General features: G+C 38.7%; 7 protein-coding genes across 13 annotated transcripts in view; 3 read left to right on the top strand and 4 right to left on the bottom strand.

Annotated features, from left to right (window-relative positions):
- Nucleotides 1-60,199, bottom strand: part of LOC139454066 (vesicle-associated membrane protein/synaptobrevin-binding protein-like) — a 65,141-nt gene extending 4,942 nt beyond the window's left edge. The window contains exons 1-7 of the mRNA XM_071235564.1: nt 60,037-60,199; nt 17,252-17,404; nt 16,068-16,174; nt 3,588-3,665; nt 1,738-1,809; nt 854-955; nt 1-173 (exon numbers count right to left, since the gene is read on the bottom strand). The exon at nt 1-173 is cut by the window's left edge and continues 4,942 nt beyond it. Of these exons, the coding sequence (XP_071091665.1) occupies nt 1-173; nt 854-955; nt 1,738-1,809; nt 3,588-3,665; nt 16,068-16,174; nt 17,252-17,404; nt 60,037-60,094 (743 nt within the window). The 5' untranslated portion in view covers nt 60,095-60,199. The remainder of the gene's footprint in view (nt 174-853; nt 956-1,737; nt 1,810-3,587; nt 3,666-16,067; nt 16,175-17,251; nt 17,405-60,036) is intronic.
- Nucleotides 60,200-60,440: 241 nt separating this feature from the next.
- Nucleotides 60,441-72,641, top strand: LOC139446501 (cilia- and flagella-associated protein 418-like). Its single transcript, XM_071227810.1, has 6 exons — nt 60,441-60,614; nt 61,674-61,731; nt 62,313-62,386; nt 65,613-65,678; nt 68,396-68,544; nt 70,865-72,641. The coding sequence occupies exons 1-6, from the start codon at nt 60,502-60,504 to the stop codon at nt 70,960-70,962; spliced, it is 558 nt and encodes a 185-aa protein (XP_071083911.1). The 5' UTR covers nt 60,441-60,501; the 3' UTR covers nt 70,963-72,641.
- Nucleotides 72,642-77,515: 4,874 nt separating this feature from the next.
- Nucleotides 77,516-84,964, bottom strand: LOC139446490 (eukaryotic translation initiation factor 6). The gene is made up of 7 exons (XM_071227801.1): nt 84,709-84,964; nt 83,885-83,970; nt 83,048-83,223; nt 81,250-81,360; nt 80,441-80,506; nt 79,242-79,423; nt 77,516-78,384 (listed from the first exon to the last, which is right to left on the bottom strand). The coding sequence occupies exons 1-7, from the start codon at nt 84,813-84,815 to the stop codon at nt 78,375-78,377; spliced, it is 738 nt and encodes a 245-aa protein (XP_071083902.1). The 5' UTR covers nt 84,816-84,964; the 3' UTR covers nt 77,516-78,374.
- A 5,879-nt stretch (nt 84,965-90,843) lies between these two features.
- Nucleotides 90,844-221,446, top strand: LOC139454064 (protein spire homolog 1-like). Of its 7 annotated transcripts, XM_071235557.1 has the most exons (16): nt 90,844-91,172; nt 116,305-116,354; nt 148,214-148,447; nt 171,645-171,770; nt 175,217-175,285; nt 176,734-176,892; nt 177,997-178,083; nt 194,194-194,335; nt 204,423-204,532; nt 205,548-205,677; nt 207,292-207,785; nt 208,777-208,833; nt 211,677-211,814; nt 212,750-212,851; nt 213,446-213,546; nt 214,149-221,446. In XM_071235557.1, the coding sequence occupies exons 1-16, from the start codon at nt 90,893-90,895 to the stop codon at nt 214,420-214,422; spliced, it is 2,553 nt and encodes an 850-aa protein (XP_071091658.1). In that variant the 5' UTR covers nt 90,844-90,892; the 3' UTR covers nt 214,423-221,446. The 7 variants fall into 7 exon arrangements, with proteins under 7 accessions (XP_071091658.1, XP_071091661.1, XP_071091664.1 ...); XM_071235560.1 differs by lacking the exon at nt 208,777-208,833 and having other exon boundaries at nt 194,194-194,311; XM_071235563.1 differs by lacking the exon at nt 208,777-208,833 and having other exon boundaries at nt 207,292-207,380; nt 211,680-211,814.
- Nucleotides 221,447-221,454: 8 nt separating this feature from the next.
- LOC139454063 (uncharacterized) lies at nt 221,455-227,558 on the bottom strand. The gene is made up of 4 exons (XM_071235556.1): nt 227,286-227,558; nt 226,773-226,865; nt 223,875-223,916; nt 221,455-221,537 (listed from the first exon to the last, which is right to left on the bottom strand). Exons 1-4 carry the CDS (start codon nt 227,416-227,418, stop codon nt 221,461-221,463), a joined length of 345 nt encoding a protein of 114 aa, XP_071091657.1. The 5' UTR covers nt 227,419-227,558; the 3' UTR covers nt 221,455-221,460.
- Nucleotides 227,559-230,980: 3,422 nt separating this feature from the next.
- On the bottom strand, nt 230,981-260,150 carry LOC139446481 (eukaryotic translation initiation factor 2-alpha kinase 1-like). Its single transcript, XM_071227794.1, has 17 exons — nt 259,842-260,150; nt 257,055-257,152; nt 256,343-256,537; nt 253,319-253,452; nt 251,764-251,804; nt 250,682-250,805; nt 249,239-249,319; nt 246,479-246,560; nt 244,962-245,028; nt 242,981-243,449; nt 241,825-241,915; nt 240,988-241,088; nt 240,546-240,666; nt 237,994-238,085; nt 236,652-236,789; nt 234,872-234,967; nt 230,981-233,456 (listed from the first exon to the last, which is right to left on the bottom strand). The coding sequence occupies exons 2-17, from the start codon at nt 257,143-257,145 to the stop codon at nt 233,256-233,258; spliced, it is 2,124 nt and encodes a 707-aa protein (XP_071083895.1). The 5' UTR covers nt 257,146-257,152; nt 259,842-260,150; the 3' UTR covers nt 230,981-233,255.
- A 23,853-nt stretch (nt 260,151-284,003) lies between these two features.
- Nucleotides 284,004-288,358, top strand: part of LOC139446471 (uncharacterized) — an 11,195-nt gene continuing 6,840 nt past the window's right edge. Inside the window, exons 1-2 of the mRNA XM_071227785.1 lie at nt 284,004-284,312; nt 287,539-287,626. Coding sequence (XP_071083886.1) covers nt 284,004-284,312; nt 287,539-287,626 — 397 coding nt within the window. The remainder of the gene's footprint in view (nt 284,313-287,538; nt 287,627-288,358) is intronic.

The following is a 288,358-nucleotide window of genomic DNA, read 5'->3' as shown; positions in this document are numbered from 1 at the left end:
TAGAGGATAAATTTGCCAATAATGAAGCCTAGTATTACAGCTGCAATGATGTATACGACTGGGGGGAGAGCCATGGCTGGGTTGGCCTGTGTTGACATCGACGAGGACGAGGATGTGGGCGTGGAGGATACAGTGTCTTTTATTGCCACTTTCCGCAGACGGATGCCCTCATCCTGTAAGAAAACAACACATGAATGACAAGACTTTAATTCACATTAGATTCTAGGTATAGAAACTATTTGCATACAGATTCTGACATTTTACATGTGTGAAAATCCTGGTTGCGAAGTGGCAAATGAAGAGTGATCTGAATATTTAATCATGTAGCCAGTCAAACACTTGAACCTATTGAATGCATAAATGTTTTAGGGCAACATGCAAGATTGCACTTGGCAGAATTATTTTTTTCAAGCCTGGAACACAATCCAGTGACAAACATCAGCATCAAACTACGTAATTGGGTTACGATGACATCAACCAAGTCAGTAAGCCTGACGACCCGATCCCGCTAGTTGCCCTTACAACGAGGATGGATTCCTGAAGACCGATTCTAACCCAGACCTTCACAGGGGCAGTGAGTGAGTTGGGTTTAACACCGCATTTTTACCACTTCAGTGAAACCCACGAGCACAGGTATGGTGCTGACAAACCTAGAAACATAATCGGGGAACCCACAATCATAGGTTTCTGGCATGCCCAAGGGACGCAAGAAGAAGAAGAAGAAGAAGAAGAAGAAGAAGAAGAAGAAGAAGAAGAAGAAGAAGAAGAAGAAGAAGAAGAAGAAGAAGAAGAAGAAGAAGAAGAAGAAGAAGAAGAAGAAGAAGAAGAAGAAGGTTTTTGGGATAGCTCTTACTTTTAGCTTGCTGTTCTCGTCCCTTAGTTGTCCGATCTCATTCTGCATCTTGTAACACTCCTCCATTGCCTTCTTCAGCTCTGGGTCTGTGCTACTGCTTACCTGTAACAGACACAATACATCGTTACACAAACAGTGCATACATCCTGGGCAGGCATTTGCCCATACCCAACATGCTATTCAGAACTTGGTTTGTTTGTTTGTTTGTTTGTTGTTTTTCACCAGTATGAACCAGACAAACAATCATCCAATTCCCAAACTATTTAATTCACATGAAAAGCGTTATATGGAATTAATTGTACACAATTATTTCTGCAAATCAGGATAAATGTATAAAATGTTCCTATCAATGAGTGAACGAGTGAGTATGGTTTTACGCCGCTTTTAGAAATATTCCAGCAATATCACGGCAGGGGACACCAGAAATGGGCTTCACACATTGTACCCATGCCGGGAATCGAACACGGGTCTTCGGCGTGACGAGCGAACGCTTTAACCACTAGGCTACCCGACCGCCCCTCCTATCAATGACCATAACCACAGCTTTTTCTCTAACTAGAAGCATCTGGCAATCCCAATTTTTTATATATGTCAAAAGCAGTAGTCAGTAAAATTAGCATTATTAGAGGATTTTCGTCATTATATTTTCGTCTCAGTAAAATGTGAAATGGTTCAGCATCATATTTAGTCCTCAAAAGGTTTAATCTAAAATGCAATATCATCTCTGTGTGTCAGTCTGTCTCATAAGTACGAGTAGAAATTTGCCATTTTTAAGGGTTTTGCTATATGTTATCATTATGATGACAAGTGGACTAAAAAGATTAGGTTTTCTACTGCTGTATACCCCCATCAGGACACTCTTTTTCAGCACATGGAATTCTTACCGCTGGCTTAACAGCTTGTGTCTCCAAGGGACGTACAATCTTAGGCTTCTCCTCCACGTCCGCCACACTTGACTGTAACATGAAAATAACAGTTCCGATTAGAGAACTGACTGAGGTGTATTTGTCACTTCAAACAGCGTTCTACAAAAAAATAAGTCACCAAATTCAAGGCAATAATAACAGTAACACTGTTCTAGATTTTAAAAAAACAGTGTAGTTTCAAACAGAATGATCAAAGTATTCACAAATTATTTCCATTTGAACATTTAAATACTCAATCGAAATATTCAAGTACATACACTAGTGCGTCAGTAATAATTATCAATTAATAGATTTCATTTCCTACACAATCTCATTAAAATCAGATCTTAGTTCTCGCTACCGCTATACCAAGATCTGAGGACATCCCATTACGGGTCACATCAGACCAACCTTGCACTAACTCTGACCGACCAATGGAATGACCAATCAGAAGGCAGCTTTCTGTGGTTTACGGCACTAATTTCAAATTGGTAACTACACTTTGAAACATATTTTGACAAATTCTCGATTACAAATTTAAAACCTGAACAAAAGAACATTCTGGAATGGCTAATAGATGGTCTACCTTAGTGATCGTGTTGGGAGTAGGGGCTTTATTCCTTTGTTTTCGAGAGATTAGTTTAATAAACTGGAGAAGCCTGTGAGTAAGTGATGGTCATTCAATGTGTTCATGGTATGATAGTTTATTTAATTCAATTGGATTAACATACAATAGTGGCATAAAGGGGGTTATAAAAGTTGGTATATTTTTACTGACTATTTTTAACTATCGTTCGGAATACCCCATGCTAATGTTTTCGAGGTTGCATGATTAGAAATCACATTCTGACTGTCACTTTCATAATCTGGTAAGCGTTGGTTTGTTGTTTAACGCCGCACTCAGCAATATTCCAGCTATATGACGGCGGGTCTGGTAAGCGATGCTCTGTTTGGTCGGATGAAAGGTCGGTCTGACATCACCCCTAATGGGATGTCTTCAGATCTTTGTTTAGCGGTAGCGAGAACTAAGGTCTGATTTTAATGAGATTATTTCCTACATGACATCATGCATTGGTAGAGGAAAGAAATAAACGTAAATGTCCCTCTGCATTTAATGCATAAGACGACCAACCCCCTATGGTTTCTGTCCATCATTATTTAGATCTTACTTTTAAAAGTAGGGTTATATCTAATCATTCCATACAGTTGATTATTGAAATGAAAAAAATAACTAACAAAGTGATCTCTGCAATCATCAGCATCATCAGTGGTTAAAACAAATGATACAAGAAGTTGTTGATGGGTTACTTTCCATGTTGTTTACGTCTGTTGTTTAACATTACACTCAGCAAATTCCAACTTTATGATAGCAGCCTGTAAATAATTCAGTCTGGACTAGACAATCCAGTGATTGATAATATGAGCTACTATCCACACCATCTGGATATGATGACAACTAAATCACCGAGCCTGACCGCCTGACCGCCCAACCCATTAAGTCCCCTCTAATGACCAGGATAGGTTGCTGGGACTCGTCCTAACCGGAATCCCAACTGGCATTCGCCTATTTAAGTACTGACCTATTTTTTTCATATTGCTGCAGTTAGTTAAAGACAATTGCAGAGAATTATATGGACTATTAGAACAAGTAGCTGAAGTCACAGACTGGAAATGGCAGGACAGAAAAAAGACTTTCAAACATATTATTCTTGTTCTGATACATTGTGGGTCAGGGGATCTGAAAACAAGTAATCGAAAACAAAACGGCCTTCAGATACTATATACTAAGTGGTACTGTGTGGTACTGTGTGGTACTGTGTGGTACTGACCTGCTGTGCTGACTCGGGCATATCGAACACACACTTCAGCTTCGAATCCATCAAGTTCTCTGGTGTCACGTCCTTCCACTGGAACAAAAACATACATGGCAATTAACATCACTGATCTCTGTCTCTACACATTCCTATACATCCCAAGCATAGGCATATGACTCAGAGTCTGTAGGTTCAACACTGCTGTTGGAAACCGTTCAGGCAGCGTGAGAAAACACAAACAAGAATGCTACCAATTGAGTCTGCCAACCAAAAGGATAATATACATACCATCTCATACAACTAGCAACATGTGAGGAAAAGACACCATGTTTCCATTATCAAAAGGACATGATTTATGTCAAGACTGGTTGCATTTTCACACAAGTTTCAAACATGGGAAAAAGGCGACCCAAATTGTACTAAAGACAACAAGCACTCAAGGGACTTAAAAAGATCCCTTCCGGACATTTGTTCTAGGTGATTGTTTCAGTGTTTGTGATTAATAAGGCTGTTCCCACCTCTGCATGGGCGTGAATAGTTGGAGAGAGGCACTGCCTCGTCATGTGGGCCTCGTTTCTGTGTGTGGGTGGAAACACATGGTCTCCATGAGGGTGTTGTTTCCTTCATGTTAACAAGCAAGCCAGACTAAACCCTGAAGTTCATAAGCTCCCCTTTCATATTGATTTCCTAAGCTAGGCTCTAAATGGGTTAGATCTGTACCAGTCGGCAATATGAAGATATTTCCATGATTGTTCCAGTGTCTTGTATGTGTTGTATATGGACCATAATTAAAATGAGTGAGTGAATGAATGTATAAAGATACAGTCAGCAGTATTAAAGTAATATCACAGCTGACTGTAAAATAATAAAATCTGGGCAATGCATATAAGTGAGAATGAGTAACCATCCCTTCATTCAGGGCATGGTGACACGGTCAGCCATTGTGACCCCTGATCTTCATTAGTCATCTCAAACAACAAGTATGGATCCTGTGGACCCATTCTGGCCCAGAATCACCAAGGTGTCAAACCAGTGGCTGATCCCATGAGCCCATTGAGATATATGACACACAGTCAGCCATTGTTACAACCTGATCTTCATCAGTCATCTCTAACAAGAAGCATGGGCCATGTGGACCTATTCTGGCCCAGAATCACCAAGGTGTCAAACCAGTGGCTGGTACCATGAGCCCATTGAGATACAATGACACACAGTCAGACATTGTGACCCCCCGATCTTAATCAGTCATCTCTAACAAGAAGCATGGGCACTGGGGACCTATTCTGCATCTTGACTGGACCTTACTTCTAAGAGTGCTTTCATGCAGGAACATGAACTCTAGCACAAGCTCACCCCTGAAATGACTTGTCAATCATTTGTTTTGTAATATGAAAGATCGTGCATTTGTTTCTAATATATCATGTTGATAGGGCAGTGGATCATCATGGGCATAGCAAGTGAGATAAGTTTAAAGACTGAGCAGTAACTCATTTAAGCATTAAACATTTTTGTAACAACACTTTTTGTCGTTGCATTTTGTTAAACTATGGCATGTCAACCTGACAATGCACTGACATGTGTACAGCATATGTAAATTCTAAAAGGTGGACTCTCTGCACCCCAGAATCAACACCTGGATACCTTTCCGCCACCCTACAACACTCCCTAAATATCTGCATCAGACTACAAAATTAACGAGTTTATATGTGTCTTATGCAAATGTTCTCTCTACTAGTTGAGTCTGAAGTCCATGAATCTAAACGTGGCAATGGATTATTTGGACTTGAGTTTCATTTCCTGACTATCTGGGGGAAGCAGACATTACAGATATAATGAAAAGAGCCCAGTGCTGGAGTCAGTCTATTGTTAGCATGAGGGCGTGGTCCCACAGCTTCTGTTGCCAACTTGAAAGGTTAGCCAAACACCTTGTCTACCTTAGTGCCAGAAGTATTGACTTGGGAGGCCATTGGAGTTCTCTCCCTTTGCACTATCTGAGCCAAGGTGTCCCAAGACAGAGCGATGTTACCGACAAATTCCAGCAATTCCAGCAGCACTAAACGAATTCAATTCAAGATGATTTCAATGCTGTTTTTTTTCCTTCGAGCGTGATCTTGCACAGCCAACATCAAACATGTCGAAACTTTTAACTTTTCATTCAGAGCATTTTGCAGTTCCCGAGGGTAAGCATGTGAATTTCAGAGCTCTATGCTGAGCAGTTCATATCATCCTGGATGATGGCACCTGAATACAGCATCGTAATCCACAAAATAGCCTTTCAACCCTGAACACTTCAAAATATTACAAATGACCTTCAAAGGGATGCTTTAAGCGGGGAAACTGATACTTAATTCAAGTTGAAATCATTTACAGGGAGACACCATGATGAAAATCCAAATAGTCCACCATTCATTTTGGACTAAAAGAAAGGCCAAGCATTGCAGTAATCATATGACTGATGATGTTTTTTTTATCTTCTTCAAGTTCAACACCTTCCCACATTATCTCCATGACCTTAGAATGTAGTTGGTTGGTTGGTTGGTTGGTTGGTTGGTTGGTTGTTTAACGCCTTCAGCAATATTCCAGCTATATGATGGCGGTCTGTAAATAATCAAGTTTGGGCCAGACAATCCAGTGATTAACACCGAAAAGAATTCAAGTTATATCATGGGGTGTCAACTTAAGGTGAGAAAAACTGAAGTGAAACTTTGGTGAAACCCTAAAACACAGGTCTGGAGCTGGCAAATCTAGGAACATAATAGGGGGGAACTGGGATTCAAACCGACAATCACAGGTTTCTGGCATGCCCAAAGGACACAACCCTGCACAGCGAACTGCTGTCCCTCAGGCTGGGTCACCCGTGCCCCACAACATGTTCTATACAACAAGTGGTTGCTGTTTATGCTAGTCAGCAATATTCCATATCTATCATGATAGCCTGTGAGTAATCAATAGCCAAACCAATGGCTGATAGCATCAGAGGGGTCTATTCCATCTAAGTGAATGAGAGAGTATGGTTATGCAGCAATATTCCAGCAATACCCCACTTGGGGAATCAAACCTGGGTCTTTGGCATGACGAGCAAATGCTTTAACAACTAGGCCTCCCTACAGCCCATATTCCTTCCAGGATTATGCAGATATATATAACAAATTTATTGTTATAATTTGACATTGACCAAAAATGTGATCTTCTTCAAAAACATCATTAGCCAAAAAGCTACACAAATTAACCTAAAAATGACAACAATGAATTTCCTAGCAATTTCCTACCTTTTCTCAGCTTTTTCTCTTTACAAATCACATAACACTAAATTTACTAAATTAGGATTTCCAATATAATCTGTTGATCGGTCTTGAAGGGTATACTGTGTCATGTAGGCCTACCCCAGTAGATGAGGGATACATAGCCTCACACACACACAACATAATCATCCCCCATTCATCAGTATGACCAGCGAATTGCTTCAAGGCCATCTTGACAACTAACAGATGATGTCAACACACCCAGAGTGATCGCCATTGAATTACAATCGGACAAGCTCCTTCCCAGTATGTGACACCTTCGTTACATTCTCGGTAACATTGCTGCCCTCACTGTGGGAACTGCCACTACACGAGTCTTGTAATTTGCCCTCTAATCCCAAATGTAGTAACGTTTATACTTTTGTTTATGTCTTTGGGAATGCAATCATAGTGAACTCTGAAAAGGTTTATGACTGACCATATTTCCCAGATGAATTTACCCTTTTGGCGGTTTGATCAGGTTGGTTCGAGATGGCAGACGAACGGAAAATCAACCAACTTCCCCCTTACATTCTTACTAAACCAATTACATGATAGTTGTAATGAAACAGAAATTCAAATTGACAAACAAAGAAACTAATTTAGCAGGGGTAAGAGTATTCGGCGTCATGGCAGTCATCACCTGTTTGTAAACATAACGATCAATCTACTGCAAGTTCAACTCCAAGCATGGTTGTGGTCACCTATCACAGTAGGGAGTTTCGACAGGGGCAGTGATAGTTTGGAGAGCTCCGCAAACTGGATATCACAGTGAGGAGCTTGACAATCGGACATGCTGGGCTAATTTTGCTAAACAGCATCTGATAGATGTTCAGTTTCAGCAAGTCTTTGAATGCCATTTATGGAATTTACGGATGTCAACTTCTTTATTATGAGGAACACAACATTTCGGAGTTTATACTTTTAATACCTGATAAAGGAGTAAAAATATACTCCGAAACGTTGTGTTCCTCAATTGAAAGGTTCCGCAAGTCCTTACTACAAAATGGCTCGCACTGCATCACAAACACAGCAGATCTATTTGATAGTGGTAACAGATGCCACATACACCATAACATTTAGCTATTCAGCATATCTAGGACACAGCTAAATTTACCACAAATTCAAAGATCATGTTGATCAATACCTGCCTCTGCCGCCCATCTGTTGGTGCTAGAGTTTGTTGCCAGTTAATGACGGAAGTACTACGTGAGCCATATCGGAGATGTAATCTTCCATAGTGACCCATGTGATGGTGACAGGGCACTTTAAAGTCTGTAAGTAACGGTTGCAGTCACCCCATATGCTACCAAGTATCAAGGCTCATCAACATGTTCCCAGCTAACTACCCCCAAACCACAGCATAAAACAGAAAAAAAATTCCAACAAAATTCAAATTTTTTAAGAAATTTCTGAAAATATTAAGTGACATTTTCAGGACACAATAATTCTGAACAGATTCTGCCGTTGTTGTTTTTTTTAACTTTCTGCCAGTGATGAGTCACAGCAGGACTTGGGTACAAACTTGCACAATCTACAATAAATACATTCACTGTGGATCCCTCATTAACCAGTGAAAATACATAATGAAAAATGCATTTTAAAATTCCATGACATTTTATGGGTCTCAGAGGTGAACCAGACCAAACAGTCTCATGTAGCCAGTTGGTTGTAATATTGACAGAAATCAGGAGACAACGTATCACCATACCACATGTTGCCACAAGTTGACAATACTTCCTATTGATTTGGAAATGATACTCAATAAAAACAATTACTGTTACAGTACCAGCATCTCAGATAAAGTAGGATTCCTATCTTGAGGTCAATATAAGATATGATTCTAGACTGCGTTTTGCTTGCATTTTACTCTTACTCTATAATTCAGTAGTCCTGCATTTTGTTTGTCTGTCACTGGCATTGCATGTTTTTTGCAAGTAGTAATGAATATTCAGGAGAAATTGCTTCCAATGCTCTCTATAAAGGGTCACATATCCAACCCCATATAACTGCCACTGGAAGTACAGAGTTTAAAAAAACGCCACTTTTGATGTTCTTTGTGAAATTTTGTCATGTCACACATACATGAAACAACAGATAGCAAGACAAGAATGCTTGAATCTGGTACCTTGCAGCGTGACGTCACACATAGATCAATTCAGCATCCACAGGAACACATGGCACTTATGGCACTATGTTACCGTAGATTTTACACAGGTTCCAGACAACTATCACAGCCCGTACCATCCCTGACAAAAGAGGCACATCTGCGAGGACAGTCTGATTACGTCTACACATCTAAAGCCCTCACATCAGGCCCTTCGGTGAAAGCCACTGTATTTCAGCATGTTCAGTTAGATCACAGCGTGTCAGCTCAATGTGGGAGGAAAGCCCAAAGTGACCCATGTCATAGACACAGCAATGTGTACACTTAGTTGTAAGTTAGCTTGTAAAATATCGGCTGGTATTTCCTCAGAATGGATTATCTGTTTCATCATGATCATCAATTGAATTCGTTTCTTTGAAAATAATGAAAATATCTCGGCCAACAATTTGACCAATGAGTTCAGCCATCAAGGCCATCCAGCCATGTTCTGCTAATGAAATATGCATCTTGAAATTATGACTGGCTACTGCTGGCGATATGGCCAATCTCTGAGCTCAAAATAAAATGTTTTGATGCAGTTACTCGACAGCATTTCATATGCAAAATGTTTGCTTATACAGTGTAAAGAGTAGAAAACAGTGATACGCCCCGTGAAAAGCCACATACCTACTACGTGTAACAAAATACAGTATTTGGGAGTGTATGATTTGGAGTTTTAACGCGGATTCATTGGATGCACATTCATGTTGTTTTGGTATTGGGATCCTTAATATGTTTTATTAGATTGGAATTAATTCAAGCACAGTGCGCCATCATGGCCCATTCGTAATTTCAATGTGCACCAGTTGAAATTGAATGTGCCAATGGCGCAACCTGGAACAAACTCTGAATAGCAACGGCACCTTAAACCATCATGTGCATGAGGGTGATGCATTATGAATGCACATATTGACCATCAATCCACACCAACAGCCTCGCCAGTCGCCAAGGCAATAAACCAATCATGCCTGTTATTATCACACCATTGCCTCGGTCAGTTTGACCACCTGTCCTCCATTATATCAGCAACATCATGACATTGACAAAAATGAGAGTAACATAATGTATGTTTAGTTAATTGGGCGGACTAACAGGTTTCCAATAATTCCTTTATCTAAGGGTCAAAGGCAATATACTCATGCCAAGAATATTTGGAATCAATACCATGCTTGATTATCAATAGTTTCGACAGACATGAGGAGGAATAGAGTTCAACATCCTGTTTAAGATTATTGCAGTTATATAGCAATATGCATACACATGGGTGTGGTTGCTTGTGCTAGTCCGATTAATATCGGTTTTATAGTGCTAGCCCACTAAGATACCATGCCGTAGTTAAACATGAATACCCCACTCAGACAGTATAGGACTACAAGCCTCTTCGTCCTTGTCTTATCCTGTTGATGCCGAGCACCAGGCAGGGAAACAAGTACATCTTTAATGTCGTTTGGTATGACGCAGCCAGGGGATCACACCACTGACCACCTGTTCCCTGGGCAGATGCTCTATCTACATGATCTACAACACCACAGGTGCAGTGTCCAGTGTCCAGTGTTGACAGATGTCAAACAATGAAAAACACATGCATAATCACAATCACAATAGAATGGAGATGGAACACACAGGACAACCAAGGATGCACTAGACTACATCCCTGAAAACACTCAGTTCTAAACATGCTAAATGAAAATCTTGGAAATGGCGGAGATGTTGAATACTATTAGTTATGGTACTTTAGTTGCCATATGCACAGTGTCATGCTAGGTTAGCAGAAAATTATTGGGCATCAGCCGAGCCCAATATTTTTCTACTAACCTAAAATGACACCATATACAGCAACTAAAGACACCATAACAAATCTATGAAGCTGAAACGTTTTCACTATCTGATATCTTTACCACATGTCATGTCAAAATGAAAACTTGACACAACTGTAGACGCTGAGGGTCAAAGGGAGACTACTTTTCAAACCTTTGAGGCCAACCCTTGTTGGAAATTTTTAACCATAATCATTATCAATAAAGTCATGAGTGTGATTTTTTAAAATTTATATCCTTGCACATCACAGTTAATAATATTAAAACACAAAACAGCCTCTAATAACAAATGTCTGTACCAGAATTTTCATGCGAAATATGTGAAGTGGGTGTTCAAAAATCAAAGATGGCTGTTACTGACAGCATACCATCTCGTGTTAAGTCAGTAACAACCATTTTGGATTTGTATTGACAGTGTACAGGCTCGTATGGGGTTAGTAGTTCTGATCTCTGATTGGTGTATCTCTCTTTGAGGCATAAAAAAAGAAATCTGCATTATTAGAAGGTAAAGATGTTCAGAATACCCTCACAATTCTATTGCAATAGTCGCAGAACCTTAGCAATAAAATGGCTATAGCGTTTTCAACTAACATGACACCACTGCAATAGTCAAATTGCTCCGCAACTCTATTTTATCAGAGAATCTCGGTCAAGTTTGTTTTTTTACCCTAAAATTATAGAAAATCACTGTCAGTAGCTGGTGACTGATTTTTACGGCTGGTTTTGTTCTGTAAACATTGCATGTCCAATAAACCTATTGCTGATCAGAAAATGTTTTGTAACCTTTATCTCAACATGCTTCAAGTGTTTAAGTGCTTGCTTTCCTTTGAAGTCAAATCTCATGTAGTAGTACTGACATCCACAAGCAATGACTTCCCTTTGAACATGCATACAATGTTGGTAATTGAACAAATACTGAAAGTCCATTACTTCCTATTACCAGGAGTAAGTTATCAGATTTATACAGTGTGTTTGTTTCTTTTAAGAAATGGTATTGATTCTAATCCATATCTTTTATTTCCTTATTCAAATTAAAGGTAGGGTTAATATTCTGGATTTACATAAATACATCCTTCAGCTGTTTAGTGAGTGAAGTCAGTGTTCAAAATTGAGCAGGAAAGACTGGGAGTCTTTGTCATATCCCTAGTGTTAAAAGATAAATATGTAAGGGAACCAAAGTCTAAATAACATAGGAGCAAACCTCAAGGACCCCAGAGCCCTCATTAATATTAAACAGTCGAAGAAGATGAAACAGCTTAGTCAGCAGTAATTAGCTGTGTTTGCACGCCTTATCATGGTCAATGTCACAGACTCAAAAAGAAATACTCCCAACTCACAACACTGCTTAAAATGCAAATTACAATCACACTGTCATGATACGCGAGGTGAGATGGGGTTTAACGCACTGGTCAGGACTAATATCAGTTTTATAATGCAAGCCCAATGACATACCATGCTGCAGTTTTGACATGGATAACCCGATGGGACACAGTATACTGAGTCACAACCAACCAGACCTTGTTGCATCCCCTAATGACGAGAACTAGGCAGGATAATGACAAGTAGCATCTTTCAATGTCTTTTGGTATGACGCAGCTAGGGATCGACTAAAGAGGCTCTATCCACAAGACCGCGGAGCCGGTCCACTGTCATGAGAAATGACTAAAGATATTGCAACATATCCTTCACAATTTCACAGCTAGATAATTGCAGCAGGCTCTTGTTCCTCAGCAAGCTTACTTCACAGAAGGCTAGCATGACCTGAACTATACAATGGTGGCTGTAAAACACCACTAATAGGATAAATTAGCATATCCATGCGTAGTTGATCAAAATACCAAAAATAGTTGGACAGCTCTTGACAGGAAATCCTCTTGAAATTCCAAATTCATAACTTTCCTAGTTTTAACATTAGGCAAGTACTGTCTGTGCCAAATTCTTTGAGACAACTAGCCTGAACATTGCTCTAAACATCATTTTTAATAGAATGTAGGGTTATTGTATGGCCTATTTTCAGCTGAGCTTATTTTTTCGTTTATTTGTTGTTTAAGGTTCCAGCTATATGATGGCGGTCTGTAAATAATCGAGTCTGGACCACACAAGCCAGTGACTGATATCACGAGCATCGATCTACGCAATTGGGATACGATGACATGCATTAGCAAAGTCAGCAAGCCTGACCACCTGATCCTGTTAGTCGCCCCTTTCGACAAGCATAGTTGCCTTTTTGGCAAGTATGGGTTGCTGAAGACCTATTCTCACCCGGATCTTCATGGGTAAGCTGACCTTATTAGATCAAACAGAATTTGACTAGATTAGGGCTTTGCAATAGTAGCAGAATATGGTTTTACACCACAATTATCAATATTCCAGCAATATCAAGGAACAGGACACAAGAAATGGGCATCACAAATTGTACCCATGCAGAGAAACGAACCCATGTAGGGAAACGAACCTCTACATTTGGCATGTGTGAATGCTTTACCACCTTACTGCCCCTTTTAACATGAGGACAATGTATGCCTAATTGATGCTCATCCTTGATTTGAAACACTGGTAACATTGTGTCCCATCTCTACCACAAGCTGAGCTCAGGCTAATCAGGGGAATCAATGATACCACCTAACAGCAGATCAAAGGTTGACCCTTACCTCACTGCACTGGTTATGCAACAGTGACGTCATTTACTCCACATAACACAGACAAATTGGCAAGGAACAACTGGTTCATACAGCAACCAGTCAATAAAACCCTCTTGACTCCTTCATCCGTTATCATCATCAGTTTCTCAAAGTAAGGGACAAAATGAAGACACCTTCAAAAACAAATGTCATCAACACAATGTTCATAAAAATGTTAATGGCTGCATTTTTCAATTTATGGAACAAAACATTTTGAATCCCAAATGTCAACGGTCTATGGCACTGAAAACAGGAACCCCAGAGGACCTTGTTTTCTTTCAGACAAAAATGGAACAGCCATGTTCAGTTTTAATCACAAACAACATAACGTAAAATTCCAAAACGATAATTCGACTGAGGCTTATTATTTTCTGGGTCACGGTGGCCTACAAGATGTCAGGCTCAGCACCTGACAGCAAGGTTCTCTTCACCATCATATCCCCATCCTGCTCCATCCCACCCATGACAAGGTTGTCAGAATTGGGAGACAGATGGCACTTTGTGTCCTTGCATTCCTCTAACATAGTTGCAGCGCCAACCATACCACCATTTCTTATTGATTTTTGCCTCCATGTTGCAACATTTGACAGGTGCCTCTTCAGCCAATTGAACAAGTAATACAGTTGGCTGTACCAGAAAGAGAAATGTACTTGCATGATTCTGTTCATTACTGGATTGGCCTGTCTGTCACTAGTGCAAAAAAACGTGTCTGAATAGACCCATAGATTTATGCTCAAGATCTTGCAGAAGGTAAAAACATAATCAGGACAATTTGATTCTATGGCTAAACACAGTACATGCCAAGAGAAAACAAGCATTTCCATAAAATAAGAATGTTTTATTTTGTTCAAGAAGTCCCTGTGTTAAAGGACATGTATTTTCATATATGTTATTTTTGTCAACTACTGGCTGCAACAATATCAACATTGAACAGCCCTTAAACATGAGCCGGGGGGTTAAATTGTCTTTTAAAATATAATAGAAAGGGCCTAGTGGTCTGTTCCACAAAGCTATCATAGCGCTATGGCAATGGTAACTCCAATACTTTAACATACATTTATGATTGTCTTTGCTCTAAGATCACCTTGTGGATCGGGGCCCTGAGAATGGCTTAGTACTCAAGGTTGCTTGGGTGTATTCTGATGCTCTTGTTTCAGGGACCCGTGAAGATCCAGGATAGAATAGGTCTTCGGCAACCCATGCTTGCCATAAAAGGCGACTCTGCTTGTCGTAAAAGGCGACTAACGGGATTGGGTGGTCAGGCATGCTGACTTGGTTGATGCATGTCATCGATCCCAATTGCACGGGTCGATGCTCATGACGTCAATCACTGGATTGACGTGGTCCAGACTCAATTATTTACAGACCGCCGTCATATAGCTGGAATATTGCTGAGTGCAGCGTTAAACAACAAACAAACCAAATCTTGTTTCAGGGTCTGCATAAGAGACTGGTGAACAGTGAGTGATAACATAAGCAATAATCCCCACTGTCAGGATACAATGCCCCAGTAAATTCCAGGCCACACACCTATTCTACACTGCACACACCCCAGGGTTGCATGTGAGAGTCCATGTGAAAGGGGAATGTATTTTAGTTTTAACCACCTCAGACATTGTGCACACAACAATACATGTTTTATTAATTTTGTTTCTCTTAACTAAAAGGGACCTACTGGTTGTTTTCTGTACATCTCACTTAAGAAAAACCCTATCAGGAGTAAAAGACCTTCATAAATTTTCAAAAAGCATATTACAGCAAGGCAGACAACTCTGATAATCATGACATACCAAATAAAGCCCAGCATTTCTACACCAAGGTCAAATACTGAGTGAATCACGACAGACTCCATCTTCCCAAGGCAAGGGAGTTAACCGACTATAAAAGTTTAGTTTTCACCCTTGCCGAACTAGGCTGCAATCATGGAGTTGTATTCTGGCTGGACTAACCATGCTAAGGAGTTTATCCATAGTCCAATCAAAATCACAAAATGAAATCAACATCCAGTTCGTAAACTGCAGTGCAGACTTCGGTCGATTGCAGGATTTGCAAAGCATTTGTACCGTCAACTTATCATCAACTTTTTAATCAAGGTGCTCACCTGATTTGATGATCTGAGCGAAGTAAGACACGTTTTATTACAATACAGATCTTGATTATCGATCAGATCTTGTTCACTGGGTGCCGCCATTTTGTTTGAGGCAAATGCAAGTGACATAAGAGATAGGGATCTGATTGTCAGTAGGAGGGACATAGAAGGGACTGGTGGCGCTACGATCGAACACAGGTATTCCGGCCTAGTTCGGCAACTCCCTTGCCTCGGGAAGATGGATAGACACAAAATGCCCCGTATTTCTACAGAAAGGCAGAACACACAGATCATCACCCAATAAAAAACTTCTAAATAGCCAGAACATCCCTTAAGTTCTACAGCACTGCCTACACACCACTAAGAGGCATCCAGCAAGGTGTCAGCGGTCTGTTATCATGGTTATTCTGCTGCTGATAAGTGCTGGCAAGAAATCCTTATCACATTATATGAAATAACAACACAAGAGTGTAAATCTTACCAATTGTTCTAGACTGTCCACTTTGCTGTCTGGAGCAAACATTGTTTGGACCATAAACTTGTGCCTGTTCTTCTCCGTTGGGTCATACTCGAATGGCTGTAACATTACTGAAATGACACAAACAGTAAGGCCTTGAAGGAATGTCTGTTGAGCAGGAAGTATTCCTTGCATGTAATGACTAACTGAATAAAATACTTTATCATCCACAACTGACTTCCACAGGACATATCGCTTGGGTTAGATCAAGCAATATATCACCCAGGAGATATTGCAACAATGGATTTGCACCACAATGCTTTGCAGTACATTGTGATGTCATTTATTAACCTGACATCACTAATCTCTCTGCCAATGAAGCTGGTTTACTGTACTTTTTACACTAACAGTGTTCCCGTGTACTGGTAATTACCAATTTTTCAACCGGTAAAATTAGGCTTGGACCGGTTATTCATGTTACTGCCAGTCCTTGTGGACCGGCAAATAAAGTACCTTATAAATCTTGTTGAACGAAACATCAGCAATATTCATATAAGTATATTTTTCGAAGTCAGATTGTTAGTTGCCATCTGGGTTCCCCATGTCTATTTTTAGTGCAAGGAAATAACATTTAGCTTTGCTTCAAGGTTAAATACATATTTTCAGCGATTAAGTCTTGAAATATTTTTTTTAAAAAGAGTTGAAAGAATTAAAACCAGGTAATTTTCATTTGTTGAAAGTTGGGATTGAGAAAAATTAGGGGGACTTGTAATTTTTAGAGTTGCCAGTCCTGGTGGACTGTCAGTTTCAAAAGCCAGCGGGAACACTGACTAAAGCGTCCGGTTATTACTGTTTACAAACTTAAAAGTGAGAATGATTGTGGATGAAACATACAATCTCACCTAACTTGTCCTTTGATATCAACACTTATCAATAAAACTTAAAAGTCTTTGTCAAGCCTTGGAGTTTTCAACTTTTATTGACTTTTAAGAGGATATTTTTCTTTTCTTAAATTTCTTATTTTCCGAAATTCAGATGTATTTTAGCATTGAAGTTTAACATTACATTCCACAATGAAAGTCTCTAGTACATCAAACCACCTAAGCTGAAACAATAATTGTATTAATATACAACCAGTACAACCAGTCCAACCCAGCTTAAACATGTTAAAGGGACATAGCTCCTAGTGTAGTAGCAGCTAATCTTACCTGCCACTGTGACCGCGAGACCAGGCTCGATGATACCACTGTTGGGCCTGACACAGTACCTCTTGGGTGCTGTCGTCTTTACCTTGAAGCATACTTTCTTGTCTGATGGATTCTTAAGTTTCAAATCAGCTGTCACTACATCTGTGAATGGTCCTGAAGTGAAAAAAATTAAAAATACTTACAAAAATAGAGCACCAATTACAAGTTTAAGTTCATTTTTTCAATGCCACACTCAGCTATACACGAGTCGTAAGATTTGGACCATAGATTACAGTGTCTGGACCAGATAATCCAATGATTGCCACTGTGCCCAATGATCCACGCCATCAGGGTAAGATAACATACACTCAACCAAGTCCAGGACCATCAAATCACCTCTTGAAGTGTTCTCAGACTTTGGTCTGCCGAGTCTTAACAGTAAGCCAAAAGTTGACTTACCACCGATAATAGTTCATGGCAGGGATGTCAGCAATACTAACATCATGTACAGTGTCGAATTGTCAGTGAAGAAATCAACATATTTCAGGTACCTGCTGCCATGGCAATAGCCCCATACGTTTTCACAACACACCAAAAACATAAAAACTGTTGTTATGTCGAACACACTCTGCATTATCCAGCATATCATTTTGAGACCAATTAATCAAATATTCATGCCCCGGACTGTTGACATGTGAATAGGTGAATGCATGCAATCCATTAGAGCAAGTATTCAGTTCCTAACGTGACTTTCAAAGTCATAAATTGATTGGATTGATTGCAACATATGACCCAGGGCTTAACAAAAGAATCAGACCATACTGCAGTATCCATGATCAGGGCCAGTCTTCTCAACAGAGTAACCCCTACTTACACTAACAGTGTTCAATACTAAGGGGTCCTGGATCCTTGAGGTTTGATGTTTAATCTACATGATGTAAGGACCAACAAGTTTCCAACTTTTAACATAAGAGTTACAACAAGGACTCATCGACTTTCATGTTTAAAAAGATGGAAACAGCTACCCAAAACAAACACCTGAACGCAACCAATGGTTTAGCCCATACACATGCAATATATGACAAGTAACACTCAATGTGGGTATCAAAAGATTCATTCCAGATCAACTGAACTGCATTCTTGAAAGTTGTAAAAAAAGCAAAAATAATTATACTTTTATCTCTTATTATCTGACCCATGAGAATAGGTTTTCAGCAACCCAATCTTGACATAAAAAGCGACTGCTTGTCGTAGGAGGCGAGTAACAGAATTGGGTGTCAGGCTTGCTGACTTGGTTGATGTATGTCATCATATCCCAACTTGCATGGCTTGATGCTCATGATGTCAATTAGTGGATTGTCTGGTCCAGACTCCATTATTTACAAACCCCTTAATCTTATTATCTGGCTGACCCCTAAATAATGATGCTGGGTACATAATTACATTATATTCTACTGATAATTAGGCTAAGAGCCAAATTCAGGCAAGCAATCTCAAAAGTGGCACAGAGTAAAACTATAGGTTTATAACACAGAAGAATGTGGGTACCAGACTACCAGTTACCCAGTCAGGAATGAATAGCTGAATCATCACATTTTGGTCACACCGCCACCTTTAAACCAATACCTTTCAGCATGCTAACTGCTACTGATTCACGTTGGCAGCCTTGGCTTAATTCCAGGGTCATGATTTTAAATAATGAACACAACTCAAGGTAGCCGTTCTCATTTTCACAATATATTACTGATTCTAAATTGATTGTCGAAAACGCAAATAAATACCACCAGAAGCACCTTACAGTGTTAGAAACTAACAGTTTTAGACCACTAGTCCTTATAATGATAACATATAGCAAAACCCTTAAAAAGGGCAAATTTCTTCTAGTCCTTATGATACCTTAACTATTTGGCAGTTTGGCAAGGACTATAGGACTAGTGCCAATTTCTAACACTGCCTTAAACCTTTGCTCTCGCAAGCTCCCCACTTTTTAACCTATCCATATCACTAACCTACAAACAAATTGGACTGAATGTTGATAACTGTGGCATTATTCCAGCAAGACTGACCATTTCAGTGTTATCATGTTGGTCTGTAAATAATCAAGTCTGGGTCAAGCAAACCAGTGGCTGAAGCTGTTCAAAATTAATCAGAGAGTCTCCAGGGGTCCTCTCATACCTCTAATGTTGAATGTTTAATGCGTTTAGGGGTCACTAGATTCAAATATTACCAGAGGAAACTTCCTGAGTGAGTGAGTGAGTGAGTGCCCAATTCAATACATCACAAACAGCAGTGGGGTAAAAGGCGACTATGCTTGACGTAAAAGGCGACTATGCTTGTCATAAGAGGCGACTATCTTGATCGGATGGTCAGGCTCGCTGACTTGGTTGATGCATGTCATTGTATCCCAATTGGGTGGATTGATGCTCATGATGTCAGTCACTGGATTGTCTGGTCCAGTCTCGATTATTTACAAACCGCTGTTATATAGCTGGAATATAACAACAAACAAACAGCAGTGGGATGAACAATAAACAAAGTTTAGATCCTTACATCAGAGATAATAAGAACTGTCTGTTCAATACAACACCAATACAATCACAGACATTGATCACCTGATTGATTGTCTGACTGAACACCAAGCAGATCTAGGCCAGTTGGATACTAATTACAAGATCGATTTTCCTCCCCATGTTCAATTGCCTTCTCATGCCGATGAAACAGAAACTGTTAACTTTTTAAATTGATTTTTCAACTACAACAGCCAATACATTAACGATGTTAAAACTGAAAGAAATTGAACTTCGTACCAAGATTAAATGTGGTTATTGCAGTCGTTTGTTCTATGTTTTTATACTTGTCCCATTTGTCTTTCCAAAAAGGACAATCTGTTCAATTTCTTATTAACCAATTGATTTGTTATGTCAAAGTTTCTCAACATCAAATATATCCCAATTTATCCAAAATTTGAATAAAAAATCTGCTACTGAAGTCATCTGGGGAAAAATAAGATATTGATCACAGAATTCAAAGTATGGCATGGGAATATGGTATCAGTATCACATTGTCAAAAGGTTGTATCACAAGTTACTGCCAATATTTTAATAAAAATATCTGTATTGGTTTCCAAGAACAACTTGTGGTCCAATAAATGTAACAAGGTGAGTCCCAAACACAGAAATATTTGTCAATTTATATTTTGCGATTGTGTCATCATGGCCAAAATGCAATGAGCAGTGTTTTACTTGTCATAACTGCACAATGAATCTACAGCTACCTTCTAAACACCCACACTAACATGACCAATCAGAGATCAGCTCATTGACTCCAGCTCCAATCAAGTAAAGCTCATTGATACCATCACCAATACTTACAGTTTCAGACAACAGATCACATTGGATCTTAATTTCTGGATAGAGCTGAGGTAATCTAGTCTTGCCAAATCATTCTAGGCTTGAGATGGACTCATTTTTTTTTATTCATATAGGGTCTGGGAGACTGACTAGATAAATTTGTCAAGAATCTTACTCCCAAATGATTCTCTACACCCTAAATCCCCATTACCTATAGCCCTGTCCTAGAAAACCACAATTTGTCGAATGATGTCAACATCTTCAACGTCGTTTCTAGTGTGACATCAGTCTGTCCTTACTTCAGAATGAGATTCGAATGACGTCAACAATGATGTCTGGATGTCCAGAAACAATGCACTGGTGCATGGGAAGCGATATTTTCACTAGTACACATAACATATTCGACGTAATAAGCGCCCAGGGCGCTCTCAAAATTAGAAATAGGGAGTTATTATTAAAATATTATTTTGGTGGGGGAAAAAAACGAGTTGAAAGATAAATTTCGTGTTCATGTATGACAGATATATTTTTCCAAAATTAAATTGCCCATAATTAAAGTTGCATATAACACACGGGTGCGTATCATACGCTAATAAATAAACAATGTGAACATTGATCAATCGAAAGGGGGGCTAATTTGATTTGTTTACTAGCCAATATATTCACAAATATCGCTGTGGGCACTTATTAGAGTGGGGCGCTTATTACGTCGAATACAGTATACTTTTAAGGAACTCGGTTATTGGTAACCCTGTGGGTGATCAAAGACTTAAAGAGAGGAATGGTCAGTGGGTACTGTTTATGTCGTGGCAAAAGTAAGTATAGAAAGAGTTTTCAGGTTATCATGGTTTGGTTCATTAACATAAGTTGCTACAGTTTAAAGTGTGTCACATTACTGAAATAACTGTGTGCAAGTTATGTTGAAAATCACTTAATTCATGATCGATCACTGCTTGGCGTCAAACATCCAATCTTCGACTAATGATTGATCATCAGTTTTAATCATCTCTTCTTCTTTTTTCTTGGTCACATCAGATTATTAACAAACCTGTGCATGTTCAGAAGAGCAGAGGATGCTGCATTTATCTGACACATACAAGCAGGAGACATCTACAGACAGTACACACATGAACAGACAGCAGACAGCAGACAGCAGACATGCAGACAGTGCCCCGACAGCAGACGTGTAGAGACTGCAGACATACACTCACAGAAGACATGTCTACTTGCACGTCTATCAATTTGCACTTCTCAATACCTTTCTACACATAGAAAATGTAATGCTACAGGAATATGTAATAATATATGCACGTAGACCCATGCAGAGTTATACAACGATAGAAACTAACAGTTAAAGTCCACTGGTGCTTATAATGATAGCATACAGCAACACACTTAAAAATGGAAAACTTCTAAAGTGCCTTATGATACTTTAACCATTGGTCAGTTTGACAAGGACTATAGGCATGATAGGACTAGTGCCAATTTCTAATGCTGTTATACAGGATAGTTTTTCTATTTGCCGTAGAGCTTGTACCTGCATGCAATTTAATAATTTTTTTAATTTTTGTTGTTGTTAACGCCGCACTCAACAATATTCTAGCTTATGACAAGCATAGTTGCCTTTTACGGCACTCATGGGTTGCTGAAGACCTATTCTACCCCCGATCTTCACAGGACACAGGTTATACCATAGTAGACATACACATCTCCTGGCAAGGGTGTCAGCATGTACAGAGATGTGGCACTCTCCATCCAGCAAGTGTCCCAGGTGCCGCTGGGCAGGTGACCCCTTGCTGCTACTGAAGAGTGAACAACCTGTCAAGTGTTACTGGGCATGGATCATGTGTGCATCGCATCTACATATGATGACATCCAAACCAGCCTGGTCTCAGCTGAGAGCCTTGTGTACTATACCAGTGACACCTCTGTAATTTAAGCCTGATTGTTCTTGATAATATATCAGTTATCACAACGTAAGATAAGTCCTGGCAGAAAGAGCACTATGAAGTCAGTCTACACTCATAACTACATTATCATACAATGGGAAGGTTTCTCGGCTTGATAAAGCTAACAAATAAAAAACAATATCAGTTGGGGTCAGATACCATAAAAGATGCAAAAAATGAAAGGTCAGGTGGGTACTTCTTTCAGTGTTTACGAACAAACATTGTGTCACCCATATCAATCAGCGATATGGATAAAGTCAGAATTAACCGTCAGGAATCTGGAGTGAGTGAGTGAGTATGGTTTTACGCCGCTTTTAGCAATATTCCAGCAATATCACGGCAGGGGACACCAGAAATGGGCTTCAGGAATCTGGAGAAACTACTGGGATAATTGTTGTCATTATACAAACAATTATAGTCAAAGATAGTGAAAAGCAGTGTGTAATAGGGATGTAGCTGAGACACCTTATAAGTTTTGGTGAATTTAGCAAGTAGACCAGCCTAACAGGATCAGTTTCCATATCAGTGCTTGTAGACCTCTGTAGCTGGGGACATTTTGGCGAATACAAAAATTTTGTTTTGTCGAAATATGTTCGAATTGTTACCTTGTTTTATCTTGTTGCTGTGTGTACATCCGACTGCACTTCATAATGTTATGACAGGATAGACAAAGACATGATGTCTCATAGACTAGGGTTAGCTTTCCTGTGACAGTTACTCTAGCTCTGAGGGCATGTAGCGGGCAGACTGATGGAATGCCCCGAAAGGCAAGTAGAAACAATGTGTAGGCAGTTGTTATTTTGCCTGTTTAAAGTTATGCCACTGTTTAAGAATCAGGTTTCAGTTTGAACTATATTGACTGTTGCCGCGGCCCGACCTTCTGACATAATATATATCAATGCGCACCAGAAGAGCAATGTTTAGGTAATGTTGGTGAGAGACGAGAACAGGTTTTTCAATGACAGACTGTAAGAATGGCATTTTATGACAAAAACTGAAAGAGGTTATCAGTGGTTAATGACACTTGTGTGTTTTGGGATAGTAAATGTCTTCTATTAGGAATAAACACTATGTCACGGCTCACTAAATACAATATTTATTCATAAATCAGGATATTTACCCTCCCAAACACACTCATATGCTAACCTCCATGTATTTGGGCACCCTTGGGTACCCTGGGTAAAAGTCATTGCAACCTATGCTTGTCATAAGAGCTGACTAAATGGATTAGGTGGTCTGGCTCAGTGACTTGTTGCATGTCATCATACCCTACAGCATGGATCCATGCTCATGATGTCAATCATTTGATCATCTGATCCAGACCACATAGCTGGAGTATTGCTATCAAACTTGATCATCAAACATATGTGTCTGTGCCACAAAAACCTTCAAGTCCATCATCACGAACTTGGCTATTGGCATAATTTCTTCTACATTTTAGTGTTATGTGGATTATTATTCACTGAGCTAATTTGACCGAACAGAAGTTTACTAGACTCAGACTTTATATTAGTTATTAAATTTGTAGTCTATAGAGGTGTTATGACAGGGAGGGGTCGCTATATGATACAAATCCCGATGCTATGGCTGTGATATGATTCGTATCCTGATACAGTAGTTTATTTGTTAAGGTGATATGCTTTGTATTTACTGGTGAATCACAACCCTAAATCATTTGTTTTTAAATTTCAGCTAGAGGGCACTGTGAAGGTTATGCGTTTTTTGAAACTCGATCATCACATATACCCCTTAACAGTCTGTGCCACCAAAACTCCACATCACGAACTTGGCACTTAGCATTATTTTTTCTAAATTTTAGTGTTATAATACGGGAAATATCAGTTAATCCACATAAGCTGGTTGTTGAACAGTTTCTGTTATTATTAACATGATTAATGCGCTGGACACCATACAACTTGTATTGTATTTGTATTGTATCATATGTATCGCCATATCATTACATCACTAGCAGACTGCTTAAAGATGAATGTAAAAATCATCCTTGTATCTAAAACAGTTTAGGAAAACTGGTCCCCATTTGGTTGGACTGATAGGAAGACGAATGGTTAGAGCCAAAACCTAAATCAAGTCCCTGCTTCTTATCAAAGATAAGGAGTGCGGCCCTGGGTTCTGTTTCACAATGCAATGAATTCATGCTGAAGCACCTTTTACTTGATAACGGAACAACAACTTTTTGTTGTTTAACACCGCACTCAGCAATATTCCAGCTATATGACAGTGGTCTTTAAATAATCAAGTAAGGACCAGACAATCCTGTAATTGATATCATGAGCATCGAGCCACGCAATTGAGATACAGTGACATGCATCAACCGAGTGAGTGAGCAAGTGAGTGAGTGAGTGAGTGAGTATGGTTTTACGCCACTTTTAGCAATATTCCAGCAATATCACAGCGGGGGACACCAGAAATGGGCTTCACACATGGTACCCATGTCTGGAATCGAACACGGGTCTTTTGCATCACGAGCGAACGCTTTAACCACTAGGCTACCCGACCGCCCCCCAAGTGAGCATGACCACCCGATCTTATTAGTCACCTCTAACCACAAGCATGGGTTGCTGAAGACATATTCTAACCTAGATTATCATGGGTTGAACAGCAACTGATTTGAAATGTTGAGTTCATATTAAAGTTGTACAAAAAGTGTGCCTGCCACATCCATATACTGACAATTGCTAAATATTAATGAACACATGATGAATGGAGGGTACTAACAATTTTCTTCAGTTGACAATGTGATTGAAATATCAATATTAATTGACATAAATATAGATTTCATCACAAAATACATAATCAAGACAAATGTCAGATCTAATACCAACTTCACATAAATATCAAGACTGATTATCAATCACTATTCAGCCATGGCATCCACATGATCCACATGCACAACAGTGTATTAAAGTCAGGCAGAACAAGGAAGCAGGGATACAAACATTAATCAATGAAATTGAAATTACGAGTATTCTGAGTTAACTACTGGCATTTTCAGAATACTAAAAACATCAATGTGATTAACATGATTAACGTTTTCAAAATGTGTTAAATGTGACAGTCAGAAGAAAAGCAAGCCAATCTACTCGAGTTTCTGCCCAGGGATACAACTTGAGAATCTTTTGGGCTATCTATCACAAATATTTTGTCAAAGTTTGTCGTAGGACCTATGCATTCTGTTGCAACTACACTTTCTGACTTTAAGTTCTATTTAGTTCTACAGAGGATTAACAAGGAAGCCATCTGATGGCCCGGTAACTCAGTGCCCCTCAGTCAAGTGGAACAGTTATCTCTGTGCCCCGCCCTGTCTACAGTGGAAGAGGTAACTCTGTGCCCCGCCCTGTCTACAGTGGAGCAGATAACTCTGTGCCCCACCCTGTCTACAGTGGAACAGGTAACTCTGTGCCCCAACCTGTCTACAGTGGAACAGGTAATTCTGTGCCCCACCCTGTCTACAGTGGAACAGGTAATTCTGTGCCCCACCCTGTCTACAGTGGAACAGGTAACTCTGTGCCCCACCCTGTCTACAGTAAAACAGGTAACTCTGTGCCCCAACCTGTCTACAGTAAAACAGGTAATTCTGTGCCCCACCCTGTCTACAGTAAAACAGGTAACTCTGTGCCCCAACCTGTCTACAGTGGAAGAGGTAACTCTGTGCCCCACCCTGTCTACAGTGGAAGAGGTAACTCTGTGCCCCACCCTGTCTACAGTGGAACAGGTAACTCTGTGCCCCACCCTGTCTACAGTGGAACAGTTATCTCTGTGCCCCGCCCTGTCTACAGTGGAACAGGTAACTCTGTGCCCCACCCTGTCTACAGTGGAACAGGTAACTCTGTGCCCCACCCTGTCTACAGTGGAACAGGTAACTCTGTGCCCCACCCTGTCTACAGTGGAACAGTTATCTCTGTGCCCCGCCCTGTCTACAGTGGAACAGGTAACTCTGTGCCCCACCCTGTCTACAGTGGAACAGGTAACTCTGTGCCCCACCCTGTCTACAGTGGAACAGGTAACTCTGTGCCCCACCCTGTCTACAGTGGAACAGGTAACTCTGTGCCCCACCCTGTCTACAGTGGAACAGGTAACTCTGTGCCCCACCCTGTCTACAGTGGAACAGGTAACTCTGTGCCCCACCCTGTCTACAGTGGAACAGGTAACTCTGTGCCCCACCCTGTCTACAGTGGAACAGTTATCTCTGTGCCCCGCCCTGTCTACAGTGGAACAGGTAACTCTGTGCCCCACCCTGTCTACAGTGGAACAGGTAACTCTGTGCCCCACCCTGTCTACAGTGGAACAGGTAACTCTGTGCCCCACCCTGTCTACAGTGGAACAGTTATCTCTGTGCCCCGCCCTGTCTACAGTGGAACAGGTAACTCTGTGCCCTTGGGGACTCTTGTCTACAGTAGGACAGAACAAGGAAGTCTACTGATGGACCATTATCTAGTGCTCTGCCCTGTCTACAGTACAAAACAACGAAGTCAGCTAATGGATCCTAGACTAAGGACCCAATCCTTTCTAGAATAGGGCATCACACGGAAATCTAAGCTGGACCTTGGAAAACATATCTACAAAGCATGATGTACACACATGTAGGTAAATAGTCTGCCAGCTGTGAGAAGAGATGTATCGACTGGCATTAACGTGCATTGTGAAGCTTCCACCAGTCCACAGACATCATAGGCACAAGAGAGATGCTATTTCTCTTGGGCAGATCATTAATGTTATCAGGGCAGCATTATAAGGCTCTAGGACCAGTTGATGTCTTTGAGGCCAGACAGAGTTGAAACACTGGTATTGAAGAAAGAGACCAAATAAGGTGAAATTGATTGATGTTTTCCTATTACATGTATCAAACATCTATACCACATTACTATAGTAAACTTCAGTCTGCCTAAACATGCTGAAGAAAACTTTATGAAAGGAATAGTTAGGTCTATTTTCAAGGTGTTAAATCTACAATACATTTGTATTCATGTCTGTATTCAAGTACTTTTTAGCATGTTTAGAACAGAACAAAACAAAACCTTCTGATAATTGGGAGAATATTCTGAACACTGAACGTGCTGAAGGCATTTGTTTTAAAATAAAAAGACATAATTTCCACAATATTGAGTCATCTGACCAGAAAACATAACTATTTCAATGGGAATCATTTTAACTCTGGGCTTTAGACTAATGACTCAACATCTGGCCCTCCCAACTCTGACCCAATCAACAGTTCATTTCCTTCCCTAACTCATAAAATCCCATTTGGAACAATCCCAAGATGTTTTCAACATTTGATAAGAAGCATGTTAGTGGCAAAATTACATCTTGAAGTAGCTATCTGCCAATGAAGTGGTCACACACAAACCCATGTAACCTTTTTACATCCTCAAAACTAGAATGACTGAATTGGGTTTAATGCCACTTTGAACAGTATTCCAGTTATATTACGGCGTGTCAGCTTAATGTGGGAAGAAAGACATTTACCACTTTGGTGAAACCCACGAGCACAGGTATGGAGCTGACAAACCTAGAAACATTATCTATGCGAAACAGACACAAACCCACTTTCATAGGTTCTGGCGTTCCTAAGGGACCCAACTCTGCACAGTGCAATGTGGCACCTTAGTCTGGGCCCCTCTGCCCTCCTCAAAACAAGAAGCACACATTAAGCATTGATGAAGATCTGTCAAATTGAAATATGCGATGTGAAACAAGGAGACTTTGACCCTAACCAGAATGAGCATGAGAGTAACGGAAATGCAATAAACAAATCTAGCTGGACCAATAGATCGATAGGCTACTCGCTGGTAGTAGGAACTGCTGGGTTTACTACAACAAGCCAGCAACCTAGAATTAGCAGCTAGGAAATTCAACAGGCCTCCGAGGTACTGCTGTCAAGAATTCGGGAGTTGGAACACAGGCAATCATTCCTTTGACATCCACATTGCTACTAAGTGCCTAAGGAGTCTATGGTAGGGTGACAGAAATCAATTTCTGATTGATCATCTTCACCATTAATCAAATGATAGTCAATAAAATATTGACATTGACTTCTTAATTTGAAAAGAATGGATGATCGCATCTGATGGAGTGACATTATTCATGGGGTGGCTTAAAGCATTACGTGGTGAAACCTTGACAAAATGTAATTACCCTGATCAGCGCTTTGTGTCATGACTTCTTGACCTTTGACCTGGTACCCAGACTCTGAGATCTTAATGTTGTACATGTTGTAGTTAGTGCCATAATTATATGATACTGGGGCATTGTCTTTGTGCACCACCCATCATCTAATAGACAACAGATAGTGCCATATGTTGTCACATTAACCAGGGTTAGAAATTGGCACTAGTCCTGTAGTCCTTGCCAAACTTCCCAATAGTTAAGGTATCATAAGGACTCGTAGAAATTTATTATTTTTAAGGGTTTTATGTTATCATTATAAGGACTAGTGGACCAAGTAGGTTAGTTTCTACTGCTGTAAAAACACCATCCTCGTTAAGAGCTTTTGTCCTCGTGCATGATGTGACCTAATTGTAACAATTTGAGGGTTAACCACCATCTTATAAACAACAGATGATTCCAAGACATGTTATTTCCTTCTGTAATAAGTAGGGCTGCAACGAATACACTATCAGGTGAATACGATTCAAATCACGAATATAGGGTAATGAATACGAATATTTATTCACGAATACAATAACAAGTCAGCAGTTGATGTACAATTTATTATACTCAGTGAAAAATAACAACAATAATTATTTGACATGGTTGGTTAATTATTAATATATCATACATTCATATACTGCATTTATCCAGGTACTAGTATCTGCTCGAATACCACAATAACCAATGACCACAATACTGTCAAATTATATATATATGAGTGTTGTCTTCAAAGAAATCTCTGCATATAATATGTTCTTAGGGATATTTCTAGGTACAGGGTATGTAGATGCACATGACTGCATATTCATAAATATTCGATTCTAGTGACCAAGAATAACAAATTCAATTCATGAATGGATACGGTTCAATTCACCGAATACGCGAGTGAATCATAACAGCCTTAGTAATAAGGTAATCTTTAATCTTGGTTCATATGCACCATAATATTAGATTTATCAGACAAAGTGCAATCTGTATGAATTTCATAAAACATACTTGACTTGACAGTTTTCCTAGTTTCCCTTTAGGCCAAGTGTTTCATATCACTGTCAACACAATTGCTGTCATACTAGGCATGTACTAAAATGTGTTCAACAAATATAAAATTAATCGATGTATCAATGTATTAGGATAAGAGCTACTGAGAGAAATCACTAGACTCACCATATTGCCTATTAGTAAAACAAAAATGAAACATGTGAATTTTCACACCTTCATCTTATGTGCGAAAGACAAAAGCCATTTGATTTTTTTAAAATGTCTTCCCAAGCAACATGACATGAACTGACAATCAAACTGCACTTGCTTATTTCAAGCCTGTCACTCGGCTGTCGGTGAAATCAGGCATCAAACTCAGGCAAAAAAATGTACCTCAGTATCTAGGGCAATAAAACCATTTCTTCAACATGATCAAGCACAACCATTTCACTCACAACCCCAATTTCCTAGGTTTTTTTTACTTTCTTATCAGCTGCTTACCAAATGCAGCTTTCAGAAGACTTGTAAAATATCTCTGACATGCAGACAAAATGAAAACTACAGACATAGGAGATCCCTTGTTTGAACACATTTGGCAATTACATCATGTAAGACAACTCATATCTGGGAACTTCAATACTTTTCTAACCAGCCTTTACCATGTTAGCATACATTAAACCACAATTCCCTGGCCATTCTTTTTACGCATTTGTCTCCTCTTTGGTAGAAATTACTTATAGATAACAGAGCAGTCAAGGGGTCCTCGTCAAAGCCCTGATGCTAACATGGCTAAAAATGGTAAACATGTTAAAAAGAAAACATTTGGAGGGTCCATAGATCATGATAGATTAAAATACTATAAAAACAAATCTCAAGGACCCCACCACCCTCGACTGAAATTATATAATTTTTATAAAAACATACAACTGCATTTAACCTGTGGAAAATCTAGACTTGCTTCATTTAGGGCTACAGCATCAAAGTTAGGGCTGGGCATAAGGGAAGATCATATGGTTCAGGGATTGTGAGAAAGACTACCACCATCCCTTTGAATTCGAACATTACAACCTATCAACCTATCATCGACTGAATGCAAGCAAGCGCTTATTAGGACCTAAATCTCAACAGTTACTTTAAGCACATCCCTAAATAACTGATAAATATCTATCCTAAACTGCATAGCAGACTATGTAATTTCTCTTCAGTTCTCACCTTCAAACCTTTATCATGTTTATTCCTAAAACAAAATCAGTGAACCAAGAAAGTTCTGCTGAACGTGTAACTTTAAAGCACCTTATAAGGTCAGGTTCTAAATCAATGAAATCCTCTTTCATGTTGGCATCTGTTTTTAAAATTCTGGACAGAACACTTCCTTGACTGATTTGATGATGTGGATGTATCTCATCATTAGCCAGCAAATGTATTCATAATGAGGTCATTCTTTCACAGGAAAATATTTCCTCTATCACATTGCCCTTCAATCGACCCATTCATACTTGTCAACTAGATGGCCCTGTTCAAGAAGACTAGGGTAGAAGAAATTGTGATAACAGTTTCATGTCAAGTCATAATGGTGCTTGAAATGGCTATCAGACATGACAAGCCACAATTAATGAAATGATGCTGAAAGCCTGACAGTAAATGATGTGAAACTAGCCGACTGATCATCATGATCATACTTCACAGATATGGCATTTTCAAAACCAGCTGCATTCATCATGTTCATTGGCTGAAGCAGGAAAAAGAGTCCATACAAAAAGAACAAAGTCTTTAACCCTTTTGCCCCGACTGCCCGATAAATCGGGCGGCACGACCGTGTTTACAAAATCGCTCTTTCTACTTCCTTTATCGTGTGTAACCTCATGCTAAAAATAGAAACGAGATCTACATGTCATTCCATGGAATTTCCCCGTGTTTTTGGCGCGAAAATCACAGATATGTCACCTGTTTTCGCGACAGGTATTTTTTCTTGCTTGAATCGTAAATCTAGCGTAATAGCGGCCAACTACGATTCGGATAGCGATCAGATGACTAACAACGACTCTATCGGGAATAATAATGTGTTTGATTTGAATAATTTACGTGAAGGGGAGAGGGTATTCGCGAAGATTTTGGTGAAGATTTTGACGGTTTCGACGAGGTGTCTCCCCCCGCCAACTTTCAAGAATGGGAGTGGCAGAGGGACCACAACGGTGGAGACATGAGGGATTTTGAAGAGGCAACCGGACTCAAGAATACCTATTGAAACGGTGAGTGAAGAGTCGTGCTATTGATTTTTTCCAACTGTTTTACAATGATTCTGTGTTTGAACAGATTATCAGGGCGACGAATGAGAATGCAGCCTACACGTGAACGAGGGATCACAACAACAACAAAGGTGAGTGGCATGACGTATCCCTTTCTTCTTTTTTTAAATTTTTTTTTCTGCTCGCAATCCCGAATTGTAGTTTGACAGTTTGTCATATGTCCTTGTATTTTGCTCAATTTGAATAAAATTTATTTCCATATTCATGTTCGTTTTCTTGTTTTTCACATCTTAATTTAAATTTTAGTAACTGTAATAATTATTTATTTATTTATTTATTTATTAATTGATTTAATAAAGTATTGATTTAATTTATTATGCAATTGTAAATAGCAGTGTATTGTAAATATGTTATCACAACTTGTATATTTGCAGAACTTGAATTTACGATCTTTCTGTCCTTTTACAATCTTTCCCTCCTTTCAGATCAATCTGTGATATCTTCCCTTTGATGTCATTCTTATAGTAGCTGCAGTTCAATGTTCAGGTAATGTGATAAATTACTATTTAATTATTTAAATACTTAATTTTTGTTTCAAATCCTGAAAAAGAACAAAATAAATCTGATATTTGTGTTTTTACCTGTGTTAACGAGTTTACCTGCGTTAACAAGTTTACCTGTGTTAACAAGTTTACCTGTGTTAACAAGTTTACCTAAGAGGCTGTAAGTGTATCATAAGTAATATGTGACATCAGTATAGAAAACAAAGTCGGTACCAAGTGTTGTAAACTTGTTTATTTGTTTACAGATGTGCATGAAGAGAATTTACCTGTAACACCTGGGATTACCTGTGCCGTCCAAGATGACAAGACCACCGTGTTATGCTTACCTTGTATCTGTGATTTATTTTTGTGATTTTTAATACAATTTGAGCCAAAATTCATTGTCTGTTATCATTTTTTCAGTGTTTGCAAGTTTTATTTCACTTGTAAACACCTGTAATTAGAAAATAACAAAGGTTAGAGACAATAACAACAAAGAATATTACAGTATACTTAATCCTCTTTACAATGGTATATGATAAATGTATATTAAAAGCAAGTTTCTGGTAGAAAAGGTGCATCAAAAAATGATGATTTTCCAATAATACTGCCAGGGAGGGCAGTGTGCAGGCCTTGTCAATGTCAGGGACTGCAGTGTTTCAAGGGACATAACTCTGGGGCAGCCAGGGATGAAAGAGTTAATGGTGCTTACCCTTTGAATATTCTGCAAAATTTGCCACAATGTGATGAACCCAGTCATACTGTGTACATGGTTCTTTTTTCATACTGAACTCCTAATGTTATTTTCTTCTGCTTTAAGAAAAAGAAACAAATTCAAAATGAAATAGAGCAGAGCATAGGAGTCTCTAAACCATGCAAGAGAGGCATGTCACATTATTAAAATGTCAAAGCATGTTACCGTTTGACTAAACTTGAAGCTTGAAGATAAAATTCAAAAAGGGTACAATAATGGGTCGGTATGGTGAAAAGGTGTTCAACGTGTTCAAGATTATTGCACTTGTATAGTGATGTCTGTCAGATGTCCCTGGACAGAGAAGAACCTTCATTGCAACAAACAAGTGGCCTGCTTCTTCAAAGCCAATCCTGGCCACAACAGAAAGCATATACTGTACATGCTGCAGGTACACTAGCCACCAGTCTACTTTGGAGATTACTGTCCCCCACATGGCAGTGTCTGAGCCAACTCTAATTCCCCCCAAATCCTCACCCCCAAGAGATGCACTTGGGGTCAAGCTCAGCCAACCAACACATGATAACAAGGCTGCTCCAAAAACAACAGTGGTGACTTAATGCCCTTACTGACGAGCGCCAAGCAGGGAAACAGACAAGAACCATCTTTTAATGTCTTTTGGTATGATGCAGCTGGGGACCAAACAACTGGCCTTCTTCTCTCCAAGCCAACGCTCTATCAAGTCCACAGAGCCGATCTAAAGCAGGGAGATGACACTGGGGTCAACAGATGGACTACTAGTCCAAAAATTTTCACTAAGTTTTAAACTTTTCATGTTGGCAGTCAGAAGCTAAACTTATTTGACCAAACTTGGGCTTTAGCAGGCTTCATGACATTGGTAACAAATGTTGAAATTGGTTGCAAAATATCTGTGGAAAACGAAAGATCTGCTTCCCCAACTGAAGTGCCAAATGCAACAAATTGCCAGCAAGAGAAAGATTCCTGTTGGGATTTCAGTTAGAATTGGTCCCCAGGAATGCTGGTCCTGAGAGGCGACCAAATGGACTGGATGGTCAGACTCTTTGACTTGGTTGATTGCTTGTCAATGTACCCCAATGGCATGGACTGATACTGAATAGGCTAGCACAGACTGGATTAATTTACAGGCTGCATTCACATGGCTGGAATATTGCTGAGTGTGGCGTTAACAAAAAACATCATCATAATCATCTAATGTATCATCTTCATCTTCCACATACAGAAACTACAGAATATTGCACACCCAAGGATACAGTAGGCAGCACTAGAAATGGGCACTAGTCCTGTAGTCCTTGCCAAACTGGCCAATAGTTAAGGTATCATAAGGACTAGTAGAAATTTGCCATTTTTAAGGGTTTTGCTATATGTTATCATTATAAAGACAAATGGACTAAATATGCTAGTTTCTACCCCTGGTAGGGAGGGAATTTCACAATCAATGCGACTTAAAATTATGACACAGAATGTGTGTATCCTGACACTTCAGACAAGTATCAACCAGGCCATCTTACGAGCTGATTCTACATTGAACAGCATAGCACTGGATACAATAGTTATCCCCTTCACTGCTTCATGGTGGTCAATAAATGAAATATCTCACATCTGTCATGTACCAAGCTCTTTTAAAAAGCATGAGGTCTCAAAACGTTCACTCACATTACCATGATTTATTGATTACCTATCCCAGGAGCTTCTATACTTCATGGCATGAAGAGAGCTTCTTATAATGGTGGCAGACAACTGATCAAACTGTTCATGCATTACCCTTCACAATGACCTGATGGCTACACATCAATGACAAGTAAACATATCAAGGTTGACACTGATATATCACAAAACTATTGACAGTAATACAATATACAAGTCAAAAGAAGTTAAAGAACACCTCATTCTTTCACATTTCCACAGTTTATCATCATGCTATGACAGATTGACTGTAGTAATATGAAAGAATCAGGGATTCCTTAACTTCTTTTGAGTAGTAAACATAATGAAATAAGAACATGAGCATGTTACCATTCATTTTTATCCAAAACACATGAAGAGATATGTGAGTTCATAAATAACATGTTCCTACAGTATGAGATTACAATGACAGCTATGTACTATGAATCTTTAACATAACCTCTAGCAATCTAAGTACTGGGGACATTGACAACTTCTTTGACTTTGAATAAAATTACTCATACAATTATAATCCATTGGAATATGCAGAAAAAGTGGTTTTTTTAGTGATAAACTTATTACAATTAGACTGCCTCCATGGTCTAGTGGTAGAGTGTGCGAGTGAGAATGGTTTTACCCGGCTTTTACTTTTAGCAATATTTCAGCAATATCATGGCAGGGGACACCAGAAGTGGGCTTCACACATTGTCCTATGTCAGGAATCAAACAAGGGTTTTCAGCATGACGAGTGAACCTTTAAACCACTAGGCAACCCGACCACCCCTCTGGTGGTAGAGTGTCTGCCAGTAGAGCAAAGATCCGGGGTTTGATCCCCGTCCACTTCATACCAAAAGGTGTAAAAAGATGGTCCTTGTTGTTACCCTGTCTGCCGCTCAACAGTAAGGAGATAAAACAAGGACTGGTCGGCTTGGAGACAGTATATTATGTCTGAGTTGGGTATTCATGTTAAACTGAAGCATGGTATCTCAGTGGGCTAGCACCATAAATCGGGATCAGTCTGGACACAGACCCACGCATGCACGTCGTTATATAAGTGCAATAATCTTGCATGCAGGCCTTAAACCCTATTTCACCTCACTTCACCTATTACAATGATATCATCTTACTGTGTCACAATAATAGGGATGTCATCATGTAGTTGTATCAAAACATTTTAATGCCAATACTGTATCAATACAAAGTTTGGTATATTGCTACTAAATTTATTATTTTCACTGCCACAGAAACATTCACAGTTGTTAAGATTACCATGGTTAAGATGAACAAGAAGAAAGCTGAAATTCAATTTTAAACATTTAATTGATCAGCTTAGTTCATATTTAGCCTTAAGTTGAAAAATTGCAGTTCTACATGGTCTAGATCAGAATTTATTATCTCATAAAATTTCAAAATAACTAATTTATTGATATATTGATGCCAAAATGTAAAAACAATGACATCCCTGCACAATCTTTTTAACTATTGCAACTCATACAGTTCAACCTTCTCCAATGGTCACCCAAGATGCACAATCTAGTCACAGATCAAAACAGTCATCAGGAGAGTCGGATGCTATTTCACTGCTGACATTTTAATGTTATCAGCTGTACACAAATGACTGACTAAAAAACAACACCAAAAACTACAACTAGAATGATTCATCAATCATGTAAAAGATGTAAAACCCAAATATGAAACATGATATGCAGCACATCGACAGTTTCATAATTGCTTAATGGCCTTCTGAAAGTGATCAGTAATACAATATTATACCAGTTAGGGTGGCCTCTTGCCGGCACGGCAATTCAATTCCCATAACTCTGTGTAGAAATTCAGTTTTGCCTGATTTTACATATTTTCCCCCTTTTTGTTATAAAAAAAGTATTAACTTGCATGAAGAAAGACACAAATAGTAACATACATTCATTATGTTTGTATTAATGTACTTTTGAAAAAAAAATAACAGTAATCTTGACTTAGAAAGGGAAAATGTTAAAAAAAATGATGCAAAACAGTAGGGTCATTTCAATTGGCAACTGCAAACTTCATTTGATGAATTTTGTAATAAAACTTATATCATTAGAATCGCAAATGCTTAAGGAATACTATAACGCACCGTAACGCGATGATTTTCGCCAACTTCCATGCGTAACGCGGTGGCGAAAAAATATCAAAAGCAGGAGAAATGTGTTGAAATTGGTGGGCAAGCCATTCGCGCGCGTTCAAGGGAGATAACCGAGTGCGGCTTATTTACCATCAGCTGCCAAGAAGAAGAAGCGGCAATAAAATATACAACTCTAAGTACATCGTCATTATTAAGCGTAATACAATGTTGCCTTCAAACAAAAAGACATTGGAGAGAGAATGAGGAAATTCTCAAAAGCTTTGACTGTCTCAGGTACCCAAGAAATGACATTTCGTTACATTTTGAGGGCTCTTTTACCGGATGTGCAGACAACTTGAGAGTTCTTCCACCGGATCAGCTGACTACTTGTGCCTAATGTCAGGTCTCATCGTATGGTCAACGCAAGTTACACCATGTGAATTAATTATGGTAATTCCTACAAACACAATCGTGATCTTTGCTGTAACACACAGGAAATGTTACGTAATGACCATGTCGGGCAGGTGTTCTGTTTATGTAATAAACTTGTCAGTGTCACCAAGTTGTTTTTACAGTGATTTATGGCACCTCGTTAATAAAATCAAAGCCAGCATTTCCTCGAACCCACGAATTTTGCAAGAGAATTTTTAGTTGTTTAGTTGTTTATGTTTATATTGTTTATGGCATTTTCTTGATTTCATGAATTTTGTATGACAATTTTGATAACATGAGAATCGCAAATGCTTACGGAACACTGTAACGCGGTGGCGAAAAAAAAGGAGAAATGTGTTGGAATTGAGACAGCAAATTTCAATATATTATAACCATGATAACGCGGTTGGTTTCCGTGGATATCGCCTGACAAATATATATGTGGGATTTTATTATATGTAAATCTGCCGCCACACAATTGAATCGAAAATTACAGTCCCCAAGAAAATACATTTTCAGAAAAGATCGAAAGCAGGAGAAATATGTTGGAAATTAGGGGAGCATGTGGTATTTTATTAGCGATTTTAATTGTGACAGCATATATATGTGTGTGTGATGGCGATACTCACCTCAATGTTCCCTTCCGCCACTTTATTATGTGGCGATACGGTACGGAATAATTCGAGCATGCGAAAGACGTTCGTGTGATGTTAGTCATGTCAGTCAGCATTTGTCACCTCGAGTTATCGGCACGGACACGATGTTTAATGCCAGAATATATACATGAGAAATCTTTGTCACATGTGGTAACCAACCACGATATGTCCACGAAGTTCCATATTTTAAACATCCGCGCGATTTCCATCTGAAGAACGGTCAGAATATAACAATTCAGTAAAAACCATAAGCATTGTTGTAATCAGACCAACCATGATCCGGCAAAAAGCTTTATTCCGGCGCAGTGGTGACCTGGCATTACACCTAATTTGCATATCATGTGACACAACATTTCGTAAACAAACGCGCTTATTCTGAAATTAGAAATGCAAGCCTTTCTGTGCGCTTTACATATTATTTGGCATAATTATTTAGACTGTATTGCTACTGGCTATAAATTATCGCCAACTCCCCGTTGTCGCACGGGATATCATTTTAATTTTGCTCGTTTTCATTAGAAGAGAGAAATATTTATCCGAAAATGATAAACAAAACACTAGTGAGGAAATATTTTTTTTAAAAACCCACAATAATCGCCAAGCTCGAATACAGTTTTATCAAAGACATGCGGGCTAACGCGACTAATTCACTCAAACATTAAAAAAACCCACAATGACGCACTTCCGTTCTGGCATTGCTTTCTATCGGTCAGTCATTTCTTTCTCAAAATACAATTCTGGAACCTATTTGAGCTGTACATAGCATGGGTATATATCGAAATCCATAGTACATAAGATAAGCATGTAGAGATCGAATTTGGGGAACATTGGTTTGTCAGATTGCAGACGACAAATTGGTAATGTCACTTGTATAACTGAAGCGCATGCGTGATCACGTGGCACGTGGCACGCGAAAGTTCTAACAGAGATCAACTGAATCTTATTTCACGAATTGAAATCACGGAGTGACAGAAATGAAAAAACAAATGGCGATAACTGGTCGGTGACCAGTAGCTCTATCATGTCTACAATGAGGTCATGGCACGACGCAAAAGTGATCTGTGCCGTGTATGTATTGAAATGTTCGGTAATGAGCATGTCGGGCAGGTGGTTCTGTTTATGTAATAAACTTATCAGAAGTTGTTATACAGGGATTTATGGCATTTCCTTGAATCCACGAATTTGATAACATTAGAATCGCAAATGCTTACGGAACAGTTTTTTAACTATTTTCGCCAACTTCCATGTGTAACGCGGTGGCGAAAAACATTTAAAAAGCAGGAGAAATGTGTTGGAATTGTGACAGCAGATTTCAATATTTTTAAACATGATAACCATGATGGTTTCCAAGGATACCGCCTGACGAATATGTATGTGTTGTTTTATCATACATATAAATCGAAAACAACAGTCGTCAAAAACGGAGATTACAAGAAAAAAGATCAAAAGCAGGAGAAATATGTTCGAAATTGGGGGACATGTGGTATAATATTAGCGATTTTGATTGTGACAGCATATATGTGTGTGTGATGGCGATGTTTACCTCAATGTTCCGTATCGACACTGCATTATGAAAATGCTTACACAAATGAACACACGGTTGTTTTCGACTATTTTCGTCAACCTCCATGCGTAACGCGGTGGTGAAAAAAGATCAAAAGCAGGGAAAATGTGTTGGGATTTGGGGGGCATGTGGAATTTTAATAGCAATCAAAATAATTGTGACAGCAGATTCAAATATTTAGAACCACGATATCGCGGTTGATTTCCATGCGTAAAGCATTACCAATATGGATCTGGGGTGATATTATATATGAAACTGCCGCCACACAAATAAAATCGATAGTAAAATCCCGACTGTCCTCATTGGATAAATGTTGCTTAAATATACGATTAGCAAGCATTAAATTCCAACGTGTTGCGCATATGTCTTTTACCCATTTCAACTGGTGGTTCTTTAAGGGACCACCAGTTGAAAAGGGTAAAAGACATATGCCTGGCGAATCATATTTGCATTACCAGTGGTGCTAAGCGCTTGCGGGCTTTTTTTTTAATACATGTTATAAGGCGCCGAGACAGCGACACCGAACTTGTGGTAAACATAGTTTCACGGAGTTTTTGCTCAGTTTAGTTACTGCATAAAACATTATGAAATCGGGTAAGTCGAAGTGAAACGGCGATTACCTTGATTACATCCATGACTTACGCCGTGGCGAAAAAAGATAAAAAACCCAGGAGAAATGTGTTGGAATTGATGTGCATGTGGATTCAAGCAATTGAGATACTATGACATGCCAGCAACCCATGCTTGCTGTAAAAGGTGACCATGCTTGTAAAAGGCGACCAACGGGATCGGGTGGCCAGGCTCGCTGACTTGGTTGATGCATGTCATCGATCCCAATTGCGTGGATCGATGCTCATGATATTAATCACTGGGTTGTCTGGTCCAGACTCGACTATTTTACAGACCGCCGTCATATAGCTAGAATATTGCTGGGTGCGGCGTGAAACAACAAACAAACAAACGATGACATGCATCAACAAAGTCAGCGACCCGGACTTGGTTGATGTATGTCATCAATCCCAATTGCGTTGATCGATGCTCAATATGTCAATCACAGGACTGTCTGGTCCACACTCGATTATTTACAGACCGCCGTCATATAGCTGGAATATTGCTGAATGAGGTATTTAATATATGTTGTGTTGGAGGGAGCGTTATTTACATGAGCCAGTTTGGCCTGTTATCAAATCTCAGATGAATATATGATTAACCCTTATTACATGTTGCGGGGTGTCTTATTTCATACAAAACCGATGTTCTTAAACACATCACCTTGGGTGAAACAGATTTATTTCCTTGTTTTTAGCGTCGATTTCATAATGCTTGCATGCGTATGGGATAACATAAGATTGTTATTTGATATTGTTAATATGCTGTGGGGCATTTGACATTTACAGTCCACATGCCCACGGTGATTTTCTAATATATATTTCATATGCATACAGTACTTCTAGAAATAATGCAAATTCCTCAATCGGCATACACATCTGCCATACACAGGAAACTCTGTATATTTAATTATCCACTGTGATTGGCAGTTATACAGTCATCCCCCGCGATAACGCGGGTCTCGGGGCCCATGGACGACCCCCGTGTTATTCCAATTATGGAATGTAGGTCGGGTGATAGTTGAACTAAAGAGGAGTCAAATACATGTACTGTATATGCACACTTGAGGACGTATGTGCATAAATGAGTAAGATCGATCTTTTGTAGAAGTTTTGATGTTCCGTTATTGTTAACTACTTTGACTGTTGGGCCCATTTGAATGCAAATATGGTAAGATATACATGAAGGAAATAATCTTTTGGGCTTGAAATTTCATAACTTCGCCACAGATGGGTGTCCCGTCATGTCGGGATAGCCTAACTCACGCAAACAGTGCATTGTCCAGTGTCTGGTCGTACCCCGTCTTTTCCTGCTTCATGCCAAGGCCTCCGATTCTGTCTTTAGCCTGTGAATCTCTTTCTCTCTTGATCAACGCTGACTTCTCCGCAATGCTTGTCGTCTGCTTTTCAATGATGCCATGATGAATTGGTACAGAAAAAACTGGGAACTGGACTTTTATATACCCAGTATGATTTCAGCACTCACTTCTTCTCACTTTTAATGTAGTTTCAGATTAGTTTTAACTCTTACATACGCGACAGCCTGATGTTCAAAACTAGTCACAGCAAAGATTGATTTGTTAAATTGATGAAGATGGAAGTCGGATCATAATTAGGTCCAGATACGGAAAACCTACGTCGTGTGTTTTAAACAAATAAAAATAACAGGTGTTCATTGTTTTTTGGATATTATTGTATTAGGTAATCCCTGTGCTATCACCAAATACGCGTAATCAAATGGGAAACAGCATGAAATTTATGGGAGCCAGTGATCACCCTGCGGTCAACTGGGATGACGCAATACAGCACGTGACTTCTCCATAAATGAACTTACCCCTCCACGTTAAAATATGTCGCCTCTTGTTTTGTTTACATTGACAAACAGGGGGATAACTGCACATTCCATCAGCAACTAATATATATACAAAGCCAATTAGACCGTGCACGCTTTGGCACAATATCCCGTAATTAATGCCAAAATATTCTTCATTTCAGAAGGTATATATATATATATATATATATATATATATATATATATATATATATATATATATATATATATATATATATAAACTTCATATATGAGAGAATCACGATTTCTTTCCGTGGTATGATAGTTGATGACACCACGAATTAGCCAAAGTACTATGTATCGACATCACAGGCGCGGCGTTTTGCGAGAATGCAACGATTACTTGAATCGGAATTCGCTCGATCGTTCATCCGTCCAGTCACTGGCGAAGAATTGTGAAAGTGTAAGAGAATCGAAGCGAAGCGAAAATTAACGTATTGATGTCAATATCGAAATATTTTCTATATGATTGTATATGAACACATTTAACATTAATAATATACCAAGAATTGCCCAATATCATATGGAATTGATAACGGGGTAAAATATTTTAAAACAAATTATTATCTAAAAATATTATGCTATTTTAATATAATACATTTTTATGCTGCTGTCACCCATCTTGAGTGCCTCATGTTTCAGTTAATTTAATATGTTTTATGTACATAAACATGTACAAATACATGGACATATCAATAAGAGGTCTGATTTACTCCTAAACGTTCATCCAGTAATGAATGCGTCAAATTAACAGTCACAACAATAACGCGTCAGGCTGTACTTTACAATGACACAACCTTACGAGTTTCTTTGTCAACAAGTAAGGGTTAGTTTCTGGGATATGCATTAAGGCACTTATATCAACTTTTTACAGACGTGCACGTCTCGAATTCCTTGAATTGGCTGTATGGCAACGTGAACCCGGGAATGATTTTAATTGTTTGACAATCGACCGTGCAGCAATATACATCTACAATATACTTCATCGCTGTTTAGACCCGTTAATTCGACAGCCTCGCACTCCCGACATCGACACACCATATTTGCAACGAACTGCTGAAATCACTTTTTAATTAGCCTCGTTAATCCGACACAGTGATCAACGTACTCCGTGGTTATCTGCCCGCGAGTTCACAGACAAGTGTTTTGATGCGAGACGAGTCGAGTAGCTGCATATTTCAACGTCTGCAGAGATAAACTTGCTTAACAATAAACAATTACGGCTTTAAATAAACAAAACAGGATTAATCACATGCCTCGATTACCTCTATCTCATTAAACTCATATGCAAATTCTCGCAACCGCTGTGGACATTACAGGTCACGTCAGAACGACCTTCCGCGAAGTTTCACCGACCAATGAAATTACTAACAGGAAGTCGACATAAGCCACTAAGAAAGCAGCTTTCTAAGCATTTGCGGCACTAGTTTCAAATTGGCGACTTGCATTCCCAACTATGCCTTATAAAGAATTTTAAGTCAGACAAACAGTCCGTATCAGTAGTTTTTGAAAAAGTATTCCGCTAACATAGTAACATAACAATATGATTATTTCCTTTTTTAGTACAACGTGTTTGAATTGTTATCGAACGTGTAGTTGTCCGATTTTCGATCACGAACGTTAATACTACCTAATTTCGTTTATCCGACATAATTATATGCAACCAATAATGACGGATTAACAGGACCTGACTGTACGATGAACACATCCGACCTTAGGAGGACGTTTCACAGTGAAATATGCCCCGGTCACATTCCCACAACAAGAAAAAAAATATCAACATAGTGTGCCTAGTGTTTGTCAAATTGTCGATTCTTCTTCTCATTGTTAACATAGCGAACCACATCGCGGTTGTTTGTTACACTACTACAACTAACTTGTGATTGTCATGTTTCAACATATTATTGGCAGCTGCTGTAGAAAATACCCATGTCCTTAAGTGTACATACAACGGTTCAAAATTACAAAACGTGTCTATTTTTCCGTTCTGGACGACGTAATGTTAATTCATTGGACCTTCCAAAACTGTGTAGCATCGTTATCGTAACATTTAAATGACAACAAAATAAGTACACAGTATTATTAATATCAATATCTTCGTGAAGATCCGGGTTAGCATGGTTAGAATTGGTCTTCAGCAACCAATACTAACGGGATCGGATGGTCAAGCTCGCTGCATAGATTGATGCATGTCATCGTATGCTCGTGAATTCACTGGATTGTCTGGTTCAGACTTGATTATTTACAGTCCGCAGTCACCCAGCTGTGCGGTGTTAAACAACCCCACAAAGAAACAAGTCACCTCGCCGTAATGAAGTCCGGGAGTCAATTATTATCGTTTAACCGCAGTGCATTTTTTAATTCCAATAAATAACGGTAGAAACGATGAAAAATACACGTAAACACGCGCGCACAGTGAATATCACAGGCAACATTGTGTGTAGAAAACATACTGTCCACGTGTTTTCAGAATTTGAAAAACCAAGTTGGCCAATGGAATTTATGCCCGGGTAAAAATATTTGCATAAAGCGAATTCCGACCTGTCGACAACGGACAAGTACGTAAACCATCTGTCTAGTCATTGAAAAAGATCATGTTTTCTTCCCCATTTATATTTATGTTTGATGTTATTATTCTTGCATTTGCTATAGTGTAAATTATAGCTAATGCAACATACTGTTGCCATAACACGCGCAATTGAACTTGCTACAAACACCCGCCTGAAACACGTGGTGCTCTTTGTGATGCTGATGTATCCCATAATTATTATTGTAAGTGCTCACCAATAAATGGAGCTGTTGATGACATCTGAACATGATTTCAGAATGAACATGTATATTTGGTGGGACTAAATATTTCATAAAGCAAAGAAACAAGACAACAGGCGTACGGATTTCTTCCGTTGACTTTTATTTCTAACATCCTCAAATAAACGATCAAAAAGATATGCCTTAACTGTTCCATGACGTGGATGAAATAACTAATCAGCTGCTACCGTATTTTCTTGAGTATAGTGAGAAATATTTGTCAAAAAAACACAGCTGTGTAGAAGAGGGTGCGCACTGTACACGAAACAATGAGTTTTTATAATTTTTTTCCCCATGGAAAGATATTGCCGTGAGCACGTAACACCGGAAATACCATGTCAACAAATCCATACTGAAGTACGAAAATTAATCATGTAATAACACTGTCTGGCTATAAAAAGTGTTGTTTTTTGGTATATCTGGACTTATGCATGTAACTTATTTCATTAATTTGATTCAAAATTCCTTTTAATATTGTTTTAATTAATTTCGGCGAAATCGCGTGTGAAGCGAGCGGAAGATCGCGCAACTCACCTTTATTAACAGCAACCACGGTCAGATTACCGCTATTGACGCCTTGAAACGAACATTAATTCACAGAGAATGGATACATATATCATAAATGCCATACTTTGACTCGTTAAAAGTCATATTTGTTACAGTTTGACGATTCTATGTCAACACGTAGTTCTCGCGATCACGTGCGCGAGAGCCTTGACGGTGACTGGTCAGACTGGTTCCATGTGAAAAAGAATTACCCGGCAATAGCGATCAGCTGCTTCGCTAAGGGATATTATTATTTAAAATATGTTTAGTAAAAGCCGCAACTAAATTAACAAGATATTGGGATATATTATTCCTGATAAAAAATAGTTTCAGATACAATTTTTGCCGATCCTTGCATTAAAATACTGTAAAGTTATATATCATTGGGTGTGTCTTGACCGAATCACCGGTAGATTCCAAGAATACGTGTGTACAGCTGATTGCTGTGTCCGGCTTAGTTTACGAGAAAATACACAAGGTAATCTTAATCCCTGGATGTAAAACAACGCCTGGCAGAACACAAAATCCAATTTAAACGGTAAATAAACATGTCTGGTGATTTTTTATCTCAAATTTCGAATTTGTACTGACCAAGTTTTTCATCACCCGTTCGTTTACCGGAATTCGCTGAAGGGGTAGATCTACGGTGTAATTTTTTTCTGCACTTAGCATTCGATTTTTCCCCCCAAAATACTGAATGCCCTAGAGGGGGGTGCGCACCATACTCAAGAAAATACGGGTAATTGATATAGGAAATACCCACACACATTGTGTGAACTCTCAACATCAACTGAATGTCATATTAAATCGTAGACCATTCATTGTGTGCTATGATGAATAGATAAACCACTAAACTCGTGAAGTTCACGTAATAATTTTCAAACAATCCTGATAGTGCAACACGTCAATTTTAAATCACACACATCCAAGTACACACACGTCTTTCCATGTATTCACATTCACCCGCTAACCGCACAGGCCGCGGACAGCTAAACGAGCCTACTGGTGGTAATGAAGGCCGGGAATCAACCAAGCGCTAACGGTGAAGTGACACCAATACACAGGATATTCAAAGTCCTTTTACACGCGCTTCATTGACTTTGCCCACGCACGCGAAAAACCGGGTCCTGCAGTAGGAATTGAAAATCCACATCCCAAAGAGGCCACCCTGACTGTATACATGGCATAATGTTTAGTCTCACTGTGGAATCTTGTTAATAGTGTTGTCTTTCACTTTTATTTAATAGACAGGGCCCCGTTCCACAAAGCGATCTTAGCGCTACGATCATCATAAGCCTATGTTACAATATGGGAGTTACGATCATCTTAGCGCTAATATCGCTTTGTGGAACAGGGCCCAGGTGTTCAAATGAACCAGCGATAGCAACTAACTGTTTTAGTCCACTCGTCCTAATAATGATAACATGTAGCCAAACCCTTAATAATGATAAATTTCTACATGAGGATATTATATAAGTATCATGTCATACATTGTCTATGACACCCATGTCTAAATTCCCGTATTTCCTGAGCTCCCGAAATACCGAAATTTAGGCACGAGTGTCATAAACATAGTATCACATGAACACTCATATAATGTTCTATTTATTACCAAAGAAGATGTCTACACAGAGAGACAAATTTTAGCGTTACCTATAATGACAGCAAGTCGCAACAGCAGCGGAACCACAATTTGTCGAATGACATCAATAATCTTCAGCTATGATGTTGTTTCTAGAGTGATGTGTGAACTTGTTAAGTCAAAACTAAAATATATACTCATCATTCTTATAATTCTCAACCCATTTTCTACACCATACTTATTTCATCTTCGGACAAGCATTTGGGACCAGACACTCATAACATGCAAGAACCATCTATCATCACAAATTGTTTCCAATATCAGTGCCATAAAGGTCCCATGTTCAACATGTCAAAGGTAGCGACACAAAAATCAATTTCTCCCTTCATACAATGATATTTGTCAACAACTGCAGTGTCATTATATTTCTGCCTATTCAGTTTGTATTGACTAAAACCTTAGCTCACCATATGGCACATGACATCTGTTCATTCATTCATCTGAGGCGACTGACTCATTTGTCACATTTGTCACACACAGATAGGAGTCAGAACTCAAAATAACATGTAGTTTCCAACTGACACACAAAGAGGTGTAATAGAAGGGCATCAGAATGTTTCAAAGGAACTATCACTGTATCTCTCATTTCTACCAAAGACAAATTAAGAATAAAAAAGCAGAAATTTGCCAAATATTTAGCATGTTTAGGGTTTTGCAATATGTTATCATTATTAGGACAAGTTGACTAGAACAGTTTCTATTGCTGTGGAAGGGGAGTCAGTCAGAAATTGGCACTAGTCCTATAGTCCTTGCCAAACTGTCCAAACGTAATAGTTAAGATATCAGAAGGACTAATAGAAATTGGCCAGTATTAAGGGTTTTGCTGTATATTATCATCATAAGGACTAGTGGACTAAAACAGTTAGTTTCTAACCCTGGGAGTTCGTGTAAATTGCATCTGATAGTATCAACTGGTTTTGAGCTCGCTTTCCACATTGTTTTTAGGTTTGTCAACACCATGCTTCTACGTTTCACCAAAGCGGTAAACATCTATCTACACACATGGTGAGACTTTAATAAATTATCTGTCTGTTTGTCTATCAATGTCTATGATGTGTGTGATGTTTGGCTCGCTCACTCACTCACTCAGTCCAGCTCAGACACTGCCAGCATGTGTAAGCTGATGTTCATACCTGACCCTGTACACTCGCAAGGACAAAAGGAAAGATTAGGATCTGGAGCTTAAACATTACAGCTGGATGGAAGATAATGAGCTTACTGATAATACTTTGATTCAAAGCATTTATACAAAAGTTCCACTGGTTTCAACAAGATAACAGACTGATCTCTGATACAACCTGCTGAACACCTGCGAAATACCACTGTCTTCAAAATCTATTTCTCAGCCCAAAAGTTTGTCTTCCAATAAACTTCTGAAATACCATTCTACTGAAGCAATCTGCCTATCATACATTACTGGTGTAACAAAATGGCATTACAGTAACGTGATATGAGCATATGACATTAGCCCGATTAGATGTAAACTGATAGATTCTGAGAATTTGCTAGTGATAATCATGATAATTAAAATGTGCAAGATCAATAGTCCTATTTTTCTTGTAATAAGAATAAAAACCAACTAGAGACCCTATGTTCATAATAAAATGATCAAGGTGACATTTACCCCTTGCTTAAAATATGACCATATAGTAGAAAATCTCAAGGACATCCCCCAAACAAACGAAAAGGTTTGTAGTTAGGACAATAATTCTCCTTTCCCAATAACAACAATTATAATACTATCACCATGTGCTTAGATCAGCAAATGATGACCAGGTAACACCATGATAAACATGTTTCTGTATCCACAAGAGACATTTGTCAATCAGTTGTCACCTGTAACTGGACACCTGTCGTGTCATAATGACAGACGGACACTCACACTAATGACCTAATATCACAAATATACATCTGCAATCAACATGACTCAGAGTCTGGGAGAAATACAGTCATGTTCCCCTGCCTGACAAGATACACAGGGAAAGCACCCCTTCATAAGTAGCTCACTGGGGAGGGGAGGGGAGGGGAGGGGAACATATGATAAACTTTCCTCATGTTATAAGCTATTTCCTTGTAAAGGCCGTGTAAAGGATCAGAACATTACATAGTAATTAACAAATAGCAAAGGACAATGTTTTATTTCTTCCTGTCTGCACCAAGTTATGCATCTAACTTTTGAATGCTCATCCATAGCTCTTTCAAACTTGTATCTTATGAACTAGAATCAGCAGCAACTAGAAACTACTTTCTTTACAGCAGGCTCACGATATGATATGTATTATGATACAATATGTATATGCATATTTATGTCAAATCATGTGGGAACTTTCTGACTAAAAATATTTCAGAGCAGGTTCTAAAGGAAAATCTAGCTGTAGACACATGTTCATTGCTGCAAGTTTTAGTAGTGAACTAAAAAAGCTCATTACAACATATTTTACAATATTTGACTTAAAAAAATGCAGAGGTGGGGATCATTAATGAGTATGTAATATATTTTAGCAAGTGTATCATCTTGTATGGATATAGAAAAAACATTGTATTTTTACATGAAAACTCATGATGCGCTGGTGCACCGATGTATTGTTTCAACCCCAATACTTTTTAGTCCAATTTATATTAAAACCCCACCTAAAACTGACAAATTTCTACTAGTCCCAATGATACCTTAACTATTGGGCAGCTAAGCAAGTGAGTGATTGAGTATGGCTTTACACCGCTTTTAGCAATATTACGGCAATATTCCAGCAATATCACTACGGGGGACACCAGAAATGGGCTTCACACATTGTACCCATGTCGGGATTAGAACCCGGGTTTTCGGCATGACGAGCGAAACGAATTAACCACTAGGCTATCCAACCACCCCCAGCTTGGCAATTGCTATCACTGATAACTTTATCTCTAGTAAACATTATGCTTTATTTAGTATCTGCATATTACAGTATTTTCTCACAGGATCTGTCTTTCATTGTCAATAAGAGAGGATGTAAACAAGTGCCATAAACCACTTGAACCTCATGCCATGCTGTCAAAATAAATACAGAAAACAACCCACACCCAATCCACCTTTAAACAAAATAAAAAAAATTATGAATATTTCTGGAGTCTTAGAATAACAACATTCAGACTGCTGACAGTGTTGTCGTTTTAACACACATCAGTCTCAAGCTACAACTCCCGAACACCATGTTTTGACAACTCCAAGAAATTCATCAAGGTATACCAGCGATAGAAACTAACTGTTTTAGTCTACTGATCTTTACAATGATAACATATAGCAAAACTCTTAATAATGGTAAGGTTCTACTAGTCCTTATGATACCTTAACTATTGGGCAGTTTGACAAGGACTATAGTACTAGCGCCAATTTCTAATGATGTTTACGTCCAGCATTTATGTCCAATGAGTCAGTACTGTTGTATGCAGTAGATTGAATATTCCAGCAATATTTCAGTGACCTGCAAGTGTAAATAATTCCATCTAGCCAGGCAAACCAGTGGCTGACAGCTACAAATAAACAATGATCCACCAATCATGATCAGTGCAATACAATGTAACCAAAATCCTGATCCTCTCTTCACAAGCATCATCATATGGGGTTCTGGTACCTTTTCCAGCCCAGGAATGTCATAGGGTGCTATATCTCTACAGCATTAGAAATTGGTACTAGACCTGTAGTCGCAATATTTAAGGTATCATAAGGATTAGTAGAAATTTGCCATTCATAAGGACTTTGCTATATGTTATCATTACAAGGACTAGTGGACTAAAACTGTTAGTTTCTACCGCTGCTCTATGAACCAGTTTATCAGACCAGACAAGTCTCTATTATTATAAGTATTAGTTTATCAGTATTACTTCCAGTAAAAACTATTAACATTATTGAACACCACTCAATACTGTAAATCTTGAAATTAATGCATATCCAAATAATGGGACTGCTTACCCCTAGCCAAAAATGAGACTCAATGTCAATGCCCCCAGCCCAGCCCAGCCCAGCCCAGCCCAGCCCAGCCCAGCCCAGCCCCAGCCCCAGCCCCAGCCCCAGCCCCAGCAGCCCCAGCCCCAGTAGAATGATGCATATCCTTACCTTAATCCAATCAAACAGCAAATAGCACTGCTTATTAGCACTGAGTAGAAACAACACACAGTTTATTATATGTTTACTCGGTTGACTGGCATTAAGGAAGTTCAAAGGCAATAAAATAATAAACCAACAACAGTACACTGATTGGTATGCGGAGAAGGTGTCAAGTTTGACACAAGTGGGTAGAACTCTTGACCCCAGCAGTCATAACTCACCGGATGACCATTGGGTATATCCTATTCTTTGAATGACATTGTTATATACAACTGCTGCTCAATAAACCGTGTTTGTGTTTTATTCAAGTTGGCATTTCCGCTATCCAAAAGTGTGAAGTGTTGGTTGGTTTGTTTGTTGTTTAACGCAGCACTCAGCAATATTCCAGCTTTATGCCGGCGGTCTGTAAATAATCAAGTCTGGACCACACACTCCAGTGATTGATATCATGAGCATCGATCCATGCAATTGTGACCGATAACATGCATCAACCAAGCCAGGGAGCCTGACCACCCGATCCTGTTAGTCACCTTTTACGGCAAGCATGGGTTGCTGAAGACCAATTCTACCCCTGATCTTCACTAATTCAAAGTGTGCAGTAAGGCCGTCTTATTGTTGATAGTCATTTGGGAGAAATAAATGTGAAGTTAATTAATGTGAGCGAAGCCCACTTGACTTTCGTAATTTCACGACTTACAGTAATTCATAAAAACATTGGCACGCTTAGCAGGTTTCAAACTTAGTCTTATGCAATGAAGAAACAACAGTACAAACAGGTGTGTTAAATCAAAATACAGACAGGCCTTCAATGCAGTTTACTACTGTCCCCTATTTCCCAATAGGCCGTACTCCACCTAGCCTTGACAAGACTTTCGCACAAGTGATAAACATCCAGTCATGAACAAGTGATCATGGTTCTCAGTGAGGTGGAACCAATAGACAACAGGTGTGACAAGTGACAGGTAACTACAAACACACACTCATGACTTAAGTATGCAGGTCTTTTACAGTTTTCCTCTTGAAGTAGGTCAATACATCCCTGTGTACAGGTAACACAATGCTACCTCAGCTATATGAAATATTGATGTTCTGAGTCCGAAAGAACTCAATTCAAGAAATGCCATTACAATAATGATTTTTCATTTTAAGGGTAAGAAGACATTCTCAAACTAAGCCTATCAGTGTTATAGGTTAACCATGTTCACATCCCACCTAATCAGCGTTACAGGGTACACATTAATTAGATACAAAGTAATCATGACATTACAACCATCATAAGTCTATATTAAAATATGGGGTCCAGGGTGTCATCGTAAGAGGGATCTTAGTGCTAAGATGTCAATAAGTAGCGTTAGAATGCACTAGTCATGTAGTCCATGCAAGATTTCCTAACAGTTAAGGTATCATCAGGACTAATAGAAATTTCCATTTTAAGGGTTTTGCTATATGTTATCATTATAAGGACTAGTGGACTAGAAATGTTAGTTTCTACCGCTAAGGTTGTTTTGTACAACGGTACCCAGTGCCCTGTTCCAAAAAGCAATCTTAGCACAAAGACGATTGTAACTACCATACAGACTTACAAAAATCACAGTGCTAAGATCCTTTTATCTAATGAGGCCATGGAGTAGGAGTTTTCAGAATCTAGGAGGGAAACACTCCTTGTAGATGTACCTGTGTCTCAGACTAGCGACCCAGAAGCCCGGACTTAGCAGGCCACAAGACACTCAAAAACATTTACTAGCTTTGATAAGTTACTGGCGGATAACTAGTCCAAGAATGAAGGGTGTTTTAAGTACACAAGTACAAGTACTCCCCAAGCTTAATACAGGTTATGGTCATAAATACAGCAGTAAAAATTGGCACTTGTCTTATAGTCCTTTCCAAACTGCCCAATAGTTAAGGTATCATAAGAAGCAGTAGAATTTTGACCCTTTTAAGAATTTTGCTATATGTTATCATCAGAACTAGTGGACGAAAACTGTTTGTTTCTAACACTGAACATGCTGAAATAACTGAAGAATATTATCTAAGAATTACTTGTCATGGAGAAATTTGAACTAGATAGCAGTGATCTACTAAATTAAACTTGCTCTCTATTGTATGTAAATGTCAGAGTGATTGAGTGGGGTTTAATGCTGCTTTGAACAGTATTCCAGTTATATCAGGGTGTGTGAGCTTAATAACGAAGTGATGCAGGTCTTAGACGTTTACCACTTCGGTGAAACCCATGATCACGGATTGTGAATTGCGGCACATTGGACAACTGGGCCACCTGTGCCACTTTTACATGTCAGAAGTTTGCACTCAATTTCATTAACTGAATGTATAAAATAAATATTTATGAAATGTAAATCACTACACATATCCAGTTACACTCAATAACAAGACAATGAAGTTATTGATCAATACAAACAAAACAATTTATTGATCTTTCAACATGAACGCCGACAGCCAAAACATTAAGCCAAATTTCAAAAACGTATATGGTTATTTACTACAGACATGACAGAGGTAACATTGAACAGCATGTAAATTGTAAGATAGTGAACAACATTAAAGATAGACTCAAAACAACAGCCAGTCACCATGGAAACAAATTGAGCAGAATGCTTCAACATGTGTAGGGTTAACTATGTTATTCTGACACGTGTAAAATAGTACAGACACACTTCATCATGTTCATGCTCACTCATATGGCAGGGTATGTGAGTTAGGCGGACAAGAAATATGGATTATAATGAGTTGACCTGATGTGCCCCCTCCACTCCTTGCACAGAGCGTCATTGTGTAACAGTGGGAGTGTATAGAAGACAGAACATCGGCCTGTTAAAATTTCTTATAAATTAGAGTAGCTGTTGTACAACAGAAGCCCTTTACATGAAATAACAGGGATAGACACGACCACTAGTATTCCAGTCCGAGACAAGTAAAAAACCTGGAAGAACTAGTTTTTTCTCCCAAAATAGTTATTTTACAAACCCACCAGTTCGAAATGAGCCATGGACAAGTTGCATCAATATGACCAATTGTATCTACTCCTGAATAATGGTAATACAGGTTTGGTGTTAAGGTTGTTAAAAGTAGAGAAAACAAGATCAACATAAGCATGATAAGATTTGATCTTACTGTTACAGCTTGCTGTCTGGCATATGATATAGTCAATGAAATTCTGTATTTTCTTAACATTACCAAGACGACTGTATGCTTTTTATCACTGTAGTTTATTTATGAACAATTTCTCATAAATTAACAGCTTCACAGATAACATGTGTATCGGGAATATATGTATTCATAACCATGGTAACAGACAAAGTTTAATGCACTGAATGAAACATCAAAATATGTGTATCCCTAAACATGCCATAATCAAAATTATGAAATACATCACAACCCTTCATCTTAATGGATGCTCTTCCTGCATGTTGTGACAATGACAGAATCCTTCAAGTTTTCACATCAATCCACTTGTTCCAGTTTCTCAAGCCAATTGAAACTTTAAATTAGAATTAATCTTTTAACAATATCATACTTATTGCAGTGAATTTTTAGAGACAAATGGCAGCTTGGCATTTTCACAATTTCATTAACGTTTGATTGGACATTGTTCTAGATCTTTACCAAATTTGAAAAAATATCTTGAGGACATTTTGGATGCACATCAGCCGATGTCCTAGAAAATGAACCGATCTGAAACCTGTATTGTACATGTAATGTGCATCAGAAATAGATCATACCCCAAAGGCATTTCATCATATTAATTCATCAACTTGATATTAATTATTTACGATACATGTTGTAAGAACAAAAATTATTTGCCTGTACTGTCCTCCATAATTCTCATTAATCATGTTAAGTCTTTGATAGGCAAATATATGTTGAAAGAACATGAAGACATGATACTTTCATGGACAATAACTTCTATATCATGTTGATGTTTAGAACAATGTTTCATGGCTACTTCTGGCCCCTCCATCAGGTGAACACTGCGACCATGGCAAGTACTGATATGTCTATACATTGTCTGATATACAGCTTTTTGCCCTATTCGCTTGACATGGGCATTTAGTATGGAATCTGGATAGTTCCATAACAGTCAAATATGGTCTGCCTCAACGTTACCATACCATGTTCCAGGCTACAATTACTTGACTCAAAATATACTGAACGTTTAAGATGGGCCTCCTTACCTTTGTTGACTTGTGAAGATCCGGGATAGAATAGGTCTTCAGCAACCCATACTTGCCGTAAAAGGTGACTATGCTTGTTGTAAGAGGCGACTAACAGGATCGGGTGGTCAGGCTCGCTGACTTGGTTGATGCATGTCATCGAACCAAACTGTGTGGATCGATGCTCATGATGTTAATCACTGGATTGTCTGGCAGAGACTCGATAATTTACAGACTGCCATCATATAGCTGGAATATTGCTGAGTGGACATTAAATAACAAACCAATCAACCTCAGCTTTGTTCAAATATGCCCCTACCACATGTCACTTGGAATGTGTCATGTTTTTCTATTATATCGTCTATCATATTACAACCTTACTAAATAACGTGATACATATGATCCCATCATGACCCAATGTATCACTACTACCTCAGTCCTGCATTTCATGAATAACATCCCGCCAACACCAATAACCTGGGTCAAACACAGAGTGATCACAAAACCCACTAACCATGCTAACCAGCAGAAGATGTCACAGTTTCACTTTGCAAGCTGTTTACAGGTGGTATCACATGGCCTGAATTACCACACAAAATCTCTGATAATATACAACCTGCATGATCATAATTTCATAAATCTCTAATGATAGACTCTTTCTCATATATATGCTGGCAGCAGTGTTTCATATTTCCCGGTCTTGGACCTCTGACGAATAAAAACAACTTCCAATTTTGAGCAATATTAGTCCTCTGACATCATATTTCTAATACCTGGCACATCTTTTTCACAGGTATTTGGTCATGTGACCCATAGGTATCCAAGTCAATGTGGATTTCAGCCGACAGCATTCTTCACACCCTTATCAATTAGGAATGAATATAATTTGCAACATTTCTTGAAGGCTCCATAATGTAAGCAAGACTGCCACAGTTACTTCCCCTTTCTATGATAATCACCTCACAGTTGCAAACAAAACCAACCACATAACTAGACACAAGAAAAAAGAAACTAGTAATAGTATACATATGAAATATGTAAACCTTTTATGCAGTTGACAATTGACTATATATATTAAGACATTTCACAATGACATTTTCCATACCATTAAACAATTTTCACTCTAAACACAGATTTATTATAAACACTCATTAAAAATTCTGTCTACTGCTTCAAATGAAGAAAAGCCAGCACTTGTGCTGAAAAGACTACAAAACCAGCTATACATACAAGACAGAAAGGTTTAGGATGGACTTAGAATCAAGACAGTACCACAAAGGACATATTACAACCTTGATCCAGTACATCATGAAATGAACACAATTACAGGAGTACAATGAACTGTCTACACAATAATAGCATTCATTCCAAATGATTCCCTGACATTAATCCAAATTACAAAAATGATTAAAAAGATATTCCACATTATGCACCAAGAAATGGAGAGCCTCTGCATGCCATATTACAACTAATCATGCCCTGTAATTGGATCACTTGCATCGTCTATGATTTTCCTGACCTTTTGAGCAAGAAAAACCAGATCCTTTTGTATTATGTAATTTGCTACTTACACTAGATAAATCCAGTTGCAAAAAGCACAAATCGAGTTGCAGCTAATGTCAAACAAGGTATATTGTCTCTGCACTGAGAGGGTTGAGAGTGAGACAGCTTCATGGGTATACACTGATTGAGTATAGGATCAAGGGCAGGCCTGAGGGAAAACTGTCTGCATAAACCCAGAAACACCTCTTTAAACTGCCGGGGATGGGACCCACAATGTCCTCAACAACATATCCTAAATTAACTTTGTGTTCTTTGTGAATTTAGTTCCTGTGAGACTTTTAAATGTAACCAACCAAAAATTAACCTTTGTGATAATAATTTCAATGACAGTGATAATAAAATTGTATTCAAACTAGGAAGTTAATGAAAAGATCATGATAACTGTTCCTCTTATTATTACCCCCCTCCCACCCAAAGACACTGCAGTCACTAATGTAATGATTCAATCTTTAATAATAGTAAAATAAATCAAATCAATTAACGATTGAATTATTACTTTAGTGGTGGCGGGTTTTCTTATTCATCTTGACACTGATGAATCAATTACTCATGAATGTCTTAAAATTGTTCTTAAGGGTAGAAATCATGTTCTTGAATGAAAACTGAACACGTTGATTGGAAACTGTATCAAATTAGTACAAGTGCCAGACCTTTGCATAAAATTCATCATATGAGTAGCCCTACCTCAGAAATAATACAATCATTGGACAACTCAAGGAAACAGAAAGACAGCAAATTAAATACATTCACATGTCATAAGAAGCTTTTCAACAACTTAATATCATGTCACTTTCAGCAAGATGAGAGCATACATTATGGAATGAGGTTCTCTTGTATTTGTTTTGACAATACTGTACATATTTGTAAGGAAAATGAGAGTCACACATTTTACCCTTGTAGGGAATTGAACCCGGGCTGCCTTCAGTGCTGGATGGATGTTTAACCAAAAGGCTACCCCAACAGTCCAAGTATGCTTTGACCTTCCAAGGATATGTATAATGTATGTACATGAATTTTCATAGAAAGGTTCTTATACTAAACATAATGCAGTAAACACTTTCAATATATGATCATTCAAGTAAACATGTGTTCCTTTTCCTTACATACATGTGATGTAAGACTTGTATAGCGACACGATTCCAGACTTACCCAAACCTTGAATCACTACTGTCATAATATATTAATAGGCTAATACATAGGTAACATTGTGGCAGACTGCCAGGTAAGACATAACAGTATGAAAGGAGTACTGACAGATAAAGCTGTATAGGTATACTCTGGTAATCTGATTTCGCAGTTTTCAGGTTTTGCCCAATATACGGTTATTCTATGTATACAAATAATGTGATAATGCTACATAAAGTAAAAAGGCCAGGAGAGGGACAACAGTGTTAGAAATTGGCACTGGTCCTATAGTCCTTGCCAAACTGCCCTATGGTGAAGGTATCATAAGAACTTGTTGAAATTTGCCCTTTTAAAGGGTTTTGCTATATGTTATCATTATTAGGGCTAGTGGACAAAAGCTGTTAGTTTCTAATCCTGGACAAGTTTACTAAATTAAAGGAAATGTTTAAAAAATGTAACTAACACATTCTGCTGCCCATATCCAATGATGCCAATGACATGTGACAAAGTGTTTTAAAGGAAAATACAGAGCTCTGTTCATGCTGATAGGCCTGTGTTGCTTATATAATTCTGTATGTGCGTTTATTAAAATTATGTTCAGTGGTTAGGCTTTAGTTCTGTTAAGTCCATTTCACATTAATTAAGAAAATATCTTATATTTAATTTTCAACGAATGAATTAAGCAAGAGACCTTTGTATCATAACATTACATTAAAAGTTAAACATTTAGGGGTCAGTAGATTCAATACCATAGAAAACTTAAGGACCGAACGACCCCTATTTATTTCAAACACTGCATGTGGATAGAAACATATCAATAGCAGCTGCAGCAGAATAAGTCTGATATTTTGTGTATTTTATGTTGAAGGATATTTTATTCTGCTTGACTGTAGAAATGATTATTTTCACAAACACAAAAGATATTGCGTAAATACTTTGTGTTTGTTTCATGCTTGTGATACCCTCCATTCAAGGGAAGAGATAAGCTTATGAATAGTACACATGTACATGAGGACGTAATTTGCAAGCTGCCATATTTGTGTCATCTCTGTTAAACTAGCAGTGAGCATGGTGAGCGTTTTGTTCTAGGCGGTCACAATTCGTTAATCATTGGTAATAATAAAGCAATCTAAAATACCCTCCAGGGTTACTATGAAGTGGAGTGTTTGAAACAGTTTGTTGATGTCTGTCACAAGACTGGCAAGACGTAAAAGTACAAAAGCCAAAACAATAAACTGATGCCACGTAAATATGAAAGAATGGCAAAAAAAACCTTGAACCATGACTGAGTTTTCATCCAGTTTCCAAAACAATTTTGCACCCAAACATGTTAGAAAACATGATTTCTTGAACTTGTAATGTATGTCAATATTTGTACAAGGTTATTTTCGCATGACATAAGGTGCATCTGAGGTGTGTCACAACCATCATGTTGTACATACAATTACTCAAAGATTCTCATCAACTTACTCCAAGGAAAATGCTGTTGCCAGTTATATGAAAACTGATTAGGTCTTATCTGAGGGTTACCAGAAATTACAAGGCTATACACGTGCTGAAAAATCAATGACAGATCAGTATACAAGTGATAATGCTATGCAAATGAAAGATATTCCATCGCGGATGGTCATCCAATGAAGTATTCACCATATTCAGTCTCAACGCAATGAATCTACCTACATCACAAATACTTATATGGTAAAAACAGTGCCACTGTCTAGGTCTTATAAATGACATCAAAAGCATGACTTTCATTTTACAAATATGCCGGTATAACCCCATGAAGATTCTTCAGCAATTCTGGAATGTTCCGGTCTCATGCAAGCAGAACACTGTCTCTGTACGCCATGAAAGGTTGATTCAATAAATTACTTCACCTTTGATTAGATCAACTGCATTATTGTGCATTATAAATTACAGATCTTGCCTCCAACCATCGATAGCACAGTGATATGTTCAGTGGGGAGGATGTGACCATAGAGCAGCGTGTCTTTGACTCAAGTGGCCTTCTCAATTAGTTCTCACCTTTGAAACGTAGTTCACCAGCTGGCTCAAGAATCAACACTTGTTCATTTTTAGCCATTTCAGAGTATCCTCTCCGCTATAATCGCAGATATTGTAAATTAATTTCCACGACTAAAGCATCTGCTCGACTCACTCTCTGTTAGCGTGGACTGCGCATGCGCAATTCATTCTTGTCTGAGTAATATTAGTATAAAAGTTAGGCAGGAAATTCCATCCGATTTGGGATGCATACAAAACTTGCTTACATATCAAAACTTTATTAAAGTTGTTAAAACTTCGTTACAAATTTTATTTATCTACTGTAGCATTAATCTGTAAATGGCCATGTTTATATTACAAATGTCAACCAATCATTAGTGTACCTTTTTCAAACGTTATTACTAAAAGTGGAAATCGGAAGTAAACACGAGCATGAGCCTGGTGATCGAGTAAACAGTAGCTGGGGTATCATCGTGGTAATCAAGGATGGCTGATGACATAGATGATTTATTAGATGAGGTCGAAACTAAATACTGTACACACGGGAAATCTACAACGGGATCCCACAAAAGAATAACTACCAATAAACCCAGGAACAGGTGCGCGATTTCACTTTACCGATGATAGTGGATATCTATGTCAAAAATATTTCAACAGAAAACACAAAGGAGATTGAACCGGTATCAACTTGTATAATATATGTACATGGGTCAATTAAGAATTGTTTTATCTTGATTAGAAATAGATATTGTATTTTAGAGATCCATAGCCATGCCAATATGATGCAGAATCTATATTAAACATCAGATATTTTGAAAGAAGATTGATAAAATACTTCATCTGCTAGGATATTGTTGGAGTAATTTGTTGTTTAACGCCGCACTAACCAATATTGGAGGTCTGTAAATAATTGAATCTGGACTAGGTAATTCAGTGCTTAACCCATGAAGATAGGGGTTGAATAGGTCTTCTGAGTAGGACCCAAGTACTCGCAGGACTACCCAGACCTGTGGTTAGTCATGAGATATATTGTTTAATAACCAAAACTCACTTTAACTCTGTGATTACATTACAAGTCACTAATGAATAAAGATAAAGCTTCAGTCAACTTCAATGTATGCGTGACCAAAGTGTTTTATACATGTATCTAAATACTTTTTTCCCCGAGGCAAGTGTGTCCATTATCCCATATCAAAGCCTATAGTTTCTACCCTTGCCACATCAAGGCCCCTTTTCTTAGCTCGACCCTGTTGCCACCTCACGTAGATCACGAGCTGTCATCTGAAATTTGTTTATATGATCCTTGCTCACAAAGCTCTTACTTTTGAGACCCATGAAGATTCCGGGGTAGAATAGGTCTTCAGCAACCCATGCTTGCCGTAAAAGGTGACTCTGCTTGTCGTAAAAGGCGACTAACGGGATCAGGTGGTCAGACTCGCTGACTTGGTTGATGCATGTCATCGATCCCAATTGCGTTGATCGATGCTCATGATATTAATCATTGGATTGTCTGGTTCAGACTCGATTATTTACAGGCCGCCGTCATAAAGCCGGAATATTGCTGAGTGCGGCGTTAAACAACAAACCACTCTTACTTTTGAAAAAGTTGAAGGATATATGTCTAACCTTTCAGTATATGTATGTTTTACTGTTGACAGAGCCAAATTAGATGATGACATTGATGACATTCTCAAAGATGATGACGACATTCCACAGGTAACAAATTTGATCTGTCCTATGTGATGGAATACTGTTTGTAAGAACAAAATGAGACACTGTTGGTGAAACATCATTTTTCAAAGTACTGTCCTAGCAATATGTAAAGTGGAAAATAGTCTGAAAGGCACAATTTGTTTATCATTGTTTATTCTGCCAAATGCAAACTCAGATGTTCACCATGAAAAGAATGTGTATGCTGAAAGACTTAACAGAACACTGTTTTCAGACAATAAGTTAACAATTTAAGAATTAACAATCTTCAAAGTGTTATTTTCTGTAAGATATGTTCATTTCAGAGACTAGATGTTAGTCTACTCTGCTCAAAATGTTTGCGTTTAGTAGCATAAACTTGACTCTTAGCATCATAAGTAGCACATTTTAGGGTTATATTGGTGATCTTATTAGCTGAGCTTCCAAGACCGAAATGTTTTTTACTAGACTGAGGGTTCGGACTAGTGGCTAATGTTGCAGACTGTATGTATATATTATACAATCATCATCAGGAAAGTGTAAGCTGAAACACAGTAATCAACACTTAGCATCACACAGTATAGTAAGATGGATGCCTTATTTTGCAGCTGAAGCATCTCGATATAGGCAGTAAGACCTCAGCAGATGGTCAAGCCAACCAGCGGTCACAATCTTCTCGAAAGTAAGTATGTGAGCTGGTCACAAACAACCTCATTAATATCCAGACTTATAATGTGTTATGTGATGTAGAAATATAATCTTTTAAAATTCTATACACCTCTTATGCATATAAATAATATTACATGTTGTTTCTGAAGTGACAAATATCATATCTTGAAAACTGATCTTGCTCTCAGTTAATGAAATTATGCAGTGTACTCTTGAGTAATTATGGATGCTCATGGAACCAGCATGACATACAGGTCAAGGTTATCTAAAAAGACCTCATCTCAATACTCCTGTTATTCTGTAACAATCATGTTCAGGTAATTAACACGGCAACTGGGCCATTATATTTCATGGTTTCCTGACCAGTTGTTAATTAAATATTTCCCTTTGAAAGAACAAGACCTGATAAGATAACAGCAGTTTTTGTTCCTTGATTTCTAATTGCTTGCGTAATCAGCCCAGGAAGTGGCCCAGACACAATCCAGGTGTGGCAGTGTGGACTGGGCCATGTGACAGGAAGTGAGGGGTGTGAAGAAATACTTTCAAGTTTTAGTGTGGGGAAATATTTTTTTGGATACTAGAATGTAAAAATAGTGATGAAATAGTATATCTGAATATATAAAGAAAACTGCTGTTCACCTCCAGTGGACATGGTTGATGATTATGCCCTACACCCCAGCCCCCCAGCCCCCATCAAGATGATAAGCTGTTCCATTGTTTATCCCTGTATATTGTTTACCTAACATGAAGTCAACTTTAAAGGAAAACATCCCAATCACTGCACAAATTCATGTATTATTTGTAAACATTAATGTTGATAAAGTAAATTATATATATTTCATATTCGCACTGGTGTGATTGGAGCCTGTATCAATAGTGTATGATTTGTAAAAAGTAATTTTATTAACCTTAATGACATGTAATAGTAATCAGGGGACAAATTAAATATTTTTACAATTTTCAGATGAGGCTTGCATTTCGCTTGATATTGATATTATCATTATGACTATGAGATGACATTTGATTCCAATATGGATGGGGGGCACAGGTGGCCCAGTCGTCTAAGGCTCTGCGATTAGCTGTGCAGAGTTGCGTCCCTTGGACACGCCAGAAACCTATGATTGTGGATTCCTCGAATTCCAGGTTCGCCCCGATTAAGTTTCTAGGTTTGTCAGCACCATACCTGTGCTCGTGGGTTTCACCTAGAATGAGACCTGCATCACTTCGGGCTTTCCTCCCACATTAAGATGACACGCTACGATATAACTGGAATACTGTTAAAAGCGGCGTTAGATCCAACTCACTCACTCACTCCAATATGGATGCAGCAGGATAGAATTACACTGTTCAAAATCTTATAAAGTTAGAGTAACAAGACTGTTATCCACTATTTATCTGAGCCCCCGTGATATGATACGGCCCCCTATCACCCATGAATGAATACAACCGCTTTTCTGTGCAGTTGCTGTTTTTAATCAATGAATCAAACTATGGCCTCATTCCAGTGTTAGGTAAACCAGCTACTTATCAGACCAATGAGATCAAGTGAGAAATCAGGTCTACCGGAAGCCCTCGATAAATCTCCAACATCATCAACCAGTCAGCACTGAAAATACATCAGCAATATTTCTCATGCAGCCATCTAATTCATTTGTTTGTTTAACGCCGCACTCAGCAATATTCCAGCTATATGACAGCGGTCTGTAAATATTCTAGTCTGGACCAGACAATTCAGTGATTGACATCATGAGCATCTATCCACACAATTGGGATACGATGACATGCATCAACCAAGTCAGCGAGCCTGACCACCCGATCCCGTTAGTCGCCTCTTACGACAAGCATAGTCGCCTTTTACGGCAAGCAATGGTTGCTGAAGACCTATTCTACCCTGGATCTTCACGGGTCGCAGTCATCTAATCTACTCTAACAGTAATCGCCCCTAGAGATTCTATGCTGGTCAGAGGAGGCGACTAAATGGATCAGGTGGTCAGATATGACTTGTTTGATAGCATGTCCTTTTATCCTGACAACGTAGATTATTGCTCATTATATCGATCACAGGATTGCCTGGTCCAGATTTGATTATTTACAGGCTCTGGTCATATTGCTGGAATATTGTTGAGTGCAGTGTTAAACAACAAACAAACAAACCAACAATAAACCTGAACTAATCAATATCTGTCAACCATTGGGGTCACACAAAGTTTATGCATAGAGCAAGGTCATGTGACATCTGTGAGTTATTTGATTAGCTGACTAAACATAGACATGAGTCACTATTACACTGCATAGCAGCCATCTTTATTCATGGGTGTTGGAGGAATGTAGTGTATACATACCCAAGTATTGTGTATTGACTAGAATTTCACGATATTATCGGTATACCGGGATATGAAGTACCAATGAATACGTACCTAAATACGTTTGGAAAATACCGATATATTGCTTTTTTCAAAATCATGCATATCATCTTGTTGGAAGATTTCATACAAGTGTCAAGTCAAAATGATGAAATTTTTGTTGTATTCATTGAATTTCCTGCATTCTGATTAGCTGAATTGGTGACGTGTTATTGCATTCATTTCGCACTGAATATAAAAAATTAAGCCACACCCACCAAGACTTTTATTACTGCGGAATGTCAGGGAATCCAGTTAATGCTTTCTGCTCATGTGTATCATCATGCACAGGACCTTTAGCGACATTCATGCACACTCATGGTCCAAACAACCCCTTGAGACCGAAGGCCGAGAAGAATGAAACAGCAACCGTGCAGGCTCGCTCGCCCTTTTTTCCCTTCTCGCCTCGGTTCCACAACTTTAACCTCTTTGGGTTTCATTTCTAATGAGCATTTTGCCATCTGTGTGTTTCTGTTCTCAGGGAACTTATGGTTGAACCCGTTGCTAACTGACCATGTCGTTTGAAACGTCCGCCTTGTCCCGGACATATTTGTTCCGGTTTGTTACAGTCTGACTGTTGCAGTTCTTCTCGCCTCTTGCCTTCATTTATAAGGATCTTTATTTGCCGGTCACGAGGGACTGGCAGTCACCTGAATTACTAGTCCAAGCCTAAATTTACCGGTATAAAACTGGTAATAACCGGTAACCGGTAAACGGAAACATTGTAGCATCAAACCTTACACCTCACTCATTTAACCGTTGGATCATGCCTGTTTCACATGATGCACTTCAAAGTAAGATTTCTACTCTTTATGACTAGACATTTATAATTTTCAGATGCTTTCCAGTATATTTAGGTGGAAGTTCTTGTGCTTTGGGCTCAGCCTCAAGTGTAAATAAACGGTAAGTGATTTTTCTGGCTGATATTTTACCTAATCTTATTATAATCACACCACTCCTATACGATGCTTCTCTGCATGAACCCTGAGTGAACTTTGATAGTCCAATCTAAATGAAGGATGCATGGGTTCTTGAACCAATCAGAAGACAGCTTTCTAAAACAGTTAGGCTTCATTTCTTTACCACTTTGATTTGGAAATTTTGATTTTAACAAAAGGAAACCCACATGCTTATGGAGGTGTCAGCCAATTAAAGTTGTCACAGTCAGGAACTACTTTGACATTGCAGTAAATCCCAGATGAACCCTTATCCTTGGATTGTCTGCACCAGAACTGTCACGTTGATTGCAGTCCTCTGTTTATGTTCAGTGGGAGCTATAGTGAATGCAGACTCGTGTCAAGTTCTCGGTGAACACAAACTTATTTATTTTCAAGTTCTCAGCGAAGACATGTTTAGTGTCAAATTCTCAATGAACACAGACTTGTTTAGTATCAAGTTAACAGTGAATACCGACTTGTTTACAGTCATGCTCTTATGTTTAGTGTCAAGTTCTCTGTAAACACAGACTTGTTTGGTTTCATGTTAACAGTGAACAACGAACTCACACATGTTTACGGTCAAGCTCTGTGTGAAACCAGATATGTTTTGTGTCAAGTTCTCAATGAACACAGACTTGTTTGGTTTCATGTTAACAGTGATTACAGACTTGTTTACTGTCAAGCTCTGTGTGAACACAGATTTGTTGTGTGTCAAGTTCTCATTGAACACAGACATGTTTGTTATCAAGTTCTCAGTGAACACAGTCATGTTTTGTGTCAAGCTTCAACAAACACACACATGTTTACGGTCAAGCTCTGTGTGAAACCAGATATGTTTTGTGTCAAGTTCTCAATGAACACAGACGTGTTTTGTGTCAAGTCCACAGTGCACACAGTCTTGTTTAGTGTTAAGTTCTCTGTAAACACAGACTTGTTTAGTGTCAAGTCCACAGTGCACACAGACTTGTTTAGTGTAAGACCTTAGGGAAGGCATGTCTAGTGTCAAGTCCACAGTGCACACAGTCTTGATTAGTGTTAAGTTCTCTGTAAACACAGACTTGTTTAGTGTCAAGTCCACAGTGCACACAGACTTGTTTAGTGTAAGACCTTAGGGCAGGCATGTCTAGTGTCAAGTCCACAGTGCACACAGACTTGTTTAGTGTAAGACCTTAGGGAAGGCATGTTTAGTGTCAAGTCCACAGTGCACACAGACTTGTTTAGTGTAAGACCTTAGGGCAGGCATGTCTAGTGTCAAGTCCACAGTGCACACAGACTTGTTTAGTGTAAGACCTTAGGGCAGGCATGTCTAGTGTCAAGTCCACAGTGCACACAGACTTGTTTAGTGTAAGACCTTAGGGAAGGCATGTCTAGTGTCAAGTCCACAGTGCACACAGACTTGTTTAGTGTAAGACCTTAGGGAAGGCATGTCTAGTGTCAAGTCCACAGTGCACACAGACTTGTTTAGTGTAAGACCTTAGGGAAGGCATGTCTAGTGTCAAGTCCACAGTGCACACAGACTTGTTTAGTGTAAGACCTTAGGGAAGGCATGTCTAGTGTCAAGTCCACAGTGCAAACAGACTTGTTTAGTGTAAGACCTTAGGGAAGGCATGTTTTGTGTCAAGTCCACAGTGCACACAGACTTGTTTAGTGTTAAGTTCTCTGTAAACACAGACTTGTTTAGTGTCAAGTCCACAGTGCACACAGACTTGTTTAGTGTAAGACCTTAGGGCAGGCATGTTTAGTGTCAAGTCCACAGTGCACACAGTCATGTTTAGTGTAAGACCTTAGGGAAGGCATGTTTTGTGTCAAGTCCACAGTGCACACAGACTTGTTTAGTGTTAAGTTCTCTGTAAACACAGACTTGTTTAGTGTCAAGTCCACAGTGCACACAGACTTGTTTAGTGTAAGACCTTAGGGCAGGCATGTTTAGTGTCAAGTCCACAGTGCACACAGACTTGTTTAGTGTAAGACCTTAGGGCGGGCATGTTTAGTGTCAAGTCCACAGTACACACAGTCATGTTTAGTGTAAGACCTTAGGGCAGGCATGTTTAGTGTCAAGTCCACAGTGCACACAGACTTGTTTAGTGTAAGACCTTAGGGCAGGCATGTTTAGTGTCAAGTCCACAGTGCACACAGTCATGTTTAGTGTAAGACCTTAGGGCAGGCATGTTTAGTGTCAAGTCCACAGTGCACACAGACTTGTTTAGTGTAAGACCTTAGGGCAGGCATGTTTAGTGTCAAGTCCACAGTGCACACAGTCATGTTTAGTGTAAGACCTTAGGGCAGGCATGTTTAGTGTCAAGTCCACAGTGCACACTGTCATGTTTAGTGTAAGACCTTAGGGCAGGCATGTTTAGTGTCAAGTCCACAGTGCACACAGACTTGTTTAGTGTAAGACCTTAGGGCAGGCATGTTTTGTGTCAAGTCCACAGTGCACACAGTCATGTTTAGTGTAAGACCTTAGGGCAGGCATGTTTAGTGTCAAGTCCACAGTGCACACAGACTTGTTTAGTGTAAGACCTTAGGGCAGGCATGTTTTGTGTCAAGTCCACAGTGCACACAGTCATGTTTAGTGTAAGACCTTAGGGCAGGCATGTTTAGTGTCAAGTCCACAGTGCACACAGACTTGTTTAGTGTAAGACCTTAGGGCAGGCATGTTTAGTGTCAAGTTCTCTGTTTCAGGGCTTGTGACAAGCTGAGGTGTACGTCATGTGACTTCCGAGTGTCACAGTTTGACAACTTTGAATGGCTTACAAGTACAGACTATCTGTTTCTCAGGAACAATGTACCAGATTTTGATAAACTGAAATCTAAGCTTACAGCTTGTAAAGGTAAGCATTTTGTAATTTGTGATACAGTGATCCCTCACTATTGTGCTCTTCGATAAAGCGCTACCTCGGTTACTACGCGCGGTAACACATGACTCCCAAAATCTATGTACACTTTTTATACTGAGAGTTTAACACAGACATGATTCTATTGTTGTTCATTGTTCATTTGCACATAACGCTTCTCATTGCATAATCAACTGTTTATTGCTGAATGGAGTTCTAATAATCTGTTTGAAAACATCCGCAGCAAGTCCCGGAAATACGATTGTTCTACTAGTTAACCTTTCACACTATACATCCTTTGATCTTAGAAGCGCATGCATGCAATAAAAGAGAACCACATGCATGCAATAAAAGAGAACCACAAGCGAAGTTCATTTTCTTAATTAGTGGGCAATCCAATTTGAGGCGACACTGTCAACTCACATGTAGTTGCTGTCACATCCTGGCGGTCATTCCTTTTGATTCGGATCAAGTAATCGTATCAAACCAATTAATCTGGCTTGAATGTGTATCTATATTTGTATGAATGTGTATGAATGCACCCATGTAATAAATTCTATTGCTGGTCAAAACTCTCGTTTTCCGTATTTTAAGCAACATGACCAATCAATGCCACTGAAACACTCTGTACAAACGTAATGAATTCACTCATAGCGTCTGTTACTACCATTATCGATCCATATTTTCATGTAAGTAGAGGACTTTCACATTGAATGTAACAGTTAAGGCTTGTAAATAATAACAAACGGCGAAAACATAATGGATATATTTTTTACACTATGAACTGTAAACAACTTGTATCATTGCAATGTGCAAGACAAGGCGAAGATCGTGAGATTGGCCAAGCGCTCCTCCGCCTCGGTTGAACGGCTCATCGTCTATAACGCCCACCAATTATTTGGACCCCATTGGTAGCTTTGTAGCGAGGGACCACTGTAATTAGTGCCCTGGGAAGTTAGAAATTCACAAGATGGGTTGCTTTTGATAGTTTCAGGCATCAGACCGTACTGACAGTTGTTTTGTTGTGTCAGGGATCAGAACATACTGACTGTTGTTTTGTTGTGTTAGGGATCATAACATACTGACTGTTGTTTTGTTGTGTCAGGCATCAGAACATACTGACTGTTGTTTTGTTGTGTCAGGCATCAGAACATACTGACTGTTGTTTTGTTGTGTCAGGCATCAGAACATACTGACTGTTGTTTTGTTGTCAGGCATCAGAACATACTGACTGTTGTTTTGTTGTCAGGCATCAGAACATACTGACTGTTGTTTTGTTGTGTCAGGCATCAGAACATACAGACTGTTTTGTTGTCAGGCATCAGAACATACTGACTGTTGTTTTGTTGTGTCAGGCATCAGAACATACAGACTGTTTTGTTGTCAGGCATCAGAACATACTGACTGTTGTTTTGTTGTGTCAGGCATCAGAACATACTGACTGTTGTTTTGTTGTGTCAGGCATCAGAACATACTGACTGTTGTTTTGTTGTCAGGCATCAGAACATACTGACAGTTGTTTTGTTGTGTCAGGCATCAGAGCATACTGTCTATTAAAACAAAGAAGAGACATTTTATGGATAACCAATTCTTTATTTACTGTAAAAGCGACCTTTGGGATAGATCCTCAGGCAAGGCATGCTTGACTACGGTATAAGGATCTGAACCGAAACGTCTCCTTTACACTAAATAAAGAAGTTGTTAGCAATAAATTGTCTCTACTTTGTCATCCGTCAACTTCTAAGTAATCAAACAATTCATAATGACTTTTGTTTTGTAGTTTCAGGCATCAGGACATACTGACAGTTGTTTTGTTGTTTCGGGCATCAGAGCATACTGACAGTTGTTTGGTTGTTTCGGGCATCTGAGCATACTGACAGTTGTTTTGTTGTTTCGGGCATCAGAGCATACTGACAGTTGTTTTGTTGTTTCGGGCATCAGAGCATACTGACAGTTGTTTTGTTGTTTCAGGCATGAGAGCATAGTGACAGTTGTTTTGGGCATGAGAGCATACTGACAGTTGTTTTGTTGTTTCAGGCATGAGAGCATAGTGACAGCTGTTTTGTTGTTTCAGGCATGAGAGTATAGTGACAGTTGTTTTGTTGTTTCAGGCATGAGAGCATAGTGACAGTTGTTTTGTTGTTTCGGGCATTAGAGCATAGTGACAGTTGTTTTGGGCATGAGAGCATACTGACAGTTGTTTTGTTGTTTCAGGCATGAGAGCATACTGACAGTTGTTTTGGGCATCAGAGCATAGTGACAGTTGTTTTATTGTTTCGGGCATTAGAGCATACTGACAGTTGTTTTGTTGTTTTAGGCATGAGAGCGTACTGTTGCCAGTGTTGCTGGAGGTCTGTTCAGGATCTGGGGGAGTTGAAAGACCCCAAGTTGAAGTGGGTGTGTGGCAAGCATTGACGCAGACCAGGCTCTAGATGACAGATCCCAGATCATTCCGTCCCATTGACCACCATGGTACAACCATCACCAACCATTTCTTCTGGAATTGTTTGATATATGTTCCTCAGTCATTGACAGATGACCAGATAGACACAATATATGGATAACAACTTCTTTATTATACTGTTATAGCGACATTCGGTACAGATCCTTATCTTCTTGCTGCTTGACAACAGTATAAAGACCTACACCCAAACATTCTATAACAGTATACTGAAGAAGTTGTTATCCATAAATTTTGTCTACTTTGTTATTTCTTCATGACCATAGCATCAAACTGAGGCAGTTTTTCATGAACAGTGAATAGTGACTTCAAGAAACTTTATCTTTTGTTCGTGAAATCTTGACTGTAGCCAATTTCAGAGGTTGTGGACTCTTGAGAAAATGCTCATGAGCAAAGACAAGGCAAAATTATTTTATTTTATGGTCCTTAGGCCAATATGATACTGTATTGCTTGCATTAAACCAACCACCAAATTTGTTTATGCATATATATACGAATGGGTATATATATATATACAGTAAACTATGATTATAACGAACCCAAAGGGATCACTAATTTTAGTTTGTTATAACCGTAGATCATTATAAGCATGTGTACAGCATATACATACAGCATATGGCCAGGACACACACACCCCCAATTTGTTATATCCGTCAGTTCGTTATAAGTGTGTTTGTTATAAACATAGTTTACTGTATGTATATAGATAGATATATAGATAGATATATATACCATATATATTCAATTATGTTTGATGTTCATGGAAATGTTTCTGTGGAGACGTAGATGTATATCTTTAGGTGATCAATTCAAGAGAATTGGTCACATTTGTAAGAAGAATTTTCATTAAGTTTCAAAGGCTGGACATAAGATTGTTTATATTGTTCCATAATTCTGGTATGCATGTTACAATGATATTCCGGTATGTTCAAGACATCAATTCACCAATTTGAATTCCTGCTACGTAAGCGTGTACCTTGTCCTGTGTCATCATCACAAACACTGTTTTTGAGAAAGTCTTTTGTGTGTTAGCAATGTGTGTGTGTGGTGAGTTTCAGTTTGTTTGTTTGTTTGTTTGTGTCCCAATAAGGTTTTCTTTAAAATTTATTGCCATTTATTTGCTAGAGATGTCACCATGGTGTCTCACAATAAGATATGATGAAACGGTAGTTCAAGCTTATTTCTGGTTCCTCCTGATGTGATATTGCTAGAATACTGCGAAAAGTGGCATAAATACACACTCACTCACTCACTCACTCCCTCCCTGCTGTGTCCATGAATTTGAGGTATGAAAACAAAGGTATTACATTGACCAGTCAAAAGTAACTCTTCTGAAAATATATACCGGTACTTAAGTTGTTGCAGGAATATATAGTCTGGAAGGTAATTTAAGGTATCAACGTTTACTACAATATCTGAAAAACTATCGGACCTACTCCAGTCAAAGTTGGTGTGAGATTATTTTTAAACAGTCATACGTAACTGGATATTACATTTAAAGACAATCGGTGCATGAATAAAAAATCTGTCTATTTAGCTATCACTATATTTCATCAGCAACCAGACCTGTTCGTCACGGGTGGAACGAGCATTCATTGAAACAGCCATTTGCATAATGCTACCCCTGTGTCACAGGGCCATATGACACAGTTGAACCAATCAACTCAACTCGAAGCACGGAAATCACGCACGTTGAGACGCCCAACGCTAACACCGAATTCGTGCGTGCGTGATTCCCGTACACCCTTTCGAGTTTGATAACAAATTCCATCCATTTTAGCTATAGTAACGGTAAAACTATTTTTCAGGGCATTATCATTTGCAGAAGCCCTCGGTGTTTTCCAACTTCCCTCCTTCATCGGGCAGTTAATGGAAGATCTCAGGCTTCTGCAAATGATAATGCCCTGAAAAATAGTGTTACTCTTTTAGTATATTGACTCTGAGCCAAGTGCAAGCCAAGTGCAAGCCAAGTGCAAGCCAAGTGCAAGGCAAGATTACAATAAGTACCATCTTTTCACATCTTTTGGTGTGACACGGCCAGGAATCGAACCACCGACCTCCTGCTCTTCGGGCAGATGTTTGTTGCCTAAAGTTGATTAGGCTGTCACAGTATGTGATTGTGTGTCTTTGTATCATAGTCCTTGAGTGTTACTCATACAGGCATATGTTTGGCTTGCAAAGATTTGATCCTTAAAATGCCACCCTTGTATAGATGGAATATTGCCAACTGTGGCATAAAACAGCATTCTCTCATTTGTCTGTTTGTCAATACGACTTTGACCTCAAGGTCAAACTGGGTCCGCTTGCACAAAGCGATCATAGTGCTGCAATCCTTAAGAGGACAATTGAATGGTGATTGTAAAGTTGATTGTAGCTGCCTAAGATTGATTGTAACTAAGATTGTTCTGTGCAAGTGGACCCAGGTGTGTGGATGGATGGAGTGCTTTGAATGTGATTGGTTGTTGTATAAATTAAGGTATATGATTATTGTCAATAGAATGATGGTAATCTCTGTAAACTCGTCTCACTTTTTATCTTGGGTTAAACATATTACCAATTATTGTTTTTGATATTTTTTTCATTCTGAATTATGGATACATGAGGTCACTTTCTATTCAGCTTCTATAGAAATAGCCAATACAACTGAACATGTTGTCATATTGTTTGTACTTGACAGCTTACATGGCAAGAAAAATGTGTGATGTTACATACATTTAACAATCTATTCACTGTGTGTTAACGATATAAAATGGCATTATCATACCTCCATGTCAGAATGATGAGATCTGATTAGTCCATGTGATCTGGATAAAATACTGCGTAACCTGTCTTGGAAGAGAATAAATTTCTCAGCAGGAGAATAAATCTCTTATACCCCACCAGGAGCAATACAGGCTGCACGTGGATTTCTGAGAGGCAGAATAAATGCCTTATGCCCCGCTTTAAAGCAAAAGCCACAAGCTTTTTCCGATTCAATGGAAGTCATGTGAAGTTAACCTCAGCTCGATCAAACAGCTGTTTTGAATTTGTGTTAATTTCTTTACAATGTCATATTAAAACATGTCGGTAAGATAATTATGTTGTATTAGAGCTGGGACGGGTAACTTGAGTACTCGGATTTGGTGAGTATGGAGAAAGAACTGGGTACCCACAGGACTACCTGGACCCGTGGTTAGTCATGTGATATATTGTTTAATGAAAGATGGTACTAAATGTCCGATTTGGAATAGTTTGACTGTAGCCCTGGCAAAATGTATTCAGATACACATATAAAGTGATATGGTCATGTATACACTGAAGTTGACTGAAGTTTTGCCTTTATTCAAACCTATCAGTGAGTGAGTTCGATTTTATGCAGCTTTTAGCGATATTCCAGCAATATAAAAGACGGGGGGACACCAGAAATGGGCTTCACACATTGTCTTCGTCTCGGCGTGACAAGTGAACGCTTTAACCACTAGGCTACCCGACCGCCCCTTCAAACCTAAAAAAGTGAGAACAAATGGGTGCATAGTCAGAAAGAAATGCAAACATTAGTGAGTTCTAGATAATTTTTGTCATTAAACAATATATCATGTGACTAACCAAAGGTCCAGGAGAGTTACCCATCCCAGCCCTAATAGTCTAACCCATCCTCAATTATCCAGTGTACTACAGTCTGTGCCAAATACTTTTAAGGCTACTAGCCCGAAGTTGACATTAAGCAATATTGTTTTACATTTTGATGTTATTATAAGACTTACCATCCGAGCTTACAAGCCCAACCAGAATCTTACAAGCCCCAGTTCTCAGACAAGTGGCAGAAACCCTAGACTGGATATCTCCATTCTTTTATGATAAGCACCTGCACTCAATCACCACCATGGCCCCATTTATCTTATCCCAACTTAGCACATAAAAAAAAATAATCAAAATTACCCTCCTGAACAGTCGAGCATAGATCCGAGTTCACTTCCCCATGGGAGCAAAACCCCAAATGAGAAACTGTCATAAACTGTCTGTTAGCTTTGAAAATCATATTTTAAGTATTGAGATGGGGGAGGGAAGTCCTTATGCTGCCTTATTAGTCCAGGGTATTTATTACAATTGAATGTAGATATAATACCCTGGATAACTGAAGATGAGTATTATCCCTCTACATTCTAGACAAGACACGTTTACTTAACTCTTAGTGTGGGTGGGGTAGACTAGTTGCTTCAGTGTCTGCTTGTCATGCCTTAGGCATTGGTTTGATTCTCGAAATAGGTGCAATGTGGGAAGACCATTTCTGGGTTCCCCTGCCATGATATTGCTAAAAGTGGCATAAAACTACACTCAATCATTCATAGGAAGGATTGCTTTTGTTTGTGTGAGGTTGATTCCGATAAATGACAGTGAAGAATGACAAAGTAGATATTATTCAACATAAAACTTGAGTTATCATATTTATCCATTTCAGGGACCACAAGTATGTTGTTAGCTCAACTTGCCATAGACCAGTAGAGTATACATAAGAGGGTCCTGATGGGGCATACTGCTTAGCGTAAAACAACTAAAAAAACATATTGTAAACGTAAGATGAGTACAGACACAATGCACTAAGTTGAAAAGCATGGAACAAGGGACATAACTCTGTAAAGAAATGAATATATGGCTCCAATTTTCAAACTGTCTTGACAAGTATCTCCTCTATGACCATGCAAACTTATATTCAAGTGACTTCAGTAATTTCTCAGAACTTGTCGCCATTTCACACAGTATGCACAAAGTTGAAAAGCACAGAGCAAGGGACATAACTCTGTAAAAAATGAATTTAAGACACCAATTTTCAAACTCATTAAAGATCATGACCAGTAATAGCGTGAAAAATGTCATTGCTCTAACTTAAATAGTTTGGGAGAACATTCGTCCCGCTTGAGAAGCAAAAGGATGGAAAGGAAGGAGGAAGGACAAACTCCATTGTATATACCCTGCCTCACTTTATGGCGGGGATAGTAAAGACTACCAATACGGACAAAAGGGCCAAAATTTTACTGGCCCACCCACCCCCTACATATCAGGACCCTCATTGAAGATTCAAATGATTCCTTACCAACTGTTTCCACTTACAGAAACCTTGACCAACCATTAATCTGACCTCAGTATCTTGTTCATTCTGCTTGTTGTATTCACGTGGGTTGTGAAACCCGTGCTGTTGTGTTCAAATAATAAAACCTGGAAATTATGTTCTAGTTTCTTCTTTCATTTGTTGTTTAAAGCCACGATATTCCAGCAGAATGTCTGGCCTGTAAATAGTGGATTTGGTTGGTTTGTTGTTTGACGCTGCACTCAGCAATATTCCAGCTATATGAAGGCGGTCTGTAAAATAATCGAGTCTGGACCAGACAATCCAGTGATTGATATCATGAGCATGGATCCACGCAATTGGGATCGATTGCATGCATCAACCAAGTCAGCGATCCCGACCACCAGATCCCGTTAGTCTCCTTTTACGACAAGCATAGTCACCTTTTACGGCAAGCATGGGAATCTTCACAGGGTCGTAAATAGTTGAGTCTGAACCAGACAACCCTATGACTGACTTTATGAGCAACATCTCACACCGGGGACAGATCTGAGTTAGAACAGATCTTCAGGAACCCATGGCCCAGTTATCTAAGGCGCCGCAATTAGCTGTGCAGAGTTGCGTCCCTTGGGCACACCAGAAGCCTATGATTGTGGGTTCAAATCCCGGTTCACCCCAATTATGTTTCTAGGTTTGTCAGCACCATACCCGTGCTCGTGGGTTTCACTGAAGTGGTAAACGTCTGAGACCTGCATCACATCAGGCTTTCCTCCCACATTAGGCTGACATGCCATGATATAACTGGCATAATGTTAAAAGCGGTGTTAAACCCAACTCGCTCACTCAGGAACCCATGCTGGAGACAATTCTTGTCATAAGAGGCGACTAACTGGGTCGGGTGGTCAGGCTCAGTGACTTGATTAATGCATGTCATTGTATCCCAATTGTGTACATTGATGCTCATGACGTCAATCACTGGATTGTCTGGTCCAGACTCAATTATTTACAGACTGCTGTCATATAGCTGGAATATTGCCGAGTGTGGTGTTAAGCAAACAACCAAACACACATCACATTGGGCAATCACATTTTGCTCAGATCTTCCTGGAGATCTTTGTATCAGAGTTAAAGACCCGATTTTAATCAGATTGTTGACGAGTTGTGACATCATCCTTCTACCTTGGCAGCACAATGTTGGCAAAAAAATACAACAATGTATATCATGTATGTAGACAAAAAAATTAATGCTGCAAGCACACACAGGAAAGAAGTGAGATTTCCCACCTTGTGCATGCACAAAAGGCCTGGGCAGCAAGATACTATTACCTGCACAAGTGATTATGAATACCGGTAGTTGACAGTGAAGAGGACTTCTGGTGAAAAAGATTTTTATGGTGTGATGACAGCCAAAACAGAGGATTTCTGGGGTTTTGTATTCACAGGAATTAAATTCAACACAATGTATCATATTTGAAACTTCCTTTCTGGTTTTATTTCATGTGGTCACACACTATTCATGTTTATTTACAGGGGTAAAAGTATGGCGTCAGGAACGTAAGTTTGATGTTAGTTGAGCACAAAATAAGGACACTATTTTGTCAACTCCACGTCAAAATGTCAACATAAGCACATTTTAAATCAACATGTGCTTGAATCGATATATGTGCATACAATGTCTAACACAATAACACAGACCTTTCCACTTCCTTAAAACATCTCTATTCTGATCTGAAAATCTGATAACTTCTAATTGATAGTATGAATTTCATTGACGACAACAGATGGGCAAGAATGAACCAGAGCATATATTTCTCTCAAATTTTATGATTAGTTTTTCAATATTTATTCAAAAAGATTACATCACTGTTTATTATCTTGACAACTTAACAACATAAAAGTATGTTCTAATTGTCTTAAAGATGATTCCATGATTCTGTTATAATTAATAAAGTTGAATCACTGTAGACCTGATTCATTACAACTGGACATCACTTAATCAAAACAGACTGAATGAAACAAAGGTCATGAATCCCATAGTTCAATGTGGAGTTGATATTTTTGTAATGCCAGATGAATTTGTGAAACAGGGCTTTGTTTAAATCAATGACGATGCTGAAAAGAGGTATTTTCAAATCCAGTCACCAGTATGTAGAACTATCTGATTTTTCGTGAAATTGCTCCATGTAACTCAAGAGTTATCTCCCCTCCGAAATGGAGCCCGCTGCTTCGTCTTTGGCAAATCTCCTCATCACACGTCACAAGATACTGACACAGTAGCACTTTGAGGATGGAGACTTCAAACCTTTACCATCACCTTTGTCGTTATGTCATACTGAAATTGAAAAGATCATAACTGAATAATTCTTCATGCCATCAAAGAGTTTAAAAAATACAATCAACCTGTCTACCAACGTCCCCCCATCCCTGATGCAATGTACCCACCTGTCTACCAACATCTCCCATCCCTGATGCAATGTACACACCTGTCTACCAACGTCCCCCCATCCCTGATACAATGTACCCACCTGTCTACCAACATCTCCCATTCCTGATACAATGTACCCACCTGTCTACCAACGTCTCCCATTCCTGATGCAATGTACACACCTGTCTACCAACGTCTCCCATCCCTGATACAATGTACCCACCTGTCTACCAACATCTCCCATTCCCTGATGCAATGTACACACCTGTCTACCAACGTGTCCCATCCCTGATGCAATCAATGTACCCACCTGTCTACCAACATCTCCCATCCCTGATGCAATGTACACACGTCTACCAACATCTCCCATCCCTGATGCAATGTACACACCTGTCTACCAACGTCCCCCCATCCCTGATACAATGTACCCACCTGTCTACCAACATCTCCCATTCCTGATACAATGTACCCACCTGTCTACCAACGTCTCCCATTCCTGATGCAATGTACACACCTGTCTACCAACGTCTCCCATCCCTGATACAATGTACCCACCTGTCTACCAACATCTCCCATCCCTGATGCAATGTACACACCTGTCTACCAACGTGTCCCATCCCTGATGCAATCAATGTACCCACCTGTCTACCAACGTGTTCCATCCCTGATGCAATGTACCCACCTGTCTACCAACGTCCCACATCCCTGATGCAATGCACTCACCTGTCTACCAACATCCCCCATCCCTGATGCAATAAACTCACCTGTCTAACAAGGCGTCCCTCATCCCTGATGCTACTGCAGATGGCTGGTTGTCACCTAATTTAAACACACTCTCTATGACTGACAGTTCTGTAGCTGTTGTGTCGAGACCGCAAAAAGCAATCCAGTCGTTGACCACAAGGCCTGCTCCTATGACGTCACTTCCTCTGTTTACGGTCCCTGCCTGGAAGATGAGTCATGACGAGATCAATATTGGTCCTGGTTCTAAAGTCATAATGCTGCATTCAAAATAACCACCTTATGACAACAAAAAAGTTAAATGGCTACTCTGATCAATGCCAACATACTAGATTTAGGAGAATAGTAGATTCATAGCAAAGCACTTCTCTTGCTTAAGCTGATAGTATCCAACATAATCCGACCTCATCAAGTGATGCCATATGCTTAAATCACCCATCTTCCCGACATAAGGGAGTTAACTGACAACAAAAGTCCAGTTCCCACCCTTGGCGAACTAGGCTGGAATTTCCAGGCTCGATCGTAGCGCCACTAGCGGCTATTACGAGGTATGTCCCTTTCATGGCGCTCCTATTAACCAATCAGGTTCCATCACTCATATCACTTGCATTTGCTTCAAACAAAATGGCGGCACCCAGTCAATACGATCTGATTGATAATCAAGATCTAAATTGTAATAAAACGGTTCTTACGCCGCAAATTGCGTAAAATTACTTGAGCACATTGATTAAAAACATAAAAAGATATGTAAAATATCTGTCAACGCCAAATTGGCGGTATACATGCTTTGCAAATCCTGTAGTCAACTGAAATCTGTACGTTGAAATCCATGTAGTTCGTTGCACGATTTTGATTGGACCGTGCATAGACTCGTTAGTCCAGCCAAAATGTAACTGCGGAATACCAGCCTTGTTCAACAAGGGTGGGGAACTGGACTTTTATAGTCAGTTAACCCCCTTGCCTCGGGAAGATGTTAACCACCAGGCTACCCCACTACCCTGACCTCATCAAACACTGACACCTTTCATCTTTATTAAAAAAATAACATGGGATTATTCTTGCTTCTCAAAGACCATGCCATCAGTAGAATGCATAAATAAAACCATCTTTTTTTTCTCCTGACAAAATAAGAAAAACTCCCGAGTAGCAAAACCAAAAAACACAGAAAAGAATTTGCCCATGAGACAATGATGTCATGACTTTAGATTTGTAGTTTGCTCACCACCAAAGGAACTTGTAACAAAGAAGACAATTCATCCTGATCTTCTACTGAGGTTTTAGGGTGGACCTGAAAAAACAACAACATACAAATGTGCAAAAATCATCAGTGAGACACTTGTACAAGCATTAGCTCCCCATATAGCCTTGTTTATCAAGTGACAGTGACAAAGCCTTGTTTATCAAGTAACGGCGACAAAGCATTGTTTATCAAGTAACGGCGACAAAGCCTTGTTTATCAAGTGACGGCGACAAAGCCTTGTTTATCAAGTAACGGCGACAAAGCCTTGTTTATCAAGTGACAGTGACAAAGCCTTGTTTATCAAGTAACGGCGACAAAGCATTGTTTATCAAGTAACGGCGACAAAGCCTTGTTTATCAAGTGACGGCGACAAAGCCTTGTTTATCAAGTAACGGCGACAAAGCCTTGTTTATCAAGTGACGGCGACAAAGCCTTGTTTATCAAGTATCGGCGACAAAGCCTTGTTTATCAAGTGACGGCGACAAAGCCTTGTTTATCAAGTAACGGCGATAAAGCCTTGTTTATCAAGTGACGGCGACAAAGCCTTGTTTATCAAGTAACGGCGACAAAGCCTTGTTTATCAAGTAACGGCGACAAAGCCTTGTTTATCAAGTATCGGCGACATATTTCTGCCTGGCTATTGCCCACAGGGTAGATGACACTAAATCAGCTGTTGTGGCCCCCTTTTCCACATTTACTCTATGTATATAGCATTCGGTACTGAGATTAAAGGGCCTGAATCTACTATAGGGGTCAAGATGTATGTTCTGAAATCTGAAAGAACATCTTACCAGGCCTCCCTGGTTGCTGAAGGAACAATAGCTGCCCACAAGGACATTTCCCGCCAAGGTTTGACGAAAGACTTCAACTTTCAGCGTGTCGTTGATGATTTCTTCTGTCTCCTGAAATAAATACAAAGACTGAATGTAGTTTGTTTGATGTTTAACGCAGCACTCAGCAATATTCCAGCTATATGATGGTGGTCTGTAAATAATCAAGTCTGAACCAGACAATCTAGTGATTAATATCATGAGCATCGATCCACGTAATTGGGATCGATGACATGCATTAACCAAGTCAGCAAGCCTGACCACCCGATTCTCTTAGTCGCCTCTTACAACAAGCATAGTCACCTTTTACGGCAAGCATGGTTGCTGAAGACCTATTCTAACCTGGATCTTCACGGACAAGACTGAGTGTACATGTTCTGGGTGCCATTGTTCGTACGTGTGTAAATAAGCACAAAATATATGATTCGGAAAGAATGAGGAGATAAAAACTTAAACATGCATGCTCAACTGCGGCTGCTAATTCTTCCAAAGGGCTAGTGTATGTATGGGTCCTTGTCAAGGGCTTCTTCACAACAAAATCAATTTTTACATCATTTTCAATAATTCTGGGCTTCTCCCTATGACATCTATGACAATACTAAATGAAATACACCCAAAGTGTTGTGAAAAATTTGATGAAAGCCAATTCATTAAGTCATTGTTGTCTCACTTATAGTCAATTAAATAAGTGCAGTCTCCGACCTGGGCTACTTTCATTTTGGTCTTTTGGGCTCTGCTGAGGACAGGAGACGGACGATATGTAACTTGAAAGTGTCAAATCAACTGAATATATGTGGTAGGTAAATTTTGGGAAGTAGATTCAAAGCTTACAAGTAGAAATAGACTTTGTTCACCGGGACAAGTACATTTACTACAAGCCCATGTTTATATTAGTGAGTGAGTGAGTTGTGTTTAACAACGTTTTTAACAGTATTCCAGTTATATATCACAGCATGTCAGCTTAATGTAGAAGGAAAGCCCGAAGTGATGCAGGTCTTAGGTCTGGGATTTGAACCCACAATCATAGGTTTCTGGCATGCCCAAGGGACACATCTCTGCAGAGCAAATTGCGGCACCATAGACGACTGAGCCACCCGTAGACACATGTTTATATTCATATAAAAGTAAACTGAATGTAATGGTAGATACTCTCTTGTTTGTAAAAGGATTAGACCCAAGTGATGCAGATTGTAGACTTTAACACTTTCGTGTAAACCATAGCTTGCAGACCAAACATCACAACAGGAGCAGAACTAGTGATTTGTGACTTATACCAATTTCTATCATATCCCTAACGTTTAATACCAAAAACAAACGTGCATCACTATTACACTGCACAGCAACCTTATCGGTATGTCTTCATGGGTGATGGAGGAGCACAATGCGTACAAAGCCATGAAAAATCGACAATGTATGCCCAGTTGTTAGTGTGTGTTGGGTTTAACGCCGCTTTTAACAGTATTCCAGTTATATCGCGACGTGTCAGCTTAATGTGGGAGGAAAGCCCGAAGTGATGCAGGTCTCAGATGTTTACCACTTTAGTGAAATCCACGAGCATGGGTATGGTGCTGACAAACCTATAGACATAATCGGGGCGAATCGGGACTTGAACCCACAATCATAGGTTTCTGGCAAGCCCAAGGGACACAACTCTGCACAGTGAATCGCAGCGCCTTAGACGACTGGGCCATCCGTGCCCCCTGTGCCCAGTTGTAATAAGAACTGGGGTTTATTTTCACCAAAGAAAAAGAAATCATACCCTATCTAAATCTGGATGAACTAACGCAACATAGTCATTACAGGCAGCCACATTGCCAAGGGCAGACAACCTCTCCTCTACACGCTGAAGTTTCACAGAATCTGGCAAAGCATTTCTGATGTGCTGAAGTTCCTGATCTGTTGTAGAATTTGGCACCAGTAGACCATGCCTATTGCCTGGGAAGAAAGAGACACATGTTGAAAGAATCTGAGGAATTCTTACAATAAAATACTTTTTGCAAACTGTTCTGATCATGCACATTTGACACTGTTCAAAGCTAAGGTATGGTGAGGTGAGGGGAGGTGAAATGGGGTGTAACGACTCGTTCAAGATTATTGCCGAGACAGACAATTCTTGCTTTGTCCCCTAATTCCAAACACCATGCAGCCACCGGGAATCGAACCAATGACCTCCACTCTCCTTATGACACTCTCGTCAACTAGACTATCATTGAATCGCATAATCATTTTGGCATAAAAAATGCCACCTGTAGTAGCGGTATAGGTATATATATCCAGCTGCAGTGGGGTTGCGACAGAACCCCCATTATCCATACTACTCATGGAGGCAAAAATAAAATGGACTCAAATAGGGTTGGAGAAGATCACTTTGTGACATAGACCTACACTTTGTGGTGATATGATCATGATGATTGAGCTTGCAAAATTATACCCCAAAATATCTTATAGGCCACAAGTTCTGACAATAGACTCAAAGAGTTGAGAAGATTACTTTTTGATACAAACAACAAAAGTTTGTGGTAATATAATTGAACTTGCAATATCAAAGAATTATACAAATGCAGAACAAGTTTGTACAATGACGATGGCTACCTACCAACACACATCCTTCCTATGATACGGCATCCTGATAAGCTGGCATGAATGACTGGAACTGATTCTGACAATTCCCCTTCAAACACACTGAAAATGAAAATGTTTGTATATTGCAATGTGATACTTCATAAGGGAATACACTGGACTATTGGCAGTCTTGGCAAGGTTTGCTTTCAAAAAAAGATTTTCTTCTAAATCGATTCAATAGATGATGTACATCAATCTTGCAGTTCATGACTTTTTAATGATTAGAATAACTATGCACACACTATAACTCAGTTTTACACACAGCACCAGTTTTGTCAAAGGCACCAAACTATGCTCAATAATCCCTACACTACAAAACGTTGGGGCCCATTTGGGATTCCAGGTTAGAACACGTCCCCAGCAACCCATGGCTGTTGTAAGATGTGACTGCTTGATTTAAGTGAGTAAAACTGCAAATAGGTCAGTAAAGGCAGTATTTCCTTCACGTGTAAAATATTTCTGCACTTCTCACCATGATCACAGGAAGTCTGACATAATCTGATAATTGCACATACGTGTAATCACATGGCATACAACCATTTTTTCGGTTCAGTTGAATTCCATAGTTACAACTTTGAATCAATTCTTCAAATTCACTTCTTCAATTCAACTCAACAAACAAACACAAACAAGTGGAATCACAGATGATTTGGTGTTATTAACGTTTGGCTAATTTGCCATGAGCTTAGCTGTAATTACGGAGATCCACATGAGGATTCTAAACCTTAAAATTGTCAATTACTGAGACTGGATCAGTGTTGTTTGATTCCATCTATTTTACTTCACATGCAAGCTCACCTGTAGAAGTTTTCAGAGCCCCCGATTCCAACTAGACAGTAAGCATTTGTCAGCTTTGAGAAAACACCGATCTCGTTATTTCCTTCGAACTGAGCACGTACAGCCATTGCTATGAGCTACCTGAGCACGTGTTGAGTCTATATACTCAAAACAAGATTGTGCAATTCCAGTATAAATAGATGGCCAACGATTTGATATTTCCCAACGTGGTGTTCACACCATGCTTTAGTTGTGCAACATGTGCAAAACGTCACAACATATGGGTATGACGTTGAGAATTGTGTGTTGCTGGGTGTAGTCAAAAGTTGGAGTTCCCAACAACGAATTGTGAAAATATGTCACGAGTTTGTTATGGAATAGCTTATTTTGTGTTACCTATTTTATTCTTATACGTGTCGTGATAATCATTTCTTTCAACTGTTATATGGCGAACCTTGTTGATATGGCAAGGTTTGAATAAGCGTCGTCAACTGCTGGAAGTGTTTGAAGCGGCCCATAAATACCTCATAGTGTGCCCAAGGGACGGGACTTGAGTTGAGAGGGGAGGGTACATGTTAACTCGCTGAGGAAAATTAAATGCTACATTTATTCAACATTATAGATTTCGAGTAACGAGGTATCCCATTGCATGGATTTATTTCAAACCGCCAGGGTGATAGTTTATAAACTATGTTTCCATATTTCGCCTTTGGGGATAAACCCAACTCGCCTAAACTCCGACTCGCCTAAAAAGATTTTGACCCGACTTGCCTAAACTTTTTTTGAGCGAACTACGGTCGGTTTTTGTATTTTAGAATAAGTATGTAACTATCAGAAATACATAGTTATGCATTTTATACACATAATGTACCTAACTGTTAGTGTTGTAGTCTCGGTCCCAATAGCGTAACCGACTGGGCTCTGACTCACTGACTCAACATTAAGTGCAGATGTAGATATGACAGAAGACAAATTCTATGGATGAAACGTTTGGTTTTTTAATTTTTCCATACTTGTGTATGAATATACTAGTAATTGTGATCATTGGGCCTAACCTAAGTTATTTCTGCCAAACGCATACCAAAATATTATATATATTTTTTAGGCGAGTCGGATTTTAGGCGAGGCGGGTGCAACTCCTTAACTGTATCTTTAGATTGGATTGTTTGGGTTTTTAGTATATTCATACACAAGTATGCAAATAATATTTTAAAAAAACAACGTGTCATCCATAGAATTTGTCTTCTGTCATATTTACATCTGCACTTCATGTTGAGTCAGTGAGTCAGAGCCCAGTCGGTTACGCTATTGGGACCGAGACTACAACACTAACATTTAGGTACATTAGATTGGATTGTTTGGTTTTTTTCTTTTATCATTTTAAAAAAGAAGTACCTGTGACATAAAATGCGCTTCCGCCCGGGATAGCAGAAAGCCCGTGACGTATAGCACAACTTATCAGTACATCTTATTTATTTTTTACAGAAAATAACATACTTCTCACTCACAGATTCACTCTAATAATACGAACATACTGCATGAATCAAGTATGCATAAACTATTTAAGTTTTTAAAACATAAGTATAAAAGTATAAAACTAAAAGTAAATGAAAGCTGCTCTTCATTTTCGAAAAGTTGATGATACAGCATTCAAGCACCATAGAATTTCTGCTGATTACCTGTCTTGGAAGCAATATCTTTTTCAATGCTGTATCGTTAAAAAGCTCCCTTTTTATAAACATGAAAATTAGGTTTTGTATTTTGGAATTAGCATCTATAAATATAGAATTTTGCCATAAATAAAAGTAAATCGAACACTATATCTGTTTTAATGTTCTCTTTAACTCCAAAAAGTATCAATTCTGCACAAAATGTTATATTATTGACATGAAAGCACTGGTCTATCCACTCTGACACTTCATCCCAAGTGAGTAATTGTTTTCTTTTCATATGGATATCTTCACCAAACAGATTAACAAACTATGCAAACACAAGGTAAGGAATCAAACGTGCAACGAACTCCCTCCACCCGTCGTATAAACATTGATCGTTTTTTTCTGGCCGTGTCATAGTAAGTGTATCAGTTTGTATTTGGTTGCAATTTTAATAATGTATTTAATTTAAACAAATAGTATTGACTTCCAGGAGACCCCAAAACACAATAAAACAATTCGGAATAAAGTGAAAATTTCAGAAATAGCAGAAATCTGAAGAAAAACATTGTTTTTAGTGCATCTAATTTATTTTTACGACCGTTCCAGTGTTACAAACCGAATTACAAACCATATTAAAAAAATTAAAAAAGAAGAAAAAAAAGGTCCAAACCATCCACCTCATCACACACGCACTGTGTGTCCCATTCATATCCTTCTCTTTCCCCCCGCTAAAGATTAATCAAATTCCCTCTGTCTCCACACAATTCTATAACCGCCGTGTTTGTATGCACTTGGGAGCGAATCCCCTAAATTAATAGGCTAAAGTCGATACAGGCTACGAAGCCATGTACAACAACGGCTTCAATGACGCTCTGATATGCCGTGTGTGTGTTTACTCTATCGAGAGAAACATGATTGAGCTCGTAGAAAAATATTCGTTACGGGTTTGACTTCCTGTTTGGGAAAATTATACCATGAAACGAATTCCATGATACCGGAAGAAAATTTGAGACATCGAGTGTTGGAATTTGCAGCGACGTGTATTGTTACAATGCGATTGTTAATTGTGTGCGACGTAAGGCGACTTATTTGCTGTATTAAAATAATCCTATAGAATTGTTGAGTGGGGGAAGATGACTTAGATTTTTCTGTCGGTTTTAATAATAATAATAAGAAGAAGAAGAAGAAGAAGAAGAATTTGAAAATATCACTCTTATTAAAACACATTGAAAAAAAAATAATTTCATGTCATTTCTCTAACTGGTTTGGTGGAATTTTAATTCAAATATCTATACATGACAGCGGGAACTATATCCTACTGAGAGAAACGCGGAGTTATGTGTAATTACGGAACAAGAAGAATATGATCATAATAATATTTTGTTAGGTATTTATAACATTCAGATTTGCTTCACATTTCTCACGATGTATATGTGTATGTAACGAATTCACGTTTTAGGATATGTGTTCGCCTATTCAGTTTTAACTATTTTTGTCTCTGATCTTGAGGTTCTTACTCACATTCTCCGATGTCTATGTTTAGAAAGTAAAACACACGTTAATCTCACTCAAAGGAAAACATCCGATGAGTTCAATATCCAAGTGTCTGACTTTGAATAAACCGTACATATATCATTCTGTAAAACATTACAACTCGCCAGTTATGAAAACTAGGAATTCCCAAAAGCGAAACACGTGCTGTCTCCCGGTCTTCTCTACATATTGTGAAATTATGTTACACCATGCAATGCACCCGATGGTCCCATTTGAGTGGAATCGACCTCCGTTTTTACACCCCATCTCCAGAATTTCACACAAACAAAACGGAGGAAACATTATCGATATGGTCGAGCCACGACAGATGTAAAATTCGTAAAATCATTTAAAAAGTTGAATTAGACCAAGAGCGCGATGATGCTATGTTATTTGTACTTAAGAACGTGTTTGTCCATATTTGGATGTTTAAAAACATTATTTAACAGTTATTAGAGAATAGAGGCCGAATAAACATGTTAGCGCGTCCAATGTGTCTCTTTATGTCGTTTTTTTCTTAACGTTTTTAAAGAACTTGCTCTAAACTGGGTGTGAAATATACGCAAAGAAAGTCCGTCAAACGCGAAGCGGTATGCTTCATTAGGTTCTTTACCATCTTCCAATTGGTGCGGCCAAATTTTTTTTAAAGAAATTGTAGTCCTGTCTTAAAATGGACTAACTATTTTAGTGCTTGGATAGAAGTAACGTATTGCACAGTTACATGCAAAATAGGCGTTACATACGTTAAATGTATCAAAATGTATTAATCCAATTAACTTCACACTTCACACGAATTTTAAATTAACCGATTAAAAACTATGCAAAGATGTGCTAGTTTACCAAAGACATGCATACTGTGACTGCCTCAACGTTAACATGCAAATTTCGTCCAGTTCAGAAATATGTAAGCTACAGTGGCCCGCAGATTTCTGATACCATGCGGGCATTTGTTATGGTAATTCTGTCCCCTTTGGCTATTATAGCTGCTTAAACGTTTCCATTTAGTGCATTATATATTCCATTGTTGACATTTGTGTTTATATTAAAGCGTTGTATCGGAAACATGTGTCCTAGTCCTGTAAAGTTTTCATTTTGACATGACGTGTGCGATAAAGATACCAAATTGTGTAAAATTTTCGGTAAAATACGTTCGTTCTGTTGTCTTTAGATGTCGTATACGGTGTCATATTAGGTGAGCAGAAAAATTGGGCGAGGCGACTACACCATAGCTTATAATATTCTGCACGCACATGTACGTACATGTAGATACATTCCTGTCAAATATCATCTAAAACCATGGTCTGGTTTGTTATTCCGTCAAATTGCACAAGAAAAAAAATTCTACAAACAGAGAAGTTGCCCAATACCCATCAGACACAAATACAGAGAAACACGTAATGCGGTCTAATATCCTATAAAGAGTTTGATGCTAATTGTCCACGAATGTACAGCCATGTTTCCAGAACGTGCTTAACTCCAACATGTTAGGTTTACGTTTGAGTAATAACTTTTTCATCCCAAGCAAACGTGACATAGATTTTTTTTCTGTCCCTTTCGGTGTGGTTTATCTGACGCTGGGACTTACCCCTAACACTATCCCCGACACAGCCGGAACGAGACTGTGGCATGCGTGCCTTTGGGGACAAGAGATGATTTCATAAACACAAACAATGCAGGGAGAATTAAAAATCTACTGTTGTTTGTGTTTTACTTAGACGTTAATGGGTGTTACATGACAAATTTGTTTATCTCACTGTCTTCGTTTGTGAAACACCTTCTGCGTATAGATGCAGGTTCAGTTTGATTCAAATATGTTTTATTCATTACGACAACGGGTCGATGTAATGCTCCAAATATTTTTTTCTTCTGAATGTTTGTATCCAGACGTTTTCCCTGTGAATAGGCTAAATATTTGGTTGTTGTAGTGTAGTGTAGTGTAGTGTAGTGTAGTGTAGTGTAGTGTAGTGTAGTGTAGTGTAGTGTAGTGTAGTGTAGTGTAGTGTAGTGTAGTGTAGTGTAGTGTATCAATGAATTTCAATTAATTGGCGTGCCGAAACGTCGCGTTGAAAGAATAAAAACTCAAAATTCCATGTCAACTTTGTCTTCGCGAGCACAATATAATCCATATGATTAGGTGATATACGAACTAATTAATTATTTGGAAATAAATACAGAATCTTTTAAAACAAAACTTAGGAGTTTTGTAAATAATCAATAAAAACATTAAGTGAAGGAAGTAAGACATTTTAGAATAAGGACGAATGATTTGGTTTGTTTTGCTTCTTTTTATAAATATAAACATCATTATTATATTGTTTTAATAGCTATTTTATATCAATGCGCGTAGATTGACTATTTTAACCGTCCCTTTTCTTTAACCTGTGAAAAATTATGAATATATATTTACCTAAGTGACCCCTGTCCGCTTTGCGGGTGTTGTCACGGAGATACACAACTATAAACAAGCGGCATGGTTGAATGAGTGCTTACTCCTTTCTTTTATTCCGCCCATTTTAGAAATCAATGATGCCTATTGATAAACAGAAGTGACAAATAAAACTATTTTCATTTCAACAGCAGTTTATTGTATAAATAATACATTTGACAGTCGTATCCTTACATACAGTTAATAATTTCCCCTCACGTCCGCGAAAGGAAACATGTCAATATTCCCTTTTTCTGCATTTTTTTTCCAGAGATCATATGATCACTGGTTCAACTACATTAAATAAATTAATCAATAATATATATGTCCATTACGCTTTATGAGCCTTTATCAAACGATCTTTGACAAAATTAAACGTGTAATGTCCCCAAATCTTATCCTCCCGTAATATTAACGACAAAGGTACGGTTTGACGTGCCCATTATTTGTTCAAGCATGATCTGTATTTGTACGAAACAGACTATAGTTGGGCTCACTTTGTGGTGAGAGTTACTTGCCCCTTGTACTGTCTGGCAACCGGCAGATAGCACGCGCAAGTTCGCTGGCTGGATGGTGTCGCTATGATAGAGTCATGGCGCTCTACGGCAAGTCCGCAATGGATAAACTCATAGGAAGCGATCATTTCTCATTATCGGATCTTGTGAAAAGTTTTAACAATGCCATAAATGAAGAACAGGCATGGGCAGTGTGTTTCCAATGTGCCCAATTTTTTCTCCGGGGGCAACCCCAAGAAAAATACCAGGATTTGTACATGTTCGGGAGCCAAGCATTACGACTTTCAAAAGATGGTGAAGTTTTCATTGATTGTCAGTCATTAACAAGCAAAGGATCGGGTAAAGGCCCACCTGACAGTAAGTATTATTCTGACTGTCACCGAAAACGATGTTTCTTTCAGTGTGACATGCTACGTATCTCATACCGAGATTCGGCGAAGTGGTGAAATTGACAAGCTAAATGTCGACGTTCATTTGTCCCATAATCCCGCACACTGCAACTCTGGCAGTCAGCATTCCGCCAATATCGATCGGTACAAATAATGGTATCAGATTTCGGCCTGTGTCCTACATTGCAACAGATAGTCTGAGATATATGCACGTATCTAAACGAAGACACCACGAAGACAACGGTGTCTGTATTCAACCGTTCAGTGTTCGAATATTGTTTAATAGGTCATAGATACATTTTATGATAGACAGCATAATAAGATGTCAGATGAATGATTTTGTAAGTAATACCACTTGGATGATTTTAGTATTTTTATTTAAACAAAACGCCACTAGCTTTCCAAGAGGGATTCCTGGAGGTTCCTATTAATATATATAAATGCAATACTGTAAAGTTCTACTGGTGACTTTTGGCAATTTCACATAGGCTGTTCTTTTTAACATCGTTTCTTCTTAAATCAACACTCTTTTGCTTCTCTCATTGATTTGTTCAATCATTTAGAATGCTGCATTGAAATAAAGTATATTACTATTTGAAATATTACTGTTTTTCTAGCTGACTATAATCTGAGAATATTAAAGGTTCCAAGAAATGTTGATATCAGATCACAAGATAGGATGCGAATATGTCATAACTCGTAACAACAGGATTGGAGATATCTCTTCTCTTTGTTTTGAATCAGCCCTTTACAGTTAAATTTTGACAATTTCACGTTTCAGCCTTATCTTAAACATAAATTCCTCATGGATGATCAATGACAACAAAAGCATGTCAATTTCTCAGGGTACATCCTCGGATGGAACAATAATTATGTCATGAAATTGCAATGACGTTTCAATTAGGTGTGAAACACATTGTCCCTTTTTCAATTACCAGTTCAATTACCTTTCAACATGACTATATTGTGATAACTGGTTAGACCAGCTTCCCTCAACATCCCAGGCAATTACAGTAGTGAAGGTTTAAGGCCCTATCGAGATTATGTCATAGTTAACGGACAACCCTTGGGGGTGTGTGAACTACTGTCTCATGCCTTGAGGGGCCAATAAGCAGGGTCTCGTTAAGGTGTTCCTCTGTAGTAATTGGTGTGTCCTTAGCTTAATTATGAGAACCTTTAAAAATACATAATAAGTGTTCTTAAAAGAAATTAATTTTTCTTCTCACTGAATGGTTATGTACCCATGCTGTTGATATTTTTTCAGTATGTAAAGTTATTTTTTAGATGATTTAAAAAAATGTAAATAAGTTTTGTTTCATAAAAGATATTGATAGACAATAATATTATGCATGGAAAACAGCTATTTTTTAAAACTCTCTGAAGAATACAAACAACACAGCCATTGAAGTGTTTGAGAGGTCCATGTTCTGACCCTAATGTTGAATATTAGAGATTGAAGGAGTCCCTATTGTAGAATACTATAGGAGCAAACTTCATGAACCCTGAACCCTGCATAACCAAATCATAGAATTTGCTGTCACAAATGTTTAAATAAGGAAAAGGTACAGAAATGAACATGACAGTAAAAAATATATTTTTGAACACACCATTGGACCTTTTGGTGAGAACAATCAATAATTTTTTTAAAGATTAGTTGTGTGTCAATAATTACATGTATTTTCTCCATGGATCTTTATTTTCACACAACAATCTCCCACTGTTGAAAGATTCAGCCTGTTGTTAGACCAGGTCTGTTTGGTCAAGCTCTGTAATTAATTTGATTAATAAATAAACAGTCTTTTGTCCGAAATTTCAAGATCATGTCAGTGTGACATAGTATTATGCTCAACATATTTAAGGGATAATTTTGTGTGCATGTGATATTGATCAGACATTTCGTCCAAACATGGTTGTACATATGTATGTATGTTAGGTTTGATGAGACCCTGAACTGTCCCCAGTGGTAGAGAACTTGCACTATTTGCAATTAATTTGGTTTAAGCAAATGACAAGGTTGCCCAAACAACCACAGACAGTTAAAAAAGGGTAAAATATACTTTCCTCCGTTTCAAGGCTGCGACAAGTCCACATGTCTGTTAGCTTGTGGCTAATGGGAACGCATCAGAAAACACCAGATTGTGAATCTTCTAAAATAGTTTTTGTTAACAAGTATGATGTTAGTGATATCATGATAACATGAAAACAATTTTCAATGTGTTTATGAGGTTGTTCTGTGAAGATAGACTAGCTTACAGTTTTTGAAATATCAGTAAAAGATATTCCCCCTACCATCACTAAAAATAAATATATAAATAAATAAAGACAAAAACAGTGACACAACCCTTTCCATAGTGATAATAAGAAATCTCGCAGAGATGATATAAATATTCCCAAAGTTTATTCACCATACTGTGGGCTATCCCGTTTCATAAGTCCTACTGCAGTATTAGAGGCTTCAAACTTCAAACATTAATGTCTCCCTACCACCATTTCCTTTTGTTCAAGCTGTCACGTTTTTCCTTATTGCAATCTTGCCGTCAATATTGTTTCGTTCATATACTTATACATTGTTTGTACTTCTAAATAGCTAAAAGCACACCCACACATGAATATATATATAACACCATTAATACAGGTGCGTGAATAAGTTTCTGTAGGTTGTACAAAGCATATACGTGTGTAGAGTTAGGTGTCGTCCATTCAAGCGAAAATGGTGTTGCCTACGGCAGGTGAAACGAGAATACCCACTCATCCTGTTCATTATTTTCAAGGATAGTTGAGTCATTGAGTCATTTTATGATCCTGAAAGGGGGAAATTCATAAAGAATGTGAAACGGTTCTGTTTGGATATTTTGGGGGGAGCAAATAAATAGGAAGCCATTTTGAAATGTCTTTATCTTTCTTTGATCTTGATGAAGCTGTAGATTGAATATCCTTGATATAGCTCAGTATGACAAGCAGAAAGGACTAGGTGACCTGTTAAGGGTGAACATGGGTGGTTTGACCCATCCCTTTTCTAATAGGGGTCTTTCTTGAGGAGTCTACAGGTTGCAATTTGATGTGAAAGTTGAACCATGCTTCTTAATTAGATACTACATAGTTATTGATTGGCTGAAACACAGCACCTTTGCTATACCAGTGCTTCTTAGAGACTGTCTTTTATAAATTACTACTTACATGACCAACTGACCGACTTTGTGGTCTAGTTGGGGATTGAACCCCGGAAAGCAGAAGGTCCGGGGTTCAATCCCCGGTCACGTCATACCAAAAGATGTTATGAGAAGGTACTTATTGTTACCCTGGCTGGCACTCGGCTTAAAGGGGCTAAAATAAGGACTGGTTGGCTCAGAGTCAGTATACATGTCTGAGTGGGGTATTCATGTTAAAACTGTGGCATGGTATCTTAGTGAGCTAACACTATAAATCAGCATCAGTCCGGACTAGTACAAGCAACTTTGTGGGTGGAAATCAATTCTGAATTCCATAAATGTGGCTTTTTACTTCAAATACTGATGTGATAAAAAAGAAAAGAAGATTCATATAGATATAATCATTTTGTTTGAAAAAGATATTGGAAATATAGTTCTTTTGGTTTAATGCACAGCTTGTAATTCCATTGCCTTGTTTCCCAGATAGTTCTAAACCTATTTGCGCAGAGCATTTGTTAAAGCCCAAGAGAGTTAAATTCCGTAAGCTTTGGCCATTTGTCCACATAAATTATGATGAAGATGTATGAGTGAAAGATGTAGGTGACCGAAATGTTAATGGTGCTGTGGTTTGTGCGAAGTATATTAATAAGCAAGGTGTCAGTATATCCCCATGTCATATTCCATCACTCCTCAAACTCAGACCCCTCTGGTATCCATGTAATGGGGAAATAGGTAATAGTTGGTGTGTCAAGTTCAATGTATCACTATTTAGACTCTAATTGTTAATTTTCCAACACAAATCCCTGTAAGGTCAAACGGGTGTTTGCAGCTGAACAACGGTTAGTTCAGGCAAAGGTTAAGGAAGGTTTTCCCATTCTCAGTTATATACTCTTGTGTAATTAATAGGAATGTATCGTCAATGTTTACAAATCTATGTCAGTTTTACAACAGAATATTATAGGCGTAATGGAACTGAATAGATTGGTTGTTATCTTAAAATAACATATTCCCCCTAACACAGCATGATATCAATCTGCCATCTATGCATGCTAAACATAGTCCATAATTATTCAGTATTCATAGTATTCTATCCATATTTGATTTACCATATGTTGTTTTTAAATATGTTTAAAGTTTTTGTTTGTTTTGTGTAAATATTTTGTTTTTACATTTTCATGTTACAACTTTTCTTGAATAATTTGTATATGCAAAGAAATAGGATCTTGTTTTATGATCATACATAATACCATATAATTCTATGATACTGCCCCTATTAATATTTGTATTCCAAACCTACTTTGTACTTGCAGTGAGAAGGATTTTTTATACGACAACTTGTTTGAATATTAATAGGACCAGAATATGTTTAGAATGATGCATCAAGAAAAGGCTTTAGAAATGCATTTAGATATAAATTTGAATGAGACTACTCCTGTTCTTTACCGTGCCATGCATGAGCTACAAAATGTACTTGTGTCAAACTCGGCTTCTCAAGACGGCCATGTTTACATATCTCCTTTCTGATCACCTGCATGTATGGCCTTTGTGTGTGTGTTGCTCACTCTGTAAGGTGTGGGTGTGGGAAAACGAGGATATAGCGCTGTTTGCTATTATATCATTTATAGCTTAGTGAAATCAGTTTGAATGCCTTTAGTTTTGTGACGGCCTTCAAAGTAAATAAGTAAAGATAGAGTAAGGTTGTCGGATTAATAGGGAAAAAACGATTCAAGGAATTCTTCAGTTGATCTTTTTCAAGTTTGAAAATTTCTTTTTGGTCACCATGACATATTTTTGAAATATGTCTGGAGTAGTATTAAAGAATAATACTTCTTAGTCATTCAATATAGAGATGTAATGGTTATAATGTTTATATCTAGGTATATGTCATAAGGTTATGTAGGTGAATATTTTGGAAAATAACAGGTACCGTATTTGACGTAATATATATTGACTAGTGAATGATCACAATTGATCAATGTACACTTATTTATTCATGTACAATACACACTTGTGTGTTATATGCACCCTTAGTTATAGGCAATTAAATTCTGGATAATATACCTGTTGTGTATAATATGCACAGTCTTTTCTTTTGTATCATTTCAGGGTGTCACCATAAACCACGAAATTTACGATCTTTCCATTCTATTTTCTTTCTCACCAAAATTATATTCTAATAAGAGCCCCCTATTTCTAATTTTGAGAGCGCTCTGGGCGCTCATTACGTCAAATACGGTAATTGATAACTATTTATGTACCCAGGTTGTATTATGCCTTACATAATACAAATTTTGAAAACAGCTCAGTAACGGTCGGCCGCTTTATCTGGTAGGTCGGTGTTACTGCATGTTGTTAATGTTATAAAAATAAGTGTATTGTACAAGCTGATAGGATATCGGCTAAGATTCATGTATTGTGGTAATATGCTGGATGACAGGAGAGTTAGGGGCCAAAGGATCACCCAAGATATGTCTTGGTGGATGTGTGTAGGCTGGGGGAAAAGGGGCGTGGGGGGATTTCTCCAGGATTTCATTATCACATGTATGTCCTTGGCTCTCTAACAACTTGTTTATGCTGCTATGTATAGCTGTTGGAAACTAGGGCTGGGTAACTTGGGTACTCGGGGTCGGGTGGGTACTGAGTAGGACCCCGGTACCCACAGGACTACCTGGACCTTGTGGTTAGTCACATGATATGTATAATTTAATGACAGTACTCCATGATTACACTACAAGTCGCTAATGTTTGCATTTCTTCCTGACTATCCACCCATTCATTTATATGTTTGAATAAAGATAAAACTTCATGCAGTAAACTTCACCGTATGCATGACCAGATCGTTTTACATTTTGCCAGGGCTACAGTCAAACTTTTCTCAATCGGACAGTTTGTACCTATCTTTTGATATCTACAGCAGGTACCTGGGTAGGGTCAGGTAATAGGGGGTTGGGTACCCGGGTGGTAAATTTAGACTCATCCCAGCCCTACAGGAAACAATATTTGTTGTTTAACGCTGCACTCTGCAATATTCCAGACACATAAGTAAATAAAGATGCTCATGATATCAATCACTGGATATTCTGGTTCAGACTCGATTACTTACAGACCGCAGCCATATAGTTGGAATATTGCTGTGTGCAGAGTTAAACAAAACAAAACAACCCAAACCAAAACAAACTCTAACAAAATGTTTGATGAGTGGTTGGGCAGCTGAAAACAAGTTCTCAGATCGTGATGTAGACCATGAGCAGATGATACAGAAGTAAGATGGTGAAGATCTCTGAAGAAGTATAAAAAGCAATAAAACCCTTTCCTTATCCAATAGAAATCTCTGCTTAAAGCGGAATTGATAGTACGATTCTGACTATATCATGAACAGGTGTTTATGAATCTCTAACAAATAGCAGTAATGCCATGTATTCGCGAAAAGGTGAGCATATCCTGCCTATCCGGTGGCACTGTCACAAACACATGCAAAGGCAAGTCAATTGCTCACCTCTAAAGGCCTGGGAACATATGGTATAATTCAAAATAGGGAATTGCATTGGACATCATTTTTGTCACTGATGCGTCAAATTTGGAAATGTCCTCCGCCATTCTTGAAGTATTATGTGTAAAGACCTAATCATGCCTATCACTGGTATATTGAGCTGGGCGATTTGTCATACTTTTTACATCAGTGGCACTTTAGAAACGATGAACATGTATTGTGTTGTGCTGGGTGTGTCTGTCTCAGGAATGACATATTTTATCAAGCCATCTTTAGAATTCATTTGAAGCTTTCAAGATGAAATACCAACTTCAATGGTTATGTAGTTTATAGTCAATTCACTCGAGAATGCTATTGGCGAGTGTGATTCAGGAAAGGATGGCTCAACTCGGACAAGTATTGTCCAATAGGTTTGAGAATAGTACCTCTTGCAGTATAGGTATCTGAAGGCCATTCTAAGCCTACTTTGAGTATTTGACAGGACATGATGCCTGAATACCCCGAATCACCCCAGGATATTATATAGATCTTCAGTTTGAGCGAGTGAAGTCATGTCAGGGTAGTAACATTGCATATTTGACAAAATATAAGACTGTTGAAGATCGGGGGTAGAATAGGTCTTCAGCAACCCATGCTTGCTGTAAAAGGCGACCAAGCTTGTTGTAAGAGGCGACTAACGGGATCAGGGGGTCAGGCTCGGTGACTTGGTTGATGATTGTCTTCGTATCCTAATTATGTGTATCGATGCTCATGATGTCAATCACTGGATTGTCTGGTCCAGACTCGATTATTTACAGACCGCTGTCATATAGCTGGAATATTTCTGAGTGTGGCGTTAAACAACAAACAAACAAACAAAATATATGGGATAAAAACCAAGAGTTTAATATCGGGGGCATGGGTGGCCCAGTCGTCTAAGGCAAGTCAATTCGCTGTGCAGAGTTGCGTCCCTTGGGCACTCCAGAAATCTTTGATTGTGGGTTTGAATTCTGCTTCGCCCCGATTATGTTTCTAGGTTTGTCAGCACCATACCTATGCTCGTGGGTTTCACCGAAGTGGTAAACATAATAGCACTTACTGCACTTCCTGCATCACTCAGACATGCACTGGTTTTGTAGCATGTCTTTCATATATAAAAAATACAATCTTTATTTGGTTGTGTGTCCATGTGTATCAAAATACGATGTTCGACTTGACCGATTTCTATACCCATCGTTCATCTGTACAACCTGCGAGACACAAACTTGTTTGTTCAAATTTACAGACGTTTTTGCACAAGGCAAAAGAAATTTGCTCGTTAAGCTATTTCATGCGCAGGTAAGTGAATAGGGTCATTTGTAGCAGTTGTGTGTATTTCAGTTCCCTGAACAGGTGATTGATGTATCGTTTGATGAAAGCGTACATTTCGTGTGAGAGACTCATAAACTTGTCAATATCATCACCAGGTATTTGAAGGGTATGCGGGGTATGAGGTTGATATGGGGGGTATTTGGTGGGTATTTAGGGTACTTAGGACGTAAAGGGTGTATTGTGTGGGTTGGGGCTAGGAGGGGACATTTGGGATCAGATATTGGGATTCAGTGGATCGAGAAGTGGGTGATATGATACTATAACAAGCACCTGTCAGTGTGTGTATGTCACTTGTCAATCACAAGTTCAGTGTTGTAATTTAGATGTTAATTCATTCGGAAACAGGAACAAAAAACTTAACTTCTCTATCATTGTAATTTTCATGGCAAGGTATGGACATGACAGAGATTGTTACAAGTCACATCTTTCTGAAAAAAAACATGGACAACCTGCATGAACAGATCATTTTGATTTTCACTTTTCTTGTAAAAAATGTGTAACTGGATACTAATGTTCTTGAGACTAATGGGTTCGTGACATTGTATCCCTTAAACTAACATTTATTCCAAGAAATAAAGTTATCTTGTTTTAAGTTTTATATCAAAAATATAATTCTAATAGAGCCCAAAACAGTGCTCAATTTGAGCTGAAGCAATCTAGACTTGCGAAGTAATTCTAGACTTGAGTTGGATTCATTTTGTAATTTATTCTCTAGTCTCAGAAACAGATTATCTATCCTTGTACTGCTGTATAAACATTATGTACTAAAACTGTAGCAAGGTATTTTGAAATTGGTCCATTTTCTTAAACTCAGAATGGCTTCTGAAAGACATTCCAGAGGCCAGCTGTAGGTTATTGGCGCCGTGAAGGGTTCAGAAAACACAATTTAACCACTATAACCACAATAATTTGGCACTGCCAGTATCCAAAACCAATAAAGCAGATCTCGATGGATAAAACTCTCTTGAATCTATAATGCATTTCTCAGTGGAAGCTAGGGTCAATAAGCAATTATAGAGTTAACTAGCATCAGGCAATAAATGTCGTTATCATCCTGACTCTGATAGAGGTCGTTGTGCTCCACTCTAGGTGTAAACAATGGGTTATCAGCCAGAGGGGTAGGCGTTAGTGTTATCTGAGGGGGATATGTGAGAGGGGTATTTGTGTCTTATCTTTTCGACTTGGTATGTAGGTTGTTTAATAAGGCAGACATAGGCCTTTGTGGTGTTAACAGACAATAAATTATTTTGAAATGAATATATTTTTACGTGATTTTGAAATATTGTCTTTCAAGTGGCCTAAAACCCAACTCACTCACTCACTCACTCACTCACTCACTCACTCACTCACTCACTCACTCACTCACTCACTCACTCACTCACTCACTCACTCACTCACTCACATTTGTCCTGCTACTTCTATATATAGTCAGTACATGTGTAGGAAGTGCACTTATTTTATAAACATTAAATCTGCAGGTAAAAGTGTCAGATTGTTGGATTGATATTTCCATATCAATGAAAGACAAAATTTCCTTGTTTACAGGGTGGACTGTTATAAATGTTACATGAACTTTCACCCTAATATGTAATCTTTTCGTGACATACAGTTGACAACAGTTGGTAAGTCTTGAGATAAGGAGTGCAGTATTAGCTTGTGTTCCTCAGACACAAAGTTAATAGGGAGTTGATACGAAGGAATTACTCACGAGATTGTAAACAGCTTTGTAAATATTAGTGCTTTATAACTTGCACAGGTTGTAGCATGTTTGTAGATAATTATTCATGTTTAGGAATGGAGGAAGTTCGGAGAGAAAGTCGTCCAATCTTTGTCAATACGGCAGTGGCAGCCATGTTGTCCTAGGCTTGTTGAGAACATATTGCATGCTGGAAATTCAATAGTCATTAACATGTTTCTGTTGAAAACAGAAGGATATTACTTTTAAGGGATGTTTTTTTTAACTTAGAAATAAAAAGTGACAAGTCTTTTTATCTTAATCTGGTAATGGAAGGAAATTTGCCTAAGGACTACTCTCTTCCGTAAATAAGTGAAAAATATTATAGAAAAAAATATACTTTGTGTCTTTATTCGAGTGGAGTTCAATTGCATCTGGAAGGAACTTTTTATGTCCACACTGGCTGTTATTCATGTATTGCATGTGCATGGGCTAAACCACAGGTTGCGTTCAGTTGTGTGTTTGGGTATTGTTTATTTTTGGCACCCTACATACCTCAATGACCCTTCAATCCTGACGGTCAGGATTAACAAGATATCTCCACTATTTTGTATCTAAAAAACCCCAAAACAAAACAAAATGACCTCTCAAACAAAGAACAAAGTCAAATAATACTTTTTGCATTCTGAACCACAAAGTCAGGTCTATTTCTGTGTACACTGAAACTATTTCCCTGATAACTACATCAACATAACATTCAGAGTTATGAAAACATGATCCCAAGTTTTGAGATGTTCTTTATAATATGGACCGTACAATGACTTATTTGGTATGTTGAGAAATTGTAAGTAAAGCATAGATCACACATACGTGTACCAGAGTCAGTGTGAGTAATGCAGTGTAATTATGTCAATAACACGCTAATAACTATAATTATCATACTAGCTGGCAAACTACTGTTTAGCTGTGTGTTGGCTTAGCGAGGTTGACATAGGATTCGAATTCACTGACGCAAAACAGCGCAATTGACAATCTGCGAAAATGGGAATGCCTTCATTGTGTTATAGAAAAATAAGATTTTTGTATTATTTTGGTACATGCGTCCTTGGATTTTGTGATTTCGGTCCTTGGGAAATAATCGTGTTATAGAGGTATCACACTGTGCAAATGGCCTGTTAGAATCGCTGGTACGCATAGAAACCGGGATTAATGTCAGCGTGACATTTGTCATTGGTTAGAAATGAAATGATTTATGAATATGCCTCAAATGGTATTTTACCGGTTCAACATTTATATGGATATGATTATGTATAATATGTCCATTAAGCATTCAAGACATGTGGGGCATTAAAATACCAAAGGAGTATAAAACAAACTTTAAATGTTGTCAGTAGCTATCCCTAAAACCCCCAGTAAAATTATAGCAAGTGTTAGGTGTGAGTCATCTTCATGTGGATGATTGTATATGAAGCAAGACAATATGCGTTCTATTTTTTCTTCACCCAGACGTGTGAGATATTGCACAAGGGCTACTTTGAACCAACCTATCATTCAGCATGCGAGTTAAACTCGTGCACCGGTAAGACGTATGTGAATAAATTCAAGAATGCAACAAAACAAGTTAAACAGCTCCCTCCCTCCCTCCCTCACTCACTGACTCACTATATTGCTTTAATTTTTGTGTAAAATAATAATTCAATGATATTTGATGGCAAATTTTTAGTTCTAGTGGATATTGGTACTGATTTAAACACAGCTAATATGATTATTTTTAAAAAAAAAATGTTTCTACAGGATTCCTCATGAAAGTATCGTAAAGGAAGTCTTTAAATCATATTATTTTCATTTCTTTTTACAAATAATGTTTGATCTTCATGATTATTGGCCATAAACGTGTATGTCGCGCACACACATCTCCACCTAAAATGTTAGATCTTTAATCAGATTTCAATTCAAGGACCCCATTTTGGGAATGGCGTAATCCTCTTGAGGGGCTGTATTGTGTTTTTTTATCCTGAAAAAAGGACACACCCAAAATGTTAATTCAGTTAATATCCCACAAGGCCTTTCTACGTCAAGGAAGGAATGGTCGCCAAGGCCAATGAAACAAGCTAAGGGGATTACTACGTTTGGCGGATATTATCCTTGATATCTTGTCCAACAAAAAGTGTGGATGTAGGGGTAGCGATACAATTCTCCATTAACAACAAACACTTAGTGGTTTAACGTTCTGTGGTCTGTTTAGCCGTGCATGCCGATTGCAAAAAACAGTTCGTTGAAGAAAGCATGGAAGATTGCCCTAATGGGAGGGCATGTTGAGAGTTCATGTTTCGGCTCTAAACATCGGCTTGTCACGTTCCTGTCAACATGGAGGATCAGATGTAAAGACAACTCCTTTGACAGATTTTCTCGGTTGGACTCGTAATGATGTGTAAAAGCTATGCAACTTGAATGGAGATAAGGAGATAAGTAGTTGTGCTTTGACACTTTGCATTAATTCGGAGGAAGAGATTATGCTTCTCGTTATCACAAGGAGAGTTGTTGGAATCTTCTTGTCAGATTCTCACTGATCTCTATCTTGTAATGTTATACTGGGCATATTGGCACTGCTTATTACTGACAGTTGAATCAGGAATTTGGTTTAGAATTTATCTATCAGTTTTGTGAAATATTATATGGTGATCATCAGTAATTTTACTTTGACTGCAGAGCGGAATAGCCATGTCATAAGAAGATAGGAAACTGTATTGGTGTTCTAAGTTAAATGAATACAAAGTTGCCTGACTTTATCCAATAGGAATTGTTTAGCAACATTTTTTTAAAGCAAACATTTTTGTGTACAGAAAGAAAACCAGGGTTTGATATGGAATGGCAATTTGTCCGTGACTGATCAACTGAAGGCTAGTAGTGTTATGTACGGACTAGTTCGTCTTGCGTTTGTAATTGCAACTACCAATCTGTAACAGGCTAGCGGCCTGAGTAAAGTCTGTCCCTCGCTTGCGTCTGTCTATGTTGGGTGTGTCCCCATTGTGTTTGCCTCCACTTGGGTTTGTCCTCGTTGTCTCATTCCCCCTCGCCTGTCTTCCTCCACCCCTCCCCCCCCCCCTCTTTCCCCTGACCTGTCTCCCCCTCCCCCTTCTTTTCCCCTCGCCTGTCTCCCTCCTCCCCCATATCTGTCTCTCTCTTTCTCCCCCCCCCCCCCCTTCCCCTTGTGTATCTGTCCTTCCTCTTCCTGTCTCTTCGTCTTCCATCTTCCCCTCCCTCTTTCTCTCTTTTCTCTTCCCCCCCCACCCTCCTCTCATTTGTGCCCCACCCACCCATTGGGAGTATACTGTTTGGGCTTGCCCTTGTCTCCCCGTCCTTCGTCTCTGCCCCGCGGTATGAGCAGTGTCTGCCCACCTGGCTGGAAGGGAGCAGGTGGGGGTCAAGGCGGTGGTGTTCGATGACCTGCTGAAAGTGACCATTGGTCAGGTACAATGGGGCCCGGAATGTCAGATATGTGACTACCCAACGGATAATTGTTAAGAGGTGAAAGGAAAAGAAGAGATTGGATATGAATAATAATAAATCATCACAGGTAAAACCTCTCTACATAATGGACATGGTGTGGAATGAGGAGATGAGTGGGGGGGGGGGGGGGGGGGGGGGGGGGTAAGGAAGCATATTTGATGGGGGATCTCTTGATTGGCATTCTACAAGTTGGTGAATAAGTACGAAAATGTATACCTTCATGGATAACAGCTTCTGGTTTGATTTGGGTATCTGGGGTAGGGATATGGCATTGTACGGAGGGTTGGGGTGTAATTTGATGTGGGTAGCAGTAGTTGGAGTGGGAGGGGTGGGGTTAGTCGTAACAGTAGTAATTTGATGCTGTGGAGTAATTTTAAAGGGTAATATTTAGTTATATGTTTGTTTGGGTGAATGTGTCATTTTAGGGGTACGTAAAGAGAGACTTTTAGGGTTATGGACAGTTGATGTGGGGTACTGTGAAGGATTAGAGAGGCTTGAACTTTCTTTGGGTATTTTAAGAGGGCGGGAGTAGGTTGAAAGATGAGGTAGATAGGAATCTGTAGAATGTATTATTTTAGGGGTAAAATGTGGATGAGAGAGAAGTAGTACTACAGGGTTGTTGGATTGGGCAAGGGATGCTACGGCTAAGTTTTTGACCATCTTCACACCTGGACACTTTCCCACCTGCATGCTACATCGTGTACAACCTCCTTCTCACCTGTAAGCTACATGACCTTACTTTCAACCACATTCTCACCTGGACACGACAAGTCATCATTTACAACCACATTCTCACCTGGACATGACAAGTCATCATTTACAACCACATTCTCACCTGGACATGACAAGTCATCATTTACAACCACATTCTCACCTGGACATGACAAGTCATCATTTACAACCACATTCTCACCTGGACATGACAAGTCATCATTTACAACCACATTCTCACCTGGACACGACAAGTCATCATTTACAACCACATTCTCACTTGGACACTACAATCATGATATGGCTGAAATATTGCCAGTGTGATGTTAATTCTTAACTCACTCACTGGACACTCCAAGACATTGTTTACAGCCATCTTCTCACCTGTAAGCTATGAGATATTGTGAGACATGATCAGTCTACCTGACAATGGAGTCAGCCATATTTCTGAGATTACTCATAGCAATATATGTTTACCTAGTTGTTTACACACAGAGGCTTATGTATGTGATATGGACGTATTTGTGTGGCACAGCATGACATGACTGTGATTGTTAAGTCCTTATATCAACTTAAATTGTTTTATTCATTGCAAACTGAAAGGCCATAGGCCCATAGTTCAACATATTTACAAGGTATGGGTGTTTCTTCTAACTAACAATGCATGATGTATGTACAATGCAATATTTTGTAATAAAGTAATATTTGAGGTCGACATGAGTATGCAAAACAAATTAATATTTGGGTAAGTTACAAACTTCTTTTGAATATACTTGTTTCATAATTGACGATAGAGTTTACTCACAAGAATAAAATGATACTCATTTTCTACAACATAAAGGTTACAAGATGTACAGATATCTGTACCAATGAATATGATAGTAAATCAAAATTATGCGATTCATTCATTGAAGTTTGTAGTGCAGTTGTAGGTTTAGTTTACTTATGATCAATGCCATCCGTGTATAATTTGGACAAATGTTCCGTTGATGAAATCAGAAATTAAACATGTTAATTATTCCTTATTTAATGATTATTTTGATCTTATGCATATTTTCTTTGGTCAAGATGCCAATATTAACATCTTGTCACAGAAGTTGAAGTTAAAATACGAACTTAAAGATTTTGACAAAAGTGTTTGAAATCAAGCATCAAAGTCAAGTGTCCTTGTCAAAACCCTATTTTTAAGAGTTAAGGATTTAGGGGATCCCAGATTCAAACACTAAACAAGGGCAGATCCAGCATTTTTAAAAGGGAGGGGTTTAAAATATCAAAGGTAGAACAGGTCTTCAGTAACCCATGCTTGCCGTATAAGGCGACTTTGCTTGTCGTAAGAGGCGACTCACGGGATCGGGTGGTCAGGCTTGCTGACTTGGTTAATGCATGTCATCGATCCAAATTGCGTGGTTCGATGCTCATGAAGTCAATCACTGGATTGTCTGGTCCAGACTCGATTATTTATAGACCGCCGCCATATAGCCAGAATATTGCTGAGTGCAGAGTAAAACATCAATCAAACAAAAAAACAAAAACAAATCAAAATATCAAAATCCTCTCTCAGATAAGTTTACTACCAACAACATACCACATTTGGTATTCAAAAGGGGGGTCAGGACCTCCTGGACCCCTCTCTGGATCGGCCTATGCTATAGGACTGTAGGGGAAGACCTCAAGGACCTCTTGACCCCTCTTAATTGTGGATACTAAAAAAGAATATTTTCAAACAGCATTCTAATATTTAAAAAAAAAATTGAGGTAAGCACATCTTCAAAACAGTAAAATATATTTGTCAGCCTAATCACTGAAATATGAAGTCTTTTCAGTCCTGTTCTTCCCTCTCTATTTAAGAAAGACATTCTTCACACCAAATGGGTTCACAGATATCTACCTGCCCACCCACTGACCACTTGACCCACCTTGCCTTTGTGGAAGGAGGGTACGAAAAGTCACCATGCTATTTATAGTCTTTATGGGGATGGAGTCCTGCACCGGCTATAAAAGTATTTGAAGAGTAATCCTGATGAATCATACGCTCTGTTATGTGTCGGCTTTCATATGAGCCCACGTTTTTGCTCGTGTCCAAAGAAGCGAGACCAAATGTAAATATGTTGTACTTGTGTATACAAGTGTCCTGTGCCACAATGACATTTGCTCAGCTGAACTGATTCAAGTTGAACACATTAGGGTATACTTCAGTATTGTGCTAAAACATGTTATTGAAAATGTTATGTGTATAGCCTACAGAAGGCTTAATTTTCAGGAAGGAAACAAATAAATGTTTTGTGATGGGATGAGTGTTGAAGTTTATAGGATCATTAATTTGTGTCATAATGTGTCCTGTTCTTGTGAGGGTGGGTCGGGTCTCAAGTTCGTGAAAATGGTTGAGAATTTGTACACAAATGAAAACTGTTTGTGGTATACATCACAGGTTGAAAGAATTTAAGAATGCTGGACATGAAGTCAATCCTTTTGGTCAATATTTCCATCCTTCTGCTGGTTTATCTTTTTATGGTATGTGTTTGGAAGGGTATGAAACCAAATAATAAGATCTGAGGAATAGTGATATGTTTGATGCTTCTGTTCCTCCGTAGGGGGCGGTTGGGTAGCCTAGTGGTTAAAGTGTTCACTCGTCACGATGAAGACCCAGGTTTGATTTTCGACATGGGTACAATGTGTGAAGCCCATTTCTGGTGTCCCCCGCCATGATATTGCTGGAATATTGCTAAAAGCGGCGTAAAACCATTCTCACTCACTCACTCTGTTCGACCTTAGGATGTCAGTGCATTACACATTAATTTTGCCGATTCCTGATGTGTAGGTGGCATACATATTGATTGGTTGGTCACAATGTCATCTCATCAGTGTGCGAGCTTGAGAATCCCAATTGCAGCTGTGACCTGGTTAATATTATGTGTTATATATACCCTGTGTCATCACACTATCAACCACCAGTTCGCCTGATCTGGACAGATCTCATCGGTTAGGCTTCCGTGACATTGATGACATTTTCCATTACTTTGATTTTGCTAAATCAATCTATGTTTCATATTTCATATTTGGTGATAAATGATGTTTCCAGAATAAAAAGAGGAATGGTCATGTAAGGAAGTCAAATAAAATGTGTGTCGTTTCTGTTAAAAATAGTAAAAAGTAAAAATAGTTTCAATATTTTGAAAAAGAAAATATGTATGGTATGTTATCAAAGCATACCTATGAATGGAATTTGCCTTTGATAATTTTTGTAATAATGTCGTTACAGCCTTTTGAATCATAAGGTATTGTTATTTTTCTTTCACAATTCTATCCATGTAGTATCGTTTACAATTTTCTGTAATACAAGTCGCTGGGGTCTCATTACTGCTTACTGATTAACCTTGCAAGTGATACAGCTCTCTCTGTCCATTACTGTTAGCCTAGCATCCCCATATCAGTCATTACCCAGTCTGTGCCAAAAGCTTCGTGTCTACTTGCCGAACAAGGCTCTTAACATCATTTTCAGTCAATTTTAGTGTTATTAGAGGGACTTCTATTAGCTGAGCTCACAAGACCGAACAGAATTTTACTCAACTCGGCTCTGGACTATTGGCTTAAGTTGCAGACTGGTTAACTCATGATGCTGTGGGTGTTCTCAAACTTATCGAGGACTAATTTGGATGGGGTTAATTATTTCATGTCGGATCGTTATGATAGATTTATTTTGATTTTGACATGACTTCAATTTTTGCATGTAAAAAATCTACATCTTTTAATAAGAGGCGCATATGCTTGTCGTAAGAAGCGACTGACAGGATCAGGCTTGCTGACTTGGTTGATGCATGTCATCTTATCCCATTTGTGTGGATGGATGCTCATAATGTCAATCACTGGATTGTCTGGTCTAGACTCGATTATTCACAGACTGTCGTTATATAGCTGGAATATTGCTGAGTTCAGCGTTAAACAACAAACAAACAACCAAACAGACATCTTTTAGTCATTCATGAATAAAGTAAATAATTTTTTTATATTATTTTCAATTTCAGTTCAGTAGGTATAGCAACATTCATAATAGGATAACATCTTGTATGTTGTAGAACAAAGCCACCTGAGTGCTAAACGATTGTACTCCCATAACATTGGCATATGATATTCGTAGTGCAAGGATAGCTTTTTTAAACAGGGCCTACCTAGTGGTTAAAGCGTTCGCTTGTCACGCCAAAGACCCGGGTTCGATTCCCGACATGGGTATAATGTGTGAAGCCCATTTCTGGTGTCCCCCCCCCCCCCCGCCGTGATATTGCCTGAATTTTGCTAAAAGCAGCGTAAAACCATACTCACTCTTTAGAGTGCAGGTAGTAGGAACTATTTTTCAGTCCTGATGGGTTGTAAGACATCTGAGGAAAGTTGTATAGAAAGTTATAAAGAAGAGACAACCATTGCTTTGTTCTTCAGAAACAATAAAACCAGTGCAACCTGGATGGTTTGAAAAATTTCCAAGAGCTAAAAGTGTGGTGTGCATGAAATATTGCCTGTCACAGTTTTTGTGTCATATTTGAAACTCTTTTGAATCCATTTTTCATACTTGATAGAATGATGAAACCTGGCATATCTGTCTGTAACACAGAAGACTGACATTGTTCCTGGCAGTGGACATTCCATCCATCCAACTTTCCTGTTTCGTGATGTTTTAATGGTAATGTCATGGACATTTGTGACATTAAAGTCATTGTTGAAGTGGGGAAAAATTTATATATATGGGCATTGAAATAGAAATGATATAATTAATGTTTTTATATGACTTTATGGTTTGTCAAATTCCTTTCTTATGGCTAAGTATGAAAAAGTATAGTTGAGCAAGTGATGTAACTGAGATAGGCAAGTGAGGTGACTGAGATAGGCAGGTGAAGTGACTGAAATAGGCAAATGAGGTGACTGAGATAGGCAGGTGAAGTGACTGAGATAGGCAAGTGATGTGACTGTGATAGGCAGGTGAAGTGACTGAGATAGGCAAGTGAAGTGACTGAGATAGGCAAGTGATGTGACTGAGATAGGCAGGTGAAGTGACTGAGATAGGCAAGTGATGTGACTGAGATAGGCAAGTGAGGTGACTGAGATAGGCAAGTGAGGTGACTGAGATAGGCATGTGAGGTGACTGAGATAGGCAGGTGAGGTGACTGAGATAGGCAGGTGAAGTGACTGAAATAGGCAAATGAGGTGACTGAGATAGGCAGGTGAAGTGACTGAAATAGGCAAATGAGGTGACTGAGATAGGCAGGTGAAGTGACTGAGATAGGCAGGTGAAGTGACTGAGATAGGCAGGTGAGGTGACTGAGATAGGCAGGTGAAGTGACTGAGATAGGCAAATGAGGTGACTGAGATAGGCAGGTGAAGTGACTGAGATAGGCAGGTGAAGTGACTGAGATAGGCAGGTGAGGTGACTGAGATAGGCAGGTGAAGTGACTGAGATAGGCAAATGAGGTGACTGAGATAGGCAAATGAGGTGACTGAGATAGGCAGGTGAGGTGACTGAGATAGGCAGGTGAAGTGACTGAGATAGGCAGGTGAGGTGACTGAGATAGGCAGGTGAAGTGACTGAGATAGGCAAATGAGGTGACTGAGATAGGCAGGTGAAGTGACTGAGATAGGCAAGTGAAGTGACTGAGATAGGCAGGTGAAGTGACTGAGATAGGCAAGTGATGTGACTGAGATAGGCAGGTGAAGTGACTGAGATAGGCAGGTGAAGTGACTGAGATAGGCAGGTGAGGTGACTGAGATAGGCAAGTGAAGTGACTGAGATAGGCAAGTGAGGTGACTGAAATTGGCAGGTGAAGTGACTGAGTTAGGCAAGTGAAGTGACTGAGATAGGCAAGTGAGGTGTCTGAGATAGGCAAGTGAGGTGACTGAGATAGGCAGGTGAGGTGAATGAGATAGGCAAGTAAACTCCAGAGGAGGACCAGCATTGTTTCATTGTTTCAACACATCTGAGACTTACAGCCATTGTCAATGTTCTGCTTAGAGAAAATATTCGCCCAACTTTGTATAGGATGTCAGAACATTTTGTACCTAATGGGGACAGTTGTCTCCTCACAAGGATCCTGTTCCGAGATAAGCATCATGATTTATTATTAGGTAAGATGGCTCAACGTCCTCCATTTCTGCAATGTCAATATCAGTTACCGTGTGATTGACAACATAATTAACCCTATGTAGGTGTTGGGATAGTCAGTAAACCAAGGTTGTCTGATGGAACCTCAAGGTCGCAGCGCTAGGATTTAACTGCTTATCCTGCTCCATCTAGGGAGATCTTGTCAGTCGTGGCTCACTGATTCCACCAAGTGGGATGTTATCTAACTAGATTATCATACACTGGTAACCAGCTTAGGGAGTTGTACTCAGACAACTGTGTGCTTATGTTTACATAGAGGGATAAATTTCATGTTTTGGGTGTTATGACTGCCATACTTCAGTTGGAATTTTTATCAAAGAGTCGACATTGCTTGATTTTCAGAAGTCAGTTTTGTTTGTATTACTTCAGGCAAAGAGTTGAACAGTGTACCTTCATCTAAAAGAGTTTATGTTAGCAGAATCTGAGGGAGTTTATGTGACCTGAATCTGACTATTAATAATAATAATAATCAAGAGGTCATGATCGATGACTTGGTTGTTATCAAGTTGATGTACCTCATCAGCATGGATCATTGCTCATGATATCAATCACTGGTTTGTCCGGTCCAGCTTTATTTTTTTAGAGGCTGTCCTATAGCTGTAATATAACTGAATGTGACGTTACAAACAACAAACAAACAAAACAAATTGGGAAGCCTGTTCTCGATGTTAACTGGTCATGTATGATGTACGACACCCACTCGCTTATTCATCAATCAGATATTAATCTATTAGTTGTAGTTCGAGATGAAAGGAAGCGATCTTCATTAAAACTCATGTGGGTGTTCCGCCGTGTGATATACGGTCATATTACCCATTTGCTTATATTGTTTATAACCCTGGGGGCTGTTGACTGGCAAGGCACACATAATTGATGAAATGAACACACACAGCTGTGTCAAATAAAATTCTGACATACAAATATTATATATATATATTTAATATGTATCAGTTTCTGTGTGCAGGTCAAATATATATCATTTTTTGCAGTTTCTTATTTTGAATAGAAGCTATATTTGATATTTTCACAGTGTTGTGTTTTAGAGTTGGAGTGAAATATGAGAGTTTAAATTTTGATTTCATTCAGCATATACGTACAACAGAATCCCAGACCCTGGACTTAAGTGGGGGGCACAGGTGGCCCAGTCGTCTAAGGCGCCGTGATTTGCTGTGCAAAGTTGCGTCCCTTGGGCACGTCAGCTACCTATGATTGTGGGTTCGAATCCCGGTTCGCCCTGATTATGTTTCTAGGTTTGTCAGAACCATACCCGTGCTTGTGGGTTTCACCGAAGTGGTAAATGTTTGAGACCTGCATCACTTCGGGCTTTCCTCACACATGAAGCTGACACTCCGCGATATAACTGGAATACTGTTTAAAGCGGCGTTAAACCCAACTCACTCACTCACTCAATCATTGGACTTAAATTATAGTGAAAGCTTTACGATCCTGTACATTGGATATAAAGCAAAATGGCTGACATAGACATAGAGACTAATCTAAATATTCCCCGGATGTGACATGGCCACATGACATGTCAAGCTCATGTGTCTAATTGTACTCTCGGTATAGCACATGTGATTACTGTGTAGACGTAGTGCGTGTTAATGAACTTTCACACTTGAAGAGGATATTGCTTTTGTGGCAACAGTGGTGGATAGCCTATTTGGTCACAACTATTCCACACTGTAGGAGCCCAGTGGGGACTCTGTGTTGGAATAGGTCCCCAGCAACTATGGCGGTTGTAAGAGGTTACTCAATGAATCATGTAGTAAGACTCGGTGACTTGGGTGATGGCAGGTCATTGTACCATGATGGGTTATCATTATCAATCACTGGATTGTCTGTTCAAGACTCGATTATTTAAGGGCTGCTGTCATATAGCTGGACTTGATGAATGATTTGTTAAGCAATAAAACACATACACACACATTGGAGACACAATTCATGATTTACAGTCACAAAATAAAACAGAATCATCTTTTTATTAAGAAATATTGTTTTGTATATACAGTATATTAAGAAACAATGAAAACAATCCAATTTCAGGAGAAGTTTTTTTAGATGAAAACGTCTATCAACATAAAATGAAACATTTGTGTCCATACACTTAGAGGCGGTGGAAATGAGTATGAATATGTGACAGGTGGTGTAGCTGTTTGTCGCTATCGCTATGTATATTCAAACAGGAAGTCCGCTTCACAATTCCTCTGATACTGGAGCCTAGCCTGATTAACCCAGCATGCATCTGTCATCTGTGTTACCTGCATGTTCTAGTGATGTAACTATGCCATGTGTAGAGGGCTCTAGGTCAAGCTGAAACAACTTGAACAAACAATTCAAACTTAAGATAACAGTGACAAAGTTCTAAATAATCCACTGTATGAAAATATGGAAGTAAAATATTTGTATGTTTGGAAGTTGAAATAACGACAATAACGACAATAACTTTTGTTCCTGACATAAAAGAGGAATCTATATTTCATTAAGTATTTATGAAAATGGAATAATTAGGAATTTCTTATTCATCCACACTGGCCTCACTCCATGCTTCTTACCACAATCCTTTCCCCTTCGACCAACCCGTAATGATCCAGGTTAGAATTGGTCTTTTAGCAACCCATGCTTCTCGTAAACGGGATCAGATGGATGGGCTAGCTGACTTGGTTGATGCACGTCATCGTATCCCAATTGCGAAGATTGATGCTCATGATGTCAATCACTGGATTGTCTGGACCAGAATAGATTATTTACAGACCTCTGTCATATACCTGGAATATTGCTGAGTGTGGTGTCAAACAATGAACAAACAAACAAATAAAACGCTTCAACCATTTCATTTACTGCTAGCCTTTTTCTGTATCCTCCAAGTAGGCTTGTATCTCACATGGTCTTAAAACTCCTTCAGTAGTGCAGCAGTCTAAGTCACTATAATTTGCTGAACAGAGTTAACTCCTTTTTCCTTGCTGTGATCCACTCATCTTGGATTCGAATCCCAGATTCAGTCTGATAATGTTGTAAGGTTTGTCCATACCATGCTTGTGCTTATGCATTTTACTAAAGCCCTATACGTCAATGACATGTGTCACTTTGGGCTTGCCTTCCCACATTATGCGAACAGGATGTGAAATACTGTAAAAAGTAGGGTTAAGCTCAACTCACCCTTGATCATACCATGAGTTAGTGTTAGTGAGTATGGTTTTACGCCGCTCTTAGCAATATTCCAGCAATATCACGGCGGGGGAGATCATACCATGAAGTACACTAGTAGGTTCCCACGGTACACCTGCATTGTAATATTTCTGTTTTTGCTTCATGATGACATGCTGTGAGGTCATAATTTTGTCGTGATGGTCCTTGTTCTTAATGGCTGACATTGTCATTCCTCAGTGTCCGTGACATATTTCATTGTTTTTTTCATACTGTAATGTGACAGACAAGACGGAAATATCGTAACTTTGTATGTAAATATTATACATGAAAAAATGTGGTTTATGTCATCCATCTGGTCGTGCTGCACTGGTGTCATCCATCTGGGCTGGCTGCACTGGTGTCATCCATCTGGGCTGGTTGCACTGGTGTCATCCATCTGGGCTGGTTGCACTGGTATCATCCATCTGGGCTGGCTGCACGGGTGTCATCCATCTGGGCTGGTTGCACTGGTGTCATCCATCTGGGCTGGCTGCACGGGTGTCATCCATCTGGGCTGGTTGCACTGGTGTCATCCATCTGGGCTGGTTGCACTGGTGTCATCCATCTGGGCTGGTTGCACTGGTGTCATCCATCTGGGCTGGCTGCACTGGTGTCATCCATCTGGGCTGGCTGCACTGGTGTCATCCATCTGGGCTGGCTGCACTGGTGTCATCCATCTGGGCTGGTTGCACTGGTGTCATCCATCTGGGCTGGTTGCACTGGTATCATCCATCTGGTGGTGCTGCACTGGTGTCATCCATCTGGTCGTGCTGCACTGGTGTCATCCATCTGGGCTGGTTGCACTGGTGTCATCAATCTGGGCTGGTTGCACTGGTGTCATCCATCTGGTCGTGCTGCACTGGTGTCATCCATCTGGTCGTGCTGCACTGGTGTCATCCATCTGGTCGTGCTGCACTGGTGTCATCCATTTGGGCTGGTTGCACTGGTGTCATCCATCTTGACTGGCTGCACTGGTGTCATCCATCTGGTCAGGCTGTACTTGTGTTGCCCATCTGAGCTTCTGGTTTATTTGAAACAAACCTTGTACCCTTGCATCACAGGGCCAACTCTTTAGACAATTGTCCCAGGATATATCCCCATCAGAATAGGAGCTCCAACTAATTTATAAAGTAACAAGCTTGAGTCACTCAAATTAGATTTCAAGGGAGCCTGACCTATTGTAGCTCTCTCGTAATTGAATTGAGTGACCCACCTAAACCCCTCCTGATTGCTTGATGAATGTAGTCACCATGGCCTGTCTTTGTGAAGACATCTACCTGCCTGTCTTCAGACAGTGTAAGCTTCAAGGCTAATGGCCGATATTTCATTACTGACCTCTCTAGTTGATGCCTTCGAAGCAGTGGCTTGCCATTGCAATGTATGAATTGTGACTGGCCATGTGTTTCGGTATTCTGCCATCCTTTCAACTCAGTAGCTTTACTTCTTTAGTTTGACCAAAAAATGCATCCTGATCTCACAGTTTTACTGATCATGCTGTATTCCCAGGTCCCACATTGGTACACTTTTATATCTGAAGCCAATGTCTGACGTCCCCGAACGTGATATTGCTGAATATTGCGAAAAATGTGGCGTTAAACTGAATTCACTATCTAATGCAGTTAAGAATCTGTGAACACTATTTCAACTTTTTTAAACATGAGTAGTAAGTAGGTTTAGAACTCAAATTTCTTTTAATGTCTTGTAACCACTTCATTTGTGATAACATGTTCTTTTATAAGATGGATATATATGTTTGAAACAAAAAAAAAATTGTTCAGGAAGTTGATTTCTGAAGGTACAGGACAAAATTCTAACAATATCTTCTGTTTGATCTCATTGTTGTTCAGCTTGATTTAATTTGAATCTTCTGTTTTCTTTCAGATCGGAATTCATTATTCAATAAGGGCAGTCGAATCGCAAAAGAAAAAGATGTAAGTAGATGATTCTCTTTGTCCGATGCATGATGTAATTACTTTGCATTGAAACTCTTCTGGGATTCTGGTTAGAATTGATCACAGCAACGGTTGCTTGATGTAAGAGGCACTTAATGGATCATGCTTATGATATTAATTATTGGAATGTCTCTCCGGTCTTGATAATTTCCAGCCGACCATCCTACTGCTGAAACATTGCCGAATGTGGTGTTTGCAAACTTTGCACTAAAACAATTTCCGTTACTCTCAAATTGTAGACAGTGGAGACTTGTATGAATGCGCTAGCTTCAAAACATATTTTATGATTCTTAATGAAAAATTGTAAACTTCTGAAGAATGGTGACTTCCGCAAATCTGAAGGACTTTCACGAAACATGTTTAATATATGTGCTGTGCCACCTGTGTACCAGCTCAAGGTGTATTAACCGGAAAACACAGCAATACGAGACAAACACCATTGTCAACATTCAAGCATAAACCTGAGATCTGTGAGTCAACTTTCAACATGCAGCCGCGTGCCATCACCCCTATTCATTTCACTCTGTGGGGTGTGGCGAGAACTCGAGATTTAAAATACAGATCCCAAATATTTGATCTGAAGAGTATCACAAGATCCAGCACAAAATCCTGTTTCTTTATTTGAGAAATGTGCATGTTGATTTCTGACTCTTTGCACGGAAGGAATTGCAGAAACGACAACTATTGAATTGAAATGTTCTGTATCAAAGTGTGATCTGTAGAATGTTTTTTTTCAGTGACAGATATTCTTTACGGATATGGGCAGGATTTTGTTGTCAGCCTATGAACTGAGCTTTCTTTGTTTTTCAATATGAATGAAGATGTTTGACGTTAGTGGTAAAAAGTTCTTAGAAAATGAAAGCAACAATTTCTTTTTCTAACCCCTGCAAATAGAAAGGTTCATATCAATATAATTGTGTATGCTAGCAATAGATTGGTTTCTGTGAGTTTAGGTGTGATATATGTGGTTATCACATAGACTACAGGTGCTGTAAGTCTGATGTGGCCTGTGAAACATCTGGTGAAGTGATGAAAAATCTCTCTCTCTCTTTCCCCATTCTCTCTCTCTCTCTCTCCACTCTCTATCTCTCTCTCCATTCTCTCTCTCTCCACATTCTCTCTCTCTCTCTCTCTCTCTCTCTCTCTCTCTCTCTCTCTCTCTCTCTCTCTCTCTCTCTCTCTCTCTCTCTCTCTCTCTCTCTCCATCTCCACTCTCTCTCTCCACTCTCTCTCCATCTCCACTCTCTCTCAATTTCCACTCTCTCTCCACTCTCTATCTCTCTCTCCATTCTCTCTCTCTCCACATTCTCTCTCTCTCTCTCTCTCTCTCTCTCTCTCTCTCTCTCTCTCTCTCTCTCTCTCTCTCTCTCTCCATCTCCACTCTCTCTCTCCACTCTCTCTCCATCTCCACTCTCTCTCAATTTCCACTCTCTCTCCACTCTGTCTCTCTCCACTCTCTCCACTCTCTCCATCTCCTCTCTCTCTCCACTCTCTCACTCCACTCTCTCTCTCCACTCTCTCCATCTCTCTCCACACTCACTCTCTCTCTCCACTCTCTCTTTCCACATTCTCTCTCCACTCTCTTTCTCTCCACTCTCTCTCTCTCCATCTCCACTCTCTCTCTCTCTCTCTCTCAATTTCCACTCTCTGTCCACTCTGTCTCTCTCCACTCTCTCTCTCTCTCTCTCTCCGCTCCCTCCACACTCACTCCACTCTCTCCCCACACTCACTCTCCACACTCTCTCTCTCTCCCCCCCCCCCCCCCCCCCCTCTTTGGCCCTTTCTATTTCTTTCTCCCTCACTTTCTCCATCTCTATATTTCTACATCTATATCCCACACTCTGTCTATCCCCACTCTATTTTTCTCTCTTTCACCCTCTCAGTCTATCTCTCCAACATCTCAAAGGTTTCAACAGTCCAGTTTCACAGCAAACAGTCACAATTTGCCCAACCCGGAACCAGAATAGTTAAATGGGCTATACAACAAGTAGCTGTCAGATGTTAAACAAACTGGCCAGTCATGAAGACCAATGTTTATGGTGAGGTGTTCCTGGTTTTCCGATGTCTTGTCAACAGTAATGGTCACTGCATGTAGCCCTGGCCTGTTGTCAAGATACATGGGACCCAAAAGATTCAACATTGGACTGTTTCCTCCACTTCCAGTTGACATCTGGGTGGACAGTGTCAATACTACATACTGTCACCTGTTTGTTATCTGTCCACATTCAGGGCTGATAACATGTATATGAAAGCCCCAACTCAGAATATATGATCAACGTAGGTATTTCTGGAACTAGTGGAAAGATGGAATTGATATTCATGTGAAGTGACAGTCAAATTTCAACATTGGACATAAGTGAAAATCATTCAACAAATGCTGATAAGAAAATAAGGAAAATATGAATTCATGTTTGGGGCTCAAGATCAAAACACATGATTCTTCTCGGCCATAATTTTTTATTTAGTTAGGTTTGACTCAGTAGTAGACATGGTCAACATATCGTGTTGATACTAGTTTCCACAATTTACCATTTATTGTAAATAAAACTTTGGCCACACCATGTTCAGTGGACATTGTAAACATGGCATCTGAAGGCAAAGATCCCGAGTGTTATGATTTTGTATTGACGCCAAAAGTTCTGACGTTTTTTGTTTACAAGGTGTAAAACCAGAATAATCTTATATCAATACTTTGTGTACTAGAGATATCTCGGACTGTTCTGGGCCGAAGAAATGGACTTCCTCAGATTCCAGAAATTATCTTGAAACATAAGAATTCCATTGCCATATATCTTATAGCATCTCTCTCTCTCTTTCTCTCTCTCTCTCTCTCTCTCTCTCTCTCTCTCTCTCTCTCTCCCCCCCCCCCCCCCCCCATCCCATTTCTTCATCTTTAGGATTTGTTATAATGTAATTTTGTTCACAGTTTTGAGGGGGTGGTGGGGTAGCCTAGTGGTTAAAGTGCTAGCTCTTCACACTGAAGACCGAGGTTCAATTCCCCACATGGGTACAATGTGTAAAGCCCATTTCTGGTGTCCCGCGCTATGATATTGCTGGAATATTGCTAAAAGTGGTGTAAAATCATACTCACTCACTAACTCACTCAAAAAAGTACCAGAATCGGTACTTTACTAAGAAAGTGTTAGCCCAAATATAACATTTGTTGTATGAAAGAATTGGGTGGTCCTTAACAATTTTGAGTGGTATAGTTATAACGAATGTGATGACTTGGGCAAGGTCCTAGGAGGAGCAATAAGGAGGAAAAGCATTGAATGCTTAATTTTTGCTTTATTGCATCAAATGCAATATTACAATAAAATCTTAAAATACCTCTGAAATAAGAACTTAAAAACATCAAATTTTGAACAAAATAAAAGTTCAGAATCCTAGTGTGTGGTCTTTCTCTGTGTGTTTATTTCTTTCTCTTTATTGTTTTGTTTCATTTATCAACTTTTTACACCAACCAAAATAACAGTAACCTCTGGATGGTATTAAATAACATTGAGGGAATTTTGGCTTCATCCGTATTCTTTCCAGAATGATATTATTGAAGTTTGAAGTTTTAGAATGTTCGACACTAACAGCCTTCTATAGTAATGTTAATTTTAATGCAAATTTGTATGCAATAAAATGAATATTCAAGTTCTGATTGTGCAACCCGTTTACCTTTCATTACAGGGCAATAAACAGCAGTTATATCACAGCACTGGTCCACATAATAGCATATAGCCCAATAAAACAGCAATTAGCCACCTCTATGGTCACTATATGACCTTTAACAACCCTCACATCACAATAACCCCAGGTAATAAAACCCAGGTGGAATCGACATCCCTTTGATTGACAGGCGAGACACCCTGTGGGTCTGGTCCTGTGAGAATATAGCCGTCCAACAGGGGGCGCCCTGCAGGGATCTATCAAGGGACTTATCCCCATACTGTCCCTTTAATGACTTTGATAATCAGCCAACTTGTGTCTCAGAGGAATTCTCACATCAACATCTTGGCTCTGTTCTTGCCCTCAGCTGGCTTGGCTAGAGCTTCCAGCATCTTATTGGTCATTTGGTTCTGTTTTCCTGTTAAGGATGTTTGTAAACAAAGAATTAGTGTGAATATGTGATGCTTTTTTAGGATAATAACTTTATTCTTTCCAATGATGTTTCAACCTCAATAAAGGGGCAAGAAGTAGCCCTGAAACGTCATTGCAAGTATGAAGTTGTTATCCATGAAAAAATGTGTCATATATTCATGTTCTCCTAACTTCTAAATACCTGTCTAAGACTTCAAGGAATTATTGTGTATAACATGTTATTGACAAAGTGATTAGAGACTTATGTCATGTCGCAGTCTGCAAATTATCTTCTACTTTTTCTGTCAAAGAAATATGGAACTTATGCCAAAAAGATTTGAGTGACACGTACAAGAGTTTGTTTTGGACTTTACATTTTGCGGAAGTTCAGCTTATGTTATGAAAGTTCTGTAAATTGTAAGGAGGATCTGTGTAATACTTGTTTTGTCCAAGGAATATCCTTGAACATTTTCCAGGTAGTTCTTATGTAGAACTCCCATTTCTTATTCCAATGCCAGAAGAATTGCTTAATTCTGAAGATAATGGTTGGCTTGAGAAATTTAGGAACCATTTTATGTACAATTGAATGTCTGTCAAATGCTTACAAATTTGTTGATATTGGTTAATAGAATCAGTTTGAATAATGATGTGGTGTTACTCATATGGATCAGTGCAGTGGCAGTTAATATTGTATTACGATATACATTGCAATACCCTTTGTCTATATTGTAAAACAGGTTCAGTAAGGTCTTCTGGATATGGTAATTCATAGCAAAATATATCACTGGTGTGTCAATATATCGTTGTTCCCCTTGCTAGCAGAATATGTATTCTAACTTACTCATTCGATCAAATTCTGAACCACCATTTATGAAAATATGAATTAAAGTTACAAATTCTGACCATATTTCTGAAGGTTTATAATCTATACCAAGTTTCAGTTTCAAGTGACAAGCCCTAAAGGGTTAAGGAATCCACACTCTCTGATAACGGCAGCCATTCATGCAGAGAGGATTAATTTCCGTTTTCCTCCCATTACACACTAGTCTGTGTAACTTGACCAGGTTGTGGTAACTGACCATCAGACATTTCTCCACACGTCTTTGCTAGATTAGACTTCGATAGATTTCTGATCAATGGTGTTTTCCAGAGCACCTGTTGAGTGTTATTTGCTTGTTTTGGAGTACCAAGTCACCGTTGTTGTTTTTGGAGCAGTATAGTTGTCACATGTTGGTTGGCCGAGCATGACCCTAGCGCATCTGAGGGGGGTGAGGATTTGGGGGATTAGATTTGGCTCAGACTCTGCCATGTGGGGGACAGTAATCTCCAAAGTAGACTGGTGGCTATTGTACTGTATATACTACAACCTTGTGACCAGGATTGGATTTGAAGAAGCAGGACACTTGTTTGTTGCAATGTAGGTTTTTCTCTGTCCATTGGCTTTTGCTTAGCATAGTCATCCAAATACTCATCGCACCGAAGACCCAGGTCGTATTCCCCAATATCTGAAGCCCATTTTTTGCCTCTTCCCAACTCATCCCAACACACACACACACACACACACACATTGAGTGAACCTATCTTCAATCTTAAAGTACATCTTTCAAATGGCTGGACTAGGGCTCATCTGTCTGGTTATGATTTGAAAATTGTTGCTTAAAGTCGCTACATTAAAGATGTTTCTCTTCAAAAGTAACTTCTTTCTTAGTTGAAATGAATATCCTCATATAAAGTATTTGAAGTGTGTTATTGTTTAAGGCATTGTGATCGTTGTCTCTGAGATTAAATATCGTACAGTTTGTTTGAACTTGATTGGTGTCTGTGAAATTAAATATCTTACAGTCATGTTGAACATGATAGGTGTTCCTGATATTAGATATCTTACAGTTTGGTCGCATGTGTCTTTGATTTCATGTAACTTGAGTCTAAACTCTTGAGAAGAATAACGCTTCAGTATTTTTCAATACTTCAGTACAGAATTTGTGAAAGTTTGAAAAAAGACAACGTTTATTGCTTTGTTTGTTTTGTGGCTGTCAGCCTGGAATTGTTCAGGTGTACATTTCACTGAGGTGCTAGAATGTATGCTCAGTGTGGCAGCATTGTGTGAAAAAGCTAGAATATTTTCAAATACAAGGAATGAAAAATACAAATATGGTTACAATATTAAATAGAAATCGTTTAAATGACTTGTTTCAAGATGATCAAACTTGCACTTCCTGTGATGTCTATTTATATTTTGAGATTTAAATAAAATGCGCATAACGTCAGGAAAAGGAAGTGTCAAATTCATTCCTGCGTCTGTCCACTTGAGTGTGCATCAATACCCATGATGCACCTGATCATTGTCACGGAGCAATGTAATGCCTATTGACATTGCACAGAAGATGACACGGAGAATTTTGTCTGAAAAATGAACTTTTCAAATAAAGATTTTACAAAGAAGGTTGCTTTGTATTTGAAAATTGCATTGGCATATTTTCCATGTTGATATTTAATTTGTTTTGTCAACAGAACTTTAGGAAAGCTTTGGAAAAACTGATTAATATTGAATATATGAAGCAGGGATGATAATCCCTATAAAGTGAAATGATTTCACAGAGTTTAACATTATTTGATAACACTTCAGACTCGTTTGTCAAAATATGTTTTTCACGATTTAAAACTGTTCTTGTATATATACACTCAAAAGAAGTTAAGGAACATCCGATTTATTTTATAACTATAATTAATCTGTCATGTCATGATAAGACAGACTAACTACAGTCATATGAAAATTATCTTTAACTTCTTTTGGGTAGTGGGGCAGTCGGGTAGCCAAGTGGTTAAAGCGTTCGCTCGTCACGCAGAAGACCCGGGTTCGATTCCCGACATGGGTACAATGTGTGAAGCCCATTTCTGGTGTCCCCCGCCGTGATATTGCTGGAATATTGCTTAAAGCGGCGTAAAACCATACTCACTCACTCACTCACTCACTCACTCACTCACTCACTCACTCACTCTTTTGGGTAGTATATCTTGATATTCTTTGAAAATTGTATAATAATTGCATCACTGGGATTCTGTAACTTGAGCATCATAAAGTTCTGTATAAGAAAGCTGTAAAATATTTATGGAATGGACTGTTTCGCATGCAGCAGACATGTTTCTGCAATTTTTGGAATCTGACTGTATCTGTATGTGACTGTGGTTGTTACACATGACCAGAGTGCAGCATGAGATCATCTCAGGATCATGGCCAGTTGTTTTTTCTTCCGAAACCTACAGCATGGGAAAAAAAATCAAAAACAGTGTGACACGTTGCCATGACAACATCACAAAAAACAGTGATTGGTTGGTTAGAGATTATCTGAAATTGACATAATCTGTGTTACAAAGGAACCATGTATATTTTTTTTGGACGTAGACTGATTTTGGGTTAACGTTCCTCGGGATAAGTCGGACATGTTTTTTTAGGATCAGTGCGATCACATTTAGATAAGATTTAAGAAAACAGACAGACGTATGTTGTCCACGTGCAAAGACTTGCAGTTTGGTTCATGGTTTTGTTGACTTTTGTTTGAATGTATAGTGCCTTGTTGAACTTGAAGAAAAAAAGATCAAGTTTCTTGTTAAAAAAAACTATTAGTGACAGATTTTATCTTGGCTTTGATTTGTTGCGATGAAACACAGTTTTGGACCTCTGGCAAATAGCATATGGTTCCACATAAATGAAAAGAATTTATTGATGTTATCATGTTTATGTATCCTTCACGATGTTAAAAACGTTCTAAGGAAAACATCATCAGACTGTTAACACCCTATAAACATAGCATTCAAATGAAACAAATTTATGTGTTTGATTTCAGTTCATCGAGAAATGATTTTTTCATGATCACAAATATCCCTTGTGATGTAGCTATTTAGTTTACTAGCAGTAAAGTTGAGAAAGATTTATAGAAATTGTAAATTTCTAGTTTAATATATATGTATCACGCATAAATGTTTTATTAAGAAAATTACTGTAACTTGAAATCGTTCCTTCAATTATGCCATTGATTTTGTTCAGGTTAAAGGATACACCTGTGTCTTGTGACACAAGTTACACCATTTTTAGATTAATAATTACTGAAAAATGTTGAATTATATTCTTAAGTTATACTTGTCAGTATTCGTGACAAATATTTCTGTACTCAGTATATATTGGCATGTTTAATATGAGCTGAAAATCAGGGAACAAATGTGCCATTTGTTGTTGTTGATCTTGGTCTAGATCAAAATCTGTCTTTATCAACACTTAAATTCCAACAACAAATTATCCTTTTTGATCAGCTTATACAACAGATGTCCACATTGTCATAAAACTCCATTCATTTTTCTTTAAAACCGGTGAATCATAATTGATTCAAACATGCCATGGGTTTTATTCCTCACACAATCGGCCTAATAATATGTCATAAAATAATTGAGATTCATTCCGTATGAGTCAAATGTTGTTACAATAAGTGTGACCACAAAACATGTGTTTAGCGTTTATTTCACATCAGTCGACTGAACCCTGGTATGAAAATGCTATTAAATGTGATTAGTTGTCGTACTAACAGCACGGGGTCAACAAGGTCATATCCTCCTGTTCAATAACTACCTAGGTTAAGGGGTATAATCTGTTTATCAACATATGTCAGTGTTGACTCCTGTGCTGCAATTTAATTTCACTGGTATGTGTACCAGCACACATACAAAAACGGTCAAGTGTCCAGAAGAATGGGGAGTATGGTAACGGTCACTTTTGAACGGTCACCTGCAATATAAACATTGAACATGGACGCTGTGACCCTTGGTGCTTCATAAGTCATGCATGGAGACATGTGTGGTCAATATTATTAACTTTATGACACATGGTATCAATAATTCACGCTTGCCAGGTTTATCATTGTCTTGAAATTGTTAACCTGCTGTGGTAGATTAGACATGTTCCTTTTTCTTCAGGGAGAATCAATATTTCTTAACATGGTCTTATTTGAGAACAAAAACATCTTATATATAGATGTGAATTTATTTTCCTTTCATCACCCTTTGTCAATATTCTTCATATTCACTGTGCAGAGTTGCCTCTCTTTGGTGTGCCAGGAACCTATGATCTCGGACTCATATCTCAGGTTTGCACTGATTATGTTCCAAGTTTGTCAGCACTGCTATGATATAACTGGAATGCTGTTCAAAGCCGTTAAACCCCCAAACTCACTCATTTTTATTTAGTTGATATATCGTAGGGTCAGAGAACAACTCAACAACTCACTATTCTGATTTCATTATGCATGTAAAATTTAAGCCTATTTGTGCATAGAGTGACATATTACTAATTTCTGCTGAACCATAGCGTCTTACATTCAACAGAACATGATTTACATCCAATCTTTTCATCAAAATTTCATGAATACAAACATGATTTATAACCAAAAAAAATCAATTTCAACTTGCACTGTTGTATATTTCCGACTGATAAGCCATGTTATATAATGTACCACCACTGAAGCAGGAGACATATATTCCACCGGCGATGACTGTGATGACATCGTGATGCCATGCTCTGATGGATCAAATGAAATTCTCATCAAGAAAAAATGCACCATATAACCAGGCATGCAAGACTGACAACACTGAGGTATTTTCTCAGGACAGCCAACAGAACTTAAATAGGGTCATTCAAACATGGAGAAATACTTTTCCCTTCTCGTTGGAGAGGCGCTGAATCTGCACTAATGTCAAAAGAAAGGACACTCACAGTGTCCCTTAGCGTTGGTCCCAGCATTTGATCTTCTCTTGTCCAAGGGGCCCTAGGGACCAAGGACTCGTTTTCCCAAACAGGACACCAGATTGAGATTCTTATAGGGGTCTTCCTCGTCTGTCTCTCAGACCTGAGAGTATTAATTAGGAATCGATCCAACTCAAGTCAAACTATTTGGCAAGTCTAGATCGAATAACTGAACTTAAGCATTGTTCTGGGCTCCATTTGGAGTTTATTTTATTTCTGAGACTAGATGTAAGTCGAGGGTCTTCCATGTACACGAAATTGTCATGCCTTAAATATTGAATTGAGTTACATTTCCAACTATTTGACAAAATGTCATTAGCCAGATAGGATACATTACATCGATACAGGAGATAGTGAGTGTGAAATGTGATATTTTCAGTTCTGCCCCAATAGACATGGTTAAAACAGGTCCTTTTGTACCCTAGGCACTTTCCCCTATAGTGCAGGACTACCTTGTGCTGCCCCACACAGTGGGGTGGTGGTGCCTACATTATAATGGCTGATGCTCTCACTGATGACCACTGGTTCCTCAGCTCCGACTTGACCACCTTCATGTTACAGCTGAAATGCTGTGGCGTAAAAAATGTTTCACTCACTCACTTCCTGTGCTGAAACAGTGGGGTGAGTGAGTATGGTTTTACGCCACTTTTATCAATATTCCAGCAATATCACAGCAGGGGACACCAGAAATGGGCTTCACACAATGTACCCATGTCGGGAATCGAACCCGGGCTGTAGGCGTGACAAACAAACACTTTAACCACTAGGCTACCCAACCGCCCCCTGAAACAGTGGCAAGCATGATTAACCATGGATTAGACACCTAGCTCACTGAACAGCTGCTGAGGATAAGTGCAGTGTGTTATGTGGTCTATTTCTGTTTGCAGGACTGACGACATATTTCTTTTTGCATGATATGAGCATTTTTGGCACCAGGACAAATCACAGTGGCAGATATTGTCTTCAAAGTGGGCAGGTTATTATGTGCAAATACCTTGGCAGAGTATCAAGGTACTGGGACATGTAATGTAAAAGATTTCTTGTGGTTTCATTGTCTTGGCACGCTTTCTGTACTATTTTACCTGCTTGTTCAGCTAGAGGATCACTTTCCCTTGCCTCCATCCTGATTGTTTTCTATTCATCTTGACCAAATTCAATTTGTATGTTTAAAAGATGTTTTAATTGGTTTGAGATAATATCCAACGATTATGTCACCTCTACCTGGTCTAGGGTCGGTGGGGTTCCCTGAAGTTAAAGCGTTTGCTAGTTAGCTGAAGACCCCATATGGGCAAAATGTGTGAAGCCCATTTCTGGTGTCCCCCGCTGTGATATTTGCTGGAATACTGCTAAAAGCAGCGTAAAACTGCATTCACTCACTCACTCACTGTACCTGGTCTAATGTATTTGCCTATCTGGTCTCCTAGCAGGCAACTAAAAACAAACCCTTCTTTTGCCAATTCAGATGGTTCCAAGTCTATTGATGTCTATATACACTGAAACCTTGTTTGTTTGGAAACCCAGCTTTCTTGATAATCACTATTAATATAAAAACGTCTCTGCTAGAGATAATATGTCTTGTTTATTTGCTGAAGGGTTTAAAAGGCAAAATCGTGGTGAAAATTATATGAATGAATCACTGGAATCAGTGATGATACCAGGAATGTCTTTACATGTGAAAGGGACATTACTTGGTGGCAATGAATTCCTCTCTTGGAAATGTGTTTATCGCAAGGATTTCTCCGAGAAATTTGTGTGCCACAGGTTATAGCAGGATATGTCGATACAATTCCACAGTGGGGTGTTCATTTGTGATTGATGTCTACGAAGAGACAAAAGAGCTTCTCTGTACATAGCACTGACTATTTTGGTACAAATGTGTCTAGCTCAGAATTGGGGATAATCTTTGGAACAATATATTCTGCTCTGCTTATGAAACTCATTTGTTCATCTAGTATAACGTCAGTTGAGACGTCAGTGATAAAGTCATGAAAAATGTATAGGATACTAGTCCCCTGTATGAGCCAACTGTGAATATACAGGCAGCGCCAGTGATGACGTCTGTCTGTGACATTGTGGTACAAACCGAAACCGCAAATGTGACAACAGCTCACCATGTTGTTTTTGGCAGCTGCAATGTCAGCAAAAAAGGCAAATGGCCGCCGTTGTTCTAACACAGGACTGACCACACTGGCAACAACTATCTCCAAGGATTGGGTCAGAAAGTGTGAGTTCATCTTCATGGCAAACAAATACTAGATGAACACCGGGATTGTTTGGTATTGTGTAACTACTGCTGGAGTCTTGTGTTATTTCTTACAAAAGTTGAAAAGTTGTCTTTGGACAACAGAAACCTTAGATTCTGTGGGGAATATAGATGATTATTCAGTACTTGCAGAATGTATTTTGACAGCTTGTGTCTGTATCATTGACAATCCTTTGGTTATAGGATCTGAAAAAAAATCATTAATCTGATTGCCAAATCTGTTTTTCCACTATCCTATCTTTCAGTTGTATCTTTTGGCTTTCTGATATCAAGTTATAGTCGAGGAAGATGTTTCAGCGTGATCCTATGGATGCTAGACTGCTACTGCAACTGAGGGAGATTTAGAGAAGAACTGAGTTTCATAATTTGGAGCTCATTTTCAGCATTGTTGTACTTATTGTCTTGTTTGAAGGTTTTACTCCATCACTTGTGTTCTAATTTTCTGTTTTATTGCTATATGTTTGTAGTTGGCAATATTGCTTGGACATAGTCCCCTTTATGAAGTCCTTCCAGCTGATCTGTACTGATGGAAATGGTTTCAGCAAATTGCCCTAGGGTCAGAATCTGCTTGATTTGAGTGAACTTCATGTAAAAGTATACTGGGGTTATAACGTTCCTTAAAATGTGTTATTATGTCATCCTGGTACATAGTCCTTGTGCTGGTGTCGACCATGACTGCACCTTGTGGTCAGCCCTGCAATAAGCTGTGGCCATGGTCAGTCATGTGTTGCCGTGTGCTGGTTGAAAGGGGCGAGGTACATGATCGGTCTGAACTCTTAACAGTTTGGTCTTTGACATATCTTGTAAAGATTATTGGCTACTAGTCATGGTGTCAGGATGTTCTGGATAGTGGCTGGTGGTCAGACCTACTTGACAGGGAGATGGCCACTGATAATGAGATACCATCATTACAAAGGTGATTATGGTCAGTTACCTTGACCATCCAGGCCTCGGGGGGAACAACTCTGTGTGTGATGGCTCTTCTTTCCTAACAAGCCTTGTTCCTCGAATGATCAGTGTAACTTCATTTCGTTTATTAGATAGACTTACAATAGTCGTAACAATAAGATCGATTTGTGGACCCCCTACGAACATCCATCCGGGGACTCAAGGTCAGATGTAGGGTCAGCAATGACCACCTACTGCTCATGGACAAACAGACAGGGGATGTCTGGCTGCCACAAATCTTAGGAAGTGATATGGATCTATTAAAGTTGAATGGTTACACAAATTTTATGCAGTGACTTACAGTAGAAGTGATGTTACAGTAGAAGATTGGATTCTGGGATTGAATTGTTAAAATAAACGTTTACTCAAATACTTGTATGTATTATATATTGGAAGAGCAGGTTTCCTGGAAAGGTGTAAGAGCAGTTTTCCTGGGAAGGTGTAAGAGCAGTTTTCCTAGAAAGGTGTAAGAGCAGTTTTCCTGGGAAGGTGTAAGAGCAGTTTTCCTGGGAAAGTGTAAGAGCAGTTTTCCTAGGAAAGTGTAAGAGCAGTTTTCCTTGGAAGGTGTAAGAGCAGTTTTCCTAGGAAGGTGTAAGAGCAGTTTTCCTAGAAAGGTGTAAGAGCAGTTTTCCTGGGAAGGTGTAAGAGCAGTTTTCCTGGGAAGGTGTAAGAGCAGTTTTCCTAGGAAGGTGTAAGAGCAGTTTTCCTAGGAAGGTGTAAGAGCAGTTTTCCTAGGAAGGTGTAAGAGCAGTTTTCCTAGGAAGGTGTAAGAGCAGTTTTCCCGGGAAGGTGTTAGAGCAGTTTTCCTAGGAAGGTGTAAGAGCAGTTTTCCTAGGAAGGTGTAAGAGCAGTTTTCCTAGGAAGGTGAGACAGAGGCTTGTTGCTCCTTCAAGAGTTGAATCCATGATTGCCGTCTGCTAGTGAGTCAGTCAAATGTCCAGCCCCCACCTGCCCAAGGTCGGGCAGACAGAACTCTCACATTACAAACACTTCTCCCAACTAATCCCCAAGATCTAGCAGAGAGCAAGTACTAAATCCTTGGGTATTTTCCCATGTCTGATTGACATTAATGGCTTGATAAACCCACTAACCCCTTCTTGAATGATTGTTCACCTCTTGCTGTATTTTTGTCACAAATACCTTCCCCATTTGGAAAATACCCTTCATTGATGCTAGTGGTCACTTGTCAGTGTCATCGTCAGTCCCTCAATGGGGGATGCTAGCTCTGTCACTTTGGAGGGTGTCCATTGAAGCATTGGTGTATAGCATTGTCTCCCCCTATTATAACAGAGCAGGGACTATCTTGGTGGTTATAGAATTATGTCAAAGACCGCAGTTTGTTTCCAGACATGGGTGTAATGTGTGAAGTGTCACATGCTGTCTGGAGTGTTGCTAACAGCAGTGTTGAATCATCCTCACTCATTCCACGCAGCAGATTATGTATAGTGTTTTTATGTGTACATTTGTTCAGTCAGTGTTGTATCCAGTGTTTGAAATAGAACAATTGCCAGATTGCCATCAGGACCCACAGACTTTAGAAGCTGCAGGCCCTGACTAAACTCTTCAGGCCCTCGTTAATAAAAGTGCAGCTCATTGTGACAAATAAATCAACACATAAATTTACTCCAGGGTATAAGGACCCACACAAATTTCTACTTGTCACGGGTCTGCAGGCCTGCCTCTGGGACCTCAATAATAGATTTCATTTTAATCAATATTTCACTTCATTTATCTCAATATCTAGAATAGACTGCACAGGAATGAGAAATGATTTCGATTATGATCATCATCTTTCATCCAGAATGTCATTCAATGAAAACAATAATATTTGTCCGTACATGCTACATGCATGAAAACAAATCAATACTGGCAGAGAAATGTATTCGTTTGAATTAGGTCTTGTTGACTTGCTATGGTGCCGAGTATAATTAAGTTTGTGTAAAACTGCCAATCCTAATGTCCAGCTGGCAAAATTGACTTTTCGCTTGGTTCACACTCCCCACAAACAAATTAATTCCGCCGTTTAAAATTTTCTCATGATCAGAAGTGACCAATCTCAGATTCTGTATGGCATCTTTAAACAGTTACAACAAGGTCAAAAGTGGACACACGTTCCGCCAACAAACCCAATCCAGGTTTTACAGCCACCATGAAACATTCCATGCTTGGTGGATTTTCTCAGTTCATTCAAAGTTGTCACTGTTTCACTTAAGTCTTTCTGATGGTTTGAGGTGACATGCTCAGCAAATATGGCCACTTGTGGTCAAGCCTTGGGAAACTGACCGTTATTTGTTAGGGGTGTGCTAGCCACAACAGCATTAGTTCTGTCTAAATACCTCCCAGGTAGAAATTAATTCAAGACTACCTGCTTGAATGGTTGACTATAGCAATGAGATTAATACCTTGGTTGTACATTTTATCACAGTTTATCGGTTGACCATTGTCCATCGATGTCCATTTTTAACACTTACAGGACATCCATAGGTCACAGAGCCTTAGCAGTTGGAAAAGTAGGCTTTTTATGTGGAAATATCTAATTACGAATTTGTGATAAACAGGCTTAATGTCATTCAAAATGGCTTTATGTTAACAATATACAGTCAGTGTGGCATATCCAGAATTAATGAATATATCAGCAGTTGTTTGAGGAAATCATGCATTTAGATTTTATGGTTCAACATGGGTGATCTTTTCGGATAATTTGGATTTCAGTGTAAATCTACTTTCTTGGTTGCATTGAAAAAACCAAACACTTTTGTTGTTTTGACAATAATTGGTCACTGGTTGTCTTATCAGGATCAGGTGATATGTTTTCTGTGTCATTTCCTTGTTGAGGTATGAAAGTTGTGATAGAAGTGCATTCCTCGGGTTTTATATTGTATTAATATCCTTCATGCCTGAAGGTGAGGTCTCAAACCAGTGAGGGTCTTGGTTTATGAATCTTAATATACCGTATTCGACATAATAAGCGCCCAAGGCGCTCTCAAAATTAGAAATACGGGGCTCTTATTAGAATATTATTTTGGTGGAAAAAACAGAGTTGAAATATAAATTTTCTTGGTTTATATGCTGACGGCCTGACTGTTTATATACGACAGATATATTTTTCCAGTAATTTAATTTAATTATCTAAAATTCAAAATACAGTAAACTACGGTTATAACGAACACGCTTATAACGAACTGACGGATATAACAAACTTACTTTTTTGGTCCCGACTTCTTGCTGTAGTTATGCTGTATATGTGCTTATAACGAACTACGGTTATAACGAACCAAAATTAGTAGTCCCTTTGAGTTCTTTATAACCGTAGTTTACTGTAGATAGAACACAGCCGTTCGATTGAGCTGAGGTTAACTTGACTATGTCACATGACTTTTATTGACTTTGAAAAAGCGTGCAGCTTTTTGCTATAAAGTGGGGTAAAAGGGATTTATTCTTCCTGTCAGAAATCCATGTGCTGCCTGTTTTGTTCATGGTGGGGTATAAGTGATTTATTCTCCTACTGAGAAATTTATTTCCTTCCAAGGCAGATACAAAGTATTTTATCAAGGTCACGTGAACCAATCTCATCATTCTGACATGGAGTATGATAAATGGTGTTGTCCAGTGAAAGAATATTCAAGTTATATGACAAAAATTATTGAGTTATTATTTAAAAGATAATATTTATATAACAGCTCTTTTCAGAAGCTTGAACATTGGATCAAGGGGATTATTGCAGTAGTAAGACCATTGTTATGTTAAGCTTACAACTGATTATTATACAGTTGGAATTATGCCATATTGGGCCATAACGTCATGTTCTATCTGATGATTATCTGGGATAATCCGGATTAACATCGATAATCTGGAATGGATGACTATTAACTTAGAGCGAAAAGTCCACCAGTCTAACATTTGTAAAGTGAACATGCTAAATATGCTGTACTCTTGTATAATGGCAATATGCCAACAACAAAAAACACCATCTGTTTCATGTTTCAAATTGTTTTTGATGGGGAGTCTGGTTTCTGAATAATGATGTTAGGAAACAGAATAATTTGTATCAATCTATATGTGTGAAATGGTAGCAAGTATGATTGATGTAAAATGTACATCTACTTCAACACTGTACAGTGACCTTAAACCTATGCTTGATAATTGGTGGTAAGATGTAGTACATGATTCCTAAGCTAATATAAAACCAAAAGGTGTTTATGCTTAGTCATCATATTGCGATTTTTGTAGAAGCATGTAAATCAATCTCTTTCACATTTTTTCTGTAAAGATTTAAAAAGTATTAGTGTGTTTTTAGATTAATATTTTTTTATTCCAATTTCTGATAAATAAAAGCGACAAAAACCCTTTCCATATTCATAAGAAATCTCTGCCAAAAGCACAGTCGATTGTACATGTCCGACGATATCATGACATGTGTTTATGAATCACTGACAAATACTTATGATACCAGATGTTTGCGAAAAGGTAAGCAAATTTGGTGTTCGGAACAATCTCATTAAAATCAGACCTGAGTTGTCGCTACCGCTAAACAAAGATCTAAAGACATCCCATTAGGGGTCACGTCTGAACCAATCAGAGCATCACTTACCAGATTATGAAAGTGACAGTCGGAATGTGATTTCTAATCATGCAACCTTGAAAACGTTTACTCCGAATGATAGTTACGGGTTTAACGACCGAATCCATACAATCTAGACTATCTATTAGCCATTCCAGAATGGTCTTTTGTTTAGGTTTCAAATTTATAATCGAGAATTTGTCAAAATATGCTTGGAAGCGTAGTCGCCAATTTGAAATTAGTGCCGTAAAGCATGAGAAAGCTGCCATCTGATTGGTCATTCCATTAGTCGATCAAAGTTCGCGCAAGGTTGGTCTGACGTGACCCGTAATCAGGGATGTCCTCAGATCTTTGTTTAGCGGTAGCGAGAACTGAGATCTGATTTTAATGAGATTGGTGTTCTGAATGTACATATTATGGTTTGGTTATTTTCTTATAACATTCTATATGTATTAGAGTTGAATTTGGAAATAAACTTGTTTTTTACCCCAGTGAACATGAAATCAACTTTACTGACCATGGACTGTTTTGAAAACTTTTTGATTGTCAAAAGGTTATAAATTTCCTTTTATTATATTTTCTCTTAGGTTACAATTATTCATAACAGCTGGTGTTTGTCCTTATATATAAAAAACCCAATACCCTTGATCTCCCATATGAATGTAACCATACAGCCATGGATGAGATTATCATATAGATATGTGTTTAATCTCCAGATACAGGTTGACCTAATTTGAGGGGATTATTTGAAATAAGGTACTGATTTACTCAGGACAAATGCTATTGTCCACACGACAGGTTATTGTGACAGGTCTTTTTGACGATGTTTGGGACAGATGTTGTCATATTAGGTTTTCCAGCAGACTAGTGATAGGTGATATGTAATCCTTGCTATCAGAATATTGAAGGTGGGTATGATCCCCCTCTCTCAAATTAATTTGACCTAGAAAGATGTTATCTGTAATGACCTAGATTCATGATAGATAGTATATTACTTCAGTACAGATTTGTTGCTCACGGTAATGTCGTTGCATTAGGGATACAAAAATGTCAAAACTCATTGTAGTGTATTATGCGCTACTCAGCTGTGTTTTTTAAAAAAAAAAGTATGCACCATACTTAACAAAGTGCGATATCTGTAATGAATAATTGTAATTACTTTATGTATCATTTGTGCACTCTACCATGATCTGTGTTGCTAAAATGGCATTAAACCATACTCACTCACTCACCCTTGTCAAATTTAATCACACAGCCCTCCTTGAATTGGCACTGAGTCTGCCTTGTATTAGGTTTATTGGTTCACAGATACAAAGATATTTTTTTCCAGATCTGTGCGATTTGAGACCTGTTATCGTGGGCTAATAAACTGTAATCATTTCACTTTATTATATGGCCTGGTGCTAAAAATAGCACTCCAATCAAATTACTCTCTTGAGCGAGAGAAAGTTTGCGGTAAAATATTGATAGGTTCAAAGGGGTGACCTTCCTCCCCCCAAAAAGCTATGGTTCTGAATGGATCCAGGGTGTTTCTTAATCATAAAAGCATGAAGATATAATACCCTGGAAAACTGAGGATGTGTTGACCACAGTGATATTGTTTTGTGTCCATGTATGGCTTGTTCTTGTACTTGCTGCTGTCTGCCATCAAACCAGACCTTCAAGAATAGCTGAAGATACTTAAACAGGCACCCAGCTGCTGATGCATTGATACTTTGATGAAGTGTCACAGCCCTGTTCACTTTGTCTGAGGACTTCAGACGACTTGTAAGTTCTGCTCTCTTTCTATCACCATCAAACCAGAACCAATGACCTTGAGAGTAGCTAACCTTCAGAGTACAGCGCCTGCAGGCATTTCTCATTTCAACCATCTTAATTTGGTTAATTCGGACAAGTGTTGATTTAACCAAGGATAGACTTGCTCTTGGCTCCTTATCCCAACTGTTGATATCTACTACATCAATCCTTACTCTTTGTCCGAACCCTTTGGTTCTCAAATGGATTACAAAACATTGCCTAATGCATTTATCCACACCTTGTGTGAGTGTTGGTACTAGGGATGAGGGTCCTCCAGGGAGATAACCTCAAACCTATGTTATTGTATAGCAAGTTCCTGTGGCCTGTCTTTTCACTATTGTTGGGGGGTTCAAAGATGATGTTAATTGCCTTGTAGTGAGTGAGCATTGTCCATCTTGCTCCTGTGGTCAGTTGGGGACAGGTTTATGTCTGATATTATCTAAATGCTGTTGTTGGGATTATTGTAGCCACCGGCCATTTGTACCAACAGACAGGTGGATAGTGTCAATCTTTTGTTGGGATTTAAAGTGACAAGACGGTTGATGACCGGATGTCTGTTGTAGTTTATTAGAGGACTGGACTGTCAACTCTTCATGTTGATTAATGTGGGGATTATGTTTTTGTGAAGGAAGCTTACTTGCTCATTATTTTGTCCTGCTGTTGTTTTCATCCCTTGTTATTATGACCATGATGTTATGTGACAGATGTACAGACACTTATACCCCACCCCACCTGCCCTACCCTACTCTCCGTCCTATTCATCACAACCTACCCTCACTGTCACCCCCCTCATCACACCCTGCCCCATCCCTCTGTGTCACCCCCCTAATCACCCCCTACACAACCCCACCCAACTGTGTCACTCCCCTCATCACACCCTACCCCATCACCCCATCACCACACCCTACACAACCCCATCCCACTGTGTCAACCCCCTAATTACACCTTGCGCCACCCTACCCTACTGTCACCAACCTCATCACACCCCACCCCACCCCACCCCACCCCATCCCACCCCACCCCACTCTGTCACCAACCTCATCACACACCACCCCACCCCAGTGTCACCCCCCTAATATTATTGACGTTAGAACAAAATTATCCCAAAGAAAACAACCTAACTAGACTTACAAAACCGCAGTCACCTTAACATAAAATAAAATTAAATAAAGATCATCCACAATGATGCATCAATGCAACACGTCAAAGTTACAAGTACTCCCCAAAAACAAAGAATAAATTTTTCGGCCCTAATTCTTATGTCTCCCACCCAACTCATTTTTAGGTATTTTTCTTCTATTTTCGTTACTCCCTCCCGTCTTGGTATTGGTATTTTCCACAGTTTTCAGGAAATGCGACATATTTTCTTATACTACTACAATTAACTTACAGGAAACAGGTAAAAAGCCTCAAATATCACTTGTTCCTGCCATGTCAGATCTTCTATTTCTAGGTCCGCCATACCCCCTCTCTTCCTCCTGGCTAGGATACCTGCACCTCACAGCTAAATACTTAAAAAAATTCACAAGTTTTAAATTTCAACCCATTAGTGAAGAAACAAGTAACCCTCCCTTCAATTCGACCCTCTGCGAACTTTGCCCATTCTCCGCCCAAAATTCCTTCACATGTGGTCGTTGTGCTTTGTAGTGCTGAGTCAACACATCTCCACTAATGCTGTGATAAAGCATTCTTCGTTGTTGTGTAAGGTCCTTTGTTAACGGTTGTGCAAACACGTGGTTCACTTTACACTGAAGTCCTTATATCAGCACAATCAGAGGTCCCATCAGGGGTCAACAACTGTTTTACAATATTTATTCTATTTGACAATCGTGTTTGAAATTTGCAACTTTGTTGTGTAATTATTCTCAAACCGAAGGAAACTTCAGCTGAAGATTTGATGTTTGGCCATTTCAAAATAATGAAATATTTATCATTGATAAGGAAGCTTGTTTGATAGGCATTACTTGGAAGTTGATGGATGACAAGATAGACATAATTTTATGTATAACAACTTGAAAAGGTTGTTACTGTTAATCCTCTACTGTTAATCCTCCACCTACTATATATATTCTGTACTATGTCCCTCATTCATTGCTTGACAACGGTATAAGGATCTATACCGAAACGTCATTTTTCACAGTATTAAAGAAGTTGTTATCCATAAAATTGTGTCTATCTTGATAAGGAAGCTGTCTTTCAATAAGATGTGTACTCTGATCATACAGTAATCATTGATAAGGCACATGGCATCAAATTGGATGCCTCAATGACTTTGGTGTGATGATTTTCCCCCCTCAGTTTTATGATTTTAAAAAAGTTACCGTATTCGATGTAATAAGCACTCAGGGGGCTCTCAAAATTAGAAATAGGTAGCTCTTATTAGAATATTATTTTGGTGAAAAAAAAAAGAGAGTTGAAAGATAAATTTCGTGGTTTATGCTGACAGCCTGAAATTTTATGTACGACATATATTTTCCAGAATTTCATTGCCAATAATTAAGTGTGCATATAACACACGAGTGCATATTTTACGCGAATAAATAAGTTTTATGTACATAGATCAATCGGAAGGGGTGCTAATTGGGATTGTTCACTAGCTAATATATCAGCAAATATCGCCATGGGCGTTTATTACGTCGAATACTGTATTTCATTTTACCCAATTTAATTTTATTGATAGGGGTTTATCTAGAAAATGGAAAAAATCTCCATTAGCTTGCTATGGCTTTCCACGAACTCTTTCAGGCAATGTGGCTGGTGTAAAGTTGAACTCATGTTGGAAATTGAACCTCTTGTCACAGGTATCTGGTTGTCTTTGTCATATAAGTTAGTCGTTTCACCAATCTTTGATTATACCCGTGAAGATCCTGGTTAGAATTGGTCATCAGCAAACCATGCTTGTCAAGAGGTACGTAATGGGATCGAGTGGTCAGACTTGCTGACTTGGTTGATGTATGTCATCGTATCACAATTGCGTGGATCGATGCTGATGGTGTCAATCACTGTCTTGTCTGGTCCAGATTCGATTATTTACAGACTGCGGTCATATAACTGGAATACTGCTGAGTACGTTAAACAAACCAATGACTGATATCAAAACGCTATCACAGGGCAAGCTTCATCTTTCTAAGTTCCAACACATTTTCAAAGATTTTACTTTTGCAAGTGGTTATGGGTGTCTTTTTTAAAAGTTTTTCTGACCTCATTTTGTTCACAGAGGTACCATGGGAATGACCTTGACCTTTCCTTTGATTGTACAGAGATTTGCAGAAGTGAAAGTTAATCTTCTATAGTGACCTTGTCAGTTTCCCTAGTGACCACGTTCGGTGGCCATATTGGCAGTTGGACTTTTTTCCAATAACTTAAGCCCGTCAAGGTTGAAATGGTGTTAAAAGGGGTATTTTAAATGTACTTATTGCATTCTAGTGTGTTTATGGTTCAGTGAGTGAATGGTTTGAGTAAATAGGTTGATTTGTTTCAGCTTTAAGTTGAACCTTTATAAGGTTAATACTTGTTGGATGTTGACATGGAGGAAATTTTGATTGTTTTTAGATATATGCAAATATGTTTGTAGGATTTCTTAGATGATGACCATTTGTAAACAAAGCTTCATTGGTTCCCAGACGTCTGGGGGATGAAGACATTGAAATGGAAGACAACAGTTTACTTTGTACAATAATGCTCATTGGAAGGATTGTTTTGTTAGTAGTTGAATCTAAATGTGACAAAAATCAGTTGAGAGCGTCCTCTGTTTCATACTGTTTATCCTAAAACCTGTAAATATTCAACTATGTCAACCTGTCTGAGTTTGTAGGAGATTTTCCTGGAAAAAAGCAATAAAACTCAGTGTTTACGATCAGAAGGTGAATTTTACAAATTCTTCTATATCATAAAACTGCTTTAAATCAGCGGTAAGTTTTTCATCAGCTTCCGTACTTCTCTGGGCAAAATTGTCAGTCTTGGTGTGATAAAAATATAAGAGAATCATGAGGCTCTTTCCTCAGACAGTTCTCCCAACTTGATCGGTCTGCGTCAGTTGGCCTTGACTGTCATATTCCACATATTTGATTTTTAAATTTTGATTTAGGTATGATAAATCACTGAATGTCAGCATCTTTGGAAAAAAATATCAATTGATAAATCATGTGTCAGATTTGAAGTATTATAAAGACATCATTAATCAATGGTCTTGAAATCACGATGGCCAAGGCCTACTCTTACATTGAAAAAATATTTACTATGAGGCAAAGATGCACCCTACTTTAATTTTGAGTCAAGATTCACTTGGAGGAAGCCTAAAAATCTGTTTGCTGCTGCAAAGACCACAATAGAAAACATGCCAATTGAAAAAAATATTCCGCACTAAAAGTAAAATATTTAGATCTACCAATAAGAGTTTTTCTGTTTTACTGACCTTGAGAAACCCTTGTTTATGCTTCATATCGTGGTTACATTCTACCAAACCATTTCTTTCCTAAAGAAGACCAAATTTGAATAAACACTTCTTGTTAAAATTTGAAAAGTCCTCATTTTTCAGAATGGTAGTGCTTGCCTATGTTTCTAACACTGATCCTCTTCAACATGTGGACAAAGCATGTGTGTTGCCATTTTAATCCTTGGATCACTCCTATGTAGATCTGGTGTACATGGTCCTCATGAAGACAGCATCTGTCCTGACAGTCTGACCTTGACCTTACTGGCCAGCAGATACCAGTGGCCATCTTGGTCAACAGTGTGTCCAAAGTTATGCTGGCCATCTTAGTAACACCTTCATGTGAGTTTGGATAATCCCAGAATCACTGATTTAAGCCTTATTGAATATTTGACTTGAGACAATATTTAGGTGTTTAAATAGATGTGTTGTGGTTTTGATCTGTTTTCTATTCTTCAGCATTGCCGTCATGTATAACATTTTGTCCATGTTATTGGTTTCGTCATATGTTCTAGGTGCAGAGGCTACAAAAAGTATCAGCCTTATGGTTTTTGTCATTTCTCTGTTTTGGGACCTTTGCAAGAATAAGTGATGTCGATACTCTAGATCTTTAAAGGTTTCCATTTTGTAATTCTTTGTGAAGCATTTCCTTTGATGAATATCATGCTGACATTGATTTCTCCACACATGCTCTGGCTAGAAGTTCAGTCCTGTAGACCTATTAGGTCAAAGGAAACTTTACAATTTACAGTTTACAGTTGCACAAAAAGCTGATGTGGGATGATTTAATGATGCATGGTGATTCTTGTTTCAAGATGTGAGTGAATGAGTGATTACAGTTTAATGCTGCTTTTAGCAATATTCCAACCATATTTAGTGGGGACACCAGAAGTAGGCCTCGCACATTTTTCTCCATGTAGGGGAATCAAACCTGACCTCCAGTATCATTATTGATCATTGTTCATGCAATCAACCACTTGTTAGCCATGACTTTTTTTTTATGCAGTACTGAAAATGACTTTCATTCACACAGTTGCATCGTTGCAGACCTATTGATGTATGATTTTCGGTCATACTGTGCATTTTGTTCTTTGCATAAGTGCAACAGGAAGTGCAAGATAGGTGTGTTTATCAAGGTCGTCATGTTCTTTGATCACAGCGTGGAGCAGTTGACTTGATACACATGATGCTGTGATGAGACTCCTACGGAGCCTTTATTGTAACATAGAACCTTTGTGCACAAGGTAAACAAATACTGTAGTCGTCTTTCTAGCAGTTTTCTATTTGGATCTTAGTTCAACAGTTACAGAAACAGCACAGACAACAAGTAGAACATGTCACACTTAAAGTAGCTAGACCAAGATGTACCTAGACAGACCCTGCCTACACTCATTGTAGCTAGACCAAGATGTACCAAGACAGACCCTGCCTTGTAGGAAAGCAAGTAAATAACTCACCAAACCAGACCAATCACACCAAACAAACCCAAGCAGAAACATATGAAGACTACTAACCCATTGCTTTCATAACATTGACAATTTGTTTTGACGTTCAAATTGCATTCAGATAGAAATTGATATGAGAAATATTGACAGTTTCAGGGAACGCTTATTGATTTGTCTCTGATGAATGTAGTGAAGCGTTATTTGGCAGATAGAAGATTCGGCAGGAGAGGTATTGCCAAATCAAGGAGTTATTGTTTGGACACCAACTGAACTCCTAAGGTACCACCATCACATTTTATGCCTGTTACAAGGTGTTAAAGTGTGTATGGGGAGTGGATGGTCACAATGGCTGTTGAGTATGAATAATCCTTGACTGGAAGACTACCTTGTCTAAGCAGAGACACGTCCTATCAAGTCTGTCACATTGGTCTGGCATGGTCTTGAAATCATTGGCCTGGTGTGACACCCAACACTTGCTCAAATTATGCTGTGTTCAAATTATCAGCCATTGGCTTGTCTGCACCAGTGATATTACAGGTGAGGTGAGGTGAAATGGGGTTAAACGTCGCGTCCAAGATTATTGCACTTATATAGCGACGTGCATGTACGTGTGTGTTTGGGTGCTTGTGCCAGTCTGGACTGATGCCGATTTATAGTGCTAGCTCACTGAGATACCATGCCGCAGTTGAACATGAATACCCCACTCAGACACAGTATATTGACTCCGAGCCGACCAGTTTTAGCCCCTTAATGCTGAGCACCAGACAGGGTAACAACATGTACCATCTTTTAATGTCTTTTGGTATGACGTGGCAGGGGATCGAACCCCAGACCTTCCGCTCTTTGGGCTTCGCTCAACCACTGGACCACGGAGGCCGTCAGTCATATTACAGATTTTGAGACATGGCTGTAATGTTGCTATCATGAAGGATCAGGTTTCTGGACCAAGGTTTCATTCACAAGCTTGTTGGTATCTTTCCTGGAAATATATTTGTCAGTCTCCAGCACTACAGTTCTATTCTAACCAACGTGTCTGATCACAGCTCCATTGACCTTCATGACCTTCACCGATCTATTTTGTGCAACGGGATTGCCGATTCTGGGAGCTTAAACAACCACATGCTAAGATGGACCACTCTGAAGTAACATACATTCCATGATCAATATTCACAGGCTAAAAATAAACTCTCCCGTCAGCAGCAATTTACGTGGAATAAGGACATATAGGAGGGAATTCATTGATCAGGGTCTTGGAACTAGGTGTTCGCGGGTGCTGCAACTCTGGCAGTGATGGTCGGAGCTTGTGGTAGAAGAGTGCCTGCCTACTTTCTTTCATCACGTTTCTGAAACTGAATGAGCTGGAAAACAATCAGCTTAAAATTTGTGGCAAAAGTGTTAATTTGGTTAGTTCAGCAACTGTTGAGTCGTTGACATTTTCACAATGCAAGTCTTTTGAAGGCTAATGTTATAATGATGCTGTGTTAGTTGTGGTGATGGTCGAGGTGTAACCAACAGGAGGTGATGATACTGTCACAGTGTAGAGCTATTTGTTATTTCGTCACTTGCGACATGAATGAATGAAATAATGCCTGTAACAGGATTTGAAAAATAATTCTCAAGGATATTTTGTGTGCTAACTGGGGAAACTTTAAGAATTCACAGTTTTTATTCCCAGTCTAGAAAAAAATATAAGACAAGTTAGCATGTGGATTTCATGAATTATTCTTTCTAACAGGACCTACTAGAGGTGCTTGTCTCTTCCCTCAGATTTGCAGAAGACATGTTCCTAATATAACCTTTAAAAATCTTTTCAATTTGTTACTCTTGTCTAAAGCACTTCTCCAGAAAATCCCAGGATTAATAGTGGACTGATTTCATTATGATCAGTGAGGTCAAACAAACATAGCTGTATGCTTGGATGGCTCGAATGATGACCTCATGAAAATATTCTTCAAAATAAGAGAATGTACCCAACATGGATGGGGCCGACGTACGATCAGCAAATGCTTATCCCGAACCTGGTGGTCAGCTGGTCAGTGTGAACTTTTCACAATCACACCCAAAGAATGACACAAGTATTATCAATTAGCACAATCAAAGCAAAAATGTGACCTTTGTTATTTCTGGGACTGTTTGGGAAGGTCAAAGAGGAGAGATTTCAAGGTGGTTGTTTGCATGGACAACGTGCCTTTACCCTTCTGCAATGTTGCACATGTTAGCTGTAATTAGATTAGGTCAGCAAAATATCAGCCATTGTGTGGATTTGCTACGTGGATGTGACTAAATGCCGTGCTGATAGTTGTAGGTTGATTGTACAAGCTTGTGTTTGGCATCAGGCTCGCAGTGTGCTTTGGTTTACTCTTTCAATTAGAAGGAGAGAATCAGAAGAAACAGTTATTCTTTCAGTTGCTAACTGGCGTATAAAAACTTTGATTGATGGTGCTGTCTTAAGAATGCTGAGATTATTTTCAAACGTAAAAGATAAATTATGCTGCAAACCATTTTATTGAACGTAATGGTCACAAGGGTCATCTTCAACCTTTGACCTCTGCTGAAGAGACCATCCTTGACCTTGATGAACGGAGATCTGAGATGTGATTGTGCAGTTATTGGGTGAAGTCCCAGGAGACAAACGCAGCTTTACTGGGAACAGTATATTATCTTTTCATTGGACTTCAATCCCTTATGTATTGTGTATGTCCTCAATAAACAAGCCAAGTACTCCAAGGCGCTGGAAGGAAGACTTGGTATCTGGTATTTAGCATCCATGTGGAACCTAGCATTGTCAGGAGTGGTGCTGGAATAATACAGACCAGCAATAGGATGAGAGAGATACTTGGTGTGATCAGATATGTCAAACAGTGGTGGAGCATTGAATAATCAGGAAGCTGTTCAAAAGTTGGACGTCAGATACTGATTCCTGATTCTTGGGGTTGGGAGGGTTTATCAGGTTTCCAAGTTTTCCAGCTGACAAAATAAACTTTTCTTTGGATTGTAAATTCAAATCAGCGAATGACAATTAGGCATCCTCAATACTGCAATCATTTGACCCTATCACTGCAATATTGCATTCTCCGTACTGCAACCTCGCACCCTCAATACTGCAACCTCGCACCCACAACATTGCACAAATCTCTCACCGAGTCACATCCAGAACACTGCAACCTCGCACCCACAACACTGCATAAATCTCCCACGAAAGTCGCACCCTGGACACTTCAACCTCGCACCTACAACATTGCACAAATCTATCACCAAGCTGCACTCTCAACACTGCAACTTCGCACACACAACATTGCACAAATCTCCCACGAAAGTTGCACCCTGGACACTTCAACCTCGCACCAACAACATTGCTCAAATCTATCACCAAGCTGCACTCTCAACACTGCAACCTCGCACACACAACATTGCACAAATCTCCCACCAAGTTTTGTATACCCCTATGTAATCAAAGACAAATCTTCTGCCAAACCCATTCACCATTTAGAAGTGAATATCTGAGTGTGGTATGAAGATATTGATTTTTGCTCTCTGTCCCCTTGCCGCCAACACCAGCTGTTTATTAGGGTTGCAGTTAAAATGACGGAACCCTCTTGTATTGCGGTTAAACTGCCGGAACCCTCTCGTATTGCGGTTAAACTGCCGGAACCCTCTTGTAGTACGTTCAGCTGCTCTCAATATCACTCATTGAAGTTGACCCACACTGTGTGCATTAAACAAAATGCATTGATCAGTTTTCAGCCATGTTGTTTTCACAAAGTGAAAGTAGTTGTCAGTAATTAGGGTTTTGTCTGTCAAGTGGTTTGAGGAACAATTATGGTTTTGATACTATTAGCTGAGACCGTTCTGATTGCAGCCAATGATGTCACTTTGAGGGAGTATCAAATGGAGACTTTGATGTTACATGGTGTCATAGTGAGTAAGTCGAAAGTCAATCCATTGAAAACAATTTTCATTTCAGAAAAGTACAGGAAGGGCATTATTTAGATAAGACATTGATTAAAATGTCCCCTGTTTGTGAGATCAACCATAAAAGCACATGCTGGCCCTCGATGGAACATGGTAGGAGTCATGAATAGATTGAAAATTTCTTGTAACAGACATAATGTCAATAAATGGAAAAACATTGTTAAACTGAACCAGATTTACCGGTATTGAAGATATGACCAAGTCAGGTTAGCTGAAATGTTGGCCATGATGAACTCACTTCTGTCCCCAAACATTTGAATACCAAATTTAAATACATCCAGTTTAATGATCCTTTGGAGTTTGATAACTTCACTGTTTGCTGTGGCAATCTGTGCCAATATGTGTTGTGTCTACTAGACGAATCTTCAGCCTTCTTCATCTGTTTCAGGATATTTTCTCTTTACATATGGACTGTCTTTGATCAAAGAAACATTACAAGGCTTTAACTTAAAAGACTTGTGGTTAATGCTGCAGACTTCTGTAACCATTACAACAGATCTTTTGATTCCAAATAATCATGGCAAAAGTTAACTATATGTTTCTTACAAAAAATATATGTCACAAACTTTTACAATCATGTTATATCTACACTTAACAATAGTAGTCAAGTTTCTACTGTGCAAAGAACAGCATCATTAAGTCATTAATTATTTGAAGGTTTCACAATGTTTACAAGGTCAAGGAAAGGTTATCGCATGTTCCCTATACAAAATAATTGTTGCAGTTCCTCATTATGTCCAGGTTACAGACCGCGTCTGCTCAGTTTGTGTTTTACAGTATGCCTGGTATGCCCATAGCCATTGTAAAATCTAGGCTGGACTACAAACAGACCATAAATCACTTTCCAGGCTGTGACTGTTTTCATTGATATGGACGACTACATTACACGTTATTTCGACAAATCGTCCTAAAGTCGTCCCAAATCTGCTGTCATGGCCTTATGTTTGTGTGTCCATCCAGAAACCTAAACGAGGAGGCTCGGAGTTAAAGCTCTTTTATGATGGTGTAGATTGGGGTGGTTTTAGAAGACAGCAACAAAAATGGGCTAAATTACACCTATTTTCTCATTAGGTTCTGAACAGAAGAAACCCTCTTTGTAATCTTGAGCTTATAATATTAGGGTTGGAATGTATAGTGGTCTAGTGACGAGTAGGAGAGAAGTGGAGTTAATAAAATATGATACCTAGGGCATTGGAATCGGTGATTAAGTTGATAAGTGGTTTAATATCACACATTGTGGCTCCACCTATCTTTATTTTTTGAGGATTGACATCAAGTTAGCAACTCTCACTGGTTCTCTTAATCTGGAGGGTCCATGAAATGGGTCAGTGTGTTTCAACAACTCGGTGCATTCAAATTATGATGGTGATGAGAATGATGATGACGGAGATGAGTTTGTGAAGATGGTGATTTGGGCATTGTTGTTCATAGTGTTGCAGTGTACCGTGATAGTTTGGTCATTGACCCTATGAAAAGACCAAGTGACCTCAGTTTTAAGAATAGTGGTCCATTGGCGCGACATATATGAAATTGGGCCCATTCTACCAAGTGATTGTATCGCTAAGACGATTTAGCTCATATACTGTCACGAAGACTTATGATCACTGTAGCGTTGTGATTGCTTTGTGGGACAGGGCTTATTATTTTTACAAGTATTGGGTCACTTGACTGATCTATATTCAAATAAAACTGAAGATCTAAGTTGTTGATGGTGATTATCATTATGAAAATGATGAAGAGGTCGATGATGATGATGATGATGACGACAACGACAACGATGACGATGACAGAGAGTATGTAGATCTCGATAATGCATGTTGAAATAAGACACAAACACGGCTGCAGAATGTCTACAAAAGCTACATGTTTCAACAACATTACCAAAACGACAAATACCATTAATTCCTGTCACATCTTTTGCATGTGTCTGTGAAAGTGAGCTCAGTCTGCAAATAAATTGACCTTGAGCATGGGGCCTAATTTGGGAGTTTGCTTGTGGACGTGTTACACTCTGTAAGTACAGTAAGCCTCAAACAAACATGACACTTGAGTTCAAGTCAACATCGGAGGACACCCGAGATGTGTTGTTACATATAGGTGATGAAACCACTGACTTGTTATCATACAAGATACGGATGTTGGGTGTGTGGAAGATGGATAAGTTGATGTTTACGCTGCATTGTATAAAGTTAGTCATAACTCCATAAACGCAAAAAGATGTTGACGTCAATTCCTATAAATAAATATGTCAACAAGATAACTTCACAGACTGAATATTTTATTATTTACACACAAAAAAATGTAGACAACTATATGAAATCAGCTCCATAATGCAACACAATCCCTGCCCATTCTATTAATTAGTCAAGAAACAGTATGCCATTAGTGGGCGTAGCCTAATAATTTTGGTTAATGCAACCATATACGCAAAAAATTGCTTGATTAGCCAATCAAATTCCTCATACAGAACCACTCGCAATTTTTTGATATGGATATTTTCAAGTAAAACATTACTTAACCTTAGGTTATTGTTTTTCTTCATTGTGATGTTTTTGTTCCAGGCTGTTCAGGCTCTTGGCCTTGCCATTTACCATGCAATGGATTATGGGATGGGAGAGACGGAAGAGAGACAACTCTCTCCCGATCTCGAAGACCTCATCGGTCACATGACCGAGGAAGATGAAGATGATGACTCCACGTGTGCTGATGATGAAGGGATAGAGAAAGACGCTGAGGATGAAGAAGACAGACATAGACAGGGAAAGCATGGCTACTGCTTTTACGATATTGCACAGGTAGGTGTTTCAAGCAATATTTGTCACATTACATGTGGCAATGTGTCACCACTATCATATGTTCATATGCATCCTGTTGGGATTCCAGGTTAGAACTCGTCCCCAGTAACCTGTGCTTGTCGTGAGCAGTGACTAATTAGATTGGTGGTCAGGCTGGGTGACTTGATTTATTGCTTGTTAAGTATGCCAGATGCTCATAATATCAACCACTGGATAGTCTCATCCACACTTGATTATGTACATCTATCATATAACTGGAATACTTCCTGAAATCAGCAAACAAAACATAAGCAGACGCATCCTCTCAGCGACCATCAAACCAGTGTTTCAGCTAAACATTTTCAAAAGAATAATTACTTCCCACACTGCAGTGAACAGCCAATTCTTAGTGAGTGTGTGATGTAAAATTTAACGTAGCATCAGTTATGTCTCGGCCATATTGCGACGACAGTCAGTTCTTCAGAAGGAATGTATGACCTTGTCCAAAGATCCATGCACTAATCAACTTGCAATAGAGATATTTCTCTTAATCCATCATACACAAACTGATTCCATATATGTATATTTTTATATATTGAATATATAATTCAGTATTATTCCTAAACAAAAGTTGAGTGATTTTGCCAGAGACCATAGACAGTAAGACATTTGCGTGACACTCACCCGTGAAGAACTGGGGTAGAATAAGTCTTCAGCAGCCCATTTTTCCTGTAAAAGGCGACCTACAGGATCGGATGATCAGGCTCGGTCTAACTTGGTTGATTTTTACAGCCCGCTGTCATATAGCTGGAATACTGCTGAGTGTGGTGTTAAACAACAAACAAACAAACAAACAAACAAACAAACAAACAAACAAGAAACACTCGGGTGAGATTTTGTGTATTATCCAACATTTATGTTATAGTTATTCTTTACTATGAACCACAAGTTTTTAAAAATCTATGACAAAGTTTAACATCGTAAAAGTTTATCTGGGTAGTGCTACAGCGTTGTCAGGTTGCAAATGAAGACGAACAGCATTTCTTTTGAGTATCACTTTCCTCCCCAAAAAGTAGCTCAATATACAACAAGAACTTATGGCAGAAAAATGCCCCTTATAAAGTTTATCTTAAAACTGTGTATGATTTTATGTCATTTGTAGCTTTAATTATCCTTGAAAGTTCAGGGCAAAAGATGAGCTATTAAGCAACAGGTTTGTTCATGCTTATTGATTGCACATTTGCTTTAGACGTAATCAAATACTAAACCAAGGCTGCTTAACAAATTAGTGTTTGTCATCCGACATAATCATATAAATTCAGAGTCTGTGTGTTTCTCTTACAAACATGCCATCGGACATTGCTCAACAAACAAAGGACATTACGAGCTTCCTGTGACCCCTCGTTTGTTGAGTATGGATTAATGAATAAATATACTTATAATGTATACGAGGGGCTCGGGGGTCATCCATCATGGCTGCCACTTGAAGACATACCGATAGGTTAATACAAAGTGGGTGTACAAAATAAGGTCTGAAGTTTGTATCTCTTAGCAAAAACAGTTAAATACACAAATTGTAGTTTTTCAAAAATACATTGTTATTGTCACATTATTACATAACTTTCCTGGATTTTGATGCTTGTTTGGAAAACTGAATCTGAAATGAGAATAACTATTATTCTTAGTAAATTGGGAGGATTATGGCCATGATAAAAAGATATAGATTCTCAAAAATGAAGGTAGCCTGAAAAAAGTACAAAATCAAATTTAATGTTGCAGGGAATTTATAACAAGACTATAAAGTCTATTTTAAACACTTTAAAACTTATTTTGGTCTTAATGGTTGGGAAAAAATGTGAATATATGTTGCATTCACTTTAATGCTTAGCTTGGTTGTTGAAGGTACTTGGTGTATGGGAAATGTCACCCTGACCCGGTATGTTTGTGATTCGTGTCTTAAACTGCTTCATAAATCAGGAACTAACAATTCACAATGAGACATCTTTATATACGCCCTGTAACACAAGATTAAATGGTTTTGGTACATAGATCACACATTCTGACTGGCATTGGCGTTTGTTATGCACAGTGTAAAAGAAACCTTTCAAATATGCAGTATGTTTGAATAATGTTAGCATATGCGACCACCTCCCCAAAGCTTGTCATATTTGATATTCAAGACAGACACTCATTCATGGGGCTATGTTTTGTTGCAGTGTTTTGTTACTTTCTGCAGTGTGCTGTCCAGCTCCATGGTGTGTCCACATTGTGCAAGGTCAAGGTGATCTTGATGTAGATTCATTTAACATGTGTCAGTATTGGTTGTTACAAAGGACTTGAACAATGAGTTGCTGTGGTTGAAATTTCGCTGACTATTGAATTTATACTCAGTCACTTTCTTGAAACGTTTATCATGAAGAGGATTACTGAGATTGTTAATTAGATGATGATGAGTATGAATATCCTGATGAGAATAAGGGCATGGTTATCAAAAGTTATTATCAAATTGTCTCTGAGCTGGTCTAAATAAATCCATGTCAAATCTTGTTGAAGTTCACTCTCTCAATATTTTTTCTTATCTTGGAGCTGATTAAAATCCTTCAACTGTAATGAAGGCTTCCGCTGACAGTGTAGTGACAGGCAGACATTCTTCAATGGATATATCTTTGTTATTAACACAAATGTAGTCTGCGGATAAATGTCCTTGTTCCCATGTGTTTGGATCAAGTCATGTGACCAAACATTCCACAGTCTTCCACCTCCCTGTCATAGATGTTTTAGGTTTCTGTTTCTCAAGGCCATTTATTTAATAGATGAAAAACAAGGTCACTGGAGTTAATAAGCTTTTAAATCCACCCCAAAAGATATTTACGCCCTGTTGAAAATCATTTTGACACGTATGATGGTTTCTGGGTCAAAATGTGAAGGGAATTACTGCAATGATCGTTGAAGGGTAAAGACATGTATATTTTCTTTACATCTGATGACAGAATGTGAAGTGATCATACACTTCAAGGAAAAAGGGTTTTGACATCCATTGGCCCTTGACTTCAGAACCATTGTGTGGATTAATTCAGCAGAAAGGGTCATTGACAACATTTAACCTGAATTTCATCAGTTTTCAGTGAAGTAGACCTCATTAAGACACCTTACATCTGAAACTGTTTGCTGTCCAGTGCTCCATGAAACAGATCTGTGAAGATTCAGGGTAGAAGAGGTCTACAGCAACCCATGCTTGCTGTAAAAGGCGACAGTGCTTGATGTAAGAGGCGACTAATGGGATCGGGTGGTCAGACTCGCTTCCAAGGTTGATTCCAAGGTCATTGTATCCCAATTGCGAGGATCGGTGCTCATGATGTCAGTCACTGGATTGTCCGTCCAGACTGGATTATTTACAGACCGCCGTCATATAGCTGGAATATTGCTGAGAGCGGTGTTAAACAACAAACAACCAAACAATGCTCCATGAAACACCTGCAGATACATAGGAGCAGATGTCATATTAATACCTTGGTCAAATTTGTTGGCGAAACCTCTGTTGTCATAGCAACATTTGGTTTGATAGGTATCTGATGAAAAGATTACCCATCTGGAATTCTGTTACATTTAATTAGTTTGATAATATTAGATCTGGTCACATTGCTTCATTTCCACTGTCATCTGACGGTCTTTATTGCCGAGAGAACTAAATAAACAATTTCCTTTTTTCTGTGAAAGGTTACTGTTTCAAAATGTCCACGAGGAAAGACCATCAGACTTCATGTTCAAGTTGAAGAAAAATACACACCCTCATTATACAGCCCATTTTCCCCCACACCTTGTTTCACAAAGCAATCCAGACCTGTGAAGATTCCGGGGTAGAATAGTTCTTCAGCAACCCATGCTTGCCGTTTAGGTGACTATGCTTGTCGTAAAAGGTGACTAATGGGATCGGGTGGTCAAGCTTGCTGACTTGGTTTATACATGTCATCGATCCCATTTGCATGGATCATGATATTAAGTACTGGATTGTCTGGTTCAGACACGATTATTTACAGACCGCTGTCATATAGCTGAAATATTGCTGAGGGCGGCGTTGAACAACAAACCAACCAACCAACCAACAAAGCAATCCTGCATTTAGACAGTCATAATTCATATACTTCAACATTGCCTTACGACAGGCATAGCTCTAAACTGAGTCCCGATGGGTGTACTGTTTAATGTAAAACAACTAAAATGATGATTGTAAATGTAAAATGAGCCATTTTTTTGTTGAAAAAATTGGTGCCTTGTTCCATTAAATCTGTCTCAGTGCTTAGACAATAATGATTCCTATGTTGAAAGATTGGCATACAGAAGTTATGGCTCTAAGATTATGTTCTAAAATGGGGCCTTGTTCACAAAGTGTTCTTTGCATTGGGTTTGTTGTAAGAGTGAGTGAGTTTAACGCTGCTTTTAACAGTATTCCAGTTATATCACAGCTTGTCAGCTTAATGTGGGAGGAAAGCCCAAAGTAATGAAGGTCTCAGACGTTTACCACTTCGGTGAAACCCACGAGCACGGGTATGGTGCTGACAAACCTAGAAACATAATCGGAGTGAACCAGGATCTGAACCCACAATCATAGGTTTCTGGCGTGCCCAAGGGGAGGCAACTCTGACCATCGAATCGTGGTGCCTTAGACGACTGGGCAACCCCTGCCCCCTTTTGTTGTAAGAATGTGTTTTGTGTGGAATATGCAACTATCTTAGCACTAAGATAAGTTTGCGGAACAGTGTCCTGGGTCCTGTTCCACAAAGTGATCTTAACACTGAATTATGACACTTTAAAGTCTGTGTTACAGTAGGGGAATTCTGATCATCATAGCAGTATGATTACTTCAGGAAACTCAGCCCAGGGCCCACTTGCACAAAGCGATCTTAGCGCTAAGACTATTGTAAGCCTATGCTAAAGTATGGGAATTACGATCATCTTAGCGCTAAGATCGCTTTGTGGAACGGGGCCCAGGACAATAACCCAGTGTTAATCATAGTGTCCTGTTTGTCACAGCTAACTAATGGCACAATTGTCTGGGGTATCTTGTGTCCATTTTGGGAACAGACAAACCGGAGGGTTTATCACAGCTTGTAGAATATTTTTGTGTGAAGGTTACTTTTTAAGAGATGACATTAAATTGATGAGTGAAGAAATAATACTATGTTTCTACATTGGAGACTGATTGGCTTGTCAAATTATAGTCTGTCTTACAGACTGTGGTATTGATATATCAAATACAGCCCATGCAAGTCTATGATGTTTAGCAAGTCTAGATTACTGCAGTATCAGGTTTAAAAATGAAGAGAGTCTCTAGGCTCCTTTTCATTATATTTTTATTAAGATAATTTAACAACTGTTTTTTTTCTGTACGATATTTTCATTTCAGAGACTAGATGTTAGTCTAGTCAAATGGCAGAGATGGATTTAAGACCTCTCCCATCGATTACTACCTCGATTGCCTGCCACTTAATCAGATAAAGGAAGAACACTTTCGAGAAATGACATTTTTTAGTGTTACATCGTCTGTTTTTCATGGAAAGTTTTCCAAATTGGCCCATTATCATATTAAATCAGTCTGCAATCAATTCCTTCCAAACCCGAACGTTTGACAAGAGCAGAGTTTGTTCTTGCATTCTGGAGGAATTTGTTGCTCTTTTGGCATATGTCGTAAATTTGTTGATTGTCAATGCTTAATGAAACCCTGCAAATTTTGCTTGTCAGCAGTTTGTAAAACTGGTTGGTTTTGAGAGTAAGGTCACTGAGGTCAGCCTAATTAATATTCATATTGACCTCTCATCTGATAAACATGAGCAATTGTTTATTGGTGTGTTTGTAATTATGCAGACAAGTGTTGGGGAAGTAATGTCATAGAGCTCCACCTGTCCTTCATGTTCTATGAATCTGTTCTATTTGTGACTTTAAATCAAAGGACAATGGTTGACTATATCTTAAAATAGTTGAGTAATCAGTTCAGACTAGGTGACAATAAATACATGGCTTTTATTTATATCAATATATAGTTCAACACATTTATGTATCAAAAACATTCTCAATATGCAATGTTGGAACGAAATAATAAATTGCATAAACATCTGTTGCATATTGACTGACTCAGTGTACCTTGGCCTAACCTTGTATTGTTGAGACAAGCGAAGCATGAAAAGTGCCAACTTAGCATTGTTTTATACATGGATATGCTAGGGCTGTATATGTTTATACACGACAACAGGACAATATAGTCTCAGGAGACTTGACCCGTGTCTTGGGTTTCAATGTTTCTGATTTCAGGGCAGCATAGTGCAGAGATGCCAACCATTACGATTTTAGGGTAATATTTACAACTTTGAGTCCAAATTCTAGGTCTAACGAAAATATCGAAGCGAAAACTTGCATCAAGGTACTGTTAACATTACTCTTTTTCACCTGAAAATATACTTTTTACCCCCTGCTAACTCCAAAGCTTAAGTAAGGGTTGGTATCTTGGGTAGTTTGATTAAAACTTAAAGAGACAAACTTGGAATAAATATATCATCCTACATATTCATGTGTGTGTTTATGAGATATGTCAGCTCTGTTAACGATTGTATTCTTTTTTAGAATATGTACTTGGACGTCTTCATACACAGGTAAAGGGATGCAATATCTGGACTGTAGGTAAACTTCACAAGAAACTGAAGGCACCGTAGACCCGGTATACTGCAGCTATTCATAAATGTATTCATAAATGCTGTCTTGTTAGGTAGTTGATATACCTTCCTGAGAATGAGTTTGGACTGTTGGACTGGAATAAATGCCTTTCTCTCCTCCTCCTCCTCCTCCTCCCCCCTTCCCTGACTGGAATAAATGCCTTTCTCTCCTCCTCTTCCTCTCAACCCCCCTCCCCCCCTCCCTGACTGGAATAAATGCCTTTCTCTCCTCCTCTTCCTCTCAACCCCCCTCCCCCCCTCCCTGACTGGAATAAATGCCTTTCTCTCTTCTTCCCCTCTCTCTCCTCTCTTTCTCTCTCTCTCTTTCCCCCCCCCCCCCCCCAATGAAGTGTTTTGAAGTTCTGCTAATTGCAGACGTCACATTTGGATTTCCTCATTGGTAATTGTACAGATTCCAGACTGTGATAGTCGATCAGTATCTTGTATGAGGAAACAGATTCACACATTTTGATCAGCCGAAATGTGTTTGTGCCAATAACTAACACATCGGAAGATTTCAAGCATGAAGTGACCTGTATTATGTTGAAACAGTCTTAGCCATTTTCTATAAAAGCTTTAATGGTTCATTTGTCTTGATGTTCATTGTAGCACATGACAGTATCAGACATGTTTTCCCCTACATGGCCCATAAACAGTTCATGAGTGAAGTATATGGTTGACCTAGAGGTTGGGCTTAGATGCCAGATTCCTGCTTAGCCTTGGGGTGTCTGTCCTAGTCCAAACCATGCTTGCCGTAAAAGGTGACCATGCTTGGCGTAAGAGGCGACTAACGGGATCGGGTGGTCAGGCTCGCTGACTTGGTTGATGCATGTCATCGATCCCAATTGCGTGGATCGATGCTCATGAAGTCAATCACTGGATTGTCTGGTCCAGACTCGATTATTTTACAGACCATCGTCATATAGCTGGAATATTGCTGAGTGCGGCGTTAAACAACAAACCAACCAACCAAACAAACTAGTACAAGCTGACACAAACATGCACGTCACTATGTAAGCGCAATAACCTTGAACGCGACATTACACCCTGTTTCACCTCACCTCACCTGATATGGCTGAAATATTGTATGATGTCATGAATTAAGCCCAAAATCACTTACCAAAATTTTGAGTTTCAAATGTAATCAAGACAGGACTTCCTGATTCAACCCTAGTGATTGATTGAGTTCCTTCATCTTATGTAGAACACAAGGAAATGAAAACCTTATATCGAACCAATGCGGTAACTGGAGACCTCCTGATTGAAACATTTTTTTCATTACCGTATTCGATGTAATAAGCGTCCTGCTCTAATAAGCGCCAACGGCGATATTTGCTAATATATTGGCTAGTGAACAACCTCAATGAGCACCCCTTCCGAACAATGTACACAAGATTTATTTAGTCGTGTATAATACGCACTCGTGTGTTATATGCACCCTTAATTATGGGCAATTAAATCCTGGAAAAATGTATCTGTCATATATAAACATTTCAGGCTGTCAGCATAAACCATGAAATTTACGAACTTTCAACTCTGTTATTTATACAAAAATAATATTCCAATAAGAGACCCCTATTTCTAATTTTGAGAATATGTCGAATACGGTAATTGATCTTCTAATGTTAATCCTTTGAAATTCGGTCTTTTTCCGCAGCAAAAACATTTGTAACATCTGTAAGTGATAAGACATGAAGTAAGAGCCAAGAAAAATATATTCAGTGAGGAAAATAAATTTACCGATCTATTTTGATTTCTGTGCAAATGTTTGCGTTGAGGGTAATCATTTACATCCGTGTTTCATGAAAGAGGGAAAGCAAATTTAGGTTTCCTTCCATGTTAGCTTTGTTGACAGTCGCGACCGTCTGCTGTACCTGGCATCATTGGCGACAATGTATGATGACGTGTATGGGTTTTAACTGGGAAAGTATGTCATCGTATTTCCTTAGCTGTAATCAATTTTGTTAATTTACAGTTTGAATTAGTTCAACATTTATTTTTTCAAGAGTAATCAGGTGTCAAATGTTGACGCTTGTTTTATTAACAGAGGTAAACAATCACTGTACTTAGTTTGTGAGATTTGTTTCTGGATTTGCAGTTGCAAAGTAAACTTGTTTTGTTATTGTTTTGTTGTTTGAAAAATATAGTTTGACAATAATTATAGTTATTCACTATAAGGAAGTACCTACAAAATCAAAATGAATAATGCTATTCTAAGGTATTTCAGAATGTAAATAATATTTGAATATATTTCAGTAAAAAAAGATTAGATATTTTTGTTAATTTCTAACCAATCAGTGCTTTTGTCAGTATTATTTTAAATTGTCTGATATATCAATGTGAAATGATTAAATAGGTGAAAAATAACACAGTGTATATATTGCTTGCTTTTCATGCATGAGAAAACCTTAATCCAGTCAGGTATGAAACTATTTACCTGTATGTACCCTATAAACATTCTTCTTCAGTCAGATATTTATTACATTGTGATTATATACTATCGACACATTGTCTGCACAGGCATACCACTTCACCTTTGAAGATAGTGCTATTTACCAATCTGTGACCCAGTCAAAGAGCAGTTTGATCATCCCTGGAACATTTTTTATCATGTGAGGCTCATCTGAACGCAGGATATAGATTCGTCACATACAGTTACACAAGGAGACTTTCCTCAACAAAGGAACCGTGTAAGACTATTTTGTCAACGATCGGCATGTTGGAATGTCAATTTGTTCAACAAAGACGATATGGCATTCTCCCAAAGTGGGTTCTGGGATCTGTGAAATGATTTCTTTATGATCAACATTCGGGGGATGGCACTCCAGCTTTGGCGATTCATAGACTCCTTTTGATGGAGTATCAATAGAGCCTTGTGGGGAGGAGATTGAAACAAGATTGTATGTCGTTTTGTCCAAACAGCATGTCCAGCTGTCTTTTCATGGAAGACAACAGCCATAGTTTACCTGGCTTGTCGTTGCTGAAATTAAACAGATTATTTATATTTTGTTGTGATAAATGAGAAAGATATTGACCCTGTTCGACCACAAATAAAGCTTTATCTGATCTTGTGACTTAGAATCATAGTATACTACTCACTGATTGAAGGGATAATGAGATATTTCATACTGAAAAAGAAAGTATGTGCCCTTGTTTTATTGGTGACTAAACGTGAAACAAGCAAGAAATGGTTATTCGATGGTGATGTATATCATACAGGTCTCATAAGTGTGTTCTGGACCTTATGTTTGCTGTGTTTTCAACCTAGTAGCATTTTGATGCATTTGTCTTCAGATTGCCAGGGGCTCAGGTTGCTTACCCTTAAAGAACTGACCACTCCAGTTATTAGCAAAAGGCACCCTTTTCCCTAACCTAGCTCTTATTTTCACAGATAGGGGTCACTTTACCCATAAGCATTCGCATCAATTTGAAATTACAGAAATTCTGTATTCTTCTGAAATTTGAGAACTATTTTCGTGTATGTCTGACATATTTACTGTTTCAGGCATCAATTTAGATCCAAACCTGATAGTTTCAAAGTGTAAACTTCCTAAGGATATTATCTGATAATAGTAAACATTTGTTCTGAGTAAAATCTGTTAAAAAAATAACCTTAGACAATTCAAAAGTAAAACGTATCGTCAACACAGGTTTTGGTTGTCTGGATGTAGACACTTAGGTGAAAGGAAAGAAATTGTTCAGTTATTCGGTAACATGACAGTTGAAGTGAATAAAACCTCAGTTGTAAAATTATTTTGGTGTTTAAAAATACAATCAACCATGAAGAAAATTAGTCTAGGTCTTTGCCTTGAATCTATCTTGAAAGACATTTTTTTAACAAAGAATTTGGTATCTTTGGAGTTTACAAAATGAATTCTCATGGGATATTAGTTGTGATCTGTATGAAATCATAAAATATATGTCTAGCCAGCTCCGTGCACACTTCAGCATGAACACAAGAGATTAGGGCACTGGGAATTTCATTTTTCGTGAGAGGGGTTGTCGTTTCCGATTGTGAGAGACACGCTTGAGGGTGAATGGCCTTGTGTGTGTTCCTGTTAAAAGGGTGTAAGAGACTCAACTTCTCTCTCCTCAATCTTTATTTCGACTTCAATGACTGACAACTTGCTGGAGCTTGTGTGTTTCCCTGCTTTATAAATCACAACATAGAGTCACGTTCATGAGTGCTTGTCCTCAGAATGTAATCCAATTCATATGACGACAATCATGAATTATCTGCCTTCTTGCTGGGAAAAATGTAACCTGTTGCGTTGTGGTTAGGATGTCTGTTGCTTTGACTGCTATTCAATAGTTGTGTCTTCAACTGTCATATGTGAGCAATAGTGGTTTGTGGGTTGGTTTACTCAATAGGTTGTAGAATTAAATACTGATTTAGTTGAATAGAAAACCTCTAAGGGAATATTCATGGAACGACAGTTGGGCAACCGTTGAATTTGAATTGATAATATCTGAGAGGTTTCTTATATGTTGTGTCCTGTGTTGAAAGGGGAACAGAAAATGGCTGATCGGGAAAACCCTGAAGTGCCCCACCCCTTTTGCGTTCCTGGAACTTATTGTTACCCAATACTTCTCTGTTGGCAATATGCAGTGTTTGATTGTCATAAGCCATTGCTTTCAGCAGTATTGAGTGAATGGGTGGTAGAGTCAGTGAATGCGTTATTAACATAGTGTGTAAGCTTGAGTGACTCTTTATGCAGTTGTCAGCAGTGTTCCGGGTGTATTTGTGATCAGTATTGCTGACACACTCTTTAGGTATGACACCCACCCACCTGAAGCAGCCATTTTGACCACCTGATCCCCATTTTCGTCATCTCTTGTGACAAGCAGGTTGGCACCAATAGTGTCACCTATAAGTACTTGCCTGACCCAATGATTTTTTAAAATAAGTTTTTATTTTTTTGGCATTTTGTAACACATTTCTGGTTCCTGTATATTTCAACATGTACGGTGAGTTCTTTAGTTATATAAAAAATGGCGACAGGGAGACCAGAATTCGTAAAAGTGATCAAGTCTAATCATAACTGCTGAACTTTTTGTAAACATCCAATGGTAGAACTTCAGAAGTCAGTGTTTACATTCTCCTGTGAATATGATCAAACTTTTGAGAAATTTCAACCAAAAATGTTCATTACTACTGAATATTTCTAAATTTGAAGAAACATTCTAAAACAAGACATTGTTTGAAGGTGATTTATCCAAACTGTCTGACAGTAGCAGTCAGCAGACGACATACTGGTTGTTGGCAGATGGCCAGGTATTGATTGTAAGGTTCAGCATGTTCATTGATCAGGTTTGTTTAATCCCTAGTCTTGAGTCAAAGTTGAGACAGAAAACACTCCCACAATCCCAGCACACCCAGGATTTCTGGGTGATATTGGAAATGATGATCCCACTGCCACTGTGATTTACTGGAGACAAAGTCTTAACATATTAGATATGACAACAACACAGGCATAACTTCCACCCAGGCAAAAGAGAGCAAGTTTGAATGTTAATATTGACATTGTGATAGATAGATACGATACCTCGGCTATATTAGACCCAACATTGCACAAATAGAGATGTAGGCATTGCAGGAGATTATTTCTAGCAATAGATATATGCGGGAATTGACGAAGTATGTGGTTTTGATAAAAGTTATGAAAGGCTTATGTTGGATAGAGAGGGATATGTGATGAATATTGATATGATCCTTCAAGTAAACAGGGGTTGTGATGGGTATTTAACCCGGCTTCTTCTTGCCCCAGAGTAGCTCTGGTATACCTGATCACGAAGCAGCAATTTGGTTATGTCACTTCTGTTAGAAATGTCGATTCTTTCATGACGGAGGCTGGTTGGAAGGTCTTTCTTTAAATGTTTACAGAGTTACTCGTAGGCTGAAGGAGTTGTTTGTAACTTAGAATGTTCCCAGCCGATGTAGGGAAAAGGGGAACTTGGTTGTGAAAGTATTTCCTGCAGTTTGATTCATCACATGGGTCTCTTCTTGGTGTCACATGTTGTATGCCTGGGGTAGTGCTAAAAAGGTGTTGAAACCATACTCCCTCACTCACCCACCCACTCCCTCACTCAACCCCCCACGCACCTGCTGTCCCTCAATCCCTCTCTCTTACCCACCTGCTCCCTCACCCACCCATCCACACACCTGCGCTCCCTCGCTCACTCACTCACTCACTCACTCACTCACTCACTCACTCACTCACCTAGAACTCACTCACTCATCCACCTAGAACTCATTTCAAGACTTATCTCAGATGGAAACAGTGTAGTTTTATCAATTTCCACTTTGGGTTTACCCCTGAGAAGTCATTAGAACGTGTGTGTATCTGAACCAAGTTCATGAAAGATGGATTGGTCTTGGCTGGGCTACTGCAATCACCTCATGAATAATAGCATACTTTCACTGCAGGAGAGCTAGTAGACTTGGCGTGATTGACTTGCTTTTTTGTTATCGATAAAGGCAGCTTTATCTGCAGTTCTGGTAAACAGACGCATAAGCATTATCTTGACAGGCAATAGAGGACGTATTATTTCTGTCATTGTGAAAGAATGGCAAGGTGTAGTTACCACTAGGAAAATAGAGGTCTTAGAATTGATTGCAGTAGTTAGTAAATTACTGCTTCATTAGTAGTGATTAATTGATTAATAAAGTATTGATACATGATCGATATCTTGCAAAACCGTCCACAATGGTCTGATTTGTGGATACTGTGCTGGTTGGGAAATGGTCTAGTCTGACCAGGGTTAGACTAACACTTTGTTTCTGAAAATATATGATTTTGATAGAAACAAACAACTTCATTTAAATTGAGGAGACCCAGTGAGATGGGAGATTCACAACCTGAGGAAAGTCTTGCTCGAAAGTCTAGACTTGCTCATTTAAGGTTATATATAGCATTGCATTAAGGGCTGGGTGGAAGGGAAAATACTATGGTTCAGAGACTGTGAGACAGACTGTGGAAAGTCTAGACTTGCTCATTTAAGGTTATATATAGCATTGCACCAAGGGCTGGGTGGAAGGGACAATACTACAGTTCGGGGACTGGGTAGACTGGGGTGTGTTTGTATAGGAACTTGTATTCAGGGTGGTAGGAAAGGAGAATGACATAACGCCAACAGTAACTTTTCCTTGTGTTTAACTTGCTTATGGTGCCTTAAATGGATTATCGGAATGTTTTATACTGTTCTCAAACCATGCCATTAAAGAGGGACTGTGTTCCACGGTCTGGTGCCTGGTTCAAGTCAGGTCTAGGTTATGTGTTTAGTGCCATGCAGTGTTCCCGCTGGCTTTTGAAACTTTCAGTCCTGATGGACTGGCATCTCTAAAAATTACCAGTCCCCCCTAATTTTTGTCAGTCCCAACTTTCAACAAATAACAAATGTATGAAAATTACCTGGTCTTTCAGCATCATGTTCAGTGCAATGAGTCATCCCTGAAATAACTTAGTTAGATCTACATGTCATTCACAGAGACTTCAGTCACTATTTTCTACAAATGGATATTTAACCTCGAAGCAAAGCAAAATCTTATTTCCTTGCACTAACAATAGACAAGGGGATGACCTGATGGTAACAGACAAGCTGATTTCTTAAAAAAATATATGCATTTATGAATATCACTGATGTTTTGTTCAACAACAAAGATTTATAAGGATCTTTATTTGCTGGTCCACAGGGACTGGCTGTCACCTGAATTAAAGGTCAAAGCCTAAATTGTAAAAATGGTTATAACTGGTAAACGGGAACACTGGCCATGTAGGGGCTTGTGGTTAAAGTGTTTGCTCGTCATGCCAAAGATCCAGGTTCAATTTGCTAGAATGTGTGAAGCCCATGGTGTTGTTATGTGTGGTATAAAATTACCAATTTATTAATAAAGAGGATTATATTTCTGATATTTTAGAATGTATAAAGCAATCATAAAGATAGACCGCGAGTCATTAAAAACAGTAACATGGAAATTGTCACATTTTAAAATATGAGATGGATTATTTCAAATTATATAGAACATGAGATAGAACTTATCCTATACAGAGTAACATAGAACTGTCATATTATAGAAGATGATTCAATATAAGAGAGATACTGTTATTAGCCCGTGGAAGTATATTCAGGAGCAGTGTTGGTATCTAACTGTGCTAGTGTCTTGTTGAAAATTATTTATGGTGACAGTGTTGTCACCAGGTGACATTTACACTGATTTTTGACAGGGCACGTCATCTGTCAATCATCCTGGTCTGAAATCGACAAGTTAATGTTAGCGAGCTTATCAGAAGCCCAAAGGCGCTGGTTATCATTGTTGAAATGCAGATTCCTGTTTTTTATTGATTCGATATTATCTATGATCAAGTACACATTGTACTTAAAAGGAAGTACATCATATAATGCCTAGAGATGTGATATTTTGATAGTTATTACACTGTAAAGAAAAATCATTTCATGTCAGAAATATTTTTTATCCACATTTACACAGCTTAACTGTGTAAAATTTTCAAGATGTAATTATTTAAAGAAAAAAGATTCAGTTATCAACAGGTGTGTGTCACAGGTGTATCCTGTAGCTTGTGCTGTACCTGTCCTCCCAAGTGGCAGTGTGTTGCACAGTCCAATGATACAGACAAGAATAGAACAATTCTGGCATTTAAACAATTATCACAATGTCACTATGATAGTATTACCTGTCAGTTATCGGGCGGGAGGGAGAGGGGGAGGGGGGGTGGTGTTCCCTTGTCACGCCAGACCCCCGGGGTCGATTCCCCTCATGGGTAAATTCTGTAAAGCACATTTCGTGTGTCCCCTGCCGAGATGTTCCTGGAGTATTGTTAAAAGTTGTAAAACCAAACTCACTAACTCTGGGCAGGGGGAGTGTGCCTGCTTGACCAGTTGCAACAACTATCACGCCAAAATAATGAGCTTTTAAACAGACTATATTTTTTAAACATTTTAGTGTTCTACTCAACACTATTCTGACTTCAAGTGAGAAGGTGATATGCTCTAGGGCTTGGACGGGTAACTCGGGTAACTCGGGTACCCGGGCTGGGTGGGTACTGAGTAGGACCCGGATACCCACAGGATTCCATGACCCGTGGTTAGTCACGTGATATATTGTCTAATGACAAAAATTATCTAGAACTCTAGGATTACACTACAAGTCACCAATGTTCCCATTTCTTTCTGACTATGCACCCATGCCTTCTGATTTTTCATATGGTTGAATAAAGATATAACATCATTCAACTTCAGTGTATGAATGACCACATGGTTTAATACGTATATCTAAATACGTTTTTTCAGGGCTATGCTCAAAATGTTCCCGATCGGACATTTTGAGACATCTCCTGAGACTTACAGTTGGTACCTGGGTAGGGTCGGGTAATAGGGGGGTGGGTACCTGGATAGTAAATTTGGGCTCATCCCAGTCCTAATATGCTCAATATATATTCTGAATGTAGTCAGGCGAGAAATGAGGGCATGTTGAAAGAGAGTCTGATTTTTTTTAGACACCTGGGAAATCTATTTACATTTCTCACAACCTCACAACCTTCTCTGCAAAATTCACAAAGGTGAGATAAATTATTAAGGGGTATTGGGTAACTGCTATCAATTGTGGTATGTACATGCATGTCAAGTTGTAGGAAGCTGTTACAGGCTTGTTATGAACAGGGTGGGGTTGAAATCAACGTAGATGTCACTAGTGAGCCTGGCCGTGGAGTCAGCTGTTTCCCCTGGCACAGGTGCGAGACTCGTCATGCACTACGACACAGATTGATTTTATTACCTTTTTCCATGTACGTTTCCTGATGTGTATTGATGAAATATACGATTAGAATGACATGTATGTGAATAGTGTTTTATTAACTATTTATCAAGTGTGAAGCGTCATCAATAAATATAATTGAAATTTACTGTGAAAAATAAAAAGGTTTTTATGGTTGATTTTTTAAGGTTAATTTGAAACATACACTCTTAAGATACATGTTAAGATAAAATAAAGCAGAAAGATGTTCCAAAAAGGCATATATTCAATTAGTAAACATCTTTTAGAATTATTTATCCATAAAAAAGACATATTGTTCTGGTCTAATTTTATAAAAACAAGTTTGATGTGTTAAGTCTCAGATACAACACATAATAACAATCATTATACATGTATTTATATTGATATTTGACAAAACATATTGTCTACAGAGTAGATCTGGCAATGTTTCTTAAAGAAAAAACCAAATAGATATTTCTTGCAAAAATGTGTGTTACAATTGCATAGATCATTATCCGTCTCGAATGTAGACCATCCCACGGTGTTGTGTCGTGATCCAACTTTCTCATATATGTTGTAATATAAGCATAGCTGTTACGTGCACTGTGTCAGTGATGGATGGTTGAAAACAGCCCTGTATCATGCTCTAATTGGTGTGTGGCTTGCTTGGCAAGTACAAAGCTGTGATATGACATGGGTCAACTGTGGACACAGATTTAAGGGTTGCATGCTCTACATTCACCCCGAGACCACCGTTTCATTGTGATCACCTCTGTGGTCTTGGATGGAAGTTGCTTGTTGTTACCCCGCCTGACACTGAGCTTTAAGGGGATAAAACAACGATTGGTAGGCTTTGAGGTACTGTAATGTGTCTGAGAGGGGTATTCATGTTGAAGCTGTGGCATGATATGAGAGTGGGCTAGCACTATAAAACCAGAATATGCCGGGACTGCTTCAAGCAGACCTACAACAGACCTACAACAGACCTACAACAACAGACCTACAACAGACATACAACAGACCTACAACAACAGACCTACAACAACAGACCTACAACAGACCTTCAACAGACCTATAACAGACATATAACAGACCTACTACAGACCTACAACAGACATATAACAGACCTACTACAGACCTACAACAGACATATAACATACCTACAACAGACCTACATACAACAGACATACAACAGACCTACAGCCGACCTACAACAGACCTACATACAACAGACCTACAGCAGACATACAACAGACATACATACAACAGACCTACAGCAGACCTACATACAACAGACCAACATACAACAGACCTACAGCAGACCTACAACAGACCTACATACAACAGACCTACATACAACAGACCTACAGCAGACCTACAGCAGACATACAACAGACATACATACAACAGACCTACAGCAGACCTACATACAACAGACCTACTGCAGACCTACTGCAGACCTACAGCAGACACGTGCAGAGCAATCATCTTGAATGCAACGTTATGCCCCACTTCAGATTTATTGTACCCCTGGCTTGTCATACATTTCCCTTCTTCCCCCGTTTCCCACGATGCATGTCACTGATTCACCACACTTTTGACCTTTCTTGATTTCAATCAGACAAAAAAGATTATCGTTTCAAAACATGTGAGAAATGGTAAACAGATCTTTTGTTATGTAAGTTTCTGTGCGTCCTTCTTCCCACAAAGAGTGTGAATGTTGTTCACAGCTTATATGTGTGTTTTTGTTGTGTAACTCCACACTCAGCAATAGTCCAGCTCTGTGACAACGGCCTGGAAATAATCGAGTCTGGGCCAGACAATCACGTGATTGATATTGTGATCAATGATTGGGGTGAGATGACATGCAATCAACTAAGTCACCGAGTCGGACCACCCAATCCACTGAGTCTCCGTTTGATTATTTACAGGCTGCCGTCATATAACTGGATTATTGCTGGATGCGGCATACCAGCACAAACAGATCGTATCGCCAAAGAAACATTGTACTGACCAAATGCATATACAGTCTAACACCGTTGTGTCGAAGCTGAAGGCACACCTACGTAAATACTTTGATTTATCCAAAGTTTGACACAACCGATAAATAAATAAGGAATAAGGGACCTTCGAGGCAACCGTAAGTTTGACACATCAAAGGTTGACACAACAGTGTTTGTCTGTACAACTAGCAGCAAGTGAATGGGGTGGCTTCAAATCACCAATATTCAGTTCAAGTTTCGCACAGTGTCATGCATCAAACCCATGATTAACAGATACTTCAACCACTATGCTACCCTATCCTTTAACTGACAAAAATATGTTACAGAGTACAATTCCAATGTGCCATTTTGTCGCTGACTCACCATCTTAATTACGATGCAAATTGATGCAGTCAAGTGCTCACTGCTCTTGATAATGTATCCTAATTAGTCCGTGATTTCAGATTTGTTACATTAGCTAATGATAAGCTGTCTAGACTCGTGTGGCTCCTGTTTGTGCCGACCCGTGAAGATCCTGGGTAGAATAGGTCTTCAGCAACCCATGCTTGCTGTAAAAAGGCGACTATGCTTGTCGTAAGAGGCGACTAAAAATTTTGGTTGGTCAAAGAAGTAAATTTGGGGATCATGAATATTTTGGGGGATATTTTTTATCAAATTGTGTGCTCCGTCTTCACTACAAAAAAAAAAATTATCCAAAAATACTCATGATCCCTAGCTTTTTTTCAGTATATGTAATCAAGTATTAGTACTTGTATTTATCAAACTTCAAATATGGTAGACAAATGTTCATCACACCAGAGACCCAATGGTTGTGATTTGTCACAGACTCTTTGCTGTCATTCTTTGAGGAGCGAGGGGGCACGGGTGGGCCAGTCGTCTAAGGCGCCACGATTTGCTGTGCGGAGTTATGTCCCTTGGGCACTCCAGAAACCTATGATTGTGGGTTCGAATCCCGGTTCGCCCTGATTATGTTTCTAGGTTTGTCAGCACCATACCCGTGCTCGTGGGTTTCACCAAAGTGGTAAACGTCTGAGACCTACATCACTTCGGGCTTTCCTCCCACATTAAGCTGACATAACGTGATATAACTGGAATACTGTTAAAATCGGCGTTAAACGGCTAAACCGTTAAACTCACTCACTCAATCACTCTTCGAGGAGCGACATGAATAGTTCATAAATGGTCCATGCAGATTTCATAGAGCTGATAACAAGCTCTTCTTTTGATTAGGAACTGAAAACATTTCATGCCATTGATGAGGAACCCTTTATTGGTGTGTGTTGTGTAACGTCAAACTCAGCCATATTCCATCTATATGATGGCAATCTGTAAATAATCAAGTCTTTAACAGTGATTTATACCACTAGCATCCATCCATGCAGTTGGTATATAATAACATGCAATCAACAAAGTCACCAAGCCTGACCACCCGATCCGTTTAGTTGCCTCAAGGATAAGCATCGACTGCTTGAGACCTATATTCTTACCCAGACTCCCACAGGTCTGAGCTCAGAGTACAAGACAGATGAACTACGCAGGAAAATTAAACAAATCATGTGCCACATGGAATCATTTTTCCAGTGTTGGCTTGAAGGTGGTCTAGTGGTAGAGCGTCCCCCCGGAGAGCGGACGGTCTGGGGTTCGATGCCCGGCCGCATCATACCAAAAGACGTTAAAAGATGGTACTTGTTGTTACCCTGCCTGGTGCTCGGCATTAAGGAGCTAAATCTAGGACTGGTCGGCTGGAAATCAGTATGCTGTGTCTGTGTGGGATATTCATTTTAAACTGCGGCATGGTATCTCAGTGGTCTAGCACTACAAATCGGCATCAGTCAGAACTAGTACAAGCAGCCACACACACACACACACTTCTCTGTATAAGTGCAATAATCTTGTTAAACCCCATTTCACCTCACCTCACCGTCACCCTAATGCACTATGTAATAGGCTCACTCTGCAGGCCTATTGGGTAAGCATGAGTTACAATGACATTAGGGCTCTGACTCTCAATCGGAACCTGGATATATGATATGCAGGTTATGTTCAAGCATGTTTATTTCCACTGAGACAATGTTTAGTTTTGCTGTATAGTAAGTAGGTCAGCAATATGTTGCCAGCAATGTGCATAAATACCTACCTTTTTGAAATAATGAAGTGCATAACTTAATGGATCAGGTGGTTAGGCTCAGTGACATAGGTGATAGCATGTCATCATTCCTTGAAGGCGTTGTTTGCTGCTCATAATATCAATCACTGGATTGTCTAGTCCAGACTTGATTATTTCGAGGCATCATATTGCTGGAATATTTCTGAGAACAGCATTAAAAAACAAACACTGGTCATGTTGGTCGTTAGACAGTCAACTTAAATGGGGATTACACAATTTACAAATTTGTGAAAATGACAGCTAAGTATGAGCAAGACAATGAACTGATTGGTTAGGGTAAAATTGTGAAAACTTCCCCCAACATTACGGTGACATGCCAGGACAATACTGTTCGTAAAAAAACAACTTCACTCACTCACCCTGGTGCTGACAGGTGTATGGCCTGCCAACTAAAGCTGATTGATTGACTGAAGTCATCTTGTATCAATGGCTGTCAATACTCCTTATAAAGGCAGTGTCATATGTGGATTGGGAAAAATGTAATTTATTGTGATTTTTAAGCCAGATTTGTCAAAAGCTTTATCTGGATCTACCAATAGTACTAAGTCTACATACTACTGGCAACAGCTGATTCAAAACTTATATTAAATCATTTGACAATTTGTTAACTTAATGCATCCAAAGAATAATATTTGTGAAAGAGTTTCCATCTATTGAGAGTTATCCTTTGTAGGAATGGACATTTGTGAAAAAATTACAAATTCAATAGAATTTGCTTATTAGAATGACAGTGAGTGAGTATATTTTTACGCCACTTTTAGCAATATTCCAGCATTATCACGGCGGGGGACACCAGAAATGGGCTTCACACATTGTACCCATGTCGGGTATAAGAATGACAGAATCTTAACATCCCATTTTAGGATAATAAGTACATGTTCAATAGAACATGTTTTGTAAGAAGGACAGAATTTTTATGCTACATCTCATCAAGGTGATACGATTAATAATTCTGCTGTCTTGAGTAGTACTTAAGGGTGAGGTTGTTGACAAAGCAACTCTCTGATAAGTGTAACTCTTCTCTCTCCTTTGTGTGTGGGTACAGATGACGACTTGTGTTTGTCAACCGTGGCCGTTCAGCCGTTGTGACCCATGTTTGCCCAGAATGTTTGACAGTAAAGATTGCATTTACTTGCGGGATATTTGTCGCCGGGAAAGATATTTTAATGGCATGTCAAGATTTTGTTCATCTTCATTTGAAACGGTCATCATTTTTGGTGTCATTAATTGACTTTGTCATGGGAAAATTGTTTACTTATACCAAGGGAGTGTTGATGTGAATGATGAAATATTTAAAGTTTGAAAATATATTATGCTTTTGTCTGATGTATGTTTGTTATGAGATATTTTAATATGAAAAAGTGAAGGTTGTAGTTTTTAAATATCAACTACCTTTTTCAATGCCAATTTGAAGTTTATTCATAAGTGTATTTCAACATATTTTTCAGAATGTTGTTCCTTTGATAAACAATATCTGACATTTTTGCAAGTAGATATGGACATGCTGTCTAACTGACAGGCGAGAAACAATGTTAAATATGTAACTTTCGCAAAAATTGTTGTGGCTATTCAGATGAGTCAGTCTTGAAAGACAAGTTTTCTTCCTCTCACAGAGCTCCAGATAAGCTTCGTATTTGCGTAAAATACGCATCAGAAATGCAGAAATTTGCAGTAAAATAAAATCCAAGCGTATCAAATATGCAACGAACATTACAGATAAGCTACAAAAATAAAACTTTTGTGTATCATCAAAATATTGTGAAGTAACCCTGCGTATTCGATTAGCAAATCAGCAACTCATTTTGAAATTATAAACGGGCATTCTGTCAACCTTGCCAAATTCCACGATGACAGTTACATCACGATCATTTGCCATCACACTTTCTTGTGGAAGTATCGTGGTATTTTTCAGTCCTATAAAGCTCTCAAACCCACGAGACACCAGTTTGCAGGGACTAGATGAATAGTGTTTTTAAATATTAAACTGAAATACCCACATGTGTAAAAACTAGTGGGTAACAGAAATTTGAATACCCAGATAGAATTACTGATACCCAATGAGTTTAAAATGCATGGGTAAAATACCCACAACACCAAAAGCTTATCTGGAGCTCTGCTCTCAGATTGCTATGGTGAGAATAAAATTAACATATTAATTTTGAATAAATATCAACGGTAGAAACTGACATAATTTGTCCACTAGTCCTTATAATGATAACATACAGCAAAACCCTTAAAAATGGCAAAATTGTACTAGTCCTTATGATACCTTAACTATTGGGCAGTTTGGCAAGGACTACAGGACTATTGCCAATTTCTAACGCTGAAATATATACATTCATATCACTACCATTGTATGCGCACAAATGACAGAATGGTTTTGATAAATTCCTTGCTTGAATGGACCAAGGGATATAACTCTAGTGAAACAACCTATAGTCAGTTTCAGAATATCCTTTTGAATTGGAACACACCATGCAAGCTTAAATAAGTTTTTGTTTTCTTGAAAGGTAACAGAGAATTATTTAACAGCTTTTAGAAAATCTTTAAATGTATACTTTGTTTGTTTCAGTGTTGCATTCGTCACCTGTCTTCCCGCCAAGACCCCCACCACCATTACAAGGCTGTGTGTCGTGCAGTGGTCACTGAGGCTCAAGAGCTCATCACATTCCTCGATAAAATATCATCAGATCAGAAGGTATTATCATTTATATTTTTTCAATAGTTCATAAGCTACAAAAAAGTGTAAAAGTATGTTTAAAAAATCATCACATTCTCAAATTCTGTTGCGTCCTGTAATTGTTTACAATTATATGGGTTTATGGTTCATTCATGCGTATATACTCATAAATACACACTCTGTGTTAACTTCACAAAATATGTATGTGTCATAATATTTGAAAATGTCTTACATTGTTGGGGAGACATAATGATAAATGAAGGCTTTTACGAGTGCTTCATGTAAATTTGATAAATGTTAAAAAAGTTATCTATTTACATTTTACTCAAACAAAAAAATTCCTGAATAAATAAGAGACTTATTGATGACTTCATTCACAGCACAAAGATATTTCAATTAAGATTTAACAAAAATTAGAATTAAACTTCGATCTAGAGATATTCAAGGCTAACTGTCAGGACAGATGCCATGATGAGAAAAAGAAAACGTACAACTATATTCTTATTTACTCACCAACTTCTAGCATGCCAATCAAACAGTTATGATGAAGATGTTTCAAATATATTCTCCCGGTTCCCGGGTTCACCCTGATTATGTTTCTAGGTTTGTCAGCACCATACCCGTGCTCGTGGGTTTAACTGAGGTGGTAAACGTCTGAGACCTGCATCACTTCGGGCTTTCCTCCCACATTAAGCTGACATACCGTGATATAACTGGAATACTGTTAAAAGCGGCGTTTAACCCAACTCACTCACATACTCACTCAAATATATCCATGGATTAAAGCAAACAACACTGAAATTCTCCGTTCTTTTCAATATGAGGAGAATATATAATTTTTGTTTTTAAAGTTGATTTTCTTTAAAAACGTGTGAATATTGTGTTGCAATGACTAAACAAAACATTCCACGCAGAGACTGAATTTGTCAAGATGGGAATCACTATTGTGACAAGCCCTGTTCAAATCAGCAATCATTTCCAAGTCTTGTTGGCTAGTTAGGTTTGCTTGTGTAACGTTTCTTCAAAGAAACGGCTCGATAAGCAAATGTCTCAATGGTTTCACTGTAAATGTATCTACTCTGGTGCCAAATCTAAGCTAAATACTACGTCTTGGAAGTTCGAAATGTGATTATTTGTTTCAAGGGATTATGTCAAGCTTGAAGCTGTTTTAGTTGTTCTTGGTCGTCATGCTGCTGAGAACATTCAAAGAAAAAACTGGTGTGTCTACTTTGTATGTGATTTGGAGCTGCTGTGCGATCCTTGAATGACAAACAACAAAGTCTTATATAAAATGTGTTGCCTTTCAAAAGCAAATTTTACCAGAATAGCTGAAATTTAAGTACTGGGCTGAAATTTCACTCTTTTTATAAAGAAGTAGTTACATGAAACGTAATATTTTTCTGGAACTGTTGAGTGAAAAGTTGCTTGTACTTTTAGTGTTTTCTATGAAACATTACCTCATTTTGTAATTATTCATATTTAGTGTTTATTTAGTGTTTATCTGTTATTTAAACTCAACATAACATAACAGTAAATGACCGATTTTCCCTGTATTACCTTTGCAGACAGATTAATTTGATTTACTGTAGAAAAGTAATTATGGTCTGACTGACAGCAGTATTAACATTCGTGATTGGAATTAAAACAATTGAATGTTTAGATCTTAAACTTTGAGGAGACAAAACTATTGTCATTGGAAAACATTGTGAACTGTTGTATTTCAATAATGTAAAAATAAATTGATGGCTCAAGGTATTGTTACCTATATAGCTATAAAATCTTGAAATCTGTACTAGCCATTCTTTATTTGCTTGAAATAGCACAATTTTTAAAGTCTGAATGTACTCATGGTCTTCTGTGTTGTGATTTTTTCAAACAAATACAAAACAGAAAAAATATGATAAATGATTTTATACACATATTATTCAAACGAAATAATGTATTTATGAAATGATCAACGTGACATGAAATTAGTCGAAAATAGTAGAAAAAATACAAGTTTCACATTTCCTGAACACCATCTAATTTCCTTGTAGTGCATGGAGAAATCCTGATTCCGGCACTCTGGTAGCTGTCTAAAGAGGCAGTGAAAATTCTTCCTCAAATCATTTACCTCTCATCCAACACGTGCTGTGTTGTTGTACGTGAAAAACCGTCATCTGAGACACTTTGAGACATTTAGGTTATCACCGCAATGTTGGCACTCTTCTCAACTTGGAGGAGAGATTCTCATGGCTGTTGGTTGAGCTTACTCGAATCTTAACTCGCGTAGCAATGTGACAATGGATTGAAGCATCGCTTGAAGGTGCTACATTCTTAAAGAAATCTGCTAATCCTTGCTTATAAACTTTAAGCAAGGCAGAGATATGTGTGTTTGTACTTGAGGAATTATTCTTAGGAGTTTGTCATGAACGCGAGAGTTCAGGTGCAGACAGTGTGAGCATTTGGCCGCCGAGTACGAATATGTTTGTGGACGTTTCCTTGTTGTATAATATTTGTTTTTAATCTGGCTCCCCAAGAGATGACTGAAATTGTCTCTTTGTTTGTTTAAGAAATCAACATCATGTTTTTTTAGTTGAATCTCCATCATATTCAAATAGAACTTGTCATTGATGTGTGTTGCGGATATTATTTGTGTAAAGAATCCTTTTGCGTGGATGAAAAAGAAGTAATGAGTGCAAAATTTGAAAACACAGATCTCTGCCAAAGACTTAATTTCAAGCAAGAACTTTGGCATAATTCATGTCACATGAAAGTGCGCGTTCCATATATTCTTCAGATGTTTACACGACTTAGGTAAACTGTATCAGTCCATGACTTTAGCCACTAGTCTGAAGCCCGTGTCTAGTAACATTCTGCTCAGTCTGGTAAGATCAACTTATAAAAGTGCACATGGTAACACTAAAATATACAGAAAAATGATGCAAAGAGCCAAGTTCAAGCTCGTAAACTTCAAAGTTTTGGCACACAGCACCTTATTGAAACTCTACCCTTTCCAATCCCACCAACCCGAGTCTACCCATCGCACCCATCCTCCTCCTGAACTCTGCCCTGCCCTGCCCTGCCCTGCCCTGCCCTGCCCTGCCCTGCCCTGCCCTGCCCTGCCCTGCCCTGCCCGAACTCTCTCTCTCTCTCTTTTCTATCTCCCCCCCGCCACCCATTAAAGAAAAAAACCCAAACCAAACCAACCCCCCCTCCACCTCACTCCACCCCACCCAAACCCTCCCCAACCCTCCCTACACCAAACTCTGCCCTGCCCTGCCCTGCCCTGCCCTGCCCTGCCCTGCCCTATGCTACAAAAGCTGTTCCTACCCTGCCCTACAATACCTACTCTACAAACACTACCCTCCCCACCCCATAATTTAATATTCATTTGCAGGGCATGTAAATTAAAAATTATTTTTTCTATAGACATTTAAAACATTCAGTGTTGTTATATGTGGTAATAAATATCCTGTTTACAGGACCTTGCTAAGAAGAAGAAGGAAGCACCTGATGTCGACACTGTTGAAGAACTGCAGAGATCTGATTGGGTGAGTACTGTTGTTTGTTGTCATGGTCACCTCCCACGATCCGACGTCTCTTCAGCCCCTTCAGCCCCTCAGGGAGGCTATTGCTGGTATGTTCATTATTTCCTTTAAGAATCAATACATTATTTCAATGTGAGGTTAATAGTTTCACATGTGCAATCTCTGCATGTCAGTGATGAGAGTCCGTTACACAAGTGCCTTGACACTGTGTCATCAGCACCATGAAGCCCTACGTCAGTACTTTAATATGTGCAGCAATGTATCTTGAAACAATGGCTGTTAGGACACCATGTAACTATTGACACCTTAGAAACCATGTAACCAGTAATTGGATACCAGGACACCTTGGCTTATATTGCTAGGGACACCACACCACCAATAGCTTGACACCCAGAAGACCATGCCACCAATAGCTCGACACATAGGAGAACATGACACCAAATAGCTAGACACCCAGAAGACCATGCCACCAATAGTTAGACACCTAGGAGAGCATGACACCAATAGCTAGAGACCTAGGAGAGCATGACACCAATAGTTAGACACCTAGGAGAGCATGACACCAATAGTTAGACACCTAGGAGAGCATGACACCAATAGTTCAACACTGAGGGGAGCTTGACACCAATAGCTAGACACTCAGGAGAGCATGACACCAATAGCTAGACACTCAGGAGAGCATGACACCAATAGTTAGACACTGAGGGGAGCTTGACACCAATAGTTAGACACTGAGGGGAGCTTGACACCAATAGTTAGACACCTAGGAGAGCATGACACCAATAGCTAGACACTGAGGGGAGCTTGACACCAATAGCTAGACACTCAGGAGAGCATGACACCAATAGCTAGACACTCAGGAGAGCATGACACCAATAGCTAGACACTCAGGAGAGCATGACACCAATAGTTAGACACTGAGGGGAGCTTGACACCAATAGCTAGACACTGAGGGGAGCTTGACACCAATAGCTAGACACTCAGGAGAGCATGACACCAATAGCTAGACACTCAGGAGAGCATGACACCAATAGCTAGACACTGAGGGGAGCTTGACACCAATAGCTAGACACCTAGGAGAGCATGACACCAATAGCTAGACACTCAGGAGAGCATGACACCAATAGCTAGACACCTTGGAGAGCATGACACCAATAGTTAGACACCTAGGAGAGCATGACACCAATAGCAAGAGACCTTGGAGAGCATGACACCAATAGTTAGACACATAGGAAATCATGTCACTTATAATGCGACCCTTAGGAGACCATGCCACCAATAGTTAGACATCAAGAAAACTATCACTAACACTTAAGAGACCATGCCACAAGTATCTCTACACGTAGGAAGCCATATGATTAATAATACTCTTTGCACAATGCTAAGACATTGTTAAACATTGTTTGGATGTGATCATTTTGCACTCCATCTTCCCCCCCATTGTGTTCCAGGCTCGTCTGTGGGTGCAGATTATGCGACAACTCCGTAATGGAGTTCGGTTAAAGAAAGTCGAACATGTGGTCCTGCCACAGGATGAGTTCGAGCTCACGCCATTTGAGATTCTTTTGGAAGACATCCGATCTCGGAGATACAATCTCAACAGAATAATGGTGAGTGGGAGCGGCAGTACACACCTTGTGATGGAGATTAAGACAATGAGCATTGCTCAGGAAATTATTGTTAACATACTTTCTTCGAAATTGCAAATGAACAGAATTGTTGTAAAATATTAATAATTTGGTGTGGTTTCGGGAGTCAAATTTCATGTGTAATATCATATATTTGTCTGCTCTTTGTTTTGTCTTTTGAAAGATTGACTTAATCATATTTGGAGGTGTGTTAATTTTACAAGTTCCACATTTCTCTTTCTGGTTCACAGTCACTTATCTCCCTGTTTTGTGCATGAGAAAAGTTGCAGCATCAACTAATGCCTAATCTGCAACTTAAAATAACTTTTCTATGTTTTGCATCAACCTTCCACTTTCTTATTTTACTTCAAAACTTGAATTATTTGCACCTTTTCAGCTGGTTGTCACACCCATTAATTGTTTGCATGAAAATCAATGATCACAACCTTTGTGAATGCAGTTAAATTATGAGGCCATTACAACCCAAAATAACCCCTCATCATTCTCCAGGATAAATCCATTTTGACAGGTCTCAACTCCAGACAATAGTGCATACTCTGTTCCTGGATAGATCAATTCTGGAGACTTCTTTTAGAGCCAGAGAAGCAAGTGAAGTTGGTGGCATTTTGATTTAAAACCAGCCATCAACATTCATTATCCTGCTTGATCAAAGCTAATGCAAGGCATCCAATCTTGCCGTTGTCCTTCTTGAAAACTTTGAACCCCATAGTACTTTTTGAAATCATTATTTTATTTCTAAAGGGTTATGTTTGACAATGAAGGCCATTATAGTCAAAATAATTTAAGATATGGAAGCCTTTCTGGTCCATAACAGCTGAATTATGAGTATTCAGTTTCATGGAATAATAGGGAAAGCTCTGTCAAAAATTGAGTGGTGCAGTTTTGTAATGAAGATGTTGTTTCTATTTCATTTGTTTATTTCCATTTTTTAGATTTGTTTTGAAAAACAGTTTTTACTATGTGAGTTGAACTGTCATGCGATTTAGCCATGTCTGTCATGCCTTGACCCTGTTGCCATGCTGCCATGCTCTCTTACATGTCTGTCTGTCTGTCCATCCTCCTCAGGTCAATGGTACCTTTCCCCCTAAAGTGAAGAATGATGCTCATGCCGTCATACTGGACTTTATTCGGTCTCGACCGCCCCTCAGAAGTGTGAGTATTTTACTTTTTTTCCATCTGGTTTGGGTGGAGGGTTAGCCAAGTGGTCCCAGCACTTGTCATCAAGCTAATAAACCAGGGTCAATTCCTAATGCCAGAATGTTTAAAAAAAAAAAATATGTTTAGGTTGAAGATTGAAATGATAAAAAAAATAAAATCAATTTCAAATAGATATTTTAATTTCTAAGTTTGCAGGGGAACAGTGGTGGTCGGATGACTAGGAAGTCGTCATAATTTAATACAGGTATTAATCATAGTATTTTAGTAATTTAATTATGTTGATAGCTACAATAAATTAGGGTGGCATATTACATTATACTTTTTGATTGTGAGTGGAATAATAAAAAAAACCACACTGCTTTTTATTGTGTTTTTTTAATATTTCAATTTTTGGGAGTTGGCATATTTGTAAACCAAATGTTATAACAAAGTTTGGCCCCACATGTTCCTCTGTGTGAAACATGGCTGCGACGTTGCTGAGATGTGGGTGATGTCAAGTTACAATTACTCTCTTCTCTGTGTTCCCCCTCTAAATCTGAGATCCCTGGAATATTGCCAAAAGCAGCATTATGCCTCACTCACTCTAGACATATACCCAGTGGATTGATTGTGTACTGGTTTGCTGTTAGCAAGAATCAAGTCTGGAAAAAATATGAATGCATGGCGTTTCAACATCACTTTGATTGTATTTTGTTTACATATGGCAATAGCTGCAAGAATGCTGATGCAGTGTTAAACAATAATCACTCACTCACTGATGCATGTTTCTGACCTGATAATAGCTCTTGTAGGGGAGATAACTCTTGAGTATCCTCAATACTAAGGCTGACAGGTTTTATGGATATGCTTTTTCAGTATCAAATATCAGATGCGTCAATTTATCTTAATTCAAAATGTTGAATGCATTTCATAAAAAAAATAATCCTTCACATCCCATACACCATTGAAAATTGAAAATTGTCATCCTTACATTCTAAGAGTTATCTCCCTTGGGAAGTCACATGGATTTTCCTGACATTGTAAGCTTGTGTTTTGTGCTTGCATTGCATGCTGATTAATCCTACATCTATATGAGCCTGGCTGTGTAAGTGATGCTTCACCTCCAGGATGGGGTTTATAGCATGTTATAAAAGATTTGCCGTTTGCTCCCAGTGTCAGCAGCTTATGTCAGATTAGCTGTAAGATGAAGATTTGCTGATGACAGAGATAGCCTTCAGCAGGTGCTCTTGTTTTAAAGTGATACAGCTCTGTGGGGATTCTGTGTTAGAAGTGGTCCCCAGCAGTCTAAGTGGTGACTTAATGGATAGGTTGGTCAGGCTGCGTATCTTGGTTGACTGCGTGTCACTGTACCCTGGTGACGTGGATTGTTGCTCATAATATCAATCACTTGGTTGTCTTGGTGTCTTGGTTGACTGCGTGTCACTGTACCCTGGTGACAAGGATTGTTACTCATAATATCAATCACTTGGTTGTCTTGGTGTCTTGGTTGATTGTGTGTCACTGTACCCTGGTGACATGGATTGTTGCTCATTATATCAATCACTTGGTTGTCTGGGTGTCTTGGTTGACTGCGTGTCACTGTACCCTGGTGACGTGGATTGCTGCTCATAATATCAATCACTTGGTTGTCTTGGTGTCTTGGTTGACTGCGTGTCACTGTACCCTGGTGACGTGGATTGCTGCTCATAATATCAATCACTGGGTTGTCTGGGTGTCTTGGTTGATTGTGTGTCACTGTACCCTGGTGACGTGGAGTGTTGCTCATTATATCAATCACTGGGTTGTCTGGTCTAGACTTGTTTTTTTCCAGGCTGCAATGCCGAGTGCTACATTAAACAACAAGATAATGACTGAATAAAATTTGAACTTTGTTCAAGATTTATTAGGGGAAAATGGAAACAAGATATGTTGACTGTTGAAGTTTACAAGTGTTTTATGTGATTTTAACTATTTCTTCAACATTGATTCAAACTAAATAAAATAAACTTTCTCCTGAATTAGTTTTGCTAGCAGCATTTCTTCTTTCTGAAGACTACCAAACCACTTCGAAATCCATTCATAGTAATTTCTAGATCCATTTTCCAAATATAACACAGACATTCACAGATATTAAGGTTCTATTCCTGTCCCTAATACCCTCCACTAGAAAGTGCTGACAAGACAATCAATAAACACTGAGATGAGCTTCCACATAATGCAGCCTATTGAACACGATGTCCAGAACAGCAGCCCTTCAAGGCTGGAGCTCGCTCAAGTGAATTCTACAGCCATCTAATTAAGTCCAGGTATCAGTTTAAACGAAGGGCCTGCGTCTCGTGTGTACAGACAAATGAACAGAAAGTATGCAAGAGTGTTTGTACGTAGGATGATGCACGTTTATTCTGGCGATCTTATAACCACTTGTTGGATTTGCTGGAGACTTAGGGTTAAACTTTTGTTGAAATTTTTCTGTCTGTTTGTGTACATCAGACAATCTCTCCTGCCATTTTTTTGAGATGTTAGTGACTCCTTTGCATCTTGTGTTTAGCAGTGGTGAAATGTATACCTGTGATGTTTGGTAACAATTTGAGTGGGTATCTTAGCCTTGGCAGTGTCATAAAAGTGTCATGGCGAAATGTGATAGCATTAATTGAAGGATGGATGAACAAGCATCATACTGTTTCTGTAGATGGTGGTTTAATTGCTGTCTTCAGCCTATAGTACCCCAGTACATCCTTTAGTGGGTTGCTGTGAAGAGTTATGTCCCTTGGGCATGCCAGAAACCTATGATTGTGGGTTCGAATCCCGGTAGCCCTGATTATGTTTCTAGATTTGTCAGCACCATACCCATGCTTGTGGGTTTCACCAAACTTGGAAACATCTAAGACCTGCATCACTTCAGGCTTTCCTCCCAAATTAAGCTGTCAAATGGAGTTAAACCCAGCTCACTCACTTCTTCAGTGGGCTAACCTCTGGTAGTTGCAAGAGCCAACGAAGGACATCTTCCCGAGGTCAGGGAGTTAACTGATTAAGTCCAGTTTCCACCCTTGCCGGATTAGGCCCAAATTAAGGAGTTATTTTTTTGGCTGGAAAAACGAGTCTATGCATAGTCCAGTCAAATCCTGTAATGAAACCAACATCCTGTTCATAAACAACATGGCAACCGCCGTGCCGGATTCATTTGATTGCAGGATTTGCAGAGCATGTGTATACCGTCAATTGGGCGTCAACAAATATTTCTTGTTTTTAATCATGGTGCTCAAGTGATTTGATGCACTTCACAAGGTAAAACCCATTTTGTTACAATAAAGATCTTTGTTATCGATGACATCGACTTTACTGGGCGCCACCATTTTGTTTGCAAAAGATATGAGGGGGGATATAGAAGGGACATAACTCTCAATAGCCAATGGTGGCGCTACAATTGAGCCCATAAATTACAGCCAAGTTCGTTAAGGGTGGAAACCTGACTTTTACAGTCAGTTAACTCTCGAGCCTCTGGAAGATGACGAAGGATGGAGTCTGGTAGTTGCAATGTGTGACCTGGCTGATCCTGTTAATATTCCCCAAAAAGTTGATTGTTGCTCATGATGCCAACCACTGGTTTAAATGGCCCAGATTAGTATAATGTGACAGCTTGAATATTGTAGAGTGTGATCTTTTGTCTGCTTCAAGTTGAAAAATATGTTTGTAAAATTGGAAGCATGATGTAAAGATTTGTAACTGATGATAAATTTGAAGTGTGAATGAGTTGTCTTTAATGCGAATGTAAACTGTATTTCAGTTATATCACTGTAGGTCAACTTGATACAGGTCGCAAATTTTTACCATTTTTGTCAAACACACTATCATCTGGATAAATCTGGGATCCTTACCCAAACAATAGGTTCCTGGCTAAACTTTGCATAGCGGTATAGATGACTAACCTAGTCACCCCCTGGACAATTAGAAAACCTATAAATAGACTTGAGAAAGTATTCAGGGATTTTGAGACGGTCCCTGTCATCCCCCGCTTGCATGCGTACATTTCAGTCTAAGCTGTTCCCTGCTGTCTGTGTCCGGTTCATGTCATATAATGAATGGTCCCTGCCTACATATCACGATCTCACACATTGTTCCTCTCACGTCCATTTCAACCATCAGGTGCTCACTTGCGACCACCATGAACCTATGTATGTATCACAGACTTTCATTTCTGTAAATACTGTTTGCTGTAATACTGCTCTTGTATGGTTTCTTGCTGACTGTCCAACGTTGGAATTAGTTTTGTTTATTTTAAAGTAGAAACATATGACTGGAAGTTATTGTTTGATATATATTTGGTCATTACTTTGCTTGAAGTTGTAACAAATTATAAATCATGACATTTTGTTTTCCCTTCAAAATTTCTTTGTAAGATTGAAGCCATTAATTTATCCCTTTGTGGATGAAAAACTAAAAAATGCTTGAAGTTGTTAGGGAAATGTTTTTCAATTATATTAGCAATATATATACCTGCATTACAATTATAATAGAATAACCATAAATACATGTGTAATAAAAATTCATCCCAACATGGAATATATTGCCTGAAGTAATTGTTAAGGAAATATGTTTTTCATTTATATCAGCAATATATCTGCAGTTAAAACATTTCATGATATGATTAATTTATGTGTCATATAATGTGTGTTGATTTTGAGCAGGGTTATTTTGAAAATATGATTACAGCAGTCACATGGATAAAAGCCCAGTGTCTTGCAGTTTCTGTATTCCTTCTAAGAATGTTTAGGATGTTTACAGCAGTAGGTAAAGTTTTACTTGTACACATCAGGTAGCCTTGTCCGGTATGGGTCCCACCCAGAGAATCTACAGTGAGAGTGATCTACACAACTGATTTGTAAACATACAATATGAATAGGAGAGCTACCTGCACTACACTACCCAGTCTCTCCAGAGGGGTATTTACATATTTCGGGATGAAAGTATTCTGTATCTATGGAGTTTTTATTCAAATATTGGCGGAGTATTTTTACATAACAGTTATCCAGAAGTTTTACTCTAAGTATCGGATTTATTTCTGCCTGTTAGCTTGGTAAGTGAAATTTGAATGGCCTCTAGTTTCTGTTAAGGTCTAGCATCAAAGGAATGTTTGTGGGAGAATGTGGGAGAGCTCTTTTCACCCAGTTCTAATGAGATTTAAGTTTGTTGGGAGTATGATGTTCATGTTGTTTGAATACTTAAAGAGAAATGTGTTGTTGATTGGAAGAAAGTGCTGTTTGGTGACCTTTCTTTGGGAATGGGGTGTTGTTTTCAGGGTTTGTAGTGTAATTTCATTGAAATCAGAGTTTCAATATTTCATGGATAGTTTGTCTGCTTTTTTGCAATGTGGAAATAATTTTGTTGTACTTAGAAAGAAGTTTCTTATATTTAATAGTTTACAGTATCGTTGGTATGATGGTATAAGTCTATTTATTGTGATGTGGCTGCAATATTGCTGATGTGATTCTTTTGGTGATGTTTCAGAACAGTTACAGGTACCTGTATTGTGCGAGGAATTTGCAAGTTTTTGTGATATGTTTGTCATTATACAGAAAATGTCTTTATAGGCATTTACAAGTTGAATATGGGGCGGTCGGGTAGCCAAGTGGTTAAAGCGTTCGCTCGTCACGCCAAAGACCCGGGTTCGACTCCCGACATGGGTACAATGTGTGAAGCTCATTTCTGGTGTCCCCCGCCGTGATATTGCTGGAATATTTCTAAAAGCGGCGTAAAACCATACTCACTCACTACAAGTTGAATATACATATGACAAGGCATACTGCGCATAACAACTTCCTTTGTGTTTGTACACCATGTTGAGGCTTGAATATTGGCCCTTCATCTGGTGGGTTTCATCCACAACATTTCAGGGTACTTGTTGGTGAAATGAATTTTTCAAACCCTAACGTCTGTCCGAAAACTTTGCCCGCACGATTTCTCTTAAACTATTCAGTGGATTCATCTCAAACTTAGTACATATAATCTGTGTCATATGGAGGAGTGCAGTCAAAAGAAAAATATTGTTTTGATTAATTTTCCATTTTTTAATGAATTTTTCAAACCCTAACCCTATCCTAGCTATTTAATTTGTAACTACTGACACACTAGGCAGGTTGGAGGGTATTAGTGAGCCACTCTCACTTTTGCACTTGTTTCACTTGTTTGAATTATTTTACAATGTCATATCAAGACATGTCGGTAGGATGAACTTGCAGGATCACACGAGCCTTTGGCTAAAGCCAAACACGGAACGCGGAACGCATTAAAACCCATGTACTCCTCATGATCCTGCTACAACTGAAAAATGTGTTCGTTATTTTTTTCAAAAGAAATCACAATGGATGTGTTTTTTCTCAATAATATTTCACAAAAATTAGATTTCTTCAATTTTTTTAATTCATACTTTTGAAATGTTTTCACATTAAATCATTATTTGGACATAAATTCATTATAATTCCTCTTCCAAGTTTTATTACATTTGAAAACATAAACATCCTATAATGTTTATGACCAATATCAACTTTTGTAACAGTTTTTAGAGACATCAGTGTATGTTTATAGTATGTTACAGGTTTATCATGTTTTACTGAGAAGCAAGTTATTATCATACAGCTAACAAATACACATACTGTTGGCCTCACCAGTCAAAACTGGTCTCCTTCAAAGCAATAAAACCAATGTCATAAATTAACCAACAATAATTAGGCATAATTTCTGCATTAATTTATGTCCCAGACGAATATTTATGGCTGTGATGACAGTGTGTCTTCGTGGTTTTATTGATTGAGATGTTTGTTCAGTTGGTCATTATTTATAATAAGTGGGAAGGCAGACAGTATTTTTGTCTGTCCCCTTTGACTTGATCCTAAGCCTCACATATTACAAACATGGAAAGCTTGTTTCGTCTGTCCGGGGTTGACTCGCAGTGTATTTTGAGCCAACAAGGTGACACTAGGGGGCAGTGTTATAATATGGGCGCACTTGCTGGTCGATGGTAAGTAGGCGGAAATCTTTATTAGTTCCTCAAACATGTGGTTATTTTCGTGTGAAAAAGTAGAAAAGGTTAAATTAATTTAATTTAGAAGAATTTTCAGATAATATTTGCTTTTATTTGCTGGGTGATGATGACTATTATTGTTCTTGTGATGATAATGCCATCAATGATGATAATGAAAATTATTACCAGTTGTCCCCTCCATTGGGTTGTCTAATACTGTGTTTATTATCATAATGGTGATTACAAAATTGATGATGATGATGATGATGATGATGATGATGATGATCCAGAAGATGAGTGGATAAATATTCAATCATTACAGTTATTGTTTTTTAATCAGTTTTTGTCATATGAATGAAGTCAAAATGGGGATATGATTATTTTTTGTTCCCTTCATGGACGCGACAGGCTTAATCAAATGTGCATCATAAGATCTCCAATTTTCACTGTATTGACATGAGTTCAAAAGAAAAATAATGGGCATATTTTCATCAGTCATTCATTGTCCCTGTGATTGACACTTCTCCATGATATTTCGGTCCTAGTGTTACATGAACCTTGCAATGTGTGGGTGATATTTCACAGAATGATGGAAGTTAATGGACTCAATTTCCCCTGATCTTTGATTTTAAGGTCAATGAAAATATCCCCCATTATGCCTTGGCCCATCCAATCTGTTGAAGTTAATGAATTTGGAAGTTTATAGCATGTAATCTGAAAGCAGTACATGGTTAAATTACACAGAATCACGGCGGAATTAACCCTCCATGGCTGTAGGAAAGTGGAGAAATCAGCAGTGTTATAGTGCATGCTAGGCTGACTGGGTGGGGTAGGGATGGTGGTGTGGGTGGGGTAGCGCAGTAGGTTTTTAAGGGTGAGGTAGAGGTGTTTGTGATGAAGAGTGGGGGATGAGATAGAGAATACTCTAGGGGTGGCAGTGTGGACATGTGGTGTGGTGTGGTGTGGTGTGGTGTGTTTTTTGGGGTTGTTTTTTTTTGGTTGGGGTGGGGGTGGGGGTGGGGAAGAGAGATAGAGGTATTAGTGAGGAAGGGGGTGAGGTAGTGATCAATAAGGAAAGGTGAAAACTCTTTACCAAAAGCACTAACAGCTTATTCAAATTTTTTGTGTGCGTTTATTTCACCTAACCTGCAAAACATTCAGAATATCACTTAAAAAATAATAAAAATTTTAAATATATTTTTTTTACTTAAAACATTATCTGTTAACCAAGTAATAACAAAAAGGGTTTTAGTATGATGATCATGATAAATCTTTCCCCATCACAGTCGCAACATATGCCCACAGCATTGTTGGGGTATAGAAGGTGAAGGAGTTTCTGTGACTAAATGTTCTCGTTTTGGAGAATCATTCATGTTTTTGATAGCTTTTAGCTGTCCTTCAAAATACATGCATGGGGTTTCTTTGAAGGCAGGAGAGTTTCATTGATACCGTTTTCTATTCACGGAAATGGATTACAGGCATGTGACAAGAACGGATCACAATATCATGCACATCCTTACAAATAATGCTAGGTTCTTCTTAAACATCACTATACGTATGATAAATGACACCTCTGTAATTACACTAAAGGTTAAACCACCATACAAGAACACAGATCGGATGTTTATGCAACAGTAGTCTGGAATCGTGAGTTTTTGTCCGAATTTTTACCTTAGTAACCAGACTCTAAGCACACAATGCCATTTGATGATGAGAAAATCCAACTTAATGCCTCATTTCCTCTAATTAAATGACAAACTTTGCCAATGCTACCCTGACAACAATTGATCAGTGCCATTTTTTTCCATGTTAATGTCTGTATGTCAGGAAGACCTTGTATCCGAAAATCAAGCCCCATGGCGCTCAGCTCGAGCGATGTTGCATGTTAAGTCGGTATAGGCTCAATCATATTATGTCTTGTAGAATTGTGCTATTACTGTTGGGTTGGTCATGGCTTCCGAAAAAAGTATTTTATCGATATTTCTCTAATGATTAAGTGAGGTTATTTCTCTTCATCGTCAATCAGACGGGAGGCGAATATTGATGGATGTGTTTTTGTCATTTTCTCTTTCTCGTTTTTTCTTGTTTAAATGTCAATGGCAGAGCTATCCCATTGAAGGACTAATCCTTGTGATAGTCCGACAGGGGCTTCTAACCTGCTTAAATGTCATTGTCTGGAAGCGGAGAATATATTACATCATTCTTGGCGATAATTTTGGAATAATTTATCTCGGTGAGAGAAAATCCAATACAAATCTAAACCAGTGTGAAGAATCGTTAATGGAGGCTTAGTGTCTGATTCACGAACAGAGTGGTTAGCTTGTGCTGATGGCTAGAATTTGTGATCGTCTGCCGAACATGTTTTGAGGCTTTTCCCAACCTTCACCTTGGTCAGAACCATCTTAGCACCCCAGTAAAAGTAAACAGATTTTGTGAATGGAGGCAGTCTGCATATTAGATAGTGCAAACGCTCAAATCAACCCAGGGAAGCAGGTAGGAAAGTTTTACTTGTTGAAAATCTTGTGTGTAATACACATGTGTTGCCATGTAGTTTGTTTGTTCAACAGTTCTTTCTAAGTTGTCTGTTTGTATTGGAACATAAACAAACAAAGGGCAGTGTGCCAGCTTGTCTATTTTTAGTTGTTTGTGCAAAGCAATGTTTTTTAGTCACTCCACAAGCTTTTATTATGAAGTGCATTCATTGTCTTTTGATAGTCTCCCTTATTGTTCCTAAAAAATTACATTTAATCTTCAAGAATGTTTTTACAGCTAGTATATTTTGATTTCTGTAATTGAATAATTTGAAAAAAAACGATGTTTCTATGTGCTTATGTATTATGTTTTTCATACTATACCTAGTACATACACGTGTTAGTATATTTGATAATTGCTGACCTTGAATAGTATATACACAAGAGTTCGTACTTGTCATGAAATCCTGGGAAATGGCTTTTAGGTTTGAGTTTCCCAGGCCTGAAATAGTTTGGGAATAAAAAATTGTTATTATAAGGTCATGGAACGTTGTGGAAAAATAATATTTTTATGGCAGCTATTTTTCCTGGTATATATCAGTGACAGGATATTAAACAAAATTCCACCATTTTGATCATTTTCATGTTATTCTGAGTTAACACATCCCAACTTTTGCTCTTTTGTTGTAATATTTATTAATATCTCATATGGTAAACTGGTATAATATCCTGGAAAAGTAATAGATATTTGTCAGGCTAGCAGTGTAGCAACCATGAGTTTGTGTTACTATATAGGCATGTCTTGTTGTAGGCTGTGTGTATGAATACCTGTTTCCATCTATTGTCAGATGCCATTCAGCTGCTTTAAATATCATAAAGAAAATAGGTCCAACTCTATTGAGTATGAATAGTTAGAGTAAGCACTATTCGCTGAATATTCCTTTGAAGGTACAATCTTAATAACCTTATTCTATCTGTTATTTATATAAGTGTACACAGCTATGTCCATGAATGTTTCTTCATCGGCAGAATGTTTGCCTTGACAGAAACACAATGTAAATGTTTTCTGCTGACTTTTCTGCAAACAATTTCTTTCTTTACCTACGCTTATTCTGTAGGTAAGTTGTATTTATTAATGTTAGCAATATTTAATTGGATGCACACAGGTAGGTTGATGTTTAAGTTTGACAGGACTCAAACAGGTGTCTAACAGGTGTCTTGAACGGTGTGGCGTTGCATTTATCATCACGAATAAGCAATAGTTTTACTGCAATAGTTTACAACAGGTTGAAAGAGGAGACTAGCTTAACTGACAACTAATAGCAACATATTCATCTAACTAAAACGACAAAAAATATTATCAGAAATGTCATTTTATTTATTCTAATTTTTCCACCTATCGACCAAGAAATACAAAGTCTAGCCTCTAAACTTTGAGTTTTTTCTTAAATCTTAAATGATATTCTGGACACTCCTAGGTAAATGTAGGTAGGTCCTGATGTGTATGTTTATAGATGACGTGAGTTTTACCGGCAACACGTGAGAGTGACAATGGTGCTGTGTGTGGGTGTTTTACTGGGTCAACACGTTTGCAGCATGCCTCGTCCCGGGTCATTGTGTTGAGGGTGGGAAAAGTGGGGACACAAAGCAATGGTAATCGTGTGTTGGGTGTTGTGACAGTCTAGGACAGTGTTGTAGGTAGCCAGAGAAGTGTCTGTAACCTGATCTCACGAACCTTTGTGTAAGTGTGCCAACTGATATTTTGTTAACATGGATTTAATGGAGTGTAATTTCATGGAAGGCTGAAAGGCATCGTCCATTTGATGTTTTGTGTGTGTTTTTTCCTTTAATTTTCTGCTATTAATGCCTTTAGCTTTTTTGGTGAACTGGCTTTTAAAAGTGTGTCTGTTTCAGCTTTAAGGAACAATATGGTTTTTTATCAATATGTTTAATATTTTATGTAATTTTGTGGTTAGTCAGTATCAAATTCTATGAATATATTTTCATTAAAGCTAAAACTTTATATAAAAAAGTATGAAATTCTATTAATATGTTTTCATTAAAGCTAAAAGTTTAAATACTTACAGTTTCTTTGACATGCATGTAAGGCTAAGGTATGTCACGTATTGTAAGAACTGAGAAGCTTCACTTAAAACTTGTCTTTAAACCCCAGACAAATGTTAATACACACTGTCAGGCAGTAGTGGTGAACCACAGGATTATTCATGTCACATTCTTTTTAAGAAAAAAAATCCACCTCTTTTATTTTCCTCCAGTGCAATATTTTTGTGAATATTCTATTGATTGTTTGAGATTGACATTTGTGGAATTTATTGATTTTTGTGTGGGGATGGACATGATTTGAATGCTTCAACAATCATCTGTTGCTACCACTGTGAATAATGGCAGCAGATAATGAATAGTATTTAGATGGGTTGCTGAGACTGAAAACAACCCTCTTTTGAAACCAGATTGATTGAAGTATTGACATCCCAGGTCACCCAGGTTATGTTTCTAGGTTTGTCAACACATACCCATGTTGCATCAGAGTTGTTTGTTTGTTTGTTTGTTTGTTGTTTGATACAGCACTCAGCAATATTCCAGCTATATGACGGCAGTCTGTAAATAATCGAGTCTGGACCAGACAATCCAGTGATTGACATCATGAGCATCAATCCACGCTATTGAGATACGATGACATGCACAAACCAAGTCAGCGAGCCTGACCACCCGATCCCATTAGTCGCCTCTTACGACAAGCATAGTCGCCTTTTACAGAAAGCATGGGTTGCTGAAGACCTATTCTACCCAGGGTCTTCATGGGTAGCATCAAAGTGGTAACTGTCTAAGACCTGTATCATGATATAACATTTATACTAAGTTTTCATAAAATAACTAGATCCACAGCAAGTGCTTTCATAAGTCATCATGGTGTAACATTTATGCAGACCGCCTCCATGGTCTAGTGGTAGAGCATCCGCCCGGAGAGTGGAAGGTCCGGGTTTGATCCCTGGCCGCGTCATACCAAAAGACGTTAAAAGATGGTACTTGTTGTTACCCTGTCTGGCGCTCGGCATTAAGGGACTAAAACAAGGACTGGTCGGCTCGGACTCAGTATACTGTGTGGGGTATTCATGTTAAACTGAGGAATGGTATCTCAGTGTGCTAGCACTATAAATCGGCATCAGTCCGGACTAGTGCAAGCAGCCACACACACACATACACGTGCATGCACGTCGCTATATATGTGGAATAATCTTGGACGCGACGTTAAACCCCATTTCACCTCACCTCACCTCACCTCACATTTATGCAAAATTTGTTATAATTATAGTACAACTAGTAATACATATTAGGATTCAGGAAAAATGCAGGTACAAAATATCAGTAGTTTCTGTTATAGCTTTTTGGATAGATGCTAGCCTAAGGTAATGAGAACCCATCTCCCGGACATACTCTCATGATATAACATTTATGCTAAGTTTTCATGAAATAATTAGATCTACAGCAAGTGCTTTTATAAGTTATCATGGTGTAACATTTATAAAAGCACTCGCTGTGGATCTAATTATTATATGAAAACTAAGTATAAATGTTATATCATGACACGTGCATCACTTTGGACAACCCTCTCTTATCAAGCTGACATACTGTGATATACCGTATTCGACGTAATAAGCGATATTTGCTAACATATTGGCTAGTGAGCAATCCAAAATTGGCACTCCTTCCGATTGATCAGTGTACACAAGACTTATTTATTCGCGTATTATACGCACTCGAGTGTTATATGCACCCTTAATTATGGGCTATTAAATTCTGAAAAAATATCTGTCGTATATAAACATTTCAGGCTGTCAGCATAAACCACGAAATTTATCTTTCAACTCTGTTTTTTCCCACCAAAATAATATTCTAACAAGAGCCCCCTATTTCTAATTTTGAGAGCCCCCTTGGCACTTATTATGTCAAATACGGTAACTAAAATAATGTCCGGGTTTAATTTTTGCATGAGATTTAGAGAGTTATCATGGTACAACATTTATACTAAGTTATCTTATAATAATTAGATCTACATCAAGTGCTTTTATGAGTTATCATGGTGTAATATTTATACACCATTTCATATAATTATAGTTTAGCAAGTAATAATTATCATCAGGTAAAATGCATATATAAAATATCAGTAGTTTCAGTTATAGCTTTTTAGATGGTTGTACCATGATAGAATAACCAACAAGGCTATAAGGAGTTACTGGTGATCTGTACCGAGTGAATGAATGTTATTAATCTCGAGCCTTGGCAAGGGACTGCACCACTTATTCACGAGGGACAAAAAAATCTGTAATTCTGAGTTCTGGGTAAGTTGTTCTGTATATTACTCACTGACATTTTAAGAGAGAAAATGAAGCAAGGACGTATAAAATGTCCACCCTACAGGGAAACTTCCTCGAAGGCAGCCTATTATTCAGATGACGTCTTGTAATCAATTTGTGACGTCATGAACAATGGATGGATGATGTTATTTTTCTCATCAGTGAAACACTGTGACGTCTTAACCCTTCAGTTGACCAATATTAGCATAGAGAATCGCTAAAATACATGTGTGCAAATATTGGAAAGTTGTCTACTCTTGTGGATAATATACACTCCATCCCAACTCCTAACTCCTATGCCTTGTGCAAGTCAAGCCAGCAGTATGGATGATCAGAAGATGTCTCCTTCCTGTACGGTTTTGTAAGTTTTGGCCCTGTACTATTTATTTACAAGTGTAATATCATGTTTCAGGGGGATTTTGTACATTCTTTATAATTAACTGACTCACAGCTCATACTTCAGGACCAGAAATAGAGCTTTTATTTTTGCTGTCCAATGTGGTATCTTAACACCTAAATTAAGGTGAAAAAACAAACTTGGAATAACTGAACTGCTTAATTTACTTCAGGCAAGATGAGAGCTAAGGCCGCATGTCTTATATATATCCAGAAATATGTTAAAATAGCATCTACAGAACGTTTTGCTTGATGTAAGTGGCTTGAAATTGATAGTAACCACAGCTTTGGTCAGTGAAGTATTTCAGATCATGGCAATTCAGAACAATGTCTTACGGCAGACATTCTAATTTGAAAAAAATCTGTGTAGGTGCCCAGTTCTGCTTTCAATATTGATCGGAGCAGGGCGCAAGAACACATTTGTGCATTTGGAGGCAAATTGGAGATGCGTAATTTCTTCCAAAGTTTTCTCGTTTGGTAAATTGTGAATGGACCTCTTCTCAAGGGCATCATTATCGGTTGTCTTATGTTTGGTGCTTTCTGTGGCTTCAGACAGGGAAGGTTAGATTCCTGCAGGATTGTCAGGTAGGAAAGTAGTGTTGTGTTACTTGCTGCAGTTGTAAAATGGTCTTGGAAATGCATCGTACATTTGAAAATCCTGAATACATGTTCAACACGTGTCAGAATCATATGTTGAGATGTGTTTTTGTACATTGTTTCCAGCATGTATTTGGTAGACAAGGTGCCCATGATAGCATTTCATTTTACTGTGTCTAAAACTAAGTGGTTCCTATATTCAATTCCATCAGTATATATTTACTTATTGATGAATGGCTTCTTGGTTTCTGGTGTTTATGAATGATTTAGTGATAGCATTGTCTTTTGAAAAATTGGTCTTGAAAACTTGGCAAAATGTCGAGCTTCTGCTCCGGCACCTGAGACCAGTCTAAACCAATTGACATCTTTCGGACTTGTAATGCCTTTTCTATTGAGTTACTATAATACAGTAACATTATGTGCCAGACCAGATTCCTACTCTTTGTCCTGGCTTTCTCAATTCCTTGGTTTGAAAAATTTCTTGTGAATAGTCCTGGTTGAGATAAAGAAGACATTTCTGATTATTTATTTGATTTGCCATCTGGGCAGATAAAGTGCAGCTTGCCTATTTTTTTACAGCTAAGTTTGAATTCAGTGGAATAAAAAAGCTTTTTGAATTTTGATTTCTGCTTTTCATTTTTTTACAGCCGGCAGAATCTGTAAATCGATGAATAATACAAGTATTGCCTTAAGAGCTTTTCTACAAGGGTAGCATACTAGCTCTCTGTAGAGCATAATTAAAGTTGTCATATTGCAGCCATGGACAAAAAGGCGCATGTTTTACAGAACATAGAGAAGTGGAGGGTGGAAATGTGGTTGGTCGTTCTTCAGTTGTAAATATGGCACTCTAATGCTCGAATCCAAACTGTGTTTTCAGAATAGAAAGGATGGAGAGTTATGGGGTTGTTTGATCCAAAACGTGTCAGTGATTGATATAAAATATTCATGGTGTGGACTTGTGGCTGGTGTTTGTTTAGCATTTGTGTGGAGTGATGGATTGAGGGATGTTGGAATATCCAACTGATGTGATCACAGTTGGGATATGACAGCTTATTGAAGTGAAATGTAAAATGTGTTTAGCTTGATGATTCATATTCAAGTGGTATGTATTCATTTGAAGTAGAATCTTTGTGGTTTCTGTGGTAGTGATGATGTACCAGCAGCTGCAGTGGAATCTGTGGCGTTACAGCAGAGTTGCAGGGTCGATGCTGTCTGTACATGGTATAATGATATCAAAGATAAATATTGAAATGATTTTTGTTTTCAGGTGAAGGACAGGAAGTTGAAGTCCCCTCCTCCAAAAGTCCATGACCCCCATGAACTCCTGCTCACAGACATTCGGTCTATGCCCAAATTGAGGCCCATCAGAGATGGTCGCCTCGTTGGTGAGTCTGACAAGACATCCCCAGGTACTGTCCCCTTCCTTGCTTCTACAGAACAGCCTGGTGCCAACTCTTGTAGACTAATATACACTGACTATGTAATAAATCTCAGACTTGAGACCAGTTTGTTTTCTATTTGTATGGACAATTCTTTAACTGTTACCTCTTGGTATATTGACAAAAACAATCAGCCTTTTGAAAATCTGTGAAATAAGAAATTGATTCTGAACCATTTTGCATATTTTGATAACTGTTAATATATAAACAAGTATCAATTTTGGCCGTACTTTAAAGTAGTTACAAGATATGGCGCCATGCTGTAGCCTCAGAATATTTGCAAGTCATGTACTTATTTCTTCTACATTTATCAATTTGTAATTTATAAATATATACAAAAAATAAACTAACATCTGAAAAGTGATTCATAACTACTGTTTAATTTTTTAGTTTTTATTTGAGTAATGTTCTTTTAAGATGAAAAAAAAAACCAAATCAGATCTACAGCTCGTGTTTATGAAGGTATGATTATGATCTTTGTGAGATAATCATGACTAGTACATGACTTGTAGTTTCAGAAACTGTGCTGGAAATTATAAAGGTAAAACAGTAAAAATCAATTTCGAGACATCAAGTCTTAAAAAAACCATCTGTTATCAGCCACATTAATAAAGCACAGTTTCTACAAGGCAATAGTTGTTTTGTGACGAATGTGTTTTTTTTTACTGACATTGAGGTAAGATGTATGTCAGTCTTGTACCATCCTCTGCAATCAGGGCTATTTTCACCTCTTCTGTGTCTCATAACACCCTTGATCCACGTGACAAATTTGTTATCCTGTCCAGCTTTTATGTTTCAACTGATTGGATAATCCGAATAAGTTTCATGTTGCCAGGCAACCATTAATATTTGTCATTGGGTCCAGGAATGAGAACATATTGTTGCAGATAGCCCTGATTCTTGAAGATGCAGTATCTCTGAGTTTTGTAGTATACTAGCTTGTGTTGCAACATCTTCCTCCATTTCCAAGTTTATGCACCGTGTGACCTCATGTCAACTGTCACTTCAGCTGCTGTGATGCACTTTGTGTTTCTGTAGTGTGCCATAGATTTAGAGTTCATCTGGAAACTGAGATCCACAATTAGTAGTTAATTTCATTTAAGTGCTTTTTATAGTTCAAGTTCATAGTCAATTACAGCTTATTTGAAAGACTTGTTTTTACCAGTTTTTACTAGTTTTCCCAGTAGGCAAACCAATTTCTTTCTTAGATCAAAGAGGGGATAAATTGATTTTTTATTAGACTCTTGTTGTCGCTTATTAAATAAACAGTTGTTTTTATAACTTAAGGTCCAGGCTTAGCACTGTTAAATTGACTTGTGAACATGGATACAGGATCTGCGTTTTAGTCATATTTGTGTTGGTCACAATATCTTTTGTAGGATCTTAAGGACACATCAGCTGAATTGTATGCTGTGGTGCCCTGATTTCCAATAATTTTACATTCTTAATTTTAACTGCCAAATTCTTCAGCCTATCTGAATGGGTCTGTCATCTAAGTAAAAGTAATAAGAGAGCAATGTTTCTAGGTAGCCTTTTTAACATAATAATGTTTTATGTAAGGGACTTAAGATATCATTGGCAGCATTGAATTTGCTAGATTTAATGTTTCTATCAAAATCATGTTAATGATATCAGAAAGAAAGTCCATAAAAAAAAGATTTGCTGTTTAGTTTACATTATTATGTGTTAATCATTTTAACTGAAAGAAAGTTAATTTCAGAAATTTGAACTTTAGGAAGGTTTTAAAACATTCAGTAGACAAGTAGGTCATGTTGTTTTTATTTAATAAAGCCTATTGTTTATTGGCAAACATTTTGAAGACAGAATGTAGAATAATCCTGTCCACATGTGAACAATCTGCTCTCACCACCCTCACCCTCGCCATCCCATCTAGGTTTATGATGATTTCCTAACAATATCAGAATTTATAAAATTTGAGAAAAAACACGCTTCATGCTTTGGATTTCAGAATACCCACCGAGTCCCATGAGTCACTACAACATGAGATATTTTTTTTGAGTGTTATAATACTATAAATAGCAATTTCTATCTGTATCACAATGTTAAGGTGGCAAAGTACAAATTCATGCGTGTTTTGTGCCGAAAGATGTTTGATTTGTCTGATGTACAGAAATCCTGCATCTGTTCGGCCATAAACTGGTTAACTGCTGATGATTAACGAAAAACAATACGACCTTGAAACTGCCAAAGATACCCTTGTTAACAGTGGCATTTGATCAGGATGATGTGGCAACACTTTCATATCGCTTTTTGAGACTGCTGATATTTCAATATGGTTGATACTTTTACCTTTGTAAAGAAAATGAAAGATTTGAATGTCAAATATGGAAGTGAAATCCAACAATCTGCTGTAGGGTTAAACCTCATGGATGGACTCTTTCAAGATTTGAAGTAAATGTTGTTTATCTATTATCTACATTTCTGATGTAAATAGGGCTGGTCGGGTAGCTTAGTGGATAAAGCGTTCGCTCATCACGCCGAAGACCCGGGTTCGATTCCAGACGTGGGTACAATGTGTGAAGCCCATTTCTGGTGTCCCCCGCCTTGATATTTTTGGAATATTGCTAAAAGCAGCGTAAAATCCAACTCACTCCCTCTGATGTAAATTATAAATAAACAGACTTCCGTGTACCTCCATTTAATACGGGGCGGTCGGGTAGCCTAGTGGTTAAAGCGTTCGCTCGTCACACCAAAGACCCGGGTTCGATTCCCTAAAAGCGGCGTAAAACCAAACTCACTCACTCACTAACTCAATTTAATACTGCTTTTAAAGACTTTAAAAGCCCATAAATAAGCTTGACAAAAGTATTTTGGAAACCTGTATTCGTGGTCATGGGTTGTAAGAGATTTTTGTAAGACACAGAATACTTTTTCCGTCACTGCTTCAAAACGCAAATTCATTTCTGTGAAAATAGATGGCTAAGAATTTACATTTTAATGCAAAAACAGAATATTTTCTTGCATATTTTTTGGAATAATTTATTCCTTCCCCTGAATATTAAATGAATCGTCTCTAATGCCCTCTAAACTATGTGCGGGGGAACAGGTGGCCCCATCGTCTAAGGCGCCGTGATTCGCTCTGCAGAATTGGTCCCTTGGGCATGCCAGAAACGTATGATTCTGGGTTTAAATCCCGGTTTGCCTGATTAAGTTTCTAGGTTTTTCAGCACCTTACCTGTGCTTGTGGGTTTAACTGAGATGGTAAGCGTCTGAGACCTGCATCACTTCAGGCTTTCCTATCACATTAAGCTGACATACCGCGATATAACTATAATACTGTTAAAAGTGGCATTAAACCCGACTCACTCACTCTAAACTATGTGCAAGCAGTTATTTCCACCTTTCCGTGTTTAAACCCAACATTTTGCCTTTGTCAACAAATATGTGACACATTTCTCGCAAACATGGCATGCATGGAGGCTATCAGTTATTGATGCTATTGTCCTGCCAACATAAATTACATCATAAACCGAGTCCTTCTCTCCAATCATCATCCCCTTTGCAACCTCTGGCCTTTTGTTTCTGTCAAACTGAGCAATTATGGTACGTTATTTCAAGCCAAGCTGTATGCACTAAAGTGTACCATAGTCAACCTCGGCATACCAGATGTGCATTCCTTTCTATGTCGTCTCCTGGAATATGTGAGTTGTATTGTTTGTTGTATATGTGAGCCTCACAATATACACTGAAACTGCATGCGCCATCAGTCATTTTCTATCAAACAAAACTGTACTCTTTCAAGTTTTCAATAATCAAATATCTATTTATTCTTTTTGACATGTTGTTTGTGAGGCTGTATGTCAACTATTGCAAGTGTAACTTTATGCATTTTGGAATGCTTAGCATCTTTTTTATTTTTTAAAATATTTTAGATATAATTTTGCATACAAGTGAGGATAAAAACTTTAAAGCTTATATTGATTATGTCTACATTTCAATGTTGGCAACACAAATATGTAACTGCTGTTATCAATATTGACATTCATGTTTTTCCTTTCATATGAAACAGGTTCTTGTTTCAAGTTGATGTTCATCCAGTATTGATTGAATTTGTTAAAGAAATATAAATTTCCGGGATTCAAATTCATTCATATTTGAAATATGACTTGACATCGCCAAATCATGAAATTCTCACTGTCTTTAAGTGAATGAGTTTAAATTCGCAGCAGTATTCAGCCTTTGAAGATCAAGGCAACAAATCGGGAAATATTTATCAAAATAAACTTTGGACAAAATCTCTGGTGATTAATATATGCTGTGTTTTTTATGCTTTGGAATTGTATTAATTTCAATAGAAAATGAGTGGATAGTTTTAATGTATATCATGAAAAGACACTGAGGAGTGTGTATGTACCGCCATCAACCAAGTGGAAAGTTTCACCACCTTATCAATAGACAGTAAAAGCAACTCGTATTACACCGCCATGGTGACATGACCCTGTACCCAAACAACCTGGTATGTAGAGCACACAATTTGAGAAACACGATTAAGAAATGTTCCCACGTGTTAAAGTTCTCCTTTTAGAAAGATGCATTGTGGGCCTCATAAAGGCGATGTTGTTAAATGGTATTCATTACACAGACATGGGTATTGCTGATCATACAACTGTGACAGTCGTGATGTTGTAGGTCGGGGGTCAGAGTCGCAAGTTGCATATACCTTGACCTTGCTCAACCACTGAACTTGTCTTGTCGTTTTTAACATGATATGTAAATTACGGGATAAACTATGATAAAGTAGCTGATTATCTGTATCATAGCAGTTTGAAATTTTATCCACCAAACAATTACGAAACATGGGATATTTAATTATTATTACCATTGATATTGATAATCTTTTGTGTGGAAAATCCGGGATTTTTATGTCATTGAGACTTGGATAATAAAGAAGTGTTCTAGTTGCAAAGCACTTAACCTTCACTTACATCTAGGTTCAACATTGTATGCCTTTAGAATCAAGTATAGAGTGGTTAGGGTAGACTTACATCTAGTCTCTGAAATGAACATATCGTTCAGAAAAACAACCTAAAAACAGTTGTTAAATTATCTTAATAAAATATAATAAAAAGGAGCCCAGAGACTCTCTTCATTTTCAGATACTGCAGTAATCTAGACTTGCCAAACATTATAGACTTACTTGGGCTGTATTTGATATATTTGTATCAGGGTCTGTAAGACAGACTTAGGTTAAGGCTGTTGAAAGATTTTTCAGAATTTAAGTTTATGGAGTCTTTGAGTAAAGATTTGTTTTGTCATTTGAGGGATTTAGGATGTGAATAGTGGTTTTCTTATCTTTATCAAGTATTTATGGGATTTCACCACAAATAACTGGAGATTTGGGGACGATTCTTTTATAATAAAAGTTTCAATATTTTCCTGTATAAATGATTTTACAACAAAAATGATTTTTAATCTTAGAAAAAACTTTTGTTCATAGAAACATCTTGTACAGTAATTAGGAGTATGAATTTGTGACATTTTTACTATCTTTGGTGAAACATTAGACAAGTAATTTTGCTTACAAAAAGTGTTTTTGACCTTATGAAATGTAATGCAGTATGAAGTCTTGAGTGAAGAAGTTTGAAGAAAAACTTTAAATCACTGGTAGAAAGCATTGTTTGAAAATAAATATCCCCTCATTGTTTTTATATGTTAGTTTTTTATTTTAAGAAAATATCCCATCAATATATAATGAATATTTGGAATATGTTTTGGCGCCCCCCCCCCCATAAATTAGACAATGAAAACAGTCATATAGAAAATATTCAGGGCATCTGTAAGGAGTGTTCACTGAAGCATGACAATAGCCATACCACTCCAGTGTACCTAGTTATATTGTTTATAGTAATGTCTAGATGATTACATAGATTGGTAGTTGTGTGTACACAGCACAATCAATTACTCTTCAGGGGAAACATTGAAAGATTATTATGCAACAATCGCTGTAGGCATTCTGGGTTAGAGTAGCTCCCCAGCAACCTATGCTGGTCGTAAGAGGCGACCGTATGGATCAGGTGATTAGGCTCAGTGACTTGGGTGATTGCGTGTCATCGTATCCCAACAGCATGGGAATTTGCTCATAATTAAAGCACTGGTTTGTCTGGTCCAGTGTCCGTTGTTTACATACAGTTGTGATACAGAGGGAATGCTGCTGACTGCGGCATTACACTAACAAATAAATATCAAGTCTTTCGGTTTTTATTTTTCGGGGTTGGGGGATGGTGGGGATAGTGTGAGATGTAACAAAATGAGTTTTACAATAAAAAACTAGAATGCTGGATGTTGTGGCTCTGCAAAAAATTGTTAGAACTTTTCGTTTCAGAAAACAAAAATGTAAGCGCTGGCTGTCTCAGACATAAATGTATGTCTTGAAGCGCTGACTGTCTCAGACATAAATGTATGTCTTTAAGTGCTGACTGTCTCAGACATAAATGTATGTCTTGAAGTGCTGCCTGTCTCAGACAAAAATGTATGTCGAAGTGTTGCCTGTCTCAGACATAAATGTATGTCTTGAAGTGCTGACTCTCAGACATAAATGTATGTCTTGAAGTGCTGCCTGTCTCAGACATAAATGTATGTCTTGAAGCGCTGGCTGTCTCAGACATAAATGTATGTCTTGAAGTGCTGACTCTCAGACATAAATGTATGTCTTGAAGCGTTGACTGTCTCATGACATAAATGTATGTCTTGAAGTGCTGACTCTCAGACATAAATGTATGTCTTGAAGCGCTGGCTGTCTCAGACATAAATGTATGTCTTGAAGTGCTGACTGTCTCAGGCATAAATGTATGTCTTGAAGTGCTGACAGACATGTTTTTTCTTGAAGCCCTGTCTCAGACAAAAATCTATGTCTTGAGGCACTGACTGTCTCAGACAAAAATGTATGTCTTGAAGCACTGACGGTCTCAGACACAAATGTATGTCTTGAAGTACTGACTGTCTTAGACAGACATGTTTGTCTTGAAGCCCTGTCGCAGACAAAAATGTATGTCTTGAGGGACTGACTGTCTCAGATATAACTGCAAACTTCTAACCCAGGCTGATAGTGACAACTCCCACTCAAAGGACATTAGCCTTGGTGGCAGAATGTGCCTGAGGCATGTGCTTAAGTGTATAATATTAAGTAAGTAATTCACATTTGTGATCACGGTCTTTCCTCAGCATTGCCTCTACTAATAGGTAGGACAGAAATATGTCTCTCCCTCAAGGCTCATTCAGCCTGTAGTATTTCAGGGTGAACTGACCTCATCTCAGCTATATTTGGAGGTGATAGTTTATCTGACCAGTGTCAGACTGGGCCAATGTTTAGATGCCTGTGTTGGTCAGTTAATTTGACATGTCAAAGGGACATATTGGACAGCTGTCTTCAAAGCTTCGCCAAATTTGATTGGCTTGAGACGTGACATCATGGCCAGTGGCTCTCTTCAGCCATAGTGTTAATAGCTCAGTGGGATTTATACAGACTGGGTTGACAAGAGGTAGGTGATGATAGAGTCATTTTGCAGTTTGGGGCATTATTAATCATGATGTTTCTTCATGGAGAACTTTAATAATGTACATGATTTTTGTGATATATTTAACTTACTTTAAAATGATGAAATTATACGTCCTGTGTACAAAGACACGGAGTAAAAAACTCATGGGATGAACATTGTCCAATCAACACAAGACTACACTGCTTGTAACTGGAATCACAACGATCGGCAGGTGTTGTAGGGATAAAACTGGATTGGGAAATCATCCCTCAAATGACAATCATTCCTGAAGATTTTCAAGTCCATATAACCAGGGGTGAGAATCTTACGCGGATCCGCGAATTTTGAGTGCCAGATTTGATAATATCCCCCATAAACACGTCCAAATTATGGACCACACTCCATTGAAAAGAAGTTACTGCTGAAAAGGAAAATATTCATTCTCATCCCGTATTACCATAAGACTCTTTATTTATGGAATCTATTCAAACCTCATGTTTTTTAAGTTCCAAGGAGCCAGGACAACAATACATTTTTCACCATTTTACTGTAATTCATAATTGGGTCAAGCTATGAAAACTGGAGTCCAGTGATTCATTGCTAAATGGTGTGGCTCTTGTATAGAAACCTTAAAGGTTAATGAAGCCTATATGTGATAAGGAGGTTTATGAATATGTCAATTATAATCGAGGCTATTGTTAGCAGGGTAAGTTTATTATAAGTGCTAGCCTGTACAAAATGTATTTAACTCTTGACATTGATTGTGATTAGTTGAATAACAACTAGCTGCTGTGATAACCGCCATCTGTGTAAATTCCTGATGACTGTCACTCCTGCAGTCAGCTGGTTTCCTTGGTTACCATGATTAAGTGAGTGAATGTTATTTGGTGCCTAAATCTGGAATGTTCCAGCAGTAATCATATCTGGACCATCAAACCAGTGGTTGATAGTATGAGCATACCATGCTATGGGGGTATGATGCCACACAATCAGCCAGGTCACACGTCGTGAGATGCTGAGATAACTCGGTTCTCATGCTATGCAAGGTATTTGCTTATAGCAGTAGATATAGACTATTCTACCATGACATTGAAGAATGCTTGATTCTGATTGGTTAAAAAGAGGTTTCCTTATTGCTTGGGAAACCCCTTTTAAATATATTAAGCCTTTTCATACAAAAAACCCTGTGTGTATAAATACATTGATAGCTTACATATCGATTCATAAAAAATGGCTGCTGATCGATCACCCTTAGGAACTGTAAAATGTATTGATATTTCTTCTATTACACGCTGGTTTCTAATACAAGCTGTGTCAAGGGCTCTCGTGAAATTTATTGACGCCTGAGCATCTAATAGAGGAAATACAGTATAGTTTGTTAAAGAACATTTGGTACCTTATTCAGATAAAAAGTAACAAATTATGACATAAAATAATTAAGATATGTAATAATATAATTTGAATGATTGTTTTTATTTTTATGATTGATAACTAAGAAAAGTTTTTACATTTTATGAAATAAATTATGACAAAATATAATTTAACAATTTCAAGTATAATTTTATTATACATGATAAAATTATTACTGGTAATAGTTTCAATTTCGGGTGTGATTATTTGTTTCGTTTGATATTTTACAAAATGAAAATTTCAACCTGTCAAACAGTTTTATATATACTGAACGTTAAAATCAGCAAAAGTATGAAAACAGGTTTCATTTCAATAATAACCACTGTGAACAACTAATGCTTATGGAATTCATACAATGCGAAGTATGCACACATCACAGTAGTATGACAAATACTTCAGGGAAAATAAATACATCTAAACAGGAAATAATCAAGTCCAGAAATGCTTTTTAAAAACTATCCACAAGGATATGTCTTAAAACCCAGCCATTATGCAACAGATGCTCGCACTCACACAAGCTTAGGTAATGACACAGAATGTGTTATTCGTCTGTCATGTATGGCGGAGTCTCCCTGTGGGGGTTTACGATGGACGGTTGTCACGGCGAAGCTGACATGACAAATATGTGTCGTGTGACTGATTGCTGAAGCTACTCTCATGACTTGCTGTTTGACCGGCAATGATAAGTGTGGTCAGTCAAGTTTGACCAAATTAGTTTGCAAGTTGTTGGGTTAGGACAGTGTTTACATAGAAGGCTTTGTCCAGGGAGTAGGGACACTGTGACTTTGTTTTTGTAAGGATTTTTTGGTTTTGTGAGTCAGTTTGAAGTTTGAGGATAATGTATTAACGATGTTTTTGTACTAGGGTGTGTCTCTACTGCTGTTGGTTAATATGTTTGGAATTATGGCATTTAAGATGTGTACTTCGTGTAGGAATTTCTCTGAGTTACTTGTACATATTCCTAGCTGCCTTGTTCATTGCTTACTTTTGATGGATAGTTCAACTTCATATCGATAACCGTAATTGTCCACTACTTCCCTTCATACAATTTGTTTGCAACTGATAATATTTATATCTAATAAGTGTAATTTGTTAAGTTGGTATTCAATGACGTTATTGTCATTTTTTTCATTTTGTTATTTCCATTTCAGTGGAGACGTCACGGACAAAACTAAATCGCGGGGATTCAGATGAAAGTCCCCTTCCTGTGAGGAAAGTAATCAAACCTGACTTCACTCTTCTCCTCAACAATAGTTTTGAGGTAAGTAGTATAATTATTAGAGGACTTGGACTTACTACATTTGTGTGAGTGGTCTGTACCTTATGTCTTTTTAGGCCTTACTTAACTGTTTAAGGGCAGTCAGGTAGCCTAGTGGTTAAAGCGTTTGCTCGTCACGCCAAAGACCCGGGTTCGATTCCCGACATTGGTACAATGTGTGAAGCCCATTTCAGGTGTGCCCTGCCATGATATTGCTGGAATATTGCTAAAAGCGGCGTAAAACCTCGCTCACTCACTCACTTAACTGTTTGTGTGATCTGGTTGATTGTATGTCATTGTACCCAGTGTGGATTGTTGCTCACCATATCAACCACTGGTTTGCATGGGTCAGACTCCATCATTTACAAGCAGATGGGATAGAGCTGACTGCAGTTCAGTGCAGCTGATGAGTAGCTTTGTATTGTACTTGGGGCAGTGCCTGATGTGTTCGCTAGTCACGCCAAGACCCGGGTTCGCTTCCTCACATGGATACTATGTGTGAATTCAATTTCTGGTGTCATTCTGGGAGTTGCTGGAATATTGTTAAAAGTAACGTTTAAAGTACCTCACTCACTCTTATTGTACTTGTCTTTGAACATTCTGCACACGAAAAAATTATCATACAAGTTAATTATTTGCTGTGTATGATGTTTGGCATGATTTGTTTGCTTGTTTGTTTGTTGTTTAACACCGCACTCAACAATATTCCAGCTATATGCAGCGGTCCATAAATAATCGAGTCTGGATCGACAATCCAGTGATTGACATCACGAGCATTGATCACGCATTTGGGATACGATGACAAGCATCAACCAAGTCAGCGAGCCTAATAACCGATCACATTACTTGCCTCTTACGACAACCATAGTCGCCTTTTTTGGCAAGTATAGGTTGCTGAAGACCTATTCTAACTGGGTGGATATGTCATGGATATATGTATATCATCCTTATCCTTTGAATCAATTGTTTTTGAAATTTGTTTTAAAAAGTAGTCTTATTATTGCGTAACTTCTTGTAGGAGGAACTGTCTGACGACGAGGGCAACCTTGGAGAGGAGAGTAGAATTCACGTGGGGGCGAGCCAGATCTCTCCGCTGTCTCCCGTGTCCCCAGTACACGACCACATCACGCCTGTCATGGAACGTCCTGGTTAGTATAGACACGGATCATATTCTATGGGGAAAGTAACAGAATATCTGATAATGAAAATGATAGATTAATGTTTATTATGTTTACATAAATTGTTCTTACTAGGGCTGGCTATCGATATAGATCTTAGAGATCATTTAACGTTAATTGAATATTGATCAGTTATCGATAAATAACTGAGAAGTACCTTTGAGCAAATATGCAAAAAGCTGAGAAAGAAAACATCATATTTCACGACACTGGTGAGTGGTGACACGTTTATGAATGTATTAATTTGTGGATATTAAGATGTAAGAAAATCAGTTGCTTTCTGTCTTTTGCAATGGACAAAAACAAATCTGCTTTGGTAAATTAAAACCGAATTTTATCACAATAGTGTAAGATATCGATGACAGAATTTTCATATCGATAATCATTATATTTCTTCTTATCAACAATAATTCTGATTAGCTGTCCCTATTTTTTACCTGCTAAAATGAAATAGTCATGTGTGTGGTGAAATCAACATAGATTGTTAATCATCATGCTTGTCATATTTTGAGTTTTAATGTAACAATGTTTTCCACTACATTGATTTGGATAAGATATTTGTATTGGTGATGCAGGGATTATGTTGAAAGATGTTCATATCATGCAGGGATTATGTTGAAAGATGTTCATATCATGCTGGGATTATGTTGAAAGATGTTCATATCATGCAGGGATTATGTTGAAAGATGTTCATATCATGCAGGGATTATGTTGAAAGATGATCATATAGTGCAGGGATTATGTTGAACGATGTTCATATCATGCAGGGATTATGTTGAAAGAAGTTCATATCATGCAGGGATTATGTTGAAAGAAGTTCATATAATGCAGGGATTATGTTGAAAGATGTTCATATCATGCAGGGATTATGTTGAAAGATGTTCATATCATGCAGGGATTATGTTGAAAGAAGTTCATATCATGCTGGGATTATGTTGAAAGATGTTCATATCATGCTGGGATTATGTTGAAAGATGTTCATATCATGCAGGGATTATGTTGATAGAAGTTCATGTCTTTCTGCCATGCAGCATTTTCAAACTCTTTGTGAAAAACCAAAACTCTTTCGAAAAGATGCAAATCTAGTTTAAGGGATGAAGATTTGTAAGGTTTTGTAAATTGAGGTCACTGGTTTGTTTTGAGATTCAACTGGAGAATCACATTTTGACAAGTTTGCATATCAGGTAAGATGAGCGTGTGTCTTGACCCTGCAGTTTCCTCTTTGTAAGGCAACCATGCCTGCGATTTCCCCACTATTCCAAACACCCAGCACATGCCCCAACCACCAGAAAAAATCACTGTGGCTGCACTGTATTGAAATGTTGCACAGAACTGACCCCAATTGTTGAAGTTGTAGCATAACAAAAAGTTTAATTGTTACTTGTTAACAAAACTGCACATTTGTGAAATGTGGTGTATTTTGAACAGTTTGTCATTTTGGCACGATTGTTTACTAATGATCGGAAGGATGCAACATCACGGAGAATTGAAAGAACCAAAATACAGAGCAGCAGGGTGAAAGTATTTTTTGACATTTCATCTCAATAAATACTTTTTGACAGTTGTAACTTTTTTCTATAACAGTCCTACGAGATCATACCACTGCGGAGCGAGTTTGCAAACTTCAAAGGAGACACACGATCATGGTGTGTGAATCGCCGACAGAGGGCAAGGTAATCCAGAAAGAGTTGCCCCCCTTAGAGGAAGACCCAGAAAGAGAGCTGGAAGAGGAAGTTGAATTTCTGTCCCAGAATTCTTCCTCACATTACACTAGTCCACCATCGTATTGTGCCGGTAACATTCGGCGACAAATGATAGCTCACCAGACTAGTCAAAATAATTCACGTCAAATGGCGTCTGAACGAACTGAACACAGGAAGTCTTCTGCTGGGAGTTTAAGTGCGATTCCGGAGGTCGATGATAATTGCACGGATCATGATGTATCCGATAGTGTTTGTGATGTGGATCTGTCTGAATTGAATGCATCCGAACTTTTGCATGTGAACTGGAAAACTGCATGTACACGCGATGGAGCGTCTAACGGTCACTCGCACTGTCAAGACTGTCGGCCTAAACCTGTAAGTAATCTAACAGTCTTTACTCTAACTCACCCATTACCCATAGTTCCTTCCCACCACTTCCTGTTTGTCTGATTTCAATTGGAGAACTTCATCATGTTGCATTCAAAATATTCATAATGACATCTGCAAAAAAAATTTGCCAGATCACATTTGATTACTTCGTATTTGGTCATTCTTTGACCCTGTATTTTAAGTTCTTTTGTAATAAAGGTTGGTGGGCTAGCCCAGTGGCTAAAGTGTTTAAATGATAATAATAATAATTATTATCATTGAAAAAAATGAAAGCCTTGTAAGTGACTCAGTTTTTTTAAGCACTTGTCCAACATATTTTAACACATAGGCACATTGTTTACAATAGAACTTTTCTACAAGCTGAAAGATGGCTTCAACACGAGGAAAATTGCTTTGGGCGAGTGTCAAATTCTTTCCTTCTGATAACAATTTCATATCCATCCACCTTAATCATCTGCAAGGATCCATATATTTCATTGTTTGCTTTAAATCAACCGGTAGTCAAGATTGCTATCTGATTGTGAGATTGCTGTGTCATTTGTCAAGGTTTAATCACAGTAACATGATGAGAGTTCTCCAGACCAGACTTGTCACTTGATGCCGTGGTCTCACCATGGTCTCCTATGGTCTCACCATGGTCTCACCAGGAACTCATTTTGCACTGTGATAAATGATTCTATTTCAGGACTGGAATAAATATCTCTTTCCTATGAAACAAGAGTTAAGAAATTTAAAGAATTTCAAATTTTAATCATGAGAAAACCATATTGTTTTTTTAAATTGTTTAGTTGTTATGCTAACTCATGTGCTCACAGTTTTAATCAGACATGCTTGAATTTATGAGTTTTATAGAATAGCAATGCTTGAATATATTTTAGCATCATTGAGAAGTGTATTTGTCTTGTAGTTCATGCATGCTAGATTTAATGTATTTCATTTACACATTTCCTTGATATTTACCAATTTGCCGTTTTAGTTTTCATTCTACCAGGAACTTTTCCAACGCCCCTATCGACATCCCTATGTTATAGAGGTATCGATTTACTGCTGAATCAGCAAGCTTCTGTGTTTGTGACTGTTTGCGCACTCCAGTTGGTTTTGACGTTTTGTTGACAAATGCAGTTGTTGACACCTTGTGTTTTGAAATGAAACTCTTATACACTTCTTGCTGAAATTTCTACAAGATCCCTTTCCTTGGAGAAACATTTGCACAGTGCATTTTCCCATCATCACTTTAAAAATTCCAGAATTTAAGAATTGTTTTTTACGTCAAGCATTCGTTTAACATTAACAATTAACATTCCTAATGATTTTGTCTGTATAACATTTGGAGGAGATTGGTTTTAATTGTACATTTATGTATATGACATTGCTTACATCTAACAAACTGTACAAATGTGTACTTATACTCATGAAAATAATATTCTAAAGAAAATTAGAATTACTTGAAAAGTATTGGTATTAAATAGTAAGAAGTGTCACTATTATCTAGTTCTCAAATACACCAGGGCCCACTTGCACAAAGCGATCTTAGCATTAAGATGATCTTAACTCCCATACTTTAACATAGGCTTACAATAGTCTTAGCGCTAAGATCGTTTTGTGCAATTTGGCTCAGGGATTGAGTGGAGCAGTTTCTTTCTTTGCATGAACTTTTCCTTGCTAGTTTCATTTCCTCTTTACTGTTTTCTTCAGAGTTTGATTTGCCTGAGGACGACAAAACAGATTTGGAAATTATTTAGATTTAAATTTTCAGATAAATTATTTAGAAAAGTTATTTATTATCTATAATCCTTTGTTAAGAATTCAAACAACTTGCTAAAGTTCACATTACTAGGTCCCATTCAACAAGGCAATCATAGCGCTAAGATGATTGTAACTCCCATTCTTTGACAAAGGATTACGACAGTTGTAGCGCTATGATCGCTTTGCAGAATGAGGCCCTGAATTTTCTTGTATGTGAGTTTCTCATGTGAATGATGGAACCCTGATATTCAGTTGTCAAACATGCTCTGCAGAGATGCACCCTTTAACTGTGCCAGATCCATTGGCAGGAGGTTCAGTCCTAGTTTTGCCACAATCCCTGGTTTGGCAGCACCATACTTTGCCTAACCAGCTTCATCATCAATTACGATCTGAGCTACTTTAGGCTTCCATCCATCTTCCCGAGGCAAGGGGATTAACTGACTAAGAAAGTCCAGTTTCCACTCTTGCCGAACTAGGCTGGTATGCTGGAGTTCCATTTTGGCTGGACTAACAAGTGTCTATGCATAGTCCAATCAAAATTGCACAACAAACTACATGGATTTCAACATGCAGGTTTTGGTCAACTGCAGGATTTGCAAAGCATGTGTACTGCCAACTAGGCATTGACAGATATTTTGCAAATCTTTTCATGTTTTTAGTAAAGGTGCCCAAGTGATGTAAGACCCAATTTATTACAAGATGGATCTTGATTATTGATCAGATCATATGGACTGGCCGCCACCATTTTGTTTGAAGCAACTGCAAGTGATATGAGTGATGAAATATGATTGGTCAGTAAGAGGGACATAGAAGGGACATATCTCATAATAGTCACTGGTGGCGCTACGATCAAGCCTGGAAATTCCAGCCTAGTTCCTCAAAGAGAACTGGGCTTTTATAGTCAGTTAATGCCCTTGCCTCGAGAAGATGGCTCCCATCTGGTAAACGAAGGACTGAAAAAATGTCAAAACAGTGTTAAAGAATGTTGCTAACACATTGATATGACTGTAGATTCTTAGCATGGGCTGGTCACATTTCTGTCAGAACAGTTCTGTTGTCAGGTGTATGGGGCTTCTACAAATACAGCAGTATATACCATGGGCAGGACTTGTATAGCATTATGATGGCCAAATAGAGTGTCACACCATGTGAAAGTTGCAGCTTCATTCTGTCCGGTCAAGGAAAATAGTCCTCGGTAGGAGATGGTTATCAAATTTCAGCTGAAGTTGCAACATTCATGAGGTCCCATTGTCAAGGTTGAGGGTTCATATTCCACACAAATAAAAACTTTAGATGTGTCACACATATAATCCTCATCTCATACAATTCACTTGTTTCTGGTGTGTTTGTCTTTCAGAAGTTGTTTTTAATTAAATTAAAGTTTACATTTAAAGTTAAATTAAAGGCTAAAAGTAACAAAATAAGGAGTAATGTTAAAGTTTTCTTTTTGAGGTATTTTAAATAAGATTATGACATAATGGTCTTCATTTCATTCTTGAATTAAGACGCAACAAATTTAGAACTGTTACAAGCAACTTTCTCCCTGATCATAACACCTTATAATGTTTTTGGATAAAATATTTGAGATAGAGATATCACATGTTAATTCTCTTCAAGTGTTAACACTTTCACATGATAATGTTTTAACTTGTTTGTAGCTGGTGTAAGTTGATGGTTTGGGCTGGTTATAAACAACGATAAATATACATGTACTTGTATAGATATTTGTTGGGACCAGCAAAATACTGTCAAAGGCCTCAGTTGGGGGTTAAAAAGCTTGATATAATACTACAGTGATATTATACCTAATATAAACTACACTGGGGTTACATGTCCTATATTATGATTCTTGATTTATGAACATTGTATCTTCACTCATGTGTTTTACAACAGTTTTGAACATCAGAATTTGGGTTTGCCTCCCATGTTAAGCAGAGATGCAGTGGTATTGTTTTACATCAATGCTGTTCAAGTCATTATTAAACCCAACTCACTAACTCTGTACACGTTAACCTACATCACAATAGACAAGGATATGAGAAGTAGAACCATCTCAGTATGCTCTTGTGTGACAGAACTGTCTCAATCTGCTCTGGTGTGGCGGTTCTTAAAGAGTGTGGTTTCTTTCAGAAGAAGTGGCAGAACCCCATTGAATGTCTGAACCTCACCCTGGAGGAGGTGACCCATATCCGTACTGTGCTCACCAAGGCGGAGTTGGAGTCCCTCATCACCCAGCCGGAGCTCTATTCACAGGTCGCTAAGAGCAAGGTCAGTCAGAGGCATCATCATATCAGAAACAATCAACAGTATTAAGGAAGAGAATTATGGATGTCAACTTCTTTATTATGAGCAACACAACATTTCGGAAAATAGGCAAAAGGTTGTGTTCCTCATAATAAAGAAGTTGACATCCATAAATTCTCTTCTTTATGTGTATCACTTCTAAATGCCTTTCAAAGACCTAATCAACAGTTTTGTCTTTCATGCTTCCTTAATTATTGATCTGTTCTTTAATGCAACACTGCAGCACCCCAGCTATGTGACAGCAGCCTGTAAATAATTGAGTCAGTACCAAAAATCCAGTGATTGATACTATGAGCAACGATCCTTACAATTGGAGAACAATGTCATGCAGTCACTGATCCTGATCCTAACAAGTATAGGTTGCTGGGCTCTGGGCCCACTTGCACAAAGCGATCTTAGTGCTAAGATGATCGTAAGTCCCATACTTTAACATAGGCTTACAATAGACGTAGCGCTAAGATCGCTTAGTGCAAGTGGGCCCTGGTCCTGAGCAAGTCAAACGGTGTCATTCATGAAAAGATCAATTTTGTCAGGTTACTCAATGAGATAAACATGTTCTTTGACAGAAAAAGCTGAATATCCTATCGATATAATTGGCAAGTTCTGTGGAGCACTTGCTATTCACCTGGTGTAAATCCATGTTAGAACTGGTCCTCAGCAACCCATGCTTGTAAGAGGCGACCAACGTGATCGGAGGGTCAGACTCGCTGTATTAGTTAATGCATGTCATCATATCCCAATAGCATATATCGATGCTCATGATGTCATTCACTAGGTTATCTTGTCCAGCTGTCATTATATACAGACCGCCGTCATATAGTTGGAATATTGCTCAATGCATCAAAACAAACAAACAAAACAGACAAACCTGCTCATCTGTCATCATGCTTGTGTTTCAGCTCTGCTTCTCTTGCAAGATCACCAAGTTTGCCCTGTTCGGGGAGTGGGGGACAAAGTGCCGGTTCTGTAAGCGGACAGTGTGCAGCAAGTGCCTTAGGAAGGTGAGAGTCGTGGAGGATCTGACTGCAGTACACCAACATGTTGTGTGAAGGCATATTCAGATAAGCCTTCAGTTGAAGGACCACACATAAAGAGGCACATAACCGACAGAAAAATGTCAGCTGTTATGGTTTATTCATTTGAAAAGAAATGTTGGGAACAGAACATGAACAGAGTTTTTTTTAGACACAGACACTGTTTCATTGTTTTCTAACCCTTATGCTATTGCAATAGTTGCAAGTGAGCAACAGCGCTATGGCTGTGCTTAATAAAAAAAAATGTATTCAGGAGAAATTTCCAAATTTATTTTGTTTTTTTCAATCACTTTCTAAAGTCAGACAGCTGACTCTGACATCCAAGTAATAAAAACAGTTGAACCTGACCTGGATGCAGATAATCGATTCTCGTCTCCAGTCATGGTGTTCAGTGAGGAAGTGCTTTGGTAACAGGAACAATGGCCGCCAGACAATCTGGATCATTAGGAAATCAGTGATGTAGAAAAACTAACCTTCAAGATTATTACATTAAACAGCATGGATACTGCTCATGTAATGTCCGTTGATGACGCACTTTAACCTAGTTGTGGTTGCCTTCAGATGCATGTGCCGACAGAACACTTCAAGAACATCCCTGTGTACACACTGAGTCCGACTCCTCTCAGCCCCGAGATGAAGGAAGCTATTGAAACTTATAAAAGGTAAAGTCATCGAGTTCTGTACATCCATGTTTGTTGTACAGTTCAAGTAAAACATGTTGAAGTGTTACTCCTCACGGGTGTACATCTGGGGTAAAGGTGGCCCTGTAGTCAAAGGTGCTGCAAGAGGATGTGCAGAGTTGTGTCCCTTAGGCGTTTCTGCTGGCTAGGATCATGGGTGCAAATCCCAGTTCAACACGATTGTATTTTCAAGGGGACATGGGTGGCCCAGTGGTCTTAGGTTCTGTAAATTTCTGTGCAGAGTTGTGTCCCTTACACGTCCCAGAATCCTATGATTATGGATTCAAATCCCAGATTCCCCTTGATTATGATTCCCATGCCTGTGAGTTTCATCAAAATGATAAGCATCTAAGATCACTGTGTAGATCGATGCTCAAGATGTCAGTCACTGGTTTGTCTGGTACAGATCTGATTATATTTCAAACCACAGACATTTAGCCGGAATATTGCTGAGTGTGGCGTTACACATTAAGCAAACAAACAGATAAGCAAACAAACAAATAAACTAGGTTTGGGTTACAAAAAACAAAACAGGTAATAACTCTGAAGACTGTAAGTGATGACATGGATCTTCTTTTTTACAGTTTGAGTCCCACGGGGTCGTCTCCACCCACACCTATTGTGCCCCGGAGACCCAACCTCGACAACCGCCCTGGCCGCAAGAAACCCCTGCAGAGGTCCCAGTCCATGCTAATCAAACCTGTTACCCCCAAAGTGACGAAAGGCCCCCTAATGAGCATTTGCTGTGATTGCAAGGATATGGTCACTGAGATCGTTAGAGCAGGCCGCACGTCCATTTCTTTGATCAACCAGGGTAAAGATCCTACTACTGAAGTGAGGCTCAACCTCATCAAGTGAGGCATGGCGAGATCTTGTGCTACTGTGCTAAAGCAAATTGTGAGTGCAAATTCAGGTTCTAATGAGGTGAAACTTTTACAATGGAAGCATTCCTCGTGACAGTTTGGGTACATTCGATGATGGATAAGCTGAGCCTGTGTTGTAACATTTAAGATAACTGGATTTAACGAAGTGATTTTCAGTGTGTGAAAAAGGCTGAAATTTGGACATGGGATTTTGATATTCCGTGGCATGAATGACATGGATACATGGAATATATGGAATACATGTATTAATAATGTACAAGAAGCTGTGGACATCCCCTGTCGTTTGGATCCGATATCTGACATTTTCTCTCAACTTGGAGCTTGTTGTCAGGCCTTCCTCCAAACAAGGAACATATGGTTACGATTGTGTGGAAGATAACACAAGATGCATTTGTCCTTCGATGGAAGAAAACACCAAGTGAAATCCAAGATGGATGCTGATCACCATTGAGAAGTGTGGATAATCACATTTGACTTCAAATCCAGGAATTGTTCATTTTGGATATTTGCCATATTCTCTGAATTTTATTTTTTATTTAAATTATTTGATGTTTCTGTTTAGTTTCATTAGAATTAGTGTTGCAATTAAGACATATTAGTTTTAAAGTAATCCATTTATATTTACAAGAAATTGAAACCAATTCTGAAGAATTATTTAAGCCAAAGAACATGAAATTAGCATATTTCAACTTAGTCCCATTTTAGAGGCATGTGAACAGTTTTTCTTCAAAGGAAAAATAGTATGTTATCCAAGTAAAAGTAGCAAAAGTGCCTGTCTCAGATAGAAGGAAGAATATTTAGTGCTTTGTATAATTGCAAATCCAAGATTTGTTTCAGAGGAAAGGGCACCAAATATAAAAACACCATTTACCATTTTGCTGGAACCTGTAAAACAGACATTTCTGTAGCAATGGTTACTTTCAACAAATCTTGAATCTCAAACTGATATATGTAACCATGAAACAGGAACTTTACAAATTTGTTTATGTATATTTATACAGCACATTCATCTTGGTATAATCAACCATTTAGTTATTCCCATTACGATCAGGTTTGGTTTCCAAGGAGAAAAAAAATCATGCTAACATAATCAATGTACATTTTTGTGAATATATGAAAAGCTTTTGTTTTAAAAGGTGTCTTGTAACTATAGCAACATGTGAATAACCTAGTTACCATAGCAACCACATTCTAAACCTTGACATGGTGACCTTTGAGATTATGAAGCCGCAGTTAGAATACATTAAATACAACAGAATCAAAATATTATGCTGTGAAACCTATATTGTGAGGACACCACCTGTAAACCTTTCCATTCTGGACACCTGTCATTCCGGACAGTTACACCTGGAATGAATGATTGATATTCCTTCTGACTCATTATTTATTAATGCATGAAGTTGTTAATGCAAATAATTTCACTGTAGTATGACCATCCCGATTAAGTGTTGTTTCAGTTCAGTATTTCAAGGAAATATCCTATATTGGGAATCATTTCTTTTGATTATTTTCTAATCTGTCAAATGTTATTTAATATTTTTTTCATCCTACAGTTTGTATGATTGGTATATATGTCAGTGAAATATCAGTTATAAATTGCCCGACATCTGACGTGTGTGACGACAATTGATGTATCTAGCTGTCAGTAAACTGGAGGGCCACCATTTAACCTGCAAGTGTTACTGTACATAGATTTTATTCAGGACCCGTAGTCTTCCAAATATTTCACAACGCACGTACAAATTTTAGAACTGTTGATCTAGCTAGGGCTTTCATATGATTCTGACAGAGCTGTTGGTTTGATTGATGGAAGTGTTCTTGTATAGTTTCCATACAGATTTGGAAATATATATCGTGTGATCTTTGAAGAATACAATTTCTGTTTGTTGAAGGTCAGTCATCCAATGGATGGCATTGAAGTGACAGGGAATATGCCTCCCTGGTATTTTATTTGTAAGGTTGATGCTGTTGGGGTTAATTCCAATGAATGATTCAGAGACAATGTCCATGTACACCAAACATTTGTTAATTGTTAGTTCACAATATCTTCTGAAAGTCAACCAACCAGGAGATATTTCTGACTATATATTACCTGATCAGGTCATGGGTTGCATGGTATAAGCTGAATTTGTTTTATTATGCAGAGTTGTGTCCCTTAGCCATGACAAGATCTGATTGTTCAAAACCCATATTCACCCAATTATGATCCAAACTGGTACATGTCAACAATTTTGTGGTTTCTTCCATCCTTGAGCTGACATGCATGATTTAACTGAAATAATGTTCAAAACATAGTTAAACCCAACTCACTCACCCTCTTCAACTGCTGCTCTACATGTGGCAATCATGCATGTCGTAAGAGGTGACTTGTTTGATGCATGTCATCGTATCACAATGGCATAGAGAGATGTTCATGATGTCAATCACTGGACTGTCTGGCCTAGACTTGATGATTTACAGACGGCCATCATATAGCTGGAATATTGCTGAGTGCAGTGTTGAACAACGAACAACAACATGTGGCAGATACAGCCATGATTTCATGGTTGTTTCACACTGATCGTGATGCAGTGTCGATGTCATCAAAACAACTGAGCACATGTGCTTCCCCAAGCAATATTAAGTCAAATCCATCAATTAAATCAAACAAAGAAACAAAGTGTTTCTCAAAGACAGAGATAAGGCTGAAGGAATTGAAAATATTTTAGGATCATATCTGAAAAGTTGACTTTAATTATTCATTATTGGAAGAATCAAACTTCAAGTGTTTTCTTTCATCAAAGTTTGGTATTTACAACAATCAGACTCTGAGGTCTGAAGATGAGAATACTAATGTTGGTCACATTGCTCAGCTACCATTGGTCAGTTCAACTTGTTGCCTCAGGGTTATGTTGCCTGCAGACTTACCTCCCTTGGCTGGCCAGATTGAATCACATTTATTCAGCAACCACCAAGTGTAACACTTACAGTGTTACTGACTTTAAATCAAATTCATTTTTAGACATTTCTCATTTAATTTATAGTCTTGCTGAATGAGATTGTTTGGTAGAGCTGGACAAAGGCTGAGGGAGCCATGTCTGTGAATGTTCTTCGATCCTTCTGAAACTTCAAAAATAAGATGCTCATTCCCAACCCTGTTTGGGGGCCCAGTTGTTTGAGGAACGGGATTCGCTGGGAAGAGTTGTCTCCCTTAGATGTTTCAGCAGACTATGAATGTTCCAATCCTCATTCATCCTGATTGAGTTTCTAGTTTTATCAGCACCATATCTGTGCTTGTTTGTTTCTTCAAAGTGGTAAACGTCTTAGACCTGCATCACTTTAGGGTTCCCTCCAAAATCAAACTGACACACAATGATATAACTGAAATACAGCTCAAAGCAACATTAAACCAAACTCATTCTCTCTGGACCCTGATATGGAGAAATCTAGTCTCTGCCTTTGAGAAACACTGATGAAATGTCTGAATCGGAGCAATAATTGTTACGACTAGGAATCCCCTGTAAAGGCCGAAATATACGTTGCTTGTTGGTTGCTAGTCACATGACTGTCCATATTAATATTGCTGTTTTACATGTTTATTTATTGTACATTGTTTTAGATTCTAACATGTTATTCAATAGGTTTTAATCACCAATGACCCTCACAGACATATCTGTATGTTCCTCATCGTCACCACTCCTGATATTTTAATTTCACTGTTCCATCACTATGCTATTTAAGTTTGTATTTAGAGCTGATGTTGGCAGATTATGTATATCTCAGGAAATTAATTCAGTTATATTGATGTGCTTACATTCTATTTCCTAGCCATGTTTTGCCAGTTTATTTTGCCCAATTTACAGAGTTGTGAATTGCTTCAGTTTGTTACAATGCATATGTTTGTATTAACTTGACAATAGACTTTTTATTCCACAGTTTTAACACAGAAAGCTGGTTGTGTGATGAATAGCACCGAACTGATTGAAGGGAGGTAACTCTCAGAAAGATTGTTATGTGATAATCAGACCGCTGCCTTGTTCAACATAAGGGAGGATTTTCTTATTTTACTTTTCATGTGATGGAGATGTTAAATTACTAACTGGACACACACAACTATTACAGACAAGTAATTATAGGGGCACTAATTATTGCCTAATGTAACATCTGGAATGCCTCTTGTACTTTCAGCATAGGTTACATTTCAGTGTAAGAGATAATAACGGTACCAATTTTTCGGGCAACAGCTTTTGAAAAATTAATGCATAGGTCAGTGTTTGTTCAATTTGAGAAAAGGTATACCGACAAGGGGTCACTATTGTTTGTTTTGGTCCCTCAAGAAAAGTAAAATGGATAATGTTAATTTTTTTATTTATCTAATGATTGTGTTAAGCTTAGAGATAACAGAAAAGATCATCCCTATACACATGCACAATTCTGAAACTATGTATACAGCCCAGATGATATTTAGTTCTTTGACGCCTTTTTGTCTCCTTGAAATACTGTTTGCAATAGATATTTTTATTTATAAATCATAAGATCAACCCACAAACTAATACAAATGTACTTCATTATTCCAATGTTTTTTGTATTTTAAACAAGAAATATATCCTATATTTTCACTAAGTAAGCTTAAGTGTATCAGTGTCACCTTGGGTGAAGGTTAAGTACTGTAAATCACCAAATTAATACATCACCAAATTAATGCGAGTGTTGCCTTTTGGCCTAAAATGCGTCGTGAAATTAATGTGAGTAGGCCTTTCTTTGAACTCATCGGAAAACAATAACGCCAAGACACAACTTCAGGTTCCGTGATAAAGTATGCGGTGACAGCAGTTTGATGGAATAATATCATCACAAAAATAACTTCAACAAACTTCCATGAAATGAAAAACTGGATATTCCAAAAAAGGCATATTCAAATGAGGTTATATGAGCAGCGTTATGTATTCACCAATGTTGCTGTACTGGACATGTTCACTACGTGGGTTAGCTAGTAATTATAAGCTTATTTAATCAGCATAGATGGTTGGCAACGTCATAACTGCTTGATGAACTTATGTAAACAAACGCAACACTTGACACTGAACGTGGAGAAAAGCGCTAAATTTAGTGCTCAATTACATTGTTTATTGCGAGCTTTGTTATATATATGTGCCATTGTTTCCGCCCATGCGCTGTGAACCTGACATGACAATAAACTCCCATGTGTTGAGATAGAATGCTCGCATTAATTTCATGATTTACAGTATGTCACAGTATAAGCTCATAGATGGATTTGTATATAATATACTTTTCACATCATTGTGCTAAGTCCCATTTTAAAGTTTCCTTTTATTTCTTTGAGCCTTAGTGAATTAGACAGATTTTATGTTTCATTCAGCTGTGGAAGACGGATTGTTCAGGTAGAGTATCAATTTTTAAGGATTCAGACATGACGTAAACACTATTTGTCACAGGGTGCATGGGTGGCCCAGTCATCTAAGGCACTGTGGTTTGCTGTGTAGAGTTGCGTCTCTTGGGTTCGAATCCCAGTTCCCCCTATTATGTTTCTAGGTTTGTCAGCACCATACCCATGCTCGTGGGTTTCACCGAAGTGGTAAACGTCTGAAACCTTCATCACTTCGGGCTTTCCTCCAACATTAAGCTGACACGCCATGATATGACTGTAATACTGTTAAAAGCGGCGTTAAACCCAACTCACTCACTATTTGTCACATTCCAGAAAAGTAATAGTGTTAATGCTGTAACTGGTACACAGATAGTGGCAATTCATTTTCCTAATGATAAAACATTGCAGTTTATGAAATATATGTCAGACTAAGTTTCTGTAGATCTGATTATTCTCTTCTTCTTTTTTGTGCATTCATTTTCCTAACTCCACTCTTATAATGATTCTTACCTTGAATCTGTCATAACATTTCCACTTCATAAATTCAGGAAAGTCTTTTCAAAACTGACCTATATTTTGGATTGTCCATTATTTACTGTGTTTTTTGCTATTTACAGTTCTTTCTGGTGTTTCTGTTTTATATTGTACAGAGATCTGACAGTTGTGAAATGTTGTGCAACATTATCAATCTGATTTGTGAGATAGCGCTGCCTCAGTTCCAGAGTGTGATATGAAAATCAGGGTTAGACATTAGGAATAGTAAATTGGTGAAATTATGCCTGTCCTGGCTCTGTACAAGTATGCCAGATACAGACAGAGATCAAAAAGGTAAATCTAACCCTGTGAAAATGTGATCAAAATAGTTAGCAGTAGTTGTGATACAAGGATAACCCCTTGGTACAATGTATAGATCAAAATATGTTGTCATCAAAATAGTATTTGTGTTTAAGAATCAAACGTAGCCTCTGCTACATTCCTTACAAATACTTTGTGTGATATTGAATTGGTTGTGATTAAATTATCGAATATGATTGTTTCAAAATGCTAAGTTTCTGTGAAACCCAAATTCGGCATTTATGTTATACAATCTTTAATTTTATGTTCTGTGAATAATCTATAAGCAAAACAGTGATGATCAAAAAAGCTTGTTTCATAATTACATTTCATATATTTTTTATCATATATGAAATCTTATTAATTTTATCTTCTGAATCTGTTGTCTAAAGATGCAAAGGGAAATTTTCAAATACTCAATGCAGTATCATTTCTTCAGAATCGATAAGGGATGGTGCTTGTTGCCTTTACATGCTTGAAAATTGATTTCTGCTCAATATAAGCCACTATATTTGACAGTAAATATGACAATGTATTAGAATTTTTGACATTATTCAAAGATCTCTTGTCAGTAAGAGAAAATACACATTTCCACATCACTACTTACAATGTTTTCATAGTTGACATTTTCTCTTGCCTTTCTTCATTCCATGTTGCTAGATTTGACATTCAGTGGAAGTAGTTGTGTGGATAATATTACACATTTCTATGGTGACCACGATGTCAATAGCTGTCATTTCATATCATAATGTAAATAATCATCCTGATATTATCAACAAATAAATCAAATACATAATTGCTGAGTTTGTTTTATTTGATCAGTGACCTTGAAGAGTGACCTCCTTCCTGGTAATATGGACCTTGAACCATCTTTTTACCTTGTGCATCTGAAACATCAGAAGACTTTAGGTATCAGAGAATATGGAAAAAGAAAACATAATTCAGCTACCTGAGTAGTATGTGAGACTGAATATATATGTATGGTTATAATGTGTGAGTGGTTTAACACCACTTTGTACAGAATTTCAGGGGGTGGTCGGGTAGCCTAGTGGTTAAAGTGTTCGCTCGCCACGCCGAAGACCTGGGTTCGATTCCCAACATGGGTACAATGTGTGAAGCCCATTTCTGGTGTCCCCTGCCGTGATATTGCTGGAATATTGCTAAAAGCGGCGTAAAACCATACTCACTCACTCACAAAATTCCAGTCATATTACACTGTGTCAGCTTGATGTGGGAGCAAATCCTGAAGTGATGCAGGTCTTAGACATTGACCACTTTGGTTAAACCGATAAGCATGGGTATGGTGCTGACACACCCAGAAACAATCAGAATGATCATGGATTAACACCCATGATCATCGTTTTCTGCCATGCGCAAGGTATGCAACTCCATGAAACAAATTGTGGCATGGCAGACAAATGGTCATCAAGTTCTGCCTGAATAACCCTGAATCTTAATCCGGCACAGAGCTGAGACCCGTGAAGATCTGAGGTAGAATAGGTCTTCAGCAACCCATGTTAGAGGCAATCGGGTGGTCAGGCTCGCTGACTTGGTAGATGTATGTCTTTGTACCCAAATTGCGTGGATCGATGCTCATGATGTCAATCACTGGATTGTCTGGTCCAGACTTGATTATTTACCGACTGCCATCATATACCTGGAATATTGCTGAGTGCGGCGTTAAACAACAAACACACAAACAGAGCATAGAACTGAAAAAATGTCTTAAAAGTTCTTGTTGAAGTGGCGGTACAACATAATGCCTGCTAGCATTAATGAGTTAATAGTTTATTACTTGTATGTATACTCACCGACAAAAGAAAAGCAAATACCATACATGTTGGCTAATATACAAATTACTCATTTTCAAGAGATATTAGAGTGGTTTGATGCACAAATGAACAAACTGGTATGTTGTGTGAACCGATGCTCATGAACGCATCACATGTGACATCATAAACCCATTACCCGAGATGCACCAATTGTCTCGTGCCGGATTAGCATGTAAAGTTTGGAAATCATGTGCAGCATATCATGATAAAAATAAGGACACTATGGTAACACTTAACTGATTGTTAGTTTTGTCATTAAGTGGTACACATTGGAAACATGTCTTCTTAATATATGTTTCAATAGATCACGTTTTCTTTGGATGGTATATATTGTTTAACAACACACTTGGCAATATTCCAGATATATGACTGCAACCTGTAAAAATTCTAGTGTGGACCAGACAAACCAGAGATGGATATTATGAGCAACATCCTATGACGTAGAAGTACAACGACATACAATGAACAAAATTGTCTGACAACACAATCAATTCAGTCACCTCGTACAGCAAGCATAGGTTGCTGGGGGCCAATTGCCCACCTGTTTAATAGATTAGATGAGACCATGTCATACTTAATTCAGTTGATTTACCAGGTTCAGCTTGCATTACAAGAATGAAGTCTGTACAACGTCAAACAATGGCTACCTACCCTTGTTCACAGTAGACGCCATTGATATTTCCTTGACAGAAGCAGACACGCTTGCATCTGTTTGTCTTGTCATAGCTCTCAAACTTCTCCCCGAACTGCCACAACCGGCCTTCAAACTCACAGGGATCAAACTCTGCAACACCACATTTTGTCAAAAGAGCAACCATTAGTAGGTTGGCGGGTTGTTTAATTTCGCACTCAGCAATATTCAAGCTATATGACGGTGGTCTGTAAATAATCGAGTCTGGACCAGACAATCTAGGGATTTCAACTATTTCGATAGTAGATAAAAACGGTCTGCTGGTAAAGAAAACATCTTGAAATACAAGAAGTGGGTGTGTTGCCTAATGCTGCAGTGAGCAATATTCCAGCTATGCCTGCGGCTATAAATAGTCAAGTCTGGACCAGATAAACCAGCAAGTATGAGCAAAGGTACCTAACATCAGAGAACAATGACATGGTGTGCCAAGTCACTGAGTCTGCCTTTTACTTACTTTGTCCGACCCATGAAGATCGGGGTCTTCAGTAACCGATGCTTGTTGTAAGAGGCGACTAACGGGAACGGCTAGCTGACTTGGTTGAAGCATGTCATCGTATCCCGATTGCATGGATTGATGCTCATGATATCAATTACTGGATCGTCTTTTCCAGACTTGATTATTTACAGACCCGACATCATATGGCTGGCATATTGCTGAGTGCAGCGTAAACAAGAAACAAACAAACAAACAAACAACTGACCTTGTCCAGGTTCCAGGGCCTGGTCATTACTGTTCCGACTCCCTGAAACAGCATAATTCAAAAGTATTGAACAAGACCCTTACACCTATGACAGACTATCTGAATTACATATTTGAATGATGAAAAGAGATCTCATAGTTATACTGGGAAGTTAATTTAGGTTTTCAAATACATCGTCAATTCTTCACGAGTTTGTATACAATACGTTCCTCCATCACCACTGCTTTGCTTTGCAGTGTAGTTGCTATCTTCAACCACCGAATAAAACTGTGGCCTGGTTCCAGAGAGAGGAAAACATTCCAGTACACAGACCAATGAGCATTCAGCTTACATCGCACACAAGAAAGTAATTGAAGTGAGTGAGTGAGTGAGTATGGTTTTACGCCGCTTTTAGCAATATTCCAGCAATATCACGGCGGGTAAAAGTAATTGAATCTCAGGACACTGTGTGCAACAGGTGCCAAGGCTTGTGTTAGCTGCTCAACACACAGCCTCAATGTCAGGCATTGGTAGGGTTTGCACAAAGTCACAGTAGGGTTCATTTGTGGGGTGGAGTGAGTAAGTAGTCTGAAACGCTGGCTACCAAGCATCAGGGGCTGAGATCGTTTCCTGCTTGTGACTAGGTTGTTATTCAGCCAATGGACCAACAATGTTTACACGTCTTTACGGTGTTGATACTACCCCCAGTGTACAGTACATTCACTCTTGCACTGAAAACAACCCACGCATCCATTTGATAGATGATCAGGTGGTGAGGTGAGGTGAAATGGGGTTAAACGTCGCATCCAAGATTATTGCACTTATATGTAGCGACGTGCATGTACGTGTGTGTGTTTGTGTGCTTGTACTAGTCCGGATTGCTGCTGATTTATAGTGCTAGCCCACTGAGATACCATGCCGCAGTTTAACATGAATACCCCACTCAGACACAGTATACTGACTCCGAGCCGACCAGTCCTTGTTTTAGCCCCTTAATGCCGAGCGCCAGACAGGGTAACAACAAGTACCATCTTTTAACGTCTTTTGGTATGACCTTCTGCTCTTTGGGCGGACGCTCTAGCACAAGACCACGGAGGGATAGACGATCAGATGGTGGAGACATGAATACGTACACACCAGAAACACCAGTGTCATAAATGTGTGGTGTCACACTGGGCAAGTACCTTATTTCAAATGTGCCTCTGTGGATTAAACAACCTTCTAGTGACTGTAGTCAGCATGGGTTGTACACTGGGATACATCCCAGGGAGTTGAGAATGATAACAGGAAAGCATAAGTATCCACTGACCGGGAAACAAATATAAACCGCCTTTGAGCAGAGATATCTGAATAAGTGTGTTATATAAATGTATAATATAATGATATACTTTAACTTCTGTGAGTAATGCATGACCTCATTTCATCAGCTGACAAAACTAGACATGTCACCACGACACTGCATCTGGGTCCAATGTATTCACAGGTGATGGAGGAATGCAGTGTATACAAACCCATGAAGTAATGACGATGCTGATTTACTGTGACAGAGTTATTTACCATATTCGACGTAATAAGCGCCCAGGGCCTTCTCAAAATTAGAAAGAGGGGGCTCTTATTAGAATATAATTTTGGTTAAAGAGTTGAAAGATCGTAAATTTGTGGTTTAGGGTGACAGGTTGAAATGATACAAAAAGTCTGTGCGTATTAGACACGCCAGATATATTTTTCCGGAATTTAATTTCCCGTAATTAAGGGTGCATATAACAAACGAAGGGTGCTAATTGGGATTGTTCACTAGCCAATATATTAGCAAATATCGCCGTGGGCGCTTATTAGAGCGGGGCGCTTATTACGTCGAATACGGTAGTTCAATGCCATATGACATGCCTCTTTTGAGGTCGTGGGTTTGCTTTTACAGCACTTTGGACAATATTATTGGAGCACTTTTAGAATTTTCATGAAGATAATTTCTGCTGTAGGTCACATGTTACTAAGACAAGCAACCAGATTTTCATAAACTTTCATAAACTGGCACTTTCTATAAAATGTGCCGTCACAGGCTATATTCAATAAACAAACATTGAAAACTCTGAACATCGCTGGGCTTATTCAGCGTCATTGCATGTAGATATGATAGATCACTGCCAGGAGCTTAGGCACACTTGAAGACCCCAGCAACCATGTTGCTAGACTCATGTCACAGAGCATTGTTTCGACAGTGAACCTAGCAACACAATTACGTCATAGAGTATTGTCACGTCTTTGAAAAGTTAGTGGAACTGAAACCGTTCTACAAAGCGATTGTAGTGCTAAGACTGTCGAAATAAAGATCAGCTAAATCAGTGTGGGAGAAATCCCAAATAACACAGCTGGCAGCATCTTTTCCACTTTGGCATAATGATCACAATCCAATCAGCAGATCCTGGCATAGCTAAGGGAAGCAACTCTGGACAGGGCACAATGCACTTCAGACCACTGTCCCAGCAACAACAGCAAAGAATTGTTAATAAGGAACAATAGTGAGTGAGTATTGTTATACATTGCTTTTAGCAATATTCCAGCAATCTCACTGCAGGGGATACCAGAAATGGGCTTCACACATCACATTGTACCCATGTGGGGAATCAAACCCAGGTTGTTTGGCGTGACAAGTGAACGCTTTAACCACTTGGCTACCCCACCGCCCCCATTAGGAACAATAATTGTAACCAGATACGGGGTAGTGGTCCAGTGGTCTTAGTTGCCAGTTGCTGTAATCTGTTGGTTGAATTTGAATTCAAGATTAATTCTTTAAATAATCATTAGTCTTGCAACACCACATCCATGCAAGTGAGATTTCCTCTAAACTGAGCAACTGTCAAAGTGTTAGAATACAATAGCTTTGTAGATTTTATCATATGATCACTGTAAAGTTCAAACCTTGAGCCGGAACAGCCATGACAGTTGTCAACAAGACGGCAACCATAGCGAAACATATTATTGTAACCAGGGTAACGCTCAGAGTAGTCATGACTGAACAAAAAGCAAACAGTATTTTAGAAATACATGTATCTATATTAAATAAATTATTTTATGAAGAAATGCAAATATTAACCTGGTATTAAGTAACATGATATGGCCAGAATAAATACACCACACATGGACTGGAAACAGTTCACAAAAATGCTTACATTCCTTTTTGTCATCGGAAATCTCATTATTGAATTAAGATGGACAAAAATCTTATAAAATTACTGTGGAAATACAACCAAAGATTAAAAGGATCAAGAAAAAGTAAAATTATACAAATACTCAAAATCCAAATCAACAGGATACAATTGGAAATTGTTGTTCTGATTTTACAGACTTCAAAATAGACACTATACTTGACAACAAAACTAGAATTCCTAACAAAGAATTGATGCCTATCCAGATCTCTCCCCTATTTCTTACCTGACGTCCTGCAGTGTAATAGATCTGACGGCCCCGGATCTCCAACTGACGATCCAGGTATGGTTGGCAGACTGACACCCATGTACACACCTCCTCCCTGCTTCTGAGTGAAATGTTTGGTAATCTTCCTCATTAAATATACATTGCCGAGGCTGACACAGTTTCAGGGGAACTAAACTCAGGCATATATGCAGTCCAAGTGCTTGCAGCTGTATTGACACATTGCATTTAAGGCAAATTAAGCTGAAACCCTAGCTGACTTTGTTAAGGCTACAGATTCTAAAACATCACTTAGAGATACTAGCAAGATTGATTCAAACCATTTAATAAAGACAGTGTTTGTCTGCAAGCCATAATTTCTATGTACACATATTTTTTGTTGTTGTGTAATGCCATACTCGGCAGTATTCCAGTTATATAAGGGTGGTATGTGAATGTTCAAGTCTGGAACAGACAATCAAGTGATTGATATCATGAGCATCGATCCATGCATTTGGGATCGATGACATGCATCAACCAAGTCGACAAGCCTGACCATCCGATCCGATCACCTCTTATGACAAGCATAGTCGCCTGTTACGGCAAGCATGGGTTGCTGAAGACTCTGTTGGCCGTGTGATGAGACGCTATCAACCAAGTCCTTGAGTCTCACCTCCCAATCCAATTGGTTGCCTCTTATGACCAGCAAGGTGAGGTGACATGGGGTTTAACGTCGCATCCAAGATTATTGCACTTGTATATAGCGATGTGCATGTATGTGTGTGTGTTTGTGTGGCTGCTTGTACTAGTCCGGATTGATGCTGATTTATAGTGCTAGCTCACTGACATACCATGTCGCAGTTTAACATGAATACCCCACTCAGACACAGTATACTGACTCCGAGCCGACCAGTCCCTGTTTTAGCCCCTTAATGCAAAGCGCCAGACAGGGTAACAACAAGTACCATCTTTTAACGTCTTTTGGTATGACGCGGCCAGGAATCGAACCCCGGACCTTCCGCTCTCCGGGAGAACGCTCTACCACTAGACCACGGAGGCGGTCTAATGACCAGCAAAGGTTACTGGGCACATATTCTAACCTGGAACACAGTACTTTATATATCAGTCCAGCAGTTGAGGATGGCCCTACTTACAGACAATGTCTCACTTTCACGCATGGCTCCATAATTTAGGGCTGGGACGAGTCGAAAATTACTACCTGGGTAGACACTGTAGGTCCTAAGAGATTGGTACAAAATGTCCGATTGTGAATAGTTTGACCATATCCCAGGCAAAATGTATATAGATGTACAAATGTACACGTATAAAACGATCTGGTCATGCATACACTGAAGTTGACTGAAATGTTATCTTTATTCAAACATATAAAAGTCAGAAGTAATGGGTGCATAGTCAGAAAGAAATGTGAACATTAGTGACTAGTAGTTTAACCATGTAGTCCTACATAGTTTTTGTCATAAAGTAATATATCACGTGACTAAACAAGGGTCCGGGTCCTACGCAGTATCCACCTAACCCGAGTACCCCATCCCAACCCTACTGTAGTTAAATCTATAACAATATTCAACTGCTTGTTCATTTGTAAGAAGGACATATCACTGGATCTCCTTTGGATGAAGCCTGACGTACCACTTTAACTTGTTGCTCTGTAGTACTTCTCGTACTGTTAGCATTTTGTAATTCAAAACAAATAAATAACAAATATTTTAATAAACCACATATTAAGAAGGGCCTTTACTTTCTTATTCTTTGACAAATTCTATTCAAGTGATGCTATAGAATATTTTTTTACATTGTAGAGAACCTGTGAAGATCCGGGGTAGAATAGGTTTTAAGCAACCCATGCTTGCCATAAAAGGTGACTATGCTTGTCGTAAGAGGCGACTAATGGGATCGGGTGGTCAGTCTCGCTGACTTGGTTGATGCATGTCACCGATCCCAATTGTGTGGATCGAAGCTCATGATGTCAATCACTGAAATGTCTGGTCCAGATTTGTTTATTTACAGACCACCTTCATATAGCTGGAATATTGCTGAGTGTGGCATTAAACTACAAACAAACAAATACATTGTAGAGTGGCTGTACATCGCTTAATGGAAGGGAGATAACTCTGTAGCATCTACAACTCATGTAGGCCCCCATTTCAGTTATTCAATCTCAAGTTTTACTATCTATAAGTACAGAGCATGGGTATCCTGTACTGTTCTACAAAACAGCCTTGTCATACCGACCCATACTTTAACCAAGACTTCTGAAAATCATAGCACAACAGCAACTGTGTGGAATGGGGTCCATCAATACCTACAAGCACTTTTGAAATGCAATGAAAAACATAAACATGTGCAATATTGTTTTTTCTCCACACTTACATGTAATAACGCAGGTAAGCTTTAAAAAAATCTCTTTTTAATAAATTTCATTTCATAGTACAAGTAACTTCAGCATCACTCTAAGCAACCACAGATTGAAATATTGACAGCATTTACATTCTAAAATAACAAACATAATGAGAAACGTTAGAAAATGGATGTTTATTATGCCAGTGAACATGTATGAACAAAAATAAAGTTATGAAGAAGAAGACAAATGATCTGAGTTGATATAATCCCTGAACCCTGATACAGTACACAAGCAATGATATATACAGCGACATAATCAACACTGAATGTGGAACTGGATTTTAAGCACATTGACTGAAGGCCTACAAACATTTACCAGATTCTGATGCAGTTGCCACAACATGATCATTGAAAAAGGAGTGAGTTGTGTTTAACGCCGCTTTTAACAATATTCCAGTTATATAGTGGTGTGTCAGCTTAATGTGGGAGGAAAGCCCCAAGTCATGCAGGTCTCAGATGTTTACCACTTCGGTAAAACCCACGAGCACGGGTATGGTGCTGACAAACCTAGAAACATAATCGGGGCGAACTGGGATTCGAACCCACAATTATAGGCTTCTGGCTTGTCCAAGGGACGCAACTCTGCACAGCGAGTCGTGACGTCTTAGACGCCTGGGCCACCCATGCCCCCATGAGGCCTGAAGGCATGTTAAATTGCAATAATAATGTTTGAATTCTCATTCATGTTGTCCTACCTGAACATAAGCTTCCAGTCACTTGTTACTTCTCAAGAGTAAAATCCACTATGCTTTTTCAAAGTGTTTCAGTATGACTAACTGAATTCTCAATAAATCCATGTAAAGTACAGGTGAGTGAGTTGCATGTTTTCCATGTCTTTATAGACAGATATACAATGCCAGTCATACAGGGTAGAATCTGTTGAAACCAGATTCTTACTTATTCAGAATTCTGCCATTACAGGACAACATTTACGGTACGGAATGTACCTTAATATCAATAATATTACTTTCAAAAGTATATTTATTTCCTATTTCTCTATCTCCTGCTATTATCTTACTAATCTGTACCCTTGTCTAAACCGGACTTATATCAATCCCAAAGAAGTCACAGATGCAAATGTACATGCAAAAACTACTGTTGACAAGACGGCGGCTGGGTTCAGAAGAATCTACGTTTTCAGCTCCTAGGAGAACGAATACCTTCTTCCTTCCTGAGTTTAATTATTTGGTCAACTTAAACCTATTTCTAGTGGTCTTTTTCAAATGTACAATCAAAATGTACAAATGTCACTACAATGACAATGTGACCAAATGTATGAAAATGAGGACAATTAATAAGGGGAGGTAACCTGGTCCTGAAAAAACCTCTTGTGCATTTTATGCTTTTTTTGGCCATATTCCAGCAATATCACAGCAGGGGACACCAGAAATGGGCTTCACACATTGTACATATGTTGGGAATCGAACCCGTGCCTTTGGGCAAATAAATAGTAGACAAGTCAGACTTCATGATATAATAATAATAATAGGCTATTCATATTGCGCATATTTACACACCATATGCACTATTATTACCCTGGGCACTGGATCAATGTACACTCAAGAATTATTCTCAGATCCCTTGGGAGTATAGAACCCAAGCTGTGGACCCTTGAACATGTTTGCACCAGGCTGTTTCAGTCAGTCAATGACTTTTATGAACAATTACAGCACAATCTCCTCCAAAAAACATGTTTTCTACAGGTGAAACAAACTTAAACCAAAATGAATTAACATCCCACATGTGAATTAATGAACCAAACTAAGAAACAAAAAACATACCGTATCTGATGTAATAAGCGCTCAGGGCGCTCTCAAAGTTAGTATAGGGGGCTTTTAATAAAATATAATTTTGTTGAAAGAGTTGAAAGATTATAAATTTTGTGGTTTATGCTGCCAGCCTGAAATGATACAAAAGAAAAGTCTGTGCGTATTATACACGACAGATATATTTTTCCAGAATTTAATTGCCCGTAATTAAGGGTGAATATAACAGTGCATATTATACTTGAATAAATAAGTCTTGTGAACATTGATCAATTGGAAGGGTGCTAATTGGGATTGTTCACTAGCCAATATATTAGCAAATATCACAGTGGGCGCTTACTATGTCGAACAGGTTTAGAAATTGGCACTAGTCCTATAGTCCTTGCCAAACTGCCCAATAGTAAAGGTATCCTAAGGACTAGTAGAATTTTGACATTTTTAAAGGTTTTGCTATATGCTATCATTATAAGGACTAGTGGACTGAAACTGTTAGTTTCTACGGCTGTCGAATATGGTAATAAAAAAACAAGTGATACGACTCCTCCCCAAAGAGAATGTAATGTCAAACCAGTGACTGATATAATGAGCAAGGGTTACATTGGGGTACAATCCAACCCCATCAGTCACCAAGCCTGATCAATAAAGTTGCGTCTTACGACCAGTATAGAATACTGGACACCAATTCCTACCCCGAATCCCCACGTGGTGTTATATGTACCGGTATGTATAATTAGTGGCTGTAAAAAAAAGTGGAAAAGATGCGATTCAATTTTGTTCAACCTGACTTATCAACTTACGGAAAATGGAAATGTTTTTATGAAAATTATTGGATATATTCACATTACTGACAACCAGCTTTTTGTGTTATGTTTTTGGCAAATTTAGACATTTTACATGATGAAGTACGTAAGTGTGGCCAAAAAGCAGCTTGGGGCAACATTTGCTCTGTTCAAATCATAATGACAAAAAATAAATTCTGAAAATCTCAATGATCATTGTGTTTTACATATTTTACCTTTACACATGGGTGTTGTAATAAGTTAAAAACAAGCAAGCATTGAAGAGAAATAGGTATAATTCTCATTCACGGGAACACAATTGCTAAATTTCATAACAATTGTAAAGGTTTTACTCATCTCTTAATGTTGCAGACCCTGTGGGCAAGAAAAGGGCCCTTGTCATACCTTGTCCTCCATGGTTTCGTTAGTTGTTTTACACCTCACTCAGCAATATTCCAGCTATATGACGGCAGCCCATAAATAATTGAGTTTGGACCAGACAATTCAGTGATTGATATTGTGAGCAACAATCCACACCTTCATGTACAATGACATGCAATCAACCAAGTCATCGAATCGGACCTCCGGATCCATTAAGTCGCCTCTTAAGACCAGTATGATTCTGGGGAGCAATTCTAACCCAGTGGGCTTGTCCTTCATGGATGATGATGATGATGATGATGATGATGATGATGATGATGATGATGAGGTGATGTTCATATTCTTCCACAAAACCTGAGATAACTGCCCTCCCTGATGAAACAATGTGGAACATATGATGACAGGTATTATCACTCAACATAATAAATAGTGTTCATCCAGTCTATCAGAAACAATTGCACAATATATGTTGGATTTCATTCATCAAGCACCATATGAAAGTTGTGTCACAATGAAACACACTTGGTTCTTTACAACAGGACAATACATAACTCTGTCAGGCTCTTGGACTCTGTCATCTTCCTGTTTACCCTGTGACTTGACAATGATTCAAACTTCTCACAGGAAGGCCTCTGTGACTCTCTTCACTGGTTAGAGCTTGGTGAGTTAAACATCTGAATTCTTAGCCTGTCCAGTTCTTCCTGAAGCTGAGCAATAGTTCTGTCTCTCTCCTCCCTCTCCCTCACCACGTCCTTCAGGAGGCGGTCCCTCTCCCCCAGGTCTTGGCGGAGCGTGTCTAGGTCACCCTCCTGCTCTGACACCTTCCTCTGCAGGTTGTAGATGATCTGTAATGATGAATGATGAAGGTAAGGATTTGGATATATCAGGAAATAAGCGAGTGGTTGGGTGAGAGTCCTGTTGAGAGTGTGGTTCAGAATGTATCTGAGTAAAGTTGAGTGAGTGAGTGAGTGTGTGAGTGCATGAGTGAGTGAGGTCTAGAATGTAGTTGTGAGTGTGTGAGTGAGTGAAGGCACCGGGATGACCGAGGGATGGATGATGCTGAATGGATGGATGGGTGACTTTTCATCATGTGGTGAATAACTTAGTGAGTTGCTTAACTTTGCATTTAGCAATATATCACTTTATCACAGTGACTTATTCGGTGACCTACAAATAAACAAGAACTGTCCAAACAAAACACCAATGCTATTGTGTTCAATGAAATATACTAAAACAGCCAGGCATGACCACTCAATCCAAATTTTAGTAACAGATTAGACCGCTAAAGAATCCAAACTGGCTGAAACACTGCTCAAACAATGGAACACTGATCCGTTCGTAACAATCATTTGGATACTATTTGCTTTTTGAGTGAGTATGGTTTAACGCCGCTTTTAGCAATATTCCTGCAATATCACTGTGGGGGACACCAGAAATGGGCTTCACACATTGTACCCATGTAGGGAATCGCACCCGGGTCTTCGGCGTGACGAGCGAACGCTTTAACCACTAGGCTACCCGACCGCCCCATTTGCTTTTTGAAGATGTGGTACTACTGTTCACTATTTACATAAGGAATGACAAGAGCCATATCGTGATTCATACTGCCCTGGTATCGAGGTGAAATGAGGAGAGAAAGTCACATGAGAGAGATGCATACTATTTCACTATTTAGGGTTCATACATTTTTAACCTGACAAATTTCCATGACTTTTCTAGGGTAGTGCCAGTTTTACATAAAACTTAATTTAAAAAAAATCACAACAAAATAACAGCTTTTTTCACTTCACTTTGGTCAAAACATTTATTTGCCTGTCACTGATAGATCACCAGAGCAAAAGTTACTGGTAAAAATATGTTATCAATGACTATTTAAATTACTATATTTTCCATGATTTTTCCATGACTATCCCATGATATATAACAACTTTCTATTTTCAAAAAACATTTGTGTCCTGGGTAACTCAAACTAAAATTCCAAAATTCTAAACTTTTCCAGGGCCCACTTGCACAAAGCAATCTTAGTGCTATGACTATTGTAAGCTAATGTTAAAGTATGGGAGTTACGATCATCTTAATGCTACGATCGCTTTGTGCAAGTGGGACCAGAACCCTGTGATATATTGTTGAGGGAGGTCAGCACCCTAGGCCCATTGGCACAAATCGATCTTAGCGCTACGACTATCGTAAGCCTATGTTAAAGTATGGGAGTTACGATCATCTTAGTGCTAAGATCGCTTTGTGCAAGAGGGCCCCGTACCTGATCTTTTGTAAGGAAGAGGTCACTCGTAAGTAGGGCTTTCGCTGAGGGACGCTCTGGGGGCTCAGTGTGAGTCATCTTGTACACTGCCTTGGCCTGGGAAAAAACAGTAACTTTAATACATCTCAACCTTTCTAAAGTTAAATTCCTATTCATACTTCTACGTGGTTTTTTTGTTTCCCAAATCATATTTCATCATTATCAACAACAAAAAAAGATCAGCAATGGCAGAAAGACCCTCTCCATCCTCCATATCTCCAGGGCTCACATTTCAGGAAACCTACACTAACCAACTTACAAACCAGCCTCAACGTTGGCTTGTGATACATGTAGCAATATGGCAGCCAGTCCCATTGATTATAAAAGAATATGAGAGAAATTCAACACTGAAAAACTGACTGACACACATTAAAATCAGATCTCATTTTTTGCTACGCCTAAACAAAGATCTGGGCCCACTTGCACAAAACGATCTTAGTGCTAAGACTATCGTAAACCTATGTTAATGTATGGGAGCTAAGATCATCTAAGCGCTAAGATCGATTTGTGCAAGTGGGCCCTGAGGACATCACATTACGGGTCACATCAGACCGACCTTGCTCAAACTTTGATCGACCAATTGATTGACCAATCAGAACAGAGCTTTCTCGTGCTTCATGGCACAAATTTCAAATTGGCGACTACGCTTCGAAAGTTATTTTGACAAATTCTCGATTACAAATTTGAAACCTGAACAAAAGAACATTCTGGAATGGCTAATAGACGGTCCAGATTGTATTGGATTCAGTCGTAAAACCCGCAACTATTGTTCGGAATACCTCGTGTTTAAGTTTTCAAGGTTGCATAATTAGAAATCACATTCCGACTGTCCCTTTCATAATCTGGTAAGCGACGCTCTGATTAGTCGGATGAAAGGTCGTTCTGACGTGACCCCCAATGGGATGTCTTCAGATCTTTGTTTAGCGGAAGCGAGAACTAAGGTCTGATTTTAATGAGACTGGACTGACATACAAAAGAAAGCTCTCCACTTTCATGTCCACCTCCCTTACCATTTTCTTTTTCCTTTCCTTAATGTGTCATTGGTCGGTAAAATGTAAATGAAAATCAAGGGCAGGTAATTTGAGACCACAAGAAACATGGGAATGGATTAAGGGGTTAGTGTAGGTTTACTGAAATGTTAGCCCTAGAGATATAGAGGAAGGGCTCGCCCATGGTAAAATATATCCCAATGCACAAGGTCACACAGGGGCTTGATTTAAACAATGTGTAAGATACCAGACAAGGCAGTCTTATTCATCACACTTATAAGTATGTATGCTCTCAGTGATTCGAAATAGCTTTGGCTGATAGTATTTCATCACAGTGAGTGAATATGGTTTTATGCCACTTCTAGGAATATTCCAGCAATATCACGGAAAGGGACACCTGACATGGGCTTCACACATTGTACCCATGTTGGGAATTGAGCCTGGGTCTTCGGCGTGACGAGCGAATGCTTTAATGACTAGGCTACCCCACTGCCCCGTATTTGATCATAAAATGGTAAAACAAATCAGTAAACAATATACATATGAGGCCTAAAAAAATAGGTACATGAATTACGAGCAGAAAGGTTTTAGTATTTATATTTACATCCTGCCACAATAAAGCTATTTGTTTTGATTGATAGAATTGTCAATAAAATTGTCCAAGTTTGTATTCCAAACCTGGGTCAACTGTAATAATGAAGATACGGTTGTAGCTTAATATGTAGGGACGATGACCTAACAAACACCCCTACCTGCCCAGGCCAGTGCTGGGAGAATATCTGAGGTACATCTCCCTTCTTGAGACTGGTAATAGATGCATGTCTCTCCATCTCCGTCACAAAGCAGTTGTACTGCTCAAACAGAATGACTCCTAGGCTGAAGATGTCACACTGGGAATGTGGAAGAAAATATGAAATTACACTATGGTACATTGGGGTCATTAGCTGGGAATTTGGCACCTGAACAATTTGAGAATATCAGTATGTCAATCTTATGAAAATCAGATCTTTAAATCCAACATGATGCTTCCCTGCATGAAGATCTGATGACACCTCCATGGGTCTTGTCAGGTGAACCCTGATTGAACTCTGACTTCCAAATCTAAATGAAATAAATATACATGTGCTCTTGAGACAATCAGGTGTCAGCTTCTTCAAATGATTTGGTTTCATGTCTTTACAACTTAAATTTGGAAAACCACAAAACACAAATATATGTACAACCTTTGGGGAGGAGTGAGTGAGCATTGTTTTACATCGCTTTTAGCAATATTCCAGCAATATCACAGTGGGGGGGGACACCAGAAATGGTCTTCACACATTGTACTCATGTGGGAAATCGAAAACCGGGTCTTCGGCGTGATGAGCAAAGGCTTTAACCACTAGGCTACCCTACCGCCCCTCTTGTAAGGGGATGCTGTGACATGCAGAAACGACGGTGTACGCAATATCCACAACAAGATCAACATCTTCACACAGAGAGGTATCATAATGGAGTAAAAGATCTGTTTATAATTAGACTGTCAATATGTCCGTTTAGGACACAATAAATAACACCTATAGACAATGTTTCAAATTACACAACAAATTAAAAAAATTGTGAATGAGTTTTTCTGTCACTGTATTATACTTTACCAAACATTTTTAGCTTTGTGTCCTTAAGATTTTCTTCATCATTACCACCGTTGACTTAATACAAAATACTGCTGGCTTAAATTTCGAAAATATTTAACAGAGTCTTAGACTTTTTGGTATTGATATTTTCATTGGAAACAGCAAGGCCGACTGTACAGAGTATGTATTTTCCTAATCAAAGACGACACTAGGTATGCTAGTCAACATATTGTGGCATAAGACAATATCTGATGATTAAATCAATACACTTCAGTTAATCAGGTTTTCATTTTAAGGAATGCCCAATCAGTATCAGGAAAGTGAAAGACCTAACTGAACCTGTTCAAAATCACATACAGCGTGTAATCCCTACTGGATTCAGACTTGAGGAGTAGATTCAGGATATTGGCACTATGTAAATGCTTATGTTGTTGTTGTTGTTATTATAATTATTATGATGCTAATTATCCTTAAAGCTCACCTTGCTATCATACATGCAGCCTCTAAGCTGCTCTGGGGCAGCATATGTTAGAGTTCCCACCTCGGCTGTGTGACGATCGAACTTGAACACTTCTGTGACACATTGACAAGAGTGACATGGTTAAAATAACACAGGAGTCAATCTAAACACAAGATATGTCAAACAACATTCACTCACTAACTCAAAAGGTGGGGTGAGTGATGAAGTTGATGCTGGTTTTCATGCTGCAATCAGCATTATTCCAGCTATTTGACAAAAACAACTTAAATGAAACAACTTCTTTCCGACTATGTGCTATCTTAAGGCACTGTAGCTCAATTATTTTTAAATCTGTACCATTATACATTAACTCTTAGTAATTTGGAATACAGATTAGGCCATAATGAATTTATTGTTTGATTTTCATTCCCACCTGCTTCACTATCAAACATCCAAATTTGAACATAACTAGACAATGACAATGACCTCAAAGCTGACCTTGACCTTTGGCACAAATACAACTGACACACAATGTAGTAGGATTTGTTAAGAAACATGTACATTTTAGGTTCCATGCCTGTAGAGGTAACCATGCATCCGAAGCAGATTATATTTCACCTTGAACTTGACCTTTGACTAGTCTTAACCCAAATCTTTTCAAATCATGGCCCACCCTAGAGAAGGTATGTACTCAGTAGTTTAACAATAAATAAATAAATCCTTCAAAACCAAAAAATATTTACTTTGACCTATCTCTTGACCTTGACCCTTGACCCTTGATATTGTCATAACATGTGTCAAAAGAAATCCCAGGGCCTTTTGGAAGAAGTCCATGAAAGAATTATCTTTAATATCAATAATTTTTGTGTAGTAAATCTTGGAAAATCAATGCCACGTCAACTGTAAAAATACAACCAAACCTTAAAGCAATCCAATTTCAAAATGGCTGAAAATCTGATCATTAATAACAAATTTATTATGGCCTTTAAACAACTTTACATTCCAAACATTTTGTTCATGATACCATCGATGAGATCCTCAAAGTAATGAATGATTGAATGGTAGAGTATCTGAGTACCAAACAAAGGTGTTATCAAACGGTTGTAACAGGCAATACAAACACTAAGTATGAACCAAATTCATTACTCAATTACCGTATTCGACATAATAAGCGCCCCACTCTAATAAGCGCCCACGGCGATATTTGCTAATATATTGGCACATGAACTATCCCAATTAGCACCCCTTCTGATTGATCAATTTAAACAAGACTTATTCGTTCGCATATAATACGCACTCCTGTGTTATATGCACCATTAATTATGGGCAATTAAATTCTGGAAATATATATCTGCCATACATCATGATACATAAACATTTCAGGCTGTCAGCATAAACCACGAAATTTATATTTCATCTCTGGTTTTTTTCACCAAAATAATATTTTAATTTTGAGAGCGCCCTAGGCGCTTATTACGTCGAATACAGTATTCAGTATTTGATCAATGGTTGGGTTGGCCATTTTCAATGTGTCTGAAACTGGACTTAATTCCAGCAAGTAAATTTCAATATCACCATTTTCAGGATCATCCATCCGAAGTTTCAGCTTCACAGAATCTGCAGATTCAGAGATGTCTAAAATGTAGAAGTTAATGATGGATGAATGGGCAAGGGATGGGCAAGGGATGGGCAACCCACCATCACGAGCATGATGTCAGATTTTACACATACTGACTGCTCATCAAATTACACGATGGTGAAAGGTTGATAGCTCAAATTTGGGCCACATGTGGACATTTTACAGAAGCAATTAATTCTTATTACAGCAGAGATAGGGAACCCAAATAAAATTTTGAGCATTATAAGTGGTTTCAGTCTAAAATGAGGTTCCTCTAGATGTAGCAGGAGAACACGAAGGTCTAATGTCATGCCAGTATAAAAATCGAAATACATGAAAATAGCTTTGATGTATGACAATATTGCTGGGTTCTTCCAAAGTCTTAAGTTTTAGCTCCATCCACATTGTGGTTTCAGAGATGTGGGTTATGATGACAAACGTAAGCTCACATGAACTTTAGTTCGATGAACTAAAAATAATCCTATTTTCCCTTTTGTTACAAAATATCCCTGCTTAAAAATTGCACATAAAATACTCAAAAGAAGTTAAGGACCACCTGATTATTTTCTATTACTAAAGTTACTCTGTCCTGGCATGAAACGAACTCAAAGCGGCGGCTAATTTTAGTTCGTTATAATCGTAGTTCGTTATAAGCATATATACAGCATATATCCAGCAAATAGTCGGGACCAAAAAATAAATTTGTTAAATCCGTCAGTTCATTATAAGCGTGTTCGTTATAACCGTAATTTACTGTATAGCAAAGTGAAAGAATCGTGTGGTCCTTAACTTGCTTTTAGTAGTACATTTGTATGTATATTTATTTTAGAGTGAATTTGAATGTTTTCTTGAAAAGCAGCTATACCAGCTTTCAAGACATTGTGGTGGTCTTTCTCTGATGAGGAAGGGCCTGAAAATCATTATTTTGCTTCACCCGATTCTTGTGTTTTTGTACCTTTATATCCAGGGGGAGACAACACAGTATCTCCGTCATTGCTCATGATGTCCTCCGTAGCCAGACCAAAGTCTCCGATCTTCACATGGAGTGATGAACCTTGGAGGAAAATATTCCTCGGCTGAAATCATACATGGTGAGAAACATGAGTCTGCATCTTCTTTATAACCGGCCAAGTCTGTTATCTGTGTCTGAGATGTTTCTTTGTAGTTTAATGCCACACTTAGCAGTATTCCAGGTTTATGTGGAGGCCTGTAAATAATCAAATCTAAACCAAGGACATCCCTAAACTGCCTGAAACTAGCCCTAGGGATACCCTTAACATTAGACAAACTAGCTGGTGGGTACGAGCAAATTTGCATCCCAGAGTCATGAAAACAATTGAGCAAGCTGCAGGCCAAAGCAAAGCTCCTTCATATCATGTTCTGAATGTGTGACTTACCTTCAGATCCCTATGCATTAGGCCTTGTGAGTGGATGTAGTCAACCCCTCGTAAAAGTTGATGAAATATCCTCATATTGTCACTATCAATGTTCTTCAGATCTAAAATAAACATGTTAAATTTATTTCAGACATGAGCAATCTTACATTTCTTCCAGTATCAGTAGACAGTAGAATCCTCTACTGATTGGCAACAAAATGTCGGGTAAATACAACCATAAGGTACTGTAGCTCACCTTGTTCTGATATTAACAATATTACACAACAAATTCTGATTTTGTAACAACCTGGACTATCAATGTCATAAAAGGGTAAAAACTGATGTTTTTTCACGAAGAAACATTCACTACATATAAATTAACATACCGTATTTGACATAATAAGCGCTCTCAAAATTAGAAATAGGGGGCTGTTATTAGAATATTATCTTGGTGAAGAACAACAGTGTTGAAAGATCGTAACTTTCGTGGTTTATGCTGATGCCTGAAATGTTTATATACGACAGATATATTTTTCCAGGATTTAATTGCCGATAATTAAGGGTGCATATAACACACGTATTATACACAAATTAAAATGTCTTGTGTACACTGATCAATCGGAAGGGGTACTAATTGGGATTGTTCACTAGCCAATATGTAAACAAATATCGATGAGGGCACTTATTACGTTGAATACGTTAATCACCTGTAAGTAAATGGCACAGCAAGGTGACAAAAGTGACATTCTCACATGGATGCTTTTTCCACCATGTTAAAAAATGGATACCAGGTAAAAATTCTGACCTTTGTCAAACAATCTAGCTACATGTACTTTCATACATCAATGTTCTCCTAACCTGAGTCTTTGATTGCCTCATTCCTCTGAACCAGCCAGTCGGCTAGGGTGTGACTACACAGCTCCATCTGTATGTACAAGGTCACGCTGGTCTACAAGCAGAGAGAAGAGTGCATCAACATATCTTTTATAAGGAATAACAGTTGTATTCTGCAAACCTTAGGCAATCATAATGAATACATATATTCCTTAAGTATGACATTTATGAAATGGAAACACAGGAGAGTAAAATATATTTTAGTAATATAATGTCAATGTTAAATAAATTTACCTTTACACATATTTTCATTTCCTAATCTAACTTTACGTAGGAATTACAATGGAACACAATACCTGAGTGAACCACTAATTCTGATACGGATCCAAAATATTTGCATCTATGTTTATTTACATAATCTCTCCTGCACAAGGAAACCTCTATCTCAACTTTTGATTTGATGCATCACATAGAAGCCTTCAATTGTAATTTATCCCAATGAAGATTTATTAACTCATATATTGATGTAAAACCAATTATTTCCAATCACCTGCCCACATTACTTTCCTGATCCCAGCTTCCTTTTGCGAACTGACAACCAACAAGTTGCCAACACAACCAGCGTCTACTTTCTAAGCTTTTATCAAACCATGTAGCATGGGCCCTTACGATTCACAAACTAACTGCACAAATTGCTATACCGTATTTGACGTAATAAGCGCCTCGCTCTATTAAGCGCCCACGTCGAGATTTGCTATTATATAGGCTAGTGAACAATCCCAATTAGCACCCCTTCTGACCCCTATTCGCATATAATACGCACTCGTGTGTTATATGCACCCTTTATTATTGGCAATTATATTCTGGAAAATTATATCTGTCGTACAAATACATTTCAGGCTGTCAGCATAAACCACGAAATTTATCTTTCAACTCTGTTTTTTTCACCAAAATAATATTCTAATAAGAGCCCCCTATTTCTGATTTTGAGAGCACCCTGGGCGCTTATTACGTCAAATACGGTACCGGGTATATGAAATTGAATGAGGAGAGTTACATTTGAACAGGAAAAACTAAACCAAACAATTGCAATGTTAACTATTAACCCGTTCCAGACAAGAATGTAAAATAAAATTTATTAGTACAATGTACCTAGTTATCAGTGAAAACAAATACTCACAGCAAAAGGAGAATTATCCCCATCAAAATCATCTCGATCCATCGTGTTCCCAAAAGACTGCTCAGTACTTGGAATCGGTTCACAGCTGATGCTCCTGCGATACACCCTCCTCGTGCTTGTTATCGCCCCAGTCTCTTGATAATGACTCTCGGCGAACACCCCGTCACTGTCTGTGTTGGTGTTGCAGTTCTTCTCTGACACACCATACGTCAATACGTTGGTGGCAGTGAAGAAACTGTTGGCACTCTTCTGTCGCTGAAACACGCTCAGTGACTTGGAATGTGATGCCTGAGGTATATTGAGATAGTTGGAAGTTAATTTTACGTTGTGTCCTATATCAGAATTTGTATAACTTGGATCCAGCTCCAGAATCTTGGGGCCATGTCTGTCATCCAAGTTATCTCCTGTGTTGGTGCTTCCAAATACGATGCTGACACTTGGGCTGTTGCCTTGGCGACCAAAACTTTCACTGGAACAAGCAGTTATAGTTTTAATTATTTCCTACAAAAATTTGGTTCTGTGTCAGTGATGTGTTTTGTGCTGTTGTGTATTCCACAGAGCAAGAGTCAACTAAGTTCTCTTATTGGCATCCATAACAAACATTTAACTCATCTACTACAAACATATAACTGACCTACTACACACATTAACCGATCTACTACACAGATCCGAGTCTTTTACAAACATCCAAACCGTCTATCACAAACATAAGAAACCTCTATCCCAATCATCATAGCCCTCTATTACAAACATCAGAACCCTCTATCACAAACATCAGAACCCTCTATCACAAACATCAGAGCCCTCTATTACAAACATCAGAGCCCTCTGTCACAACATCAGAGCCCTCTATCACAAACATCAGAGCCCTCTATCACAAACATCAGAGCCCTCTATCACATACATCAGAGCCCTCTATCACAAACATCAGAACCCTCTATCACATACATCAGAGCCCTCTATCACATACATCAGAGCCCTCTATTACAAACATCAGAACCCTCTATCACAAACATAAGAGACCTCTATCCCAATCAACAGAGCCGTCTATTACAAACATCAGAACCCTCTATCACAAACATCAGAACCCTCTATCACAAACATCAGAGCCCTCTATCACAAACATCAGAGCTCTCTGTCACAAACATCAGAGCCCTCTATCACAAACATAAGAGCCCTCTATCACAAACATCAGAGCCCTCTATCACAAAAATCACAGCCCTCTATTACAAACATCAGAGCCCTCTATCACAATCACTAGAGCCTTCTATTACAAACATCAGAGCCCTCTATCACAAACATCAGAGCCCTCTATCAAAAACATAAGAGCCCTCTATCACATACATCAGAGCCCTCTATCACAAACATCAGAGCCCTCTATTACATACATCAGAGCCCTCTATCACAAACATCAGAGCCCTCTATCAAATACATCAGAGCCCTCTATTACAAACATCAGAGCCCTTTATTACAAACATCAGAACGCTCTATCACAAACATCAGAACCCTCTATCAAAAACATCAGAGCCCTCTATCACAAACATCAGAGCCCTCTATCACATACATCAGAGCCCTCTATCACAAACATCAGAGCCCTCTATCACATACATCAGAGCCCTCTATCCCAATCAACAGAGCTCTCTATTACAAACATCAGAACCCTCTATCACAAACATCAGAGCCCTCTATCACAAACATCAGAGCCCTCTATCACAATCACTAGAGCCCTCTATGACAAACATCAGAGCCCTCTATCACAATCACTAGAGCCCTCTATGACAAACATCAGAGCCCTCTATTACAATCATCAGAGCCCTCTATGACAATCACTAGAGCCCTCTATGACAAACATCAGAGCCCCCTATCACAAACATCAGAGCCCTCTATCACAATCACTAGAGCCCTCTATTACAAACATCAGAGCCCTCTATTCCAAACATCAGAGCCCTCTATCACTAACATTTCATCACATAAATCTGACCTGTCTGAGGATGAGCTGCTGTCATCTGAGCTGTGGCTGGTGTGACTGGATGTCTGAGGACCTGAAACTAAGTGAGTGAGGACATGAGGATATGAGTGAGGACATTACAACATCAGTGGGGCCATGAGGGTGTGAGTGGGGACTTAAGTGAGGGCATGAGTGAGGATGCGAGTGGGAGTGAGGATGCGATTGAGGACTTAAGTGAGGGCGTGAGTGAGGATGCGAGGATGTGATTGAGGACTTAAGTGAGGGCATGAGTTAGGATGCGAGTGGGAGTGAGGATGCGATTGAGGACTTAAGTGAGGGCATGAGTGAGGATGCGAGTGGGAATGAGGATGCGATTGAGGACTTAAGTGAGGGCATGAGTGAGGATGCGATTGAGGACTTAAGTGAGGGCATGAGTGAGGATGTGATTGAGGACTTAAGTGAGGGCATGTGTGAGGATGCGATTGAGGACTTAAGTGAGGGCATGAGTGAGGATGCGAGTGGGAGTGAGGACTTAAGTGAGGGCATGAGTTAGGACGTGATTGAGGACTTAAGTGAGGGCATGTGTGAGGATGCGATTGAGGACTTAAGTGAGGGCATGTGTGAGGATGCGATTGAGGACTTAAGTGAGGGCATGAGTGAGGATGTGATTGAGGACTTAAGTGAGGGCATTAGTCAGGATGCGAGTGGGAGTCAGGATGCGAGTGAGGACTTAAGTGAGGGCATTAGTCAGGATGCGAGTGGGAGTCAGGATGCGAGTGAGGACTTAAGTGAGGGCGTAAGTGAGGCCGTGAGTGAGGACATGAGTGAGACTGTGAGGATGTGAGTGAGAACAAATTTCCAGTTATGTCACTGTGGCCTGTCCAGGCAAGAAAAAACAGTGACTGAAATGAGCAAATTTCCATGTCAGAGATTCAATGACACTCAATCAACCAATTCACAAAGTCTGGCCTCCAGACATAGGTATCTGGGGATCCATTTTAACCCGGTACTTTCACAGAGTACATAATCATAAAATACTCATATCCCCCACTAATATGACATGTCCGGTTGTGTGCAAGGCATTAGCCCCTAAGGCAAAATTGTTGCTATAAAACTCTAAAAACAATTTTAAAAAACAAAAAGCAAACCCAAACTGTCAAAAAGCACCAGTTCATCACTAGACCTATCTATGTGCCAAGTTTGTTGAAGAAATATAGTACAGTTTTCAAGATCTGCTCCGGAAAGGAGCACGTTCTGCTATTTTCAATCTAAGTCAAAGTCGTTCAAAAACTTGAAAAATACTTTTTCAAAAATCTCAAACTATCAAAAGGCACCAGTTCACTGATATGACCTATCTATGTGCCAAGTTTGGTTTAGATGTCTCTCATGATTTTTTAGTTCTGCTCTGGAAACGAAACCTTACGAAAGACAGAAGGATGGACGGACAGTACCCATTCCTATACTGAATATAGTATATTCCCCTTCCACTTCGTGCCAGGGTATAGAAATAGGTATCTGATCAAGGCGATCTTCATTTACTTCATACTCACTGCCATGTTCTAGCCATGCTGCATTGTAGCCGACAATATTGCTGTGTGTGAGACCTGCTAATGCCTTTACTTCTCGTAAGAGCTGAAATGTCAAGAAAATAATTAAAATATCAGAATATATTCTCTATTTAATACTGAGCCTGTCGATTTTGATTTCAGGTCGAAAGTATCCATGGAAAGAAGACTCAAAGGATTGTATACTTGATAAAAATATAATTGTTGAAGTTTGTAGTCATTGAGTTTCGTGAGTCCACCTGAAGTATGAGCAGGGAGGAAGACCTAAGTCCAAGGAAGGGCAGTGAGACATGTATTGCAAGCTAACTCATGGTTAAGTATTAAATAGAGAATATATTCTGATATTGTAATATTTTTTACTTAGCCTGCATTACATTGTGCATAAGCCTGTATCCATCGGTAGGCAGTAGTGCATACCTTCAGGAAAGACTATAAGAGCAACACACGATGGTGACATCAGCAACATCCTGACAGCTGATTGGTTGCAGCTACAGGTGACATATGTCGCACTGATATCGACTCGAATCGATGGGTCCAGTCTTGTAAGTGTGTGAGACACAAAGTGTGACATTTGTGATAACTATTACAGATGAATTTCTTATGGAAAAACATTGAAATAGTGTTGTTTCCCCAAACAAACTTTCAAATATTCGGGGAATAGTGAATGAATGAAGCGTGGTTTAGTACAAATTCACCACTCCCACTGAACAGCAGACAAGTGGGGGAGGACGCAGAAGTCAGTGCTCTCTATGTACTTCCTTGTACTTGACTGCAGATTTTGTAAGAAAATTTTGCATGTCAAAATGACTGTTGCATGCAGGGTAAATGTCTGAGGGATGAAGAGAGCATGGCATCAAGAAGTAAGTATACTTATTCTGACTTCAACCCTCATGAAAGCAGGAGTAAAATGTAGTTACCATGGAGAATAGTAAATGAATGACGTGTAACTTCTGCTTCCATGAAAACAGTAGTAAAGTGTTATATACTATGCAATCACCCTTCCCACAGAACAGCAGAATAGTGGTGGGAGGACACAGGCATCATTACTCTCTATGTACTAGCCTGCAGGTTTCATATTAAACAATCGGCAGTACTTTCCCAATGACTGTCGCATTCAAGGTGAATGTCTGATAGGGTAGTATAGAGTATGAAGGCAAAAAAGTCCACTTATTCTGCCAACAGTGGCGACGAGGGGACAGTACGGCAGACAGCATGTTGTGCAACCACCAATGGTCCAAAACTGAGTGTGCCTGTGTTTGATTCCCATAGGCATTCCTGCATGATTGACTGAACAGAGCAGTTGCCATGTAAAGTCAAGGTGGATGCAAACAACCTGCTCTCGTTAGCATATTTGCCCTGTGATGTTTGAGTTGCGCTATGCCGTAGGTTGCCAGGACTTTGTTTCTAGTGAAGTCACCTGCACAGGTCCTGTCCGTGGGGTGAAAGAGACGATGTCCAGTTTCCCATCTAGAGACCGATGCTATTAAATAGGCTTTTATCGCTCTGATGGAGCATAATATAAGTTCTTCCTCGTCTTAGGATCTGAGCATGGAGGAGAGTGAAGTGCCTGTCAGGATGGTCTGGTTGTTGATTCTCAGCTATAAAGTTTCAACATAGGCCAAGATGTATGGAACCCTGTCTGCGTTGTTCGAACTGAACCCTGGTGACATCAAGGGCGAACAGTTCGTGTTGACTACTAATGCCAATGCCAGGAAAAAACTCATATTCTGCGAGAGACATCCAAAGGGGGGGGGGGGCAAGGTTTGTATGGCTCTAGTGGAGAATTTTGTGGTACGTAGGGGAATCACAGGAAGTCCGACATGAACTGAGGAGACGCTGCTGTAGGCCGAATGTCTCCCACTTGGGGTCGTAGGGGTCCTGGTGGAAGGCTGGTGGGCTCAGGTTACTGCCTTAGCTGCTTGTCTAGAGTAGTCCTTTGCTGACAACACTTTTGCAGATGCTTCAGGTATGTAGCTGGAAGCTATCTGGGGTTGGATTCCGGTGATGGCCGGCTAGGACGTTTCAGCAGCTGGGGATGTGTCTCACTCTGGCCTGTAGAATGATGATCTATCAGGCGATAGAAGCAGAAAGTCAGGTCTAACAGTACTGGGCGCTGGCATAGTCTTTGTGGTTGGATATATCCTGCCATCTGTCTAGGGAGAGATGTAGGAAACAAAGAGTGAAAGCCAGCTGATCATACATCCGGCAGTTGTCGATGTAGGCGGTGAACCTGATTCCTTGGCCTCATGCTAACAGTGGGAAACCAAATAGGTGAGCTAACAAAAATGGCAGGAAAAAACAGAAGAGAGAAATGTGTAGAGTAAAATAAATGACTGCAAAATTCCAACAAATGGAATAACTATGTCGTACAATCCATTGGTATGGTGTGTATTGTGAAATATAAGGTACCAAGTAGAAAATAAAACCCAAAATTAAAAGGATAAGGGTAAAGTTGAACAATCTTTCTGAGCTCCATGACCAATGTGTCTTCACCACAGCCAATGAAACAACAATGAATACAGAGAGGGGAATGGGAGGTAACTCCAGGGAGCGGTCATTACTCTGGGTTCAACAACTCTATTCATATCAAGAATACAATCCTCTGAGTCTTCTTTCCATGGATACTTTTGACCTGAAAGCAACAATATGCATAATGTAATGCAGGCTAAGTAAAAGATGTAGTATCATACATGTCTGAATAATGATGACAAATAAGCTCCTCAATAAAAGTAGGTGAAAATTTACCTTTAAAAGTAGTCCTGCATTTCTATGTTTGAACTTGACTTTTTTCACAGCATACTCTCTTCCATCAAGTCGATTTTTGGCCTGAAAAAATAAAAGTATGGAAAATCTAATTTCAAACTCAAACACTATCAGATTGTTGGTTATTTTATAGTAAAAGGATAGAAAACAAAGTAAGTTCTGCATGCAAAATGTTTTAACAGGTACAAAAGCTCACCTTCACCAGCTTACCAACACTTGAGTGACTCCTTGTTAAAGAGTTGTGTGACAATGAACAGAGTTTAATCAAATATGAAGCTGTTCACTTGGTACACTATTCAATCATACTCTGATTATTTTGTGAGATATTTCAAATTCCTTACTTTGGGCCATGATTCTGGCATGAGAACTTAAATTTACTCTACAGATAAGCATCATCAGAAAATAAAAGAACAACAGGCACTAAGGATTTGGAACGTAAACTGTATATCAAATATGTCTTATGTTTTTAAGTTCCAAACTTAAAACTTACTCTGTTGTGGCCAAGGGACAAATATTGTGTTTTTATGAGTTTGAAATACCAAGTACTTTTTGTGAAAACTTTTGAATACAGTGCCAACATGTACAATATCAACAACGTGAGCTAAACATTGGTAAACATGGTAAATGTTGAACTGTTTTAACACACTGCCAAGCATCAAAATTTTCATTTCCTGGTCTGATTTTGTTTTGTTTTTTTGTTTAATGCTGCATTCAGCAATATTCCAGCTATATATTGGCAGTCTGTAAATATTCAAGTCTGGACCAGGCAACCCAGAGACAGATGGTATGAGCAACGATGGCATGTTGACACACTAACAACCAAGCCACCGAGCCTGACCACCCGATCCATAAAATCTCCTTTTTTTCTGGTCTGAAAGCACAAATTAAATACAAGGGATATTTTTGCAAGAATGCCAGCATGACTGTCAAGAGCATTTTTCATTCTAAATAATGGCATGAGCAAGTGTTTGAAATACAAAAGATGCCAGGCCACCAGACTTTAGAAGCTGCAGGCCCTGACTAAACTCTTCAGGTCCTTATTTAAGAAACTGCAGCTTATCGTGACAAATAAATCAACACGTAAATTTACTGCAGGACATAAAAACCTATATAAATTTGAAACTATGGACCCAACATGAGATCTACTAGTCATGGGTCTACGTGCAGGTGTAAGCAAGGATAATATCCTACCTAAATATTATCCAGGGGGAGTTTTACTCTGGGTATAGTATTCTACCTTGTGCCACACTGGTATGGCTTCAAATTCACTAGGGAGAATCATCCTGACACAAGCGGATTTCATCACTGGGATAAAAAATAGGGTAGGATAATATTCACTCTTACACAGGTACCTATTTCGAACACTTGACATCAGCTAATAATCATGACACATCAGTAGAAAAAAGTAATAGCTTCAAAAATTACCTTGAAAACAGAACCGAATCCTCCTTTCCCTAGTCGGCAGGTTTCAACAAATTCATGTCTGTACCTAGAATCCTGCATGGCCAGACTCTGTATGCTCTGAGCTACCAGCGGTATTTCAGACAGCCTGCAAAAGTCAGCGGATCTGTGTTCAATTCTAACAACTAGTAAAATCCTAGATATTTTTTATATTTGTATACTTATCCTGCATTACTCCTTAATGCATATTACTGCTTGTTCTTGACAGAGAAAAGAGCTGTGTGAGGGTCTTTGCTTGAAGAAGTTGTTCCAACTAGCTGAGAGGCCAATCCCATCATGCACCTCCCACGTGACCAAAGGAAGTGACGTCACGGATCCTCACATTACTCTTGTCACTTGCTGAGAGAAGACCTGTTTTTGATCTTTAGCATAAACCTGTTCAAACCCTTACGTGTTTTGCTTCTTGAGTTAATGTTCATTGCGCTTGTGTTGTGCACAAGGTTTGTATCTGGTGAAACATTGTATGTTTTAACATGTGCATAACTTTTTTACACCTGCTGGCGTTTTCTTAATATTCCTTCCTTATGCTAGATTAATAATTGTTGGCTGTAAATACAATCATGTGAGAACTCCATTCCACTTAGGATTTTCATAAAGGTGACAATAGATCCTTTTTTGAGAAATGCATTTTAAAATGTTCTTGCTGAAGATGTTAGACCTGAAATATGTACCTTAATACTAAATTGAGACAATATGCCGATATACCATGCTCTAGTCAGTGAAAACTGCTATATCACAGCAGCCTGTAAAGTGATTGAATCTGGACTAGACAAGTTGAAGTGTAATGGGGATCTAAGATCAGGCGACTAACGGGACTGTGTGGTCAGACTCGCTGACTTGGTCGATGCATGTCATCGTATCCCAATTGCATGGATCTATGCTCAAGATGTCAATCACTGGATTGTCTGGTCCATGCTTGGTTATTTACAGACCGACGTCAGATAGCTCAAATATTGCTGCATGTGGCATAAACAAGACACAAAAAGACAAAACAAGGATTACGCAGACATTTCACAATTTCCAAATTGTATTCAACAGCATCCTACCTTGGTGTGTCAGCCCAGTGGAGTTTCATGAGAGTGGTTTGCTGAAAATGTGGATAAATTTAAAAAGTTATAAAACATCATGTGTCAGCCAATGTGGTACACTGAGCTTTAGTTTTTATATAAGAACATTATCAAATTCATTATTTGTAAAATTGTCTTTTAATATATCACAGAAAGCAACCCAGGAAATCCATTCAGGCCTGAAATTGAAGGAATCCAGACTTGCCCACAGAACTGCTTGGGAGTTTCCGGATAATTTTGATTCAGGGAATTACTTTGAAATGACACATTGCTCTTGATAATCCAAACCATGGCTCCGTATCTAAAGGGCTGATATATAATTGCATTAGTGGTGTTACGAGACAGCAATACAGTATTGTAACACGATACAAGGCTTACGATACAATACATCAGTTACAAACCCTGTGTCGCAATGCATAAGATGCATTACATTTCAAATCCTACTGACATACAAGCGACTAACGGGATCAGGTGGTCAGGCTCGCTGCCTTGGTTGATGCATGTCTTAGTATCCGATGCTCATGATGTCAATCACTGGATTGTCTGGTCCAGACTCTATGATTTACAGACCGTCATCACATAGCTGGAATATTGCTGAGTGCAGCATTAAACAACAAACCAACAAAACAAAGCATGCATATCATTATCTGCATTTTTATATTCTTGTAGCACAACTGAGGGGGCTCGTTAGGTTCCATTGCGTCATTAACATGAAAGAGATAGTTTTATTGGTTGATTCTGTGTATCATATTTTGGGTATCGTGGTGTTTAAGAGAAAATCCATACAATACCGTGAGAGGGAGAGGTTTTTGATTGGGTTAATACTAGCACCAGAAGCATTGCAACGTACAATACCTGCCAGTTGTGTAGCAGCCAAACAGAGGTTCAGTTTATAGAAACTTACTCAAAAGAAGTTTGTTTGTTTGTTGTGTAATGCTGCACTCAGTAATGTTCCAGCTAAATGATGGCGATCTGTAAATAATTGAGTCTGGACCAGACAATCCAGTGATTGATATTGTGAACAATGCTTGCTGGGGAGCAATTTTACCCCAGCACCCACCATGGCTTCAAAAAAAGGTAGGTGATCTGCCCATACTTAAATGTGCAGCAAAAACATCCAAAGTCCACCTGGCATGTTGGGCTTCTTTTTTCTTTTTTCATGACCTTAAAAATAAGGTCAAGCTGACATATTTGATTGGGGTCTTCAGACTTCTCCAAGATAGCTTGCCAGTAAATATTTACAAAACTGGTGATCAAACTTAAGATATCTCATAATCAACAGAATCCTGAAGACCATGTCCTTTGTCATAACTGAGTGGCCACAAAGGTTGAAAATGGACAGAGAATATCATCTTCAGCCTCAGGATTCTTTTTTGAGAATAGTCCAGAGGAAGAACTGAGAATTGGTTTTGAATTATAACCCTCAATGCTACTAGTCACTGAGGGCTACCATCATTGGATTCTGATTTGTTCATAGAAAACTTTAGTAGTCTCGCTCTTGCAGACGAACTTGAATTTCAAAGGCTGGTCTTACCTTGAACATGTCTCGCTTTGCTTTATGTATCATGTTGTGTAGAGTGAGTCGGTATCGGGCCCTAGAACTGCTCATTTCATCAATGAAGGTCAGTGGGGAGATAACCCTCAACTTCGCCAACTGCTGACATATCACTACGACAAACAATTATAAAATTAGTCTAAGTTTCATAACAAACAAACATGTCTATCAATAAAGCACTTCCTTCAACTACACGTAGTAAGGGTTCATGCGTGTTCAATCAGTATACCAACTGGCCCAACCCGTGAAAACATACTTGGCAAGCGGAAAAACATAATTTAGTTGCCCTTGGGCAAGTACGAAAATCGACGGTATTAACTTTGAAAGTTAGAAGATGTACCATGTTTTGAAAATAATTTGTAATTACCTCCCTCCACACAACTCCTCAATTGATTAGACTTGTTCCCTGCCCTAATTCAGTTGCCTCCCCCAGCTGGCTGTTGTGCAGTATTAGGGAGCATGCACAACAGAGGCAGGGGACAATCTACTCATTGGATGCAAATCCCAAATGGAATTCCATCAGTAATTCCGATAGTTACTTGGGACATCGAGATATCAGTGTACATACATGTTTCGAAGTTTCGAATGACCCTGCAATCTATTGGTCTGTCCCGCTAGAGTAACTGCCCTTTATCAAAGGGAAGCTACTCTAACCTTAGCCTGTTTGTTTAGTTTGTCCTGTCATAATGTTACGAAGTGCAGTCAGACGTACACACAGCAAAAAAACAAAACAAGATAACAATTTTAACATATTTTGGCCAAATCCAACTGTTTAATTTGGGGACAAGGTATCCAAGCCACTGAGATCTACAATTACAGTTATGGAATGTTGAAAACTGATCCCACTTGGCTAGTGTCCTTGCTAAATGGTTTCACCATTTATATGTCCAAAGTTGCTAAAACTTGTAAAAAGCCTTAGCTACATCACAGTTAGACATTGATTTTCAGTATACTAGAATATTCTTTTGATAATGATAGCAATTATCCCAGTAGTTTCTCCAGATTCCTTATGGTTATAATTCTGACACGATCGCCGAATGACGAGGGCGACGCCTTATTTGTTTCTAAACACTGAAAGAAGTCCTACTTGACCTTTGATATTTGCATCTCTATCAGCATATGATCCCAACTGATATCATTTTATTTGTTGGCTTTTACCTACACATTATTTGATAAAATGCTTTATCATCGGAAACCCACTTGTACCAGAATATTCGAATTCAAGTATCCCCTAAAATTTTACTTTTAACATTAGGCTTACAACAAGAAACACTTGACTTTCATGTTAAATTGAAACACTGTATGTGTATATCATGATACATGTATATGTAGATTGGAATAATTTCTAAACATGTTTGTTTAATGTTTTTAAATGGCCATTTGGATAACACAAGACATTTTGTTTTTGAAAGATTTTGACATGGGATAAATATGATAAATTCAAATAATATTATGGAAGAATAATTACGGAAGTTTGATATGCCACAATTAAATGTTCAAACATGCAGGCCTCAAAGTTTAAATTTTTACCAAGTAGCCATATCATGCCATATGGCTACAAGTATTTTTTTCCAGGTAGCCAGGGGTAAATCAAGAAGTCAAGGCAACATAGTAGGTAGCCAAAAACATGTGAAATTATCTTTATCAAATAACTATTATAATATGTACAAGTTACATCTCAAGTCTTGAAATTGTATCTCAATGGAAACTCTACTTTAATTTTGTTACATGTGACTTGAACAATGATGCAATTTATGTTACCAGATTATATAGGGATATCCTCGCTTATCCAATGAGCATTGTCAACTAAAATAAAGTACTAATTACATTAATTTTTATGTATTTTGGTTCATTGTCAACTTTAGAAGGAATTATTTGCGAGTACAATTATGAGCAGACATGTTTTCCAATATCAGCTGTTATTTATTTTTGTGTATACAGATGTGTAGCAATAGAATTTAGTTGCCACAAGATATTTTTCTAGGTAGTCATTTGGCTACCTCTGAATTTTAGACTAGACAAACTGAAATTTAGGTCACATTGGTTACGGGTTAAGTCCAATCTCATTAAAATCAGACCTTAGTTCTCGCTACCGCTAAACAAAGATCTGAAGACATCCAATTAGGGGTCACGTCAGAACGACCTTTCATCCGACCAACCAGTGCGTCGCTTACTAGATTCATCTTCCCGAGGCAAGTGTGTTAACTGACTATAAAAGTCCAGTTTCCACCCTTGCCGAACTAGGCTGGTATTACATTACAGAGTTACATTTTGGCTGGGCTAACGAGTCTATGCATAGTCCAATCAAAATCGCGCACTGAAATCGAAATCCGGTTCGTAAAGTGTCATGCAGATTTCGGTCGACTGCAGGATTTACAAAGCATGTGCACCGCTTACTCATTGTCAACAGATATTTTCTAAATCTTTTCATGTTTAATTGAAACACTGTATGTGTCAGTTAACTCTCTTGCCTCGAGAAGATGACTAGATTATGAAAGTGACACTCGGAATGTGATTTCTTATCATGCGATCTCGAAAACTTTAACATGGGGTATTCCGGACGATAGTTACAGGTTTAACGACTGTACAATCCTTACAATCTAGACCATCTATTAGCCATTCCAGAATGTTTGTTTTTTCAGGTTTGAAATTTGTAATCGAGAATTTGTCAAAATATGTTTCGAAGCGTAGTCGCCAATTTGAAATTTGTGCCGTAAAGCACTAGAAAGCGGCCTCCTGATTGGTCATTCCATTGGTCGGTCAAAGTTCGCGCAAGGTTGGTCTGACATGACCCGTATTGGGATGTCCTCAGATCTTTGATAAGCGGTAGCGAGAACTAAGATCTGATTTTAATGAGATTGGACTTAACCCGTAAGTCGCAACTTTGTGGCCTGACATGTAAGGTGCAGTGCCAAGAAATTAAGAAAGGATGAGTTAATACTAGAACCAAGTAAAAGCAACAAGAATGGCTCTCCAGAATCTATCTTAAGCCTTAAATCTTACTGGTAAAAAGTTGATTTGCCATGTGTGGATCCTCAACAGCCATGAGGCACATCTGTTCAAGGAGAGAAGTGATCAACAGGTGGGTCTGGACCTGCCCTGGTAAGACAATCTCTCGTGACTCCCTGGGCACATCTTGTACAAGTGGTATCGACAGGGGAGGTGGACGATTGCCACTGATGCCTCTTAAATCAGAATCTGAAAATGATATTTCAATACTTACATGTCAATATAATGTGTTTTTTTTTTTATAACAATTTGAGCTAACATCAAGATGAAACACAACCTAACGTAACACTAGAGGTGGTAAGGGTTACTCGTGTACTACCCAGGCCCGTGGTTAGTCATATGATGTATTGTTTAATGATATTAAAAATAAAACTCCATGGTTACACTACAAGTTGCTAATGTTTGCATTTATTTCCGATGATGCATGCATACCTCCTGAACTTCAAATGTTTGTTGGCTCTGGTGAAACAACTACCAGTCAGCCATTTTGTTCCAAACTCTTGAGACCTACAGTGGGTACAAGGCTAGTTCGTGTCTGGTAAAAAGGGGGTTGGGTACATGGATAGTAAAGTTGGACTTGTCCCATGCAGCTAACACATGCTAATGTGGAAGCAACTCAGCAATTCAATATTCAAAGGTCCACTTCTAGTCCGAGAAAATACTTTATAGTCCGAGAAAATACTTTATAGTCCAAGAAAATAATTACCATCAAGGTTCCTAAAGGGCTGCAGAGCCCCCTTTCTTGAGAATGAAGTTTTAGTTCCTAAACTCCTTGTCAAGCTTTTGTTGCCTGGCATTTTTCACCTGTAGAAAGATACTGTATCTTAATCATGTAAACATCATGGAGATCAATAACACATTACATTCATATAAAATGGAGATCAACAAACTAGAGTAAGATGTTGGCCAGAATGACGTATATTGGACACCTTCTGCCATTTTGGTAAGGGATGTGCACGAGCTCATTCCTTAGTAATGGCTTCTATGTTTTTCAGACGCCATTTTTGTCGCCTTGCTATAGCACCAGGGGGTTTTGGGGGCTTGCCCCCTACTCAACGACTTGAATTAAAGACTTTTGTAAGTAAATGAAATCTTTAAAGGGGCACTGATCTAACGCAATTCCCCGGACTGGTTGTTGCCTTTGTTATTGTTTTTTCCCCGTGAGTACCCGGATGATACGCAACGCAACTGAGCGTGACCAGAGACTGAGCTACCGTCTGCAAGGACTGCTAAATAAACTTGGAGGCTGGAGGCAATATTTGTTTTACGCATTTTTTGCATAAACACTGATTGGTTAACTGTGATGTATAGAGATTTCGACAAAGGGTGCATGTTAATTAATTTCTTCAGCCTAAACAAACAGACAAAAAGAACGGCGGAGCTCATTGGATGTCGTCATTTGGAAATACCCCAGATGACTATTGTTTAATACTAAAAAAAAGTATCCATGCAGTGAAAGCATTTTCGGATTTCTGATTGCGTCGGTAATACGATTACTACTCCCTTGTTGTCATCCATGTTTTCTCGTATAACCCTACACTTGTGTATTTGTCGTCATTCACTTGATGCTCAGTTAATAAATTTATTACAGGTACAATTAGTGGTGGCACCACTTAGATTACCTGACAAAGGTTCCCATTTGGCATTTATTGTGTCTGGGGTAATTATTCAATCTAAATCCAGGTTTGAAGTGAGGTGAAATGTGTGTTATGTAATATGCACGTGGCAGCCCAGCAAGAGATGAATGATCAGTTGATTTTCTTTTTTTTGTAATTCAACGGATCATTCCTAGTCATCAAAGATTAACAGAAAATACGTTGATTGATTAATCACTTTTATCTTGCACAGTGGATATGTCAAAAGTGAGTGCTTACATGTCTAGGTTTACTAAAACAAAGGGAATACACTCATATCATGGTGTGAAGTGCCGCTGTAAAAACAACATACTTTGTTCAAAGGGTTAACTGATAATATGTTGATTGATTGATCATTGTTATCAATCACTCAATGGAAAATAGTTGTCACGTGGGCTTTCTCAGCCAACCCTTGAGACTTGACACCTATGTGAAACACCTGAAACAATCCAAGTGATCAGTTGAGAAACGAACACGGGTTATAATATCCCGAAACGATATATATCTTTTAAAAAATTTGATTGTTACAGAAACACGTGACATCGAATAAGTTTCTTTGTACAGCTGCAGACGAGTGGGATATTGTTTCCGTTGTGTGGATATTCACGGATACATTCCTCCAACAAGGCAGCTGCCTAAAATTTATACACATAAATTTGGTAGGTTGTAATTATAGTATTCGCATTTTGTTTTCCTTCATTTGAACCGATTCGTTCTTGTTTCTCTACGTCTTGGTTGGGAAATTCTTCAATGCGCGATAGACGTTATTTTCAAAGGTCTTTTCCTTTGTAAGCGTGTTTAAATTACCGTAAATTTGTAAAATGTGAATCTCTCAGGCAATTTATAAAATGTGTAAATATTTCAGTCATTTTGACTAAAAAATCTGTCCAGATTGATTAAGACGATCAAAAGGGCCTACAAACATGACAACAGATTATTATGTAGGATTAGAAGCCAAACAACATAGAAATATACTTTTCAACGTAACATTTTCAGTCTCTTGGTGATGACATTAAACATCAAAATGTTTGGAATTTGTTATCATAATAATTCAGATGGAAATGTTTTTCAGTTTAATAAATTTGTTACACATATTGACAGTAAAAAAATATACACACTATAAAAAAAGCAATGCTCAGGTGAAATATTTACTTTGTGTTGCAAGTCGAAATAGTATAAACGAAAATCGCAAAATTACCAAGCAAGTGACTTATCAAAACTTCGTCACCATTACCGATGCTACCCACAAAGATACCTACATTTCCATATTATCTCGAAAACTATTTCATTTTGCTGATCAATGTGACCATACGCCCTTATTACTACCCATAAAAGTGACTAATGCGCTTACGAATAGCGCAGCAGAGGTCGCGAACTAGTCTAGATTTCTGCTATATATCCGGGTACTCACTGGGAAAAAACAATAACAAAGGCAACAACCAGTCCCGGGGAATTGCGTTAGATCAGTGCCCCTTTAATTACCAAGTAGATACTTTATTAGTAGCATCAAACAAACATGGCAGATTGGTGTCCGGCATAATGCATATGTACGAAGATGTTTCATTTATCATATGTTTTGGCTACAAATACCTGCGAAATTGCTGACATTACATAACGCAATATTCACTCACAGTCACTCATAGGCGAAAACAACTTTCAAAACTTAGTGAAGAAGGGAAAGTTAGGCTGTAGATAGATATGTCTATCATATGTTTCAATATGGCAATGGAAATTATTACTGTTTAAAGAAAAATGTAAATTTGAACATGACTGAACATGAAGGCTCATGAATAAAGTATTATTAGACATGTTTTTTAGATCAGTCATCAGCTGGTCATAAATTAACTGTCTGAACTTACCTGCACGCGCCTGAATGTTGTACTGACTTGCGCGGTCTATGCTTTACAGCGTATGATATCCGATTTTGTCCATCATCCTCTTGTTTAGAACACCTGGGGATTCCCCCAAACAAGCATGCAGACGAAAACTGTCATCACACCTGCATATGGAAACTTCGAGAATGATGCAATCTTAAATGAAAATTGCTGTATTGATGAGAGACTATTTTTTCAAAACGCATTATCAATCTCGCTTCGTCGCATTAATTTGATGGACGTGACATGATTCTGTCTTGAGAAATTGACACTGTGATAGATTAATCCAAAAGTTTGAAGGACGCCGCCATGACAATGAATTTACATCCGGTAAGGGACGTAACTCTAAATTCTGTTCATTTGAAATACGCATTAAAAGTAACAGCCACTCATGAGGTTCGATCCTGATTGTAGTGTAAGCATTACTTGTATTTTTTCTAAAAATGATGTTTTTGGGGAAACTTCTTAAATATTTGCATGTTGTTGTAAGATATTAATTTCGTAATATGAAAATACAAGTACATGCAATCAGAGACCTCTATTATATGGTCTCTGATGCAATATCTAGTCAAACAAAGGTATTCGAATATACATGAAAATGCGGAGCATATGCCTGTCGTAGAAGACGACTTTAGGATCGGATGGTTACTTTGTAGAACGTGTTTCTCATTCCCAAAATCACTGGTTAGCCCGATCAAGACTCGAGTGTATCAGACAGCCCTCATATAACCAGAACATTGCTGAACAGCAAGGCAACAAAACTAATTTAGAAGTGTGACAATGTATAAAGTGTGTTTTATTATAAAGGAACTTTGAACTTAAAGTATTACGTTTTTAAATATATAATAACCGCGCAATATTCCAGCAATTTCACGACGGAGAACACCGGAAATGGGCTTCACACGTTATGAGGAATCGAACCCGGGCCTTCGCGGTGACGAGCGAACACTTTAACTACGTAGCTACCCCACCGCCTCCTTTCTCTACGAGAGATAGACCTGGGCTAGCTATAGGTGCACCTAAAATATGAATTATCAAAACATAACATATCATAATCAATAACACTGCTAATAAAGGTTATCAATGGTATTATGGGCCATTCTGTTTCCCACTGGAAACGCCAAATACTTCTTCTATCTACGTTCAGTGTTTTATTTCTAAGAACACATCCTATTAGTTATGATTCATAACGATTTATAAAAGTCTTGCTGATATCTTAATTTATGTAGGTCAGGTAGGCGTGTAGGGTCCTTATCAAAAGCGATCTCCTTTCAACAACTGTGTATGTGTTTCTGTTGCGATAACGATATTTGTGAAGGCCTGAGACGAGGGTCGGATTCTTAAACTTTGGTCCAGTATGTGAAGCCTATATTCGTGGTGTCTCATGTCATGACATAGCTTGGCGGAAGGGTAGCCTAGTGGTTAAAGCGTTCGCTCGTCACGCCGAAGACCCGGGTTCAATTCCCGACATGGGTACAATGTGTGAAGCCCATTTCTGGTGTCCCCCGCCCTGATATTGTTAGAATATTGATAAAAGCGGCGTAAAACCATAATCACTCACTCATGATGTAGCTAGACTATGGCTAAAGACGGAATAGAACCTGTACTAACTCTTCTTAGTTATATAACATACGATAGCGGTGGGGTAGCCAAGTGGTTATATAGCCTTTCCCCGCTACGTCGATAGCCCGGCTTCGATTCCCCAGATGGGTAAAGTGTGAAGCAAATTTCTGTTGTCCCACGCCGTGATATTCTTGGAATATTGCTAAAAGCGGCGTTAAACCCAATTCACTCAGTCACATAGATGTAGTCCCCCCTTGTCGGTTTTATAACACATTTAAGAAATATATATACATACCCAATAACATTCTTGATTGGCTGTGGCGGTATTGATCGATGCGACACTTTCAACTGGGAAGGAAGTTGCGTTTCTCCTGGACTCCATATGTTTGAAGCTAGCCAACCTCGTCATGTAGATTATTCTGACAATACCGAGAAACGGATTAAACTTTGCGATAATATAATCTCAGTTGGACATTTGTATGACATATATTTTGGATACCGGCAGCCCGCGTTCTGACCTCTCACAGTTGCTGCCTTATCTTATGCGTTGGCGTCAGTTTGCATAAAATTATAAACTGTTTCTGGTTGATTCAGACTGAACACCACACACATTTAAAACATGTGGCCCAAATTAGGTACGTATGAAACAGTGAAAAGTCAAAGGCGAGGAAAGGTATTGCACGGCTTTAAACACACTTGTCTAGCAATCATAGATGCATTGTGTGAACTCACATCATTTGATTCCTGTTTTGCACTTTCTGGGTGGGGGGTGGGGAATATATATGGGAGAGGGTGCGGCTGGTGAATATATGTGGGAGCGGGTGGGTGCTGGTGAATATATGTTGGAGCGGGTGGGTGCTGGGAAATATATGTCGGAGCTGGTGGGTGCTGGGGAATGTATGTGGGAGCGGGTGGGGGTGGGGAATATATGTGGGAGCGGGTGGATGCGGGGGAATACATGTGGGAGCGGGTGGATGCTGGGGGATACACGTGGGAGCGGGTGGATGCTGGGGAATATATGTGGGAGCGGGTGCGGCTGGTGAATACATGTGGGAGCGGGTGGATGCTGGGGAAAATTTGTTGGAGCGTTTGCGTTGCCGTTGTCTTTCCTTACGGTTCACAGGTAGCCCAACCGTCTACAGCGCCGCAATTCGCTGTGCGGAGTTGCGTCCGTTGTCAGTACTACTACCGTGCTCGGGGGTTTCACCGAAGTGGCAAACGTCTGAAACCTTCATCACATCGGGCTTTCCTCCCACATTAAGCTGGCACGCCATGCACTGTAATACTGTGAAAAGCGGAGTTAAACCCAACTCACTCTTTCCTCCCATATCAAGTTCCCATATACGTGCTCTACACATCAATGTTTTCTTTGTGGCATGCAATATTTCAGCAATATCATGGCGGGGGTCGCCAGAAATGGGCTTCACTCACTGGTACACTCACTGGGCTACAGATATGAAAGTTGCGAGTCCGATCCTCGGGAATATAAAGAAAACATTTGTCATTTGATTTTACATTTCATTACATGTTACAATCTGAACGGAAGTATATTAATAAAATACCCAGGACATTATATAAAATCCCTGGGATATTATATAAAATCCCAGGGACATTACAAAGTCCCTGTTTATGAGATTTAACACGACTGGAAAGTAAAACCTCACAATAGGATTTAATGCCTCTAGAAAGAAGTCTCTTACTTAATAGCGATCCCAATGAATAGGTTTATAAGTATATGCCATTTTTTCCCTGTTTGACAGAGGTACGTATGTTATGTTTAACAGTTTGTATGTATAATCGAGTGGGACCAGATAAACCAGTGATTGATACCATGAGCAACGCCTCACGCAGCCGCCTTGTACGACAAGCACAGGTTGTCGGGTAATCCCCACGTGGGACACGAGAGAGAGAGAGAGAGAGAGAGAGAGAGAGAGAGAGAGAGAGAGAGAGAGAGAGAGAGAGAGAGAGAGAGAGAGAGAGAGAGAGAGTTTATTTTCGTGTCACAATGTTACATATTATTTATATACAAACTCAATACATAAGTAAAATATGTAACGTCCAGCCATATGGGTCATGAGACACGATGAAAACATATAAAGCATATAATTCATAAAAGGTATGAAGCTATAACAATTTCAGCACTATATAAGTATTGTTAACAACAATTCACATAAAAGATAATAATCGTTTATACATTACTATGACGGTCTTAGATAAACAACACTGTAAGTCGTCCGATTTCAATAAAACAAAACTTATGCATACCATCAAGGGTATAAAAACTCTAGATCTGGGATACATTTGAAGCTTCATAAAATAATTCATATCTTAAATCTTCACAAAAAGGACAACATATAAGAAAGTGCTTTTCATCTTCAACAGTGCGGATATTTAAAGTATTAAAACAGTATTTACAAATTCTATCACATAGTAGGGTTGGTGGTTTAGAATAGCGTCGAGTTTCTGTAGCAAGGGGTAAACTTCCACATCGCAACATAGCTAAACACGGCCTTATATCTAAGCTTAAAAACATAATACTCAACAGTCAAGTCTGATTTCAAAAGCCTGTATGTTCTTAACTTATTTACCATTTATGGTATTTCTATCATCCCAAATGTCATTTCTGTTTATCATCTTGCATGAGAATATCAATGCATTTGTGTATTCTTGCCTTTTTAGGGATGGGAGATAACAGGACTTTGTCTACATTGAACTTACAGGCAATGTTTCAACTTTGCTTCTCCAGGATGTTTTAAATTGTTTCGACATGTTAAACATATGTTTACAGGTTTTGCTTACTTTACAAGTATTTGCACTTGAAAACTTAATGTACAGTCTAAAAACATTTGTGACAGTTTTAACAGTTGGCGAATTAAAACCCACATCACCGTTAACAGCCAGGATAGGTGCTCTCTTAACAACTCCAAGAAAGAAGCGACATGCTTTGTTCTGCAATGTATAGATTTCTCTGTGTGTGTTAATACCCCATTAACCGGAGCCGTACAACATAACTGGTTCAACCAAAGTTTCTTACAGCTTTTTGAACACATCATATGACATGCCGCCAGCAGCCTCCAAATTAGAAAATAAAGAGGACAGTGCTCTACTGGCAGATTTATAGTTCTCTGACAGATTTCTTCATATCAAGATGTTCGTTCAATCAGATACCGAGGTATCTATAATACTCTACATACTCAATGGTATTACCATTACATGTGAAAACAAAATTATATTTCGTCACTGAACGACATCTAAAATGTACAATGTTTGTTTTACTTGCATTTACAGTTAATTTCCAATGTTTGCACTACACATCTAAAACATCCGACATTGTCTGCGAAGACGTTTCGTCAGGCGCTCTAAGCACTATATCATCAAAATTGATATCCTTATATCATCAAGCTGAACACCACTGTTGAAGTTATAAATACAATAGGCTAAGTCGTTTATATAAACAGCAAATAACGTTGGGGATAACTTGCGTCCCTGTCTTACACTGGGAACGCATCAGTAAAATGTTCATTTAATTTAACAACACAGTTAACATTGTCATAGAGAGACTGGACGGCATCTAATATTTTGCCTCTTATATCAAGTTGGAACAATTTGAACCACAGGCATTCTCGATTAACAGTGTCGAATGTTTGTTTTTTAAAATCAACAAAGAAAACAAGTGGCATCTTTTCTTGCTTTTCTTTTCTGAATTAAAGACGATAAAACGTAAAGATGATCAATACAATCTCTGTTAGAACTGAAACCATTCTGTTCATCGACTAAAATGTCATTTTCTCCAAGTGTTAAGAATATCTGCATATATTTTGCCTGGAATTGATATAAGGGTTATGCCCCGATGTTCAAGTGGGTTACGGGGATCACTCATACCAGATTTAGGTGTGGGTTAACAATACCTTCTTTCCACTTGGAGGGCACTACTCCGTTATTAAAACAATATTTGATGATTCTATACAGTAAATCAACACAGGCGGAATTTCTAAGCACCTCAGAAGGTATACCATCAAGGCCCAGACGCCTTACCACGTTTAGCATTAAAAACGACTTTCAACCTGTCGACCGGTTTATTTCAGGCAGAAATATCTATATTTCTGTTGGTCAAAGGGTAATGATCGTTCATAAAAGTAAAAACTTCACTTTGTGAATCTTGTGGGGAGTTACATAAGCGATGGTAAGCATCTTTCCATTTATCAAGAACAACATTGTTATCATAAAAATTATTGTCTTTATCATCTATACTTCACAGGGAATTCTTTGCTTTCTATCATTGGCCAGACCTAACTTCCCAATAGATTTAAAAAAAATCTAGCCCTTTATGCTCTTAATATCACGTATCAAGTCTATTTTGCTCTTCAAGAGAATATGTACGTTTTGCCCTTCGGTTCATTTTGTCCAAGTCTTTCCTGCACTCTCTATAAACAGCACGTAAATGTCGTTTAGTTAAAACAGTTTTACTTTTCAACCACCCCCTTCCACGCTTACAAACTAATTCCATTGTTCCAATATGGTTTAGATCTGCTCTTTTTATTATTTGTATTACTTTTTGTTTTTACCTTGTTTAGTTTAGTTTCCATTTCATCAATAATAAAACTATGGAATGCACTATATGCAGCATTGGCATTATTTTCCTTATAAAGATCATTTTCTAACCTGTCAATAGCTTCTAAGACAAGTTGAAGTGACCGTTCGTCATTCAGGAATGATTCGGGTATTGTCTTAAAACTATTATTTTTTGCATTTGTATACCCCTTATTTTCTATAAAATCGTTAGTAGTATCAGTATAAAAACGTATAGTTGTTTCTTATAAAGAATGATCTGGGACTCGAGCTCCCTTATTGTTGTGTCATAATTACAACATGTGACATTTTATGAACTTTGAAATCAACAACATGACACAGCTGTTCGGGGGGGTACAAACACATAATCAACAATGGCCTTGCCTTTGGTTGAAATAGATGTACTGTAATTAACATACATAACGTCAAGGTTACAAGGGTTTTCTTCCTCGTGCAAACAGAATGGAAGAGATGAATTCACACCAATCAGTGTGCAGTTACTGTAATTAATACTAGATCTACGCGAGAATGTCCAGCCCCGTTAGAAAGTCCATCCGGTCCGTGAAGATTCCGGGTTAGAATTGGTCTTCAGCAATCCATGCACCAAGTCCATCCATCCACATGTGGAAAGGGACATTGTTTTTGTCGTCATTAGGTTCAACCAGACTTGGACCTGTGGGCAATCTAGATTTGCTTCATTTAGAGCTATAGTATTACTGTAAGGACTGGGCGAAAGGAAAAATATTATGGTTGAGGCACTGTGAGACAGACTAATGTCTTTACCGCCACCGAGTCTATCCATCCGTATTTCTAGACGTACATGTCTTTCCCGTTACCGAGTCTGTCCACCCGTATACGTCTTCACCGTCACCGTCACCGAGTCTGTCCATCCGTATATAAAAAACTACATGTCTTCACCGTCACCGAGTCTATCTACCCGTATATCCAAACGTACACGTCTTCCCCGTCACCGAGTCTGTCCACCCGTATATCCAAACGTATACTTTTTCACCGTCACCGTCACCGAGTCTATCCATCCGTATATCAAAAAGTACATGTCTTCACCGTCACCGAGTCTATCCACTCGTATATCCAAACGTACACGTCTTCACCGTCACCGAGTCTGTCCACCCGTATATCAAAACGTACACGTCTTCACCGTCACCTTCACCGAGTCTATCCACCCATATACCCAAAAGTACATGTCTTCACCGCCACAGAGTCTGTCCACCCGTATATCCAAACGTACATTCTAAACCGTCACCGAGTCTATCCACCCATATATCCAAACGTACACGTCTTCACCGTCACCGAGTCTATCCACCCGTTTATCCAAACGTACACGTCTTCACCGTCACCGAGTCTATCCACCCGTATATCCAAACGTACACGTCTTCACCGTCACCGAGTCTATCCACCCGTATATCCAAACGTACATGTCCTTAAGTCACCCTGTGTATCCACCTGTATATCGAATTGTCGAATATGGTATTTCCATCGAGTAGGTAATATAATTATTTAAAGAAACAAGTCAAGCATTTCCAGTTTTACTTTACGATATTACGCTTTCTCGAGGGGACGTAAACCGTGTCGTTGCTTGCAGGAGATCGTCGCGCTAGAAGGCATTCGTGAAACGCCAGCTGTCTGGACTCCCGGGAACGTCACGCAAGGTATTGATGCCATAATCTATGTTCTGTGGATGCGTTCAGAAGCTTGCTCATGTTACTCATACCCCATTCATTGGTTTGTCTGGTCCAGACTGAATGACATGATCACTGCACGTTCCATAACTGTGTCCCTTTTCCAAAGGCCACAGACCCTACGTATTTGACAGACTTGTCACAGCAAACACTTTCCTCAATGGACTTACCTTGTTGTGGTTGTACCTCTATGTCATCATGTAATGTCCATAACAAAATATTTCACTATTATGCAATTCCTTTTGTGTGAGGCTTAGATCTTATTAACCTCTTGTGATAGCAGCCGGTTGTGATAAAGCAGGCATATTTCAGGCACATATAGTGTGTTAAGCTTTGTTTTTTTGTTGTTGTTTTACGCCGCACGTGCTTCATGGCTCACACTGGGGTGCAAAATTTACGTTCAGGGCCCACAAAAACACACATTGCAAGACAATAAGGTAACACCAACATATCTTATAAGAAGGAAATGTTTTTAATCATGCTTTTATGGATGTTTATGAAGGTTTGGTTGGTTGGTTTGTTGTTTAACGCCGCACTATTCCAGCTATATGACGGCGGTCTCTAATTAATCGAGTCCGGACCAGACAATCCAGTGATTGACATCATGAGCATTGATCCACGCAATTGGGAGACGATGACATGCATCAACCAAGTCAGCGAGCCTGACCACCCGATCCCGTTAGTCGCATCGTATGACAAGCAGTCGCCTTTTACGGTGTGTTATGAAGCTGAGTTGAATTAACCCGCATGTGCCATGATACTTTCGTTTACTTTCGTGAATTAATGATATGATCAATGCAATTCATGATATTCGTAATTCAATTCACAATATCAGTATTTGATATTATTTTATTACCTCAGCCTGAAGATAACAGATATCATGAAGGCGTTCATGATGATATTTAAAATTTCTTGAGTAGAATCAATTACCAGTAATTTAGTAATACATGTAAACGGATTAGCAAACTTCCAGTATGTATATCCCCTTGACGGTTCTAACGTCTCCTTAGTCTAGTGGTAGAGCGTCCGCACGGACAGCAGAAGGTCGGGTGTTCGATTCCCGGCCGCGTCATACCAAAAGACGTTATAAGATGGTACTTGTTCTTACCCTGCCTGGCGCTCGGCATTAAGGGGCTTAAACAAGGACTGGTCAGCTCCGATTCAGTATACTGTGTCTGAGTGGGGTATTCATGTCAAACTCGGCATAGTGTCTCAGTGGGCTAGCAGCATAGCCATTAGTCCGGACAAGTACAAGCAGCAACACACGCACGTCGGTATGTAAGTGCAAACATCTTGGACGGGACGTTAAACCCCACCTCGCCTCACCTCACCTGTACGGTTCTAACCGGTCCACCTGTGTTCAGTCTGCCCTCAGTTATTGCCTGTAGCGACCCCCCTCACCCGACCCCACACCCAACCCCACACCCGACCTCGCACTCTTTTCGTTCACAACTGTAGAATGAAATGTGATAATAAAGGTTCAAGTTGTTCCATTGTTCCTGCTTTCTGACACTTTCTGCTGATAGTTAGATACTCCATGCTGAAAGGCTGTATATTGACATGCTCTGAGGCTTAACAATGTTTACTTGTTGTGACTCTTACCAAACATATCTGAAGTTAAGTAAGAAATCATCGAGAGAGTTGAGTTTAACACAGTATGAGACGTCGTTTCAATAATAGGAGGGGAGGAAAGCGAGAAGTGATATAGGCCCAACATGCACACACACAACTCATATTTGTAGATCATGTAACTTCAAAAATATCTGATCACAATTTGTTGTTGGAGAAAATCTGAGGCAGTTTCCATAAAGCACACACAGAGAATCCCGCACGGAAGTATTTTGATATGCAAATAACATACCTGAACATGCGTCAAACCTAGCAACACCGAGGCTTCAATGCGGTATCGTGCACTTGTTTTTCAACGATATGGTGAGTGAGTGAGTGAGTGAGTGAGTTGGGTTTAACGCCGCTTTTAACAGTATTCCACTTATATCGCGGCGTGTCAGCTTAATGTGGGAGGAAAGCCCGAAGTGATGCAGGTCTCAGACGTTTACAACTTCGGTGAAACCCACGAGCACGGGTATGGTGCTGACAAACCTAGAAACATAATCGGGGCGAACCGGGATTCTGGCGTGCCCAAGGGACGCAACTCTGCACAGCGAATCGCGGCGCCTTAGACGACTGGACCACCTGTGCCCCCTTTCAACGATATGGACACTGGAGTATCTGCACCTGAAGTTCCTTCACCAGTTCAAATTCAAAGTTTACAGGCAGCTATATGAACACATGTTCCTTGAATACCAGCAGTAGTAGTTTTTGCAATGTGATCTGGCTTCTACACACTTTCCAAATGTGTTTGTCAGTACAGTACAATAACGATTGTCCACATTCTGTAACTGGTAGAAGACCAAGAACATCCACGTTCGGCAGCTGGAAGAGTCTTTGAGGAATTTATAAGTTTCCAAAATGGAAGTCTGCATGGTGCTGTTGGATGTTCCTTTGGCGATGTGTCAGACTTGAATGATATCAATCCATGACATTTCGTTTCCAATGATACCAATACACAATCTCATCTACTCCAAAATATCCCTTATTGTCATATAGCACTTGCGAGATACGCTCAACTTTATCTGAGAACCCACAATCCTTTTCAGCACCTTGTCCTTCTTTTGTTGTCTGTGGATTATGTGGTAAGTTGTCTCCCCTGTCTGTGGTACGTTGTCTCCCCTGTTTGTAGATTATGTGGTACGTGGCCTCCCCTGTTGATGGATTATGTGGTATGTTGTCTCCCTTGCCTGTAAGTTGTCTCCCCTGTCGTGGATTATGTGGTACGTGGCCTCCCCTGTTTATGGATTATGTGGTATGTTGTCTCCCTTGTCTGTAAGTTGTCTCCCCTGTCAGTGGATTATGTGGTACGTGGCCTCCCCTGTTTATGGATTATGTGGTATGTTGTCTTCCTTGTCTGTAAGTTGTCTCCCCAGTCTGTGGATTATGTGGTACGTAGGTTCCCTTTGTACAGAGCTTGTACATTCTCTTGTAGACCCGTGAAGATACCGGGGTAGAATAGGTCTTCAGCAACCCATGCTTGCCATAATAGGTGACTATGCTTGTCGTAAAAGGCGACTAAGTGTTGGCAGAACTGTTGGTGTCCATTATCTAATAGCCATCTAACAAGCCATTGCTTTTCAAAACCCAATGATGCCCTTCCAGGTAGAAAGAGAATTGTCGAAAACTCAAGGCATTCTCCTCCCCTATAAGACTTGATGTAAATTCCACATTACTCTAACTTGTTGACAACACGCCTGTTTCATCATTGGGCAGATTTTCTAACTTTATTTATCAGATTTTGACTTGATCAGGACCCACCATCGTTTATGGGTTATGTGACTTCTGTCTTTCAAAAAGTACACGTTCTAAGATTGAGTTTTAATCCTGATCCATAAAAGTAGTTGATGTTTGATATATGTGAATAGATGAAACATTAATCTAAGTAAATTAGTAGGACTCCCATTTAAGATCACCTACATCACTGGAATGAACACACTCTCTGATTTGGCTCATACATCATGTGAAATATTTTGCTGCTTCTGAGAAAAAGGGTGGTGCTGTCCCAGGTGGAATATTATACCCAGAGTAATATCGTGTGCAAAAGGTAAGAAATCGATGAAAATCACATGAATCGATAACTGAAAGTCAGTGATGACACCAGGCGTCCTGTCCTTCTCCACCGGTAGCACCCGCCACTCACACAATTTGCATAAAATTTGGGATCCGGGTAGCACGATAGCCCGTTTACAGATCTAGTAAAGTACAAATTATAACACTTTTTGGGTTGAGTCCCATCAACGATTAGGTGCCTCACTCTAAGAATGTGGGTTCAAATCCTGGATGGGACTCAACCCAAAAAGTACTAGAATTTGTACTTTGCTGAGAAAGTGTTATCGCAAATATGAAATTTGTTACATTTGGCCACTTTCAAAAAGGCATTGTGTATTCATACAGGTGAATCATACAATATGGGTGAGAAAGTCCTTTCTGCTCCAACAGTTGTCCATGCAACCGTATATGTCTTTGTCAAATGTAATATTGTGTTCTCCTGGTCCGTGAAGATCCGGGGTAGAATGGGACTTCATGATCAGCAACCAATGCTTGTCGTAAAAGGCGACTATGCTTGTCGTAAGAGGCGACTAACGGGATAGGGTGGTCAGGCTCGCTGACTTGGTTTAAAGCATGTCAGTGATCCCGGTTCGATTCTCATGATGTCAATCACTGGATTGTCTGGTCCAGGCACGATTACTTACAGACCGCCGTCATAGAGCTGGAATATTGCTAAGTGCGGCGTTAAACAACAAACAAACAAACAATCAGTTTATTCTGCACCATCGAAAGCCCATCAGTTGTCATCCCAAATAAATTGTTGGCAGACCCAATGAAGCCAGTTATTTCGGTAGCGCTTAGATCGCTTTGTGGAACGGCGCCCTGATGATCCAACATGACTGACATATGGTCGATACAAAATTAAATATTCACTAACTCAGGGCCCAGGTGTCTGTGTAAATGGCGCGTGACTTGCCGCTCGAAGGGACCTTTACTTTAACTGTATCGATCAGAGTACACAATCAGGATATGACAACACACACGACCCAACGCCTACTGTACCTACTGACTTCGCTATGGTGTTCTTCTTACAGTGGTGGATCAAGGTAGGTATGGACATCACCACCACACGGACTTTTGAAAATCGTGTACGATGTACGTATCATATCATATATGTACGCCATCTATATGCACAAAAATCTGGCACTACTCACATATATAAACTTCTAACCTTAAACACACGCGCAAGTACAGACGCACGTACCATAAGTACCATAAGTAAATATACTCAACAACAAAATTTCCTGTGACACCAATATTTTAGTGTATTTTTCAAACAAGTAAAGTTTGTTTTTCAATATTGCAGTACATGTATGGAATCAAGTCACAAAAACGCTACTGCTTCAGTATAGCATGCATTCCATGCAAAAGGTGACTTTTATGCAGGCCCCATGCATTTCACTACCTAAGAATGGGTATAAAAACGTGCGTTAACGGGATTCCATATACATTGTTTAGCATCGTGCTGACAACAACCACTCAGAAAAACAACACAATTACGCAATTATTCAACATTAAGAATGCCTGGTCCATTCCATGATACGAAGATGTGTTGCTTGCATCGCAACCAGAGGTTGACACACACGCTATTGATTTGTAAATTGACATTTTGGCATGTTCATGTTTTTTTTTAATGAAATCACGCATTTACTAAAGTCAGTATGGCAAATTAAACCATTTGAGCACTCACAGGAGTCTGTTCCAAACCGAAATTGTTTCAGATTTGGTAAAAAACATAACTTTGCATTAAATCTTATTCAATGTCACTTTTGTTGTTCAGTATATATCCGAGTGGGACCCACCCTTGCCCAACCTTTGAAGAGTCCTGGATCCGCCTCTGTTGTAATCATCTCACATGATGCAATCATGCAATGCCCCCTTTGTAGAAAGATCTCTGCAGGAGGTTTGGTTTACCAGTACAAGCTTAAATCCCTGAATAATTCATAAGAACACTTACTTGTGTGTGACGAACTGGCATCGATCCAGGTGTTTCAAAGGTGGCAGTTGACATTATAAAAGTAAGAAGTCCTTTAATGAATACCCTTAACACAGCCATAAAACATTCAATTTAAAACCTAAAAAGCTTTAAGTTAGTCGCATACAAACAATTTGTATTAGTACTGTTTTGACATCACTATTTTCTTTGCTTGTGTCAACGTGGAGGCTCAACAGCGATGAGCGGACCTTCCAGCTCAGGCATACATGAGGTGAGCAGCTCAACTTCAAGACGTTTCCTACGAGCGGCGCATCCTGCTCGAGGTCGTCCCTACACCAGCACTCGGAATACCAAGCTGACTAAGATTGTAATTGTAACACATATATGGTAATAGACATCAATGGACAGATGAAGAGACAATGACATTGTTCTGGACATGGGACTTATGGGCGTGATGAACCGACATAGGCCAGGGGATAAAAATTAAGGCTATAAATGTCATACTATAAATACTGTACCGGTAACGGTAACAGTACCCCAGGTTTGCTGATAGTCAATATAAACTAGCGTCCAAAAAAACCTTGGCAACTTGAAAAATGAAATTATTGAAACACAGATAATATCACCCGAACGCAACCAAGCCAAAACCAGTCGCCTAAACCCATCGAATACAAGCTCGTGCAATTACTGAAGTGTAGTGCACGTGTTGTTGTGGGAAAGTGATTTTGGAAGTAAAATCATTATTCGCGTTTTTTTAGAAATTGCACGCGGACAATCGCTAGAAAAATGCGAAGTTTATCTCTTAGCGATGCAGTATGAAGAAAAAACACCAAAGGAATGACCAGGATAACACAAGAACAGCGTGAGAGGGCTATAGGAATGCTGCAAATGGGGGCAACACAGTCGCATGTTGCAAGAACATTCAACTGCTCCCGTAATACCGTTGTCAACTTGGTCCAGCGATTGAGAGTAACAGGTCGCACATCAGACAGGCCAAGAACAGGCAGACCAAGGGTGACCACGACCCATGAAGATCTCTACCTACGCACATTGCACCTGCGTAATCGATTCCTACCTGTGACGTCATCGCAGCGAATGCGTTGGGTCGTGTGGTCAGCAGGCAGACAATAGCCAGAAGACTGAGGGCAGCAGGGACCAGAGCCTATAGACCTTACAGAGGGCAACTGTTGACGAATGAACATCGTCTTCGAAGACGTGATTGGCAGCGTGTCCTCTTCACTGACGACAGTAGGTTCCGTATGTTCCATTCTGATGGCAGACACCGTGTGTATCGTCGAAGAGGCGAACGCACTGCTCGTTTTTGTGTCGAAGAGGTCGTACCCTTCCGTGGTATGAGTGTCATGGTGTGGGGTGGCATTTGTGCTGATGAGAGGACGCCATTGGTCATCATTAACGGTAACTTGAATGCCGTACGCTGCAGGGATGTTGTTGTGCTTCCATTTCTTCGTCAACAACGACAGGGTATTGTGTTTCAGCATGACAATGCTAGGCCACATACTGCTAACATTGTGCAAAACTTTCTTAACCTCAACAATTTCCATGTGTTGCCCTGGCCAGCTCGTTCTCCAGACCTTAATCCCATAGAGCACATTTGGGATTTCATGGACAGGCAAATTCGACGACGACAACAACCTCCAACCACCAGGAATGAACTCATCCAGGCCCTCTACGAAGAATGGCGACGTCATCTCACGTGACGTCATCAGGCGACTGACAAATTCAGTTCGTAGGAGAGTGTTTGCCTGCATTCAAGCCAATGGAGGTCACACACGCTTCTAGGGTGACACACACACCATCTATAGTCATTTTGTGCCGAGCTAGTCATTTGCACATGAAATGAAAAACTGTTTTGCATACCCCACCTGAACATTACCAGCCATATTTAATTCGCTTTTCATGTTATTGTTATGACTTTCTGCCTAAGGTTGTGGTAAATATTCATGTTTACTATACAGTTTATTCTAATCGTTTATGTTTTGGTGTTGTTTTGCTATCGAACTTCAAATAGGCTGCCAAGTTTCTTTTGGACGGTAGTTTACAACGAGATGTTGGTGAGGATAACAACGGGGATTATTGTCTTATACATAATTGAAATTAAGTTATGGAAATATATACATGTAACGGCTACAGGATAATTGGCCTTGGGAATTAAATGTTCATGCAGACAATAGTTGTCGTAAATCAGTCGCTGTGACACTTGCTTAAAGCCACATTCAGGAATATGCCGGCTATATAATGCTGGCATGTAACCAATCAAATCCGGGCAGATCCAGGGGTTTGTATTGTAACCAACGATACACGTCTTCCGAGCATGATGACATTTAATCAACCAAGTCACCAAATCAACCAGACAGCCCGATCCAATTGTCGCCTTTTCCCACCAGCATTGGTTGCTGGGAAACATTCCGTGCAGAAGACGTACCACTGTAGGTTTAAGGGCTCTACATACGGTGCCAGCACCCAGTTGGTTTCAGTGTGATATCACTGAGTTACCAACTACTGGTGCGCTTCGCCATGAATTAATCATTTCAACTATTGATTATCTGGTCAAGACTCGATTGTTTCCAGGCCGCCGTAGCATGGCAAGAGTACCACTGTTCGGCGTCAGACAACAAACAAACATTTCCTTTTTTATGCAATTTGTGTAAGTGGCGGTTGCTTCCCTGATCCGCGATCCATTCATGTACTGTTAACCACTATTTTGCCTTTTGGGCGGATAATCGAGACTGATTATTCTCTGGCCTTGACGTTTTGCGGATAATCGAGACTGGTTATTCTCCGGCCTTGACGTTTTGCGAATAATCGAGTCTGGTTATTCTCTGGCCTTGACGTTTTGCGGATAATCGAGACAGATTATTCTCTGGCCTTGACGTTTTGCGGATAATCGAGGCTGGTTGTTCTCTGGCCTTGACGTTTTGCGGATAATCGAGGATGGTTATTCTCTGGCCTTGACGTTTTGCGGATAATCGAGACAGATTATTCTCTGGCCTTGACGTTTTGCGGATAATCGAGACTGGATATTTTCTGGCCTTGACGTTTTGCGGATAAACGAGACAGATTATTCTCTGGCCTTGACGTTTTACGGATAATCGAGACTGGTTATTCTCTGGCCTTGACGTTTTGCGGATAATCGAGACTGGTTATTCTCTGGCCTTGACGTTTTGCGGATAATCGAGACTGGTTATTCTCTGGCCTTGACGTTTTGCGGATAATCGGGACTGGTTATTCTCTGGCCTTGACGTTTTACGGATAATCGAGACTGGTTATTCTCTGGCCTTGACGTTTTGCGGATAATCGACACTGGTTATTTTCTGGCCTTGACGTTTTGCGGATAATCGAGACAGATTATTCTCTGGCCTTGACGTTTTGCGGATAATCGAGACAGATTATTCTCTGGCCTTGACGTTTTTCGGATAAACGGGACTCATTATTCTCTGGCCTTGACGTTTTTCGGATAATCAAAACTGGTTATTTCTCCACTCTGGGTCATCCTAAATAAGAACACCAAATCCCCGCCGGCTGCTCAACGCCACTCTCCCGTCAACACGTCAAGGCCAAATGATGACAGAACTTTTGTAATCTGATACCACATTTCCAAATAAACTGCAGCGCGGCCCCGGAACAAATCCCTTCAGTGAAGGTTCACATGAACAAATCTCCCACCTCCCAACTGATAAAGACGAGGACGGCTGGTTAATTAATCTGCAAGCTGTCTGCAACAGACGACACTTTCTTTACTTCCGGCTGGGAATGCATTTACATCATACATTATCATCTTCAATTAGTTCCACCTATTTTATCATAAATCGTGCCAAATGAAACAGGTAAAGTAGCCATATAGATAGTAAAGATACATATCAGTGTGTTCTTGTGTTATAATGCATTTGTTTCTCAACAAATAATCTTATAAACCAACAGCATAACATCGCTTGAAGCTACTATATATAATATGATTCATAGGATTAGTAGTTTGACCTTTGTGTAGTTTTTTTGTATGCCCGTCTTTTACAAATGTTATGTAATGTTACCAATGATCAAAGTTTCATTGGAAACAAAATAAGAAACATGGTTGCCAAATTACCATAAAATCTAAGTTAAATACAACACATTGGTAAAGAAATATATTTCAAAGGGTAAACACGATTATCTTAGTAGTAAAGTCAAGAAAATTACAGTCACATCATATGCTTCTTCTGCATAACTCCCAACCTGTAAAATTGATCTTATGCATGATGTTATTCTTTTTGCTCTATAACCTGTCTCGGAAAATATATGTCTTCCCTTTAACACGGGGTTTTCTCTATCCAAACGTCCGAATGGAAATAGCATGAAAACTTCGTGACACATCTGGGAGCCTCGCATTTTTCGCATAGAAATAGTTTAAAATACGGGTTTGAAATATTATTATCTCTTTTCTGAACCATTTAGGCATAACATTACTTAAAAGGAGTCGCTCTATACCCCGTTTTGGAAATTTTATAGCTTCCTTTTAACACGTGGGGGTTGTTTATGCAAACGTCCGAATGGAAATAGCCTGAAAACTTAGTGTCAGCTTGGAGCCTCGCACTTTTCGCATGGAAATAGTTTCAAATACGTGTTTGAAATATTATTATTTCTTTTATGAACCGTTTAGACATAAAATAAAGTAAAAAGGATCGCTCTTTATCATGTCTCGGAAATTGTATAGCTTCCTTTTAACACGGGGGGTTGTCTATGCAAACGTCCGAATGGAAATAGCATGAAAACTTAGTGGCACATCTGGGAGCCTCGCATTTTTCGCATGGAAATAGTTTAAAATACGTGTTTGAAATATCATTATCTCTTTCTTGAACCATTTAGGCATAACATTACTTAAAAGGAGTCGCTCTATACCCCGTTTTGGAAACTTTATAGCTTCCTTATAACACGTGGGGGTTGTCTATGCAAACGTCCGAATGGAAATAGCCTGAAAACCTAGTGGCACATCTGGGAGCCTCGCATTTTTCGCATGGAAATAGTTTCAAATACGTGTTTGAAATATTATTATCTCATTTCTCAACCATTTAGGCATAATATTATTTAAAAGGATCGCTCTATACCCCCTGTTGGAAACAATATAGCTTCCCTCAAATACGGGAGGATATCTATACAAACGTCCCTATGGAAATAGACTAAAACCTAGTGGCACATCTGGGAGCCTCGCATTTTCGCATCGATTTTACTTAAAATACGGGTTTGAAATATCATTATCTCTTTACTTAACCGCTTAGGCATAAAATAAAGTAAAAAGGATCGCTCTATATTATGTCTCGGAAATTTTATAGCTTCCTTTTAACACGGGGGGTTGTCTATGCAACCGTCCGAATGGAAATAGCCTGAAAACTTAGTGTCCGCTTGGAGCCTCGCATGTTTCGCATGTAAATAGTTTAAAATACGGGTTTGAAATATTATTATCTCTTTCCTGAAACATTTAGGCATTAAATAACTTTAAAACAGTCGCTTTATATCCCCTTTGGAAACTATATAGCTTCCCTTTAACACGGGGGTTGTCTATGCAAACGTCCGAATGGAAATAGCCTGAAAACTTAGTGGCACATCTGGGAGCCTCGCATTTTTCACATGGAAATAGTTTCAAATACGTGTTTGAAATGTGATTATCTCATTCCTCAACCATTTAGGCATAACACCACTTAAAAGGATCGCTCTATACCCCCTTTTGGAAACATTATAGGTTCTCTTTAACACGTGGGGGTTGTCTATGGAAACGTCCGAATGGAAATAGCCTGAAAATTTAAAATACGGGTTGGAAATATTATATTATATTATATTATATTATATTATATTATATTATATTATATTATATTATATTATATTATATTATATTATATTATATTATATTATATTATATTATATTATCTCTTTACTTAACCGTTTAGGCATAAAATGAAATAAAAAGAGCTGCTCTATATCCTGCCTCGGAAACTATATAGCTTCCCTTTGCCACAGGGGGTTGTCTATACAAACGTCCCTATTGTATAGATAACCTCCCGTGTTAGAGGGAAGCTGTATAGTTCTCCAAAGGGGGTATTGAACGATTCCTTTTGCGTAATTTTATGTCTAAACGGTTCATGAAAGAGATAATAATATTTCAAACCCGTATTTAAACTATTCCCATGCGGAAAATGCGAGGCTTCCAGATGTGCCACTAAGTGTTTAGGTTAATCGCATATAGACGTTTGTATAACCCCCGTGTTAAAGGGAAGCTGTATAGTTCTCCAAAGGAGGCATAGAGCGACTATGTTATATCTCAATAGCTAAGGAAGGAGAAAGTAGTATTTCAAATCCGTACTTTAAAGTATTTTTTTACGAAAAATGCGAGGCTCCCAGATGTGCCACTACGTTTTCATGCTGTTTCAATAGGGACGTTTGCATAGACAGTCCCCGGTGTTTAAGGGAAGCTATAAAGTTTTCCAGACGGGATACAGAACGATTCCGTTTACGTTTCGTTGTACCTAAATAGTTGAGGAAGGAGAAAATAGTATCTCAAACCCGTATTTGAAACTATTTCTATGCGAAAAATGCCAGGCTCACAGATGTGCCACTACGTTTTCAGGCCCCGTCGTCTAAGGCGCCGCGATTCGCTGTGCAGAGTTGCGTCCATTAGGCTCGCCAGAAACCTATGATTGTGGGTTCTAGGTTTGTCAGCACCATACCAGTGCTCGTGGGTTTCACCGAAGTGGTAAACGTCTGAGACCTGCATCACTTCGGGCTTTCCTCCCACTTTAAGCTGACACGCCGCGACATAACTGGAATACTATTAAAAGCGGCGTTAAACCCAACTCACTCACTAACTTAAAGGGAAGCTATACAGTTATCGAAACGGGGTACAGAATGATTCCTTTTACGTTATTTTATGCCTAAATAATTAAGGAAGGTGAAAATAGTTTTTCAAATCAGTTTATAAGTGCACTTAATACACGTGTATGGTGTTATACGCTTCAACGTCTATATCATGACGTTGGGTGGCTGCAGGAATGGGCTTCATTCGAAACATTACCCCGATTAAAGGAATTGAGCTCGGCAGTTTCGTCGTGACGTGCCAAAACTTGATTGAGACACTGAGCTACCTTATCGCTAATAAGGACATATTTTCTTCACAAATATTACATTTACAAATATTACCGCGCAAACTGAAATCTGTCGAGACAGGACTTTAACTAATCAGCATTTGTAATACAAGGTTGTGCCGAATGTACTATGATTCATAATAATACTTCTTTGAACTTTGTTTCTATTTACATGTGTTATCGTTTCTTAGAAAATTCCTAATACGGACCTCTGTCTAAATCAGACTAACTTTTGACCCCACAACAAGTAAAACGTTCATTTCGCCTGGATATCAAGACAATGACTCAATGAAGTCCAAAGCAGATATTCCACTGCACTACACAATACACATTGGACGTCAAAAGCCCATTGCATGAATGCGCAATGCGGATGCGATAGGATAATTCTCTCAAATGTTGGAGGCAAAAGGAATTTCAAAGCTTTGTACACATAGATTGCGGTGTTCTCAGCATTCCAGAGAATTCTGCGCTCGTCCTCACGGTAGACTACACCAAATGCATGGCGATAAATCATGATTGGAAATTTCCATTTGTTTGTTTGTTGTTTAACGCCACACTCACCAGTATTCTAGCTATATGACGGCATCTGTAAATAATCCAACCTGCACCAGACAATCCAGTGATTAACATCATGAGCATCGATCTACACAATTGGGATACGATGACATACATCAACTAAGTCAGCGAGCCTGACCACCCGATCCCGTTAGTCGCCTTTTACGACACGCATGGGTTGCTGACGACCAATTCTAATACGGCGCTTCACGGGTTAATAATTAAATTTTCGCTGAGTTCATTGAAATTCCTGCATTCCGATTAGCTGAATTGGTCACGTGTTATTGCATTCATTTCCCAATGAATGTAAAAAGATAAGCCACGCCCACCGAGGCGCACTGCTTTTATTACTGCGAAATGTCAGGGAATCCAAATATTACAGTCGAGAGAATTCCCTTTCTGCTCACGTGTATCGCCATGCACATGCCATTTAGCGACATTCATGCAAATTCATTGTCCAAACTACCCTTTGAAACCGAAGGCCGAGAATGAATGAAACAGTAAACGTGCAGGCTCTCTCGCCTGTTTTTTCCCCGCTCACCTCGGTTCAACTTTCATGTCTTCGGTTTTCATTTCTAACTAGCATTTTTCCAATTGTGTTTTCCCGTTTACAAGTAATGTTTGAATCTGGCGGTAACTGACCATGTCATTTGAAACAGCCGCCTTTTCCTGGGCACATTTCTTCCGGTTCGTTACAGAGTGACTGTTGCAGTTCTTTTCGCCTCTTGCCTTAACTGACAGGTCCAATGATTGGCCACTGACCGTGTAGGCGTGTCAAGTTATGTGCATAACTTAAACGATCACCTGATTCATGTCACGACAAAGTATGTATTCCTACACCTGGAATGTTTATCAATCTCGTCATTTTTGTCTGCTTTGATATATTTAACTGTTTTTGGTAAAACTATCGCAGATGAAACATGTTTTACGTTGTCGAATTTAATTATAAGCATTGACTGCGTACTTTTTTCGTTTTTTTCGGTTCATCGAAAAACCGATGTGCAAACTGTATGAATCCGCGTAGCGGATTCTTACAAAAATTTGCACATTTTTTGTATTTTTTGTAAATTTTTGTAAGAATCCGCTACGCGGATTCATACAGTTTGCACATCGTTTCTTCGATTCATACCTCAATGAACTGAAAGAAATACACAATCATCCAATATTGATAGTAGCGGGTGACCACGCCTGTATGAACACCACCAAGCCAATAGTCCTTCATTTCCCAATGAATTGCTGCGTAATTGCGTTGTCAATTCCAATTACGAATTCCCCGATGTCTAACAATAGCATCAAAGAGGGTCGGAATTTGCTCACGTGAGAAGGCACTGTCTTCATCTGACAGCCTACCTATCCATAAACCTACAAATGTAGGTTAAAAAAAACATAACTAAGAAATCATTTTTACGAAATAGGATTGTTAAAAATACATAAACAAAAATGTCATTAAAATTTCCACTTAAAGAACGATTTTGTAAATTCTGTAATTGTGATACTGTTAAAGATGAAGTTCATTTTCAATCTTACTCTTATCTTAGATTTTGGGAAAAATGTAGCTTCCATAGTTCTTATTTTATATACATAGTAGTTGAAAAGCTTTTACATTAATTAAATGTCAAGTTCTACTTTTCTAACCCCCTCGCCGCACTTCGATCTGAAATGCATAATTGGCGTCTCATCGACCATGGGAGGTATTTACAGGTTGTTACAATTAGCAATCCACGTCATTTGAATCGGCCAGATGCTGTTTTTATAGTAATGTATTGTGTACTGTTTGTCATACATGATGTGACACACTAATGCAATATTTTTGTCTTCGTTAACGGTACAAAAAACCCTAGAGATGTAATGATGATTTCCCCCGATATTGTGCAGTCTTGATTATTAGAATTGAACTAAAGGAGGCTTGGACCTCAGGACTAAGATGGGATTAAATATAATATTAATAATTAAATTAAGACTAACAAAAGTTTATGTTGATTGTTCATTTAATGCAGCTCTTAGGACTGACATGGGTGAATGAGGATGAACGGTTTTGGAATAATACCGGTCGGTCTTACCCTCGAGTTCACGCTTGTCCGACAAGAACAGCGTGTAATTCTGAACCTCCAGTACGGAATGTATTTTTAAGTATTGTAGTACACATCGAATGTATCAATACTTATCTTAATCCCCCAAAAGCCACCTAACGCCAAATATCAGTGTAGCGCAGGTTTGAAACATTCCTGGAAGTCGACATCCCTGTGTTTACGTACTTTCACAGTAAGTTCCCAGAAAGGTGGCTTGATTTTCAATCAGTGCTAATAAAATCATTATATCATTATAAATAACAATGTTTAGATTTAGAAAGGTCAGGAAATCTTTTTTTCATCTTTATAAGGTGCTGCTAAAAAGTGTACCACAGCGTTATCCTCCTGGGTAAACGACCCTTGAAGATCGGGACTAGAATAGATCTTTAGCAACCCATGCTTGCCGTAAAAGACGACTATGCTTGTAGTAAGAGGCGACTGACGAGATCGTGTGGTCAGGATAGCTGACTTGGTTGATGCATCTCCTCGTATCCCAATTGCGTGGATCGATGCTCATGATGTCAATCACTGGATTGTCTGGTCCAGACTCGATTTTTTACACAACGCCGTAGCGGGAATATTTCTGAGTGCGGCGATAAACAACAAACAAACAAACAAAAACTAGTAAAACGAATTTAAATGGCTGCCTTTCATCTTATCTTAATGCTATGGAAAGGAAATTGGTCGGCAAAGTACATACTTTCGGTATTTTCATGAAAACAACCAGAAAGGCAGATAAAACTGTGTTCTTGATACAATTAAGTCAAATGTTCATGGACGTTCGATGAACATCACAATATCTTAAGCTATCGGACCCCTTACTGAGCTTATATTTTATGTACGTTCTATCGGGCGTTTCGTATTGTGGGAAGATCGATGTTGTCGGTTAAGGCAGCGACTGATGGGCATTAGAAGTACTTGCGGGCTGCAAGAGAGCTGAAGCACGCTGATATTATCCTGTGTGGAAGATGTCTTCTAACCATGGGGAACTTGTTCTCTTCATTTTGGGGATCGTAAAGTTAGTATATTGTGACAATTGTTTTGACATGGCTACTGCTGTACAGCATGGCAAGTACATGGAACAGCAGATATTCCGAAAATTCAGGAGTCCGTCTCCGTACGCCTGTGCATCAGAATGTCTCATGTCCTCTGCATGTCTGTCCTTTGGATTTGAAAAGAAAACGCGCACCTGTCATCTCAACAGTAACAGCAGTGCTAATGGAAATGTTGTTGCCAGAGCGGGATTCCTGTTAAGTGACATCCTCCACTGGCCCAAGGTTTGTACCAGTTTGATACACGCTAGATTTTCTTGAACAGTTTTGCATTTACAGTAGACTACGTTTACAACGAAAACGCTTATAACGAACTGACGGATATAGCGAACTTATTTTTAGTCACGGCCATTTGATGTATATATGCTCTATATATGCTTATAACGAACTACGGTTATTGCGAACTAAAATTAGTGGTCCCTTTGAGTTCGTTATAACCGTAGTTTACTGTACTATCTTTGGTTGAAAAGTCATTTTACGTTTGATCGTTTTATTCAACTGCTATTGCTTTAGTTAAAGAGGGATTTGCTCTCGGCCTGGAAGTATTTGATTTTCTGCTCAGGAATGTAACGCTCTATTTAACTATTTAATTTCAAACATTGCTTAATTATGCGAAAGACATTCTAGATGTAGAGTCAGATATGACTCGATGCATTCCGATTCATGTCAACGTGCTTGCAGCGAGTTGAAACTCTTTGTCTTGTGACAAGGACGATCCCGGGGGTACACGGATGAGAATAGGTCCCCACCACTATGTTATTTGTTTAACCCCGGATTCAGTTAGTAAGGCCAAGTTGCCCACAGTACACTTCAGTTTTAACAAGTACACGAAAATCAACGTAGTTCTGAACAAAACATAATATATATTCACCTTCGTCTAAATGCATGTTTTAAATACATTGCTTAGATTTTAATAAAATCTCCATTTTTGGAATTCACCAAATTGATCATTAGTTGATTGTCTTTGTGTGTAATGTCGAAAGAAATTTTGATCACAAATAAAAAGAACATGGAACGCTTCAATCTCATGGTTGTTACAGTTAGTTCATATACAATTAACAGAATCAATATAATTGGTTCTACGACATTTATTGACATTGTAGTTATGGAGAGTTCTCAATAGAGATTTATCTTGTAACACAGTTAATGTTTGTTTCTGATTGTAACAATGACTTGATACTAGCATAATGATTGAGACAATGTGGAGGAGACCAGTTGGTGCCTTTTTGCTGAAATATATCTAATATTCTTTGTTTAAATGTTTTTAAAATAGCTTTTTTATTACCGGTATCTTGTAAGATCCATACAATGGAAATTCCAGAATTAAATAACATGCTTCTTACAGCAGACACACAATTCGTTTTCCCTTCATCATTTAATTGCTTCAGAATTTGTAACATTGAAATGGATATCTGTGAGCTTCTATTTTCAATAATTTTATCCAATATTTAACCCCACGCATCTGGCTATGAACACATATAATACAGCGACCTGTTTCACCAAGTACTGCCTTATTTGAAGCATATTTACCAATTCAGAAATATCGCATGAAATACAAAGTATGAACACATGAATGTATTCAAAATATTTAATGCCCCATAATTAAGAGCCGTATAACAAAATGGGTACATTTGTACCACCAATATAGAATTTGCGGTGGAAAATGAGATAAATTTGTTTTTTTCTTAAGTAATTTATAAACAGGATCATTGTCTTAGATGCCTGAAGCGCTAAGGTCTTACAAGCCTTGGACCAATTTTATCTTTAGGATTTTAATAGTCCAGAATATTGTTGTAGTGTAAGGAGTGTTGACATTATTATTTTGTTGAAAAGAACAAATAGTAAGATATTTGAAGTGACAGACAGTAGGCAAATGATCTGAGTCGGTTCGGTCAACCACTGACATATCTGTAATAGATACAAATAAACTCGATGAAACAATATAATAATCTACAGTACTACTTCCTGTGTGAAATGAAAGTAAGATTACCTGGACTATCTGAGTTTGTCCTACCGTTAATGATGTTAACCCCAAGTAACTTACACAATTCAAGTAAGGCTCTACCATAGTTAATAATAGGAAACTCACTGACGCATCGCTTTTGACAAAATTCATCTGATGTGTTTTCTTTATTGATAGGTAGATAATCAATCTCATCTATGAAATAATCTAATTCCTGACCAGTCCCTGCATTAAAATCTCCACATAGGATTAATAATCCTCATAATCATGGACAATATGAATTAACTGGCACCAACTTACATTAACCAGCCATTAACTTAATGGAGGTTTGGGGATACAATTAACCTGTCATTAAAACAAAATAGCCTAATAATATCTGCTAATATGCTCTTCCCAAAATGTAGGGGATCATAATATAAATATTATGATGAATCATCAGAAGAAAGGTCAGCATTGAAAAAAGAAGTTTTTGAAACGATACCCAACTCCCTCACCAACACACGCGAAACTTTGCACGTGGACCATGAAATTCCTCCATTATATTAATACATCCGGGTAGTGGTACTTTCATCTGGGAGAACGGGTGACCGAGTCGTCTAAGGCGCCGCAATTCGCTGCGCGGAGTTGTCCCTTGGGCACGTCAGAAATCTTAGATTATGGGTTAGAATCCCACTTCACCCCAAGTATGTTTCTAGGTTTGTCAGCACCATACACGTGCTCGTGGGTTTCACCGAAGTGGTAAACGTCTGAGACCTGCATCACTTCGGGCTTTCCTCCCACATTCAGCTGACACGCCGTTATATAACTGGAAAACTCTTCAAAGCGGCCTTAAATCAATCACACTGACTCACTCAGTAAGTGAATCGAACCCGGGTCTTCGGCGTGACGAGCGAACACTTTAACCACTAGGCTACCCGACCGCCCCCAACTCAGTAAGAGTGTGCCATTAAATCACAAGAGAATGATATAGTCGGTAACACAGACAGCAATGACACTGTACAATGACGACCGCCGGACTTTGCGGAGAGGGGTCGGAAACCGGACAATTCAAGCGGTGTGGCACTAGACCGTGATTAAACTAGTTTTACCCCCCGCTGACAAATAGACTCACCTAAGAGTCAGAATTTGTCTGTACTAATGATGACTACGTTGGGAAACACAACTTAAATTTCACACATGGCGAATTCAATAGTATAACATGTAGTTATATCAATCTATAACTATGCTACCGATACTTTGTCTGATTCATATGATCCAGTCTGTAACATTAACGTAGCTCGTTGATCGTAGCTTATAAGATTAACCACTGGATTGTCTGGTCCAGATAGATTATATACAGGCCGGTGTCATGATAGTTGAAATATTACTGAGTGCAGCAAAAAGCACACACGCAATGCACATAAGCACACACGCACAGACACGCTCGCACATGTGCACATGCAACAGTTTCAATGCAAATTCACATTCCCCTTTAATTTTTTGTTCCAGTCCATCGCAGGTCCATGTTCTCAGAAGCAATGTCCAGCGACCACCCGGTGTCAGGTGAATCGACTTGATCTTGCTACATGTGTGCCAGGTAACAAACGCCATCCCATAAAATCAATGTCAAATGGTTTTAGTATTATTATCAATAACTTTACATATGTTATTTCAAACGTTTGTTTGTTATAATGACTATATCAAATATGATTCAGTGAGTATAGTTTTACGCCGCACCCAGGCAATAGACTTGCCAGACCACTATTCGAAACTAGAGAAGGAGCTTCACACACTGTACCCGTTTGGCAAATCGAACACAAAATGTTTTTATAGTCTAAGGATTGTTTGAAAAATATTTTCGATTTTGTAATTACCACCCCTAGTGGTACCTTAATTGTAGATGATGAGGTTTCTTTGTTGTTGTTGTTGTTGTTTAACGCCGCACCCAGATATATTCCAGCTATATGACCGTTGTCTGTAAAAATATTAATCTGGACCACACAATTCCTTGATTGACATCATGAGCATCGATCTACGCATTTCCCTTTAGTCGCCTCATGCGACAAGATTGGATTGCTGAAGATCAATTGTAACCCGGATCTTCACGGGGTTGGTAATAGTAGTGACTATTTTAATTGGGGTTGTTGTTGGGGTGTTATTGGTAATTGTATTAGTCATGGCAACAGTAGTATTGATAATAGTAGCAGTAGTAGTGACACAGTGCAGTAAACAACGTTTATAACCAACACACTATAAAGAACTGACCGATATAACGAACTTATTTTTTAGTCCCGGCCATTTGATGTGTACATGCTGTATATATGCTTAT

The sequence above is a fragment of the Haliotis cracherodii genome, unplaced genomic scaffold (assembly GCF_022045235.1).
Source record: "Haliotis cracherodii isolate W230 unplaced genomic scaffold, xgHalCrac1.p SCAF_10, whole genome shotgun sequence".
NCBI classification, from domain to species: domain Eukaryota; kingdom Metazoa; phylum Mollusca; class Gastropoda; order Lepetellida; family Haliotidae; genus Haliotis; species Haliotis cracherodii.
The sequence above is the reverse complement of the archived record's forward strand: the minus strand, read 5'-3'. Positions and strand labels throughout refer to the sequence as shown.

Coding starts and splice junctions, on each gene's coding strand:
- LOC139446501 (XM_071227810.1), top strand. CDS start 60,502: ATGGCTGATGACATAGATGATTTATTAGATGAGGTCGAAACTAAATAC. Junction 60,615..61,673: donor ACCAATAAACCCAGGAACAG/GTGCGCGATTTC, acceptor TACTGTTGACAG/AGCCAAATTAGATGATGACA. Junction 62,387..65,612: donor CGGTCACAATCTTCTCGAAA/GTAAGTATGTGA, acceptor TATAATTTTCAG/ATGCTTTCCAGTATATTTAG.
- LOC139446490 (XM_071227801.1), bottom strand. CDS start 84,815: ATGGCTGTACGTGCTCAGTTCGAAGGAAATAACGAGATCGGTGTTTTC. Junction 83,971..84,708: donor GGCTCTGAAAACTTCTACAG/GTGAGCTTGCAT, acceptor TTTCATTTTCAG/TGTGTTTGAAGGGGAATTGT. Junction 83,224..83,884: donor CATAGGAAGGATGTGTGTTG/GTAGGTAGCCAT, acceptor CTTTCTTCCCAG/GCAATAGGCATGGTCTACTG.
- LOC139454064 (XM_071235557.1), top strand. CDS start 90,893: ATGGCGCTCTACGGCAAGTCCGCAATGGATAAACTCATAGGAAGCGAT. Junction 171,771..175,216: donor AAATATCATCAGATCAGAAG/GTATTATCATTT, acceptor TCCTGTTTACAG/GACCTTGCTAAGAAGAAGAA. Junction 178,084..194,193: donor CTCGACCGCCCCTCAGAAGT/GTGAGTATTTTA, acceptor TTTTGTTTTCAG/GTGAAGGACAGGAAGTTGAA.
- LOC139454063 (XM_071235556.1), bottom strand. CDS start 227,418: ATGAGGAAGATTACCAAACATTTCACTCAGAAGCAGGGAGGAGGTGTG. Junction 226,866..227,285: donor ATTACACTGCAGGACGTCAG/GTAAGAAATAGG, acceptor CTTTTTGTTCAG/TCATGACTACTCTGAGCGTT. Junction 221,538..223,874: donor GGCCCTGGAACCTGGACAAG/GTCAGTTGTTTG, acceptor CTGATGTTTCAG/ATGCACAAGGTAAAAAGATG.
- LOC139446481 (XM_071227794.1), bottom strand. CDS start 257,145: ATGCCAGGCAACAAAAGCTTGACAAGGAGTTTAGGAACTAAAACTTCA. Junction 256,538..257,054: donor GCCCTTTAGGAACCTTGATG/GTAATTATTTTC, acceptor TATCATTTTCAG/ATTCTGATTTAAGAGGCATC. Junction 249,320..250,681: donor GATTCGGTTCTGTTTTCAAG/GTAATTTTTGAA, acceptor TTATTTTTTCAG/GCCAAAAATCGACTTGATGG.